Source organism: Furipterus horrens, unplaced genomic scaffold (assembly GCF_987537825.1).
Source record: "Furipterus horrens unplaced genomic scaffold, mFurHor1.1.pri manual_scaffold_10, whole genome shotgun sequence".
NCBI lineage: Eukaryota > Metazoa > Chordata > Mammalia > Chiroptera > Furipteridae > Furipterus > Furipterus horrens.
In genome coordinates, this window is record NW_028327180.1 from 82,282,392 (window position 1) to 82,531,796 (window position 249,405).

Sequence of the window (249,405 nt, forward strand, 5' to 3'; positions counted from 1 at the left end):
CAGGGCTAATTTTGGATCTATTTTGTTTGTTTTCTTCTGCCTAAGATTTCCTAGGAAGAAAGGGATTCCATGGCTCTAATAAGTCCTAAAGTGTTTGAATCAGAAGTCTTTCCCAAACATGTCTATGCATCTGGATCAACTGGGGGACTTGGTAAGAAATATGGATTCTGAGCCCTGTAGCATGTTTGCCTGCTCAGCACCCACTTCTGCTTCCCCTGAGGGTAGCCTCTGTGTTCCCTTCCAGAGCCCTCCCTGCCCCACACACAACCTGTGTGGTTTGGCTGGAGACCCCACTCATTTGGTCTCCAGGGGTGGGCATGTTCCTCAGGCTGGGCGAATCACAGTCAGAATGATCAGTCCAGGTCCAGGGTCAAAGCTTGGCTGGAGCAGCTGCCCCAGGATCTTGGCAGAGATGCTCTCTTTTTCAGAAGCTGTGGGCTGGTAGCTGTCAGCTTGAAACTGTTGGCTAAGAATGAAGGCGGCACAGAGGCAAAACATGACCAGGGAAGAGAGACAGACAGACAGACAGACATACCTCCTGACATGTTATGAACACCTGGATCCAGCCATGTCTGAGGTCTATCCCTCTGGGCTATTCAGACACATGAGCAAATAAATTGCTTTTTCATTCTTCAGCCAGTTTGAGTTGGATTTCTGCCACTTGCAACTGAGAGAGCCCTGACTAATTCACAGACCCCATCTCGGATCTATTAAATCATGCTCTGCATAAATGGAGTCCAGAAATCTGAACTTTTCAAAAGCTTTTGAGGGAATCCTGATAAAATGTCACCACTTTATAAATCATAGTGTGGACAGCACTGAGATTCTGGTCCAAGGTTGTACAGGTAAAGGTGATGCTCCCATAAATAGCCACTATAATTGCATGTCTCAATCCTCACAACTCAGTGAAGTGCAGGTTATTCTTGCATTTTATAGATGAAAACATTGAGGCCTAGAGAGGTGAATTAATGTGTTCAAGGGCATGGATCTAGGAGTGTGAGTCTCTGAAGCTGGTCCTCTTTCCACCACTCCACACTTCCCAGGAAGGCAATATAGGCTTGCCGAGAGCCTCCAGAGCTGGTGTGGAAAATTCCAGCCCTCTCTCTTTAGAAGCTCTCTCAATAGGCAAAGCCTGAGTTGCTTAGTGTGCTGTGGCTGCAGGAAGAGAGGACACCAATGGGCCAGCCTAAGCAATGAGGAAAATTTATTACACTAGATTCTAAGAGGTCGCAAAGTAGGATGGCTCCAGGGGTGCTTAATTCAGAGGCTCAATGTCATAATCAAGGGCTCAGGTCCTTTCCATTTTTATGTTCTGCCTTCTTTTCTCTTCTGGTTTCAACCCACCCTTGGGTTGACTCTCTTTGTGGTTACAAGAGAGCTGCCCCACTTTCAGATGTGACAATGTCCACCATAGGAGGTTGGTTTGTTTCTTCTTGTGTGTTTCTTTATCCGTGAAGAAAACGGTTCTGAAAAGCCCTCTGCATATCATTGGTCAGAGTCTCATCACATGTTCATACCTAGTCCAATCACTGGTAAAAACAGTGGGAGCATCGTGATGGGCTTGGGCCAGTCATGATTCACCCTGGGCCAAGTGCACGCCTGAACAGTACAGGGCTCTTCAAGAAAGAAGTGAAGGAACAAAAGGTGTTAGGTAGTGTCTGCGCACTATTCCTTTCCTGCTCTCTGGGTCTCCCTCCTGACTCTGGGCCCAGGCTCCAAGGGCATCTCTCTTTTCATTAGTCGTGATCCTTGCAGTGAGGCCGACTTTCAAAGTTTAAAATCCTCCCTACGGCTCCCATGCCCTTCCTTCTAGTCTTCTCCCACAGCCAGTAAGCTGTCCAGAAGAAATACGGGACTTGCCCCTCCAGCATCCAGAGGTGGTCTTTCTGGCTTTATTTCCTTCATTACCGGTCTACTGGGTTGTTGGCATGTTCTGTTGCCTGCCCGTCACCTGTTTCTCCTGCTCCAAATTACAGAATGCACCTTGTCCCTTAGAGACTCAAGCCCTGTGGTAGAAGCAACACTGACCCTCATGGTGTCCCCAACTCTTAGGAGGTTTCTTCCCCTGCAGCCTGCGGTATGTGACTTAGGTCTGTTCAGTCACTGTGTTTAATGCCTCTTGCCTCTGCTCTTGATTTGGAGTGGACAAATCTCTTTTCTGTCACTACTTTTGTCACCTTGGGAAGGTCACTGAATCTACATGTGTCTCAGTTTCTTCCATAAAATGGAAATAAGTTGTTCTCACAGGACTTCAGTTTGTTCTATGAGAGTCAATTCCTGGGCCTTGGGCTCAGACTCCTGGGGGAGAGAAATTCTATTTCTACTTAGGTTGTTGAGCTGCCAGATTTGAGTCTGGAGCTTTTAGCAACCATTTTGCAATTTCTGAGAAGAAAGCTGGTCTGAGAACGAAGCGAACACAGAACTGAGAGACGGAGCCAGAGAGACCCTGCGCTGCTGGATCCAGCTGGGCCTGATGCCAGACAACCCTGTGCATCTCAGTCACATGAGCTGGTAAACTTTCCATTCTTGGTCAGCCTGGTCTGAGCTGGCACTCTGCCCCTTGCAATGAAAAAACAACTAATATAGCATGTGCTGTTGAAAAAGCTGAACTGTGCTCTTCTTTGGGTGAGTCGCATATGTGTAAAGCAGAGCGATGGAAGATAAGGTTGGGAAATTAGGCTGCAGATACATGAGTCTTTGAGATGGACCAGGCAGTCTCAGAACCACTGGGGGGTGCAGCATCTCCCGAGGCCGGGTGATCCCAGAATTGCCAAACAGGCTACACTTTGCCCCCAGAGATCGGGTTAATGTTTTTGTAGCTGCTGATAAAGTAGAAATCTTATTTATTTTTTAAAAAAGATTTTTATTTATTGTGTTTAGAGAAAGGGGAAGGGACGGAGAAAGAGGGAGAGAAACATCAATGTGTGAGAGAAATATCAATCGGTTGCCTCTCACGGGCCCCCAGCTGGGGACCTGGATCACAACCCAGGCATGTGACCTTTTGATTTGCAGGCTGGCGCTCAACCCACTGAGCCACACCAGCCAGCGTTAAAGTAGAATTCTTGACCTGCCCAGGACTCAGTCTCCAGGCATGCTTCCACCAGGAGAGAGTTGGGTGAGTTCTGCATATTGAGAATGTTTGGAAGACAGGAGCTACTGGCGCTTACCAATTGCTCCTGATGGCCAGGTAAGATCAAGGTGGGGATAAACCCAGTGTAACTTATGGGAAGGTCTGGGGATACTATCCAACGTGTTCATATCCCTTTTACATTGCCCAAAATAGGACATGGGCTGGACAGAATAGAGTGAAGGATGTTACCTTTCTCTTCATACAAGACCTACTTCTATTAATGCAGCCTGAGACTGCACTCACTTTGGCGGCCGCACATTATGTTTCGTCTTTGAATGTCATACATGCTGCTATTATGTCATATCTCCCTGGTCAACTCAAGTTTTCCAATCCCTCTCTCCCACCTTGGGAAAACAGATTCTACCTTCAACTGCTTTTCAAGACTCCGTGAGTCAAAAATCTTGTCCTCTTGGGGAGGCGAAGTGGTTAAGGAGGAGACAAGAAACCAGCTCTCATTAAAAAAAAAAAAAACACTTCAATATAGCAAACAACCAAACAAAAAATAAAGCAAAGTACTATTATCTTTGTAAAGTACCTGGACCCACTTAGGTTTATGCTTCCAAATCATCATCTGAATACTCAGTGCATTTGTTCCTGACAGAGCCTCTGGGAATCCAATTCTGTCTTTCCCCAGGGACTCCCCCTGACCTGCGCATCCTTGCTGCATTCTACCGCCCTTCACTGCAGGTCTTCACTGAAGTGCCTGCTGTCTGGGACAGTAACAGGAAAGGAACAGGGACAAAGCCAGCATATTTCCTGATTTTGCTTTCAACCAAGTCTAAAACACATGACACCAGCTTAGTTCTTCATATATATGACCTCATTTTTATTTACATAATACTATGTAGAGACATTGGCCCTGGTGCTCTACAGATATTAACTCATTTAATCCTCAAAACAACCCATAATAACAATTATTATTCCCATTTTACAGAAGAAAAAATTGAGGCATATGTAGCTTAATTTTGTGACCTTCCCAAAGTCACAAAATTAGTGACAGAGCAGAGATTTGAACCCACGTAGTCTGCACTCTTAAACCTGTGCCAAAAACTGGCCAACTTTTTCCATCAAGAGCCAGTAGTATTTCAGACATTGAGTCTCTGTCCCAACTACTCAGTTCTGTTGCTGGAGTCCAAAAGCACTCGTAGACAATACATCAATAAATGGGTGTGACTGTGTGCCAATAAAGCTTCACTCAGAGACACTGAAATTTGAATTTCATGTCATCTTCAGTGTTATGAAATATTACTCTTCTTTTGATGTTTTTCCTTCTAACCATTTAGAAATACAAACTCCTTTCTTAACTTGCAGGTCATATGAAAACAGGTGGCAAGCTAGATTTGGCCGGTAGGCTGTAGCGTGCTAACTGCTGCTCTAAGCTATACTATTGTTCAACCTCATTCTACAATTCACTTCTTATCACCTCAGTGAAAGGACAAAAGAAATTGAGGTCAGAAGAGGTTAATGACTTGCCCAAGGTTGCACAGTGAATGGGGGGAGGCGTGTGTGTGTCAGGATTTGTCTGGACCCCAGAGGCTGCAGCGGCAGGACAGCAGGAGAGCTGGCAGAGGCTGGGATGGGCAGGAAGCAGGGCTGAGCTGAGGACAATCAGTGCTGCCTGCCTTGGCTTAAAGCTATCAGTCACCAAGCACTGGAGGATCGCCCCTACTTCCCTCACCCCCAGGAGCTGAGTGCAACAGTCGGGGGCCTCTCTGCCCCCATCTGCCACTGAGGTCCCTTTTTCACACACTTCAGAGACTTACAAGAGACTGAAGTGCCCTGCCTTCCAAGCCTGGAGCCAGAGGCCCAGAAAAAACCGGAGACCGTCTTGACTTGGTCTGATCTTGCCAACCACAGCCATTAAGGGAGGGAAGAATTGGTCTAAAAGGGCACTGAGCTGCCACTTCTGAGAACACCTCAGCTCTGGCCTGGCTAAGCCTGGGAAAACGTGGGGGAGGAGAGGAGAGGGAGAGAGACAGAGCAGGAGGCAAAAGAAGAGAGAGAGAGAGAGAGAGAGAGGGAATCAGAGAGAGATGGACACACACAGACACACAGAAAGATCCTGTAAGAGCTGTTTTTCTCAACCAGAACCTATTTCCTAGTTTCTCAACTTTGCAGACACAGAAAAGCCAATATTGCAGCAAAAAATCTCCCTGTGTTACATATTGTTAATAATTCTTTGTTTGTTTTGTCTTTTCTAGGTTTCCACAACCTTAACTTCATTCAAACCTGTGAGCAGGCCCTAAGGTGGACAGTGCAGAGGTTGTTTGCCTGAGGAGGGATTTGAGGCTCAGAGAGCTCCAACATCTTGCTCAAGATCACACAGCAAGGACCAAAGATCAAGACTGCTGACTCCCATACATACTGTCCCTTGAAATAGCAGCTCTCTGGTGCTCTCTCTCTAGGCTCACTAGTGGGTAGCTCTTGGTTTGGGACCATACAGCACCCATTCCGCTCCTAAAAGCACCCCATTTTCATGAAAGGGGATTGTCTTTCTCCAACTGTCTTGGGGCAGAGGTCATTCTTAACTTCTTCCCCCCACTGCTGGCCTCCTCCCATTCAAGTCAAAGGGGTCAACTTCCTCCTCTCCTCACCTGGCTGAATCAGTGGAGACATGTGACTTAAAATGCTCTTTCCAAGCATGTTGGTTCTGGCGAGGACAAGGGAATTGTTTCTGGTCATTCTCTGTGGTGATAAGCAATTGTGGGGTCGTTGATAGCATCCCTGCCTCTGTCCCCATTAAAGGCATGATGGCTTTGCCTACTTCCTGCTTCTTGGCCCTCAGAATTTGCTTAATTCCTGCTGACCCAAGCCTGCTCTTACTGTCTTTCATTAATTATGTAGGCTTCCACTGGCCTTAGGAAAAAATCCCCTTCACTTCGGTTTCTGGTGCTCACACTAGAACCCTGTCTGATACAACCCCCGAGAATGGGAGATCATCACATTGAATACTGCTTGCCAGTCCCTTCTTGCCTGCAAAGTCTTATGGGAACTCCTTTGTAGGTAACTCTCTGCTTTTCTCTTGCTGCTTTTAAGACTTTCTTTATCTTTAACCTTTGGCATTTTAATTATGATGTGTCTTGGTGTGTTCCTCTTTGGGTCTAGCTGGTTTGGTACTCTCTGTGCTTCCTGGACTTGTATGTCTATTTTCTTTGCCAAATTAGGGAAGTTTTCCTTCATTATTTTTTCACATAAGCTTTCAATTTCTTGCTCTTTCTCTTCTCCTTCTGGCATCTCTATGATTCAGATGTTGGCACTCTTGGAGATGTCCCAGAGTCTTATTCTCTCCTTGTTTTTTTGAATTCTTGTTTCTTCATTCTGTTATGGTTGAATGTTTATTTCTTCTTTATGACCTTTCACTGTCTGTTCCTTGTGGATTTTTCTTTATTTTATTTAGTGTAGACTTCATTTCTTCCCTTATGCTTTTGCCATACTCAGTGATTTCTCTGAGCATCCTGATCACCAGTGTTTTGAACTCTGCATTTGATAGACTGGCTATCTCCATTTCATTTAGTTATTTTTCTGGAGTTTTGATCTGTTCTTTCACTTGAGCCATATTTCTTTGTCTCCTCAATTTGGCAGCCTCTCTGTGTTTGTTTATGTGTTTTAGGTAGAGCTGCTTTGACTCTCTGTCTTAGCACACCTGTTAAGTGGTATGGTGTGGAGCTTTAGATATTCTCCAGGGTGAGGCAACCCACTCCACCACTTTATGGCTCTGTATGTGCAGGAGGGGTCAGAGTGGGGTCAATGCCACTGCCTGGCTGCTGGACCCCCTTCCTGTATGTGACTGGTGCCCCTCTAGCTGTTGCCTTGGTGGTGGTTTCCAGAGTGGGTGAGTTTGCATATATGTTCTAGGACCATGCAGGCCCTTTAAATGGACTCTCTTAAGAGACCAATAGCTTCTTCCACCACCCCAACCACCATTGATTTTTACAGCCAAAAGTTAGGAAGCTTTATTTTCCCAGTGCTGGAACCCTGGGCTGTGTGGCCTGGCTTGGGGCTGGGATTGCTTGATCCCAAGGTATCCCTCCCAATTTTTTAAAAATCATTTATTTATTTATTTATTTATTTGTTGTTTTGCTTATTTATTTATTTTTAGAGAGAGGGGAAAGAAGAAAGAGAGGGAGAGAAACATCACTGTGTGGTTGCCTCTCACTTGCGCCCCCAACTGGGGACCTGACGTGCAACCTAGTCATGTGCCCTGACTGGGAAGCGAACCAGCGACACTTGGCTCACAGGCTGGCGCTCAATCCACTGAGCCACAGCAGCCAGGGCTTCCCTCCCAATTTTTATCTACCACACGTGAATGTGGGACTAGCTGTTTTGCCAGCTGCTGCTGCCTCACCGACTGCCCCGGCTCCCCATCTCTGCATCTCCTACCCATCTGGATGAATATGACTTCTTTAAATCCTTCATTGTTGGACTTCCATACAGTTCAATTTTCTGGCTCTTCTAGGTGTTCTTTGTTTTGAGGTTAGTTGTGATTCTTCTTATGGTTGTGCAAGGAGGCAAAGCATATCTACCTATGCCTGCATCTTGACCGGAAATCTAAAGAGACCAATATTTATAGGTTTGTTAGTTCAATTGGAATTAGAGAAACTGAGGCACTGCTTCTGTCCCTGTGTGCATGTCCTTGAGAAGGATACTTGGCCAGCATTTTGGCACTGCACTGTCGGCTCTTATCACCCCACTGGTAGGTGTGTATTTATTGACAGAGCCCAGGGCTGATATCCCATTTGCTTTGTTGTGTACATGACTCAGGACAAGTCCTTGCCTGTCCTTACCCTCCAGGTCTCCCCGCATAAACAAGGAGGGGATGGGACTAAGTGACCTGGAACAGTTCTGCTGCTCAGTTTTGGGGCCTTTTTGAAGCTCATTGCTTGATGGAAGCAGCATCCAAGACAGAAGCTAGAACTCCATTCTCTGGGAGGAAGACACTTAAATGTCCCATGCAGTCAGCACTCTTTAAATCGCACAGGACAAAAACCCATCTCAAACTAGTGTAAGAAATGGGGGTGGGGGTAGGATTTATTGGCTCATATAACTGAAAAATTTAGGTCTAGTTCAGGTTCGGCTAGATCTAAAGATAAGTGGGTGTCATCAGCCCTGGCCAGTGTGGCTTAGTGGACTGGGCGTCGTTCTGTAAAGGGAAAGATTGCAGGTTCAATTCCTGGTCAGGGCATATGCCTGAGTTATACACTCAGTCCCTGGACAAGGCATGTACAAGAGGCAACTGATCGATGTTTCTTTCTCTCCCTCTCTTTCTTCCTCCCTTCCCCTCTCTCTAAAAATAAATAGAATCTTTTTTTTTTTTTTTTTTAGTGAAAGATGTCATCAGAACCTGGTCTCTCTTAGTCTCCTCTGCTCTCCTATGGCTGCCTCATCCTCAGGCAAGTCTTTTCATGCAAAGGTCAGCAGCAGCTCCAGGCTCACATCTTGCTAGCTTAGCACTTCCTCCCGAGGTTTCCAGCAAAAGTTCTGGGGCTAAGTCTCGCTGGATTCTGCTAAGTGATATGGCCATGGGTGAACCAATCACTCACTGGAGATGGGGTATAGATTCTGTTGATTGGCCAGACTTGGTCATAGTCCCATTCCTGAGGCTGGGAGGCAGGGTAATATCACCTACGCCTTATGACCTAAGAGGTGAGGTGGGCTAGTTCACCAAAAGCAGGTCAGGAGCTGTTACCAGAAGGGACAAGGATGCTGGGAAGGAAAAACCCACAGAGGTCCTCTTAGGTTCCTCTGTCAGCCATTATCAAAGTGCATTCCCCAGATCTCCATCATCAACATCACATGGTAATTTGTTAGAAATGCAAATTCATGGGCCCTGCCCCAGACCTACTGAAGGAAAGGGTGTGGCCCTACAAGCAATTCAGATACACTCACGGAGGTCTTTGAACTAGTGGCTCTTGCACCCAACTTCAGTAGAGTTACCAAGAAAGCTTTTAAGCTGCCTGGACCTCTCTCCAACCAATTTGGATGAGAGGGGGGATGGGGCGTTTGGGGAACATTCCCCTAAGTGGTTTTAATGGTGAGAGAGGTTGAGAGAAGCACTGAGCTCAGAGAAAATCTTGTTCTCAACTCCTCCTAATTTAACAGAGTGGAGATAAACAAAGATGTGGAGAGTCCTTCTGCTGTGAATGGCAGTTTATTAAAAGACTTGGGAGCCAGCAACTCAAGCCAAGCCAATGAAGTAACAGTGATCCACCCATCTGCATGGAGTCTGACCCGGGAATCCCCTATACTATTGTCAGAAATGCTCACAATAAAAACCGGGACACAGGACTTGAGCAGCAAAGCGAGGCATTTTTTCATGAGTCTGCAGAGTCGGGCGCACCCTCAGCCAGGAGAATGTGCGTGCCAAGTAGACAAAGAAAAACTGGTTTTATACTAACGCTATTAGCTCCCCTCCCTAACGCAGTTAGCTCCCCCTTCCCTCTCCTTCTCCCCTGTTTCTCCATTACTGGTTAATCCGGGTTCACAAGCTAACGTGATTAACTACTTAATTCAGGGTGTGAGTAACTAAGGGTAATCTAGTTATAGGTCTATCTCCAACTTATTTGCAAAGTTATCTAGCTACATCTTCCCATTTCTCTGTGTTTGGTGACAACAATCTTCTTCCTTTTGATCCCAGAGATATGTGTGAGGAGCTGCAGAATGTCATATCCTCACCCCTTTTCCATGATTCATCTGTTAATTATCTCCTACTGGTTTGAGAGTCGTTGGCTTGCTTCTTTATCCCTAACACTACAATAAATTAATTTTTATACCCTTACAACTGACTCATCAAGAAGAGAACTAGAGGGGGAAAATGGGCAGTTTATTGAGTGCTTACTGTATTCCAGGCAATGTATTTGGGTCATTTAAATATGACATTAAGCTGTGAGATAGGTCATATTAAATATGACTATAATCCTGTGAAGTAGGTAACATTAACTGTCAAAGAGGAAGACATTGATGGTCAAAGAGTAAAGTTAAGTAGACCTCAGTGGCTGAATTGGGATTCGAATCCAGAGCTGTCTGGTTGGAAAACCAGGGCCCTTAAATTGCATTCTATGCTGCCTTCTGGAAAAGGTCATGGTCTCCAGTGAGGAATAGAGGAATTCAGTGTGGGGTTTAGAGGCAAATCCTTTGCTTCTATGTGTTTTGAGGAAAGAGCACTCTCTTGGAATCAGAACCTGGGCAGGACTTACAGCTTCACATCTGATTAGCTGTGTGATCCAGAGCAAGTCACTTCCCTAGCTGGGGCTTTAGTATCCTGATCTGTACAATGGGATGGCTTTAGTTGACCCTTAAGGTTTTTTCCAGTTCTGTTTAAATGATGGTATGAGGAGGTTTCCAGCAAAAGAACGTGCTTCCCAGGATCCTAGGACCTGTTCTGAAACGCTCCCGTGTACCAACCTGACCTAGTCATTCTGCTGGTTTCTAACTAATTGCTTGCTCCTTGGACCAGTCAAGGATTGTGGATTTCTTCAAGGCTTAGGCAACAACACAAAGTTCTGCATGATCTCTAAGGTATATCACAAAGTGAGAAAATCAAGGTCTAGAGCAATGTATATAGCATGCTTCCCTCATGTAAAAATGAGGGGAAAGAATGTTTGTGCCCCCCTTGTTTTTTATGTAGCTAGATCAGGCAGGCCGAATCCAGCCTACTGTCTGTCTTGGTAGAGTCAATGAGCTATCAATGGTATTTAGATTTTTCAATAGATGGAAAACAATCAGAAGAAGAAGAATATTTCATTACATGTGAAAATGATATGAAACTCAAATTTCAATGCCCATAAATAAAGTTTTATTGGCACACGGCCCAGCCATGCTCATTCATTTGTACATTGTCTGTCTAATGGCTGCTATCGCAATACAATGACAGAAACGATTAATTGTGACAGAGACCATAAACCTGCAAAGCCTAAAATATTTATGATCTGGTTATTTACAGACAAGGTTTGCTGACTTCTGGCCTAGCTAATCTGGAAGGAAGCACTGGAAACAGGTGATCTTGGCCAGCTGCTCTAAGAAAGCATTGAGCAGCTGGCCCATAGGTTAGGCGGAAGATTTTTCACAGTATACCCTTTTTGGACCTATTTTTAAAATGTCAACAAAACAAAAGCTCTACATTTCTGCATGTCAACATATTAGGATGTTCATATGTAGAAAAGCATTTTACCTGCTATACACTAAATGAGTAACTGATTACTTTGAGAGAGAGGCTGGCCGGGGATTCGGGAGTCAAGCGCCTTAAGTAGTAAATACGTCATTGGAATATTTCATAAGGAGAGTCATGTCATGTGTCACTTGTGCAGTTAAGGACACAATATGCACACTTCTAGAGCTGTGTGTTCTCTGAGGTCGGGCTATGCCTGGGACTCACAGTAGCTGCAGGCACAGGGCCATAGCCCACTGTAGTTATTGAATGAATACAAGGGCCCAATAGATGTGTGTTGCGAGTGAGGGAAAAACTCAGAGGAGGAATGCATAGTTCAGAAGGCACTGGAGCGGGGAGAGGTGGCCTGAGAAATGGGGGGAGGCAAGAGTGGCTGAGCAGGGACATTATCCTGCATGTGTCGCCGGCCCAAGGCTGCCAGCTCCCCATGGCCTGTGGGTGCCTTGGTTGAAAAGCCCTAGCCTTTTGGAGAGCTGGAGGTATTTTAGCCTCTCCCCACTCCCTGTCTCCATCAGGTCCCTGATTTTTTGTCCTTTACAACCTTGCTTGAAGGACACTAGGTGAATCTAGCTGAGGATGTGTGCAAACCAGCTGTGCCTGCTGCTCCCTGGAACTGCCTTTTCAGCGAGCAGCATCTGTGGTGCCATCATCCTCTGGGGAGGGACTGCTCCTACCTGCCATCCGGTGCCTCGAGAGTCCCTGCCCAAAGATCACGCCTGTAGTGACTAAAGCAGAACTGTTACCTGCCCAGGTAACTGACTCCAGAAAGAACCCACAACGCGAGTGTCTCATGCACAGACAAACTGAGGACACCTCTTAGTACTTACTTTCATTCCTTCTTCCAGAAACAGGCCCCCTACCTTACAGAGAGAACTCTTTATGCTCCGTTCACGTGATGTGGGTGGGGCTGACCCCACTCTGGACACAGGATTGAACATGTGATACAGGCCTGGCCAGTCAGAACATTTGATTTCCCTGGTCACAGTGACTGGTTCAGAGATGGGCATGTGACCCAAGCCAAACCAATGACTGTCAGCCTCAGGATTTTTGCTGGGGCAATTGCAGAAGAGCTGCTGTCTCAATGCTGGAGTTGCTACCTGCAGAATTATACTTGGAGCTGCTGGTTGACTTCGGCCAGTACAAAGAGCAAGCCTGCCTGAGGACAAAGCTAAGACAGAAGGAAGAAGAGCAGAGGACTGGAGATCGGTATCTGATCAAACTGTTTGACATGGATTCAGCTACCCCTGGCCTTTTTAGTTAAATGAACAGAAATACTGCCCCCCCCCCTTTTTTTGCTTAGCTGATTTATAATGGCAAAAATTATGATTACTCTCCAGAGTTGACAAAGCCAAGCTTCCTATCAGATTTTCTCAACATGTTGTGGAGATTTTATATCCACCCCTTGTCACTGCAGTTGGGATTCTCAGCTACCCTTTCCCAGCTGCCCCGAGGCAGTCTGCTTGTCTGGCCTGCTGCCTCTCTCCCTCCTCTCCGGGTAACCTGTCTGACACCCCTAGGCCTCCTCACCTCCCCTCAGCACCAGCCCACTCCTGTGGGTGTGTTCAATCCTAGATTCTAGTCTGTGATTATTCAGATCTGCTGCCTTTAACCTCCGTGCCCATTTATGACTGAAATGGGGTTCAAGACATGGCCATTTTTGTTCTTTAACCTTTGTTGGGCACTTCCTCTATGCCAGACTTAGAGCGAAGGGCATGAATGCATAACCGCGTCTACTTCTCTCAATAACCCTATCAGGCATGTTTTATGATTATTGTTCCCTCTTTCAGGAACAGGAAGCAATGGCTTCGGGAGATGAAGTAACTGGACTGAGGTCAGGCAGTTGAGCCACAAACAGGTTGAGGCAGGAGGATGGAGGGAATCATCCCTGAGCTGTGCTCCTGACCACTGCACCTGTGCTTCTAAACTAAGTGAGCAGCAGCGTCAGCTGGCGCCCATTCCAGGCCCACCCTGCTCTGAGGGTGGAGCAGGCCTGGGCTGGGATCTGGGAAACGACCTCTTTAACAAATGGCCCAGAGGACACTGATGCTTGAGGGTCCCAGGACCTCGCCTTGAGAGTAGCCATTGTCCCCCCATCAAGGACTTTGGTTTTAGAAAGGCATTCCCAGACCTATTCTTGCAGGGATTGAATCTCTGCCCTGGCTCTAGAATGATTACAATGCGAGAAAAACTTCTTTGCTGACAGAAGGAAAAGAGTGATCAAGGGCATGTGGGATGAGCAACTCGTGCCTGGGAGAAAACAAAAAATTAAAGAATAACATCATGCCACTCTTGGAAGGGGTGGTGGTTGTGACATTATTGACTCTAAGAGGAAGAGGTGAAAGCCAAGGCCCGGAAGACATTTAAATTCTAGGCTTCCTTAATTTTTTCCTGAAAAGAAATGGCTCTCCTTGCTCCCAAGAATGAAGTTTAAAGTTCTTAACAAAGTTTAAAGCCCAGCATGAGCTGGTAGTGCTGTCTTCACACCTGGCTTTTAAGCATGCTGTTCCCTCTGCCTGGAAGGCAGACTACCTCTTCCCTTCTCCTCCGTCGCTTAATGAACTCCTGCTCATCCTTCAGGTCCCAGCATTGATGACACTTCCCCAGGAAAGCCTTCCCTGACCACTGAATCTGGCTCAGGTGCCCCTTGCTCTGTGCTCTGTTAGCTCCCTGTAATATGGCATGAGGTATACTATGTGTCTGATCCCCCACTAGGCTCTGAGGTTCCCGGAGGAAAGACCATGTCTACATTGTTCTGTAGTGTATTCTCAGCATTGGGCACACAAGTATCATCCATTGCTTGAACAAATACATGAATGAAGGTGTAATGAAATCAAACCAGAAAGCCTGAGGTCATTACTTGCAGTGATCGTTTTGACCATTAGATGGCACGCCACCATGACAGCCCAGTTGGGCTGGGAATTAAGCTTGGGAGCAGTGGGGGTAAAAATTGAAGAATGAGCAGGTTGATAGGGTGAGGCAAGACTTCCCACTGGGCCTACAATGTTTTCCAGACTAAGAGCTTAAGACCTTTGCAAACCCTAAACGTGGATGTATGGAAATCATTGCTCAGGTAATTGCCTTACTCCGGAGCTCCATTTCCATCAACGGTTACATCTTCCTGCTACACATCAAACACTGTTTCGACGACTGTAACATTTCTTCTCCTGTTTACCATAGAGGTGTTTTTCTGTTATTGTTACAGTTGTTGACTGCTAGAAATGATTTAATAAGTCGCTTTTTTTAAAAATTACTGTTTAGAGAAGAAGGTGAACTTTGTGATTTTGGGGATCTGAGCCCCCATTGGGTCCAATCTTCTATTATACAATTTATCCAGACTCTCATTTTCTGGCTTAAAGACCCACATAAATTTACACTTCTCTTACTCTTTCCTTCTATCACCAAGTCAAGTTGACTTATTTTTCAAGGAACTGTATTTTATAGAAAGCCAATTTTTTCATATATTACCTCTTGAGAATTCTAGGTAGATGACAAGCAGCCCCAATGAAGCAATGTTGAAATGTGGCCCCTGGACAACAGGTGGGGCTTGTTTACTGGCTGTTGATATTTCCAGTACACCAGCCCCCCAGTGCTGTGATTTAATTTGGGCCCTGCAAAATGACACATCAGTACCTGCCATGAGCATTCTGGTTCACTCACAAATAATTAAAACCAAAAAGTTTAACTGAATAATGTCAAGACTCCAGAATTACAAACTGATGGCTAGCCAGTCTGCCCCTGAGACCCCAGAAGTCCCATCCTGTTATTATAATGGTGGCATCATTTGGAGCATTTTTTCCCCTCTGGCAAGTAATGAAAATCTCAGTTTGGCAGAAATTCAGTAACTTGGCTCCTTTAAGAAGGCAGGAATTAGGTATTGTTATAATGAGGTTAATTCGTGACTACCCTGTTTACGTTCATGTGACTGTTAACCTCTCTGTGTCTTTGCTTCCTTATCTCTCCAGTGGAGGTGGCAAGGTGGCCAGAGCTGGCCCACCAGGAGCGGTTTCAGCCTTCTCTTGGCATGTGTATTTGACTTGGAGCCGGTTCCAGACCTGTACCGTGCAGTAAGCAGTTACAAAGGCCTCTGGCAATCTTGCTTAGCCTGGCTCCTCGGCTGATGCCAACCTCTGCCCATTACAGCCTTCATATCTCAACGGTTTGGGAATTATTTAGAAACAGCCTTACCTGGACTTCCTACAATCCAGCCAGTATGACAGCCATAAAGATTGCTTTGTGGTGCCTTGAGCTTGACTGAAGGGTGTGGGAAATAAGCTGAGTGAGTCAGGGGCTTTGCTCCAAGGTTGCCCAAAGTGGCACATTGGTAGTGGGGGCCAGGCAAGGGCCCAGGTAGTGCCTTCACCCTCCCTTGGGCTGTTTCCAAGTGCTGTGTGTGTGTGTGTGTGTGTGTGTGTGTGTGTGTGTTTGGAGGGGGTCGATTCAAATCATTCCGTCACAATTCTCTCTCAGTGAGAACATTGAGTGCTGCCACAAAACTGGATTCAGGGCTGAGCTCACTGCTACTGGCCGGGGGAATCGGGTGTGGGCGAGACGTAATGAACCCCAGTCCCTGGCCCCAGAGAGCCTGTAGTCTGGTTAGGAATGCAGGGTGTTAATAAACAAAAGAGATGATAAAGCAAAGCTCCTTGTAACTCCAATGTTAGCTGAGGTCATATGTCTTGAGATTAAATAAAATTGGCTGAGCTGTATTCATCCTCTTGGGGAAGACTCGATACCCTCTCAAGGTTTCTGTAAGTTTCAGGGGCTTCTCTCCTCCCTGTGTCCCCAGGCCCTGGGTTCCTGCACTCTCTGAGACTATTGGATTTCAGAGCAACTGAATCTACCTTTCCTTGTTTGTCACCAAAATCTTCCCTCCAGGGATCTGAGTGCAGCCCACTGCACCGATTGGCTTGGCGTGGCGGCAGGCGAGCAACAGTAACTTCAGTGCTGGCCAGCCCTGGGCCTGGAGGCCCGGAGAGCACCCTACCCTGAGAACTCCTTCCTGGCCACCCCCCTTCACAGACCCTAGGACCCCATTTGGATGGTTGATCCTTCTCACTTAGGGTCCATTTTTTCACCCCTGGAGGCTCCCCAGGAATGCAGAGCTCCTCACTGTACAACAGATTCTCCACCCCAACCTGTACCTGTCTCTGAGGATGTTCAAAGATCTGTTAACATGGTATGCAAAGGAAAGGCCATCTGCTTTGTGAATCTTGTATGTACCACGTGCAAACTACTGTTTATTTCCAAAAAAGCCCCAAGTAATTTCTTGAACGAGACCTTCTCCTTAGGATCCCACCTTTACTGCAGAGAAAAACCAAAAAAGTCTTTGTAATCTCAGCCTGTTGTCTCTTCCCCCACCAGCCTCTCCAAGGAAGTATGCCTTCCCTCTTAGAAAGCAGAAGTCATTACAGTGAGTTTGAGTTTTAAATGATAGTGTTCTCACTGTGCTCCATTTATAATATGTCACATTCATTTATCTGTTCAACAAATAAATTCTATGGAAGATGAATTCTCTCTGGGCTACAGTTATCAGAGGTGGCTTCATGGGGGAGGTGGGACTGACCTGGAGCATCAAGGCTGGGAAAGGGAGAATTTAGTTAGATGAAGACAAGGGCAAGGCAAGTAGGAGGTGGGCATGGGGATTGATAACCCTCCATTCACTCAAGAAGAGTTGCTATGGCTCCACACAGTTCTGGCCCTGTGCTAGGTGCTCTTTCTAGCGTGGCAAGCAGACACAGATGATTCCGACAGAGCCTGAGGAATGGGAGAAGCCCAGGGGCATCAAAGGGGAGGGGGGCTGCCTCAAGGGAGAGCGGGAGAGGCTGCCCGGAGAGAGTGACATTTAAGCTGAGACAGGAAGAATGTGTGGGTGATGCTGTGAGGCAGTGCTGCGAGCAGCGGGAACGTTGTTGATGTAATTCCCAAGTAAGGGGGAGCCTGGAAATGAAGAACTCTGACATGGTATGCGATCCTCAGCCCGTGACGGGAGGAGGGGAGGAACGAGGCTGGGAGAGGGGTGGGCAGGGTGAGGTAGGCAGGGCCTGCTAGGCCTGCGGGGAAAGGTGGGATCCTAAGAGCAGTGGGTTTAGCGGTGAAGCAGTGTGAGCAGATCTGGGCTTTAGGAGGGCACCTGGGCTGTGTGTGGAGGACAGCAGGAAGGGGGACACGCGGGGCAGAGAGGGTGTTTGGGAAGGGGTTGCAGCAAGGAAGCAGAGCTCTGACATCTGGCTAAAGCATAGGGCGGGCTAGAGGAGTGGCCTTGTGCTAGGACCTGAGTGGGCAGCAACCAGAGGGCTTGCAAAGGGCAGCCTTTGAGACGGGTCAGGGCGGCTGTTGGGGTGGTGCTTGGGGGAACCAAGTTGAGACGTGCCAAGGGTGACTCCTCTCCTCTGCATGAAAGGGTGCCACACTATGTATGGGTTTTCCCGAGGGCAAGACTACAGCTGTTGGTGGGTGGCATCCAAGATGGACGTGGCGTTAAGTTCACTCACATAGCAAGAAAGTTCACCCGCAGAGCGATCAAGTTCACTCTTCCTCAACTCTCCTTCAGTCCTTCAAAGAGAAAGCCTCAGTGGGGTGCTAGCATGTCTTCAGCACCCCTGACACTTGCTATTCAGCAGGCAACCTTGTATCCCTAGGACTCCATAACATTCAGTTGCATTTAGTTCTGTGGCTGCCTTCCATTTACGTAAGTGAAACCAAATTTCCAGTTATGGCAGTAGTATCAAGTTTCGTTTTTAAATGAAGGCATTTAAGTTAAGGGGGGAAAATGAACCACCTTTAAAAATAATTAAATAAATAATGGTACAGGTGGTGTAGCGATGTGGCAAAAGTCAGAGGGAGGACTTGAATGACAGAAGGTTGGGGCCACTGGGATGGCAGAGAGCATTGAGTTCGGAGTCATGAACCTGTGTGTCTGTACCACTCAGCACATGACCTGCTCTGCTCCTCCCATGTGACGCAAAGACCAGTTGACATTGTGGACAGGAAAAGGACTCCAGTACTCTGAAGTGTGGGCCGGTGAGGAATGGCCCCTGGGACAGTCCTTGCGTCAGGCTCGCGAAGGGAGGCAGTCTCTGCCCTGACCCTCCCACTGGCTTTGAAGGTAGGAGTTAGAGGTATGGGATGAGATTAGTGCCATCTTATTCTGGAGACCATTTTGGTTCCTTGAAGAAATTAAGCCTGAAACACAAATCTCCCCAAAGATAAAATATTTAAGATAAGTTGTCCAAACACTATCAAGTAGACTTTGCTCTCCCAAAGTGATGTGTACAAATCAAGCTATGGAGAGGTTTTAAATATACAGCTGTCACTAGCATCATACTCAGTCCAGTTCCTGGGGCACTGAAGGGCAAGGCGACCAGTGCACATGGGTCACCAAGAGGAACTGACCCCTCTGTGGCCAGGAATTGCCACTGTTGCAAGACTAAGAACTCCATGCCCCCTGGCATGGGGGCTTCCTATTGTAAACTTTCGGTCTTGCCGGTGGCTTTGCGCCTGCCCACTCCCTAGGCGCTGGTGACTGGGAGCTTGACTGGGCACTGGCATTGCCTTACCCCAAAACAGGGGATGCTGTTCAGAGCAAGTGGCCATAACTTAATCCGTCTCTGCTTCCTGTTTATTGTCAGTTGTCACCCCTAGAAGTACGCTGAGTAAGAACTTGTTCTGCCCAAGATCCCAGCGCCTTTCCCAGGGTCTAGCCCTCCATTCATAAGTGTTGAACAAACAAATGTGTGGAAGGCCAGGAATGTGACCTTTCCTGTCCACTTCCTCACAGGGTTCCAGACAGACTAGGGAGAGCCGGACTGAAAACTATGGAGTCGGGAGGAAATTGGAAATTGGCTCTTTCTTGACCCTAGGACCCCATCATCTATAAAGGAGATTAAAGAAAGAATCCTTTGAAAATGAAAGTTTAAAGAGTTGAAAATTGCTCTGAGTTAAAAAATCTGAAGCACTATTTGAGATGCATTGGTCTGCTTTCATCAGGCCCTCAAGTCACAAGAGTGTTCCCGCTGCGACAGGATTAGGGAAGCGGAAGAGGTTCCTACATGGTTGCACCAGGTGGCGAGGCCAGAGGAGGGGAGTTTGTCCCAGTTCACTGTGAGGAGGTAATTGGACTAAACGAGGAGGGATGAAGGGAGCCTAACATTCATACCGAACCATCTACCACTTTGCTCTCAACCTGGGTTCAAATCCTAGTTCTACCGCTTGGTAGTCATGGGACCTTCGGCAGGCCAGTTCATTCTCTGGAACTTCAGTTTTCTCATCTGTAAAATGGTGACAATAAAAGTACCTCTGTCCCAGGGATGTCAGGAGAATTAGATGAATGAAGGCATGAAAAGTCCTTAGAACAGTGGCTACCACATAGCAGATGCTCTGCAAACATCAGCTTTATTTTAGATTCCAAGAATCTAAAAGCACTGCAAATTGTTCTTAGAAGAAACGATGTGATTTGAAGTCACTAGAAAATAAAGTGCACACTTAAAATGATGAGATAAGTTCCAAGAGACAACTGTTGTCATCAGTGAGTTGGGGATTTTCCTCCTGCACCATCTTGGAAACTTTCTAAAAGATATGTGGTCTCCCTTTATAAACCCCAAGATTAACAACCTAGAGGCCTTATTGAGGTCTGATGTGGGTGACCTCTGCTTCTCTTCAACAGGCAATTGAAGAGAGTCCCTAAAATTTAACAGCAAAAGCTCCATTAAAAAATAAATTCAGTAAATTACAAGTAAACCACAGATTTAAAATTATTGCCTGACAACTAGGATTATACTTTAAAATGTAGCATACTGATTGTGAAACTCTGACTCCAAAAAACCTCCGCTGCCTTGCGGCATACCTCTTCAGGGGAAAGGCTAAGGGAGTAAACCCCGACAGAAAATCCGGAGCCGGAGTCCCTAAGGCGGTTTGACGTCGTAGTCAACACCGGCAACTCCTGCGGCGCACCTGAAGCCAAGCTGTATTGACTCCGTCTTTCCCTTGGACCCTTCAGCTGCGAAGAGAGGGGGGGTCTGCTGCATGGGCAACAGCAGACCCTCCATATCACCCTGCCCAGGCTCTGTAGCTTCAGCGTCATCGCAAGATGTCGATTCAACACGGGAGGAGACAGATACGATGTCACTCCCGAGTCGGACTGCACAGCCATTCTCGGCGGTGCAGATAGACTCTTAAGAAGCTACACCATCGTCTCTCGAGACGGACGGCTGCCGACGACTGATTGTGATCATTTGCAGCAACATCAACTTGTACATAATATATTTTTATGTTCCTAAATTAATAAAATGATTTCTGACCTGAATAGGGATTGTATATATTTTAATTTTCCCTTGCACTTCCATCCACTCCACCCCATCACTTAAAAAGGCAGCGGAGCCTTTTCCCCATGGTGTCTGTATTAGAGGAAATTTTAATTTCTCCTCTGGAACCCTTCCCACTTCCTCTGGGATTTGCTTCCCATGACTACGCACACATACGACCATTTCTCTCTGAAACTTGGCTTCCCGCTGGAGAAACCAGGAGAAATCCGGGTCCCAGGATGTGAGTAAGAGGAAAACAGGATTGCATACCATAGACCATACCTTCAAAAGGGTTTTGCTTGGTTTTGTTTTTAGCACTTGTGCCAGGTTATTCTGTGCCAGGCCCTGTGCCAGGCACTGAAGACACAATGACAAGCAAGACCCACCTATGTTTTACTGGAGCATGAATGTCTTTCTCTGTATAATGGAATAATACTCATGTAATAATAACTTAGCCCTTCTCAAGGGGTTGTGCAGGGGATCAGATGAGCTAATGGACGGGTAAGGGCTTTATAAGTTATTAAAGCGCTCTATAAATGTGAAGAATGGTCATGTATAGCGTGAAAGAAAATGTTAGAAAAGAAAGCTTGGTTTTCTACACCATTTTTTTCTTTTTCTTTTCTTTTTTTTTTTTAAGTATATTTTATTGATTATGCTATTACAGTTGTCCCAAGTTTCCCCCTCTGCCCCCTCACTTCCCAGTACCCCCCCTTTCCCTCCAACAATCCCCTGCCTTAGTTCATGTCCATGGGTTGTGCATGTAAGTTCTTTGGCTTCCCCATTTCATATACTAACTATTCTTGACATCCTCCTATTTTGTACCTACTGATTATGCTTCTTTTTTTTTAAATATGCTTTATTGATTATGCTGTTACAGTTGTCCCAATTTCTTTTCCCTTTGTCCCCCTACACCCACTGATGCCCCCTCCCTCCAGTTGCCCCCCCCTTAGTCCATGCCCATCAGTTGTGCATATAGTTCTTCTCAACATCTTCCTATCTACTCCATTCCCCCCTACTATGCTTCTTAATTCCTGTACCATCTCCCTTCTTTTCCCCTTTCCCCTCCCTGCTGACCTCCTCCCATAATGTTCCCCATACCTATAATTCTTTTCCCACTCTTGTTGCCTACTTAGTTTGTCTTTGTTTTAATTCCCTAGCTTCTGTCGTTGGTTGTTGTGATACAGTTTTCATTTTAATGTTCATAGTTTTGATCCTCTTTCTCCTAAACAAGTTCCTTTAACATTGCATATAACAGTGGTTTGGATATGATGAACTCCTTGAGTTTTACTTTGTCCTGGAAGTACTTTCTCTGCCCTTCTATTCTGAATGACAGCTTCACTGGATAGAGTAATCGTGGTTGTAGGTTTTTGCTTTTCATCCTTTGAATATTTCTTGCCAGTCCCTTCTTGCCTGCAGAGTTTCTTTTGAAAAATCAGCTGATAGTCTTATTGGAACCCCTCTGTATGTAATTCTCTTCTTCTCTCTTGCTGCTTTTAAGATTCTCTCTTTATCCCTAATTTTTGACATTTTGATTATAATGTGTCTTGGTGTGGTTCTCCCTGGGTCCAGTTTTGTTGGAACTCTCTGTGCTTCCTGGGCTTGTAAGTCTATTTCCTTCCCCAAGTTAGGGAAGTTCTGCTTCGTTGTTTGTTCACATAATTTTTCAATTTCTAGTTATTTTTCTTCACCTTCTGGCAACCTTATATTCAGATGTTGGCTCATTTATAGCTGTCCCATAGGTTTCTGAGCCTCCCCTCATTTTCCTCACTTTTCGTTTCCTCTTTCTGCACTGGTTGACTGTTTGTTCCTTCCCTGTGTTCCGATTTGTTGATTTGATCCCCGGTTTTTTTTCTCTCACCACTAGTTTCATATGTATTTTTGTTCATTTCAGCAGGACTAGCCTTCATTCCTTCCCATCTTGTTTAAGATCTGCTGTTAGGTCTGTAAGCATTCTTATAACCAAAGCTCTGAACTGTGCCTCAGAAAGATTTCCTATCGCTTCATTAGATTAGATATTTGCTGTCTGGCCAACTGCATCACTGGGATCTCTATCATGATCTGTGCCATCCTGACAGTTCTGTGTTTACCTTAGCTTCCTGGGCGGGGCTGTCACACCTCCTACTCTATAGGGGGCAGAGCCCTGTGTACTTGTCACAACCAGGCAACCTGTCTCACCACACTCTGGCGTTTTCTGTGGGGGTGAGGGTCGAAGATGGATTCCTGCTGTTCACTTTCTGCTGAGAAACAGGGAGCCTCCTCCTCTATCCCCACCACCTCCAGGCCTCACAGTAGAAGGCAACGGGGGTCTGCCTTGCCTGGCATTGGAATCGCAAGCTGACGGGTCTGGTCGGCACCCAGGGGTGCTTCCAAGGTGTTTCTCATCTCCCCTTAAATATGGGTGTCTGTACTTACTGTGGTCCCACCGCCTTCACTGCAGCTGCCGCCGCCAGCACAGCTTGACCTCTTGGCCTCAACTTCACCCCTCCTACCCATCTGGACCCCTCCTACCCATCTGGACGAACACTACTTCTTTATAACTTCATATGTTGGACTTCCATTTATTTTCTGGAACTTCTGGTTATTTCTGGTTTTGCGGTAGATGTAGTCCTTCTTAGTTGTGGAGGGAGATGGAGCATGTAAGTCTAGGCCTCCATCTTGGCCAGAATCTCATTTTTTCCTTAATGATAATAAAACAACAACAGCCGTTTATTAAGCACTATGTGCTAGCCATTTTACAGGCACTCTTGCTAGTCCTCACCACAACCCCACGAGAGAGCTTTACAATCTGTCGCAGGGGGCAGGGTGTCTTGCCCTGGGTCACACTGATAGTATGCGGCAGAGCCAGACTTGGAGCCCTCTCAACCAGATGCTTTCACATTTGCCAGGCTCTCACGGAGGCCATGGGGCAGGGTCTGGGTATCCTGGAGAGAGGCGTCAAGGGAAGGCTGAAGGTAGGACTGAAGAGGAAAAAAGGTAGATGCATTTTTCTCTGGATCACAGAAGTAAAATGAGGCCTGGGGTCCCAGGGAACTTCTCAGAAAAGACACAGGAACTAGCAACCGGGGACAATGACTTAAGGGTTTTTGTGAGTTTCTAAATGCCTATAACTTCCCCTTGTTGGTTCTTCCATTATTCCGGCCGTTTGCCTATATGTGAAGCAGCAAAATCCATCCTTCTGACACTACATGTTTAAGTGTCTTCTCTGGTGACAGGCAGGCCCAAGGGGATGGGCCTGGATGACTTTTCAGAGACAGGAGGAGGGAGATGCTCAGAAGTCCTGTTTCACACTCACTTTGATTATGTATGACAGCCCCAGAAGACCAAGAGCACAGGGGTTGCTAGAAAGAAGGATGGAAAGCCCATGGTTTCTAGGGCCTTCTGGGATAAAGAAAAAAGAACACAGGGACATGAGTCCAACCTGGTCCTGAGTTGGGGTGGATCAAGAAGGCAGAGGACTTGGCCCTGTCCCTGCAGAAGGCTGTCATACGGCTGAGCTAAGGGCTTGACTGAGCCGTGTCCTCCCTGACCCTCCAGGCCCGAAGTTTCTCTTCCTCCTCCCTCCCCCTGCTCCACAGTGGCCCACCCGCATTCTTGGGGAATCATAGGCTAAAAATAGACAGTTGCCACCAGACTCTGGGCCTGGGGAAATTAGTTCAACATAAGTCCTGTGGACAGTGAATTGGGGCTGAGTTAGGGGATCAGAGGGATGACAGTTAAAGGTCCTAGGACCCCCATCTGGTGATGCAAATAATCCCCCCCACCCCACCCTGGCCCTTTGAGAACCAGGTCTTCCAGCCTTCAGGTCCATGACCTTCTAAGGCTGGGCTATTTGGATCCCAAGCAATGTCACCGTGCCTGCCCAAGAGATAGAGCATGTGGCAAAAAATAGCCTCACCCCTTGCAATATTCCTACCCATAACTGGACACGGCGGGTCTTTATCGGTCCAAAGGCAACTCCCACTGGAGCAAAGGTGCTTTTCTGGGCACGCAGAACCCGTGACTCCTTAGCCGAGAGTGGACTTCGTGGGGCTCTCGTTACCGACAGCGTCGTCGGAATCCTTTGGAACCAAGTCCAGCCGTCGGGGCGGGGGATGCGGATGGGGATGGGCTAATGTCAATCATCAGCACCCATCTGTCAACTAAGGATCCTTCCTGGGTCTTATCTGTCCTCTACTCTCCAGCCTATGCCATTGACAATTGTGGGTCCATAATCAAAACACGCTTGATGAACCCAAAGAATGTTGTTCCAGTGGAGTCACTCCTTGGACTTTTGCCTACAGCAATCCAGAGGCTGGAAGACCCTCCCTGGCTCTGTGTTAACTCTGTATTTGACTCTATAGAGACTGCACCTCCAGGGTCAGGCACCCCCTTGCTGCTAATAATAACAACAGCCACGAACTGAGCACTGCTGAAGTACCGAACACAGTGACCACAACTTGACATGGCTTTATGTGATCATCTCATTAAATCTTCACATGTTATAATTTCATACACAGTTTACCAGTGGGTAAAATGAGGCACAGAGGGATTAAGTTGCTGCCCATTTGCACACACATAGTGAGTGACGGAGCCCAGGTCTGATGGGTGTCTATCCGTCTGACTCCAGATTCCATACCCAGAGCCCCTAGAGGGAGCAGTCTGTTACAGACGCAGGACTTGAAGAGAAAGGGCAAGGTAAGCCACAAAGCCAGTAGCAAGAGTCCCCAAAACACTTCCCTAGAGAGCTGTCACTGTGCCCTGTCCACTGCTGTGACCCCAGCTCCTGCTGGTCCCCAAAACACATGCAAGCTACCCTGACCCCTGGGTCTGTGAATGTGCGTTTCCTTCCACTTCTAATGTTCTTCCCTCTACTCTGTACTGGCCAACTCCTGCTCATCCTGCAGGGGCCCAGCTTACTGGCCCATCTCTCAGGGAAGCGCGGCCTGGCCAGGTTTATTCTCACCACACTACATGCTTCTGCTTTCCAGGCTTTAGTACACTTATTATTGAACTACGTGTTGGAACCGTTTTGTAGTGCGTTGCTGTCTCTCTCACTAGAATGGAAGTGCCGGAAGGGCAGGAGCTATGTGGATTTTATTCACCAAGGTTATTATTCCTGTGACTCAGCACCGTGCCAGCACGTATTAGGTGCTCAGTACATATTTTGGAATGAAGAAAGGAACGGATGAATGAAAGACTTGCTGAACATTGGCTGAATGACCCAAACAGTGATTGTGAACGGAGCTGGCTGAATGGGAAGTGGCCACCCGAGGCATAGAGGGGGACGGTGGGGGTGGAGACTGACTGCCTGAGATACAGAGCCTTGTTGGGGGAGGCAGTGGAGAGGGGCAGGAAGGGGCAGGAAGACCTTTAATGAACTAGATCACCAAGGATTCTGTCCAGCTGTGAAATGCTTTGACTTGATGTGAGGATGGGCTGGCATCCAGGATGTTAGCCTTTTAAGGCTGTCGCCCCTCCACCCCTGGGCCCAGGATGTTTCCCTGAGCAATCAATCAGTATAAATCCCACCACATGTGTTCTGAACCTTGTGAGAAAACAACTGTATAAAATTGCTTTGAAATGGTTCTGGTGGAAGCTTCTCCCAGTGGTGAATCTGGAGAATGGGGTTCCTGAGGGATTATGCTTTCTACCTCACCTGTTTCTGTAGTGATTGAATTCTTCCTCCTTCACTCCCTTCCTCCCTCTCTCCTTCCTTCCCTCATTCCCTCCATTTTTTCCCCAACAAAAATGTATTGCCTTTGTTTGCAGAGTAACAAAAGTCAAGTTATTAAGGATGTCTTCAAATATTTAGGGGGCAGAAATGTTTCCTTAAGAAGTCTCTGGCTGCAGAAAACGAGGCAATGTACATGAAAAGTCCATTTAACTGCATACTAATTTAAAAAACAAGCAAAATAAAAAATGATCCATGATTTGTTCATTCTAACTCATGTACATTTCTATGGATTTTAAGATATGTGTAGATTTGGGTAACCAACAACGCAAATCAGGATACAAGTTAGTTCCCAAACCACCTGTAGTTGCCCCTCTGTAGTCACAGCCTTCCCCTCATCTGACCCCTGACAATCGCTGATCTGCCCTTCATTGTTCTAGCTTTGTCTTTGCAAGAATGTCTAATAAATGCCACCATGCAGTATGCAACCTTTGAGACTGGCTTCTTTCCCATTGTGTATATCAGTAGTTTGTCCCTTTTCTTTTTTTTTTCCTGATAACTTCCTAGTAGTGTTGACTTACTACAGTTTATCTGTTCACCCCCCAGAGGACATTTGAGTCACTTCTAGTTTTTGGTCATTACAAATAGAGCTGCTATAAACATCTGTGTCCAGGTTTTTGTGTGCATGTGAGTTTTCACTTTTCCAAGGTAATCGCCTAGGAATGTGGTTGCTGAGTGTTAAATGTAGGGTTAGCTTTATAAGAAACTGCCAAATTGTTTCCCACAGTCAGTGGCTGTACCACTTGGCACTCCCACCAGCAAAGCATGAGGGTTGCACTTTCTCTGTCTCTTGCTAGCACTTGGTATTGTCAGAATTTTCCTTTTATTTTTTTAAGCCATTCTAGTCGGTGTGTAGTAATTCTCATCATGGCTTTATTTTGCATTTCCCTAATGGCTAGTGCTGTTGAATAGCTTTTTATGTTTTTGTTTGTTTGTTTGTTTGTTTGCTGTAATCTGTCTTCTTTGGTGAAGTGTTTGGTCCATTTCTTAACTGGATTGTTTGTTTTGAGTTTTGAGAGTTCTTTTTATATTCCAGGTATCATCAGCCTTTTGTCAGATGTGTCATTTGCATATATTTTCTCCCACATTATAACTTGCCTGTTCATTCTCTTAATATTTTCTGTCACAGAGTAAACATTTCTGATTTTATTTTTATTTTTATTTTTGGTTTTAGAGGGAGGGGGAGGGAGGGGGAAAGACAGGGAGAGAATCATCAATGTGAGGGAGAAACACTGATTGGCTGCCTTTTGAACGTGCCCTTACCAGGGACCAAACCTGCAACCCAGGTATCTGCCCTGAATGGGAATCGAACCAGGGACCTTTCAGTTTGCAGAATGATGCCCAACCAACTGAGCCCCACCGGCTGGGACAAATATTTCTAATTTTGACAAAGAAAATTTCTATCAGTTTTTTTTTTTTTTTCCTTAATAGATCATACTTTTGACTTTTGACTGAGAACTCTTTGCCTAACATCATTTTTTTTATCACTTTATCGGTGTGAGTCTGGGCAGCCCACATTGCTTAACTCCATTTAATCTTCACCATCATCCTATGAGAGTGGTCTTATTTTCATATAACTTCATATTACAGATGAGGAAATTGAAACACAAAGAGCTTTAATAATTTGCCCAAGGCTCACCCAGCTTTCAACAGCAGAGCTGGGATTTGACTGCAGGCCTCTGGGACCTCAGAGACCACCCTCTTCAGCACAAGGATCACGTTGAAACTCTGCCCTAGAATGTCACTGGAAAGTCATCAAAGCCAGGAAACTAGTAACATTTGCTCCTACTCATCATGGAGATTTTAGCTTAAATGTCACCTCCGGAGGGAGATCTTCTCTGGCCACTCCATCTAAAATAGGTCCCTCTCTTCCTCTCCCTTCCCTTTGCCACATTTGCCCCTGCCCCCTTCTCTTAACAGAGAGTGAGTTTCTCCACAGCACATTCCATCATCTGAAATTTGTTAATTTTCTTCTATTATTTGTTTTCTTCTACATAATTTGTTGCTTCCTCACTAGAAGTTGAGCTGGGTGAGAGCAAGGACCTTCTCTTTTCTCCTCTCTATCTCCAGCTGCTAGTTTAGTGCTCAGTGTAGAGGGATACTTGTTAGTGGGTGTTTATGGATGGATGGATGGATGGAAGGATGGATGGATGGATGGATGGATGAACGGATGGAGGGGGAACTGCCTCAGTGGGGGAAATTCAGCTTCTCAAGCAGGAGAGAATTGCAACTTTGGAACTAATCAGGTTCTAGCTGGAAGAAATCAAAGGTATCTCCCATATGAACATATTTGTTGCTTGTGTGTATAAATGTTATAGACAGCATTTGTGTTTAAAAAATAGAACATACACATGTATATGCTAGTATATGCTTTGAATGCCTCTGGAAGTACACACAAGAAACCGGTGTAGAACTGGGTGTCTAGGATTACAAGGGATGCAACAAGGCTCACTTTTCACTATATACTCTTTTATATATTTTAAATTTTTTACCATGTGCATGCGTTAGAGGTTAGCCAAAGGAAGTCATTCAGAAGACAATTAACTTCACTCCAACCAGCAGCTTATTTGTAGGAACTGGAGCAAGGTAAGTGTTAAAGCTGCAAAGGTTTTAGGAGATTTTAACCTGAACAAAGGTGAAAGCAGCAAGTGTTAAAGACAGGCAGATAACATTTACGAAATCGTTATTAATGAGCAGAGCTTTCTTAAATTGCTTTTAACAAAGTTCATGCTCATTGCAACAATTTAAACTTTACATGTTTCTAAAGCAAAACTAACACCCTCCAGTCCAACTGTAATTAGAAATTTTATTTCCCTACTTTTTTTTTTTTTTCCCTTAAACAAGGGTTCAGGATGATTTAAGTGCATTTATTTTGTTTTCTATGAAGATGAAACCAGACCATAGACATTGCCCTTTAACATCCTTTTTTCACTTCATCTGCTTTAGAGGTAATAGTGAGTTGGCACACATGGGTCGTCCTCATTTGTTTGAATAGCTATGTAATGTGTTATTGTATTGATGCAATCAGGGTGTTTCCAGGTTCTTGTTACTACAAAAATGCTGCAGTAACTATTCTTGTCTGTCTATCTATCTCTTAGTGTTTTTATTTCTGCAAGTCGTCACACTATTTTTTTTGTCATAGTATTCTGGAAAAAGATTTCTAAAACACTGTAATTTTTTTATAGCCCAACAATAGATATGGTGGTAGTGTTGACTTTCTTATGCCTTCATCAGCCATGAGTATTAGCAATATATTTCTTTTTTGCCTACATTGGGGGACACATGGGAGCTCATTAGTCAATTTTCATTTCCCTACTTATACATACGTTTGTTTCCCACTTTCATTTTCTCTTCTGTACACTGTTCACATTCCTGGTCCGGTTTTTCATTGGGCCATCTGTATTTTTCCAGTTTATTTGCAGCAGTGTGTTCATACCAGGGATAGTAATCCTTTCTTACATGAAGCTTAAATATTTTCTCCCACACTCTCATTTATTTCTTTGACCTCCTTCATGATGTCTTTTGTTATAGAGAAGTTTAAGGTTTTTATGTAATTAGATCTCTATTTTTCCTTCAGAGCTATTAATAACCACGGATGTTTGTATAACCCAGTGGTTTTCATATTGCTCTGCTAACCTTTGGGTTTTATGGGGATGAACAGAGGTCAAGTGGTTCAGGGTGAGTGAGTCTGTTGGCTGTTAGGAGCTCACCACAGCCCTGTCCTCTGTTTTTATTGATTGGTCACATGCTGCCACCAATACCGTAGTGGATGGGGGCCCAGGGTCTGCAGCCAGAATTATTGGACAAAAGCTTTAACCTCCCTGGGCCTTAGTTTCTTAATTTCTTCGTCTATGAGATGGGGACTTGGGACAGTGCCTGCCCCTGGGATGGTGGTGAGCCTTCAGCAGCTGACACACAGAAAGCCATGCTTAATTAGCACTTCCCGTGTACCCATCACGGTAGGCAATGCACATACATGTACTTTCACCGTGTCCCTCAAACCTAAGAGGTGAGCAGCCTCATCTCTGTTTTATAGAGAAGGAAACTGAGGCCCAGAGAACTTAAATAACTTGCCTAACGGCACATGAATAGTGAGTAGGGGCACCAAGATTTACACCCTTCTTCCTGTGTGACTTGAAGGCCTTGGTTCTTCTCTTATCCACTCTCTACACCACATGGATATTTACTGAACACCTACTACGTTCCTGCCCAGTGAACATGACAGTGCCAGTCTCTTATTGCTTACAGTCCACTGGGCAAGGCAGTCATCAACAACCAGACAATTTCAGATTGTAGTTTAGTGTAATTATGAGCTATGCAATGAGACACAATAATGATGATTGCTCTTTTAGATCAGAAGATTAGGAGAGGCTGTTCTGAGAATGCTCTCTTTTACCTGAGACATAAAGAGTGAATAAGAGTTGGCCAGTTGGAAACTGCAACCTATCAAGCAGACAGGCTTCAAGAATGGAACAGAAGAGGTCAGAATGGCAGGAAGGCAGCCCATGCAATGTCTGAAGTGGGCAAGAAGAAGTCATGGGATGCCAGAGCATGCAAGGCCTATGGAGGTTGAGATAAAAAGTTTGAATTTGATTCTAAAGACAGGGGGAAGCCATGGAGGGTTTAAGGGAATGCTATGATTTGATTGTACTTCCAAAATATTCTGTTCATATCCTACGATGAAATAATTCTACTCCTAGGTAGGTTACCCAACAAAAATGCATATTTATGTGCACCAAAGGTAAAAATATTGACAATTGCACTCTTTGTAATAACCCCAGATTATAAACCACTCAAATGACTCTCAGTACTCAACTAAACAAGTGATGATATGGCCGACAGTGGAATACTGCACAACAATGAAAATAAATAAACTAATTACATATAACAATGTGAATGGATCTCACAAACAGAATGATGGGTGAATTAAGGTAGATATAAAATACCACATATTGCATTAATCCACGTACATAAAGTTCAAAAAGAAGTGAAACTAATTTATGGTTAGTAGTTATCCTGGGAAAGAAATGGCAGTGGCTAGGAGGGAGCATACAGGAGTTCTGAGATGCTAGTGATGTTCTGTGTGGGTTTTTTAATTTTTTTTTTAGTTTCTATTTTAATTTTTTTTATTTTACTGTATTTTTTTCATTACCATTTATCCCCACTATACCCTCTTCCATCTCTACCCATCCCCTGTTCTGCTTCTTGATCTGGGTGTTAGTGACTCAGAGGTGTTCGCTGTAGTAAAATTCATTAAGCGTAACACTTAGGATTTGTGCGTGACTCAGTTGTATGTTGCATTCTGGCCAGTATGTGAGCACTGAACTAGAAAGGGGGCCAGCAAGTCTGGGCGGGACGAGGTAGGGCTATTGCAGAATCCAGGTGAGTGATGGTTGGCCCAGAGGGTGGTGGTGGCAATGGAGACATGGGAATGGATTGGAGAAAAGAGTTCACAGAACTGCCGATGGCAGGAAGAATAGGGACCTATGAGCAGGGGGATGCATGGTGGAATCCGGGCTGCCTCTCCAGCTTCTGGGACAAACACCTGGGTGGGAGGAGGTCTCAAAACCAAGATGGAGATGGTGGGGGAGTCATAGACCTAAGGAGGATGGCAGAATCTGAGGCCTTGGTTTTGGACATGTAAAATTTGAGATGTTTCCAAAGGCAACATCATGGGAGCAGATGGCTATACAAATGTACAGGAAGATTTCATTTGATAAAAAGACTCTGCTGCCTAAGAGGGAGAAAAATTAAAAGCCACCATTCTAGCCCCTTTTCCTTTTACAGAGAACTTTCAGTTCTTCTTCCATTTAATTTCATGACAAAGATTGTTGTATAGGAGGCAAGGTGGGGGTGAGTTGAGGGAATGCTGTTTCTTTACGTAGAAAGTAGAGATACATTTGTGTATATGCTAGTCTGTGAACGCACTCTATCTCTCTACTAAAAGGGCAGGCCCTGGGATAGGAGCTGGACTGACCCGTAGACCCTCAGGAAAGCATTCTTAGCACCTGCCATGAAGCCTGGCTGGGAGGAGACCTCACCAACTCTGCGGCCTCCCCTTTTGCTCTGTTTACTGGAGTCTCCATGTTTCAGCCATGTGGGACTTTCTCTCTGCCTCCTGAATGCTCCACATACTTTCCTGGACTTTCCATCCTCTGTGTCCTCTGCCTGGGTACTTGTTCACTCTTCACTGGGCTTACCACTACATTCTTCACATCTTCGCTTAATCCATTGTTTTCAGGAAGGCTTCCCCGCTCCCTGCACAGGACGCACTCCTGACCCGTTTACCCAAGGCAGCCAGCATTGCCTGATGTGACTCTCACTTCTCTTTATAGTAGGACACATTCAGCATCTGTCTTGGCCACCAGACTGAGCTACGAGGCGATGGGGACTCTGCCTGCCTCCTTGCTCCCTGTAACCTGACACTGAGCACAGTGCTCAGCCCTGGAACAGACCGTTGACTGATTTGTCCCATGACCTCCCAGACTGAGGACTGTGCCCTGCTTCCTGGCATCAGGTGCCGAACATGTCTTCACAGCCATGTTTTTTTCTTTGCCTTCTGGAATAAACCCTGGGGACCCAGATGATGACCTTGAAGTTGTAGACCCAGCATCCACTGTGCACTCAGGGATTTGTTCTGGGAATGCTCATGACCGTGACTAACCCCATACCTATTTTTTTAACACAATACTTGGACACAGTTTATAGACAGATTGAAGCCAAAACCTGCCCTCAGTCCTTACAAAGGACTAGTTAGGGTCAAGCTCACGGGGGACAACTCAGTCTGAAACAATGTAATCTCATGAAGACGTCCAAATGACGGTGTCATCAGTGTGGATGGTGGTCGTGGAAGAGGCAGTAGTTATAGAGCATCAAAAGCTGTGTCACAAGCCTTAGGAATATGAATACCTTTTGCTGCAGCAATTCTACCTCAAGGAATTAATTGTGATAAACAAATGCATGGGAGTAAAGATGCATTTATGAGGATGTCTGCTACGGCACTGCTCACCACCATGCAAAAACAGGAGATTGGTTATAGTAGAAATCCAGACAATACCCTACCACCATTGAAAGTGATGTGGTGTGTTCGGGAGGGGTAAAAAAAAAGTGATGTTGTGTATGTATATTACTGACATTGAATTATGTGCATGACATGTTGTGTGTATGTGTTAGGAGCTGTTCAGTGGCAAGTGAGAGAAATCCATCTCAAAAAGGAAAAAGCACAGAGAGGATTTGTTGATCTATGGGATGCAAAGGGGAGTTGGACAACCAAGTTTTGGGAAAGACCGCAGGGTGGCCAGACCTTAAGAACAGCTGGAATCTGAACTCAAATAGCTCCAAGACTGCCTCTTCATCTACCAGGCTTGCCTCTCCCTACATGCCAGATTCACTTTCTCACTGCAGACTGATAGTGGGGAAGAAGGTTTGGGACACAGAAAAAGAGTCTACCTGAATCCATCTCTCGCCCTAAATCCAAAAGTCCCAAGCCAGGAATATATCAGCCATTTTAGCCCAAGTACCCAAATCAGAACCAGTCAACTGTGAGCAGGACAACTACGCACTGTGATTGGCCCAACTGGGGTCAAGACCTGCCTCTGTACCAATCAACTAAGACCAGTGGAGCTTCTGAATTAAACAGAGAAGAACATAATTTCCCAAGAAAGAGGACCGGGCTGTTAATCTCTGTTATCCTTTAGCTATTGTTAAGGGGAATGGGTAACAAAACAGTAAGCACAGTGAGGTTCCATTTTTGTAAAAACATGGAGTAGAAGGGAGGACATAATAGGAGAAGGAAGTCTGAAAAGATATTCTAAAATGGTAAAATTGATTTTCTTGCAGCTGTGTTGTGTTTTCTATAATGAACACCAATTATTTGTGAGGTTAAAAAAATTTTTTAAGGGAGAAAACTATATTGACTCCATGAGTATTTGGAATGTCAACTCAAGAGGCTGTTGTTTGTGTCTTTGCCTTCAGCTAGCTCCTGTAAGATTTGAAATACAAATGATTCTGTGAAGTGCAGAGCTCTTTGTGTCTCCAATCATTGATCCATCCAACAAATAGACGCTTACAAGGGGCCCAATAAGTGGCAGGCAGCAATATGTGCTAGCGATACAGTGATAACTAAGGGCTAGACCCTGCCCTCGAGGAGCTCCCAGTCTGGCAGAAGAAACAGACGAGTTCGTAATCAGTTATGTTATAAGAACCTCAAAACAGAAGTATGAGCAGCCTGTTAGGAAAATATAGGTAAAAAAATAACAAATTCTGTTTAGGAGAATATTAAAGGTGGCCTTGAGCCAGTCATTGGAATTTGAACAGGGCTCTGAGGGTAAAGCATGAAATGAAGGGCTTACCAGTGTAGGAAACAGCGTATGCAAAGGTTCAGAGTCAGCAGGACTTGAGTTGGCAGGTAATTGGGTGTGGAGGGTCTGAGGGAGCAGGTGGTGAATTCCATTTCCTAAGCATTTAGTGACCAGCTGTTGTAAGTCAGGCATTTGGCTAAGGGCTTGCTGATAAGATTGCAAAGAACCTTGAATGCCATTCCACTTCTTTTTCAATAAAACAAAATTGAGATTAACATTCGAACTTATCCCTTCTCCCCTAGACAAAGGTTTTCCCTGTCCCTGGGCCTTCTCAAGTATCTCCAGCTCCCACACCTCCACATTAGGGGAAGAAGCAAGAGTGGGTGTGTGTGTGGAGGAAGCAGGAGCCCAACACCCTGATTGGTAATTCCATCCAAGTGCTAAAGATACCGGGGAAGCAGATATTTGGAGAACTCTTCCAGGGCTGGTTACAGAAGTTGAGCCATGTTCAGAAGGTCCTACCTGGGCTTTGCAGTGAAGACCCACGGCCACCATTGTGGCACTGCCCTCCGAGCTCTGGGTCTTGGGAGGGGCTCTGAGGAAGGGGGATTGTGGCCACTGAAGTGTCTTTCATGCACTAAGCCAAATGACCTTGTCCTGGATGGCTGAGGGTTATGCAAGGTTAGGTAGCCACTTAGTCAAAAATAGCTCTCATGCTGACTCCAGCCACAGAACAGCATCCAGGCGAAGGGGACACAGATGGGCCAGAGCTGGCACGCATGGGGAAATCCCCTTCCTGGTCTTCACCACTGGGAAAATCATTCAAGAATGTAGATGTGACTTCAGGGCTGCTGACAGGTGATGTCCCACGCTTGTCTGTTTGACAGCAGAAATGTGGCTATTTCGCTGATGCACAGAAACCAAGGGACCATGAAGACAGAAATCCAGTGCAAACATTAAAAATGAGTAAGAGGGTACAACAGGCAGAAAGAGCACTGAATTAAGAACCTTCAGATCTGCTACTCTCACTGACGCTCTAGAGCCAGGCATCTTCACTTAATCACTCAACAAACACTGAGCAGCGGCTATATGCCAGCAACTGTGCTGACACAAGAGACTCAAAAGGCTATGACAGTTGCTGTTCCCAGTCTCATGGAGTTTCAGTTTGTGCTGAGCTGTCTTGTACCCCATCCTAACGATAAATAATATTTTCTGAGATCTTCCCCATGCTGGGCAGTTTACAAGACATTGGTGAACAAACCAGACACAGGTCCTGGCCACACATAGCTTACAGTCCAGAGGAAGAAACACACACATTTTTTAAAACATTGTCTTTACAATAAAAATTTCAATAAAGATGTGCTAAGGGCCCTTCCAGATCTAAGAGTAGGCTCTCTCTGTTGAAGAGGGACTGTTACTATCTTGTTCAAGGTTTCTGCCCAGTGAAGGAACATGTTAAGACCCCTCCACTGTCCCTCTGGTAGTGACATTGGAGAAAAGTCATTGGACCCTGTGTGAGGAATAGACACCTCTTCTTGCTGTTCAGATGGGTGTTGGTCTGACATTTTTGGAAGACAATTTGTCAACATTCCACAAAGCTTGAAAAGGATGCCTCTTCTCTGACCTAATAGGTCCGTGTCTGGGTTTATCCAAAGGAAACAATTGGATAAGTGCACAAAGATGTACATTTTAATGAAGCTCATTGCATATGTTAGTTAAAAATTTGAAATAACCAAGATAAACAATATTAAGGGATTGTTGAAATAAATTGTAGTATATCTATAAAGTACTGTGAAATGATTAGGGAGCCCTTAATACCACTGGATTGGAAAGATGTCCATATGTTAAGTTAAAACATTTAGTTTAAAAAGTTGTGTGCAGAGAATTTAAAACTCCTGTGTACTGTTAGTGGAAGTATAAAATGGTACAGCCATTGTGGAAACAGTTATGGTGGTTCCTTAAACACTTAAAAATAGAATTACCATGTAATCTCATATACTCAAAAGAATTGAAAACAAGGTATTAAAGATATATTTGTACACTTGTGTTTATAGCAGCATTATTCACAATAGGTACAATGTGAATGTTCAATACAAATGTTCATTGATAGATGAATGGATTAAGAAAATGTGATATACAGTAGTCCCTCTCTATATCGCAGTTCACTTATTGTGGCCTCACTGTGTAGCGGGATTTTTAAAAATGTTATATTTAATTATTTATCATGGATATTTTTGCTAAAAGGTTAATAAGGGACTGGGAACGGTTTATAAGTGTGTGGGAAGGGTTTATAAAGCCTTAAAATATATATAAATACTAAAATAAATGTAAGGTTCCTACTTCGCGGATTTTCACCTATTGTGCTATTGCGTGGGGGGAGGGGGTCTAGAATGTAATACCCGTGATAAGTGAGGGAATACTGTATACAAACAAGGGAGTATTATTCAACCTTAGAAAGGAAGAAAATTCTGACATATGCTACAACATACATGAACCTTGAGGACATCATGCTAAGTGAAATAAGCCCAGTCATAAAAAGACAAATATTGTCTGATTCAGTTCACATGAGTCATAAAGAATAGTCAAAATCTTAAAGGCAGAAAGTAGAATCATAGTTGTCAAGGCTGTGGAGGTGGGGGAAGGATGAGGAGTTATTGCTTAATAGATATTGAGTTATAGTTTTATAAGAGAAAAAGAATTCTGGGGTTAGACAGTAGTGATGGCAGCATGACATTATGAATGCATTTAACACCACTAAACTGTATAGTTAAAACTGGCTAAGATGGTAAATTTTATGTTATGTGTATTGTGTCATAATTAAAACAGAGGGGAAATATGTGCAAAAGCACCAAAAAAGAATAAAATACTTAAAAATAAATTTAACTACAAAGATGCATGACTTTAGTACTGAAACTACAAATCATTGTTGAAAGAAATTAAAGGAGACCTAAATAGACATGTGTGTTCATAGCTGAAGATATAAAATTGTTGGGATGAAAATACTCCACAAAGAAATCTATGGATTCAATGCAGTTTCTAAAAAGAATCCCCAAATCCCCAAAATTTCATTTTCCAGAAGTGGAAAAGCTGATTCTGAAATTCATATGGAATTCCAAGGAAACCCAAGTAGCTAAAACAATCTTGAAAAAGAAAAAAAAGTGTAAAGATTCACATTTTCTGGTTTTAAAACTTACTACAAGGCTACAATAAACAAAATAGTGTGGTACTGGCATAAGGATACTCTTACATACAGGTCAATGGACTAGAACCGAGAAACCAGAAATAAACCTATACATCTTTGGTAAATTGTATTTTTGACAAGGGTGCTAAGACCGTTCAATGGGGGTGGGGGGGGGGAGTAGTCTCATCCACAAATGATGCTGGGACAGCTGGAATTCTTCATGCAAAAAGTGAAGATGAATCATTACCTCATACCATATACAAAAATTAACTCAAAATGTATAGAAGATCTAAATATTTGCAAATTATATATCTCATAAGGTTTTTTAAAAATCCAGAATACGTAAAGAAGTTGTACAACTAAACAAAATAACCCAATTTTACTAATGGGCAAAGGTTTTGAGTAGTTATGTCTTCACAGAATATATACAAATATTCAACAAACACAGGAAAAGATGCTTAATATCATTTGTCATTAGTCATTATTGCAATGTAAATCAAAACCACAATAAGATATCACTTCAAGCCCTGGCTGCTGTGGCTCAGTGGATTGAGCATTGGCCTGTGAGCCAAAGTGTCGCTGGTTCGATTCCCAGTCAGGGCACATGACTAGGTTGCACGTCAGGTCCCCAATTGGGGGCGCGAGTGAGAGGCAACCTCACAATGATGTTTCTCTCCTTCTCTTTCTCCTTTCCCCTCTCTCTAAAAATAAATAAATAAACACACAAATAAATAATTTTTAAAAATTACTTCATATGCACTTTAATAAAAAAAAAGTTTTTAAACCAAAAGAGGACAATAACAAGCATTTGCAAGGATGCAGAAAAATTACAACTTTTATACATCATTGGTTAAAATGTAAAATGGTGCAGTCACAGTAGAAAATGGTCTGGTGTTTCCTCAATAAGTTAATATAGATAGACTGTTTGACTCAGCAATTCCACTTCTAAATATATATCCAAGAGAATAAAAAATAAGTGTTCAATCAAAAACTTATATAGACATGTTTAGAGCAACACTATTCACAATAGCCAAAAGGTGGAAACAACCCAAATGCCCCTCAAGCGATGAATTGATGAATAAATTATGACAGATCTATACAATGGAATATTATTTAGCAATAAAAAAGAATAAAGTACTAATATGTGTTATAAATAGCTTGAAAATATGCTGAGAGAAGGCAGACATAAAAGGCCACATATTATATGATTTCCTTTATATAAAATACTCAAAATAGGCAAATCCATGGAGACAGAAAGCAAACCACTAGTTACCAGGTGTGGGGAGGAAAAGAGAAAATGACTCCTTAATGGGTATGGCTTCCTTTTGGGGTAATAAAATTTTTTGACACTAGATAGTGGTGATGGTTGTACAACACGATGAATATACTACATGCCACTGAATTGTACACTTTAAAATGGTTAAAATGGAGACAAAATTGTGTTTCGGAAAAATAACTGAAAACACAGATGCTAAAATGTTAACAAGGATTATTTCTGGGTAACAGCAGAAGTGACTTTTCACTCTGTTTTTTTTCTTCTTGTATATCTGATCATTTTACAATAAGTATGTCTTGCATTAACAGTCAAGACTGAATAAAATCCATAGTGAGCTGTTTTCATTTTGGAAAGCAAGCAGTAAAAAAGAAAGGAAGGAGGAAAGGAAGGAAGGAAAGAAGGAAGGAAGGAAAGGAGGGAGAGAGGGAGAAAGGAAAGAAAAGGGGGATCCCTTGAACAACCCCCTACTTGTCTGTTTCATTTACCTGGGGCTGCAGGCCTCGCTAGAGTGTCTGAGAGATGTGTTTCTGATTATATACCAATAAGGACCCTTTAGGTAAATAGGGGTGAAGTCATCAGACGATGGAACTCTTACATGTCTTTTGGAAATATCCCCAAGATACATTGTATAGAAAGCAAAGTTCAGAACGCAGTGCCACAGCTGGTGTCAACACACACACACACACACACACACACAATTACTAAAGAATGTAGGCACATATATTTGCAAATACAAAGATACTCTTTGCCAAAATGAATTTAAAAACCTCAAGAATGTGTTCCCTAGGGAGAGGAAGTGAGTGGCTGGGGAACAGAGGAAGGAAATGAGGCTGACTTTTCACTGTGTATCTCTGTACTTTTTGAATTTGGTAGCATGTGCTTTTAAAGACCTATGCTTTTCTTTCTTGAGTACCTGCTTTATGTCATAAAAAGAAAGTTTCAAAAGATAAGGCAAAACATTTTTAGGTAAAAATAAAACATTTTTTGTTTACTTCTACCCTATTCTGTATTTACCAAATTCACAACAGATATTACTTAACATAAATAAGGTGGGCATTCCTTTTAACATTCAAACAACACAAATATTTAAAGTAAACACAGAACATCTCTCTTAGCTTACTCTCAAAGGAAAAATATATTTAGTAATAAAATGTACTTTAAAATAAAGGTATCAGAGAAATGATCTTCTTTAAAAACTTCTCTTTTTCTTTTTTTCTACCTTTTCTCTAATAATATCTATTATTTCATGTTGGAAAAGGTCTGTAAGGAACCAAGTCGTTGAACATAAAGCCACCGGTTTCAGGCAGCCCGTGAAGCAGTGCTGGCCTGGCCTTGACCTCCAAGCAGCAGCCCTGGACCCCTCTCTTTGACCCTGCTCTCTGCAGCCTCCTTTACCCAGACTCTCCCTCTGCCCTCGGACAGGCAGTCCTGCCTGCCCAGCCACCCTCCCAGTCCCCAGCCCTTAGGACTCGCTGGAGGAGCCAGCACGCACAGGACACGGTGCTTTCGGACTCCTCTCTAGGAGGGGCATGGGGCTGTTTTCAGGTGTGTGCGTCCAACAAGCACAGTCTTTTACTCTCATAGTATGCTATAAACAAATAAAAATAAAGTTTTCAAGAGAATTCTCTATTCATGCTTTATGTTAGGTTGAGCAAACATTGGCTGTCCATTTTAATCCTGTGGAAGATGCAGTAAAAAAAATTACAGCATAGGTCATGTGTATCTGAGAGATAAATTCATTACTATGATGTGCTGAAATGTAAAAATAAAATGAAATAAAATAAAAACACTGCAAACCGCACGGTTAGTCATGACCTTGAAACTATGCAGCTGATAAATATAACAATATTTAAAGAAAGGGGCGCACAGATGTTGGGGGAGACAGATGGAGAAGTGGGCTAGCTCAGAGAAACATCTGCCCTAACTACACTCCAGCCCCTCATGTGGCCACCATGGTGAGGACCTTAGAGTTTGAGTACCAGCCCCACCCTGAAGATGGAAGAGGAAAACAAAGATGCCTCCAGGCTCCCTGTCCCCAGACATGTCATTGGAAAACCTCCCGGGGTTGCCCGCATGGTCTGAGACCAAGGATTGGTTGGGAAATTTCCCCTGGGGTTTGTCTTCTGAGACTTTCCCCATCTTGCCTTCTCTGTTCTGCAGTTTCCTGAACATATTTCTGAGGTGATGCGAGGTCAGACTGAGGTGAGCCCGTCGGAAATTTCCGAAGTCCTCTGCCAGCAGCCCCGGCAGGTCCTTACTGCCCCCTGCGTAGCTTCCCCATTCCCTAAAATCCCTCCATTTCAGAACCACGCTTTTGCACTATTAATTCTAAATTCCAATTTAAAAACAAACAAAAAGTTCAATTTTTTCCTGAATTATAAAAATGTATAATGTGTAAAGCAGAAAAAAGTAGAACACTCCCCAACTCCCAAAGTCACACACCCCGTATCTAAAGAGAACCATTGTAATATTATGAAGTATTTCTTTGAAGTCTTTAAAAATAAATCTGAGTCATTTTTATTACTGTTTTTGTTTTATAGTGTTGTGATAATTCCATATATAAAATTTGATCCCTTTTAACAGAAGCATTTGTTTATGTTGCTGTAAATCTTGGCTGTGCTGGGCTATGTGTTCTTGGGCATGATACTTAACCTCTCTGCATCTTCCGTTTGCTTACCTGCAAAATGGAGATAATACCAGTATTTACCTTACAGGACTTCTGCAAGGATTCAGTGAGATAATGCAGCTAAAATGCTCCGCCAACAGCCCAATGCCATAAATGTTAGCAATTTGTCTATTGCTAGCATAGACACGGTTGATTTCGTTTCTCAGCGAGTGTGAGTAATGCTACGCTGAACACCTCTGTGTCCAGAGCCTTGTTCGTATTGAAGGTTAATTCCTTTGGAGAGGAACCTGGAAATGGAATTGCTGGATCAAAGGGTCTAGATCTTTTTCAAGTTCTTGATACAGATTGCTGTGGACACTCCTGCCAGAGGGGAAGAATCCTGGATTGATTTACTAGCTGTTTGTTTATTTTCAGCTTTATTGAGATATAATTGACATATAACATTGTGTAAGTTTAAGATGTACGATGGAATGACTTAATACATGTATGTATTGTGAAATGTTTACCACTTTAAGGTTAGTTAACACCTCCTTTGCCTCGTGTAAGGACCATTTTGTTGTTATGGAAAATCCCAGTTTTAAGTGTAGATATGTTCTCCACAGGAAGGATATTGAGCCCTCCCCACCCTCATCCCCACCCCAAGTTTAGTGGGTGTCAGTTTAGAAGTCTGGGAGTCTGATAAGACATCTTGGCTTCATTTAGGGACCTGTTAGAATAATGCTGAGACCAAGTTTCACTCTCTGTAAAACTGGGACAAGAATCTTGCCCAAGGTGTGGTGAGGAGTAATGAATGGCTAATGGCTGGAGCTGACTTTTGTCCTCCTGATCATAAAAGACCTTTGAAATGCTTGGCCACTTTTGAGTTCCTCAAGAAAAGTGATAACACTAGACCAAAGTTCGTGCCAGTTGGCCAGCCTGCCTCTCTCCAGCATCCATGAGGCTGAAGGGAGAGAGGGGATGACCCCAGTCCCTGTGTGTTGAGTGGGTTCACTGGGGTTGGGGTCATGGAGATAGAGACATTTCCATGTTGATCCTTTCACACATCACACCACAGGAAATATCCCCACACTTCATCTAGCACCCCACTGCCCCGTTATCCAGCAGAAGGAGACTGGTTTCGACATGCAGTAGGCAAAGGACTTGGCATGGGGTGAGGCTCAGCCTTGATATGAGGAACGGATCAAACTGTATTTGTCTCTCTCTCCAGCACCCAACCCCCTGAGGAGTTTCATCATCTAGCAAAGGTATGAAGGAAACATAGGGACGTACATAACCAAATGATATCTGCTTAGATCTCTTTGTGCTCAAAGCTTCCCACGCTTCAGACTAAAGCCCCAGCTCCTTATCTGTGCCCTCACATGGCTCTGGTCAGTTTCCATGTCATCTTATAGGCTTTGTTGATCTCATCTCCCCAAATCTGATTTAGTTCTGTGACCCCACAGTTCAGTGCAAGACTTCATGTCACTTAAGGCAATTAGTAAGTATGGCTAAAGTGGTAGAAAAAGTAAATGAAAATATAGTTTTACTTTTTTCTTTCCAATCAGGTGCCTTTTATTTTATTTTCTTGACTAATTGCCCTGGCAAGACCTCAAGTACAATGTTGAATTGAAATGGTAAGAGAAGACAGACCTGTGCTGTTCATTCATTCATTCTTTCATTATTAAGTATGATTTAACTGTGGGTTTTTTGTAGATGCACATTATAAAGTTAAGAAATTTCCCTTCTATTCCTAATTTGCTGAATGGTTTATCAAAAGAGTTTTGAATTTTGTCAAATGCTTTTTCTACACCAATCAAGATGATTGTGTGGTTTTTGTTCATTAGTCTATCGATAAATGGTTTGTGCATTACTTGATTTTCAGGTGTTAATCCAACATTGCCTTCCTAGGTTAAATCCCACTTGGTCATGGTGTCTAATTCTTCTTTATGGATTGCTACATTCTGTTTGCTAGTATTTTGTTGAATTTTTTTACACCAGACAAGGTTCAAGCTACCTAAAATAGCTGAGCTCAAACCCCTGGCTGTTGTGGCTCAGTGGATTGAGCGTCGGCCTGTGAACCAAGTGTCGCTGGTTCAATTCCCAGTCAGGACACATGACTAGGTTGCACATCAGGTCCCCAATTGGGGACGTGAGTGAGAGGCAACCGCACAGTGATGTTTCTTTCCCTTTCTCCTTTCCCCTCTCTCTAAAAACAGAAAAATAAAATAAAATAAAGTGACCTTGTTAAAAAATAAATTTAAAAACAATAGCTGAGTTCAAAGCAAGTGTGGTGGAAAAAAAACCTTGTGGTGAAGAGTTGAAGTTAGAACCCTGATTTCTAACCCTCATTTCTCTTCTAGGAACCTAGCGTGACCAATGGTATTCCCGAACTTTTATAGCATGCATGTTGTGAGCCAGGCATAGGGCCTGATGCTGAGGACAAAAAAGACTTAGTCACCACTCTCAAGGATGCATAATAACAATACAGCCTGAAAGAACAATAGTACGGTGGCCCATAAGGCTGAGGAGGGGAAACATCTCCACTGGAGGTAGTTGGAGAGGGTTACCTGGAGTAGCAGATCCTGGTTGGGCCTCGAAGGATGGGTATTTGCTATGAGGACCCAGTGAGAAAGTAGCATGTGAGGTTGTTTATACAATGTAACAGTGTCACAGAGAATGATCTTTATTACTAAGCTATTACGATACTAAAAAAAACACTTAGATTAATGACTACTGGCCTGCCTCGGAAAGATTTTTGCCAGCCGCGCTAGCAAATCCCTATGTGATTTTAAAGATGAGTTTGCTAGGATTGGAATGAGACATGGCTCAGTGAGGTGGGGTGGAGGAGTGATTCAGAGCGCGGTCTTTGGTGTCAGACCCCACTGGGTCCAAGTCCTGACTGTCACTTGTTCTCCAGGTGCCCACCTGTGGAATGAGGAGGATCATAGAAGAAGGTTAAATGCATGGGTTGGGCCCGGTGGCTCATGGTGTGTGCTGTATAAATGACAGTTGCTGCTGTTCAAAGGGAAAGAACTCAAAGCTCATGTGGCTCCAGCTGTTGTGAACTCTTGTTTTCCTGTTGAAAAAGTGTTTTTCTTGTCTTCTTCTTCTCCTTCTTCTTTTATTTGTCACCCAGTAGCCAAATATGTAATACTGGGGAAATGTTTTTTCTTGGCCCTTAACTTCCTTTTCAGTACGATCTCTTTAGATTGTCATGATAGAAGCAAGATCTGTCAAGGGAAAGATCTTTGAAAATTGTGAAATGCAACCTAAGCCACAGAGATGTTCACCTCAGTGTTGTTTAGCACAGGGAGGTGGAGAACAGGAAATGACATAGATGTCCAAAAAGAGATGATGGTTGAAACATTACTAGACTTCTTTCAATAGAGTTGTAAACAATGAAGAATATGGATCCCATGAGAAGCAAATGATTTTTCTCTTGTTGAATGGTGAAACTCTCAGCACCCAAACCAGTACCTGTCATATAACAGATGTTTGGTTTTATTGAAAGAATGAATGACTAAATGCTGGAAATTAATTTCAATGGGACATCCTGGAGGAATGCCACTGACTATTGTCTTGCTGCATGGCATATACAAGTGGAGTAGAAGAGCTAGTGGTAGTGTTGAGAGGCTGTGGAAGGGGGAAGCAGGAAAGTCAGATTATGGAGAGAACAGCTATCAATTGGGACATCTGAGAGTGTTTAGTGGACAATGAGCAATATAAGTCTCCCCTCCATGGCTCACAAAGTCTTCAGTAGAATACACGGTGCCTGGCATTGCTTTGGGGATTGGATGCTTTTTGAAGGGTGAAATGAAATACAGAGACTGACCTCAATCACAGAATTCCCATGGGTATCCAGGCACATCTGAGTATCATAATGTAGAAGAAAAGTTAATGATGTGGAAAGATGTCCACAATACATTGTTAAGGGAAATAATTGGGTGCAGGAGGGAATGTGCAATTGCAACCCCATTTTGGTTAAAATAGAAAAACATCTGTTTGTGTTGAAATGATGAGATTAAGGATATTTTTTTCCATTATGATTATTTATGCTTTGTATTTTCTTTAATGAACATGTACTGCCTGTGAAATTGAAAGTAATGTGAAGTATTTGATGAGCTCGAGCTGTCTTTCCTGTGTTTGACTCGTTGGTAAAGGAATTGAGCTATAGCTGAAGTGACATTGTCAAGGTCAAGCCAAAGCTGAGTGGCCCATTGATTCATGGCCAGTTCAGTGACCTTTCCATTCGACTGTAAGGAAATCCCTCCCCAGGAGTTCTTTGAGTGCTTCAGACACACAGGATAAGATATATCTGAAAAATAGGCCCATTGCCTCTCCCATTCGCTCTCTTTTGCTAAATTCCAGGAAACAGCCCTTGTCCAGGAGAGTACCAGTGGTTATAAGTGCATTCCTTCTTCTCTCATTTCAAAGGACACTCACCGGGTCTGCTTTTGCACTTCAGGTTAGTAACATGACCCTCCAGCCCCTTTGGACAGAGAATCATGTCAGCAGGATGGGCTGTGAAGCCTCCTGCAGACTGAGCCAGTTATAATCTGTGACTCATATCTGCAGATAACATTTTTTTCTATTAAGGTGTCTGTTGAGTAAGTGGAACACACAGAGAGATAGGGACAGAGACAGAGGGGCAGTCAGGAAACATACCTAGAGCATAAACTTAGAGCCCTGAAACTGAACAGGCCCTTTGAGATCACCTGTGCCATCACTGAAGGATTAGGGAAACTGAGGCTCAGGTGGCGCAGACCAATAGTACAGCCAGGGCTGGAACCCAGATGATTTTTGCTTCATAAACATCTCTCCTTATCATCCTTTCCTGTCCTTCCTCCCACACCAGTCACAAGGATACCACAACACCTCCTAACTGGGCTTCTTTGGCCCAGGGCTAGGTCACAAAGGGCCCTATAAACCACATTGAGGAATTTGGACTTTAACCTGGGGCCATGAGACACCATGGAAGAATTTTTAGGCAGGAGAGCAATGGGTCAGATGTGGATTTCCGGTGGCCACCGAAAGCCTCTGCTATGTATGGAATGGACCCAAGGAAGTCAGAGCGAACTCAGGGAAATCACTGAGGAAGCTGCTATCATTCGTTGTCCGGGTGAGAAGCATTGGCAGCCTGGACCAACGCTGTGGCAATGGAGACGGAGAGAAGTGAATGGTCTCCCTGACTCCTGCAGGCCCTCCTCCAGCTCCTCCTTTGGCACTTAGAGTCAGTATCACCCAATTTAATACCTAGTCATGTGTTTAAATTCGTTAGGATTCTTTTAGGTATGATTGCACAGGAACCCAACTCACACTAGCTCAAGCTCAGCACTGTTCAGCAGTGCTAGGCACATGGTATGTGGTCAGTAAATGATGACTGAAGGAGGGAAGGAATGGCTGGCTCTAGACTCCTAGACCCTTGGTTTTGCTACAACACGTTATACAATACTGACCTTAAGCCTAAATTTTATAACCCTAAGTAATCTAAAGGCCAGCTATCCTGGGCTTACACCCAACTCCAGAAGCCCCTCTACAGCATGCTTGACAGATCCATATTCATTTGGCCTGTCGTTGGTATTCTCCAAGGACAGAAGACTCAAGATTTAAAACAAACAATAGATAAGTATTTTTAAATTATCTTTATTGAAGCCTAGTTTACATTTGATAAGATGCACCAATTTAAGTAGGAAATTCAGTGAGTTTGACAAATGCATATAAGCATGTCACCGCCACCACAATACAGTTTGGAACAATTCCAACATGTCAAAAAGTTTGCTTCTCCTTAGTAGTCAATCTGTTCTTCCCACCCCTGGCCTCTACTTCCTATTACTATTATTTTGTCTTTTCTAGAATTCCATCTGAATGGAGTTATACGTTATTCAGTCTTTTGAGTCTGGCATATGTCACTTAGCATAATGCATTTGAGATTCATCTGTGTTATTGCATGTGTCAGGAGCTTGTTCCTTTTTATTTGCTGATAGTAGTCCATTGAATGGCTACTACCACAATTTGTTTATTTGTTCAGTTTGTTTATTCAACCCACCATTTAGGTTGTTTCTAGTTTTTGTTCTATTGTCAACAAAGCTTCTATGATAATTCACATAAGCACTTGTGTACACATATTTAAAAATGTTTTATTTTACAAATACCTAGAATGGGATTTTGGGTCATATAGAAGGTGTAAGTTTAACTTTTCTAAAACATTGCCGAACTGTTTTTCAAAGTGTTATCATTTTATGTTTGTATCATTTTGCATTCCTGTCAATATTGCATGAGAGTTCCAGTTGCTCCACATTGTCACAAACACTTGGTATGGTCAGTTTTTAAAATTTGAGTCACCATAGGGAATGTGTAATGGTTTGCACTGTGATTGTCTAATGACTAATGACATAGAGCATTGTTCTATGTGCTTATTTGCTATTTGTATAAAACAGATGCAATTTTGAAGCAATATTTTTTGCCGTTAGAAATCTCCAAGCTCTTCTGGTTTATTTCAGTTTAACAAATACATATCAATCATTTACTTTATATTATTTACTGTGAGGTCTGATGTACCTAAGATTAAGACCCAGTCCTTGATTAGAGGCACCACCTATAGAAAAGTTTGTCAAAACCAAGACAGAGAGATTAAAAAAAGCAGACAAATAGATGGGGGAGAACAAGTGGCAGAAGAGTTCAGGTACTTTTCATTTGGGCAGAACTTGGTTTAAAACAGCTTGGGTAGAAAAGTAGACGCAGAATCAAAGAGTTCCATTTTCATTGACTTTCTCACTCCAGACTAGGGCTGATTCTTCCTCATCTCTCTGATTCCTGCCACCTAAGATTTGGGTGTGCTGTCCGTCGCCAGCTTGTGAAGCCGTCCCACTTTGGGCCCAGGCTGAGCAAACCCACTGAAGCTTATCGAGCCAAGTCCAGATCCTCAAAGGACCTTAACCATGTGGCTTTTTCTTCTTAGCGTAGACCCGTATGGTCTCACATTGCCAAAAAGGCACACACCAGTGACAAAAGACTCAGACTGTTATAATGGTAAATCATGTGAGATCTCAAATCCAATGACAGGTGACAAAACAGGCTTAGATAGAACCAGTTGCCTCTGGTCACAGCTTGTGGCAGAATTAAAATTTGAACTTGGTTTTTAAAAACTCCTACTTCTATGTTTGTCTTTGTTCCTTTCATCATCCTGACACTTTGCCAGAGACATGTTCTTTAATTGTGCCCAATATCACTATTCCTTTTGTATGTGCCAATTTTGTTACCATATCCCAATGAAGTAAAGCTGAAAAATAAATTTAATTTTGACCAAAAAAAAAACAAACAAAAAAGAAACAAAAGACCCAGCCCCTGGTCTTGATTTGCTCAGTCTCATGGGAAGTGAATACTTAGAATAGAATTTTTTCTCACTGAAGATGTTAATGTACTAATACAGGTAAGCCCAGGAGACAGGGGAGAGTATTCTCCCCAGCCAGGAGTGATATCCGGGAGGAGAGCGTAGGTGGGACATGGGAGTCAGGGAAACTTCCACCCTGGCTCTGAACTTTTTCATCACAGAGATGTAGACATGGTGTGATTTATTCATTCATTCATCACACACTTGTTGAACACCTACTTGAGTAGAGTAGACCATGAACCAGATGAATATGGTCCCTGTCTCAAGGATCTTACAGAATGAAGACAACAAGTTCACTGTTTTCCTCTTGGCACGTTATATCAAAAGTATATATCAACCAGTCAAAGAATTGCTAAGTAATTAGAAAACATCAAAACATACAGAATTATGTTGGTTTTATATGTCATGTAAATTTATAGATGTCTTATTAAGATGCATATATATTAATCCTCACCCAAAGATATGTTTTTTAAAATTTATTTTAGAGAGAGTGGAAGGGAGAGAGAGAAACATTGATGTGAGAGAGAAACACCCATCTATTGCCTCTCATATATGCCCTGATGGGGGATTGAACCCGCAACCTAGGTATGTGCCCTTAGAGGGAATCGAACCTGCAACCTTTCTATTGACCAGGATGATGCTCCAACCAGCTGATCCACCTGGCCAGGGCAAGATGTCTTTTATTTTTTATATATATATTCCTTTCTTTCACATGGGTTACCTCACCAGATCCTCACCTGTTCTCTCTTGTCCTATTCAGTTTAGTGCTTTTCCAAGGCAAAACCCTCCCAATATGGGCAATAAGTTATATGCTTATTCTACCTGCCACAGAAACTGGGGCAAGTAACTTTTCCTCCCTGACCCTCAGCTTCCTCATCTGTACAGCAGGCCTAGCTACTATTTTCACAGAGACGTGGATCACTATTAATTTAACAACATCCTGACACGTGGCAGGAACTGTACGAGGCTCTGGGGGATACCGTGGGTAACAAGACACAGTTCCTACTCAACTGCTTTCCTTGTTTTACAAGTAGACAGGCAAGATAATTTCAATCAGATAGTCAGTGAGAGTCTCTCTAAGAAAGTGAGTTGGGGCTAAGGCACAAAGAGTGGTAGCAGAGCACAAGGGGATCTAAGGGAACAGCATTCCAGGTTAAGGGAACAGCAAGGGCAAAGGCCCTTAGTCAGGAGATAACTTATTACTAGGAATAGAATAGAGTTCATGAGTAGAGTCATGTTCTATAAACAATGAAGAGTCCTCACAGTAATTATTTTATTAGAGTTTTAAAACACTGTCACATTCTTTATCTTAAATAGACCTCAAAGTAACTAAAAAAAGTTTAGAGAGGTGGAGCAGAGAAGTGTTATTGATTTTGTTCTATGGAACAAGAAAAATTTTATTGCCTCTGCATATTTTACCAAAATGGACCCACTCTGCTCTATGCTTAAATTTAATTTGATATATCTCCATTATCTTTCATTGCTTTTGATGATGGAAATATTTTGAGAACTTGGGGCATCTGTACACATCTACTTCCATTATGATATTTAATTCTGTGGTTAAGTCCTCATGTATGCTGCTTTTACATCTATATTCATAAGAGATATTGGTTTGTAGGTGTCTTTTCTTGTGATGTCTTTGTATGGCTTTGGTATCAGAGTAATACTGCCCTCATATAATGAATTGAGAAGTGTTCCTTTCTCTTCCAGTTTCTGGAAGAGCTTACGAAGAATTGATATTGAGCCCTGACTGGCGTGGCTCAGTTGGTTGGGCATCGTCTTTCAAAGCAAAAATTCTCCAGTTTGGTTCCCAGTCAGGGCACATGCCCCAGTTGTGATTTTGGTCCCTGGGCAACTGACCAATGTTTCTTCCTCACATTGAAGTTTCTCTCCCTCTCTTTCTCACTACTTACCCCTCTCTCTAAAAATAAATGAAAAAAAATCTTAAAAAAATAATAAAATGATTGGTATTAATTCTTTTTTAAAATGTTTGGTTGAATTCACCAATTAAGCCACCTGGGCCTGAGCTTTTCTTTGTGGATAGTTTTTTGTTTTTGTTTTTTTTTAAATCACTAATTCAGTGTTTTACTTGTTTCAGATCTATTTAAAAGTTCTATTTCTTACCGAATTAATAGTTTGTCTTTCTAGAAATTTGACCACTTCACCTGATTTATCTAAGCTATTGCCATATATTGTTTATAATATTCCCTTATAATCCTTTTGACTTCTGTAAGATGGTAGTAATCTGTCCTTTTAATTTATTATTTTAGTAATTTGGATTTTCTCTCTTTCTTTTCTTAGCTAAGGGCTTGTCCACTTTGTTGATCTTTTCAACAAAGAACCAACTCCTGGTATTTTCTCTCATGTTCTTTTTATTTAATTAATATTGGTTCTAATTTTTATTATTTCCTTTCTCCTGCATGCTCTGGGCTTAGTTTGTTCTTTTTCCAGATTAGCTCTTGATCTGAGATCTTTTTAAATATAGACATTTTAGCCCTATCAGTTTCCCTCTGCCATGTGTACTGTTGTTAAACGTCAGAAATCTGAGTTCCAGCACACCCTCCCCACCCACCCTGAAGAGCCTGGAGGAAAATAACCAGGTCCTGATACTGCTACTTAGGTGACCTTAGCTAAGGACCTATCCCTCTTGGGTCTTAATTGTTTCTTATCTATAAAATGAAGGGGCTGGACCACAGCATCTCCTGGGGCCTTCCGGTCTAACTGGCCTGGCAAGCAGGCTCACATCTGACACGTCTCTGAATTCCTGTAGAGTGGACATCTGTCACTTCTGCCTACTCAACACCTCTCCCTCTGGTAAAGGCACCTGATTTCCCCCATATTATAGCTACACCTTTTTTGTGCGTGTGTCCTAGACCCATGGACAGTTGGTAGGAGCCTATGGAACTCTCTTCAGATTGATGCTTCTTAAATGCATAATATCACCAACGTATGATTTAAAAGAAGTAAATTATTTTGAAATAGTTATCAAATGATTAGAAAAACAAATTTATGATATAGTAATGTATTTCTTTATTAACACATTAAATAACAAGATCTCATTGGTCTAATTTCAAAATAGTGATGAACATGCATATTATTTTGAGATATCTATGACAACTGTGATGTGGTATGAACTATCTGTGATTTTAAAAAATTTTTTATTGTATTTCTTTTTAAGATGCTTTATTGATTATGCTGTTACAGTTGTCCCAATTTCTTTTCCCTTTGTTCCCCTACACCCAGTGACACCCCTCCCTCCAGTTGTCACCACCCATTGGTTGTGCATATAGTTCTTCTCAACATCTTCCTGTCTACTCCACTCCCTCCTACTATGCTTCTTAATTCCTGTACCATCTTCTTCCCTTTTCCCCCTTCCTCCTCCCTGCTGACCTCCCCCCAGAATGTTTCCTATACCTATAATTCTTTTCCCACTCTTGTTGCCTACTTAGTCTGCCTTTGTTTCAGTTCCCTATTTTCTGTTGTTGGTTGTTGTGATGCAGTTTTCATTTTAATGTTCATAGTTTTGATCCTCTTTCTCCTAAACAAGTTTCTTTAACATTGCATATAACAGTGGTTTGGATATGATGAACTCCTTGAGTTTTACTTTGTCCTGGAAGCACTTTCTCTGCCCTTCTATTCTGAATGACAGCTTCACTGGATAGAGTAATCGTGGTTGTAGGTTTTTGCTTTTCATTCCTTTGAATATTTCTTGCCAGTCCCTTCTTGCCTGCAGAGTTTCTTTTGAGAAATCAGCTGATAGTCTTATTGGAACCCCTCTGTATGTAATTCTCTTCTTCTCTCTTGCTCCTTGTAAGATTCTCTCTTTATCCTTAATTTTTGACATTTTGATTATAATGTGTCTTGGTGTGGTTCTCCCTGGGTCCAGTTTTGTTGGAACTCTCTGTGCTTCCTGGGCTTGTAAGTCTATTTCCTTCCCCAAGTTAGGGAAGTTCTGCTTCATTGTTTGTTCACATAATTTTTCAATTTCTAGTTATTTTTCTTCACCTTCTGGCAACCTTATATTCAGATGTTGGCTCATTTGTAGCTGTCCCATAGGTTTCTGAGCCTCCCCTCATTTTCCTCACTTTTCGTTTCCTCTTTCTGCACTGGTTGACTGTTTGCTCCTTCCCTATGTTCCGATTTGTTGATTTGATCCCTGGTTTTCTTTCCCTCACCACTGTGTTTTTGTTCATTTCAGTAGGACTAGCCTTCATTCCTTCCCCGTCTTGTTTAAGATCTGCTGTTAAGTCTGTAAGCATTCTTATAACTAAAGCTCTGAACTGAGCCTCAGAAAGATTTCCTATCTGCTGCTTCGTTAGATTAGATATTTGCTGTCTGGTCAGCTGCGTCACCGGGATCTCTATCATGATCTGTGCCATCCTGACAGTTCTGTGTTTACCTTAGCTTCCTGGGTGGGGCTGTCACACCTCCTATGCTATAGGGGGCGGAGCCCCGTGCACTGTCACAACCGGGTGACCCTTCTCACCACACTGTGGCATCTTCTACGGGGGGTGGGGTCCAAGATGGATTCCTGCCATTCACTCTCTGCTGAGAGACCAGGAGCCTCCTTCTCTGTTACCACCCCCTCTGGCCCTCACAGTCTGAGGCAACAGGGGTCTGCCTTACCTGGCATTGGAATGGCAAGCTGATGGGTCTGGTCTGCAGCTGGGGGTGCTCCCCAGACACTTCTTACCTCCCCTTAAATACGGATGTCCGTGCTTACCACCATCCCGCCGCTGTCGCCACAGCTGCCGCCATCAGCACAACTTGACCTCTCAGCCCTGGCTTCGCCCCTCCTACTTGTCCAGACGAGCACCACTTCTTTATAACGTCATATGTTGGACTTCCATTTATTTTCTGGAACTTCTGGTTATTTCTGGTTTTGCAGTAGTTGTATTCTTTCTTAGTTGTGGAGGGAGACAGAGTGTGTCAATCTAGGCCTCCATCTTGGCCAAAAGTCTATCTGTGATTTCTATTGGCAATAATGTTATAAGTACTTTTAATAATTTTCTGTGACTTACAGCATTTGTAATAGAAGGAAATGCTAAATTTCAGTTAAAAGTTAGTGAAAAGAGAGATATAAGTTTTTCCCATTTAAATTAATGGTTCCTTGTTGAGAAATCTTGGTTTGTGGGGTTTGTATGAAACTGCTTGATTCCTCAATTCAGATGTAGGCGTGTAACCCAGTGCTGGCCTATCGAAACAGAGATTGGCTTAATGATGGGCATTTGAGCCAAACTGATACAATCAGAATGAATCCTGGGCTTTTGCTGGGCAACTGGGACAGTTCCTTTTGTGGGACTTGCTAAGAGGATGGGGTTCAGTCCTGGAGCATACCACCTTGCCGTCACACAGACTCGGAATGAAGCAAACAGAGAGGCGAGCAGAGCTGAGAGATCATCATTCCCATCTTCTTTGGCAATATTTCTCCTTTTAATGTGTTAATTATGGAAGCCAATGCATTATCTATTACAGCCAGTTTAAGTAGGGTTTTCTGTTCATTGCAATGAAAGCAGTTACAACTAATACAGTCCTGCAAAGCTTAGCAGAATGCCTAGCACAAAATAGTTTGCTGATGAAAGAATGATGAATGAATTTCAAACAATGTAGCAACATGAATAATATTATTTACTAAACTCTTATATGCAGAACTGGCTTGATTCTGGATTAAAAGATGAAGGGTGTACTCAAAATATTCAGAGGGCTTTTGTTGGTTGGATGAATAAAGGAATGTGTCCGCTGCCATTCTTTTCTGTCCCCAGTTTTGCATATTCTTCAGCGACATCACCGGGACCACGTAACCACCTGGAGAACACAAGTCGAGAACCAGGACGACAACAGATACAGATCAGGCCCCGTGGCGCACACACTGAGGGAGGCCACGTAGCAATTTAAAGGAATCAGTTAGATCTCTGTGTACTGATATGGAAAGACCTCCAAGATGCATTAAGAAAAAAATTACAAAACAGTAATTACAATAAGATTTCATTTTCATTAAAAACAAAATCTCCCAAGTGAAACTTTGAGTTTTTCTATAAACATCATTAGTATGTAAATCAAACAAAAGGTCCAGAAAGCCACTTGTGAAACATGAGCAGTGGGCACCTCTGAGGATGGAGTGGGATTGGGTGGGGGTGGTCACAGAGACTTATCCTTTTTCTATATTATTTACATTTTTTAATGCAAGGATAAAATAATTATGGGTTATGTGTATAATTTAAAATAAGTTATAATGAAAAAATAATATATCAACTTTGATAGAAGATGGACTATTCCCTTTTAAGTTGTCTTTTTTAACCTCTTGAGGTCACTGTCAGTATTCTCAGGAAAGCTGACGAGAGCAGGGCTGTGCCCATGATACTCTGCGTGCCCATGATGTTGTACCCATGATGCTCTCTGTGCCCATGATTTGTACCCATGATGCTCTGCTGCTGTGCCTATGTTACCATGCTGTGTCCATAACACCATGCTGTGCCCTCTGTACCTTGCCATGCCTGTGAGGCCATGCCCTTTCCCTAAGACTCTGCAGTTCTGGCTGCTTCAGGAGGCAAGGAAATTCCACCCCATATAAAGTGGACCTGGGGTGGCCTACTGACCCGGATTCTCCTGTCAGTATCCTGACTCCAGACGCCTCTGCTGCCAGACGCCACATGGCCCAGATGATTTCTCCCACAAATGAGAGAGGGAATCAGAGCATCTCACAGTCAAGGCACACGCCCCGGGGAAGACACCCATCTGAGGCATGTTTGCGATGGCTGATCCAGTCTAAGCTCATCGTTGTACAGACTGGGAATCTGAGTCTCAGTGGAAAAGAGATTTATCCAAACGTGAGTTCAGTGTCAGAGTGGGATGTGACCTCCAATTCAGACTCAATGTAGGGAAGTTTCTCAAAATGTCCACCTACCATCATAGCTATTCCTTTATGTTGAGATCTTGTCTCCAAAACATTCTTGTTACAGAGCATATCTGGTACTTAAATAACATATTTAGCACCTGGCAACACAGTTTATCAGAGGAACTGGTTTTTAGAATGGAAAGCAAAGAGCAAGTTACATTTTACTTTGTTTATTGTAAAAGCAAAATTGTAACAATACAAGTGAAAACATTGAAAGAAATTGTTTCTACCATCCTAATCATGTTTCATTTGTTCACATTATGTTACTGTAACATACATACTTTACATGCACATTTATGCATAGAGCTATTTACAAACATCTTATAATCTTGTTTCACTTAATGTTGTACATGTTTTCCTGGACATTTTCCATATAGCTTTCTACCTTCTGCAGAGTATTTCATCATACATAACTACATCTTCACTGTTCTTATATTATAAACCACTTCAAACACACAGAAAAGCATAAGGAATAATCCACCACACAGATTTAGCAAATATTACTATTTAAAAATAGTTTCGAGAGGGTTTTGGTATTTTTTTTTTTTTGGTTAAGATTTTATTTATTTATTTATTTATTTTTAGAGAGAGAGGAAAGGAAGGAGAAAGAGAGGGAAAGAAAGATCAATGTGTGGTTGCCTCTTGCACGTCCCCAACTGGGGACCTGAACTGCAACCCAGGCATGTGCCCTGTTTGCAGGCTGGTGCTCAGTCCATTGAGTCACACCAGCCAGGGCAGTTTTGAGAGGTTTTTTTTTTTGTTCTCAAAGGGGAATTTTATTTTATATTTAGTTATAACTAATATAGTTGGTCTTAATTCTTTCATGTAAGCTATTCTTTTTTTTAAAGTATACTTTATTAATTATGTTGTTACAGTATCACAATTTTTTCCCCTTTGCTCCCCTCTGCTCAGTAGCCCCCTTTTCTCTAGTAATCTCACCCCCCTTAGTTCATGTCCATGGGTTGTGCATGTAAGTTCTTTGGCTTCACCCTTTCCTATATTATTCATAACTTCCCTATGTCTATTTTGTACCAACCAGTTATGCTTCTTAATCCCTGCGCCATTTCCCCATTTCTTCCCCTTTCCCCTCCAGCTGATAACCCTCCAAATCAGTGGTTCTCAACCTTCCTAATGCTGTGACCCTTTAATACAGTTCTGCATGTTGTGGTGACCCCAGCCATAAAATTATTTTTGTTGTTACTTCATAACTATAATTTTGCTACTGTTATGAATCGTAATATAAATATTTGATATGCAGGATGTATTTTCATTGTTACAAATTGAACATAATTAAAGCATAGTGATTAATCACAAAAACAACATGTAATTATGTATGCGTTTTCCGATGGTCTTAGGTGACCCCAGTGAAAGGGTCATTCGACCCCCAAAGGGGTTGCAACCCACAGGTTGAGAACTGCTGCTCCAAATGATCCCCATACCTATGATTCTGTTCCTATTCTGTTTTGCTTAGTTGGATTTTGTTTTTATTTTTTAGATTCAGTTGTTGATAAGTTTGTGGACATTTTAGTGTTCGTAATTTTGATCTTCTTTTTCTTAAGTAAGTCCCTTTGACATTTCATATAATAATAGTTTGGTGATGATGAGTTCCTTAAGCTTTACCTGGTCTGGGAAGCACTTTATCTGCCCTTCCATTCTAAATGATAGCTTTGCTGGACAGAGTAATCTTGATTGTAAGTCCCTGCTTTTCATCACCTTGAATACTGCTTGCCAGTCCCTTCTTGCCTGCAAAGTTTCTTTTGAGAAATCAGCTAAGAGTCTTATAGGCACCACTTTGTAGGTAATTCTACTTTTCTCTTGCTGCTTTTAAGATTCTCTCTTTATCTTGAACCACTGGCATTTTAATTATGATGTATCTTGGTGTGGTCCTCTTTGGGTCTAGCTTGTTTGGGACTCTCTGTGCTTCCTGGACTTGTATGTCTATTTCCTTCCCCAAATATGGGGAATTTTCCTTCATTATTTTCTCACATAAGTTTTCAATTTCTTGCTCTTGCTCTTCTCCTTCTGGCACCCCTATGGTTAGAATATTTGCACGTTAAAGTTGTCCCAGAGGTTCGTAAGCCTCTCCGCATTATTTTCAATTCTTGTTTCCTCACTCTGTATTGGTTGACTGTATTTTTTCTTCCTTATGTTCCAAATCATTGGTTTGAACCCTGGTTTTTTCTCTTCACCACTGGTTTTGTGTGGTTTTTTTTTTCATTTCATTTAGGATAGCTTTCACTTCTTCCCTTATGCCTTTGCCATACTTAAGCATATCTGTCTAGTCTGTGAGCATCTTTATTACCAGTGTTTTGAACTCTGCATCTGTTAGGCTGGCTATCTCCTCGTTGCTTAGTTCTCCCACTGGAACCTTGATCCGTTCTGCCTTTTGGGTCATACTTTTCTGTCTCCTCAACTTGACAGTCTCCTGTGTTTGTTTGCCTCCGTGTCTTAGGTAGAGCTGTCACTCCTGTTATGTTGTAAGGGGCAGAGCCTTAGGTATTCATCAGTACAGGGCGACCCATTTCACCACGTTGTGGCGCTGTATGTGGGGGAGGGGTCTTGGAGGGAACAATGTCACTTGCTCAGCACTCGTCCCTTTTCCAGGCACTTCTCCCACTACCGTATGGGACTGGCGCCCCTCTAGATGTTACCCTGGCTGTTGTTCCCAGAGTGGGTGGGTCTGCGGACATTCTAGGACCATAGGGGTCCTTTAAACAAGTGAACTCTGCTGAGAGACCGGCAGTTTCTTCCTCTACCCCAACCCCCACTGGTTTGCACAGTCAGAAGCAGTGAGGCTTGATTTTCCCCAGCACTGGGACTGTGAGCTGTGTGGTCTGGTCTGGTGCTGGGAGCGCTCCCCAGGTGTCCCTCCCAACTTTTTAAAACATGTGACTGTGCTTTCCTCCAGCCTGTTGCTGCTGCCACCACCTCTACCGCCGCTGCCACCGCTGCCGCCACCACATTGCATCCTCTATGCCCCAGCTCCACCCCTCCTACCTGTCTGGGTGAGTATTTCTTCTTTATATCTTGTTTGTTGGACTTCCATGCAGCTCAGCTTTCTGGAACTTCTGGTTGTCTCTAGTTTTGTTTTTTGTTTTTTTTATGTCCTCAAGTTTTAATTTATTATTACTTAAAAGCATATACAATAAATGTTGTCACCCATAAATTGGGAATATATGGCAAGTTCACCCGTATATGTCAATACATGTAAATCTCTACAAAGTTCCACAATAGCAAAATAAGGAAGCAACATTTCTATTAATATATATGCTATATCAAGGTAAAATGCAACACATGCAGAATGGAGTTGCCTACAATTCTTCTGACTCCAAGCATGGAGTTACACTAAAAGACTAAGTGGACAAAGTGATGTAAGATTTTTTTCTTAAATTAAGGACACCTAAATTTGTATGAGTAAATTAATTGGGTGGAATTGAATTAATTAAAAATGATTTATTTATTGACATACTAGTTTATCACATCTTTGTTAAAATAACACGTACTTCACTACAAAAGGAATACCAATTCACAATAATTTGGAACCAAATGTTAAATCTTCGGAGTGTATTCAAAGACTTTCTTTCCTAAGAAGTGGAGTTTGGAGTCAGACTGCCTGAAGTCAAGAAACACCAAGGATTGGTGGAAACCACCAGAAGCTAAGAGAGAGGCATGTCACAGATTTTGCCTGAGAGCCTCCAGGGGAACCAAGCATGCTGGCCCCTTGATGTTGGATGGTTGTCTTCAGCTTTGAGGTAGTTGTATTCCTTCTTAGTTGTGGAGGGAGATGCAGCATGTCTGTCTAGGCCTCCATCTTGGCCAGAAGTGCTCAGTTTTGAGAGTTTTTTTTAACAAACATTACAGGTACTGTTGGAGCTCTGTTCTGTACAATGTACTCTAATTCCCCCAGGACAAATTACGTAACTGGCAAGGCCCAGTGGAAAATGAAAATGCAGGAAAGTATTCAAAAATCGTTATGAATTTCGAGACGGTGACAGCAGAGCGTTCACCCCATCACAGGCCCTTCTAAGTGCAGGGCCCAGGGTAACAGCACACTGTTGAAGCCAGCCCCAGCTCGTCTACTCCTCTGACTTTCCTAATACTGACCTGTGTCTCCGCGGTCCCATCTCTATGCTTTTACCTCATATGCATGTATTGACCAACATTATGCAGTGTTATTTTTCTTTTATTTTTAAAAGATTTTATTTACTTATTTTTAGAGAGAGGGGAAGGGAGGGAGAAAGAGAGGGAGAAAAAGATCGATCGGTTGCCTCTTGTATGAGCCCCAGTCAGGATCAAACATGTAACCTAGGCCAGTCAGGGCATTATGGAGTGTTATTTTGTATATTTAAAAATATTGCCTAAGTGGCATAATACTGTATGTGTCTTTAGGCTACTTGCTTATTTCACTTATTCTTTTGTGACTCATCTGTGCAGATTTGTGTAGATTTTATTGATTTTCACCATTGTCTAATATTTCCAGCATGTGATCTCAACACGGTTTATTTTTCCAGTACCACCTTCTTCTTCTCCTTCTCCTTCTTCTCCTTCTTCTTTTCCTTCTTCTTCTTCTCCTTCTTCTTCTTCTTCTTCTTCTTCTTCTTCTTCTTCTTCTTCTTCTTCTTCTTCTTCTTCTTCTTCTTCTTCTTCTTCTTCTTCTTCTTCTTCTTCTTTTTCTTCTTCTTCTTCTTCTTCTTCTCCTTCTCCTTTTCCTCCTCCTCCTCCTCTATCTTCGTCTTCTTTTCCTTCTTCTCCTCCTCCTCCTCTATCTTCTTCTTCTTCTCCTTCTCCTCCTCCTTCTCCTCTTCCTCCTCCTTCTTCTACTTCTCCTTCTCCTCTTCCTCCTCCTCCTCCTCCTCCTTCTCCTTCTTCTTCTTCACCACAATTAAAAACACAGCAGTGAACACAGTTCTTTGTGTATGCGTAAGCTTTGGTCTACTGTTTGTAACTAGGTGTAGAACCAAATTGGTTATTTCCAATTTTTTGGCTTGGCATCAGTGTGTTCTCCTTGTATACCTCCACTTGGATGTCCCACAGTCATCTGAAAACACCCTTCAGGGACTTCTGCCCAAGTTGCCTCTCCTCCTAAGACCCATCATCCACTGAAGACAGAAACGGGGTGTCCTGACTCTTCCCTTTAATCTGCACACCACATCTTACCTATGACCCAAGTCTATTGATTCCCACTCTAAAAGATGGCTCTAACGCATCCACTCCTCTATATCTCTCCTTTCATTGTCTTGGCTCAGGAGTCCCCCTCTCCCCTGGGCTGTTCTCTTAGCTCCTAACTGGTTTCTCATCCTCTATTGAAGAACTTACTCCACCCTAGCAAATTGCATGTTGACTCATCTCCCCTTTGTATATTGTGGCCATTAGAGCTGTGAGTTACACATGAGCAAAGATTATATCACTTTTGCACCTGTAACAGTGCCTGGCATGTAGCAGATTCTAAAACTACTTATTGAATCAAAGTATATACAAACGTAAATATATATCAAAGTATATGTCATGCTGTAGTTTCCCCATCTTTTGAATTAGACCCTTAGAATAAATTCCCTAAAGGAGCATTATTGATGACTTAGGATGATGAATGAAAAGTTCAAAGCCCTTTGTAAGTGAATTTGATCCACACAAAACTCGGTCAGGTAGTATAGATCGGATGATTCTCACTAAGGACTGATTTTCATAAGGTCCCAAAGCCAATAAGTGACAGAGTGTAAAGAACAACAGCTACTCTGGTATTCTTGCCATCTGCTTGCCTTATTTGATAGCGACACTAAATTTAGATGTTGCCCTTTAATGTCAGTTGACTGTCTTTTTAAGTGTTGCTGTTCTGGTATATATATATGTATATATATGTATGTGTGTACACACATGCACATGCAAACACACATACATAAATAAAATAATTTAATAGAATTTATACTTCTATTAAAAAAAACACAACTCACGTATCTGGGCCTTTCCCCCCCATGTATTGAACAGGCTTAAGGAGGGCCCTGTCTAGGATCTGTTTCTGCTGTGGGCAGGCAGGTGATGAAAAAAGTTTTTTTTTCTATCCCTTCCCACTTGTACCAGGACAGTGAAGTCAGTGGCTAACATGCTCTGCACTGCCCCTCCACAGGTCTAAAGTCCTATCATTCAATGGAAGATAGAGAGGGCTTTCAGAATTAACAATACAATACAGGTGCCTCTTTCATTCGTCTTGGCTGGAGTCCCTGCCTCCTGGACAGAAGCTGGGAAATTGGTGTGTGTCTGGCTCCCTGGCCTGGGTCATAGAATTACAGAGTTGTGGATGGCTGGCAGGACACCTCAGCAATTATCAAGACTCACGTCCTATCTCCCTCACTCATTCAACAAAAATTTACTAAGCAGTTGTGTTAAATAGAACGTGGGCAGGGACAGCAGCTGTTGTGCTCACTGATTGATCCATGGCAACCATCACAATGGCTGGCACATAGTAGGGGCTCATCAACCATATGCTGAATGATGGGTAGTTTCCTGTAGCAGAGTCATCTAGGGGAGTTTATTAAATGCAGATTCCTGGGCACACCCCAGACCTACTAAACCATAATCTCTAGTGACAGGGTCCTGGTGACTGTCATGCCTCCCAGAATTGGAGAACCGTGGCTATAGTGTCTGATTAAAGCATTCTTCTATTACCAGAAGGGAGAAAGTGCTGAGGTTTTTACTTTTGACCATTTGTCATTAGTGACTGTAATATACAAGTCAAATAGGTTCATTGTGCTGTAGCCCTTTCTGTGCAGCCTGGAGGAGTCTGGGCTTCACCTGGAGTGTGCACAGGGCAAACTTTCACTAATCTTGGGAGAGGCAAGGCCAATAGAAAGGCAGAGAAGATAGGAATTTAGTCACATGAAGTCCAGGTTTGGCATTATTATTGTCCTTCACTTGAAAGTCATAAAACTAGAAATGTGCCACCATTCCTGGGAGTGGTTAGCTACTGTGGAGCTTTTCTCAGTGTCCTTCAAAGGACTGTGCCTTGGACCAAGCACAGACCTGGGTTCAGACCTCAGTTTGGTCTTGGACTAAACACTTTAACCCCTTTTAAGCTTTAGTTTCCTCAGTCATAGAATGCCCATCACAATGTCAATTACTCAGGTTGTCTGAAACAACCTGAGATGATACAAACTGAGGTGATTGAAAAACTGCAAAGTTTTGGCTAATATCTATAAGCTGCAATCATATCTGGGCTGGAAGGTTCAATAGAGGGTCATTTAACCCAGCTCTTTCATTTCACAGATAGGGAAATAGCCTCGGAGCAAATTCTACAAGATCATCCAGCACCTTCGGTTTCTTGAGAGCTTCTAATTTCAATGAAGAATTTCAAATTCCTCTGTTGACAAGAGCAGGTGATGAGGCTTACACTGTGGGTAGCCTTGATGAAGGAATTCCTGGGATAAGATGTTTTTGGAAAGGAAGCTAGCTATCTCAGGTGAGGTGCCTTCTCACCTGAGTTTCTTGCTATCCAGAAGCCCATTCTGAGGACACAGTGATTAGCGAGAAAGTTCCTGAAACTGAGCAATTTGGGGCTTTTCTAACAACGCTGGAGTTTTAAAGACAAACACCTTTGGGTGAGCACTGTTGAGGCCTTCTATGAGAGGCCCTATTCTGGTCTAGCAGCTCTGCAAGGTCATGGCCAGAGATGGTTGGCCTTGGGAACTCTCCAAGTCTGGCCTCTGGGCTATAAGGGGAATAACCCCAGGCTGGATCTGGTAGAGGCATCTATGGAAACTGTCCTGCAGGGCCCTAACCCTGCCATCTCTGGATAGCAGCAGAAAAGCAGGGCTTTCGGAGAGTTCAAGTCCTAAGTGCTAATGATGATGTCATCGTTGGTGATGGTGGCATAGTGAAGATGAACATTTCCTCTCTGCCAGACTCAGGGTCAAGCAATTTATTTTATATGCACTGTTTCATGCAAACCTCCCAAGACCTGTGCATGGAGGAAACAGAGGCTCAGAGAGGCTAAGGAAGTGACCAAGGACACATGGCTAGTGAGCACTAGGATTCAAATCTAGATCTTGGAGTCCAAGGAAAGTAACATCAACCAGTGCCTTCAAGGGATATATATTTTTTTATTACCATTTTTACAGATGAGGAAACAGAGGGCCAGAGGGTTTTACATATTTCTTCCGAGATCAGGCACCATGCCAAGCACTTTACACATATCATCTGCTCAGTCATCATAACAGCCTTAAGAAGTAAGTAATTCTATGATCCCCATTTGTGTAGGTGAAGAAACTCAGGCCTGAGACTAAATGACTTGTGGGGGTTCAAAACTTGACAGTCTGACTAGAGGGCCCACGTGCTTAACTTTCTGAGTTGCCCAAGATGGAACAAGCTATGGCAGGGCTGGTCCAGCACCCAGGACTCCTGACTCCTAGGCTAGTGCTCCAAAGGCTAGATGTGGACTAATGGTTCCTTAAAAGTGCATTGGCCTAAAATCCAAAGAGTGAAATCAAACTGTGGTTCTGGGAAGTTCAGACTGGAAAAGGAAGCTTTTCTGGTGTTCAAGTCTGAGCAGGTGTATGGAATTCTCCCTATTTCCTCCTCTGGCTGGGAGGGAGCCCATGCGGGGACAGGGTGGGGCAGCCCTTGTGAGTGTAGGTGGGGGGAAAGCAGGACATGCCCAATAAAACAGGTCTAAATCTTCCCGCCTTCACGCCTTTATCCTAGCTGAGCCCTCATCTCCTGCCTGGCAAACAGTGGATCATGATGATGAGAGTTCAAGGCTGGAGTCAGGAAGCCTCAGTTCAGGTTCTGGCTCTGGCACTCAAGCCATGTGCACCTTCGACTCTGGGCAGTTTTCTATCTGTACAATGTTTGGTGGTGGTGGTAGTAGGGGGAGGGTAGAAATCAAAACCATCCTGGTTTTTAGTTAATATGGCAAGCGAAAAAGCAGATTGAAGCCCTGTTTTCATGGGTCTTGGAGTCTAGTAAGGGGAGATATGTAGATCAAATTTTCACTGAAACAAATGTAATATGGCTCCTGGGACCAGTGTTTTAAAGGAAGTCCTATAGAACTAAGAGAGCCTTTGATGGTGGGGGTGGGGAAAGAGGAAATGGGTTGACAGTGTGAGGAGCTATAGGAGAGAATGCCCTGAAGCTGGCAGGAGCCTGACCACTTCAAGGCATTTTGGGCCATGTAGAGAAGTTATTATTATTTTTATTATTTGAAGGAGTTTAGGGGAGCGAAGGGAGACTTGAAAGAGAGAGATCGCCAAACTTAACAGAATGTGAATCAATGCATTTTCAAGTTAAATATAAAAATGCCATCCGTTCCGAGGAGCCTTCCCTGATTTCTCCACCTTTGAACTATGGTATCCCTCCTTCTCTGGCTTTGCAGCCCCGGTAGAGAAACTAGCCTCGGAGGCTGTCAGACCTAGGCTTTGTCTTCCTTCTACTGAAGTGGCTTCAAACGCGGTCCCCTGCCTTCCTAGGCCTCAGTTTCCCCATCAGTGCTGAAGCAGGTTGTCTCGGAGGACCCGCCCAGCGCTAAGGCAACGTGATTCGCTCTGGCAAAGGCTGGGGGCTGCCCGCATTGCTGCGCAGGCATCGGGCTGCAGGTTGGGGCACTGTCACCCGGATTCAGGCGCTGTCCTCCGGGCCGGGGGCTGCTGGCGAGCATCGCAGCTTTAGACTTGGCGCAAGAAAGTGGGGGCGCGACCCCCTACTCGCTCAAGCACCGCGCGGCCCCGCCCCCGCAGCCAGCGGCCCTGCGGCAGCCGGGGCCTGAGCTCCGCCCTCCCCTTCCCTCGCTCCCTCCTCCCGCCTCCGTTGCTCGCTCGCTCGCTCGCTCCCTCCCCCAGGCCGGCTCGGCGCTGACTCCGCCGCACGCTGCAGCCGCGGCTGGAAGATGGCGGGGAACGACTGCGGCGCGCTGCTGGACGAAGAGCTCTCTTCCTTCTTCCTGAACTATCTCGCTGACACGCAGGTACGGCCAGCTGGTGCCCCGGGTGCGGGGCCACGGGTGTTGAGCTGCAGAGGTTGCCGCCACAGCCGGGAGGAGGCTAAGAGGCAGCGGTGGGTGCATTGAGGGGATCCGGGGTTCCAGGCTGCAGAGCCCCCGTCCATGAACCCTGCGATACGCTCCGTTAAGGGGGCAGGGAGCTGGAGGTCGCCCCTGCGCAAGCCGGAGTGTTGTAGGCTCTACCGCTGCTGGGGAGGGTCTAGTCTTGGTCTCTTGGAATCCGCACCCCCCCTCCCGCCGGCAGAGCTTGTTGGGGGTACCGCGTTTCCTTGGGGAGGTGGAGCCGCGCCAAGGTGTGGGGGACTCTCAGGCTACCTCTGGGTGCGGGAGGCGCGCCCTCAGGCTCCCGGCACTTGCTGCTGTACTTTCACGTGGACTTGTGGCCCCGGCACAGGCACCTACCCCCGTCCTCGGAGTCCCCTGCTCCTCCAGTCTCCAGTCCCCTGGTGACTCCCCAGCTGCCCAGTGGCTCCTTATCGGCGCCCACAGCGGGGACTTTCCTGCCAGTTCCCCACTAAGGGCTTAGGGGTCTGAGGGGCACGTGGACCTACGGGCGGGGATAGCACCTTCCTGGTTACGCTACCCGGTGGAGTGCCTGGGGGTAAAAGCACGGCAGGATGGGGGCGGAAGAACTGTCTGGGGGCACCTGGGTCCCCCTGCGGCGCGCGGCCCCGGTGCGCGCTCGGCGATGCTGGGGGAAGGGAAGGCGAGGCGGCGCCCCGGGATCTGGCAACGCCTGGGAGCCCCATTGGCGACACGCGCGTGACAGGAGAGAGTGCTCTGGTGTGCCGGGGTGGGGGGGGGGGGCGCCGAGGAAGCTGGTGACTTGGAGACTGAGGCGGGAGGCGGGGGGCTGCTGGGATAAGCAGCCACCGAAAATGCCGGAACAAGGCGGGTGCGCCCCCCACCCCTTCTCTGGGTTTCCCCAACCCCATGCCTGTTGAAAGCATAAAGTTTGGCTCCATAGTTAAGGCTTTTTCTTCGGAAGCCAGGCTGCAGGAAGCCGGGAGAATGGGGATGCGGAGGAGCCGAGAATGAGACCCTAGAAGCGGGCGCACGCCTGGACGAGGAGGAGAGGGGCCCCCGGGTGGGACCGGGCGCGGCTCGCAAGGGTTGGTTTGGTACCTGGAGTCCGAGTGCCAGAGCCAAACTGGCTAGTTTTGCATAACACTGGAAGGGAGGGGGAAGGCGGAGGGGGGCGGGGGTGGGAGGGATGAGAGGGAAACTTTGCTTCTTGTAATCTGCCTGTCTTTGGGCGGCAGCAGCTGTCATGGGACTGGGTGGGCGGGGAGAGGCTTGCAAGCTGACTCCTAACTGTGAGACACGACTTGGAGGGGACGCTGCAGCCGAGACGTTCAGCTCCAGGCGGACTCCGGTGTCAACTCCCAGCCGGCGACTAGGACAGTGCGGCGCGACGGGGTGTCACAGAGAGGAAGCCCGCCACACGCGGGGGAAGGCCAGCCCTGGTCCTCTGCAGACCTCCCTGCGTCAGGGAGCCGCGGGGCCTCGTGGTCGGTGGCGGGCGTGCGCGGGTGGGTTTCGGTCAGGGGCCGAAGGGGCTGGTGGACTGTGATCGCGCTTCTCAAGACCAGGGGAGTGTGTGCTGAGTGGGCTGCGCGCGCCGGTGTCTGTGGTTGTGTGCACACGCGGCGCGCGCCGGGCGCGTACCGGGCGCGTACCTTTACCTCTGACGAAACCGCAGTGGAGCTCCCACAGCGGTCACCGGGCGCCGTCACACGCCGGGAGCGCAGAGTCCAGGTCTGCGGGGACTGCAGATCCCAACGCCAGCACCACCAGGGTCCCCCCAAACCCCCGCGGACAACCAGGGGCTAGGGGAACTGGGTGCGGGCGGGACAGAGTTGCCCCTGGGAAAGTTCTGTATTCATCCGTCGTCCTTGTCTGGGAGTGCTTCCAAGACGCGGGTGAAGAAGGCCTGAAATAGCGGGAGACTTGTTCAGGGACACAGAGCAAGAACTGGTTGTTTGGGACCCGACTCCAGGTTTTAACCCCATCTTCAGTGCTCTTTGGCTAACCAATAATTAATTATTTGTCCCGTTAGCCGCCCAGCAGGCCTACCCAGTAGGGATATTTCATCCAAGGAAACGAGAAAATTGGGTAATCAGGTGTCAGCAGAAGCAGTGCAGTGAAAGTTAATCTGGGACGTTTGCTTTTTTTATGTACCCACGTGACAGGCAGAGGCTCTTCTGGTGATCTTTGCCGGCCCAACTTGGGAAATGTAATTGATAGGAAGAGCTTTGCAGCCGCCCCTAGAAGGCTCTTAGAGCCTTGCGGTAAGAGGACTTGGGCGGGCCATCGCGTGCCCCCTAATTTTACAGTTGGGGATAGAGGCTGTGAGGGGTGAGCGGCTTGTACAGGACCATGCAGCCAGCGGGTGACAGAGTCACCCAGGGCTCCTGACTCCAGGTCCTGTGTGTTACCTCGAAATAGCACTGGACTTGGAGTCAGAAGGCCTGAGTGGAGTCGCCTTCCCCACTCTCTGGCTGGGTGACCCTGGAGCAAGCCATTTTAGCCCTGGGAGCCTCCTTCCCTCCGTCTGTCAAACGGGACTGGTGCTGGGAGTGAGCACACTTTGCATGTGAGATGTCTGGTTCCTGCAATTCCCTTTCCTCCCCTAGACCCTCCCTCACCATCCCCTCCTCCCATTGGAAGGTGTGGGGAAAGTGAATAAAGAGGTAATTTATTGTCTTTATCCAAAAGACTTAAATTGTCTTTGGTGGCTGGCTAATCCAGGGTTAGATAGAGGGAAGACTTCTGTTTAAGAGACTTAGCTGGCTAATCCAGGGTTAGATAGAGGGAAGACTTCTGTTTAAGAGACTTAACTTTTACCCGTTCAGGCCAAAGTTCAGGAATCCAGCAGACTGAGGATTGTGAAAGTTTCTTGGAAAGGTTTGGGACATGTATTCCAAAGGGCTTTGGGTTGGCTTCACCTTTGCTCAGGCTGTGCCCCTTGCGTGCAGTGCCCTCCTCCACCCATCCTGGCCTCCTCAGCCTGGCTTGCCCTGCTTGCTTTCTCTCTTCTTCGGTTTTCTTTGTGTTATACAACCAGGCACTTTGAGTGTGCGTCCTGTGTCCCAGTAAGATTCTAGAGCTAGAGTTGTGCCTTTCATCTTGTTCCCTCATGGCACCTGTCACCATGCTGAGTTCCTTTGCTCAGCTCTTGGCTAGGCACATGAATTACAGGGGAAGCTCCCAAGCTGGCTGGGGAGACAGCTGGGCAGTAAGTATGGGGAGAGAGAAATGCAGAGGGCTGCAGCTGTGGGCAGCAACTGGCCTCCAAAGGCCACACCATGAGCCCACACCAAATATGGGTTGTTTGAAGTTGCTTGGGACATCAACCATAGATGTCCGAAATGTCAGAATTGGCAGGAACTTTATAGATCATCTGGTCCAACTCCTTATCATTTGAAAATATTTGCTTGTAGAATTGTTAGAAAATAGTGGCAAGCATAGAGAAAGAAATTGAAAATATGTAATCTCATCCGAAGATAAGCACTGTTAATTTTTATGTATGCTTCCAGACTTTTTTTCTTTCCTATCGATTCCTATTGATTATATCTTTGTAGAAAAATGGAGTCATTCTTTATATACCCATTGTAATTTGGGATCACACTGTTGTAACCTGCTTTTTTTCTCTCCGCCAAAGAATATACTGTGACTATTTTTCCTCATTAATAAATTTCCTGACGGTTATATAGTAGTATATAGTATCCCATTGAGGGTTGAACCAAAATGTATTTAATCAGTCCTTTGCTGTTGTCATTTAAGCCGTTTTTATTTTTATTTGCTCTTGTAACCATGCTGAAATGAATATCTTTGCATATGTTTTCTTTATTTATTTAAATTCCTAGAAATGAAATTACTCTGTCAAAGGAACTATTGCATGCGTTTGGTAAACACATTCTGGATTGCTTTCTAGAAAGATTGTGCTAATTTACACACTTACCAGAATTGTGTGGGAATGTCTGGTACCCCCTTCCCAGATAACTTGGTATTTTCATTTATTTAAAAATTTTTATCAGTCTGTTCATCAATAAATTCTGTGTCACCCTTATTGTTTTAATGTGCATTTTTGATTACTTAAGATGCTGAGCCTTTCCCCAATATGATGATATTATGTTTCTGTTCTGTTCTGTAAAACACTGTGTTTGTAAAAATTTGGCCCGTTTTTCAACTGGTGTCCTTTCCCCTCATTGTTCTAAAACTGGATTGGAGCTCCCAGAAGGGGCCCCACCACATGGAGAACTGGGAAGATGGGTTGAAGTCCTAGGGTTCGTTGCGAGGTCTGGAATATTGCTGCCTTCACAGCTCCGGAAGCAGTGCCAGTTTCTTTTCCAAGTCAAAGTAGGAGCAAGGTGAAGTGCGCCTTTGCTGGGTGCCTTTGTGCACCCTTCACCTGTGTGAGACCAGGGAGAGTAACTTCTTCACCTAAGCCCAAAAGGAGACTTTATTATCAGAGACCTGGGCACCTCTTTCACTTGGGCTCCCTCGCTGGTGCTAATGATCAGGATGCTTATGAAACCCAGGAAAGGCAATGGGGCCCAGGGGTTCGTATTTCCCCTTCACCTTAGGGCCATCTTCTCCCTTGCTGATGCAAGCCAGCCAGAAGCTCCCCCATTGCCAGGATATGAGTCACCCTTTCCTTCTCTCTCTGGAATAATAGGATACTGCTTTGACTCAGACGCAGCTTTGCAGATGGGGTCTTGGGCTTGCAAGTTAGGCCATTAACACAAGCATTGCAGGTAACAGCTATCACCTACCTCATCAGTAGCATCATGGTCACCGTTTACTGAGCATTCTGTAGATGCCAGGCACTCTGCTGAACCTTCTATGTACATTACATGTTTCAGTCTCAGTCTCATAAAGATTCTGCAAAGGGTAGGCACTGTTCCCATTCATAGGTGAGGCTTATACAGTTTCAGGGAACTCACTGACCAGCTGAAGGCCAATTACCTGCACTACCGTTCGAGTAAGTACAAGAGGCAGATCAGTGGGTGAGGTTCCCAGACTGTTTGACTCCAAGCTCTGTGAAGACAGGGACAGCTTTCTGTCTCTGTCTTTGTACTTTCAACACCTTGAGCAAATCCTTCTGTAGGCCTTAGTTTCTCAATTTGTGAAATGGGGGCCAATAAGGCCCTAACTCTTAGGGTTGGACATTAAATAATATAATGTATTTAAAATGAACATCTGGCCCTGACCAGGGTGGCTCTCAGTTGGTTGGGCTTCATCCCGCAAAGTGAAAAGTCACTGGTTTGATTTCTGGTTAAGGCACATGCCTGGGTTGAGGGTCTGGTCCCTGGTTGGGGCGTGTACGAGAGGCAACTGATCCATGTTTCTCTCTCACATAGATGTTTCTCTCCCTCTCTCTCACTCTCTGTCCCTCTCTCTAAAAATAAATATAATCTTCAAAAAAATAAAATGAGTGTCTTCCCGCTCCTCAGAAAACTTGACATTCTTCTCTCTCTGAGGCACTTTAGAAGGGCGGGAAGCATAATTCTTGTTATGTGGAGGTGAAGGGAACCCAAATAAAATCATTTGGAAGAGAATGAGCAGAGTCGTTTACTATCTCTCCTTCTCCGGAGTAGTCCAGCACCTCACGTCCCTTCTGTGGACACTTGGCTGATGTAAAATCCATGGGATTGCATTGGCCTTGCTGTTCCTCTCTGCCTCTTCTGGTCTAGGTCCTTGTACATTCATAACTAGGTTCCTGCAGTTGCTACCCAACACATCATGGCCACACTAGACTTTCCCCTCTTTCACTTGTCCTAGGCCCTGACAGCAGATAAATAAATCCTTGTAGAGTGCGTCTCTGATGTCACTCCTTTGCTCACACATCACCCATGGCTCCTCAGTGCTTTGAACATTAAATTAAATTAAATTAAATTGTTTAAATTAAACCTGACATTCAATGGCCTTCCAGTACTTGAAGTTGGAAAGTTAGGCCCCAACTTTATCCTCAGTTGTCTGCTTTCCCTTCGGGACCCCGGTCCACTCAGGATTATGAATTTTCTTCCTGGAAGCTCAGGCTTACGCTGTTCTGTGTCCTGTGTCTCCGTATCCACCACTTCCCTCATCCTGCAAGACCTAGCTCCCAAACCACTGCGCTGGTGATGCCTTCTCGCTCACCTGCAGGCACAGCTGCATGCCATGTGTGACAGCATGCATTCACTGCAAAGTCAGCCTGCCTGGGTTTGAGTCCTGGTTCTACACATTGTTGGCTGTGAGACCTTTGGTGGGTCACACAGTCTCTGACTGTCCCTTTCCTCATCTGTTAAGATCAAGATAAATACTAATTCCCTTATAAGGTTGCTGCAGGGAGTCAATGAAAATCAAATGGCACACTGGATTTAACGTACCTAATACGATGCCTGACATGGAATAAGCACCAAATAATAGACACATCTCCTCTAACACAGGCCATGTTAAGTGTTATTCAGGAAATCACTCCAGATTGTTAAGTTCCACAAGGGCAATGGTTTGTTTGTTTGTTTGTTTCGTTCAGCAAATTTTTTTTCCCTGTAGCGAGTAAGCCAAGTTCCTGAAACACAGCAGTCATTCAGAGTCCTCACTGAGGGAACAAAGATGCTAGACCGTGAGCCTCTTCAGGGTAGACACTGCTTCTCATTTTGTGTCTTCAGTCCATGTGTTCCTGAGAAGGGACAGACAAATCAATGCTTGTGGAATGGCCTGGATTAGCCTTCTTGTACCTCTACTCACACTGTTATAATGTCCTCAGAGCCTGCCAGCACTGAAGCCCCTGCTCACACCTGGCCTCTCTGGAAAGCCTGTAAATTTTCTAAACCAACTGTTCTGCTTCCACCACCAACATGGAAGGCACCGCTTACTATCCTGGGTACCTGTGTTCCTTTATCCCTACAACTAGGCTGCCAGCTCTGGGAGGGCAAGAAATAATGTTTTATCCTAGACTAGCATTGAGGTTACCCACTAAGTAGACGAGTTTTGGACCAGGAGAATGTTTTGTATGACTAGGAGTCAAGTTCTCTGAAAAGAACTTTGCATTTTAAACATTTTATTATGGACAAGGTCAAACCTGCACAGAAGGAGCCAGTGGCAGGAAGGATCTAGCACAGCCCTGTGGGCCCATCACCCAGCTCCAGGCGTTTTGGATCCATGGCCACCTTTGTCCCTCCACCCACGCGCCACATCACGTCATTGGTGACTTTTGCTATGTGTATCTGCAAAGATGCTTTTGAGTGCTGTCGTGTGGGTTCCTCCCAATAACTGTGAGGCTGGTTCTGTTATCCCCATTTTGTAAGTGATGAGATTGAGGCACGGAGGGTAAGTCACGCAGGGTCGAGCATCCAGCCTGGGATTGGAGCCTTGGCCGCTGAGTGGCTCCCTCTCCCTCGAGGCTTCCTTTAGAAAGCATTAGATCTACCCCGGCCTTTTCCCTAAAGAAGTACCACTGAGGTACAGAAGGAAAAGCCACCCAGCTGGAGGAGGCCCAGGCCCCTGACTCCCTGGCCAGTTCTTTCCCAGTATCAGGACTTGTATGTGTGTGTGTGTGTGTGGGGGGGGGGGGTCCTTGGTTCTGGGGGAGAGACACTGCTGCTCAGGGTACCTGGGCTTTGTGGTGGCTATGAGACCCTGGGGCGCAGTCCGCCCACCAGCCCTGGACAGTCTGCATTTTCTTTCTGCTCTCACTGTTCCTGAACCCCAAAGGCCTCACCTATTCCCCTTGCATTGGACCTTGGGTTTTCTCTTTAGGTGCTCAGGGCCACCCAATGAGGGAGGCAGGGCTGCAGGGTGCACAGAGCTGTTTGGCCAGGGCTGGCTCTCTGTGGCAGGGACTCAGCTGTCTGGGACCTGCTGTCTGGGAGCTCAGCCGGGCGAGCCCTGCTTGGCTGAGATGGATACTCCCCAGCAGCTTTGCAGCCGTGTTTTTTCCTTGTGCTTGTCTGGCAGAACCTAGTCATGTAGCAGAGGGAGAGCGAGGAGACGGTAGAAACCGGGCCCTGAGCAGTTGCAGCAGCCAGCCCACGAGTGGCTCCCTCATGTTACCATGGCAAACAGCCTTGACAACATGGCTCCTTGAGCCTTTATTTCTGGTCTCAGACTCCTTGCATGGAAGTGTGGTACCCAGGACAATTGTGATGAGAACAGATAGCAACAGCTAACCCCTTCAAGCAATTACTCTTCCAGGCCCTGTGCTAACTTAGTCACACACAGTAGTCCCTCTCTATATCGTGGTTCGCTTATTGCAGCCTCACTGTATCACGGGACTTTTAAAAATATTATATTTAATTATTGATTGTGGATTTTTCACTATATTGCGGGATTTTGCGGTACTGTATACGTATGTTGTTAAAGTTACATAGGTTTAAGAGTGTAGAATATGTTTAAGAACATAAGTAGTGTTTATAAAAATGTGGAAAAGGTTAATAAGGGAATGGGAAAGGTTAATAAGGGACTGGGAATAGTTTATAAGTGTGTGGGAAAGGTTTATAAAGCCTTAAAATATATATAAACACTAAAATAAGTGTAAGGTTCCGACTTTGCGGATTTTCACCTATCGCAGGGGAGGGGGCGGGTCTAGAACGTAATACCCGCGATAAGTGAGGAAATACTGTATACCATCACATTTAATCTCAGGAAGCCCATGAGTCGTCCCCACTGGGATTCCCATTTTACAGCTGAGTAGACTGAGGCCAACTCCAGAGCTTTTGGTGCTGCTGCTGCTCTGCAGTTCCTTCCTTAAACCATGCAACGAGGAGGACCCCTACCATGAGACTTCTGTCCCCACTCCCAACCTCCAACTGTGTCCTTCAAAGACAGCTCGAGTGCCACCTTCCTGAATTCCCCCTCTCAGAAGCGGCCCCCTTTTGCTCTGTGACCCCACAGTTAAGATTCTTTGTGTGCCCTGCCTTCACTCTGTACTCTGTCCCCCGATGAGTTTATATCTGCTCTCCAGCCCACCGTAACAAAACGGAGGGTAAACTAGCGAAAGGCGAAAGCCTTGAATATCCTGGTGAGGAGTCTGCACTTGAGAGGCAGTGAGGAGTCAGCAAAGGTTTCTGTTAATATTGTTATTAATAACAGTAATCATAGAACATAGCTGACTCTTTACGATCACTTGGTATGTGCCAGGAACTAAGCTAGGACCTTTGGGTACATTATCTTGTTTAATCTTTAATTACCTGTGAGGCTGGTACTATGACAAACAAGAAAACTGAGTTCAGGGATCTACCCCAAGTCACCCAGGCAGATAGTGAGTAAAAGGGCTCAGATTTGAACTTTCGTCTTCCTGACTTCGGAGCACATGGTCTAAACCACCGCACTGTGGGTAATCTGGCTGACCATGTAGAAAGGACTGGACTGGGGGTGATGGGTGGCAGGGAGGAGGCATCTGCACGTGACCTCAGTGGGGTGGGGGTGCTCAGTGGAAGTGAGTGGGGTGTGGGAGAGAAGGCATAGTTCAGGGGGCTCAGAGTGGCATCCCTCCAGCTGAGATAAGGCTGCAGAAGAGGGTTTGCTCCTTGCGGGAGGGGTGGTCTGTGTGGGGAGGGTAATATGCATTTATTTAGGATCCACTGTGCAAGGTTTGTCCCCATCCCTGGTCTTCCCCGGAGCCTCGTTAAATGGAAAACTCTGGTCCCAGCCTGTGTTGATGCATTTATTATTTAGTCTTCTCTACCCAGCCAGGACCAGAGTTCCCTAAGGAGGGGGACCTCATCAAGCTGGTTCACCCACAAACCCCCCAGTGCCTTCACAGTGCCTGGCACACTGTATAGCCCCCCCCACCCCCAATAAATATGTGTTGAATATTTGATAAATGTTGAATGAATGAACAAATGCTGGTTGATCTTTTAGAAAATTCACCAATCATTTGCCTGGCTCCAGAGCCCCGTCTCTGTGCTTGGAGCTGTGCTAGGATGTGTAGGTGAGGGGAGTTTAGGGGTATTGTACCAGTCCCCACAAAGAGCCTTGTTTCCAAGATAATCCTTGCACACAAAGGAACAAAAGGCAAACACTTTTTGGAGTCTCCAGGGCCCTCTATCAGAACACACTTCCAATGGGCAGGTCTTTGTGGAATGTTAAACCGCAGTTAGGAATCCAGTCCATTCCAGGGCATTGCTGTGGCCCCACTGGGGAGGAGCTCAGAGCTTCTGGAGTTTCAATATCTGCAGAAAGGTGACTGTTCAAATGTCCCTGCACTTTCCAGGGAGATTGAAACCATCACCTTACACGGGGCTCATGTCCATTGCTCAGTGGCTTATTCCAGAGGGACTGGACAGGCTGGCGTCCACTCTGGAGAAGGACAAGGGGGATCCAGGAAGGTAAAGGGCAGGGGGGTGAGGGAGTACTTGGGGGCCAGTGACCTCACTTTCCAGCCCAAGAGGATTAACTCCAAGCCATATAGATCTTTCCTTGTTCAGAATCCCTTCAAGACTCAGTCCCTTCCACATCTGATCACCCCTCCCCCTTTCTGCTTAGGACCCATTGGCTTTTAGTTTATGCATAATTCTTATTAGCCTGGTCCTCTTGTCCTGGCCTCTGTGACATTAGAATCAGCAAGTTAGTTCTGTTAGTGTGTGTGTGCAAGCGTGGGTCAAGCTGTGGTTCCACTGGAGTCAGAAACATGTGGACTGCAGCACTGAGGGCCATTTGGGGCAGGGAGGCGCCTTGTTCTTGAGTACATTGCTGTATAAAAGTACAAAGCTAATGGGCAATCGACAGCGAGTCATCCCCGAGGAAAGGTATACTCTCTTCAGTGTTCTCTGTTCAAGGAAGCAAGGAAGAGTGAAATAAATACATTTGGGTTTTAGCCTCTAAAATAGGAGGTCGCCCTGACTGGTATGGCTCAGTGGATTGAGTGCTGGCCTGTGAACCGAAAAGTCAGTGGTTCAATGGTTCAATTCCCAGTCAGGGCAAATGGCTGGGTTGGGGGCCCGGTCCCTGGTTGGGGGCATGCGAGAGACAGCCCACTGATGCTTCTCTCTCACATCGATGTTTCTCTTCCTTTCTTTCTCCCTCCCTTTCCCTCTCTCTGAAAAATAAATAAATAAAATCTTAAAATAAAATAAAATAGGAAGTCTATTAAAAGCAGGAAAAGTTTCAAAGTTAGCTATAAACTATTGCAAGCACATGTTATTTCTTGAGACTGGCAGATGATTAAGGAGTTAGTCTCGCTATAAAAATTTTTTTGAAAGTGAGTGCTACTCTCCTGATGGGAGATGTTGAGATGTTGGCTTTCTTATTTCCAAGACTGCACCGGGTGGTAGAAGAAGTATGTGGGAAATGCTGATTGGCTCAAGAAACCATGTTGCTTAGTGATTAACAAGCATGGGCTGTCTGGTTCATGACTTATTGGCTGTGCGACCCAAGGAGTGAGACAGTCACTCCATGCTCTGGTTAGCCAGTTCCCAAACGGGAATAATAAAGATGCTACTTTCCCGATGCTGGTACAACTAATCAGTGGTTGTCAACCATGAATGCATATCAGACTCACCTGTGTAGTTTAAAAAAATAAAAAGTTATACATCTCGGGCCATCCCAGGCTTACGGATTGAGAATCTTTGAGAGCAGGCCCTTATGCTTCTTTGTTTTTAGAAAGCTCCCTCTCATGGCACCCTGGCTTTGGTCCTAAACAATCAGATACCATTTGTAGAGTATCTTCATTAGCTTTGTTGGTCCCCTCCACCCTTTGTCCTTCCTGCCTTTGTCCAGATTATAGGTTAGCACATAGGACACAGATGACCAAGGAGCAGATAGAAGGCCCCCTTTTAATGCCTGTGTAAAAATCAAGGTGGCTTCCTTATCTGGCACATCCATTTGATCTTTACATCATCTTGCACTGTGGGCAGGACGAGGGGAGTCGTCCCATTTTACAGATGGGGCCATGGAGGCCTAGGGAGTGATTTGATAGGGTCCCGTAGTGAATCAGTTTTCGAATATTTGTCTTTATCGCTATATCTGATCTCTTTTATCCTCAGCCACATTTCTGCTTGTGGGACAACTCAGGAGGTGGGGGATCACAATGACCTCAGAGGTCGGTGTGTTTAAAGAGGGGGAAAGGAGGGAGCCTGAGGGGATGCAGGCCATCTGCGGATCCTCAGACCACTGGTTATTTTATTTATCAAGCCTCTTAAAGATCAGGGGGTGCTAGCCGTGGCCCCAGGCTGTACGGAGGTTTAGGGGAAGCAAGGGGACTAGAACCCTTGCTCCTGATGCCCAGTTCACTGTCTGCCCAGCTATGTTCTGCTTCTGCTGAGCCGGCAGGGCATGGCTCAGTTGGTAACAGAAGTAGCCTCCAAGAGCTAGTAGTACTTGCTGTTCCCTCTTCCGGGAATGCTCTTTCTAGGCATCGCGGGCTTTACCAATTCCTTACTTCCTCCAGAAGTGACGTCACCTCCTCAGAGAAACCTTCCTGACCCTCCTCCTCTGTCCACTTTCTATCCTAGTACCTGTTCTTTTCCTTTAAGGCACGTCCCACTCCCAGAGGATTGGCTCCTCATTGGTGGCCTGTTGCCCCTGTGGGAATGGAAGCTCCATAAGGACTGAACTCGCCTGTCTGTCTCTCACCGTTATCCCCAGGGCCTAGCCTAGGGCCTGGCTCGTGGCTGGCTTTCACTGGATGTTTCTTGAATGCATAAAATAATTTGTTCAGTTCAGGTTGAGCTCTTAAATCAGTACTGGCCACTGTGCTGAGCTCACTTAGCTCTTCCAACAATTCCAGAAGATAAATATGATTAATTAGCCCCATTCTTCAGAAGAGGGTCCTGAGCTCAGAGGGTTAGTTGGGGGCCCCACAGGTTGGAGTGACTAGGGCCTTGTCCCAAAGGAGTCGTGTGCCCCAGTGCCCTGTTGACCTCACACCACTTTCTCCTTAGGGTTGGGCAACAGCTCCTCCCTCTCCTTGGGTGCAGTCACCCTTACCTGCTCAGCAGCGCCCTTGGGCCTTCCAGCCTTCTCCAGCACTTGCTCTTTGTCCTAGTGGCTGTGGGAGTGGCTGCCTGGCTTGCACATTGTGGACCAGTGCCCAGCAGGAATGTGGCAGCCTCCCACCTCTGGGAGTACAGGGGGGAGCGGTCTGTACATGGGGGTGGTCTGGAGTCTGGGCACTGGAGTAGGTGAACCTAAAGAGGGAGTGGCCCCTCTCCCTAGAGCCAGAGAAGGCCCAGATCAGTGGATTAATTCATGGGAAGAGTGGGGTGGGCTCAAGGACGTGGTGAAAGGAATGTGATGGAGGAGGGCGATTTAGAATAATCCAGCCCAGAATGAGAAGAAGGACCTCCTTGGCTCAGATGACCTCAGCATAAATTTTCAATGATCCAGTTGTGGGATCACAAGAGTAAGAACAGTATCAGCCAGTTCCAGGTGATGGCCTCAGCCCTGGGGCTGGATTTTGAGGGTCAGTGGGAGGAAGACTAGAACAGTAATGAAGACCGGGGCTCTGAGTGAGGGGGTGTCATTCAGCAGCTGAATGAATTAGGGCTTACCTGGGCCTCAGTTTCCTCCCCTGTGAAATGGGATAATAATATGTATTTCACTGAGGGGGTTGAAATGACAAGACGATACACTGTCTGAAGAGCCTCGTGCAATAATCTGGGTGTTCATTAGCAATAATGATGACCATCAGTGACTGGATGGTTTGATGACAGACTGGTGGAGGAAACTGGTAGACCCCTTGAGTTACAGACTATGGGTTGTCCTTTGATGCCTCTTCCTTTTTCTATCCGTGCAGCAGTCACTACCTCTGGGCAGAAAGCTGGGATTGCCAGTTTTAACAAGGCCTATTCCCTCTCCTGGGAAGAACAGCTAGCTCTGCGGTGGCTGTGGAGGGTGGCCAGTGCCAGGGCAGGGAGCAGAAAGAGCCCTGATGGCTGAGCGGGAGCTGCTGACACCATGGGGCAGGGCATCCTAGGCAGAGCAGCCTGTCACAAGGCCCCGCACAGCCTGTGGCTGGTGAATGAGCAGTGAGTGACTGGGGAGACATGAGCTGGGGGCTCCCATGAGGGTGAAGAACAAACAGATGAACTAAGTGCCTGGAAGAATCACAAACAGTAGCACCAGGATTTCCAGCCCGAGAATCTAGCTGGAGGCTGCTCTGGGGGAGTGGGGAGGTCTGAGGGAGGGTGACTTTGACAGTGACTAGGTTTCCCCAGGCCCTAGGCAGGATGGAATGAGTGTTCCACCCTGTGGTCTGGGCAACTTGTCCCCAGGCCCTAGGCGTGGAGTGGAGGCGCAAGGCTGGGCACGGCTTGTCACATGCAGTCCGAACTGAGGTCTTTGCCAAATAAAGCTTCAGTCTTCGTTGTGAAAGGGCCAGGCTCATACAACCACCATGTATGGGAGGTTAGTAGCTTTACCGAGTGAGCCCTCGATAAATTTAATCATGGTAATTATTGCCATAATGATAATTACTGTTTTTACTGTTAGCCCTTTAGCCTGTGACTGAAATTCACATAGCATTTTCACATCCATAGTTAACATCCTCCTGAGGATTTTCATTTCCATTTTATAGATGAAGAAACTGCGTCCCACGGATGTTGAAGTGTCTCACTCAATAAGGTCACTGTTGCAGGAGCTCAACAGGAACCGGACACTTGTGGAGAAGGAATGGTTTTTGACCAAGGCCCTTCAGCCATTCATGTCTGTGCCGTGTCTAGACTTAGTTCCCAGGCTTATCTCCTTGGAGCAATGATCCCCAGTCTTTTTCCAGAGTTGCAACATCCTTCTTTCTGTTGTGTGATTTTGCAACAGTTGCAGCTCTCCCCGAAACGTGACTTCCTTTGATTCCTCTTGAAGTTAGAGTTGGGAGAGGAGAGCTTGTTGGGAGAATTTTGCGCCTGCAGTGGTGATGGTGAAAGTGTTGTACCCGGAAGTCTGGGTTTAGGTCTTGCCTGTCCCTCTTTGCTGTGTGACCTTGGACAAGTCTGGCCCCCTCTCTGGGCTTGAGTTTCCCTGATCTCTCCCATCTCTGCCATGCTGGGGCTCACTATTTCTCTATCATGGGGGCTGCCTTGCCTCTGTAAATTCTGCTTGGGGCAGAATCGCCAGGTCCTGGATATGGAGAGAATAAGTTAGTTACTGAAGACAGTAGGAGCTAGGGAACTGTCACATCTCAGATGGGCAACGTGATTTCCCTACATCCAACGTGCAAAGCCAGTTGCAGGTTCTGAACTCCCCAGGTTTCCTGGTTGCAGAAACTGACTTCTCTTTGAACTACAAGTGGGAAGAAATTTGTCATGGGATCATGTGCCTTAAATGAGTGGGTTTGGAAGGAGGAGAAGGCAGAGGAGGAACTGCAGGCAAGAGAATCCCCGATTTCCAACCTCTCCAGTGAATCATGGAACATTTGGATAAATCACTCATGGGGGTGGAAAGATTGGGTGAAAATCAGGAACTTCAGGTGAGATTTTTTTTTAAAGGAGCCAATTATTCAAAATCCTCTACTGATAGATTCTATCTAAAATTGATTTCTTCGATCTTTTTCCCATAGTACTGTTTTATCCATCTTGGACCATTTTTTTGTAATCTGGAAAGCTGCCTTTTAGCTCTCTGTTTCCGCTAAAACCTATTTTAATAGGGGAGGCAAGGTGTCTGTGGATTCTCTGATACTCTGGAGATATGCAGTCTTGGCTTTGGGTGCTCTTTGAGGCTCTGGATGGCTGTTCTTGGGCCTTGGCCCCCAGCAGAGCTGCTGCCTGCTCAACCACGAGGTCTGCAATTATTTAAAGAAAGCTCATATCAAGTGGAAAAACAGCAACCATACTTACCATACCATGTGGCCAGTAGGCAATTCAACACCCGAGCTACCTAACTCCCTCCGGTCCTCACCAGCTGCCGCGTTTTGCAGCCAGGTGGATTAGATGACGGGCTGGACCGACTGACAGGCAGGACCATGTGCACACGGTGGGTGCCTGGTGGGTGGCTGGCGGGTGCCCGTGCAGGCGGCCTGGCCCCGCTTCGGCGTAGAAGACGGGATCTGCCTCCATCCAGGGGAAGGTCCGTTCTGAGCCTTACAGGACAAGTTAATTGAAAAGAATTTTTTTGTCAGGGTATAAGAGAAGCTAGCAATTCTGGAATTTAAAACAAAAGTTCTTGGTTGCTCTAACTCAGACATTTCTTTAGTTGCTCCATAATTCACCATTAATCTCAAAGTGTTTTGGAGAAATACCTGTCTTAAATTCATTTAAAAATTTTTATATTTTGCTTGGTTGTTCAACAAATACATATTTTTGTTTTAAAATTAATATTAAAATATTTTAAATAAATTTATGTAATATTTCAAAAAAAAATTTCCAGTGAACTAACTTGTCAGAGAAAATGAGACCACACCCATCCCATAACCTTCTCGCCTCAAGAGGCAACCACTCTTAGCAGTTTGGCATGCTTAAATGTCTTTCAGTTGAATATCTGACCATCTGCTTTCTTTTTTTACATATATTGTATTTTCCTGTTACAAAAGTGGCAGGTATTAATTTATGGCAATTTGAGGGAATAAAATTTAGAAAAAAAGAAACTCAGCACCCAGAAACAACCAGTCAAAAGTAGTGCTTTTTTTTTTAACTTTTTGAATTAACATGTTGGTTCCACATCCAGCAAGCTTCCCTTCTTGGGCACACTTCCTGCTCCCAGTGGCCAGTTATGGGCTGATTTCTGCCTGTGACTGTGACAGGGAGAGAGCCTGGACTGTGGTCATGGTTTACATGTTGCCCCCATGTGACCTTTTCCAGCCTCTCTTCCTCCTTCCTAAAATGGGAACAATCCCTGCGTTGCAGGGAGAATGCACGGATCAGGGATTTCAAAGCTTTCTGCAAGTTGGAGAGTCATAAAGAGAGGGAAGGTGGTATTGTGACGTTATCAGCCCACGACCACCACCCACAGCAAATGCTGTTATTTTAAGTCAGATAGTATCTGATTTGGACACCATCTGATCACCTCCAAGTATTTCATGTGACTGATCACTGTTATACCCCAGAATTTATTCACCACCAAGGTTTGGCTTTTATTCCACACGCTGAGTACTGCATCTGTCTATATATACATCTGTTAACATGTACAGAGCAAGATAAACAGCCTTGCTGATAGAGGAGGCATTCAAACCCAGGCTTCCTGATTTAGAATGTATTACTCAGCCAGGCTGTTTGAAGTGTTAACTGATCCACCTTATGATTCAGGCTGCAATTGGAGCTAACCCATGGGGAAGAGATTTGGGGGGCAGAGTCACGCAGTGCATGCCCCAGGAAGATCTAGCTACCAACAAGTTAATTTTCATACTGGTTTCAACACACAGTGTTTTTCAATGGGCAAGAGACGATAGACTTGCTATTGTTTTTATTTTGAACATGTAATGCATGATCTTGCTTGAAGAAATTGTAAAAATTACAAATGGAGGTCCTCCCATTCTTGTGACCCATCCCCAGAGCTACCCATTTCTAACATGTTCTTCCCGAGATCAGCCATGCAGGCACAAATGTACATATAGTCTTCCTCCCTTGTTTTTTATACAAATGGCAGTAAACGAAAAACATTGCTGTGCAAATTGCTTTTTTTCTACTTAATAATATATCTTGAAAATCACTTCATACCAGTATACAAAGAAAGATTGACTTCATTTTTTGGCTTGACTGAAGTTTTTTAACCAGTCCTCTGTGGGGGCTTTAGGTTATTCCTGATTTAGTGCGGCTACTAGGCCGCAGTGAATATCTTTGAATGTCATTTTGTGTGCATGTGAGTGGATGTGTTGGGTAGATACCACGGAGGGGAATTGCCCGGTTAAATGGTGTGTGCATTTGAAATTTTGATGAATATTGCCACATTCTTCTTCATGAAATTGTATCAGTTTTACATTCCCACAGAAATGAATAAGAAATGCTGGTTTCCTCATGCTTTCACCAACACAGCATGGTATTAAAAACTTTTTTGATCTCGGTCAATCTGGTGTCTCTCTGGAGTTTTGTTTCCTTTCCAGTGAACCGCCTATTGTGTTGTTGATTTTTTTCTTATTTAGTCTATGGGTGGGCTTGTTTCCCCTAACATTCCCTCACAATATCCTGAGAGGGGCTTGGGCTCCACCCTTCCTCTGGCCTCGGCTTGAGAGAGAAAGGCCCCTGGGATTTGGGTAGGGATCTAGATCTGGTCCAGTCACCTGCCCACTGTTTGACTTTGACTAACTCACCTAAACTCTGTCTTGAGTCTCCACTGTCTCCCACTCAGAAAGGTGAGGATTGCAGTTCAACAGCAAGGTTTTTGCCGAGGTGCAATAATCAATGGAAAGTGTTTGATAAACTGTAGAAAGCTGTAAAAACATCACATCACACTAATACTTAGTTTCAGTTGAGTGATAAGATTTTAGGTTCCTAAAACTTTCGAACCCAGTCATCTAGTTCAACAGGTGGGCGGGGTGAGGCCAGGAGAGCAAGGCCCTGCCAGTCCTGTGCCCGAGGCTGGCCCGACCGGAAATGCGCTCCCTGGCTGTCTTGCTATAGTAGGAGCCATGGGTAACATGCAGATTTTTTGAGAGCATCCTGATTTTTATAGTAAATTATCCCAGCTTCCATGATATCTTTTCCGTTTTGTGGGAATGCTCTGTGGCTGAACCCCAGGAGGACCCTAGTTTCAGAGCTGAAAAATACCTGTTCTGCCAGCTGTCAGCTGCAGACTCTACACCAGGAGACTGCCTTTTGGGCCACAGTTGCCTTCCCTGTGGAACGCAGAGGGCTGTTGAGATGATGACTGTGACCACAAGTGGTTCCCCATTTGGCACATCATAGGCTTGGTTGATAGTGCCATTATCACTGTTTGGCTGTGCAGGAGTCATGCTGCCCATAGTCAGGGGGTGAGGAACCTGGGGTTCAAGGCCTTGCCCTGCCCTTCCCTGAGGGCCGGGCATCTTACTTCATCTCTCTGAGTAATGATAGGAGTCCTGGCTGTACAGGGGCTGATTGGAAGAACCCGTGGACTTTGTATATCAAGTACTTACCACCTAGGAGGCACTTCATAAAAGAAGAAGTTCTTAAAAAGATAATTACAGAAGTGCCTACTATGTTCTGGCCCTAGTCCAGATGCTGAGGATTTAGCAGAAAAGAAGCAGGGGCCCTGGCCTCGGGGAGCAAACATCCTAGTTTATTGTTGTTCTTGGTCATAATAATGGCAATGTCATCTCCTCGCCAATGTTAGGTTCTGACGGAGATGGGGCTTGGCCCCTGCCCGTAAACTTGAGGACGCACACTCTGGGGGAATTCAGGGATTTTTCCTGCCCCTATAGGCTCAGCACATCACTTCCTATAACCTCAGGGAACTTAACTCAGCCTGCCTTCCTTGACCTCCCATGGTGGTTGGGGGGCACCCCTGCTAACCTGTGAACGGAGGGGACCAGAGCTTCATGACTCTCTATGGTCCAAGGCCTTGTCTGGGCCTGGCCTGACCTCCCTTGGCTCATTCATTGTTCGGTCAAGGGGTGTTTCCCTCTCCTCCAACCCATGTTTAATATACATTTCCTGTGTGCTACCACCGAGCTTGGACCTGGGGACACAGCAGTGAGCTTGACCCAGTCCTGCTGGTGGTGAGCCAGGATAGTGAGGCAGAAAATGAACAAGGTGACCGCAGCCAGTGATAAGTCCTGAGAAGGGAATCTGTAAGACAAGGACATGCGATGAGGGTCCTGAGCCACATCAGCAGGGGTGGTCTGGAAACCCCTCTGAGGTGATATTCATGCCGAGGCCTGAGAAGTCAGAAAGGAAGCAACCTTTTGGGGGAAAGGGGTTCTAGGCAGTGGAGACACCGAGGGTGATAGCCATGAGGGGCTGCGCTTGTCATTCTCACGAAATACACCCACGGTTTGTGCAGACCAGATCCAAGGAGAGGCTGCGCAGGGACCTGGGGCGTTTGAGCATCTTTTCAGGTGATGTGCTAGTTACAAATCAGAGTAGGCTTCACCTGAGGGGGTCGTCAAGTCAGCCTGGGAGAGGTGAGTGAATAAAAGCATCTTAGATCATTGCTTGAGGTATAGTATTTCTTTGACGAGTAAAATCTTCAAGATCTCAGTAAGTTGCAGAATTGAGGCCTTCCTGAGTTCAGAGCTCTGGCAGGCTGTCTGAACGAATGAGGACTTCCTTCCTCACTGGCCCCCCCCCATCCAATGGTGTCAGCATCCACAGCCATCATGGACACAAAGTCAATTTCCACTCTTGGATCTGCGATTTAACGCCTGGATGCTCAGATGGCTGCAGAGAGTTGAGGTCAGTGGGGCTAATTGTGTGGCTTAATAAGAGAGGGGCTCTTAGAATTGGAATAGCTGGGCCTCTGGGGCAGGGTCTGGATCAGAGAAACCTGCAGGGCTAGACCTGAGGGGTGGGGGGTAGGCCCAGAGGAGGAAGGGAGGCCCTACCAGAGGGAGCCACTGGTCACAGGGCTGGAATGACAAGGATTAATGTGGAGGTGTTGGATTCTCATGAACACCACTGCCCAGGAGGGCAGCTTGGGGCATTTTCCAGCCTGGATTAATCTCTCCTAGCAACAGCCTGGGCTATGGGGCTCTTTTCTCCTTCCTTCCCCTTTATACCATGACTGTGCCCCTCACCCCATTCAACACATGGCGCTGTCTGTGGTCAGTACCAGCTGGTGTTGGGGACCGTGATGGCCATGTGAGGGAACGTGGTGATCAGGCTAAAGGTCATTCTGCCAACTCATATCCCATTGTGGGGTGGATTCAGGCTGGGTTGCCTGCTTTTGGGTCAAGTTCAGCCTCTCACCTTATTCACTTACATCCTTTTGACTGTTCATTTATTCAACAAATACTTATTAAGCTATAGTCCATGCCAGACGATGTGTTGGGTATTAGGGGCACAGTCACAACAGGACAGATCATTCCACTGTCTAAGAGCTTAGTATCTACTGGGATGAAGAATTGGGCCTGTGCATTGCATGTGTTATCATCATTGTTATACGTGTCGTTGAAGCTGCGCACTTCAGTTGCTGCTGTGAGACATACCTCAGAAGACAACACTGGGACTGGATGGGGGATCCAAATCCATATGGGATCTCCTAGATGGTCGCTGGTGGGGGAAGTGCCACCTTTTGGGAGCAGGGGTATCTTTTTCTTTATTTTTAGATTATATTTTTATTTTTTAAAGTATATTTTATTGATTATGCTGTAATAGTTGTCCCAAATTTTTTTTCCTTTGCCCCCTTCTGCCTAGTACCGCCCCCCCCCCCCCCACAACCCCCCGCCCCAGTAATCCCTCCACACTTACCTCATGTCCCTGGGCTGTGCACTTAAGTTCTTTGGCTTCATCCTTCCCTATACTATTCTTAACTTCCCCCTGTCTATTTTGTTCCTACCAGTTATGCTTCTTGATCCCTGCACCTTTCCCCCCTTTCTCACCCTTCCCCCTCCCAGCTGATAACCCTCCAAATGATAGGGGTCCTATCTGAGAGCTCATTGCCATGGGATTCAAAGATGACTGCAGGCGAGTGCTGCCCTTGGTGCTTGAGCCTTCCTCCAAGGCTCCATGCCACCTTGTGTCTGTATGGTGGGGCCAGAGCCTGCTTTTAAAAAATTTAAAAAAAAATTAATAATTCTAAAATTTTCACATTTTACTTCCAGTTTTGAAGCAGGTATAATTAACTAAAGAATTAGCCATTAATTTTATATATTCACAATCACTGATTCATATACGAGTAACTTCTGTTTTGTCTTTTAAATACTTAATTTTTTTATTATAAAAGAGTTAAATCTTGATTGGAGAATATTAAAGAAATAGACCCTCCAAAAGGAAATAAACAGCACCTATAATTTCACTATCTAGAAGCGACCACCATGAACATTTCCCTGGGTCTTTTCTTCCCATACACATTTTTCCTTTAAAAAAAAAATCAGGTTATATTGTCTTTGTGCTTTTCACTTAGGGTTCTATTGGATAATATATCTTCACTCAAATCTCATTAATCTTTGTTAGGGTTTGTAGAAGGCCTTTTCCATGGCCTAACATTTGTTAACTTGCTGCTTTGATGACAGCAGGTAATGTTCCTGTGGAGGCAGATTGAGATGCTGGTTTTTTTTTTTTTGTGGTTTGGTCTCTCCTGCAGAGTCAGTTAGGTCTTACTCCTACCTCAGCCAGTCATTGACTGCTCTTTGTTTCTTTATTTATTTGTAACAATGGGAGGCTACTACCTGCCTCTTGGAATGGTTGTGGGAGGGTTGACCGGCAGCACATGGGCCCCATGCCTGGAGAAGGCCACACCCGTAGCTGCCACCTTGGAGCAGTCGGGGGAGGTGCTGTCACCTGTCAGGTTTGGTGGCCAGGAGCTGGAGACTCTGCCTTAAGCAGCTGCTGACCAGAGTAGAACTTAAGCAACATATGTGCCCCTGATGGGTGGGCCAGTTCTGTGCAAAGACAGCATGCCCGCTGCTCCTCACCAACCAGAGGAAGCGCATTTGGTCAAGAAGGACCCATGTCCCTCACCATGCTCAGCTCCAGCCCTGATTCCAGCAGCATCAGTGTGGGGCAGCTGCAAGCCTACTCCTTGGGAGTTGGTAAAGGGCCTGGCTGCAAAGAGCACCCCGAGCTGGGGCCCCCCACACCTGCCCTGGATATGGAGGCTTGGAGCTTAAGCTGCCGGCCCATCAGGCAGTGAGTTAGTGGCAGAGCTGGGATTTGAATCCAGGGCTTTCCTACCACATCTTCCATGTTAGATTCTGTGGGGTTTCAGAATGAGTCACCCCAAGATGTGCCTCTGTAGTATGCGGATTGTTTTGAGGTAAAGGCAGTTTTCACCACAGGCTCAAGAGAAACTTCTGCCCCTCCCTGAACTACCTAGTAAGAACTTGGTTAGAGGCCTTGCCTGTAATAAGAGATTATCAGGGATAACCTCTTCTGACCTATTAAAGTGTCCTCACTGAGCCAGCACACACACACCATGCAAGAGAGGCTGCAAGGGCCACAGCCTTGGCTGGGATGTCCCCTGGTTCATTCCTTAGGCACATGCTGAGCCAGACCCTGTGCTCAGCCCCTGGACACAGACATGGGCCAGTGAACCACATTGACCGGCAGTCAGCAAAGTGTTGGAAAGTCCAGTGAGGAAAAGAACACTGTTGGTGATTCCTGGGAAGGATTCCTGGGGTGGGACATGATGTCGGGCTACACTGGCTGCAGTGCCCCTGAATGCTAGCCAAGGGCAGGGCTTTTGACTCAGACCTCTGTCTGAGGATTCTGCCATTTAACATGCTGTGACCTTGGGCAAGAGGTTCAGCTTTCCTGAGCCTCCTACCCTGTTTTAAAAGGTGTAAGAATGAAATGGGAATACAGGGACCTAATGTATCTACAGCCATGTGGTTATCGTCACAACTTCTTTTTGTCATTGTCCCTCGTGGCAGTGATAGCAGGTGTGCGGAAGTCTGGGACCTGCCTGGATTGGCATTGCTTGTACATTGTGGAGTGCAATATAAGTGGAGCCCAAATGCTGACAGACACTGTCCTACTAACAATCTCATGCACCTGCCACACAAATAAGAAAGGGACGGAGGCCTGCGGTGCCTGGCTGCCTCTTAAGAGGGGGAGGAGCGGAACTATTTTGGTAATTTGCCCGAAGTGGTAACGGATCCCAGTTGACCTGGTCCCACGGTGCACACCTAGTTGAGCGTTCGAGGAGAGCCTGTCCATCTTTGAACTAAATGTAAAAGAAAGGCTCATGTCCTGAACTGGGGGCCAGGCGGGGCTGGGGAAGGGGGTAGTGGGGAAGTTTCTGGAATCCGGGCCTGTTTCCTCCTGCTCTATGTAATTTCCCCAGCCTGGGGCACCCGGGTGAATGTGTCCAGTGCCTGGCGCTGGTCCATGTCCGGTCCCTTCTCACACCTCACAACGCTGTTTTGGTTCTGTGAGCCATGGAGGGGCGGCGTGGGGTCTAATCCTTCCTCTGTGGCTTATTAACTTGACAGGCTGCCGGTCCTCTCGTCTTCAGTCTCCTCCTCCATAACAAGGGAGGGGGGGCACACACGTTATCCCATGGAGGCGAGTAGCACCGGTGTCATCCTGGCACCTAGAGAGTGACACGGGAGAAGCATGCTTAGAGAACTTAGCGCAGTGCTCGTCACCATGGGCACCTGAGTTTTGCTCTCGCGACTAGAATTCTACCTCCTATGTTCCCGTTCCCTCCTTAGCTCAGTCTGCGTACTCCCCACCCAATTCTCTGGCCAGACCCTCATCCTCCCTGGGTCCCTGCTGGGACTGGGATGAGATGCTGAGTGTGAAACGCAAGGGCAGTGACAAGTACAGGGGCAGGGGCAGTGACTTAGGTCAGGGTTCCCTCTGGTAGCCTCCCTGCTGATTCACTCCCCAAGGCCTCTCTCTAGAAGTCCCTCTTGCCCTCCTTTTTCCCTGGGGGAGGGTTCCAAAACTCTTGAGAGTGGAAGAGATTTTAGAGGGCATCTCTTCCAGCATCCTCCCTGGCAGGGCTTGGATTTTCCAGCCGCTGCTTGCACATGTGGAAGGTCAGGATGCTCACCGTCTCTGGAGGCCTCCTATTTTGTTTGGGGGACATGTTGGTGACCTGTGGGTGTTGAGCTGAATTGGTAACTTCTCTCCTCTGGCTCTCCCTGTGGGATCTCCCTCGAGCCCCTCGGGTCCCTTCAGGGAGGTGACTTGCCTGTCCCTGCTCCCTTTCTCTCCCCTTCCTTGGCCCGGCAGTCTCCATTCTGGATTCCTGGGGGAACCTCAGTGGAGTTGAGAGTTTCACTGTGGCCCCAGGTCCTGGGGCAACTTTTGAATTTCCTTTTTTTTCTCCTATTAAAGATATAACTTGCTTTGGCTCTTAAGCTGAATGGAAGAAAGGCATCAAACACTTGGTGTGTTTCTCTTGTGGTCAGGGCATGTTGATTGTGAAGGGGTGAGTTCAGGGCAAAGAGAAGGCATTTAGTCTCTTCTCGATGCCCATTGCACTTGGCATTGCACTTGGTCCCAGATGCGGAATGTGCACCTGAGATGAGGACCGTACAGGCCACAGATGACAGGAAGCCTCAGGCACCATTGCTCCTGGGACTTTTACCCTTTTTTCGGTAGAGCTTCTATTCGGGACTCGGAAGACTGTATGGAATCTTCTTAGATAAGAATTTCAAAACACAAAATAGTTTGCCATTTCATAGACCGATAGCCAAGCCCAGGTCCAAAATAAGGCCTTTTCTTTGAGTCCTTGTGCCTTCATTGGACAGAGAAACTGAGGTTCAGAGACGAGACACACCCCTACACTTCACAGTCATTGGCAGGAGGGCAGAGGGGACTGGGGATCAGCAGAAGAGGTGGTGAGTGGCTCAGCCAGAGGCAGGGCTGACGGGGTGTGCATCGGAACAGGGTTAGTAGGGAGAGCAGGAACAGGGACCCAGAGGGACATCAGCCCAGGCATGCTGGCTTCCAGCCCTGCAGAGGAGGCTGGGTCAGTCTCAGAGGCTAGAGGGGGTGGTAGGAGTTGGTTATAGATATGTAGCCGGTGGATTCATGGTCAAATTCAGACAGGCTCCAGTACAAAGATGGCGTGACCCTTGGCCAGTGAAGATAACAGACCCGGGGAGACAGTTGCCACTGTTTTAGGATTTTTCTGGCGAGGAACTGAGGTCCAGCAAGGAGAAATGGCTGGAATAAAGTCTGCATGTGAGTGAGTGTATTCAGAGTGTCAAAGGTGGCAGGCAGGGGTGGTCTGCGTGGTGATTTGGGGTACCAAGTGAATCAGGTTATTTTAAGAGCTATTTAAGTGCACATCTGAGAAAAATATAGCTGGTACACATAACTTGTTGCTAAGGATAAGTCTAAGGAGAAAAAAAAAAGAGTGGATTTAAAGGCTGATATTAAGTAGAAAATAGTGGTGGGCTACAAAGATATGGTAAAACTCAGGCAGCTGGCGTGGGGACCATAGCACTTCACGCCGCTTTGGACTGATGACTGATACATTTGACCCAGGTGATTCATGAGTTCTGAGGATGGGAGAGGGTGCGACCCAAGCACCCATGCCCCTGATTCACTCCCTGGGTGGGCTTCCTTCCAAGAATAATGCAGAGAAGGAGGGGCCCTGGAAGGCTGGAGCTACCTCGGGCTTCTCTCCAGCACCTGAACTCAACAGGCAGTCTGATTCTGAAGCTTGTGTGTGATCTTAACCTTATTCTTTTATTTTAAATTAAAAAAAACTTCAAATATGCAATACAGTATCACTAACTATAGTTACCATACTGTACATTACATCGTATTTTATAACTGGAAGTACCTTTTGACCACCGTTACCACCCCTGCTGCCCCTGCCTCTGGCCACCACCAATCTGTTCTTTGTCTCTATGAGTTTGTGTTTTCTTCTTAGATTCCACATATAAATGAGATCATATGGTATTTGTCTCTTTCTGTTTAACTTATCTCACTTAGCACAATGCCCTCAGGACCCATCCATGTTGTCACAAATGGCAGGAATTCCTTATTTTTTGTGGTTGAATAATATTTCATTGTATATATGTACCATTTATTTTTTCTCCGTTCACCCATTGATGGACACTTAAGCCGTTTCCATGTCTTGGCTATCGTAAATAATGCTGTAATGAACATGGGGGTGCAGATATTTTAAACCAGTGTTTTTGTTTTCTTCCTATAAATACCCAGATGTATTCATCTTCTTACTGCCTCTCCACCAAGTCCAGACCAAGTATCTGTCCAGCTCCTGGATCCCAGAGGGTTTAACGTGCTCTTGGTTTCTGCCTGCAGCCAGCCTAGAGAAGCAACGTGTCACCCCCAGCCCGGGTTCCTACCCTGTAGTTCTGCCCGTATCCTTTACAGAGCATGCTAGCACCCATCATGGTTTCACTGGGTTCCACTGAAGGCAAATGTGAGGTGATGGAGTTGTCTGTCCCTCTGCTTCCTGTCCTCCTGCTTCCTGTCCCCTGACCCCCTCAAGTCAGGTGGCTGGCCTCTGTGTGGAAGGTGGATGTTTTCTGAGCAGCTCTGAGAGAGAAGCAGGTTTCTTGCTTGCACTTTGAGAACCTAAATGTGGACCCAGCCCACACTCAGGGGGCAGGTGGCAGGGGTGTGAAGAATAAGCAAAACCAGCGTGTTTCTTTCCAAGTCAGTCTGGCTGCTGGTGGCGGCCTCACGTGGCTGGCGTGGCTGGCGTGGCTGGCATCGAGATGAGGACAAGGTCCCTGCTTTGAGTGGGTGGAGAGCTGTCCTAGCAACTTCCTGGCCGCCGGCAAGGATGTCCTGCGCCAGGGAGGAGTTCTGCCCTGCGCTAGGAAACACAGTCCTCTTTCTGTAACATTGCAAGTCTCAGCCCATTTCCCACGCTGGCTTGGCTGGGATGTGTAGGGGGGAGGGTATCAGTTGGGGTGTCAAGTTCAGGGGGGTGGGCTCTGGGGCCTGAGGGGGTGTCTGTGCAGGGAGGTACGAGAGGCCACAGAGACATTCCTCTGTCTCCAGCCTTCTCCCCTGCTGCAGCAGATGTGGTTTCAGTGAGGCCGGCTGCAAAGACTCCTTGATAATAAAATTATTGTTTAGAAATGATGGTTTATTTAGGGTTCCCAGGGGAAGAGTCTTCTTCCTGCTTTTTTCTCTGAGTCCATGGAGACACCAGTAAGCTTTGAGGATGTGTGGAGAGGTGGCTTTAGGATGTCTCACAGCCATGGGCTCTCAGACTTCACCGAAGGGCAGAGTCGGGGTTTAGACCTGCAGGGGAATCTAGAGCCTTGTTCTCAATGTAGCAGAATTCTAGAAATGTAGAACCATCTCAAACCATGAGTTTTTATGGATATCCTTTGGTCTCATTTTCTTCCCAAAATGATGAAGCTTCTCTTATCATAAAATGCTGTCCCCATTCAAATGCTGTCACCTCTAAGGACAGAATATTTATACCCACTGTGGGTATCACCTTCCTTTGGGCATCTGACAGCTTAGGTGTTCCTTTCATTGAACTCTGCTCCTCTGGAGCTTATTAGCATTTGTTTACATTGTCGTACTATGTTAGGTTTCCCCTTTACAAATGATAATCAAGATGACTAAATGATAAACTGCAGAACAGGTGGGTTCTTGCTGGGGCAGGAAGCCCATCTCCCCTCTCCCTGGGTCTTTTGCCACAGTGGAGGGACACCTGGCCACTCCCTTCTTCTCTGTGGGCCTTGTTTTTTTTCACTTATACATTGAAAGAGGGTTGTATTAGCTTTCTAGCCCTGCTGCAACAAATTCCTGTACACTTGTGGTTTAAAACAACACATATTTATTATCTTCCAGTTCTGGAGGTTAGGAGTCCAAAGTCAGTCTCACTAGGATAAAATCAAGATATTGGCAGGGTTACATTCCTTCCTGGAGGGTCAAGGGGAAAGAATCCATTTCCTTGCCTTTTCTAGCTTCTAGAGGCTGCCCGCATTCCTTGGCTTGTGGACACATTGCTGTGAACTCTGCATCCATCCTCACGTCTCCTTCTTTGACTCTGAGCTCTTGCTTCCCTCTTATAAAGACCCTTGTGATGACATGGGACCCAGATACTACAGGATAATCTCCCACCTCAACACCCTTGACTTAATCACATCTGCAAAGTCCCTTTTGCCATGTAAGGTGACATATTCACAGGTCTGTGGGATTAGGATGTCGACATCTTTGGGGGACATTGCTTGCTGTAAGAGTGAACTCCATCATCTCCAGAACCTCCCCAGCCCTGTGACAGCTCAGCTGCTCCCCCTCAGCTGCACTCGCTCTATGAATTCAGCCCCAGTGGCTGATGGGGGCACGTACCATCTGGAGAATGTTCCAGGGGGAAAAAGACTGACAACATTGAGGTAGGGACGGGGTGAGGTGGGGTGCAGAAGGGAGGTCCCAATGGGGCCAAGAAGAGTGTGGGGTGGGAGACGAGACTGTTGTGAGCTCCTGATTTGTGGTGGCTGTGGTGTGTGGTCCGGATGGACCTCGTACAATGTGGGTTCATGAACCAGTGGAGTCAAGAAGCAGACTGAGTTATAGGATCGAGAGTTCTCCGAGGGGCCTGCTTGGATCTGCTCCGTGTTGGGGTCACCCCATGACTCTTGGATCAACAGGCACAAGGGTAGTGCTAGACATTGGGTCGGGGTTTGTCTTAGTACCTTTGGCGGCGCAAGCCTTCGCTGTGAGCTTGCTGGGCTGGCAGTTGTGACACATTGCCGTGAGGGTGCTTGGCAGGGACATTGTGATGTGCATATGGTGGACGTTTGTGTCATGCTGGCTGTTCTGGGGTGTGGGCTTTGTGTTAATGATGCATCCGTCGTCGTTTGGGATAATGGGCTTGGCTGTGGGGGTTGCATGGTGCTGTGGTGCGTTAATTGTGTATTCTGTACCTGCTAACTGGGTGACAGAGGTGTGGCATTGTGGCGGAGATGGGTGCAACCGGGCTTGTGAGCTTGCGAAGGTGTTGTGGTTTTGTATGTTGGCGTCTTGTGGTGACGGTCCCCCTATGAGCATGTCTGGTGTGTAAGGTAGTGGCCCCAACTGTGGTGGGGTTGCAGGATGCTGTCTGCTGCTAGGGTGCGGTGCTTGGTGTTTTTGGTTAACCGAGCCGGGTGGGCTGGTGCTTTCAGTGTGTACGTACCTTCTTGGGATGGCAGTTGCGGGGTAGGCATTGCTATGGTGATGGTTCGCTCCCTGCCTAGTGTTTGGTGGGGGCTGGTATATGACCCAATCTGGCAGTTGACATTTCTTGGCTGTGGTTGCCCATAGGGGATAAGATACCTGCGATCCTTGTCTGATTGGTGGGCAGGGGTGGGATGAGGCAGCCTCTACCCTCAGAAGTTTTGTCTCAGCTTGTTCCCTGCCCAGCTGCTCCCCTGCAGCCTGACCGTCTCCTGGTCCTCTCTCCACCTCTGCCTAGTGAGGCTCCACTCTGTTAAAAATGACTGTTGAACTCCTACTCACCCTTCAAAGCCTAACTCCTCTTCCAGGAAACTTTCCCTGACTGACTCCCTCTTCCCTACCTGCCCCAACCCTGAGTGACCTCTGCCCGTTGGGGTTCTGCCAGGCCTTGCTCTTGGGACTGCTCACTCCCAACTTTGCATTTGGCCTCCCCACTGGATTTACTCCTTTTTTGAATAAGCGTTGATTGCGTGCCCACCACTTGCCAGCACTGGGCAAGTGAACTAGGTAGCACCCCTGCCTTGATGGAAAGGGATGGGGTGGAGATAAGACGGACAGTAATCAATATCCAAAAAATGTGCACTTGTGCATTGCAAGACTGTGATGACGCTAACAGAGGCTGAGCAGCCCATGAGATGGACTGAGGGTGGGTGGGCACTGTGGCTGCAGTGAAGGAAAGCAGGTGAGAAGTGGGGACAGGCTTTCCGGGAAGGGAGCCGAGTATGAACTTCTGAAGGAGGGAACCTCATTGCCTGGCTTGATGGTGACTATCTTGGACTGGGTGACTTGGACAGGGCCCCAGGGCGCCAGCCCCTCCTGCCAGGCACCCTGCTGATGTTCCTCTAGGATGTTAGAACTCTGGCCCCAGGATCTCACCCAGCCCTGTGTGGGGCCCCATGGCAGCCTGCATACCCAGTCAGTCAGAAAGGAGGTGTCTACAGGTGTGCCTTGGGGCCCTAGCCGCAGCCTTATCTATCTGTTTTGGCTATTTTAGCCCCACTTAGGAGAGCAAATGAGGCCCTTGTCCTGGGTCCCCCTTTCAGACCTGACTTGGATGCCCTTTGGGTGGAGGCCAGGAGATAGGGGCATCTGAGCCCCCGGAGCCAAAGTCCAGGGGTTGGTACCTCTCAGCAGCCATAGGCAGAAAGCCTGGTGCAGCCCCCACTTCCTTTGAGAGTACCATAGCAGAGAAGTGTAAAGCATGGGCACGGGGCCGGGTTCAAGTCAGTGTGGCTGCTTCCTGTGTGCACTGGACCCTAATTTCCTCACCTGCAAAGCAGGGCAGAAAATACTACATGGCCCTTGAGGGTGGTAAAATTTAAATGAGACGATACAGGTAATGTGCTTAGCAGTGGGCCTGGCACAAAGTAAGGGCTCAATAAAGATTTGCTGCTGCTGTCTTCCTTCTGTGACCTGTCTCACTATAGTGGTCACATCTGAGCACTGAGTGGGGATTGGGATGGTCTCTAAGGCTCCCAGCTGTGACATTTATTCAGTCATTTGGCATGCAGGCTGTATCCCTTAGAAGCCAGGCCCTTTCTGGCGTGCCAGGTGTTGAAGCACGAGCATGGCTGGGTCCCTTCCCCACATGTCATCTGAATGCTGGGTGGGATCTGAGCCTCCCCTTCTCTCCCTCTTGCCTCTGCCCTGCATTGGTCATGGACACTCCCCTTTGTAGCTGGGCCCTGTTGGCCTGCCCAGGAAGTGGCTGAGATTCTCTAGGACCCTCTCAAAGGAGCCATGGAGATGAGGCGGCTGTCTGGGTGCTGTGAGGGCCTCTTGCCCAGGGACCGTGTTCTGTCCCTAGATCTGAGTCCTTTGGGGAACTGGTTCACAGAGTAAGATTCAAGGCTCTGGGCCCCCATATTTGTGTGGGTCTGGGATTGGGATTGGCCTGTGTGTGTTCACAAGCCCCCATGCGTGGGTGGCTCTGATATGGCTTGTCCACGGACTGGCATTTGGGGTTCAACAGAATCCTTGTAGAACAGAGAGGAAGCTGAGGCTCAGGATGGGGTGGGGACTTGGCCAGGCCCCAGAGTAGGTGAGTGACAGAGCTGAAACCTTAATCTAAGACTCTGGACTCCAAGGCAGTGTTCCTCACTTTCCAGCATGACCTTTTGGTGTAGTTACTCCGCCTTGGCATTGTCCAGGGTCTAGATGGGCTCCCCTGAGACCTGGGGCCATAACCCAGCTGAGTGACATATCCCCACAGTCAGAGAACAGGGAGAGCTGCAGTTAGTTCTGGTAGCTAGCTGTTGGGTAGGCATAGGCGGACGGAACTGGTCACACAAATCCACCTGAACCGGCCTCCCCTCTCCTTTGGTGGGGTGTGTTCACAGGCAGTTGCAGGGTGTGTAGGGGTGGGGTAGGGCAGCTCCCTGCCCTGGAGGCCTCTTAATAGCTTCGTGATAGCCTCACATGGCTGAACTCTCACCCTTTCTACAGAAGCCATAACTACAGGCCCAAGAGGCTGCTGAGAAGGCACTTCTGTGGGTCCCTGGAGAGCAGGGGACAGAGCGGTAATAGGAGGAGAGATGGAGTCCCAGGCGCTTGTCCTCATAATCATCACTGACTCACTGTGTAACCTCGAACAGTTTCCCTGGACCTTCAGGCCTTTCAGAGGGGCTCAGTCATTCTCGCTCTGCCCACTACCCAGGTTCCTTGGAGGATGCAGTAGAGTGAGGCACTCGGAGGCTTCCTGGAAGGGAGAAAGTCATGCCCGGGGGGGCACAGGAGCTGAAACTCCCCTTTCAGTACCCTTGGCACACAGAACTAATCAGTCACACACACACACACACACACACACACACACACACACACACACCCTGCCCCACACCCTCTTCTGGACAGGCCTCAGAATCCTTTGCAAACAGTGCTTCAGGCAGTCCTTCCAATCAATTGGAGCTGGCACTTGAGATAAGCATTTTATAAGAGATCTAGAAAAGGATACTGAGTCTGCAGCTGGGCATATCTGGTGCTGAAGTCTTCAGCTAGTGAGTGATACCTGCTCTTCCACCTCTGTGCTAGCATGCGTGGGAGCTAGAAGTGCTCAGGGCTCGGGGTCTCTGTGGCTTTTCTGATCTGCCCCTGTCTTTGGACCTCCTTCTCCAATTCACTCTTTTCCTTTACCTCTCGCCACAGACAGAGTTGGGAAATTAGGTGCCCCGGGTGGTTTAGAAGAAAAGTAAATCAAGTGAGATAGGAGGCCTCCTGGGCCTCCTCCTAACAGTCCTCCAACACAACCAAGCCTACCGAGGCCAACACTGCCCCCTAGTGGTTAGCACTGCGGGCACCAACTGCCCAGCCTCTTCCCACCACCTCCTCTCTTCCCTGACCAGCCATGACCCCGCCCCGTTTCCTCCATCATTGTAATTAGCTTCCTTATACAAGTATATTTCTTTTGGATCCCTTCTGCACTCTGTTCTAACTCTTACAAGGATTGTAGAAAAGACAACGGAGTAGAGCACTGGAGGGGAGTAGGAAGAGAGAGCCTCATTTCCATTGCTACCTTGCTGTATGGCCATAGGCAAATTCCTATCCCTCTATGAGCCTTAGTTTCCCCATCTGCATCATGAGAAGTTTACCTGTGTTCAGTGTTTCCCAAAAGAAGCGTCAAAAGCTTTTCAAGCTGGACAGCTTTTCGTTGTATGGGACTGCCCATGTATTCAGGACATATAGCATCTCAGGTCCCCAAATCAAATCATTGTGCTAACCTGGAACTCCCAGATGCCCCTCGGCAAGTAGTACCATCATGGCTGGCATCCATAGACCAGGGGATCTTGAGATCATGTGTGAGGTAGGGTGTGGTGCCAGCCACAGCTAGGCTGCAATGAATTCATCTAGGAGCCCTGGGAGTGACCCACGCAGAGGCTAGCACTGTAGGGGAACTGAGGGACCTGAGCAGTTAGACCTGAGATTATAGCCCCGCTCTGCCTCTTGCTGGCTCCGAGGCTGCAGGCAGGTTTGAACCAGGACTGTGTGTGGTTCCCAGCTGAGGATGGAAATAGCCCAGTAACATTTTCCCTTTGGCAGCAGACAGGGAGAGACTGTGGGCTGCTTGTATTCTGCACATGCGTGCACACGGGTGCACACACCCTCACATGCCTGCCTAGCTCCTGCCCTGAGCCCTAAGCCCACCCTCTGCCCAGCTCTTCTATGACAGGAAAACCATTTCCTGGTCTGTTGCACTTTTTGGTTCACAAGAGGGAGGTTATTATTTCCATTTTGCAGATGCAGGGCCTGAGGCTCAGAAAGGTGACGGGACTCATCTTAATTAAGCAGCAAGTCCGGGGCTGGCACTCAATCTGCATCCCTTTCGGTTGTGGCCATTTTCGCCAAGGCAGTTCTGTGGTGGTTTCAGCTACCTCTTATCAAGCACTTCGTATGTGCCAGAGCTTTAGTGTGATTTTCTCAGTTATCTGAAACACACACACACACACACACACACACGGTCTGCCTACTTTACAGATGTGGAAATTCCGGTTCTGAGAGGAATTCCCAAGCACATGCCAAGGTTGCCCAGGTTGGTGCAGCCAGGATCCGAGGCCGCTTTCACTGTCTCCAAACCCGTGTCCTCACCCCCGTTCTCTCCTTCCCTCCCAAAGCTCATCGCCCCTGGGCCCCTGCTAGCCCTGCTCAGTAGTGGGGCCTGGCTGGAGTGGTGCTGACAGCTGGGGTGGAGGGTTCACTGGCTCTGCGCCCAGGAATGTGTTGGGAAATTCTGCGACTGCCCCGCACTGGGAGGGAAGAGTTAAGTGTCTGCCTCGTCCTTCATGGATCACAGTCAGGGAGGCCTCTTCACTCCTTTTACAGCCTGGGTCTCCTCAGGAAACTGCCTATGGCCTGATCCCTCCCGCTCCGTCCTAACTTGTTGCCTTCTTTGGTCCTCTCTCCCCACGAGGGCTGCACCGCCCCATCCTCCTCCTAGAGCTCCAGCTTCCCAGGAGGGGAACACTTGGATGTAGGGGTTTAAAATGCTCTTCTTAGCACACACACACACACACACACACACACACACACACAGCGCCTCTCCAGCTGCTTACACCCATGGACCAGCATCAGCTGGGTCTCAGCAGATGCCTTGCGCTTAACGTATAACAGAGGCAGCTCCCGGAACCAGGCATGGTGAGGAGGCCCATGCTCCTGGCAAGAAAACCGGTCTATCGCTTACCCTCAGCCTACACCTTGGTAGGCAGGGGGAAGGGGTCCGTGAGGCTTCCTGACTGTGCCTAGACCTCCAGTAGCCAGAGCCCCCAGAGGCTGTGAGTGGGAAGGGCTGTCTGGCTTTCAAGGCTGTCTCCCGGAGACCGCCCACCGCCTAGCGCTTGCAGCCCCTCCCGTCCCACCAGGCAGCTCGTGTTTGCACATGCCCGGCCACGGAGCCCTCACTCCTCATAGGGCTGCCTGTGACCATCTTTGGGCAGCTCCGACTGTCCCAAGTGCTTCCTTAGGATACAGGAGCTGCACTCTCAACTCCCACTCTTGGCCCTGGCTCAGCCTCGTGGGACCTCACAGGAGTGAAGCACACCCCTCCTGCAAGTCACAGCTCTTGACACCCCTTTCCTTCCATGTCCCCCCACCCCGACTTCCCTGCCAGGCATCCTGGATCTGTAACTGCCTGGAGGTGGCTTGGGATCTCAGGCAAGACCTGGCACTTGTGCCACCAGTTTTCTTGTTGGAAGAAAGGGAAGTGTGACTGACTGCATGATTTCAGAACTGTCTCTCAATTTGCAGGAAAGAAGAGTATCCGGAAGGTTCTAGAAACATCTCACAAGGGAGAGATGACCTGTGCCCAGTGTCAGTGTTGGACACGGACTTTACTCACAAACCAGTCTTTTATGGAGTAGGTGCCTTAGAAAGCTGTACTCCCCATGAGACCTAGTCTTTGAATGTCACAGATCGAAGGACTCACGTCAGCCCATCTTCAGCAGGGTCTTCCCTGGATTTCCGTTAACGATTAAAGTCCAGATGAGGACCAGGCTCCAAATCTGAGTGCAACCCATGGACGAGGCCTGAATTTTGAATTCCAACTCTGCCACATGTTGGATGCCCGTCACTAAGCCTCACTGAACTTGAGACTCCCCATCATTCAGATGGCGGAGAGGGTGTGTAGAATTCTGTGCAATGAATGCCAGTGCCCGGTGCATCAATGGTGCTCCGTAACTGGAAAACAACAGGCACTCCTGCATCTGGGGGAGGCGCTGCGTCTTCTGCCCTCAGGCTTACGTTTTGGTACCCTCTTTCCCCAGAGTGTTGTTGGGCCACCTCAGGCACTATATGACATTCATGCCTTTGGGTTTTTATTGAGCATCTGCTGTACGCGGGACACTGAGGATGCAACGCCATGGAAAGACTGATAGGCCGCTGCATCCATGGAGCTCTCTAGAGACACAAAGACAAGGAGACTGAGGGGTGACAGGCTCTGGGACAGTGAAGGGTGCAGAAGGAGGAAAAAGGTGAAGGCTGGGGCCACCAGGGAAGGCTAGCTCCAGGATTGATTTTTGAGACTTTCTGGCAAGAAAGAGCATTGGAAAGAGCTGGAGGGGTCCTGAGAGAACACTGATTGTGGTAGGAGCGCAGGAGTGAAGAGGAGGGAGATACAGTGGGGTGGGAGTGAGGTGCCAGGGCAGGGCCCGTATTGAGCCCCTGTGGTGCTGTGTCCTGGTACCTTGGCCCCAGGGCAGCTAGCTCCGTGCTCTGTGATGTTTGATAAAGGAGTAAATGGATCTCCCCCCTCCAGGCCCTCCCTGAGGGAGCTCTCTGTTCAGCTGGCCTCCCTACCACCCTCTGGATGGCAGCATGAGAATGTCCTTTTCCCTAAAGCTGAAAAGAGATGGGTGAGAGGGCCTTCATCCTGGGTGGGGTTGGAGGAGGAACCTGCGATGCACTCCTAGGCCCGCAGGTAGAAAGTCTGTTCCTGCTGCAGAGTTTGGGGGTGCGCAGGAGTGGGGGAGCAGAGAGCCATGTGAGGTTGGAGCACCACCAGCCCACACACCCAGGAGGGCGAAGCCCCAAGCACGAGTTCTAACACAGGATGAGCCCTGTGTGGAGACCAGCCGGAGAGCCAAGTGTGGCCCAAGGCCTGGCCCCAGGCCTGCAGGGTTCAGGTTCTCATCCTGACCTGTCAGCAGTCCTCAGTGTGACCCAAGTTGGCTCACCTGACCTTGAACTGGGTGCAGGATTTCATAGTCAAACATTGCATAGTGTTTGGTGGGTAGAGACCAAGACTGGGAGGAGGATATTTAGGTTCTATCTGGTCTAGTTCTTCGCCATCACAGCATTGAACCTAAGACAGGCTCTCTAAGGCCCTTTTTGCTCTGACAGTGTTATTCTAGCTTATTCTAGTTTCATAGAATCCCTGGTGGAGGAGGGGTACTTGGGGAAGGAGATGTATAGTGTGAAATATGGTAAACTCTAAAAAATTATTGATAGTTCTGAACATTTGGCTGTACTAATAGAAGTCTGGGGTCTAGAGCGAGGGAGGAGATGGTCCTCTCACCAAAGGAGCAACAGATGTGCTCTCAGAGACAAGAATGGAAAGTAAGGTGACTCTAAACCAGGTGTTTGTCCAAACAGTAGGTGCTATGGAAGTGTGTAACTTGGAGGAAGCAAGATTCCGGGAGGGCATGGGAGCTGCCTGCAAATACTTGACATGGGAGAGGGGTGGCACTGGCCAGGGGAGGTCATGAGCAGAGGGTCCAGCTCAGGCTAAGAAGGAGCATCCCAAATAGCAGAACTGCCCCCAGGTGGAATGAACTGGCCTGCGTTGGATGATTGGGAGTTTCCTGTCATGGGAGGTATGAGAGGGCAGGTGGGATGGTCATCAGGCAGGTTGGCTGTCCTTTGTCCTTTGGGGCCCTGGACTGGATGATTCCTGCTGATTCTGATGGCTGCCATTCTGTCAGCTAGGTTCAGTCTGAACTTGGCAACTCCTGTAGCATGATGTGGGTCAGTCACAACCTCTGTGTGCCTCAGCTTCCTCATGCGGAAAGGAGAGAGACTACCTGCCTACGTCTCAGGTTTCTTGTCCGGATTAGTTGAGGTGATGGCTACAGAGTTCTATTCATGGTGCAATTCCAGATGTGAGCAAGGGATAATTCTCATTTTTCCCCTCCGTGCTTGCTGTCTGCTTGCCACCATGCTGACATTTGGGTGGTGGGCAGGGAGCGGAGAATCCCTGTTCCCACAGCTGAAGCCGACTGATCTATATGGATGAGCTTCTGCCATAAGGAATTAGTCTTGTGGGGAAGCAGAGTGAAGAGGAAATACTAAAGTGGGGAAAGCAAAACCTGGCATGAGGGGTTACATCTTCTCTGGCCAGGGCAGATATCACTAATCAATCACCACACTCTTTTTTGCTGATTTTGGATGTGGCCTTGCATTTCTTCCGCACATGATAACAGCTACTACTAACTGTTGGCATTTGGCCTAAGAGATAGACTCTATTCACCACTGCTAAATAAAGGGAAGTAATTACTAATACTCTTTTCGATGAGCACCTAGCAGGTAACTCAATAACTATATTATTAAGAGAAGTGTGTGTGTTGGTGGGGAGTAGGGCTCAGGACAGCTTCTTGGTGGAGGTGGCCGTGGGCTAAAAACCCAAGAAGTGGGAAGATTAAGAGAAGGAGAGAGAAGCAAGAAGGGCACTCCAGGCCATAGACATGGCAGAAGCAAAAACCCCAGTGGTGCTGGGCTGTGGGTAGGGCTTGTGATCCGCCTGAGGCTGGATGAGCACTGACCTGCAAGTCTGATTCCTGCTCTGCCAGTCAGTGACTGTGGGACCTTGGGTAAGGCTTATTCCCTTTGTGTAAGGTAAGGGGCAAGAGTTGGCTTAATATCCTCAGAGCAGAAAAGAAGCTCTAAAATTTTTTTCTGCTAAGACCAACATCTCCTCGCCCCCGCTTCTTCCCTAGGGGTGGCCATTGAGTTTCTAATGAATACCTTGTTGGTGACAGCATTTTAATTGTGATCCAAATGACTCAGAAATCTGGGGGCTGGAAGTAGTTGCTACACCAGGATGATAGTTATTGGGGAAAAAAGCAAGATGTGGGCTGAGCAGGGCCTGGGCTTTGACAGATCCCTGGATTTCTAGAGGTTGGACATTTTCCCTGAGGTTGGAAGAAGGTCTGAGTCCAGAGCAGCTGAGCTGGTTGTCTGAGTCTCTGCACCATTTGAAGGCACCCTTTCATTCTTGGCCAAGAGGATGGGGAGGCTGGGTACGGGCATGGGGGCTGACAGGTTCTCATCTATTTATAGCTGAGATTTGGAGTCACAGGGCCCTGGGTGCTGGGATGGCCAGATGCCAGGTCTTGCCAGCCAGTCACAGGGCAGTTGGCTGCAGGGTCCTGCACATTAGCAGGTGCCCTAATGTGAACCCACAAGTCTGGCCTGGGCTCTGGCCAGATGCTCAACATTCCCTCCTGACTCCCAGCGGGCCCCTGGGGTGCCGCCAAGTGCCTGCTGAGACAGAGGGAGGGGACAGAGGAGACGAAAAGAAGGAAGAGAAGAAAGGGCTTGTGTGAAGGCTGCTGGTTCTGAGCTTGCAGGGTAGACTGAAGGTCAGGATGCTGAGGGCAGAGGTTCGAGAACGGGCACCGAACTCCTGGGCCTGGGTATCAATGTCACACTGGAATCAGACCAAACGAAAGAGACCATTGGCCCACTGAAGCCTTCCTCACCCTGGGGACACATCTCTCCCCCTCCTGCCACACTCAACACCCCAGAAGTCAATGAGTTAATTTTCACTGAGACTTGCAGCCACCAACGGGATTAGGGAACCTGTCTCGACCAATCAGCACATCTGCCCCATTTTGCTCTACTGGAAACTCAGTTAAGGCTGTGCAGACTTTTTCATAAAAAAGAGTATCAGTCAGGGGAGGGGATCAGTGACTTTAATGATGACAGTGTGGGGACTGGAAGACAGCAAAGGTGGGCTGGAGTTGTGATCTTGGGGAACCCGTCTCTTGGGTTTTCGGTGTCTCGTCTGTGAAACGGGGAGGACTCTCCAGGATGCTTTGAGGACTGGATGAAGGGATTAGAGAGTGTCTGAATCCGCTCTACAGTGTTATATAAGCAGGAGCATGGCAACAGCCATACCCACACCCTTGCTGTGCACCTGCTCACACACAGGTGCCGCCCGGCCTCGGCCGGTGGGCGTGGCAGACTGCCTGACTTGCCTGCCTGAGGCTGACTACGCTACTCTCCTGCTCTCAGGTGCCCCAAACTCAGCAGGGCCAGGGTGGAGCTTCTTGTTACATTTCATCCACACCCCAGCCCTGTTCCTCCTGCCTCTTCCACCCAGGTTGCCACAGCCCTGAACCAGGGAGCCCTCCTTAATTTCTCCTCCTTCTCCACCTCCCGGAGCCCAGCCATCACCAAGTCTCTTCAGTCGTACCCCAGAATATCGATCATGATACATGCAATCTATCTGCTACTCTTCATTGTCCTTCCTTTCCACTCAGAGGCCACTCTTTCACACTGGCCTATGAAACAGCCTCCTAATTGGAGTTCTGCTGCAATTTCATTCCCATCTCCCCATGGCAGCCAGAGTGCAGATTTGTCGCATGATTGTCCTGCAGAAATGCCCTCAATGAGCTCTGTGATCTTAGGGCAAAGGCCCACTGTTCCACCATGGCCTAGAAGTCACTCAGGATCTGGCCCCACACACTTCCCCCTCATCCCTCCCAGATTCCCTGACCCACACTCCAGTCAATGGAGCTTCTCTCAGTTCCTTCTCATGTTCTGATCACCTGGGCACTGGTCTGGGCCTCCCCCACCTGACTAGGTGATGGGGACCCCATCTTCCTGTTGCTGCTATAGTCCCAATGCTAGGTAGTTGCCCAGCACCAAAATAGCTGTTTGGGAAAGAGGAAAGTGTTTATATATAGCAGAACCTTAGCTCTCAAACTTAATTCATTTGGGAAAACTGTTCGAGAAGTGATTTGTTTGAAAACCGAATCTCCTTTGTTTGTCACCCAAGAGACATGTGACTGATCATACGCAGGCATCAGCATGAAAGGGTTGTCGGGTCAAGCATTGAGACCTGAAGTTTTGTTAGACAACTGAGACATTTTTTTCCATGAACAACTTGGTCAAGAACCAAACTGTTTGAGAAGCGAGCTGTTTGAGAACTGGGGTTTGACTGTACATTTGGTGACAGAGGGTTCTCCATACTGATATTCAGGCCTCTTCCTTTGAGGCCTCAATCTGGTCTGTACAAGGGGTTGTACCATATGCCCTCGTCTGAGGGTACTTTTAGCTCTAATGGTAAGATAGAAAAAAGGACAAAGAGGCTAATGGCATGGACTTTGCAGCTAGACAGACCCGGGCTTCCATCTTGGCTTTCTTCACTTGTTGGTCAGGTGATCTTGGGCCTCTCTGAACCTCGGTTTCTTCCTCTGTGACGAAGGGGTAGAATAATAATTTATCTTGTTTCAAAGGATATAGCACAGGGCCTGGCGCTTAGTAAGCACCCATAGTTTACAGTCTGATCATGGAACGTGACAGTTCAAATGACTCATAAATCTTTATCATTAAGAAATTATTTTCTCCCTATATATTTTCGTGCCAAGTATTTATAAAGAGCCTCCTGTGCGTTTGGTCTGGCCTTGTACTTGGTGGTGCCACACCAGTGGTCCGGGTGTGTCTAGGGTTAGAATTGTGATGGTCGGGGGCTTGTGGCACTGAAAGGCTGGCACTGAAAGAGGCCAGAGAATAGAATAGAATCATTTGCTGACCCTCCCCCGACACCTGTGAAGCTAGCTGCCCAAAGGTCTGGGCCAGGCTTGACTCAGAGTGAATGCAAACTGAGGTCTCAGCATGACATCTATTCTTGGTGGGAAGACAATCCAGGTGCAGGAGCCAGGATCCAGAGGCAGGTGTATCTGTGCAGATGCTTTCCCAGGCACCCTGTCACAGGGGTGGCCTATGTCTAACCCCAGCTGAATGCATGCTGCCGACTCTGCAGAAACCAGAAATTGAGATGGTCAGAAGAAATGTCTTAGATGGTAGGAAAGCTGGAGGAGAGTTCAGAGGGTTTGAGTGAAGACCATCCAACAGCAGTAAATGCCAGTAAGATGACTAAAGCAGCGAATGAACAAATGAGTGAATAAAGGTCTTCTCCGGCCAGCAGAAACAGAATCCTCTCCCAGGTCTCAGAAGCAGAGCACAGACCCCCTACCCCTTGGCCTTATCAATTTTATTAGGTCCTGAGAATAGAAAAAAGACACCAGAAAGAAACCCATGGGGTTGTGCTCAATGAGTTCTAAACTTTTTAAGTTCTACCCCAAAATGCATGTTAAAGAGAACAGGCTCACTGCCCTAGTCACCAGCCGTGGCGTGGATGAGAGAAGTGGCAGGGCCATGTGCCTGCTGGACTTCTTTCCCACCCACGTCAGAATGTGAGTATTCAACTACTAGGATTGTTTTGGTTATAAGTGAAAGAGAGCTGTCTCAAAGGCACCACCCTCAAAACCCCAACCCCCCCAAAAGGGACTTTATGGGTCCAGAAGCTCTATCTCTCAAGTGTGCCTTCCTTTGTGGGGGCTCCATTTCCACCCAGGCTCTCCCTGGTCAATGGGGAAAAAATGACCACAATGGTCAGCTTAGCAACTGCATTAGGAGAGCATCTCTTTCCCCAAAGCACCAGATAACAGCCTGGGGCTGACTCTCCTTGTTGGGGTTGGGGCACATGTTCAGCTCTGAGCCAGTCGTGATGTCTGGGAAATGCGCGTTCAGCATCACTGACCCATGAGATCTAAAGTGGGAAGGTATTGTTCTCTAGAGAGATGGTGGAGGGATTTAAAACCGCTTGTGCCGCTTTGCTTAACAACCAAATCATTCTGTAGATTGGGGTTTTAAAATGTGATTAGTCACTAGTTACTACCACACCTTTCACTAGCGTCCATAGCCACACAGGGGAGACCTGCTGATGTCGAAGGCTAAGAACATCTGCTTCCCCCAATAGCTGACACAATGGCCAGCCACGTGTCAGGCTCTGGGGCCATCTGTGTTGAGCAGTTTCATGGATATAAGGAAGGGTGGATGCTGTGATCATCCTCTGTCCACAGTGGCACTATAATCTAGGAGAAGGATCTGCAGGGAGGTTGACACGTGTAGTGATGTGACTGAGCTATAGCACCTCTGTCTCCCGATCATAACTAGATTTGGAAATAATTTGAACTTGGAGAGAAGAATCTGTTTATACGATGGAAGGGTTGGGTTGGAACACCTACCATCTGTGATCGCTTGGTAATGGCTGTCAAGAGTCTTGTGTTGGAGAGTCCAAAGCGAGATTCTGGCTCTGGAGGAAAGAGGCCTATGATTGATTAGCAGTGTCTGCCATGGACAAAGGCATTGAAATTGATGGTATGTTTGTCACATAGTAGGCAGATTTTTTCCCCCTCCAGCTCTCTCCCTTTAGACGTGACTGAGCAGAACAAACGGGGGCAACTTTGGGGCTCAAAAGAGCAACAGATGCAGAATGGGGGCTTGCCTGGGGAGTAACCCGAGAATTCAGAGACTGTCATGGCTTGCTGTGTGTCCTTCTGGATATATTTTTCCTGTTGAAGTTCACTTTTCTCATCTGCAAGTTGGGACAAATAATCCAGCTGTCTGAGCCAAGTAGGGTTGTTATGAGGGCCAAATGAAGTGATAAACGTGAGATCACTTTGTCATACATATAATAACAGCCAACAATTTAATGTCACTTTTTATGCCAGATACTGTTTTAAATGATTTACTTGTATCCTCATTAAATTCCCAAAACAACCTTATAAAGTGGTTACTGTTGTCATCCTCATTTTATAGAGAATGATGTGAGGTGCAGACACTCCGTCACATGCCCAGCAGCACATAGCGATGGGAGCAGGGTTCAGACCCAGACAACCTGGTTCTGGGGGTCACTGCTATGACCTCCTTCATTATGGTGCTTCTCACTGTAAACTGTAGAGGGCTATGCACCTGTAAAGGGATTACCTTGTTTAAAATGCAGATTCCTGGGTCTCCTCCAGAGGTGGATTCAGGGCTTCTGGGGTAGAGCCCAGAAAACTGCTTTTCTACAGCCTTCCCCAGGAGGCTCTGCAGCAGGGAGTCCAGAACCCAAACTTTGAGAAATGCTGAGTCTCTTAACTTAAAAGGTACAAACTTCCAGTTATAAAATAAGTCCCAAGAGGTATTGTACAGCATGGTGACTGTAGTCAATAACACTGTATTGCATATTTGAAAGTTGCTAAGAAAGTAGATCTTAAAAGTTCTCATCATAAGAAAAGAATTTACAATGGATGTTAATAGTTATCATTTTGCAATATATACAAATATTGGGTCATTATGTTGTATACCTGAAACCAATATAATGTTATATGTCAATTACACCTCAATTAAAAAAAAAATAAAAAGACTTTCCTTTGATTCTATGAGGTTTCTCCTTGGCTCTCTTCTCTGAGCCACGTACCCCCAACTCTTGAGGCAGCTAAAAGATGCCCAGAACTCCTCCTTAAGAGTCTTGAAAGTGACCATCTGCTTCTTCATGAGCCTCCGCACCCCCTTCCTGGAGGGGCGCGAGGAGCTGGCTGCAGAGTGTGCCTGCTCCAGATCTGGGCTGGGAACCGCCGAAGTGCAATGTCTCCCTCAGTGCTGTGATTCTGCCCCGAGAGGCTCGTCTTTTAGAGCAAAAGTCAGTGCTGCAGTATGGGTGGTGATTAGAGAATGCTGGAGCTGGAAGGGAGTTTTGTTTTGTTTTTGTTCTTACTGCAGGAATGCTTTTCCTTCCTCTGTGAACAGAACCTCACCCCGAGACCCAATGACTTATGGGGACACAGAGAGCCGCTCTGACGGGGCTGGTGCTCAATAGCCCCCTTTCCCCCTGTTACAGATGAAGAGGAGGAGTGAGGGCCCATAAGACAGTGCCTTGTGGTTTTTCTGTTTAATATAAAAGGATACATCTATAAAAGTTTCACTCATTCAACAAACATGGGACCTGCTGGCCCCATAGTCCCCTGGCCTTAGGTTTCAAACCTCCTCACTGGGAAGGGATGCTAAAGCCAGGGAGGGGTGAAAACAGGGCAGAGGGTGTCCTCAGTCAATACCTGGAAGGGCAGGGCCTGGTCTGGTGTTGAGACCAGAGTCCCCTCTGCAGGGAAGGCAGGAATGGGGCTGCAGGGCTGCGTTGTGGAAGGCATGTAACAAAGGTGCTGAAGTGGGAACATTCAGGGTGTTTAGAGTAAAGGGAGGGAGAGGCAGGACCCAAGGCTGTTAAATGGGAATTCGCATGGAAAGTTCCAGAACCAGCAGGGCTCTTCCTGGTTTGGGGTAGGGGTAGTGGGGGAGGTGGGAGGCAGAAGTCTTCCTTCTTGGGCCATCGAAGATGTGGAGTCCCACCCCATCGATCCTATGTCAGCAGCTCCCCAGAGGCAGGAGGGGTCAAAGAAAGACCGAGACCACCCCCCAGATGAATTCATTCCACATTGGGTGATGGGGTTCGGGTTCCGGGTCGCGGATTTGTGGAGACACCAATGCTAGTAGGTTGTGGTCTTACCCTGGCTGGCTGCATTACTTTCCCTCTCACGACAACTTTCTTGAGCCTGACTTTTCCCATCTGCAAAGTGGGACAAAATTAATTTCTACCTTGAGGACTGTCATGAGGCTTAAAGAATATATTGATGAAGGATAAGAAACAGAAGGACACAGACTTGATACGCAGCCATATGGATTAATTAAAGCGGCGTGCATTCTCAGGTGCCTGAGTGCCCTTTGCAGTTTGCACTGCCGGCCTCTGTACAGCCTGGGGCAAAAGGAGGTTTACAGATGTTTGTATGGAAAATAACACAATAATTAATAAATAATACAAAAATAAACTCTGTGTTTTGTGTACGCACAACTGTAAGCCTACTTTCATGCCATCCTGTGTAAATCTCAGCGAAGGGGAAGACATCATTGCCTTCAGTGGAACATTCTTTGTGTGGAAAAAATATGACTTCTGACCATTGGTGTCTTGGGCCTTCCCTTGGGGGGGGCCCCATGAAAGAAGTTCATGTGTCTTCTCCTTGAGGACCTTCAGAGATGTACAGATAAAAGGACAATGACCACAGCGTTGGGACTGACATCCTCAGATTCTTCGTGCAGTCAGAGGCAAGGTGGAGCCCAGGCCGTGGGGCTTGGTGGTGGGTGTGCCCTCCCTCCCCTGGGGTTACTGGTCCTGTGGCCATCTCCCAGGACAGCCTGCTCATCCCTCATCGTCTTCCTGAGAACTGAGTGGAGGGCAGGGTGGAGGCAGCAGGGAAGGTCCTCTTGGGCAAGAAAGTGGTTTCTGCCTGCCAGGAGGAGCCCCTGACTCACAGGAGATGTTCTCCTGTCGAAAGGAAGAAGTGGTTATGGCAACAAGGCCCAGGGGAAGCCTGAAGGAAGTTGGTTCATCAGAGCATCCTCTGTCTTCTGAAAATCCCAGTGCCCTGTTAATAATAGCATTAAGTAGCCCCCTGTTTAAAAAATGCCCTCGCATGCCTCACTTGGCATCCACGCAGCAGACGTTTGTGGTGAGCACAACCCCACAGCCTGGCTTCCTCATGCCTCAGACACATCCCACCCAGCTGCCTCTGCCTCCTGGATTCTAGTGCAGAGCCTGTGGAAGCCAAAACCATTATCACGGAGACTAGGCACTGTGGGTTGTTCCCCAAAGGGCTCTCCTGCAGAGCCGCTGATTCCTGGTTTAGACAGAGCCCCAGCTTGGAGATCTGGTTGACCAGATGGGACATGGCCCCTAAGCAGAGAGAAATGGAACTTCTTGAAGACAGTAGGCTCACAGCAGGAAGACGTGCAAACCAAGAAGCCAGCTGCCAAAGAGATGACTGAAGGGCAGAGACCAGCAGCCCTGAAGACTCCAGGGTCCCCAGGGGAGGGGCAGTGCTGTGTCAGGGCAAAGGACCACGTTGAGGGGGTGGTCTTAAGATAATGGTTCTGGGGATCTGCAACTAAGGCCCCGAAGGCCAAATTCCATCAGTTTCCTGTTTTTGTGAATAAAGTTTTATTGGAGCTCAGCCATACCCGTCTGTTTCCATGTTGTCTGTGGCTGCTATTTACATGACTGCCACCGAGCTGAGCAGCTCACTTTGTGGCTTACAGCCGGAAAATATTTACCGTCCGGCTCTTTACAAAAAGAGGTCGCCAACTCCTGGTAGTCCGAATTCTCAAGGAAGGGTTAAAATTCAGCCTGAGTTAGAGCAAGAGCAGGAGGTGCAAAGTCACTTGGGGAAGGACTGGCAGCCAGACTGGCTGATGGTGTTGTCACTCATGTGTTGGTGCTGAATGAGTGGGAGAGGATTCGGAGTGCCTGGATTTCATAGAATTTGCAAATGTTAAGGCCAAGAAAGACATTAGACAGTGTCTAGTTTGACTCTTGATTATCCATATGGGGAAACGGAGGTCTGGGGAAGCAAGGAGACTTGGCTTGGGAGCATATGGTGGCAGCTGTCAGTCTCAAACCCAGGCCAGGGCACCCTGTTCTGATTTGCTGTCTCATGGCACACACCTGCATGTGTACACACAGACACACACACACACTTCTCTAAGCAGGAAAACAGCAAAGGGATGTGTTTGCTCCTAAAGCGCAGTTGCTTCTTTTGTCTTTTCCGTGTCCGTTGCCTTTGCATTAGAAGAAGGAGGGGCAAGGGTTCCTGCTTTGCCCTATATAAGGAGGCTGCTGTCCCAGCCAGGTCCATCCCATAGCAACAGGGCTAAAATGGAAACAGAGAGCTCTGTTCAAGGCAGGCTCCCGCACAACAGCTGCCTCCCACCCGCTGTGGACGAAGCATTGTCTGCTGAGCACCTGCCCTTCCTGCCGTAACCAGATTGGAATGCAGGCACCAGCACAGCACAGTCCTGGGGTGGGTCCCTTGTGAGGGGTCAGTGCCTCCCACCCCCTAGCGTGCCACCTGTACACCTTGCCTTGTGTCCAGGGCCGTGAGGCAGCTATGAGAAGCAGTCCGAGGGTCAGTCAAACTCTCCCATCCTGAGCCTCAGTTTCCTCCCACGGTAAATTGGAGAGTTAGAACCTACCCTCAGGGCCCCTTTCATTCTGTTCTGTAATTCTGGCACCTGTGCCTCCTTCGAAGAGACTCTGAAACAAAAAGTGTTTTGTTTTTATTCTAGCATGGGGTTAAATGTCATGGCTTAGGGAGTCAGGTTTCCTGGGTCCCATCCCAGCTCAACGACTTTATTTATCTGGGTGTCTCCAAGGGAAGTTAGCATACCTCTTTGAGCCTCAGGTTTCTGCATCTGTACAATGGAGATAAAGAGGGGACCTATCCCAGGAAGTACGTGCAGCTATTGTTTGGTTAAAGCATAAGGAGGAGGTGGGACTAAGTGGTTGTCAAGGTCTTTTCCTACATGCAGTTCTATGATTTTATCTTCAGCTGCTGTCTGCCCCAGTAGTGGCTAGGGAATTTCCCAAGCAGAGGACACCCCACAGTCTGGAAACCTGATCTGGAGATTAGAGACTGGGGGAAAGGGAGTCGGGAGAAAGGAGCTGGGGGAGTTTTCAGGGCGCTGCAGGCAGGGGTGAGTCCAGGTGTGGGTGCCACCTCCCTGCCGGCCCCTCCTCTAGGCAGAGCTGTCCAGGAGGGTAAGGGCTTCTGAACAGGATGAGGTCTCGGCATCAGGAGGCCCGGGATGCCATCATTTCAGCCCTGCCTCTCTTTATCTTTCTGTAGAATCAGCCTTCTTTTGTCTTCTGTTTGGGGATGATTTTTGGAGGGATTTTTTTTTTAAAGCAGTATAATGCAGTGATTAAGAACTTGCCTTAGGCATCAGACAGACCTCAGCCAGCTGAGGATTCTCATTGGGTTGTCTCAGTTTCTTCCTCTCTCTGTAAAATGGAAATAACAGCAGCTGTGAAGATTAAATGACAATGCATGGCAAAGGCCCTGCCCATTTTCCCATGCAAAATAAGCTCATTCAGTACCATCTGAAGAGTGCCTGATATGTGCTCACATATAGCAGGAAGCAAGACAGACAAGTTCCCAGCAATTAGGAGTGCCCATGCAAGTGGGGTGGACAGGTAACAAAGATGAAGAGAATGAGCAAGATTATGTCAGTGATGTGGGCTGTGAAGAAAATAAGACACAGCCATGTGATGGCAAGTGTGCCAGAGTAGGGGAGGGGCGGCCACTTTATAGTGAGTGGTTAGGGAGGGTCTCCGAAGAGGTGACATTTGGTCGAAGTGTTAGAAGAAGCCAGCCAGGCAAACATGGCTTGTGCAGAGGCCCTGGGGCAGTGACCAGTGTTTAAGATCTGATGTAAAGAATGCCAGAAAGTGGCTGGAAAAGATACTGGCAAGGTAGGCAAGGGCCTTCAAAGCCATGGATGTTTGGGTTTCATTCTAAATGTAATTGGGGAGTGTTTGAAGAGTTTTATACAGGGAGTAGGGTGACATGGTCTGATTTCCATTTTTTAAGGTGATTTGGGCTACTTTAGGAGAGACCAGCGCAGGGTGAGATGGGCAGGTATGGAAGTGGGGGACCTGCTAGGCAGCATTGTAAGAGTCTAGGCAAGAGACGATGACAGCAGAGATGGAGAGAAGCATACTTTGCAGTGGACAGGACTGGGGGACGGACTGGATGTGAAGGTGAGGGAAAGAGAAATCCTAGGGTTCAAGGCTGTGCTACTTACTGACAGGGAGAGGACTGAAGGGGAAACTGCCTTGGGTGAAAATAGAATTCCTTTTGGATATAAGTTTCAGGTGCCAATAGACCACCCAAGTGGAGGTGTCAAAGAGGCAGGATTTGAAAAGTTATTATTATTTTTTTTTTTTTAGGAGTAGCCGAGGACACAGCTAATGCATGGCAGGAAACAGCTTGTTTTGCGCTGAGACAGCTTGAGTGTGTATCTGACTGGGGCTTAACCCTCTTCCAGCTCTAAGCTTCTGGATTAGCTTTAAGGGCCTCCCTCACTCATCCAACAGCCTGGCCTGACCCATATCTCTCCCTGAGCCCCCAAAGGGCTCAAGGCTGCTCAGACCACTCCCCTACAGGGCTTTTAATGGCATGCAGGTGGAACCTTGGGCCCTATTGTGCCTGGAGGCAGAGGCTGGCATAGCTTGAACCATCTAGCCCCAAAGAACCTTTACAGAGCACGCCATGCAGGTGTAACATGCTTTACAGCTGAACTTCTTACCCTCATGTCCATCAGCCAGCCCCAGGGGTAAGATAGAATTCAGGGGGTCTGGGAACTTGGGTGGAAAACAAATAGTGCATCCTTAAAAGTATTAGTGGTAGCTGTGATTTATTGTGTGTGTGTGTGTGTGTGTGTGTGTGTGTGACTGATGGAACTCATAGATATTTTCATATCACATTACAGTTATTTCAGGTGTCTAGAAATATTTATGCTCATCACTACTTTGAAATTATGGGTGACTATTGCATTTGCTACTAGATGTTATTTATACAATAATAGGGAAGCATGCTATATTACTGTAACACAAATTTACTCTTTTTAATATTTCATGAATGTATTTTGATATTATTGGTTTCCTTTATAAATCCTGTTTTATTTTATGCATTTAAAAACATTCTGAGAAGAAGTTTATGTGCTTCCCAGATTGCCTGGGGGTCTAATGGTTTAAAAAAGGTTAAGGACTCTTCCTTCTTGAAAAGTATGATCTTATTCCCATTTTACAGATAAAGATGCTAAGGCTCAGAGAGGTTGAGTATCCTGGCCAGGGTCACACAGCTATTTGAGTGACTGAGCTCATATTAATGCAGATCTTTCTGATTCCAAATTGATGTAACAGTCCTGTCACTGCCTGCATAGTAGCCCCATCAGTGAAACCTACAACCAATTTAAGCAGAATCTACAGCACAAAAGCCATTCATATTTTATCTGAAAAATGAATACAGCTTTTGCAATTCTAGTCTCTAGCATACATTTGTTTTTTCTAATAGAAGACAGTTTTCCTTATTAGTGAAAATGTTTAATTTTCTATGATGCTGAATCTTGGGAGGGAAATGGGGGTCTGAGAAGAGGCACCATGTCTGTCCTGTACCTTTGAGTGTTTCTCAGCCCACCAGTGTGTTCCCAGTGGGTATGTGATCAGAGACAGTGAAGTGTGATTTAGCTCAGTTGATTCTCATGCTGCCCTCTTGGCAGGAAGCCCACTGAGCAAATGAGAAAACCGAGGCTTTGGGCCATCAGGTGGCTTGCCTATCGTCATGCAGCTTCAGCCAATGGAATTCTAGTTGAGGCTCTTCCCTGGCTGCAGCCTTGGTCTGGTTCCAATGTCACAAACCTAGCTGCGTGATCTCAAGTGCATTACTCACCCTCCCTGGCATTCAGTTTCCCCCATCTGTAAAATGGTCTGGCCGATGTGTCTACCTGCCTTTATTTGCTTGTTACACAGTATAAAAGAGGTGTCTATAAAATGCATGGCACAAAAGAGAGGCTCAGCAAAGGATAGTGATTATCATGGGCCAAACATTACCAAATTCTCAGAGGTCCTCAGGCAGGGGCTAGGTGCTGAGGAGGGCAGGGACCCCCTTGCTGCCTGGGAGATGAGATGGGTCCATCACCAAGTTCCCACGAAGGCCAAGAGCCAAGTCCAACCTGAAGTTCAGCCATATCCCAACGCTTCCTAGGTGAGCAGTCAGGGCTGAGGAGTGGGGGGACAGACTCCCACCTCTCATCCCTGTCTTTTTGGCCCTACCTCAGAGCCCCAGCACCAGAGAGGCAGCTTTATTTCACACGCCTCAATATTTAATAAGCAGGACCATGACAAGATTGGGTGACCTCAGGGCCCAAATGGACTGTCTGCTGGCATAAGTGGTGCTTGAGTCATTTCCCAGGGACTAGTGCTGGGCAGGCTTCCAGGAGCTGAATTTACCCTCTGATTCTCTGCTTTCCTCTTCTCCTCCCCACCCCCCAAGCTCCATTTTAGAGTTTCCAGCTTCCTTGACTTCAGAAGGCCATGGACCAAGATAGAAAGCAAAACAGTTATTCATTCGCCAGGACTGTCCGTGCCCCCACCTCATCAGAGACTCAGGCTTAGTGTGGGGAGACCCCAGAAGCCTGAGACACTGACCCAGGCCCTGCGGCTCCTGCCTGGCTGGGGGCTCCCATCTTAACATACACGTTGAGGACTATGTGCCCAGAGAGTTGCAGGCAGGATGTGGTAGGAATTGAGAGGAAGGACAAGCTGGAACAATTGGGTCACGCTCCATGGGGGAGGTGGCATATGAATTGGGCTCTGCAGGATGGGTTGAAGCATGTGCATGACTAAATAAAAATAAAACCTTCAGAGAGTGCCCTGAATGGTGTCGCTCAGTTGCTTGGAGCATTGTCCCATAACTGAAAGGTTGCAGGTTTGATTCCAGAACAGGGCACATACTTAGGTTGAGAGTTTGATCCTGAGTCTGGGGGTGTGTATAATCCCTGGTCCAGGCACATGTAGGAGGTAACCAATTGATGCTTCTCTCTCACATCGGTATTTTTTTCTCTCTCCCTTCCTCTCTTTCTAAAAGCAATGGGAAAAAATGTCCTTGGGTGGGGATTAAAAAATTTTTTTTCAAAGAGTAAGGAAACATGAAATAAAAAGTAAGTATTGTCTGACTTCTCACTGTCTCCTACCAATTCCAAGCTCTTAATATTTTCCTGTATGGTCTTCTAGCAATAATCTCTGAACATCTAAACTATCCATCTGTCCTTTCATCCATGTATCATTTTTTAAAGAAAGTACAACAGGATCGTATAACGTTAACTTCCCATAGAAATGCACACAGGACAGGTGGCTTTGACCAGTAGCATGATTCTTGCAGGTAGCTGGAAGGGCATGAACCAGATGAGAAAACCCATGGTATGTAAGAGGAACTTTGGCAAGGAATGAGGGAGGCAGTACTACTGGGTGGTTAGGAGCCAAGCCTGACCTTTGAATTCAAAAGGTTTGGGGTTGAATCCCCATCCTTGCTCTTTCCAGCTGTGTAACCCAAGGCAGGTTTCTTCACCTCTCTGAGTTTCAATTTCCACATCTTTCAAATAGAGCTAATAATTTCTTCCTTTCGGACTGTTGGCAATTTTTGGTGAAAGTACTTATTACTGACAGACGCAGTCAGTACATGAGACCAGCCCCCTGTTTTTGCTGCCGTCACTGTCCTACGTCAGATGGGGCCAGGGGCAGCTGAGCCCTGACAGGTAGAGCCAGGTGCATGTTGGGTGTTTCTGACGTGTTATTTGGAGGAAGGAGGGCCAACAGATCGATCTGAAGTTTAAAATAGTCTGGAAGTGCAAGAACAACAATAAATAAATGGGTCCCGGATGCTTTTAAATCTTGGCATTTCCTCATCTCAGCTTAGTCGATCCAGACAGCTTCATCAGCGTTCACTGCTGAGGCTGGCGGCACACGCCTCCCCTGGCCTTGGCCCAGCGCTGCTTTCAAGAAAATCAGATCTAGAAACATTTGGATCTTTGGCGCTGGGCCTGCTGGTCATGGATGTAAGTTGAGGATCAGGCAGCATTGGAGTTTGTCCCACGTGTGTGGAGAGTAAAGGCCTAGGGGATGAAGTGAAGGCAAAGGTGGGACCTCCTAGGACGGGTGGGGGTGAGGTGGTTGCCAGAGAATGGGATTATTCATTCACTCCCCATATTTATTAAGCACTTGCTATACTCCAGGTTCCAGGGCTATAGTGGTGAGTATTGATCAAACGCTCATGCAAATAACTATTTAGTTACGAATTGTGATATGCTCTAGAAGGCTCATAACCTCCAGAAGGCTGTGAGCTGGTGACATAGGACTCCTCATTTGCTCTGCGAGGCTCAAGGAAAGCCTCCCCCAGGATGTACAGTGAAGAATAGATGGGCAATAACTAGGCCACGTGGATCTATGTGTGTGGGGATGATGTTCTAGGCAGCGGGAACAGCACATGCAAAGGCCCTGTGGTGGGTGGGGGCAGATTCTGGCAAGTGCCAGGGGTGGAAAAAAGGTTAGTGGGACCAAAAGTTGGGATGGGGAGGTTGTGCATTAATACTGGGAAATGATAGGTAGATAGGACAGGTAGGCAGGAGTCAGATCACGTAGGACCTACAGGCTTGAGAGAGGATTTTGGTCTTTATCTGGGAGAAATCTGGGGCTGGCTCACCTGCATCTTGGGAAGACAGATGGCTGCGGCTGCTCTGTCCAGTAGCCTGGAGGGGCTGGAGCAGAAGCAGGAGGCTGTGGCTGCCATTAAGGTGCGAGTTGATTGTGATGTGCACTGAGTCAGTCAGAGCTTAATGACTTTACCCTGTGGTTAGGTGATGAGGAAGCTTTAGCAGCCCAGAGAAGCTGCAGCTGTTCCAGCAGTTGCTTTAAGACTCCCGTATAATATCTCACGAATGGCCATTGTCTTTTGAGCACTTGCTTGCACCAGACACTATGCAAAGCCCTTTCTCATTAAATCCTCATTAGAATCCTAAGGTGATGAGTGGGGCTCTTATTATCCCCATTTTACTGAGGCCCAGGGAGGTTAAATCACTCGGCCAAGATCACATGGCTCAGCCCTCCACTGTCAAGCTCCTCTGGGTTGACAGAACCCTGGTTTGGTGTCCCCCTGGTTTGGTGTCTGCCCTGGCCATAGAACTGATTCAGAGCTGGGCTGGGAAGGCATTGTCACGTATGACCTGAAGGGACACAGCCCTATAGCCCTAGCTCACTCCTCCATCCCTCCCAGCCCACTGGCTTCTTCTGGCAGTGCTTGGTAGCCCTAGTTTAGGACATGAGCTGAAATGGCCACATCTCTGGGTTTCACATATTGCCTGCCTCCTGGGGATTCAGATAGTCTCTGCTGCTTGTTTTTATTTTGCTTCTTTATTTCCTCCCCTCTCCTTCTTTCCCTCTGCTCCCACCCTGTCCCCATCTGCTGCTGCCCCATGGGGGTCTTTTCCTTGCCTCCCAGATGAACAGGCAGGGTTTGGAATAGAAGCAGAGGCCTTATTCCTTCTGGCCTTGAAGGAAGGAAAGAAACTGGCAATTCGGGAAGCTGTTACCTGCCAGGCACTGGGCTAAGCCGTGGGCATGCGTGATCTTACATAACCCTCATCAGTCCCGTGAGGTGTACACATCATCTCTACAGATGGGGACACTGGGGCTCGAAGGATTTAGGTGTCAAAACCAAGGTCACATGCTATGATCTGACTTGTGCTTTAAAATTTTTTGCTTTCCAAACTGTGCATACGATTCACCAGGACATCTTAAAATGCAGATTCTGATTCAGGAGTTCAGAGATTCAGCATGAGATTCTGCAGAATTTAACAAGCTCTGGGGAAGCTGATGCTGCTGGTCCGTGGACCACTTTGAGTAGCATCGCAAGGAGCTAGCAGATCCCCCAGACACCCTCCTTCCCCCAACACTGGTGCGCCCACGCGTCACCATGATGCTCCATCCCGCAGTGCTCGCCACCTCCACCATGCTTAGGACGTTGCAGGCTGACTGCATGTCTCCCACACTCCGGGCTGACTGACCGTGGTCTCCGGAGCTGACCAGTGTTGGAATACGGGGGAATGGAGGCTCAGAGAAATAGAGGGACTTGTGCAGAAAAATCAGGCTTCCCGCTGATGCTTCAGTTAGGAGTAAGAGGTCTCGTGGTTCTAGTCTTGCCCCTCTAACTTGCTGTGTGACTTTCGGCAGGTTCCCCTCTCTAAGTTTCAGCTCCCCCATCGGAAAAATGTCTTTACCTCTGCCTCATTGTGAGGATCAGCTGGGAGAATGTCTAATTAACAGCGTGAAGGATTTTTATGAGCCCCAAGACCCCCAGTCTCAGCAGGGTGGGAGAAACCTAGCAGAACAGTAGGTTCAGGTGGCGCTTACGTGTGGGGTTGGCGAGCACCTCACTCCCTGGAAGATCTCGCTGTTCTCTGTTTGAGAGCTCCCCACGTCCTGCCTGCTTCCCACCAGGCTTTGGTGATAACCAAGCACTGTCACATGGCTACCCTTTCACAGCTCAGTGCCCGTAATTCCACCACTAGTGCCTACTACAGAGGACCTGCCCTGGAGGGGGAGCCTGTGGCAATCCCACCCCATGGGACACATCCTTGTTATGTGAAAAAAGTGAGTGAAAATGTGTTATTGTTTGACACAAATTTATTTTACGTGCCCAGTGAGCATGCTTCTCTACACAAGGCAGGTTTACCTGTGGCTGTCAGGAGCCGGTGCCTGGGCCACATGGGACACAAGTGAGTAGGGGTCTGCTGAGCAGGTCTGCTTGGCCTCCTTTCGTTTCTGGCTCTCACTGACCACATGACCAGGGAGGGCCTGCTGGGGCCCAAGAGAATCTGTTTCCCACCAGCTTTATCTGGGAGCTCATGGGCCTGGGATTCTCATCATCAGACCTCTTGGAAAAGGAAAGGCAGGAATTTCCATAAGGGAATAAGTGGACGGGGAAGGAAACCAACATCATCCCCTGGAGGGGGGTGGGGGTTGCGTGAGAGGAAGACCTTGCCGGCAGCACAATAATGTGAAGCAGAGATGCCCAAACTGATCTTGGAAATGGGGGCTCTACTCATCCGACCCACCCCACAACGGTTTAATGAGCACCTACTCTGTACCAGCTAATATTCCGGGTACTGGGAGTCCACAGAGCACAAGCCCGGGCCCCTGCCCTCATGTAGGTCACATTCTGAAGGGGACACAGACAGTCCCTGGGTTCATGCTATGGATAACACACGGCCGTATAATCTGCGGTGACTGGGCTGGAGTAGGTGTTGGGGAAGGTTTTTCTCTCAGGGATCCCAGGTGGGGCCCAAGGCAAGAAGACTCCAATGTCTGCAGTGCGGGGAGGACAGGAGATGGTGGGAGAGGAGGCAGGCCCAGGCTGTGCTAGGCTTTGCAGGCTCAGCAAGGACTTGGGGGTTTTTGTCAAGGGCAGTGAGAAGCCAGGGAAGGCTTTTAAGCAGGAGAGGGAGCAACTAACTATAGTCTCAGCTCTGCCTCAAGCTCCCCGGTGATGGCAGGTGTTTCCCCTGTTCTGGCTCTCTCCTCCATGGTCCACACTAGCAACTTATTACCTGGGCTTCCTGAACCCGTAAAGATTTGCACAGTACTAGCAGAGTTTTGAGAACTTATTCCCTGTCCCTAATTTCAAAGTCTAGTAGATAAACCTGCACAGAGCAAGGACCAGAGCCCTCTAGCCCGACTGCGGTACTAACAGCTGAGGGCAACCTGAGTAGAGGGCTGGAGGGTGTTGCAGCAAAGAATTTGGGAGTTGAGTCTGGATGAACATTTTGCTTAGCGAAGTCATGTTACCTTGCTGAGCCTTAGCTTCTTCACCTGTAAAATGGGTGAATTTTAAATATTCACTTGCTGGGCTCCCATGTGCCACTCAGGCACTCTGAGTGGTAAGTACCACCTACCAAGGGAATGGCTTCCTGAGTCTGAGCATTCAAATTAGCCTTGCAGAGCCCTTGAATTGCCCGTGAAGTAGTGTGTATGAATAATAGGGTATGAGTGTGTGGGCATGGAAAAATATAGAATTCATGTGCAAAATATAATGTCACCATATTTTTAATATATAAGAAAGAAATAGAAATTTGGCTTTTTATGTATTTGTTTTTTGCCGAACTCATAATGTTTAATTCACTCAGGCTAAATAAGTATGATGGGTTGCCACTGTATGGTTTTTAGTTCATAAAAATGGAAAACCTAATTAATCAACTCCCTCATAATCCTTCCCACTTCAAAGCCCAGCACCCTGATGGGTTGCGGGGGCGGAGAGCCTGCAGGGGGTTCCCCTGGGAGCCCAGCGTGGGAACCACAGGGCCAGATGGGCTATGAGGCCCCTCCTGGCTCCCACGCTGTGCAGCCGCCTCAGCAGGGGCAGTTGTGGATTAAACATTGCTGAGTCATCTCTCCCTCAGCAGATTGGGTCGTGTGTTGGCTGACAAGCTGAGGCTGGTGTGTTGGTGGCAGAACCCTGGTCCCAGGCAGGGAATCTTGGGGAGCAGATGGGGTGGGGATCTGACTTCAGCCCCTGTCCAATGGGCTGGGGGAGTCCTCAGCTATGTACTGCCTTTCCACCCATGTGACAGTCCCCTCCCTTCTCAGAACCCCCAGGAGCCAGCCACCTTGGGGCTGCCCTTCCTGGGTGGGAGTGCCACCCCACAGGCTGCAGGTGACCCTGGGCAGCACTGGGCTGAAGATGTGGGCTGGCACCGTGCTGGCCTCTTGAGTGTGACATTTCCTCAAATGCCGTGGACGGGCTGCCTGCCCTTCACTCTCCTGCCAGGATCCCCTTTCTGCCTCTTTCTGGGTTATTTATAACGTGTTAACAGGTTAAAAAAGAAAGGAAGGAAGGAAGGAAGGAAGGAAGAAAGAAAGAAAGAAGGAAGGAAGGAAGGAAGGAAGGAGAGAGAGAGAGAGAGAGAGAGAGAGAGAGAGAGAGAGAGAGAGAGAGAGAGAGAGAGAGAGAGAAAAGAAAAGAAAAGAAAGAAAGAAAGAAAGAAAGGCTTCTCAACTGAGCCCAGCTCCCTCAGTCTCTACTGTTAGCCCAGGGCAAGAGACACACAGACATATAAATAGAAGCCAAGAACAGGGACATGTAGGACCCGGAGAACACCTCCAGGTGGAGTGCGCTGGGTACTTTCCTCCCTCCCTCCCTCCCTCCCTTCTTCCTTCCTTCCCTCCTTCCTTCCTTCCTTTGTCTCTAACAATGTTTTAGATTTATTTTTATTTTATTGTAAAATATACACAGCATAAAACGTAACCACTTGTACCATTTTTAAGTATACAATTCAGTAGCATTAAGTACTTTCAGAGCGTTGATTGAAGTCGCCTCTCTCCATTTCCAGAATTTTTTCATTATCCCAAAGCCAGGTACTTTTTCGTCCCTCTGACACTGGATGAAGGCTGGCATGTGCCAGTCCCCCACCCCCTGCCCCAGGGCATATTCGGATTTTGAGGAAACCCCACAAAAGGAAGGCTCCTGCCAGTTTATGATGGCCACAACTTGACTGGAATGTGGGTGGCCCCCGTTTCAGCTGTGTGGAGCAGTGGTCACATTGCCCAGGGCTAGCTGTGTCCTCTGCAGTCCTTCTGTATCGGGAAAGGCATCAGAACCAGAGGGAGTGGGGTGGTTGCAGGGGGAACCGTGAATTGCTCTTTGCTCTCTTCCTAAGCAAAATCTAATCATTTAGCAAACTTCACTCCTTTCACTGTAAATAGGGCAAGTGTTTTGCAAAACTGAATGCTGCTACTCACCACTCTGTTGGACCGCTGACTTTACCTTTGATAAAGATTTAATAGCACTTTCTTACATAAGGATGGCACTTTAGACTTTTCCCAAACACTTTCCCACCCAAAATACCTCATTGGACCGGGCTGGGACAGTTAATTCCACAGCAACCAGAGGCTTATGAGCCCCATTATAGAGATGTGGAAACTGAGGCATGAAGTGATCTAGGAGGTGATCTAATCTCCTTTTAGTCGTCTGCCCCATATTGTAACTCACTATCTCGTTCCATCCAGGCCTGGGATTAGGGTGAGGCAAAGGAGAACTCTTGGCTCAAGCACAAAATTTACAGAGATGCCAAAACACTCGGTAATCAAGATAAATCGTATTTTAATGCAACATTTAAAAATAACAATGGATGTCAGAATATCCATGCTGAACAAAATACCAAACTAAGAAAAAGGAAAAAAAAAAGGAACAATGAGAGTGCCATGCAGAGGCGTATAGGCAACTAAAGCCAGAGGAGAAATCAGTACTACTGACCCTGTCTTTTCTCAGAATTTTGATACTTGGCTCAGCATGGATTTTTTGCATTAATTTTTATTTATTTATTTATTTTTACAAGATTGCATTAAATATGACCTCTGTTGATTAGTGAGATTTTTGGTGCCCGAAGCAGGTGCCTGCCTCTCTCATTTCCCCGTAATCCTGGCTCTGATTCCACCTTCCAATCCCTGTGCCCTACTGTGGCCGAGGAGGCCCTTCCTGGGTCCCCAGGTCTCAGGTCCTCGTATGCTAAGGCATTTTCAACCAGCCCTGAGTGTCAAGGGAGCAGCTGAGGGTGGCATTTGATCCTGGCAGTCTATTTTTGTGCCTGCCCTTCAGTAACTGATAAAATGTTGCTCCCAGTAGAGCTGATGTGTTGAAATGGTGAGTGTTGATGTCAGGTGGTTTGTGCGATCGCATATCTTCATTCTTGACCTCGCAAAGGGGCCTGGAACCAGGAAAGCAGCTCTCAGTAGTTTTGCTCCTCCAGAGCTGGACAGAGCTCAGAGTGTCGTCTGGTAACAGGCTGCCAGGCAATTTGGCCTCGTCTTGGGGCTGTTACAGAAAAAATGTCCATGTTGCGTTTTCTGACCTTTGTGTGCTGCTCTGTACAAGGCATCGCCACATTTATCTCATTTGGCTTATTGAGGACCTACTGTGTGCTGGGCATCATGCCAGGCACTGGGGAAACAGCAGGGAACAAGACAGACCGCCCCTGCTCACATAGAGCTGTTAGTGAGGGAAGGCAATGATACACAAGTAGATAAATGAAAAATGGGGAGAAGGTCTGGAGAGGGATGGATGGTGGTGATGGTGGCACAACAGTGTGACTGTACCTAATGCCACTGCATCACACACTTAAAATGGTTAAATTGTTTTATGTATATTTTACTATCATTTTAAAAAATACTTGGAAACAGGGAGAGATATCAGAGAATTAGAAGCACTAAGTGAAGGAATTGCAGCAGGGTGGTGGGTCAGAGAGAGACGGGATGGCCACTTTAAGAAGGATACAATGGTCAGCAAGGCCCGTCTGGGAAAGACACTACATCTGGGCCTGGGATGGGATAAGAAGGAACCAGCCATGCAGAGATGCAAGGCAGGGGAGGTGGTGCAGGCCCAGGGAGCTGCCAGCACAGAGGCCCAGGAGTGGAAACTCAAGCTTTACAATAGTCCTTGAGGAACTGGTGTCTGGAGATACCCAGAGGCCTGGTGACTCCCTGTAACTAGCGAGTGAGGAGCCAGGGCAGCTCTGCCTCCACAAAGCGTAACAATGGACACCTACACGGGCTTGGCAGTTGGCAAAGCGCTTTTCCTGCCACTCTCCCCTGTATTCAAGAGGCCCTTGACTTCAAGTGCATAACATTGACTGCAATCACAGACAAACACAATTGTGCGGGTTGCGCTGCCCCTAAAACACCTTGGCTCGCTTGCTTTGTTGCAGAATATATTTCAAGCTTTTATTGTTTCAAAATAAAAAAGGAAACAACACCACCTTTATAGGCCTGGGGCAGCTTGTGACTACTAAAAGACAGCCCCCAACAGGTCCCACTAGAAACTGCGGGGAGGGGCAGGTATAGCTGATAGCACCTTCTGAGACCTCAGTGCCCAGGAGAGGAGTCTGGGCTCTGCACAGACACCTGCCAGGACACTCAGGAGCTGGGCCATCCCCAGTAATCTCACCTGGGCACAGCTACAGAGACTTGACAGATCCCCATTGGATAAAGGGCTGCTTGCAGGCTGCAGGGAGTGGGAGAGCAAGATAACACCCTCCCCAGGAGAATTTCTGTTCTTCCTTTCCCTTGCCTTTTTAAAGGGGGAAGGAGCTAACACAAAAAGTTTTGGTGTTCAGGCCACAGCTGTTGAGGAAGTGGCCTGTCATTTTGGGAAGAGCTTTGGATGGGGACCCTGGAGATCCCAGTTTGTGTCCTTGCCCTGCCAGGAAGGAGCTGGCTCTGTGGATCTTGGGTGACTCCATGTTTGCTCTTTCCATCGGCAAAATTAGGCATCCGTCTCTAGGATGCAGGCTCTTCCAGGGCCCTAGCCCCTGGTTCTGTGGTTTGGCAGTCCACTGTATGAATTTACTTTCTGTGCTGTGGAGATGGGAATCCATATACAATAGTCATCTTATCTGATGAGAGTGGGAACTGTAGCTGGGGGTGGAGGTATGGAGAGGGGAATTCCGAGGGAAATGTCAGTGAAAACACACAATCATGAAGCATAATAATACCTAACATTATCTTTTAATGAAGCCATATGGCGCATCCATTCATTCTGCTAGACGTTTGGTATAGGACTGCTTCTACTGCTGGCACTGAAAATCCAGGTCACCTCCCTGCACCTCCCACACACACTGTGCCAGGCTCTGAGTTCCAGAGAGGGCATTCAGTCAGGGGCATTGGGAATTTAGGCTCCTGTCAAGGAGTCTGGGTGTAAGAATCCTTCCAAATTCTTGCCAGTTTCTCCTCATCTTTTCTTGTCATCTCACTGACATCATTTTACAGAATTAAAAAAAAACAAAAACAAATCAACTTTCTAGAATACTTCCACAGCCTTTAACTTAGTTTCCCTTGAAATCGCCTCTTTTGCACTCATATTTTCTGTGTGTGAACCATTTAATTAAATTTTGTAATTATAGCAACCAACAGGTTTGGGAAGAAATGCAACTGATTCCCAGTGAACAAACATCCCAGCTGGTGGGAGCAGGCGTGTGGATGACCTAGAGCATCTTCTCTGCGGCTCTGGGGCACCTTGGGCGTTTTTACCAGAGACGGAGGGTGTTGGTTAATCTGGCTGGTCGGTTAGGTGAAAGTTGGTCAGGGGAGCTTCTGTTTTACCAAGGGCCTGAGAGGGCCTGGTTAGGATTAGCATTGGCTGCAAGTAACAGAACTCCCCTCCCCCCACAAGCCAAAAAGGTCGATAAACTCCGAGTGGCATCCTTTCTTATCATGCTTAGGTAGATGTCCCAGGGCCGGTTTGGCCTGTCACAGCATCAGGGACCCCGACTTCCTCCATCCTACCGTGCAGAGCTGCCTTCCCCAGGTCTCTAGTAACTAACCAACCGGTTGTCCTCCTTGGTTGGCTGGGTCTGGCCTGGCCCTGTGGCCCAGTTCTGAGCACTGGATGCTGTTTTTGCTCTCTGGGCTGGAGAACCCACTCTTACCAGGCCTGGTGACCTTCTGTGGGGTCGCCTTACCCTAATCCCCAAGCAGGCAGCAGCATGGCTGGGACTTGGGGCCTCGCTGTCAAGGGCTGAGCATCATGAGGTTGTGCCTGGCAGGTGTGGGGCCAGATGCTTCCACATGGACAAGGTCTTGGATGCCAGGTTGGAATGTTTAGCTGTGAGTGTTTCTGTGGGAGATGCTCTCAATGATCTAGTTTATCCCTAAGTTCAAGGTGGTTTTGTTCTTTGAAGCTGGGCTCAGAGCTCCTCCATTTTCTACTTAATTTTTTTGGAGCTAACCTTGTGTTTGAGGATCCCAAGTCTTATTTCAGAGGATGCTGTAAGTATTCCTGTGGGGATGAAGACCAATTACTTTCCCTTGTTCTTCTTGGGTCCTCTTCAGGAGTTTTGAACTAATTTAAAGGACAATGGAAAGATCAGATTTTTTTTTTTTTTACATATAAGAGAGATGAATTAGTCATAACTTTTCCATCGATAGGTGACAGACATTCCAACTGGCATGTAATCTAGAAAGAGAATTTACTCATAAAACTGCGGAGTACAGAGGCTAGCCTGGCTTCAGGTACAGCTGGATCCAAGTGTTTAAATTATTATTTTTTAAATCTGGGGAATGTACCTCTTTCTGCTTTGTGTTTCTGCATTCCCTGTGCTGGCTTCATTCTCAGACAGGCTGTTCCCAGGTAGTGACAAAGGTGACCACCAGCCTCTCCAGAATTAAATTCAACCAGAATTTAATTTGTCCAAATGCTCCACAAATTCCTGGTGTTCACTCCGATCACCTCTGAACCAGTCAAAACCAGTGGTTGTGGTCACTGGGCGAAACGCATTCATTAGCCAGATTGGGTTTACTTGGACCTTTGGTGGGGGGGGGGGGGGGGGCGGGGGGCACGGAGTGGCTTCCCAAAGTAAAATCTGTGGGTTGCCACCATTAGGAAGGGGGATGGGTGGGGGGCCAGCGAAGTCACAGAGGTGGGAGGAGAAGAAACATTTGTATAATGAAGTGGCTTTGCGGGGATTTCATGAATACTTACCTCCCTTCCTGGAAGGCAAGTAGAGGCACTGGGCCATAGGTCTAGACCAGGCCAGTTCTAATTGATTAATAGTGGCTGCTCAGGCTCCATGTTGGGCAGGCTTGAAGCTGAGCAGGAAGTAGAGCCATGATCAGTTAGGAGTATCCATGGCGAGGGGGGCTGGAGAGGGGACCCCAGAGCCAAGTACCTGCAGTGGAGGAGGCTCTAAGCTGGTGGTAGGACAGTGTTTAGGGTGTGCAAGAAGGCATTCAAGAAGTCTGTGAGGCCCAGGCGGGTCCCTGTCCCCCACTACCTTGGGTAGGCCATCAAAGAGCCAGCAGGGTCTGGCCATGAGGGCAAGGGTCATTCCTTCAACGGAAACCACGAGCGACGACGGCATTGTTATCTGGGGCTGGTCGAGGTTGAAGGAACATAGGTTGAGAGAGCCGGTAGGTTTAGGCCTGAGGGGAAAGGTCAGAAGACAAACTCAAGAAGCATCAACCTTTGTAGAGCCCCCGCTTTCCCATCAATCAAATGGCGATGCTGACCATTGACTACTTCCTGTGTCTTGGGAAGGTACCAATGAGACCATGGCTGTGAATGGCCCTTGAATGTCAACCCTAAGTGCTGTATCTGTGACCGTGATACATGGAGTGTCTGACACATGCGAGGCTCTCAACATATGTTACTTTCTCTTTGTCAAAACCCTGTGAGGCAGGATTCTTTTTTCCTTCCCATTTTGTCAGTAGAAACTGTGGTGGCAAAAGGTATGCACTGACCTCGAAGGACTGGTGTTAGCAGCAAAGCCAGGGCCTAGCTCTTTGCCTTCCTTGCCTGGGCCTCTTCCCACTTCCAGACAGTCCTTCTCTCTGCACCTTTGTCTCCCCCTCTGTAAATTATTTGTTCATTAAATACTGAGTTTTACCTAAATATTTCCCCCAAGCATATGTAGATCTCAGAAACTAGATATGTACCAAATTGTATGGAATGCTGGAGCAAGAGGGGTCCATATGGTCTGTCTGTTTGATGTTCTCTTTTCCAGCAGGGCTGGCACCCGAGTGAGGAGGTGACTCACTGAAGGATGCATAGTGAGTAGGGACAGACCCAGAAGCCACGCTCTGTCATTGCAGCCACCCCCACCCGTTCCTGCTTCCTTCCACTCAGTAACTCTGAAAATGTGCTCTGGGCCAGGCACTAAGTAAGGCGATTTGCTGATTGCAGTTAGGAAAGTGGAGCCACCAATTTTTCTTGAAGATGCATTCTTTCTTAAGCAGGGAATCGATTTCCACCAAGATACACAGGCTTCCAATGAAGCCACTTATGTGAGTCTGGATGAAGCACCATTAATTCATTGCCAGGGGCATTTATCTCCATGGCTTGGGGCAGCCATAGCCCTTTTCAGAGTGGGGTGGGGTGTTGCTGGAGAAATGGGTATGAAAGACCTGGCAGCCAGAGCGATCCCATAGAGGGGTGTGAGCAGACCTGGGGGTGGGGGGTGGGCACTGAGGGGCCATCCAGATGAAGCCAGTGCACAGTGCAGTGCATCTAATCCCAGACCTGTCTTGCTCAGCCATGAACTTGCTGTGTGACGTCAGTCTTTCTTAGCCCTCATGTGAAGCTCTGTCTCCCCATCTCTAAATGGGAATAAGTGGTCTTGAATGTTCCTTTTCATATTCAGAAGCAGGATGCGGGATGATAGCAGGATCGTAGGGAGTGAAGAGACTTGTATCTGAATCTCAACTTCACTTTTCTGGGATCCTGGGTGTTGTGGGTTGAATTGTGTCTTCCAAAAAACAAAAACAAAAACACATGTTGGAGTCCTAACCCCGGGACCTCAGAATGTGACCTTATTTAGAGATAGGTTCTCTGCAGAGTTAATCAAGTTGAAATGAGGTCATTTGGTTGGGGCCTAATCCAGTATGACCGGTGTCCTTGTTGAAAGGGGAAATTTGGACAGAGTCAGACGGACAGCGAAAAGACATGTGAAGAGACAGAGGGGGAAGACAGCCATCCACGAGCCACCAAAAGAGGCCTCAGAAGGAGCCAATCCTGGCACCACTTTGATAGCAGACGTCTAGCCTCCAGAACTGTGAGGCTATCCACTTCTGTGGTTGAAGCCACCCAGTCTGTGGTGCTTTGTTACAGGAGCCCTGGCAAACTAGCACAGGTGACTCGATCTCTGAGTTTCCTGATTGTCACATGGGGACAGTGACACCTGCTTTGCAGGACTGTGTTAAGAATCTGATGAGAAGATGCATACATGGCCCTCAGCGTGGTCCTTGGCATACAGTGAGTGCTCAATAATAGCAGTGGCTTGGTCCTGTGCTGTGACCTCCTAGTTCCACGGGTGGGGCCCACGGCAGGTGGCCAGTACAGAACAAGAAGGCCTCAAGTCAGACCTTTCAAAGAGAACTGGGTCATCCATGGCACCCCTTCAAAAGCCTCTCCAAATATGGAGAAGGCCAGAGAAATCAAATCACTATTTATTCAGTGCTTAAAGGTTTTTAGCTAGAGTGGCCTCCGCCCTGACTGACAAGGCCACGGAGCTGAGGTTTCTTTATTTTTATGTCCTGGATACACTTTGAGTGTGTCGAGCTGCTTTGGCTAATCAATAAGTGCAGTCATCATGGCCATTTTATGGGTGTTTATAAAGGAGGTGGCATGGTTTTGATGGGAAGGACACTCACGGGATGACCCTGAGAAAATCCATTATCCTCCTTGGACCTCAGTTTCCATATCTGCAGATGGAATGGAGGAGACCAATCAAGTCAGGAGTTCTCAAGCTGCGTCTCTGAAGGCCTAGATTGTTAAGTACCAATTCCTTGCACATGTATGCATTACGCGCCCACATTTTATGGTTAGCGTAAAAGCTCTGCATAACTTTTATCTGGTTCTTGAAGGCATCTCTGACTCCCAAATTGTCCACAGTAACTTGTCCGGACAGCCTCTCAGGGCTGCTGGTTCCTGACCTGTCTGGGTTTCTGGAATTCTGATTATAAAGTTCTAAGTCTAAAGAAGCAAGCCTGAGTTACTGGGATGAGGGGGACCAGGAACATATAAAAAGAGCTCGCCACAGAGCTTATTGCTGGGGGCTCTGCTGGCCAGGGAGACCCCAGCTGCCCAGTGCCCTTGTGTCTGCTTTGGGTCCTCCCTCCTGTGCCTTGCTCCTCTCCTGGATGCTCTACTGGCCTAATCTATCTGCCTGCTTCTAGGTTGGCCCTCACCCCCATCATAGTTGGAGCAAACCCCAAGTCCCTTATAATCCCTACGTGATCTACCTCCACCTGCCTCTCTGAAGGCATCTGCACCCATTCCCTCCTCCCCGCATGCTCACCGAGCTGCAGCCTCACTGACCTATGATCAGTGCCTCATGCTCTGGGTTTGGGCTGCGCTTGGACCTTTGCCTTTCCTGGGCCTTCTGCCTGGAACGTTCTTTTCACGTCTTCCACCACCTGGCTCCTCCTTCAAGTCTCAACTCAGATGTCAGCTCCTCCGGGAAGCCTTTCCTGACCCCCCTCCTCCCCTCCTTATCCTCCATCAGCACACCTGGTTTATTTCCTTTGTAGCACTAACACGATCTATAATGAAATATTTATGTGTTTTCTTCCCCCGCGAAGATGTCAGCTCGTGAAGGAATGAACTGAGTCTTTTATGTCACTGTGCCTGGTTCATAGCATTTAATAAATGCCAGAACGCACCCACTAGCATGGCTAAAATTAAAATGAGTGACAATGTCAAGTGCTGGTGAGGGTGTAGAGCAGCTGGAACTCTCACACAGTTGATAGGCATGTACAGTGGTCTAACCACTTTGGAGAACAATGTTGTAGTTTTTATAAAGTCATACATACACTTACCATAGGACCCAGCAATTCCACTCCTAGATATTTACCCAAGAGAAATAAAGACACATGTCCACACAAAGATTCACATAAATATTGCAGACTTGTTCATAATAGCCAAAACTAGGAACAAACCAATCGTTCATTTAGAGCTGCATCCCCACAGACCCCTGGGCAAGGAGGAGAAGAAAGTCCCCAAGAGGTGGCTGAGAATCCACGTGAGTGTCCCTGCGGCCACCGCAATTGAGTGGCGCTGACTTGTGGTCAGGGTGTGGGCAGGGCTCAGTATTCATGGTTGTTGAACACATGTGGGTTGGAGAAAGACTGGGCAGGTGGGGGGCACGGGTGGTCCAGAGTGTCCCTAGAGACAGACTGCCTGAGCACCGTGCTCCCTGGCCTGAGAACGGGGGACGGGCCACTTGAGAGAAGTGGGCGCTGGTGCTACCCCGTGCATGCAGGATTCTTGCAAAATGCCAATTAAGACATTTGACCTAAATTTGGATAAAAGCCTTTTCCTGTGTCAAGTTGAGCTAATAATATACATTTATTCATAATTTATGAGGCCTAGTAAGTGGGAACAATTAAGGAAAAGGCCTGGCCAACATCTATTTCTTCTGTGTCACATAAGCCTTTTTTCTGTTCTGTAAGGCAGGCCCGCCCCCTCTGCCTGCCATGAAATGCTGTCGTTTTTGTTATTTTAAAAAACTTCTGTTATTATTACTGAGCCACCGTTTCTTGAGTACTTGCCAAGAGAGGCTATAGCATTGCCTGGTTTCCTCTTAACCGCTTGAGGCAGGTGGGGGGTTTCCCATTTTGCAGTTGAGGCAGTTGAGCTGAGAGGTGAAGGGACTCAGCCTAGCTTTCACAGCCACTGAGCAGGGACTGTGATTCATTCAGGTCCACCAGACCCCAGGCCCAGTGGGATTCTGTTTCCGTGTCAGCCTCCCAACGCAGGCTGTTTCTGAATGGTCAGGGCAGCCCTTGGATTGGTGACTGATAAACTTGGGAGATCAGGATGAGAAAGTGATTGCCTTCTGGTTCGGGAGGTCTGGGGTGAGGTCTGAGAATTGGCATTGTTTCTCACACGGTCCCAGGTGCAGCTGACCCTGCCAGTCCTGGGCCCACACACACTTCAGAAGCGCTGGTCAGTCAGCAACGTTACCAGACTCCGAACCTAGCACTGTTGGGTGGGCTGATGGCCTTCTAGATCTTTTCCTGTGCGTTGCATATGTGTTATGGTGTGTAGAGAAACATGTAGCCTGGGATACTATTTTACCTGCTGATAATATACCGTTTAGTTTTTTTTATTTAACATGTCTTACAGGACATATACATTTGCCTCGGTCTCTTCAACAGCACTAATATTGCATGATACAGCTGATATTAGTTTTATTCACCTACTGTCTAATGATGAGTGGTCTGCCACATTTTAGACTTTACAGCTATTGCTGTAAAATCCCTGGGAACATGGGAGAATGTTCATGCCATAGTCATCACTTGGTAACATTAGCCATTATTATTATTATTGCTGTTTTTGTTGTTTCATTATCAATACAAGGGATTGTTGCCATCCAGAAATCCCCTTTCAGCTGATGGCAGGTATGGAAAAGAGTAGTTCTCTGTTTGCACGTTCTAATAGTTTTCAACAAAACCTTGCTGGTACGTGAGCAGGGCCTTGAGTACAGAGAAGGGGAGAGAGCAGCGGGCAGGATTGTACCGCCAGGCCTGGCGTAGCTCCTGGTAGATTCAACAGTTGCAAGAGAACAGGGCAGAACTTCCCATTTCTGGGTCACTTGGCAAAATTGGGGCTTGGCCAAGGGCGGCTAAAGGTCTCAGCCAGAAGCATCATGACCCACCTGGGTCTAGCTAAGCTCAGCTCTGACCTCCCTCCTTCCTTCATGTCTCCTCAGGGTGGGGGGTCCGGGGAGGAGCAACTCTGCGCTGACTTTCCAGAGCTCGACCTCTCCCAGCTGGATGCCAGCGACTTCGACTCTGCCACCTGCTTCGAGGAGCTGCAGTGGTGCCCCGAGGGCTCCGACCCCGAGCAGAGCCCATACAGCCCTGATGACTCAGAGCTCTTCCAGGTATGTCCTCTATCTCCTGTCCAGCTATGTCCCTCTCTGTCCCTGAAAGCCTGGCTCTGCCCTGCACCACCTTCTTCTGCACCTGATCTTAGGTGGCTCTCATTCCTTGCCAGGCCTCTGGAAAGTGAGGGCTCAGAAGAGCTGCTCAGTCTCAGGTCCCCCAGTCAGAACCCAGCCCCTCTGTGGGTCAGGTGGGTTCCAAGGGCTCCCTTCCCTATAGTATCTCCCTTAGTTCTCATCTCTCTCCTGTGAGGCAGGTGCTATTATTTCCCCATTGTGCAGATGAGGAAACTGAGGCTTGGAGAAGTGAAGCCATGTGCCAAGGCCATTTAAAACCTGTTTGAATCAGATTCAAATCCAGGTTGCCTCCCAAACCAGGGCTTTATATCCACGATGGCGCCATAATGGGAACGCCTCGCATTCACTGAGCAGCTGCTCTGTGGTGGGACTGTCCCTGTTTGTGGATATTAAATCAGTTAATTCTCTTAACAACTCTCAGACATAAGTACAGTTAGAGGGTCTTTAAAAGAGGCACTGCTAAGAACTGCTGTGTGTACAAATGCCTCTGATCCTTTGCGCTCCCACGCCCAGCCTCGGGGGCACATAATGGGCGACGTTTCCTTTAAGAAGCCCTCTAATGTGGAATAATATGAAGTCTGAGGCTTGCTTCAGAATAAAGCAAGCTCTGCGTGCATCTGTTTGTGTGGGTGTGTTGGTGGCCTGGAGAGTAACAGATGAAAGAAGAATGGCAATGCTCTTGAAGCTGGGTGATGGGTACATTCGAATTCATTATTCTTACCTTGAAGTATGCTCCCCCGTGAAGATAGGGGGAAGAAGACCTAGCTCCCTGCACCTGTCTGGCAAGATAGTAGCAACAACAAACAGCAATACACTGTGTCAGATGCCATGCTGGTGTCCCAGATAGTCCTGAGGGTTATGTTGTCGCTTCTAGAAATGTTGATGGGGCTCGCTGTGGGTCAGGCACTGCGTTCATCAGTGGATGGAACAGTCTAGAGGGGAGAGGGACCCTTGATCAGCTAACACATAGTCAGACAACGGTCATTGTGACAGGGGCACAGAAGGAAATAAACCCGGGATGAGAAGGGGTTCTAATGATTAGGTGGTCAGGAAAGGTCTCTTTGGCGAGGAGGTGCTTCAGCTGAAAGGTGGAAAGGAGGAGCCCTATGGAGACCAAAGGGAAGGGACAGAGCTTTCCAGGCAGAGGAAGCAGTAAGTGCAGAGCCTGGAAGCAGGAAAGCTTGCTATGTTGGGGAACAGAAGGGGTGGCGGGTAGAAGCTAAGGGGAAAATGCCAGGAGGTAAAGTCAGAGAGGCAGGCAGGGGTCAGAACATGCAGGGTCTTGTGGGCTATGGGAAGGAGTTTGATTTCCCCCCCCCAAGGCTATTCTAATCTATAAGTAAAGGACTATTAATAACCTACTTTAAAAGTGAGGAACTCGAAGCTCAGAGAGGTTAAGTAACTTGCCCAAAGTCCCACAGCTAGGAAGGGCCAGGGTGAAGACAAATCCAGGAACCCGTACCCCTCATAGCTACACAACCTCTCTGCCAACCCTGTGAGGATCAGCAGGGCTGGGATCTAGGTCTGGCTCCATCTGGTGACTGTCATTCTTTATGTGAACAACAGGAATGGGACCTACACTAGGCTGCTTCCTCCCTCAGAGGGGACCAACTTCCGGAAAATAGTTTTATGTCGTGTAGACTGATGAGTGAGAGGGACTTAGATGCTGCATGGAGACCATCCCCACCTAAACCATACAGATCCCTAACTATTCAGAGACTGGCCAATCCCACTAACAAGGTCCTGCCAGCATCCTACTATGTACATGATGACATGGTCTCAGATACAGGTCAGCCTGGTGTGGCCCCCCAGGCTCCCAGCCCAGCAAGGATTGCGCAGAACTCTCCTGTCCATGGTCTGTGCTCCTGACCTCCTCTTTCAAGACAAGGCCATTATCCTCACAGCACCTCTGTGCCTGGGATTATGTGGTCGGCACCTGATTCCTCCCCTGCCCCGTCGTCAGCGCCCTGAGCATGGGGCTGTGACGACACTGCATTGTTATCGTCCCAGGGCTCTGCACAGAGCCCACCACTTCTCAGGCCTTAATACCTATTTATCAGATGACTACATCCTTCAGTGCCCAGCTCTCATGTTGGCTCCTTCTAAGGCAGTCGGTCAGGTACTTCCTCTCCTGGATTCCATTGTGTGTGTGTGTTTGCATGTGCGTGTGCACGCATGCATGTGTGTGTGCATGTGGCTATATGTGTCCTTTAGACTTTGAGCTTCTTGAAGACAAACAGCATTTTATTCACTGGGCCCTCACCCATTATCAGGACTCAATCATATGTGTTGAGTGAAGGCACCAATTGTAATATTTTCTTTCCTGCCAAGTACCAGATATGACCCATTCCACAACCTTGAGCTGGGACTCAGGGGCCATAGGTTCTGTCCTCCTTCTGCCGCTACCTGGGACAGTTTCCTCATTTGACCAGTGGGACTCAGAGCTGTGCTGCCTTGTGTCAGAGCTGTGTACTAACAGTCAAATGACACTATTGCTATGGAAACAGACCGGGAGAGTGGAGAACAAGCTACTGTGACAGGTTTCACAGCTCCTCGGGGGCAGGGACAGTGCTGTCCATTTCTCTGTGTGCCCCGAGTCCTGGAGTCAGTGCCACGACAGGCACTTCGTAAGGGTTTTTGGAGGAAGCCGGCATTTGGTGGTTCTGTCACGATGTGCTGTGTAGCCTTGGGCAAGTAGCTTCCTTTGGTTGGGCCTCAGTTTCCCCACATGAGGAATGAGGAAGGAACATGGATTCAATCACTGGTTCTTAATCTGTTGAGGGGGAGTCACAAGGTCCTATTAGACTCAGGTGAAATCTATGGACCAGCTCCCAGTAAAAAAAGTGGGGGGACTGATTTCCTGTGTATCCTGGGTCCCAGTTAGGCCCCTGGATCCCAGTTAACCCCTCTGGACAGCAGAGGATTTCCGAATGTCCTTCCAGCCCTAATAGCCTAAATTCTGTTCTGCGACATTCCTTCAAGCCACTCTAGGCCCCAAATGAAGCATTTTCCCTGAGATTTCGTAAAGACTCCTTTTCCTCTAGCTTGAGAACAGCTCTGGAAGGTTGGGGGTGGGGCCGAGTCTATTAATATCGCTTCCTCAGCTGATTAACTCTCCATTAATTTACACTGCGTTTCCAAGCAGAGCTGGGAGAGTCAAGCTAATGGGCCCAGGAAGAGGAGAAGGGTGGCCAGGCTCCCTGAAATGCATTATCCTAGCATGCCAACAGGAAGATGCTGTGGGCAGGAATGGCCTTTCTTCCCCGGGCGGGGTCAGGGCCTCCAGCCCCAGCTGGAGCAGCTCGGGGAGGGCTGAGGATGATGGTGGAAGCCTTTTGTTAGTCATTTTGTTTCTACCAACCTGTTGGGTCTTCTTGAGGTCTCTGCCATTTTGTGCTCATTTTTGCACAGTGCCTGGCACATAGTCCTTGGCCTTTCCGCTGACTTGCTTTCTTGTTGTGTGACCTTGACAAGTCTCCTTCCTGGACCTTCACCCTCCCCCCACCCCCAAAGGAATGGCAAATAAGTGTCCTCATGAGCGCCTCCTGCATTGGATTGGCAATGGTCGCCTGGAGGGTTATGTTAAGAAAGATGCTGGCATGGAAGGAACAGCCACATCTGGTTAGCAGTAAGGGGAGCGGTAGCAGTCAGGACAGCGTCTGACATCCCCTTCACTGTGTGTTCCTTGAGGGATCCAGTTGAGAGTTGTAGTCATTCATAATATCTCTGGGCCATCACCTACCTCTGTGAAAGAGGGAATTCTCATTCCTTCCAGTGCTAGATTACATCATTTCTGAATAACGTCCCTCTAGAACCTGTTCTTTGAAACCCTGGTTTCTCCTCGAGGCCAGAATTCACTGTTTGGTTCATTCATTCTTCCATTCAAAAATCTGCCTGGGGGCCTCCCATGCTCCAGGCACTGAGCAAGGCCTGGAAGCTCTCACACCACTACTTCCAGACTTGCCTTCCTAGTAGACCTGGGGGTGGGGCTGGCCAGGGATCATGGGCTCCCATTTTACAGACAAAGCAGCAAGGCTTAGAAGGAAAAGACTTGTCCAAGATCGCCCTATGGTGGCAGAGCCCCACATGCTCAGCCCCAAGAGTGGTCATCGAGCACAGGTTCCAAGACCTTAACTACCCGTCTGGCTAGACAGATTGCTCTGGGAACACAGGGGACTCTGGTCTTTGGGTGGGGGTGGGGGGCAGTTAAGTGAGCTCCTCTGCACTCTTGAGCCTGAGTCCCTGGGCCCAGATCTACCCTTGCCCTTCCCCCAGCCCCACCCCGCCTCTATCCCCAGGGCCTTGGGTCAGGCCCAACCAAAACCTTCTTTTGACCTTTCTTTTATTCTTAGCTGTGTTCCAAAAATTACAAACTCGTTTGTTCTCTTTTCCCCATGTCCCCCCTTTGAATTACTCAGCTGCTGCTCCGGCTGCAAGGCCTGGAACAGATGCAGTGTGGCCAAAAGGCCGTCACGAGATGTGCATTTCAGATGAACTTCCTGAAGAAAGGATAAACAGCCTGACCTGGGATGGGAAGGCCTGCTGGGGCAGGCATCTTGTGACAGAATGTGCTTCCCGCCACAGCAGGCCCGGCAACCAGAGTTTAATAAATGAGGTACTCTCTGCCTCACCGAGAAATAGCGAGATCTTCCACACCCTGGGGCCTCTGGCTGGCTGTGGGCGCTGGTGGGCTGGTGCCAGGGTGGGCTGGAAGTGTGCTCACTCACCCTCCTTGTTGTAGCTCTTAGACATCAGAGGAGGAAGGGTCTTGGTTCATCTGTGCTCAGTGTAAGCCCTGCCTCTGTGCTGGATTTGCGATGTGACCCTGGACACCTCACCAACCTCTATGAGCCTCAGTTTCCTCAACTGTAAGATGGAGATTAGAATAGTACCCCCCCTTATAGGTTGTTGGGAGGCAATATTTACAAAGCCTTTTTGTTCCTCTTATCAGCCAAATTCTTTGTCCCAGGCTTTTGTGCTCACTTACCCCTCTGCCTGGAATCTTTCTTCCAGCCTTTGCCTGACTGGTGCCTTCTCATCTTTCAGCCTATGAGTTTCCATTTCAGCTGCTCACAGCAGCTTTCTTTTACCCCCAAAATAGTATGTAAACCTTCAATATGTTCTTATTCTCCACTAAAACTCCCTTTTATTTTCTTCTCAGCTTCCCTCACTCTTTCAAATGATCTTGTTTCCTTGTTTAACTCTTTTCTCCACTGGAGGGTAAGCTCCATGAAGGCAGGGACTATACCAATCTTGGCATGCTGTATCACCAGTGCCCAGACAATACCAGGCACAGGGTAGCCATTCAGTATATATATGTTATGGGGGGGGGGGGGAATTGTCCCTACCACTACTACCATCTCCATCATCATCACCATCACCATTATAGTCACCACCATCAATGCAGGAATTATTGTAGTACTACTACTACTACTAGTAGAAGTAATAGTAGTAGGAATAGTAATGAGTACTTACTATGTGCCAGGCACTATTTTCTAAGATTCTTATATATGTTAACTTATTTAGTCCTCAACAATAACCTTATAAAGTAGGTACTGTTGTTATCCCACTTGACAGATGAAAAAACTAAGTAACTTGTCTAAGGACCCATAGTTGAAAAGCATGGGTTCTGGGATTCCACCCCAGCTCCAGAGCCCAAACTCCTAACCATCACCCTCACTACCTCTTATGAGTGAATGAGGCAAGGGAGCCCTGGGAACCCTCAGGGAAATGGTAGCTGTGGTTATCATTGTCCTGGTTGAACCCTGAAGCCTCTAGCCTTTCCACTGCCTGCTGGGTCTGGGGCTGGAACCCATAATGGGATCCTGCTACCAGGGGCATAAACCAGCCTCTCATGCTGATGAGCAGCTGACTGGGACTCCCAGGGCAAGGCTGTTTCCAATATTACCTGCTGTCTGCTCATAAACTTCTCAGATCTGTGGAGTCGATAACACATTTCCTGGACATCTCCTATGGCAGCACTACTGGGAGAATCTTGTGGGGGAAGCATCCAAGAGCGGCTTGCAGGGGTGGTGATCGTGCAGCTTTCTACCGTGAAGATGGCTGAGCCCAAGGTTCTGACTGACCATGTTCCCTCTCTGCTCCCCCTCTGCTCCCTGCTTCAGATCATCGACAGTGAGAACGAAGCCCTCCTGGCTGCTCTCTCCAAGACCTTGGATGACATCCCCGAAGATGACATGGGTCTGGCCACCTTCCCAGCCTTGGATGGTGGAGACACACCATCCTGCACTTCAGTCTCACCTGTCCCCTCATCTGCGCCCCCCAGCCCCTCCCTGGAGAGCCCCCCAGCCCCTGAGATGGACGAGCTCTCACTGGTGAGAACCTATTGCCAGCTGAAGTGACGGTGGTGGCCTGGGACTTGCTGCCTGGTAGCAGGGCTGGTGGGTGTAGGGAAACCAGCTCCAGCCCCTGCAGAGGTCTCTGTGCATCCATGGCAACGGGCTTCACAGCAGACAGCCGGGATGGGGTGTGGGAGGCCTCCCTGGATCTCACCTTGACCACCTGTGTGGCTGGACTAGCCACAGGGTCTTCACGTGCATTCTGTAGGGTCTTCACATGTATTTGGTAGGCTGTTGGGGATTTCATGGATTCACTTCGGTCATGTTGCAAAACCTTGAAGTTAATATGTTCCTAAAGATGATACACACACACAGTAAAAACTCGAGCAGGAAATGTGGATGGTTAGAAGCAAAACTTTCTTACCCATTTCACCATTGGCTTTTCCTTTCCCAGAGATTACCATGGTTACTGATCTGTTATACGACTTTCCTCTTCCACCTGACTTCCCTCTTCCACCTTTTTTTTTTAATACTGTGAAAAGGGAGCCTGCATTATACACTGTTCTGTACCTTGCTTTTCTCAGTGAACTGTGTGTCTTAGAAATAATTTCAGATGAGCACAGGTAACTCTTTCATCTTTTTTCTTGGCTGCATAGTGTTCCTTTGTGATCAGTCCCCTTGTTGATGGATATTTATGTTGTTTCAACTCCTTTATTGATACAGTGCTGTCATCACTGTCTTGGTACAGTGGCCTTTGTCACATATAAGTGGATAAATTTCCTAGAAATGGAATTCTTAGGTATAGAGATCCATGACTTTTTAGTTGAGGCAGATACTTCCAGATTACCTTCCAAAGGGGCTGGCTGGTTTATACTTCCATCAGCAAAAGTTAAATGCTATCTGTGTGAGTATATGTGGAGTATGAGAATGAGTACATGGAATCACCACTCTCTGGGGAGAAGGTCTCGGCTTTTATCAGATTCTCAAAGGTGTCTAGACCTCAAGACTTGCTCAAAGCAGTTGCCCTTGACTCAGGCCAAGGGTACAAAAGCTGAGATGTCATGAGGTGTAAAGTTCAGCTACACTCTCCCATCTTGGGCTTCTCACCTTGGTGCTGTGGCTGCTGAGGGCTAGTGAGACTCAGAAAATCAGAACCTGTTGGAGCTGGAGAGGGGTTTTGGGTCATGGAGAGTTTTGAGCTGAAAAGGCCCTTGGTGACCAACAAGCCCAGTGATGGGGAAGTGGAGACCCAGCGTGAAGAGAGCCTCTCCTGTGGTCACATAGCAAGTTGATATGCCCATGGACCCTAGAATCCAGGTGTTCTCCTGGACCAGGACACCTTCCCGAGTACCTCATATTTACTGGACACATGAGTATGTTCAATCCCACATTGTGGCTTCTGCTGATAGTGGTCCTCCTTCCTTTCAGACTGGAATTCAGACCTGGGTTCAAATCCCTGCCCCACCAATGAATGCTTGTGTGTCCCTAACTTCTCTGACTCAGCTTTCTGGTCAAACAAAAATAGTGCCTATCTCAAAGGCTCTTAGGAGGAATGCAGTAGGTCATACATGTAAAGCACTTAGTACAGTGCCTGGCACATAGAATTTGCTCAGTAAATGCTCTCTAGGTAATAGTCCTGGCATGACCATTAGTAGCAGTAAGAAAAGGAATTCGCAGTGCCACTTCTATATGGGACTCTGGAGAGGGACCAAACCTCCGAGAGACAGAGAGCGACCCCTGCTGGTCACAGGTTGCCCCTCCCAGGTCTTAAATTGCCTTCACTCCGCACAGTTTTGAGCACCTGTTTCAGGCACTGTACTAGCACACAGGAAACATACTCACCTTCTAGACTCACAGTATACTGACAGAGTTAGAAAGGCACTGACATGTCCACATGCTCAGTTCTTAACCTAGAATCATGGATCCCAGAGAGTCCACCGTTGAACTGGCAGGGACCCCTGGGTGTCTTACATACCTGTGTGTTTTTCTGAGGTCAGCAGCTTCTAGCATATCCTTAGAGGGACTCCTGAGTCAGAAAAGATTCAGCTCTAGTCATCTAATCTACCTGCCCCTGTTATAGCAATGGAGAAACCAAGGCCCAGTGAAGAAAAGGACTTGTCCAAGGTCTCAGGGTAAGTTGGGGCTGAGCTGGGCCAGAACCAGGTCTCTCCAGTCCGCAGAATTTTTTCTGCCCATGTGAGAGAATCACAGATATGTGTGTGTAGGCTTGGGGTCTAGGAGGGGTGTTGGGGACCCTCCAACTCCTAGGAGAGCGTGGCACGGCCTTTTCTCTGCTTCCTGGGCCTTTGGCACTCCTGGCTGGGGTGACCTGTGAGGCATGACCCTCAGGAAAGCACTCAGTGCTTTAGCAAAAACCTCATACTTCCTTACTTGTTCTCATCTGCAGCTATGCTAGGACCCCTGGTAGGACTCCAGCAGCACTCAGCCCCCCGCTTTCTCGGCTGGGATACCTTGTGCATCTGCCCTCTGGGTTCAGAAGTATAAGTGTCTCAGCAATTTCACTGGAAAATTAGAAAAGCCAGACAAGCTAAAGTGTCACGTGCTTCTACTTGTGTAGAAACGGTTGAGTGGCCGGAGGTGTCATGTGCATACTGTGTTAAGTGCTGAGAGGTGAATGTCTAACAACCCCAAACACACATGAGCATTCCAGTAAAATGTAAATCCTTTCCAAATCTAGTTACCTAAGAAGCATGTCTGTGACTCTGAGAAATCCGAATAGATCTCGGGTAATGTCTGCCCATTCTGTTAAAATATGATGTATGTATGTTATGGGGACACTGCATCCACATGTAGTACACACACACACACACACACACACACACACAGTAGAAGGTTAGCGACTACAAGGATTCTTTGGGGGGGGATTCCAGCTGATTTCTTTTTGTTCTTTTTGTTCATATTGCTTTTTCAAAAACTAATTTCTTTAAAAAGTAATACAAATGGTGAAAAACTATACAGAGGTGGACAAAAGTACGTTTACACTTGTTCGTGTGGAAAAAGATATGCAGCTTATGATTAGTGCAATGACTTTATTAACTCAAGACTCATCATAACTGTAAACCTTCTTTTGCCCACCCTGTGTGATTGAATCCCACCTTATGATTGGGTCACATGAAAATAGTTCATAGTAGTTGCCTCTGGGAGGGAGAAAGGGGGCCTTGGGCAGGAGGGAGACTTGCTTATATGGTCCACTTATTAGTATTTGTGTTATACATGGCGGGGCAAAAGTAGGTTTACAACTGTGAGTATGCTGTAAACCTGTATATTGGGAACATATTCTAGGTCATTAAATGCCCATCCTGTGTCCTTTGCATGGTCCTCTGATGACCTGGGTCAGGACGTGGTCAGTCCCCAGGGGCTGGCTTGGGTTCAGGCCTCTCCCCTTCCCCACGTCCTCTGGCTGTGGCTCAGCCCCAGCTCCTCTCTTCTCTGCTTCTCCGCAGCTGCAGAAGCTCCTGCTCGCCACTCCCTACCCAGCATCAAGCTCTGAAACCCACAAGGAAGGGACCGCCTGGCACCGGACAGGTCTCAGGTCCAAAAGCCAGCGGCCTTGTGTCAAGGTATTTCTTTCTGCACATGCCTGAAGACAAACCTGGGCCCCAGGTGGTTTCTGGGGGCTGCAGTCGTCAGCTCTTGTTAGGGGTTTCAAGTTCAGTCAACTTCGAGCTTCCCTCCTTGCTCCTCACAGAGTCCTTGTAGCTGGTGTGCTGGGCACTTCTCGAGACCCAGGCTGTTTGGGGTTCTAGAAAGAGCCCCAGACATTCTCACACACATCCAGGTTCCAGGCACTGTGTTAGACATTGGGTTAGAGCGGGGACAAGGAAGATGTGGCCTGTCCTCAGGGGGCTTATTCTAATGGGGTGACAGCCCAAAATGTAAGATCTTGTGCTGTGGAGACCACAGTAAGGAGCTGGGATTTCTTTCTGAGGAGCCACTGGAGAGTTGAAAGCTTTCTTGGAACCCCCAGGAGCGAAGCCAGCTCTTTTCCTCCTTGGGCTCTGTCTTCCCAGACTTCCAAGGAGAGGTTTCAGGGGCGATTTCCCAGCACTCCTGCTACTCAAAGCCTGAACGCAGCCCTCCCCCTCTGCCCTGGGATGCTCCTGCAGGGACTGCCGCCATCCCCCACCTTCATGGCAGAGTCACATGGCATCTCTCTCACCTGTCCCCTGCTGAGGCTCCTGGGGGGACCTGTCCCTCTGCCCCCTCTCTGGCTGTCCTCTCCAAATAAAGGTCTGCCTCTTGTGTTCTGTATAAGCTCCTTGGTGAGCCAGCTCTTTGCTCTCTGGAAGGCTAGGGAGTACCCCAGTGATGTGAGACACATGATCACACCTGACAGCCATTCTGGCCCCAGCAAAGGGACAGGTGCACTGGAGGAAAGCCCCTGTGTAGACAGGCGGGAGCAGATGAGGCTACTGTGAGTCATGGTCTGGGGCCAGATTGCAGAGGGACCCAAATACCTGGCTAAGGGACCTTCCCTTTTTCAGATGGGCACTGGGAAGCTGTTGAATGCTACTTCTTCTTTTCCTCCTCCTCCTCCTTCCTCACAGCTTTATGGAGGTGCCACTTACTTATAAAAGGCACCTGTTTTAGCAGTACAATTCAAAGATTTTTAGTAAATACAGAGTCATGCAGCCATGACCACAGTCCAGTTTTAGAACCTTGCCGCCATCCCAGGAAGATCGCCAGTGGCCCCATTTACCGTTAACCCCTGTTCCCTCGCCTGCCCCAGGCAACCATGAGGGACTTCCCATCACTCTAACTGAAGGCTGTAGTGCAGGGTGTGGGACTGTCAGAGCAGGGCTTCACTGTGAATCTGGACGGCGTGAAATCCATGGTAGGAGGCTGCTCATTCATTTGTTCCTCATTGCCTGAGCACAACGAGGTGCCAGGCTCTGGGCTGGAAGCTGGCGGAGGGGGGTTGGGGGGGTGGATAAACCCTGGCAATTTTTGATGATCCTTCCTGCGCCCAGTGAGTGGCTACAGAGGTGGTGCGGAGGGGAGGGGCAGGATGGGCCTCCCCCTCACTCTGGTCTCTTCCTCTCTAGATGGACAGCACCCAAGAGAAGAAGGCCCCCAGCACGCAGTCTCAGAGCCGGAGCTGTACAGAACTGCATAAGCACCTCACCTCGGGGCCGTCCTGCCCCCAGGCTAAAACCCACTCCCCGGAAGGGACCCTGCAGCCACCAGACCCCCTGAGTCCTCGGCTCCCTGCCAAGGAGCATGAGGAGCCGGGAAAGGACTGTCTGAGCCCCCAGCCAGCCCCAGCCTCTCCCTGGGAGTCCCCAGCGCTGGGCAGCGCCGGCCCCAGCGCCCAGGTTTCCCCAGAGGACATGCAGGCGGTGGTGCAGCTTATTCGCTACATGCACACCTACTGCCTACCCCAGAGGAAGCGGCCCCTGCAGGCCCCAGAGCCGGTCCCTCAGCGCTGCAGCAACCCCTCCATGCAGGTCAGACCCTGGGCCCGGTCCCAGCACCCTTCCAAAGCGGCCTGGGCTGAGTTTTCCATTCTGAGGGAACTTCTGGCCCAAGATGTCCTCTGTGATGTCAGCAAGCCCTACCGCCTGGCCACGCCTGTCTACGCCTCCCTCAGGCCCAAGGACAGCCAGGCCTCCCCTGGCTGCCTGTGCCCCGCGGAGGAGGTGAGGATCGCAGCTTCGCCCAAGAGCACCGGGCCCAGTCCCAGCCTGCGCCCTCTGAGGCTGGAGGTGAAAGGTCGTGTCAGCCGGTTGGCCAGGCAGAAGCAGGAGGAGGAGGAGGAGGAGGAGGAGGAAGAAGAAGGAAAAGAAGAGGAAGAAAAAGACTGGGGCTGGAAAAGGCCAAGCAGAGGCTTGCCGTGGACCAAGCTGGGAAGGAGGCAGGAGAGCTCCGTGTGCCCCGTGCGGCGTTCCAGGAGACTGAACCCTGAGCTGGGCCCCTGGCTGTCCTTCACCGATGAGTCGCTGGTTGCCTCAGAGCCCCAAGGAGCTCTGTCCTCACTGCACCTGGCTCCTGAGGCCTACGACACAGAGGGGGAGCTGGGTAGCCCCCCAAGCGAGGACAGTGGCCAAGACCAGCAACAACTGCGGGGACCCCAGATCCCAGCCTTGGAGAGCCCCTGCGAGAGTGGGTGTGGGGACACAGAGGAGGACCCCAGCTGCCCGCGGCTCCCTACCAGAGGTAGTCGAAGTTCGTCTGCAGGAGAGGGGACGGGGTGGGATGCGGTGCGCCCTCCCTGTGCTGGGAGCCAGGAGCCTTGCGTTGGGCAAATCCCTTCTCTCTGGCTCTCCACTTTCCTTTCTGTGCAATGGGCTAGTTGGGCAGAACTTCAGGAATCACCTACACATCTCTGAGCTTTTCATCATGAATGGGCAGGCGCCACTTAACGAACAGGAGTGAGATGCCTGCTTTGATGGGGCTTGTGTTTCGGTGGGGACACAGGCGGTCAAAAAGTAAGCAAAACAGGAAGATAATTACATATTGTGATAAGTGCTCTAACGAAGACTTCGTGGGTGATGGTGTGACAGAAGGTGTGTCTGTAAATTCAGCTCCACAACGAAGGTGAATATTAAATGTTAACAATAGTCGTGAAAATAATAACAGTTATCTATTGTGTACCTACTGTTCCAGGCACTGGTCTAACACAGATTGTGGTAGGTTCTGTTATAATCTCCATTTTAAGACACAGAAACAGTCACAGAGATATCTAGTGATCCCTTCAGCCAGTTAGTCCTGCATCTGTATGTGATAGAGCTCACGGCCCCTGGCCTTGGGCAGTGGACTCTTCCCCACTGTGCTACACTGTGTGGCCAGGAGGGGTCGCCCTTGTATCCATCTGCTCTTTCTGCAAAATGGAGTAGATCTACCAGCAGTTAATGTCGCTGAGACCCTGGGAATGGAGGTGTCGTTGGGTTATTCCTGCCGTTCCCTGAAAATGGCAGAGGCTATTGGTTCACATGCCTAAAGGGAGCTGTGCTTGGTACCAATGGAAGTTTGGGGGTCTTCTCCTGGGGGAAACATTTGCTAATGGTGCCATGTTGAGGAATCTTGATTCTTTTCTTTTTTGTCTTCTTTTCAGACTCTCCCAGGTGCCTCATGCTGACCTTGTCACAAAGGTAGATTTTGAAAATTATTGGTTTATTATTCCATGAGACTATGTCCTGTTGGGGGGCTGGGTGGTTCATTACCTCTGAGCCTGGCCCTGTCCCCATACCTGTGCCCCCTTTGCCTGGTAGGGTCTTTGGGAGCTGGGCTCCCTTAGAAGGGGGTTGCTTTTAGAAGCTAGTCTCCACAGGCCCGGGGAAGGATGGGGAATCAAGGCCTCAGCTGTTTTATAAGCTGTCCTTTTCAGGACCAGGAAAGGAGCTCTTTTCTCAATGGAGAAAAGCTGGAAATGCTGTGTGGCTTTGGGCAAGTCTGTCTCCCTCCATGTTCCTCAGGTGCTTGATCTGTAAAATAAGGAGGCTGATCATCCTGTCCTCTCTCCATTCTCTAGCAGATCTCTCTTACAGCTTTGAATTCCTCTAAAAGCCAGGATGGGAGGGGTCCCTAGCAAATTCTCCCCAGGCCTCACTTCCGTGGGCAGCAGAACCAGGGTCTGTCATGGTTGCCTTCTTTGCATGCTCGGGGAGGTGGGGCCTGCTGCTGACTGGCCTCTTTCCTTTTTGTCCTCTGCACCCCCACCAGTGACCCTACTTTTGGCAAGAAGAGCTTTGAGCAGAACTTGACGGTGGAGCTCTGTGGCACGGCAGGTGAGCCAGGGGCTCAGCTGTGGGGTGCCCTTGGGGGAGATGGCACAACACCCAGCAGCAAGCCCCCCACGCTGAGCAGCCCCTCAGGCAGTGAGAGGTACCCCATTGAGCCCCTCCTGCCACTGTGGCACAGACTGTGCCGGATCTTGACATACATAAGGGTATTATAAGGAAAAGGAAGAGAGTCAGGGGCCAGCTCAGCCATTCAGCTGCCAACTGGCCTGTGAGCTGATGTCGGGTCAGAAAAGACAGAGCCACACACATCCTCCCCCAGAGGAGTCTGCAGTCTTAAGTGGGACACAGACTCACCCTGTGATGAGAACTGTTTCATTCCTGCTAGTTCCAAAGTCTGCATAAGAGCTCTGGGAGTACAGAGGTGGGGGGTGGGGCGGGGGCAGGAGTGGAGCCTGGATAGATTTTCAGGGCACCCAGAGCAGGGGGCTTTGGAGCTGGGCTTGCAGGATGAGTAGGAGTCGGAGAGACAAAGACGGGGATGAGTGTCCCTGGCAGCAGAATCAGCACATGCAAAGGCACAGAGGAGTGAAAATATAGAAGCACCTGAGGAGACTGGTCACCTGGCGTTGTGGCATGGCCACACTGGGGTGGTCAGGAAAGAGCAAGTGGAGTGCCAGGCTGATGAGTTTGGTCAAACCCAGGTGGGAGGCAGATAGGAGGAAGAGTTAGAAGTCTTGTTGAATGCCTGGATGTGGCGCAGGAAGAGTTATGCTGGATAACCTGGAGGCTTCAGCTGTGGTTCCCAGGCTACAGAAGGGATGGCAAATGGATTTCATCATGTGTCGGCTCCAAAAAAATGAATGGTGGACTCTGTGAGGAATCCTAGGCTCAGCCAGGAGTGCAGTGATTGATTAGTGATGTCTGCTGTCCATTGAGTTTGGAGAGTGGGGTCACACTTTGTCGCCCCCAACTAGGGTTTCAGTGTCTCTTGGAGAAGTCGTCTGTTCCTACCTCACATGTTTCTCCTCTTGCATGGGTAGGACTCACCCCCCCCACCACACCTCCCTACAAGCCCACAGAGGAGGACCCCTTCAAGCCCGACATCAAGCACAGCCCAGGCAAAGACATAGCCCCCAGCCTCCCCACCCCAAAGGGCCTCCAGCTCGGGGCTGCCACAGGGGCAGCCCACAAGCTACCGAAGAAGCACCCAGAGCGGAGTGAGCTCCTGTCCCACCTGCGGCACGCTGCAGCCCAGCCAGCCTCCCAGGTTGGCCAGAAGCGCCCCTTCTCCTGTTCTTTCGGAGACCATGACTACTGCCAGGTGCTCAAGCCGGAGGGTGCCCTGCAGAGGAAGGTGCTGAGGTCCTGGGAGCCATCTGGGGTCCACCTGGAGGACTGGTCCCAGCAAGGTGCACCGCAGGCCGAGGCACAGGCCTCTGGCAGGGAGGAAAACAGAAGCTGTGACGCAGATGCACCCCCCAAGGACAGCCTGCTGCTGAGAGACCATGAGATCCGTGCCAGCCTCACCAAGCACTTTGGGCTCCTGGAGACCGCCCTGGAGGACGAAGACCTGGCCTCCTGCAAGAGCCCCGAATATGACACTGTCTTTGAGGACAGCAGCAGCAGCAGTGGCGAGAGCAGCTTCCTCCTGGAGGAGGAGGAGGACGAGGACAATGATGAGGACTCAGGGGTCAGCCCCCCTCGCTCTGACCACTGCCCCTACCAGAGCCCACCAAGCAAGGCTAGTCGGCAGCTCTGCTCTCGCAGCCGCTCCAGCTCTGGCTCCTCATCCTGTCACTCCCAGTCACCAGCCATCCGCAGGACCTTCAGGTATGGATGGGTGGCCTCAGGAGGGACGACTGGGCACCTAAGGATTCCAGTTCCCAGGGTGCCAGCGGAGGGAGGAGCTTTGAAACTAGGTCTGCGTTTCCCTGTATGGTCCATGATCTGGTTAGAGGCCTGAAGATGGGCTCCTTCGGGGAGTTGTGGGCAAGTCCTGGAGGTGAATGAGTCAGGAATGACGCAAATCTCCTCCTGGCCTTCGGAAAGGAAGAACACCTTCTTTCTGTCATTTGGGGCTTTATGTCTGAACGAACTTACTTACTTACATACTTACTTTATCTATCTATCTATCTATCTATCTATTTATTTATTTTTAGAGAGAGGAGAAAGAGAGGGAAAGAAACATCAATATGTCATTGCCTCTCACACACCCCCAACCAGGGACGACCTGGCTCACAACCCAGGCATGTGCCTTGACTGGGCGACCCTTTGGTTCGCAGGCCGGCTCTCAGTCCATTGAGCCACACCAGCCAGGGCTGAACTTACTTCTTAGTCATCTGTTTTCTGCTTATATGTCTGCAAAACAGATAGGTTTTTGTGGAAACATTTGCATGCCCACACAGTGTAATACATATAAAAGGAAAATTGGCCTAATTCTGTTTTGTGTTCTGAAAAATACCTGGGTTTAAAGCAGTGATAAGGTTTATTCCTATTTCTTGATACTGCTGAGTTGCACTGCTGTGACTTTCCATAGTCAGCTGCTCCCCGCCCCGCGCCCCTCCCCAAAGCTCTTTTATCTTTGCACAGGGATGATGCAATGATGCGTCATGAGCCTGTTCGCTCATCCCATCTTGCTCAGTGAACCGGACTGCAGAGGGAGCCAGTCCAAAAGTCAGCGGGGAGCTGGGCAGAAACAATAGAGGTTTGGCATGTTTTGGTGGAGACAGCTTGCTTCTCTCCCTGATCCTCTTCCTGGGGGAGGCCTGAGGTGGGTTGGTGCAGGTCCCAAACACTCTGTCTGAGGTTCACCTGAGTGACCACTAGATGGTGCTCTTGCGTCTAGAGCAGTGCCGCTGAGTCACCTGGAGGGCTTGTTAGCAGCAGATGGCTGGGCCCCAGTCTGATACCCTAGGACTGGGGATGGGGGTAGATAATTTGCATTTCTAACAAGTTCCCAGGTGAGGATGCCCACAGTCACTGGAGTGTGACTCTGAGCACCAGAATTTGATACTAGAAAGATACCTTTTCTTAGAAGAATTCAGCTTTCTATTTACATACCTGCACCAGAAGCTCTTAACTGATTGAAAAGCTGATTAAAGCAAAGGTTCCTCTCCCATTAAAATGTGCATCGACATCTAACTGGGCATTCGGTTTTAAGGGAGTCTCCAGACACTAAAGTTTAGAAGCCCTGGACTATGTTACTCAAAATGAGTTCCCCAGTGATTTCTCTAAAAGCTGTTCTATATAATAAGCCAAGATGATCAGTCGGAACTGTCTTCTGTCAGACCAGTCTGAGCTCTCTCTCCAGCTGCTTTCTCCCTTCCCCAGGGGTTGCTGTCAGCTAAATGACTCAGTGTTCACATTAGGCGGTTTCTCTGCAACATTTACTCAGAAGCTACAGAGGTTCTGTTCCTGTTGAAACCCATCCCCCAGCTGCGGAGCTGGAGCTGCGTGCGCAGCCTCACCTCCCCTGTGCCAGGCTCAGGGGTGTCTAGGTAGGGCCTGCGGTCGTGGGTTTGCTGGCACAGAGTTGAGAGCCTCTTTAGAAACCCCCTTCACTTCTTTTCCTCTTCTTGCTTTTGGGCCAAGTTCAGGCCCAGCTTTTTCTGCTCACTGGAGACTATTCGTTGGTTAACTCAGTTCCAGCTTGGCTGCCTGGCAGAGCTCAGCACCTGGTGAGCCAAGCAGACTAGTTATCAACCTGCTCCAGACCCACCTTTCTTTTCCTGTGCTTCCGCTACCGAGCATCAGGTCAGCAGGAAGCATTTTGAGATACAGATGAAATGATGCGGAGAGGTCTAAGTACCTGGCCCAGGGCACCCCACAGGGATGTGGCAGAGCCAGGATTCAAGCACAGGCTGTCTGACTCAGAGCCCTGCTCTTACACTGTGTTGTGTTCCCACGGATGGTGACAGTATGTACAGAGCCGGGAGAGGGCAGTGTGCAGACAGGCTTGAAGGCACAAGCGTGTGGCACCCATGGGCCTCCTTGGGCTGTGCATCTGTGGCCCGATAGTGGTGCCGGCCATGGGGCTGTAATGGCAGGGGTTGCTTCTGGGCCAGGCACCAACCACGAGAGAGCGCAGCATTGGGTCTAGATTCAGCAGACCTCCTTCTGCCTCTGGCTTCTCCACTTTCTAATTAGGGCAAATCGCATACTGACCCTGAGCCTCAGGGTTTTCGTCTGGAAAATGGGGAAACCTAAGACCTCATCAGGGTTTTTTTTCATCAGATCAAATATGAACATGAAGTGTAAGGGCCTTTCTATCCTAAAGCCGTAAAAAGGCCAGGTCCAGAAGGTTATGATCAGCAGTGTGGTGGTTCCCAGCACTCTAGTCCCAGAAGGCGGGCATGTGTCACTGTTCAGCTACACACATGGTGCTGGCTGTCACTGCTGGGGGGTGGGGGTTTCTAACAGTTCTGCCCTCATGAATTCGTCTGGTCCTGAGAGAAGCAACCCTTGTCTCCTGGAGTGGCTCTGACCCTGCCCCGTGTGGTCCCTCCGGAGAGTGAGTGCCTCTGCTTTGCTTGTTCACTGACAGATGTGAGAGCAGAGGGCCGTGTTCAGACGGAACGCCAAGCGTCCGGCACGCCAGGAAGCAGCGGGAAAAAGCTATTGTAAGTGACCTGGAGCCCTGGAGCCTGGAGCAAATGGGAACCAGCAGGGGCATCAGGAAGGGCTGGAACATCGTAGACCCGAAGCCCTTTGAGGCTGACTGTGTGACCTGCAGAAGATAATTATATTTCTTGCATTTAAAAAAGCACAAGGGTCATCAAAGGGCATAGAAGCTGGCACCGTACAAATGATGCCAAGGGACTGGCTGGGATGCATGCCGTTGTTGGTGATTTAGGGCACAGTGTCAGGGGCTCCAAAAGAAGGCAGGCCAGGTTAGCGGAGCTGGGCCATCCAGGCCGCACACCAGCCCCACCTCCACCTTCTATGTGACCTTGGGCATGTGCTCCATCTTCCCCGATCCTCAGTTTACTCATCTGTACATAAGGGAGTTGGGCCTTATGCTTCCTAAGGGTCCCCCAGATTGATTACGTCTAAGGAGCCAAGAGAGCCCATCACTTGCTCCCCACTCACCTCCCTAATCCTCCACCAGAGTGAGTGCAGGCCCAGCCCTGCCTGGTGAGCCTACTGCAAAGCACCGCCTCTCCTCCATGGGGAAAATTAAACAGGAAGCAGCTGGGGGTGAGTTGGGGGTGCAGCCAGCCCCCCCATGTCACTGGAAAGGAGGGAAGGGATAGTGAGACAGAAGCACAAGGCAAACACACTCTCACTTCATGGCTTTCCCCATGATGGACGCTCTGGGAGGAGGCAGCAGCACACAGGGTTCACCTGCCTCAGAGGTACAGAGCTTGTCTGGGTGTGGAGCATCTTCTAGAATCCTTGTGTGACCATTCAGCAGTTGTGGCATGCCTGGCACTGTCCTGGGCCCTGGATGACAGCAATGAACAAAAGACAGATGAGATCCTCACTCCCATGGTTGGGCAGAAGGAAGGGGGAGAGAGAGAGAGAGAGGGAGCGAGAGAACAGATGCATAAACAAGAAACAGACACTGTAATTATAGATTGGGAGGAGCTCTGTGCAACTATTCACGTCATGATTAAACCATCTGACTGTTTTGACTGCTGGGGAGGACATATTTATATGATGGTCTGGTGGCAGGGGTGGGGCATCTTGAAGGAACTGAGGCCTGCGGGATGAAAGGTGCCCACCAAGCAAAATTTAGAACAATGGGGCAGAGGCAGGAAAGCTCCTGATGAATTCAAGGAGCTGCAAGGAGGCTGGGAGAGGGGGTAACTGAGATGCATCCTGGTGTGGGATGCGCAGTTCCCGTGACTGTTGACAGCACAGACCCAGGCATCCCCTCCGTCCTCCCTGCCATCTGTAGTGTGAGAACAGGATGGCTCCAGAACCACTGCCCTTAACCTGTTCCCAGAGAAAGGCTGTCCAGACCAGAACCTGTCAGTGTTGCCCGGGGGAGCCCAGGTTCTCAGGTTCCCAGTAACACAGCTGGAGTTTCCCCAGCAGGTCAAAGTGACTCTTTCAAGGACAATGGCTTTAATTAGACGCAATCATAATGGTAGAGGAGGGGAGGTGTCAGCTGGGCTTCCCCCCACTCCTTCCCTCTGCTGGGTTGTTCTAGGGGCTGTCAGGCATGGCAGAACCAAGGGTAAAGTTGGCTGCAGTAGCCCTTTGTCCTCTGTCCCATTGCTTTCCTCCCAGCCCACTCCGACCCCCTCTACAACCTGGCTCCCAAGGCTTGGCCACTACCACCTGGCCTTTCCACCCCAGCACCTCCCTCGCTACCTCCAAAAGTCTCAGACTTAAAGCAAATGTGGAAGCTACTGAGTTCTCAGTTATATTCACAGTGACGAGCCTCATTTCCTTCAAGGAAGTAATTGCTTCCTTTGAAAGGGATCAGTTCCCCATTTGGTACCCTGCAGTCCCCTTCTCCAGCAGGACAGGTCCTCTGGGATAGTGACCGTCATTGTCTTCTCTCTGACTCTAGCCCCAGCTGGTATCACTCGCTCAGCCAGGCAACATGGATGGGGATGAGGAATCCATGGGAGCCTGCCGCCAAGGGGGGCCGCAGGAGCCAGGCAGTGACTGGGTCCCTCTGTGTCCCCCTTCTCGCACAGGGCGAAGGCCGAATGGTATATGTTAGAAATCTCTCCAGCAACATGAGCTCCCATGAGCTGAAGAGGCGCTTTGAAGTGTTTGGCGAGATTGTGGAATGCCAGGTGCTGCCGAGAAGCAAGAGGTGAGTGGATTCCAGCTCTGGCAGAGGAGGGGGGCGGGGTAGGCAGGGGCAGAGGTCCCCATCCAGGGCTGGCCATACAGAAGATGCCCTAGAGGGTTTGTGGAACAGATTGGATGAAATCCACAGCCTGGACCCGGAGAAGGACCAGTAAGGATCATGCAACCCAGGAACAGCAGCAAACATACTGATGGTTTCCTAAGTATCAGTCAATTTCCATGCACTCTCTTAACCTCCCCCATACTGCTTGTGGCGCTCATAATTTCTCTGGCTGTTCTTTCCGGGGGGAGCTCAGGCCAATTACTGAGCAGCTAGTTCGTGGCAGAACTGGATCTGCAGCCCGCGTGTCTGCTTCTGTCTGCTTCCGGCTCTCCACCCTGGCGCTGGTTCAGGGCAGCAAACAGCCCCTAGTGGTTAAAGGCTTACGTGCATTGGGGCCTCCCTGTGCTGCGCACCCCATGCTGCTCACACCCCTCCAGTCCTCTGCAGTAGCCACTCACGGACCTTCCGTTCTCCTGGGAAGCCTAGTTTTTCCTCACTCACCTGGGGAAGCAGTGTTTCATCTGTCAGGGATCAGCAAGAATAGTTTGTATATAAATGCATAGCTTAGATGTCAAAAACTTTGTCAGTTTTGAAATAATTCTAAAGTATTTCCTATTATGTTATGAAGGTTTTTAAATCCTACTTTAATAATAATTTTTAAAGCACAATGAGATAACAGAGTCTGCATAAGAATCATTGCACACCTGGCATCCATGTATTAGAATGGCTGCAGAAAATAACAAGTGTTGGCAGGGATGTGGAGAAAAGGGAACTCTTGTGTACTCTGGGTGGGAATGTAAAATGGTGCAGCTACAATGGAAAACAGTATGGAGTTTCCTAGAAAGTTAGACAGAATTACCAGATGATTCAGCAATTCCACTTCTGGGTGTATACACAAAAGAATTGAAAGCAAGATCTCAAAGAGATATTTGCACACCCATGTTCATAGCACCACTATTCACTGTAGCCAAGAGGGGGCAACAACCCAGTGTCCATCCGCAGGTGAATGAGTAAAGAAAATATAATATATGCATATGATAGAATGTTATTCAATCTTAAAAAGAAAGGAAATCTTGTCACATGCTACACACACGGATGAATCTTGAGGTTGTTATGCAAAGTGAAATAAAGCCAGGAACAAAAAGAAAAATACTGTATGATTTCACTTATATGAGGTACCCAAAGTAGTCAAATTCATAGAAACAGAAAATAGAATGGTGGTTGCCAGGGGCTGGGGAGATGGGGTAAGAGATTTTCAATGAGTATAAGATTTCAGTTTTGCAAGATGAAGAAGTTATGGGGATCTGTTGCACAATGAATATACTTAACACTGCTGAACTATACACTTAAAAATAGTAAAAACTGAAAATTTTATGTTAGGTGTTTTTACCACAATTTTTAAAAAAGAGTCATTATACAAATGGAAGTGTTTTAAGTTCTATGCAGTCTCTAAGATGTCATATGGAGATAACATGCAAAAGAAAAGGCAAATTAATCTTTAAAGAGAATGGTCAACTTTTTAATATTTTAAAAGCACACACAAGTCTCAGCCATTTAAAGAGGCAGAAAGGGCTCGGCTCTGGCCTGGCTCTGGCCTGGCTCTGGCCTGGCTCAGAGGAGAGTCGGGAAATGTGTGTGACTCAGTTGAGTGTTTATTAGGCACCTATTGTTGGTCAGCCTGCGCTGAGCGGTGGGGGAATTGCACATAGTCTCTGCCCTTGAGTCTGCCTAGCAGACGGATATATCAGTTAGGATTCTTTCTCTGGTTCATGGGACCAGAGTCAGAGGTGGGGGTAGACCGCACTGTAGGCTCCCTGATCCTTGGCATCCTTCTCTGGTAGACTTCCCTCACGGTGGCAAAGTGGCTGCCTGCGCCTCTAAACTTATCTCCTCCCAGTGGGAGCAGGAGTCTCCCTCATGGTTCCAACAAAGACCTGGGATGGATTCTCTGGGGCTCCGCTTTGGGTGACAGGCTCATCCTTGAACTAATCTGGGTGGCCAGGGAGGGCCACCGTCGTGTGACCTACCCTAGTGCCCTGAGCCTGGCTGGGCATATGGTGCTGTTGTCTGAGAAAGGGGTGTGGACACTGAGCAGGCAGACGGGACAGATGTCTCCCACGAAGGGTGAGGCTGTAGAGAGCACCAGTGATGTTAGGGAGGGTGAGGCCAAGGTAGCGGCCAAGGAAGTGGTGGCCGGGGCTGGCTTTGCAGGATGGGGGTGTGGTAGGATGGGGCGCAGGCGAGGCAAGTCCCAGGAAATGGGAATCCTGAGGGAAACAGGAGTGTGGAGAGCATCAGCCTCATGGCCAGAGGTCTGAGCTTGGACACCCTGCTCTGCCAGCCACGTTTGGGCGAACTCTGGACTCCACCAAGCCTCTTTCCTCATCCTGAGATGGAGATGTCAGCAGTACCCGCTCACTGGTGGTCTGACTCGTGGTGGCCAGCGAGGGCAGACATTGCGTCAAGGACCTGCTCTTACTATTGTTACATTGCAGAGACCAGCTTAGCCATTGTCTTCATCTCTATTTTGGGGGGTCATGTGACATGGTTACTGAATCATTGGCTTTCTGCTCCTCATCTAGTCATAAGTGGTGTGACAGTGTCAGCCAAGCTGGCCCAGTGACATGGCCCTCTTGTCCTCTCCCTGCAGGGGTGGGAAGGACGGCTTCATCACCTACCGGTGTTCTGAGCACGCAGCCCTCTCTCTGAGGAAGGGCGCGGCCCTGCGGAAGCACAATGAGCCCTCGTTCCAGCTGAGCTACGGAGGACTCCGGCATTTCTGCTGGCCCAGGTACACTGACTACGGTAAGTACCCAAGGCCCCGCCACATTCCCAGAAGGCCCAAAGCAGGAGGGTCTGAGACCTCCTTTAATGAGACCCAGGCCAATGCTGCGTCTGGACACAGCTCCCACCCCCGAGCTCCAAGTGCTGACTGCTACACCTTTGCAGCCACTTTGTCGGGAGGCTGCCATCTTCCTTTTCTTCTGCTTGCTGGTCCATCCTGTCCTGTTCCAGGACTGGTACCAAAAAGAAACATTCACATCTCCCGTGGCCTCTTAGAAGGTCCAATCTTGTGCTCCCAGTCAGGTGGAAGAGCCATGACTAATGTTTCTTTGACCTCACAGAGCCAGTGGCTGCCCTGCCTCATTGAGGGGCATCCCCTGGTGGCCCTAAAAGGCAGCAGCATTGTCCATGAAGGGGCCACAGTGAAACAATATTGTCACCATCCCCTCACCATTTGGGGACAGGTTGGTGAAAGAAGACAAAGAAATACAATGGGGGAGAGAATTCTTTGCAGGGGAGAGTCCAATGCAGCCTGCGTGGTACAGGGCTGAGTGCAGGGCCCAGGCCAGGCAGCGCTCCACCTGGCTGTGTGCCCACTCACGGGACCCTGATCCATAGCTAGACAGCGAGGACATCCTGGTGTTTTAGGTTGCCTTATTAGGTGACATCTGCAATGGTCTGCCAGTGGGCAGGAACCTCTTAGAAGAAGTAGAATTACAGGATACAGGAGCTCTGGGGTGCTCTGGGTGAGGTCCCCCCAGTCTACCAATGGCCATCAAGGCCCTCGAGACATTGGTCACAGCAGAATGGCAGAGCCAGTCCTCACTGTCCAGTGCTCTCTGCGGCCCTGGGCCACATCCACTTTATGGCGGCAGATTTCCCAATGGTCTGGCCTTTCTAAGTTGCTCTCTGCCTTACCCACTCACTGACTGCTCCACCCCCTGCCCAGATTCCAATTCAGAAGAGGCCCTTCCTGCGTCGGTGAAAAACAAGTACGAAGCCATGGATTTTGACAGCTTGCTGAAGGAGGCCCAGCAGAGCCTACATTGATCACAGCCTTAACCTTCGAGGAATACCTCAATACCTCAGACAAGGCCCTTTCAATATGTTTACGTTTTCAAAGAAAATAAGTATATGAGAAGGAGAGAGAGCGAGCGCGTGAGAGAACACGAGAGAGAGAGAGAGCGAGAGAGAGACTTGAAACTGCTGTCCTTTTAAAAAAAAAATCAATGTTTACATTGAACAAAGCTGCTTCTGTCTGTGAGTTTCCATGGTGTTGACGTTCCACTGCCACATTAGTGTCCTCGCTTCTGACGGGTTGTCCCAGGTGCGTCTCCAAGTGCTGGGTCAGTCACCCACCTCCCCTTCTTCCCGACCGACTTCCCCTTGTAGACGTGCAGCCGTGTTTGCCATAACATTTCTTGTCTGTAGTGTGTGATGATGAAATTGTTACTTGTGAATAGAATCAGGATTATAAACTCATTTTTAATTGAAGAAAAAACAAAACAAAACAGTATATCCTTAAAATAATGTATTTATGGCTCAGATGTCCTGTGCCTGGGGTTATTGTATTGCTTCCTTGATTTTTTAACTATGCACTGTCGTGAGATGTTTGCCACTGAGCTGCTCTGCTCCCTTTGCCAGAATGCCCCAGAGGTGCTGAGTGGCTGGGAAGTGTGACCTGCAGCCACGAGGAGCAGGGGAGAGATGTTTCTGGGCCTCTTCTGCCAAGCCCTGCCCCGTCTCTCATCAAGCGAGTCTGGGTCCAATTACATTCAGAGCCCTCATCTGGTGCTCAGCTCACACTGAAGAGTTTCTGCCTGGCTGTGAGTCTGCAGGCCCTTGTGAGGAAGGCAGGCAGCTCCTCGAGAGGTGAAATGACTCGCCCGAGGTCCCACAGCCAGTCAGTGGGAGGGTAGAGCAGTGGCCCAGCCCCGATCTCCTGATTCCTGGTCTTGTGCTCCTGCAGTAGCTCGGGTAAAGATGCAGAATTTCAGGGCTGGTAGAGGTGAGTTCCGCTAACTTGGGCCACAAACGAGAAACCTTACAGGCTCATTGTGGGAGTTAAATCAACAGCTGATTTGCTAGCATTAGGTGAGTTCAAGCTGTGGCGTGCGTTTCCATCCAAGGGGCCCTGTGGTTTGTCTACACCTGTGGACATGTCATCAGAGCTTTAATGACACACCTGCAGTTGTCAGAGACAGGTGATCTGAGAGCAGTTATCATTTTGGGGCCCGTCACCTACCCATCTTACTCCCTTCAGCTTGTCTTTCCTTTTCCTCGGCTGCAAAGTTGTATGGGTGGCATGGGACAGGGAAACAGGAAAAGGCTGTGAGGACTGGGGATGGATAGAGCAATCCCCAAGCTCCTTTTCAACTTAGAAAACATTCTAATTGGGCTTTACTTTGAAATGTGTGTTCTTGAGTAATGAAAGCCGTGTCCAGCTTGGATGATCTGCAGGTGCCTTGGGGGCCGTGCGTGAGGGAGAGCTTGGCCAGGCAGGCTATGGGCCCGTGGTTTCTGCTTCAGCGAGACCAGCTCCAGCTAGATCACTTTCAGACATCAGTATTCCCTGGTAAATGTTTGTATTTTAAAAAGCAAAGGAGAAAGGTCCTGCTGCTTTAACAAAGTTTGAAATGGTTTCATTAAACTAAACAAGCTAAGTTAACCTATTGCTAATGCCAGGCCTAGCCCTTTGAGAATTGATAGTTGATTTTTTCCAAAAAGATTTTCAAATACTGTGCCAGCTGTTGAGCTTGTCCTGGGTGGTGAGCATACGTGAAGCCCACAGAGAAGGCTGGAGGAGACACGGGGGTTGGGGGGGGGGAATTAGACAAATTGATCTTCAAGGTCCCTGCCAACTCGAACAGTCTTAGCTTCTGCTAAAGCAGTTCTAGCTCAAGATGGCAAATACGAAGCATGCGCCACCACAGCCACACCCTTGGCCAGTGGCAGATGTAACGAATTGGCCACAGCACTCATGTTCTTTGAGCCTGGTTTGCTATTAGAATCCTCATCACAGTGCTCTGGGCAGACATTACTAATTGATCAGAGCTTAACCTATTTGACGTGTTGGTCTAATCTTCTAAAGGTTTCCATCACACATTAACATGGTGGCTGGGTTTCACGTTGACCCATTCCTGTCTGTCATGTCCTGTTGTGTAAGAGAAAACTGCCCTAAAGCTATTCCCTGGCACAGGGCTCCCGATATTACTGTGATACGCAGTCCCATTTGGTGGGGTGGGGAGAGGTGGAGAGTGGGATAGCAGACATGAACATGTTTGGGGGAGGCAAAGTGTATGCGGAGGGACCAAAAAAGGAACTTTCCACAGCACAGACCTGAACATTCTAAATTCCTTTTATAGCTATTCACTGCCTAGCACACAGTAGGCACTCAATAAATGGGTATGGAATGGAACTCAAATCCATCTGCTGCCTCCCCGGAGTCCTTGTTTGCATCAAAGAGTAACAGATTTCACCCCGTGGAAGCCAGGAGGAAAGAACTCTGGATTCAGAGTTGGACTAGATCATCTCTAAGCCCCTCCTACTGGCTTCTTCCTCGATTGCACTAGGCCAGAGGTTCCACCATGGGCAGGTGGTCCTGCAGGGTAAAAAAATGCAGATTTTTAGTGAAGGACAAGTCTCTCCCGTCTCCCGGGTCGGCAGAAGCTGTCCTTTCATTTCAGATCAATACAGGGCTCTTGAAGTTACTTAAACTTGGCCCTTGAGCAGAGCAGAGATCTGAGCATGGCAGTGGGACGTGATGTGCCTGCCTAGGGTCAGAGCTGGGACCGCTGATGGGAGAGGATGCCCGCCAAGGACATCCAGCAGTTTCTGTTCACCGTCCCGCACATAAAAGGCTACAGGTTCAAAAGCTGACCGACCCTGCCGACCACCTCTATCCAGAAGACTCATTCGGTGCTGTGTATTACTTACCAAGGAGACTCCAAGGTCTCTCCAGGAAAACTTAGTCAACCTTGGTCTCTTTCCCACCAACTTAAGGAGTAAGCCAGAGGGAGCAGCTGCCATTGGCAACCATCTCGTTGTAGCTCTGTCCTAGTATTCGCTCTCGATGATGTTTACACGTGATTGCCATAAAGCTTGCTGTAGACCGTGTCGGCAGCCGCCCGCGCCGGGCAGGCTGCACTGTCCGTCTCTGTGCTGTGCTGGTGTTTCCCAACAATATCCCACCCAGCCGCTAAGTGGAATTCTTCCATCTCCTTCCTCAGTCGGCCCAAGGCTGAATCAGAATCCTCACTCTTGGGGGCTCTGGAAGGAAAATGCATCAAAGAGGTCAAGACTATGAGTGGATGGCGTGTAGCTAAGGCCCCCACCCCCTGGCCCCTCCACACCTTGTCCCCCCAATCAGAAGACTGCTTGGAGTCAAAAAGCACCATTCGGGTGTCTGCATCTACTGTGAGATCTGGCAGCGCTGCCTGTGGGACGGGCTCAGGAGAGGCGGAGCTTCGGGGGACTCAGGGCGGGAGGAGGAAGTGGGGAGGCTCTGAGCTCAAAGACTCCCTACCTGAGTCCTCAGGTGGAGTGGGATGATTGCAATAAGAAGCTTTTATAGCCTAAAGCCTGTGTTTGTTGATATTCCGAGAGTGATTTTTTATAGGCGTATGCAGTCTGCATGCCCAGGCCGCTGTGCAGGTGGGGAGTGGGGCGGGGCGTGGGGGAGGAGCAGGGGAGACACTGACGACGAGATTCTTAGCTCTGGACGGGTAGGTCAGAACCCCATCCCAGGCCTCAGGTTCAGTTGAAATCACAACTGAGACTGCAGCTTGACAGACGGGTCATCCCAACTGTGAAGCAGAAGCCACCTAGAGTATTTGTTGATGTGACTTGACATTGAAACGGCAGTGATTTTCTTAGCATTTGAGATTTAGCCATCGCCCTCAGATACGATCAGGGAAGGAACTTGGATGTACAGTAGCAAATAAAGTGAACCTAATGGTTTCATTGGCCAAAGAAAAGGAACTCCCCTCACCCCTTCCTGTGGGACAGAAAGGAAACCGCTTACTACTTACGTGCAATATGTTTAAGCTGGTCCCCAAGTCCCTGAGGTATTTGCACACTCAGGTGGGCTCCAGGGCTGTTTGCCAATCCGGAGGTACAGGGTAATTGGAGGGCGAACTTGGGAGCTGAGAAGCCCATGTGCACAGAGGTGCCCTTGGTCCAAAACAGACGGCAGGGGTGAAGGGAGAGCCTTTGGGAGCCTGCTGCGTGAGACCCAGGAAGTAGGCAGAGGCTGACTTTGCATTGAACCAATAAAAGCACTTTGAGAAAACCACAACGCTTCAGCCTGCCTCCCTATGTCTACACTGGCAAATATGGGTCTCCACTGGCTGTGTGGGGTGCTGTCCTGGGACTGGGACAAGGCATCAGCGGGGTGCTGGTGTGAGGAGAGAGCAGAGGTACCTTCCGAGACAGCGGCGGCAGTAGGGCCTATCCTAGGCCTTTGCTGGCCCATTTGTCGCAGGCCCTAGAAACGGGGAATGGTGAGTTTAGATCTTGCTGCCTTTTTTTTTTTTTAAATAAAAAGTTAGAACAGTTCAGTTGATTGAAATGGATTTGCAGACCATCATTTAACTATAAGCCATCTCAGAGTGAGCTGTTTCTTCCCTGCTCTGTGATCCTGGGCCTCTGTTTCCTCATCCAGCAAAGAAGATTGGATAGGATGAGCATGCCCATCCCTTTCTTCTCTGATAGGCTCAGATTCCCTTCTCTGGCTGTGCCCAGCTCATGTTCAGGGTGAAGTTCTCTGCAAGGTAACCAACCAGAAGCAGGTTCACACCCGTGTGGTTCTGGCAGAGCTACCTTATACCAGGAGGTCAGCTCCCCAGGACAGATCTAAGCCATAGTCTCTAGTGGGGATTGTGAGAAGTTCAACCCCAGCCTGGCTGGGTGGCAATGGCACATCTCACATTGACCTCATCATCGTCCCCACCAAACAGCTATTAACCCGAATGTTCTGACCACTTGGCTGTTTCTCTTGCTCTCAGACAATACTAGCAATACACTGTTTTTTTCAAAACAGCTTAACTTAGGCACTTTTCACACATTTCTTTTAAATGATTGTAAAACATAAGGGGCAACAGGAGGCCTCGATCACACTGCATATGTTTAGGGCAGCTTTTGCTTTTTGTTTCTTTAACGGTATTGCCGCGGTGACTGAAGCTTCTTCCTGATTAGAGGAACAGATTATTAGATACTCTTTCATCAGAATCCCTTGCACATTCGGAAGCAGCTCAGAAACCCAACTGACTGAATTTGGGGCTTGGGAAAAATACAATTCTGTAGGTGGTCAGTCCCTGGGCTGTGCAACAGCACCTCCAAGAGGTGTTCATAGAGTTAGAACCCCCTCTGTGCTGTATTCTTTGTCAAAGGATCCTTCAAGGAAGCCTAATAAGCCTCCTTTTCCACTTTGCTGGCCTTGTCCTGGGTGACTTTTGAAGGGATTGGTTCGCTTCCACTTCAGCACTTTGCCTTATCAATGTCTAGTCGCCATCTAGTGGCCAAAGACTGTATCCACCAGCTACCCAGATGGAAGGCAAGTAAATCCTTTCCACCACCTTGCTGCCCAACACCCGCTTTAGGAATGAAATGTAATGTCATGAGTGAACTGTCTGCAATATTTAGAGCCCCGTGATCACCGCTCAGGAGAATTAAGAAGCAACCACGCAGATGCACGCAGACTGAGAAGCCCACTAGCTCTCCTGTGGGCAGAGGAGATGAGTGGACCCTGTGTCCAGGGGCCCGGGAGGGGTTTTCTGTAACTGCAATACTGGCAGCCAAGCTGCTGACCTTCTAAAGTAAACCTCTGCTAGGTGGGCCACACCGTACCCTCGGGACAAGCAAAGAGCTTGGGTGTCAGGATTCTGTGTGGGGGCTGGCCATGGCCTTTGATAGGGTCCACCGAATAGCCAAACAGGTTATATATTTTTATGTTGTTAGTTTGTTTTTGCTTCTATGTTTTGTACTTAAAAATCTTGTCAAGTGTTTTTGTGTTAGGAATAAAAAGTCATAACCTATTCCCAACTTTGTTTCTTGAGGGATGTTCTGATTCCAATGGAAACAGGTTGGAAATCTCAAGGCACATGGGGTCAAGGTGGTCAGTAAAACGGGGAAGTGGGCCACGTGATTTCCAGATGGGTTCTGGGGAAGACGACCATCCCAAAGTCCGGCTCAGTACAAGCTGCTCTGGAAATTCACACCCACCCCCTTCACCTCCTTGTGCCACGGTCTTAGCATTGGCTTTGAGCATCTGCTTCTTCCAGAGCAGCTGCTGATGGTGAAACCAACATAAGATCTCTCTCCCCAACCCCAGGTTTCTAAAGAGACAGTATTTGTGGCTAGCCTTAATCGATTGTGCAAGGTGGTCCCTTCCAGCATTTCCAAATCTTGGGCTCAAATTATTTTCTCTTGGTGTGACTATGCAACCTAGAGAATTCTGAGCAATAGGAAGCCAGGGCTTTTCCCCGGCTCTGTGACAGGGTCAAACCAGGGAATGGCTCACCTTGTGAGGTTTGGGCATCCCCAGGGGTACTCCATAGGGGGCATTATTTATTAGGAAGCTCCACAAGGTAACTACAGCCTGGGGTGCGTGAGTGCAAGGCTGTGTGTGAGTGTGTCTGTGTGTGCGCATGCGCCCGCATGCCTGTGCTTGTGTATGCGTGGAATTATATTGATGCATTTCTTGAGAAAGGTGCAAGAATTTCACCTACACAGAGGGACACATCGCTTTGTTATTTATAATAGAAAGCTAAATTTTAATTTTTTAAAGGACACTGCTAATGATTGGGAATCGAGTTTTTAGTTTTGCTATTTTTTTTAATTGGTAGAGGATTTTTATATATTTTTTCCATTTTGTTGGGTTGTGTCCTTATTTATATAAATACTTTATCTGTAAGAGGCAAGGAAGAAACCTTCTTTGCTTTTAATTATTGTGGTTGTCATTGTCCCTATTTTATTTCTGGTGTGATTTACCTGTCTTACCTTCTAAATGAGAAAATGTTTTCCTGTATTTGTACATTGTCAGATTCTATAGTTTCATAGATAATTTAACCAAATTACTCTATGTATTATTATCCTGTGAGTATAAAGTTCTATTTTAACCTCTGTAAATATTCAAAACTGGCTTCTTTTCTCAGACTCCCACTGTGGAGTTATTGTTTACATCACAAAAAACTGTAGAATCTCTATGCTCATGTACTGTAAATAGTGAAGTGATCTGCTTATCAATAAACTTAACAAATACACTATGGAGATTAAAAAGGAAACACCACCCACAGCCCTGCCCACATGTGTCTTTATTGGTCCTGCGTGCTTGTTGAGGGAATGGGGAGAGGATTCTGGTTTTGGTATCCCCTTCGCAGAAAAAACCCTGGTCAAGGTGTGTCCCCTACCCGTCCAGAATTTTCTGAGCTCACTTCTCCTCCCTTCAAGCACTTCTCATGGATCATAGTGAATCATTCAGACTTACCTCACACGACAGATGTTCTATTACTGCCGTTTGCCATGACTTTCATAAAGCTACTCCACTCTCTGAACAAGGATGCCCTTGTTTGGGTGCATCGACCTTTTCACACAAGCACCCTAAATGAATGTGCCGGTTGAGATATTTGTGGTTTTGAGCAAAAACACCGATGGACTCTAAAGCAATGATTGGTCAGAGGATGTGGAGAACAGATGTGAATTGGGCACCGTATTTAGGTGAACTAGAAACTTTTTCCTTGGCTTGCTTACTCCCAGCCAGAGCTGTGACAAAGTGGCATTTTCTAAGACTGAGCCATGGATGTGTGCCTTTCCTCAGTTTCCAAATGCTTTGGGGTTTGGTTTTTCTTTTGCCCTAAAGCTGCTTTAAGGTTAATTTTTTTTTTTTCACATTTGTATTTTGAAGTGCACGCTGAGTGCCAGATGTCCATGTACTGCCAGAGGGTTGAAACATTGTTGAAGAAAATCACATACAAACAAGAACAGGGACAGTCAGCCATTTCATTTCACGTTATGGGCAAACTGTTCTCAGATGGTTGTTTATGACCTACAGACATAGTTTGTCATTGTTCAGGTGATTTATTTTTCAATCTGGAAATGTTTGGATTGCTTTGCTTGGAAGGAAACACATGGTGATTTTTCCCTTTAGAGTAAATGGGGTGTTTGCACTTAGCAGCAGGTTCTCTGGCATGTTAGAGACCTTGGAGAGGTCTCCTGTGTGACTGGCAGCTCAAAATCTGCCACCCCTTTGCTAGATGCTAAACCCCAGGAGGACAGGATGCTCCTCCCTGCATTGTAGGGTGCCTAGCCCCGTTAATCAGGAATTCATGAATGCACAAGTGAGAGGCTCCTATCCATGGCCTGATGACTATATATAACTAGGGAGGCAACCAAGCCACAAAGTCACAGAAATAATCCCTTCAAAGGTGCAGTCAGTGGTACAAGAAATAGAATGGGAGATTCAGAGCCTTGAGACCTGTGTTTGAGACCCAGCTCTGCCAATTTTGAGTTGTGTAAACTTGCACAAGCCACATCGTTGGTCCCTGGCATCCCCAGGCATGAAACCAGATGAATAGTGTAGGTGAATGCCAAGGACCTTAAAAAGACTGATTCTCAGAAGCAGTTATGTTACAGGGGGAATGGTTACAAGGCAGGATTCTGGTGTCAGGTTGCTTGGCTTTCAGTCCTGACTTCACTACTTATCAGCTGGATGTCCTTGGGCAGGTTTCTTAACCTCTCTGGGTCTTTTCCTTGTGTGTTAAATGTGACTAGTAATTGTTTCTACCCTATAGGATTGTTTTGAGGATGAAATAGATCGTGTACAGTACTTAGGACATTAGAGGCACTTGATCAACATGAGGTGCCATCCTCATGTGCATGGTCTCATTTGGTCTAGCCATAGCCCTGTGGGAGGCGGGGCAAATATTATGACCCTTGTTTGACAGATGAGGAAGGCTGAAAAGAAGAGAGTGGAGGGAACCTACCCAAGGGACAGAGCCTGGGTCAGCACCATCACCTGTATATTCCTGAGTGACGCTTCTCTTCTTTACCACTTAATCACTACATGTGGCGTGCTTAGAGACGTGCCTTTGCTTAGGAGACCTCTGCTCTGAGAGTATCAATTTCGGGGGGACAGAAAATCTAGCTTGGAAGTTTAAAAATGAGCGTTCCCCTATTCACATAATGACCTGAAAGTATAGGCAAGGCTCCTGCGTCAGGAACACAGATTGCTCTGCTGAGGAAGTCACAAGGACAAGTGCCCTGTACACTCTGTTCTGGTGAACTTGGGTGTCTGCTTCTGGAGGGAAACCAGGGAGCTGCGCCATGAACTTTGCTCAGCTCACCCCCTTGCTGGCCTTCAGTTTCCTCATTTATGTAAAAACTGGGGGGTGGGGGAGGCAGTTAGAGTAGATCAGTAGTTTACAGTTTGGAGAAACCATGCATTCTCTCGCCTCAAAGCAACTAGAGCCAACACCCACCTATAGGAGAACCAGGGACAGGAAGCAAACGGATAAATCCAGGATAGGAAACAGCTGACACTTCCTGCAACAAGAAAAGAAGAAGGAGTGCTGCTATAGATTAAAACACACTTGGGACATAACAACTAAAAGTGGAAGACTTGTTTGGATCAATTGTAGACATTTATGTGATGATGAGGTGAAGGGCTACTGTCTGAGTTGGGCTCTCCAGAAGGCAGCCACTGTGGCGGACCTCGTCTGCAGGGTGATTGTTAAGGAGCACCCCCTAGAATGACGCCTGGGGCGGAAGAGGGAGGAGGAGTGGGCAGGAGAAGCTGAGCTGTAATGCAAGCCCAGCGACAGCCTTGGTAGATCTCACGTGGAGTCCTGGAGCTACTATGGCCCTGCAGAGCTGTCCCTTGTTGGGCCGAGATGGCCAGACTTTAACACCTGGGATGGATCAGTCATTAGATGCAGGCCACCCAGGGAAAGGGCGTGCCTTGGGCAAAGTGTCTCCATGCAGCTGAGGTGATCCCCAAAGGGGCCCGACTGAGGGCTGCCTGCCTGCCTGCCGGCAGCACTCCCAGCTGCTAGGACCCCGAGTCCTTGACTCTTCAGCTCATGACAGCATCGACCACAGCTGGATTGTAGGTGTTCGTTTGTTGCACGTGATAATGATGTGGTGGTGTTAGAAAATACTCGTATGTCTGGAATGCTATGTCTGGAATTTTCTTTTAAATACTAAAGCTGAGAAAAAGTTGGAGACGATAAAAGGACAGGTGAAGCAAATGTGGCCGTGTCTAGGTACTGGAACAGGGTGATAGGCGGGATTCAGTGTATAATTCTCTACTTCTGAGAGTGACTGAAAATGTTTATAATTAAACAGAAAATGAAAGTATGAGGACAAAAATGATTCTAAGTAAGCACTTGAGTCTGGCATTTATTCCATATTTAATTGACGTCTACGCAAGCTAGAATGTTGGTTGTAGCTCAATAACAAGTTCTCAAGGCTGAAGCATTGTTTGAAAGCCCCTAGATAAGAAGTAAGCTACAATCTCATTCAGCTTTCAAATCCAATGACTCTTTTACTTCTCAAGAAGGTGTCCTATTTGCCACTGGCTTGAGTGGTCTCTTCCTACGAAGGGCAGTGCCATTCTGGTCAGCAGATCCCCCGTGGGTTACTGGATGCAGCAGGACTTGGCTGCAGGGGTGCCCCCTGTAAGGCCAGGGCTCCCCCCGGGCTGATTTCCGGCTGCAATCAGAGAACACGCCAGGTGAGAGAAGGCTACAGGAGGGCTCCCCCACTTTGCCCTGGTGTCAACCAAGAGTTGCAAATTCGGGGCTTTCAGAGGCCAACAGGTAACTAACCACACACGTGGAGGGCAAGCCAAAGATAAGGGGAATCCAAGAAAGCAAGACTGTTTCTCTACACTAAGAAAAATGACCATCATAATGATAAATGTCAACCTGCATTTGGCACCGATGTCTGGGAGACAACAGGGAGTGGTGGGGACTGTGCCAAACAGGAGAGATTCCCTTGTCCCATCTAAAGGAGAGGCGGGAGTGGGGGTGCCACTCAGCTCCAGCTAACTATCATGCAGAAATCCAGAGGCTTGTGGCCAGAGCTCAATCTTTTAAAAAGACATTCTGGAAATCTGGATTTTTAAAATTGGAAATATCCCCATTTTAAAATGTAGACAGCAGATTCACATTTTAAACAAATACAGGCCAAACAAAAGACATCTTGCAGTCTGTAAGTGTGCACAGACCTGCTGCTAGCCCATATAACAATTTGTGCAAATTAGAAAGAGGCACTTCTTCCTCGGGACACTTTACTGACATTTTCTGGAAAATTGTAATTATGGCACACATCTGGGGTGGCTGTAATCCATCAGGCGCCTGGAGCTGTGCAAAGCACAGTTTACAAAACCATGAGCAGTGGCCCCACATTTGTAGCCACCGGTTCAGAACCACCCCGCACTGCCCAGAGCAGAGCAGAACTGGAGACCTGTCCGCACTAAGGGCCATGTGTAGTGGGACAGTGTGCAGAGGAGGACGGTCAGGGTGGGGTGGGGACCAGGAGCCATGTCCTGTGAGGGAACTAGAGCCACACAACCAGTAAAGGAAATGACTTGGGGGAGGGGGAGCATGCTGCTGACTGGGAAGAGAGAAAAAAAAACGAATCCCATTTGATTCCTGAAGGCCGGCCTGTGACCACTAGGTGGAAGTTTCAACAAGGACAAGAGTTTCAGTTCAAGGAAGAGCTTTCTAATAGTGGTGCTGAATGAGACCTTGATGGGAGGTAGTGAGCTCTCTGTCACTCGTAGTGTGCAAGCAAAGGCTCATAACAGTAGAGACAGGATTCAAACATCAGACAGAAGGCTGGAAATAGGACCTCTCAAATTCCTTCCAACCAACAATTTTAGCTTTTCCCCTTTGTCCCTGGGTAGGGCCCTATGTCCACAGCCTTCGAATGGGAATCTGTTCAACACTGTTGCCAGGCAGTCAGAGTCTTTGCTGGGAGCCTCAATCTGGGGAAGCCGCCTCTGTCACTCTCTCACTAACAGTGTGACAGAGCCACAGTACTTCTGCGAGCCTTAGAGCCCCCCTGCAGAATGGGGACAATCATAGGGGGTGGGAGGCCTGAGTGGGGCCCCATGTTTGAGGCTCTGTGGCCAGGCCAGGCATACGGTGTGTGCTCAGCACAGGAGTCAGGGGTCCCGTCCCCATGTCCCCCCGTCCCGTGAACCTTGCTTGGCTGCTTGCTGCTTCTGCTTCTCCTCTTCCAGAGCCTTCATCTTGACATCATACTCATCAGCCAGTGCTTTCCACTCCTTTCGGTTGTTGGTGATCCCGTCGAGCATGGGAGTGATCTCCTCGTGGAAACGGGAGAATTCCTGGAAGAGACAGAGCCGCTGGTGCAGGGCCTGCAGGCGGAGCTCAGTTGGATCTGCCTAACCCTGGAATGGGCGGCCTGGGCTGGTGGCCTGGGCGGGTGGCCTGGGCGAGCGGCCTGGGCAGGTGACAGGCTTCCCGTCACCCAGTGGTGTGCATGCTGACGCTCTGTGGCCTCCAGTGAACAAGATCCCATCGTTCTGCTGCTCAGCCCCCTCCTGTGGCTCCCTTAGGCCTTCACGATGGGGCGCAAACTTGTTCACGCAGCTTTCAAACCCATCCAGGCCCAGGGCCTACCCCCTTCGCCATCTTGAACCACCAGAGATTCCAAATCTCTGTCCATTGCTGGAGTGAATCCGGCCCGGTGTGGGCTTCACCTGAGCTCTGCCCTGGGCTGGCCCAGTCTCACTTCCCCTTATTCTCCTTGAGGCCCCCACTTAGAGGTCACCTCCTCAAGGAAGGCTCTTTCCACACAAAGACGCTCAGTTAAGTATTTGTCGAGGGGAATGGGGATGCTGCGAAGAGGAGTCTTACGTTCTCTTGGCTCTAAGAATAAAGATAATGCCTTTGAGCACAGCACACTAGTTTGTGAATCCCTTATCTCCTTCTGTCCTCAGAAACTCCTGTGAGGTGAGGAAACAAGGTTCACCGCTCCTGGGTGCTGAGGTGAGGACGCTGAGATGCCGATAGATGCCATTGATGCACCCAAAGGAAGAAGGGCAAGTCCTGGGCCAGCTGTGCTCAGAGCTGCCTGGGTTCAGATCAGGCTCTGCCACAAGCTGTGTGACCTTGGGCAGCTTACCCACAGAGCTTCTCTTCAACCACGAAGTCAGGACAGTGTGATACCTGCCTCACAGGGTAAAGCACGTAGCCCAGTCTCCCTGTTTAGTACCATCGCTGATGGCAACGGGTAGCATCAGCTGCTCTGCCCCGCTGCTCGGAGGGCCCCCGTGAGCCTGCGTTAGTTAGTGTGCCAGGGAGGCACGTGGTCACCTCTGGAGCATTTGAACTTCCTCCTCACAGAACAGATGCAGCTCATGCAACAGATAGGGGTCAGGGGCCTGGGCTCTAATCTCATCTTATGGCTGACCCCGGTGGCCCTGGTCCTGTCATTGCTCATCTGCGACCTCTGTGTCTTCATGTGTCCAGTGGCCAAAGTCAGAGGAACAAACAGGATGTGAATGGTGGCACAGATAATATGGAATTGGGGGCAGTGGGATTCTCAGCTAGGGAAGTTGGGAGGGAGTAAGTCTGCTATGCTTCCTCCTTCCCTGCCTAAAACCATGCTTCGTCATTTGTGCCACGAGGCCCCAGAGGGCTGTCTTGAGGGCCAGATGCTGCTACAGATGAGAAGAGCTTTGTCAAATACACCTGACTGGTCATTTACCAGGGTTTATTATTGCTGATGGCATTTGGGAATCCCAGCTTTACCAGAGACAAGAATAAAGAGCTGGGCCTGATAAAGCAAAGGACCCACCTTGTAGACAAAGGTGCAGACAAAGTCGATGAAGCCGACCTGCAGCTTGGGGAGTTCATCCGCCTTGTTCCTGTCCATCATGGGCTGTTATGGGGGAGGAAGAGTTAACCGCACTGGGTTCCTCCTGCCATGGTACAGGCAGGGTTTCCACTTTCCCGCGGCGCATTCTTGCCAAAAGGAACAAGATCGAACCTCAAACTCCTCAAGTTCCTAGGTCTAACTAGCAGTTTGCAGGAAGTACAGGGATAGAGGAACATATTAAATAACACCAGGAGGGTGCAATTAACCAAATCCACAATGTGGGAAACTGTCCAAGAGAAGACCCACCCTCTTCAACAAATAAATGGCATACAAAGGGGAAAAAAGAGGACAAGGAAACAACTATTGATGAAAGAGACTTAAGAAACACAACAGGAGAGTTTGTTCCTTGATTAGGTCCTGATTTGAACAACTCAAACTAAATTATTTTCATTACTCAATTAGGGAAAATAAACAGGCTGGGAAGTAGGTAATATTAAAGAAGTATTATTCATTTTGTGAGTGTGATAATGGTACTGTGGTTATATGTGTGCTTCTTTAAAGTTCTTATCTCTTAGAGATACATATTATAGAGTGTTCATGGAAGAAATGGCATCTGGGGTTTACTTTAAAATACTTCGGCCAAAAGGTGAAGAAATGCATGGGGAAGGGGGAATAGGTAAAACAAGAAAGGCAGGCTGTTGCTAATGGTTGGACCTGGTTGATGGGCCCATAGAGTTCATGAACCATCCTTTCTACATTTTAAGGTGTTAAAAGGAAGAAGAGAATCACATACTCCACAGGTTCTTGCTGTTCAGTCATTGTCAGCTCCTCACAGCCTGCCACTCTCCCTTGGGCCCTGCCTGAGCCTCACGGGGTATCCCAGCATTTTTAGCACTTCACAGGTTTAGCCTCCCCATATCTGTGATTCCGTCCCTAAAATGTCTCTCCCTTTTACCCCACCTTTACTGCCTAGCCTTGGCCTCGTGCAGGGCCCTCGGTGAACCCTCTAACAGGCCTTCAGTGAGGGGTTGGCTGACTGTCCAGTTAGGTTCTCAGCTTGACAAACAAGATTGTCTTTCCCCTGCATGCTCTGCGCTGTTGGAACTAAAAGGGAAATCCAAGTTTTGATGTCCACATGCCAATTTCTACTTAGCTGGGGTCCCAAACTCCAGGAGGGCACTCATTGCTGGGCTCACCCCGAGAGTTTCTGCTTAGGCGGGTCTGGGGTGAGGCTTGTGAATTTGCTCCTCTAATATGTTCCCCAGTCAGAGGGTTGATGGAAGTCCACACTTTGAGAAACCCTGCATAAGGGAAGGTCATCTCTGGTAAGGTCACACATCTCTATGTCAGGGGCTGGGTAGCAGACACATTTCTCTGACAGGGCAAGGTCACAAATGTCCCTCAGGATGAGATCACACACGATGTGTCAGGCTGATGTTCCTTGTCTACTCACAATGGGATTTTGTTGCAGCACTGTGCGCTCCAGGTCACCCTGTTCCCAGAATTCAGCAGCAACCAGCAGAGCTACCTGCAACGAGCAGACACCCCCCATTCCCACCAACTCAAGCCCCAGCTCCAATCCTCCTGCCCTGTCCCTCACTTTTACTCCACTGGGATTTCCAGCTAAGCAAAAACATAACCCCCCACCCCTGCTGCCTCGGCTCCACCTTCATGCCCTGCCACACCCACTCTGTTGTCATCATGGGTGGGATCCTAAAGTGATTTCCATGTCTTGCTGGAGGAGGATGAAGCAAAGGTGGGCTGCCTCCATAGTTAGGAGTCCGAGCCGCCTTAGCTGCTGTCCCCTGTACTGGAATTCCCCTCCTCTTGGGTCAGGAGCTGTCCATACCTTGCTCTGCACCTCCCAGGGCTTGGTGATGGCTGAGAGGTCACAGGCGGTCATCATCATGGCCCTGGGCAGGGGGACACCAACCGTCAGTCCAAGGCCATTGAAGGCTTCATGGAGTGGTTAACTCTATCTATTTCTTCTTTCTGTCCTCCCACTAGTAGGTGACCTCAACCCATTATGAAGGGAGGGGTCACTTCCCCAGGACATCTGGAGTTGGAGTTCTGAAGTCAGACTGTGGTTTAAATCTTGCCTCTGTCAACTACGAGGAGTTTGACATTGAACAATGAAACCAACCCCCTTAAGCCTCAGTTTCCTTGTTGGTAATTTCATCATGGAATGGGTGCAAGATTAAATGAGATAATGAGTATGAAAATCTTAGCATAGTGCCTGGACATAGTATGTGCACAATAAATATTGGTGATTATCATGAATATATATGGGATTTTAATTATACGAGTCTATTCTGGGCATTTCATAAACATCAATTTCATCAATTTTATTAAGTATATTTTATTGATTATGCTGTCATAGTTGTCCCAGTATTTCCCCCTCTACCCCTCTCTGCCCAGTACCCCATTCCCTCCAGCAATCCCCACCTTAGTTCATGTACATGGGTTGTGCATCTAAGTTCTTTGGCTTCACCTTTTCCTATACTGTTCTTAACATCCCCCTGTCTATTTTGTTCCTACCAATTATGCTTCTTGATCCCTGCACCATTTTCCCCTTCTTCTCCCTTCTGTCTCCCAGCTGATAACCCTCAAAATGATCCCCATATCTATAATTCTGTTGCTGTTCTGGTTGTTTGCTTAGTTTGTTTTTGTTTTTATTTTTTAGATTCAGTTGTTGATAGTTGTGAGTTTGTTGTCATTCAACTGTTCACAGTTTTTATCTTCTTCTTTTTCTTAAATAAGTCCCTTTGACATTTCATATAATAAGGACTTGGTGATAATGAACCCCTTTAGCTTTACCTTGTCTGGAAAGCACTTTATCTGCCCTTCCATTCTAAATGATAGCTTTGTGAGTAGAGTAATCTTGGTTGTAGGTCCTTGCTTTTCATCACTTTGAATACTTGTTGCCAGTCCCTTCTTGCCTGCCAAGTTTCTTTTGAGAAATCATCTGATAGTCTTATGGGGATGCTCTTATTTTTTCTTATTGCTTTTAAGATTCTCTGTTTATCTTTAACCTTTGGCATTTTAACTATGATGTGTCTTGGTGTGGTCCTCTTTGGGTTCAACAGAGAGAACTCTCTGTGCTTCCTGGACTTGTATGTCTATTTCCTTCGCCAAATTAAGGAAGTTTTCTTTCATTATTTTTTCAAATAAGTTTTCAATTTCTTGCCTTGCTCTTCTCTCTCTGACACCTCTATGATTTGGGTGTTGGTACGTTTAAAGTTGTCCCAGAGGTTCCTAAGCCTCCCCTTGTTTTATTCAATTCTTGTTTCTTCTTTCTGTTCCAGGTGAATGTTTATTTCTTCCTTTTGTTCCAAATCATTTATTTGAATCCCGGCTTCCTTCCTTTCACTGTTGGTTCCCTGTATATTTTTCTTTATTTCACTTTGTATAACCTTCACTTCTTCCTTTATTTTGTGGCCATACTCAATTATTTCTCTGAGCATCCTGATCACCAGTGTTTTGAACTCTGCATCTGATAGGTTGGCTATCTCCATTTCGTGTAGTTCTTTTTCTGGAATTTTGTTCTATTCTTTCATTTGAGCCCTATTTCTTTGTCTCCTCAATTTGGCAGCCTCCCCGTGGTTGGTTCTGTGTTTTGTGTAGAACTGCTTTGATTCCATGTCTTGGTAGTATGACCTAATGTAGTAGGTGACCTATAAGGTCCTGTGGCACAGCCTCCCCTATCACCAAGCTGGGTACTCGAGGTGCGCCTTTCATGTGGGCTGAGTACACCCTTTTCTTGTAGTTGAGACTTCATTCCTGTTGGCAGATCAATGAGAGACATTTACCCAGGCCAGTCAGCTGCAAGGACTGGCTATGACCACTGACCACCCACCTCCACCCTCTGTGGAGGATCAGCTGTGCAGAGGCAGGGTAGTGGTTCTCTGACATGGTTTGTAGCTGTTCACTCGGTGCGTTGGCCCTGGGATTTCCTGGGTGGTGCAGATCAAGGTCAGCCCCCACCTGTGTTTTGCCTGGGTCCACTGTGCCTGAGCTATAAAGCAATTTGAGATGGCTACTACTTGTGCTGGGCTTGGAGATTCCCAGGCAAAGCCAAGGTGTGAATTTAGGCTGGTTGCTACTAGTGCCAGGCCTTGAGCTCATTTGAGGCCAGCTGTTGCTTGTTTGATAGGATTTAGGAAGTTGTGATGCAGGAGCCAAGGTCAGCCATTCACATTGAGAAGCAGCTTGGGTGGGCCCATAGGTTAGGTGGGGCGGAGTCTCTGGGGATCTTCAAGGTAGGTCAAACAGTGTTAGCCAGGTTGATGGAGTCTCAGATATGGCATCAACTTGCCGGCTCTGTCAAGGGAAGGTTTAGATAAGAGACAATGACCACTGCTCACCTTGATGCCAGACACTTCGGTTTCTTCCCATATACCACTGATGCCTTTCAAGCTGCTACCCTGGAGCTGGATCTCAGAGGGAGTGAGTCTGAGTAGGTGAGTCCATGTGTGGGTTCTTTAAGAGGAACTGCCTCGGGCTCCAGCAGTTTCTTCCACCAACTCAGTCCCCGCTGGTTTTGCAGCCAGAATATGTAGGGACTTATCTTCCTGGCACTGGAACCCTGGGCAGCGGGGCCTGGTGTGGGGCTGGGACTCCTCGCTTCTGAGAGATCCCTCCCAAATTTTTATCCACCACACGTGGGTGTGGGACCAGCCCATTCCGTGTCTGCACCCCTCCTATGCATCTTGATGGATGTGGTTTCTTTAATTCCATTGTTGTCAGACTTCCATTCGACTCTATTTCTGATGGTTCTGGCTGATGGTTGTTCTGTATTTTAGTTGTAATTTCGATGTGGTTGTGCAAAGAGATGAGCCATATCTGCCTACACTGCCATCTTGACCAGATCCTCTCATGAACATCAATTTCATTTAAATCTCATTACATCTTCAGAGTTCCTTCTCTCCTGTCCAATATAGGACACTGTTTGTCAACCTTTTCCCCATCATCCTCCCCATTCTACTCTCAGAGACCCTTTTTAGACATTTTTTTTCTATAATCACTCCACCATGAAATTTTAATACCACAGACATTCTGTATATCTGTTTGGAGGTTCCAAGAACTGTTGTAATATCTAAGATTTTTTGCTCCACTCCCAAGAACCACCTCTGGCCCCACTGGGCAATGTATGGGAAGCAGTATGGCTCAGTCATTGTGAGGAAGCCTTGCATTAAGAAGTAGAGGGAGGATTTGTCAAAACTCACAAACGGTGCATTTCCTTGTAGGCAAAGTTTGCTTTGAAAGGAAAAAGGAGCTATAAACAAATATTGAGCTCTAGCTAATGATATACATGCTGAAGTATTTGGGGAGAAGTGCACTGATGTTTGCAACTTATTCTGAAACGCATTCAACAAGTAAGCTGAATTGACAGATAGAGGGATGAACTGATAGTAATGTGTTAATGGCAGAGTCTGGATGGTGGGCGTATAATTCTTTCAACTCTGTATGTCTGAAAATTTTTCCTAGTAAAATGTTGACACAAATTAAAAAGTGAATTGATGACATAAAACAAAAAAGGAACTAAAGGCAATCGGAAAAAGAAAGGATTTAAAGATAGACTCTTAAAGGAGTTTCACAGTAATAGGAAGGTACAATAAGTATGATTTCACAGGTAGGTGTCATGTAAGATGGAAAGGGAGGAGACATGGACACATAAATGAAGCAAGAGAGGGGAATTCAAGAAGGCGTTTCAGAGACAGGGGTGTAGTAGCATTAGTATCTGGGGTGGGAATTCAGGGCCACATGGTATGGATGTTAATTCCATGCTGAGAAGTGTAAACTATATCCAATAAGCATTGAGAGCTATTGAAAATTTAGGGCCCAGTCATGACCTCTTTGGAGCTGTGCTGCAGGGAGGCAGGTTGGCAGGACCTGTGGGACGGACAGGGTAGGGATGAAGGAGCAGAGATGCTGCCGTAATTCAGACAGGAGGGTCCGGCCTGCAGCAATGCTTGTGGGCTGGGGGAGTGTGAGGTCTACCCGCGTGGCAGTGTCATCCGCACTGGGCAAGGCCAATCGATGGGCAGGGGTTGAGGAGAGAGGAGATAGTTGGAGAAGGCTGGGGCCCTGAACCTAACTATCTGCTGGGATGATTTTACAATTAACCAGCTGTATCTGCAATAGGTTACCTAAGCTGGTCTGGGAGGCCTTAAGAATTGATCATGAAATATTAACAGGTTTAAATATCTTTAATTAAACCCTCAAGCCCTGGCTGGTGTGGCTCAGTGGATTGCCGGCCTGCGAACCAAACAGTCAGCAGTTCGATTCCCAGTCAGGGCACATGCCTGGGTTGCGGGCCAGGTCCCCAGTTGGGGGCACACAAGAGGCAACCACACATTGATGTTCCTCTCCCTCTCTTTCTCCCTCCCTCCCCGTCTCTCCAAAAATAAATAAATAAAATCTTTAAAGTGCATTTAAAAAAATTAAACCCTCAAGTAAATAAGCTTTTAAAACTGCACACATTTCTAAGAAACACCTTTTTACTTTGTAATAACTTCAGAAGACATGCCCTTTGCTTCATGTTAGGTGTTGTAGATACATTATGCTAATCACCAAGTAAGGCAGGCAAATGAACGCTCAGCTCTGCATGCAAGAGTCCCTGGCTCCTTCCTACCTGTCAGTGTCCACATCTGAAGTCCACGGGCACGGCTTTAGGAGAGTGCTGGATGTTTACTTTCCTTGGCTGGAGAGATCATGTGAAAATCACTCCCAGCTGTTGGGGAAACACACCTAAGTGTTTTATAGACAGAGATTTGCTGTGGGGAGGGAGAAGGTGAGGAGAGGACACCTGGGTACAGAAAAGCCAACCGAAAGCTTTGTGCCCTAAAGACAAGGCATTACATCCACTTCGGCACCACCCCCTTATGTGCTCTGGGGCCAAGATGCCATGCTAGGCACTGGGGACCCAGAGAGGCCCACAGGGAGCTCATGAACACTCAGGGAATAGAGAACAAAAACACAGTCATTACAATATGTTAAGTGGAATGGCAGAAAGGAGTACCAGGTGCAGAGAAAAAGGTAATCTATAGGTGAGAACAGCCAGCTCAGTTCAGGGGGCTTCCAAGAGGTCGCAGAGGGGCAGGGCCTTGAGGGGTGCATAGGAGCTCCCCAAGAGGAGGGAGAAGAAAGGTTATAGTGGCCAGAGGTGCAGTGGGAGTATGCAAGGTTACCATAGGGCAGAGGGCCACCCAGAAGGTGACCAGAGAGAGGGTTCCTCTATCCACCCTAGTACAAGTATGCATGCAGACACCGTGCAGGTGCTTGCGGAGGGGTTGGGGAGGCACACATTTATCACACAAGTGAATGTAAGTGTGTAAACAAAAAACTGCTCTGAAGGAAAGAAGTTCTATTCTAGGAGATAATATAACAAGAGAACCTGACCTACGTCTGAGAGGTCAGGGAGGGCTTCCCTGAGGAAGTGACTCTGAGCTGATATTTGTCGGAAGTATAGATGTGAAGTTGGTAAAGAAGGGCATGGGAAACAGATTCCAGGCAGAGAGAACTTAGAGTGCACAGGCTCTGCAGGAAGGGCTGGAAGGTGGGAGGAGCTCAGGGAGCGGAGCAAGTGGCAGAGGGGGAAGATGAAGGCCCAAGAATTGAGCAGGGGTAGACCCTCAGAGACTGGGCACTGGCAGAGGGATGCCTCCATGCTAAGAGCAGTAGGAAAAGCCACTGAAGAGTTAGAGCAGAAGGGTGAAGGAGTCAGATCTGCATTTTACAGAGACCACTGAGGCTTTGATGTGGAGGGGCAGGGATGGATGCCAGGGGAGAGCCCACGAGGAAGCCATTGCAGGACCTGGAGAGGAGGTGAAGGTGGTGATAAAAAAAAGAAGTGTCCAGATAAGCAAGGCATTTAAGAAGTAAACTAAATGGGATTTGGGGATAGATTAGACAAGCAAAGTGAGGAAGACAGAGGTGTCTGGATGGAGAGTCTGGATGGAGAGAGTAAGGGACAATATGGTGATCATGCAGAAGAGAGCAAGAGTAAGTCATGAAGATTTTATTTGCTGAGACATTTGTACCTTATCCTCCTGGCAGACAAGTCATCAAAGCAGGGGATGAAGTTGAATGGGTATAAAATCAGTATAAAATGCTATGCAGAGCTTTAGAATCAAAGCAGTTAGATCTTCAGTCTTCTCCTTACTTGATGTGTCCAGGACACGTGACTTAAAGTCTTTGGGTCTCCATTTGCTCATTTATAGAATGAAATAATCATATTTGGTTGGATCATATAGAGTTCCAATTTTGTGGGTCAAAAGTCAGCAATTTCATACTGTTCAATGTAATATATCCGTCCTAAGAGTATTGTGACCATCACATAAGATGATTTTGCTAGTGCACACATTGTCCTCATCTTCATTATCATTACCTGCATCAGACTAACCTTTGGTTCAGGGTCGCCCAGGTGAGCAGAGCTGGCTGGCTGCAACAAGCTGAGCTCCTGCTCACCTGGACCATCCCCCAAGCTAATGTCTCCTCCATGCAGCTGTGCAGCTCAGTGGCACTTCTCCCTGACCCCTGAAAACATCCCAGCCAAACTGAACAGGCATTCGAACACTCCCTGGAATGACACCTGGCCTGGAGGGTGTGGCCTGCGAGCGAAGGACTGAGGGAGCCTGAGAAAACTGTGGGTGTGCAGGAGAGGGGTGGAGTGACCTGAGTTCCAGTCCTTGGTGCTCCAATAATGCCCCTGTGACAGAGGTAAGTCACCTTGTCTCTCTGAGCCTCACATTCTTCCTTTGAAAAACACTAGACCAAGGGCTGGCAACTTGGTAACTACCATTATCTTCTTTGAGCAGATGAGGAAACTGAGGCACAGAGAGATGAAGCAACCTACTCAAGGTCACAGCACCGAATAGTGAGAGAGCTGAGACTTGAACCCAGCAGTCAGATGCCAAACCCCCAAGTATGTAACAGCTACACACTACCCGGGTGTAAAGCAGCTCTGGTTATACGTCTAATCACCGAATCGATGGACCCTAAGATTGATTTACAGCAGAGGCTTTAGGCCAGGGCCAATTTTTGTCCCCAGCGGATATTAGGCAATGTCTAGAGTTATTTTTGGTTGTCACAGCTGGGGAGGAGGGGTTGCTACTGGCATCTAGTGGGTAGAGATACCAGGGATGCTGCCAAACATCCCACAATGCACAGGACAACTCTCCACAACAAAGAGTCATTGACCCCAAACGTCAATAGTGTTGAGGTTGAGAAATCTTGCTTGACAGGTTCTTTGAACATTTTCTGTTGGGTGCCTACCTAAAGAATTTTGAAAACCGCTTACCTTCTTACAAATTTTTAAGTTGAAATCTTGACTATTTCATCAAAAGTTTTGATATTTGCAAAGGATCCAATTTATAGAACATTAAAAATATGTTCATTTTAAAATAAATTTGTTACATTATTTTTTAAATACAAAAGAATCTAAATAGCATAGCAATACCATTATACATTTAAAAATACATGAACAAGCTTTTTTAAAAGTGTTTGGAATTTACATTTTTCCTTTTCTCTAAACTTGTATTTCTGCTTGACTTTCTTTACAGATTTTATCCTAATGTTTTTATATATGTATGTGTGTACCTGTGTATATATGTATGCATACATGTCTATATATCAATAAAAGACTTTTGAACATACATATGTATATTATATATTAAAAGTCTTTAATTTGGTTACCCTTTCATATTTATCTGCTATCAAGTATGTCCATTAATTGAACTTATATAAATGTTTTTTCTTTGACTATAGACTTTCAAGTGTTGAAATTTTTCTTTTAGATTAAGTTGTTATTAGCACACAATTAACCAATACAATAAAATATACATATTACCTATTTTTATAAATACTTACTAACCACTCAAAATAATTTTTTGGAAATTAATCTCTTAATGAGACAGGATGGAGATATTTTTTAAAAATCAGTTAATGAATGAATATTCCTTACTCTTAGTCTGAGATAGAATTTAACAGCTATTTTTATGTAAAATTTTTATTTTTATAAGTGCAGGTAATTAGAAACCTTAGGAATGGAAGGAGTTTTATTATAACAATGTCACCCAATTCCTTGAATTTTTCCAAATTAATTCTTAAAAATCATGCTGTGATCTTTATTCTGAATGATCAATCAGCTGATGGTTCAATTAGATTCTCCTTCAATTTTGTTTAAAGCTAACATTACAGTCATTCACTTCCTCTATTTCTGGGAAGTATGCCATAAAGATTTGACCAAGACTTTTCATATGACTATAAATTACACCCTTGACCATTTCTCTGCATTTCTCTTGGTTGGCCCAAGATACTCAGAATGGGTTAGGTCTATTAAAACATTATTAATTAAAGTATATCTTCCAGTGTTAAATTTTTTATAAAGTGCTTTTATCTTATAACAAGTTTTAACTATGTTTCATCAAAACTTTGAAGCTGCAGCTCTGGCCAGGTGGCTCAGTTGGTTGGAGCACTGTCCCATTACTAGACCTCATGACAGCAAGACACTATGAATTTCATAGCAATCATGTGACTAATTTGTGAATAGCACAGCAAGACTGTAAGACATTACTATATACAAAAGAACACTAAAAAAATTAAGCTTACCTATTCTGAGTGACAGTTATCACTGAAATCATGATTGGCATAATGTTCTGTTTTATCAAAAATGTTAGTTACATCACTTTACCAACAAAATTCTGAATTTTATGACAGAAATACTTCAAATATTATGCTTTTTGTATATATATATATAAATAAAATAATACTATATTGTCTTGAATTTTAATGCCAAAATAAAGGTCAAATATATACCATAATTTCTGCAATTCTTGTTTGGCATAACTTCATTTTTTTACATATGTTGAAGGCCTCCAAAATGGAAAGTGTCCCATGGATCATCTGAGGACAGCTAAGCCTGTCACTTCAGCAGCTCATCTTATGACCCTGGGATAAGAGGATCAGGGTTTAAGCCCCGTTGCAACTCACATAACAATTTCCTTCCGTGTCTGTTCCAGCATCATGTACTGCGTCCACTCATGTTGTGATTCATATGTCTTAGATTGATCCACAATCTTTTGGAACATTGTCCTCTTCCTATAAAACACACCAACTTGTTAATGGAGCAATTCTTAGCATAAGGCAACACCAGGGCTTCTGATGTTGACTGTTTCAGACAGAAGCTTATTAAAACAACATGATTAACAAAACAAGGTTAAAGGAAACAGGGCCTGGGAGTAAATTCCTAGATTTTTACCCCAGACTCTTTCACAGACTTGTTATCTGATCTTAGCAAATCTTTTCCCCTGGATCTCAGTTTCCCATCTATACAATGAGAGTAATATTATCTAATTCACAGAATTGTAGTGAGAATTAATGGTCCATAGCACAAGAGTTGTGCCTGTCACACCGTACATGTTCATTGATTGGAACTATGGTGTTTGTTATTATTATAACCATTGCTATTGCTATTCTTATTCATAAAATGAGAAAAAATACTAACTTGAAGTACAGGGCGAGGTCTGTGGCAATGATGGCTATGTCCATCATATGGATAGCATGTTCATGCTGCCTGCGATTGAGGTTTTGAAAGATATTCAAGCCCTAAAGGGAAAATCAGTGGAGAAATATGAGAAGTAATGATCGTGGTAGTCACCCAACTGCCGATGGTCACCCCAGATGGTAGGAGAGGCAGCCCAGGCCAATGGGGAGAGAGCTGCCTGGCCACACTAAGGCTTCGTGTGAGATGGGGGCTCCTGTGCGGACCCTAAAGCCCGTGCAGAGGGCTCTTATCCTACCTCATCTCGCAGCAATGTTTTGCCAAACTCCAGGTGGTGTCTTTCCAAGATGGAGGACCCATGGAGCTTGGCCAGTGGGTTCTGGGATCTGAGTGGGAGAGAGAGAGACACACAGAAAGAACATCAACATGGAATGGCCAAAATGAAGGGTGAATACATCATCCAGTCCTGCCACCTCCTAATTCTGCAGGCAAGGAGCTGAAGTCCAGAATGAGAGGAGCTTGTCATACAGGGAGAGAGTGGGAACTGGGACTAGACACCATGTCTCCTGACTCTCAGGCTTTAGTTTTCTCCACAACTGATTCTGCCGGTCTCCTTGGGGTCATGGATTCCTTAGAGAATCTGTTGAATAGTGTGGACTCTCATCCTCGAGAGAAGGCACAAACACACACAATGTCAAATGCAATTTTAAAGATTCATGGATCTCCTATATCCATCCATGGACATTGGCTCTGAGCCATTCTTTAACAGTCACCAAAACCCCAGATCCTCCATACCTGAGTCTTAGGGGAACCATTAAATTCCCCAAAGCAGTGTGTTCATTCTTGTCTTTATTCAATAAATATTTGTTCAGCACTTACAATGTGCCAAGAACTGACCTCTGTGCTTAGCTTCTTACAAGATATGTTGCAAGCACAATCTCTAGCCTTGGAGCGGCATGCAAGCATTGAGAAGACGCAAAGAAGCATGTTCTAGTGCTTGTTAATGTCTTACAGGTTATGGGCCCTGGGCAGAGCCTCAGTTCCTCATCTGTAATGTGGGTATAACATTCGTCTTTGCTCTGCCCAACCCACAAGGAGGTCATGAGGGTCCACCAAGATCATGGGTCAAGGGCTATGTTTCAGAGTCTGTCTGGAACATAAGGTCTGTGAGGACAGGAACTGTGCCTGTTTTGTTCAGCATGGTACCTCCTTTGCCTAGCTTAGGGCCTACCACACTCATATTAGGAGCATTATCAATATGAGGTAGATGAATAATTATTATTTACTAACTTCTTGGCTTAAATTAGTTCAGCAGGTAGGAAGGGAAGGAAGAGCATGGGGGTATTGAATATATTAGTTTCCTGTTGCTGCTATAACAAATGACCACAAAGTCAATAGCTTAAAACAATAAAAACATTATATTAAAGCTCTGGAGTGCAGAGTCTAAAATGGGTCTGTAGGGCTGCCTTTCTTTTTGGAGACTCAAGGGGAGAATCTGTTTCTGGCTTTTTCTAGCTTCTAGAGGCTGCCTGGATTCCTTGGATTTTGTAGCCTATCTTCCACTTTCAAAGTCATCAGTGCAGTACCTTTTTTCCTCTTGACCTTGACCTCCTGCTTCCCTCTTATAAGACCCTTCTGCTTACATGGGATCACTCAAATAACCCAGGCTAATCCTTGTATTTCAAGATCATTCACTTCATTATATCTTTGAAGTCCCCTTTGAATGAAGGCAACATATTCCCAGTTGCCAAGGATTGGGATGTGGACATATCTGGGGGCCATTTACTCTGTCACAGGAATTTACCCAGGCAGGAGGAAGTGGGAAGCTGTGGACAGTGGGACTTACCCACTGGCCGATGAGTCTGCCTGGAAGCTGTTCAGACTTGGGTAATGAATTCTAGGGGTGGGAGGTAGGGAAGAGGACTGCTGGATAAGGGCCGACTTACTTCATCTGGTAGAGGTTGTTGGTGCCTCTGTGGTCAATATCATGACAGAAGGCAGCAGTGACCATGGCCAAGGCCTCCAGGTCTGTGAAGTATCGTTTCAGGTTTCCAGTCTGCAAGGGCAATCAGAGGGGCCACTCAAGGTAGGTGCAGGGCCTGGAACTTGGAAACATAAATCTGATCTTGGCTCTACTCCTGTTGCCACAGGGTGACCAGAGGTTTGCCTGGGATGCAGGACTTTCCGTGCTGGAACTGGAACAGTCCCAGGCAAAGGGGGATGGTTGGTCACCCTCCCTACTCCTGAGTGACTTTAGCTGGTCCCATCTCTCTCTAGGCCTCAGTCTCTTAATCTGCACACTAAAGGTAGAGGGCATTGGGCTAGATGATTGTTGAGAATCTTGCAGTCATCAGGTTATAGGATTTGGAGGGTTTTTGAACACGGCCACACTGGTAAAGCTAACCTTCCAAACCTGGTCTACCAGTTTAAGCACAGCCTGGAAGGATCTTTCCCTGCGCCTCCCTCAAATACTTAACTGCTTATTTATGCTGGGTGTTGGAGTAGAGGGTGGGGCACATCCTGGAGAGGTGATGCTGACTCTGTGACTTTAAGAAATAAGTCAAGTCCAAGTGGCGTCACTGTCACTTTCTTTGGTGACCTGGCCAGAATTCCTGCATCCAGGCTCTAGTGCCTACTCTAGCCTGACCATTCCAGCCAGGAGAAGGACTGAAAAGGAGGCTGGGCAGAGGCAGAGATTTGCCTCATAATCTGGATGGAAAAACACTTTTAAATCAAGTAAAAAGGACTCTGAACCCTTTAAGCCAAAAATGATGGACACAAATACATATAGCTATGTCCATCCAAGGACCCTATAGCATTGTCTGTAATAGCGAAAGGTCAAAAACAACTCCCATGTCCAACACTGGGGGCTGGGTAAAAAAAAATTTATGTGTATTTCAACAATGCAGGATACTGTGCAGCCATTAAATTATATCATGAATAAGCCTTGAAAATATTATGCTGAGTGAAATAAGCCAGACACAAAAGGACAAATACTATATGATGTACTTAAACAAGGTATCTTGAGGACTCAGATTCATTCAGACAGAAAGTAGGATGGTAGTCACCAGGGGCTGGGGAATGTGGGGAATGGGGAGTTGTTTTTTAATGGGAATAGAGTTTCAGTATGGGAAAATGAAGACGTTCTAGAGATGCATAGTAGTGATGGTCACACAACATGTGAACGTAATTAATGCCACTGAACAGTGCATCTAAAAATAGTTAAAATGGTAAATTTTATATCTATTTTACCACAATTTAAAAATATATAAAGAGCTCTGGCTGGTGTGGCTCAGTGGACTGAGCACCGGCCTGCGAAACAAAGGATCACTGGTTCGATTCCCAGTCAGGGCACATGCCTGAGTTGCAGGCCAGTCCCCAGTTAGGGGCGCGTGAGAGACAACCACACATTGACATTTCTCTCCCTCTTTCTCCCTTCCTCCCCCTCTCTAAACATAAATAAATAAATAAATAAAATCTTTAAAATATATATATATATGGTATATAAAGAATGTGATTGGTGTATTTATCTATTTTCAAGTGAAAAAATAATAGTACAGAGTAATATTATTCAATTGGTTATAAATAAAATAAGGTGTGTGTGTGTGTGTGTGTGTACAAATATGTTTTGAAGTTTCTAGAAGAAAGTTTGGAAGAAGCTGTGCCAGGGTTATCTCCAAATAACCAGACTGGGGTTGGGGGTAGGCCGCAGCTTCCTTCACTTTGTATTTTATGTGCTTCTCTATTCTTGGAATTCATTTATGCTAAGCGCGTACTCTTCTGCATAATTTTAAAAAGCAATAAATAGAGAAGAACAATGCTGCTGCTGCTGCTGTGTGGGGCTGGATGGGGTCCGTCATCTGGTGCAGTGGGAGCCCCCCGCCACCGCGGCCCTGCTGCGCGTACCACCAGCAAGGAGAACATGGTCTGCCCCACGTTGAAGCCGTGCCGCCAGTTGTGGTAGGTGATCCTGCGGTAGCCCTTGCTCAGCGAATACATGAACCGCACCAGCGCCTGCAAACACGTGCACATCAGTGAGGCAGCCCGCACGGGCCAGCCGCCCTGCCTGCTGGACCAGAGGGCAGGGACTCGCCGTAACTATAATAATGCTGTGCAAGCCCTTTGCAAACTGCTAACCACGCTGTGGAAGTGGACGTCATGAAATCAGGTGGATGGGAGCCACTCCACTTATTTCCACCAACTGAGTTTCATCAGTGATTCTCAGGCTTTGCCCCAGAGAACTACTGGCCTGGAGGAAGCTAACATGAATTTTGCGGGGAAGGAAAACAAGAGGGGTCTTTAGTTCAGTGGTTCTCAAACTTGAGTACACATCAGAATCACTCAGAAGACTTGTTAAAACACAACTTCGGATTCATTAGAGCTGGGGAAAGAGAGAGAGAGAGAGAGAGAGAGAGAGAGAGAGAGAGAGAGAGAGAGAGAGAGAGAGAGAGAGAAAGAGAGAGAGAGAGAGAGAATTTGCATTTGTTATATTCTCAGGTTGTGCCAATGTGGCTTGGGGTAATACTTCGAATCAAATCTGGGAAATCCTGCACAAATATGTCTTCCCCTCTCTGTCCATCTCCATCCCCCTAGTCTGACAGTTAGGAATTCTGCAGGAAAAAAAATCCTCTTTAAATTGACTTAATCCACATTTCCCACCCGTGTTTGACTATAAGACCTTCTTTTTTGCATTCCATGGATAACAGCCTCCCGAACTCAGTGCCTGAGAACCTACCTCAAAACGCCAGTGCACCCCAAATGCCACAGTTCTGAGAAACTGTGTGTTTCTTTTTTGATAAATGATTCACCCGAGCAACATGGCTAATGCTTTCAATCTTTTTAAAATATAGATGAAGTTAAAATTTACAGATTGAGTTTAGAAGGGGGAAAAGCAAAGAAGCAAGAAGGCCAGACCCTACCTCCTGCGGAATATGAAACTTGTCCACCACTTTGAGCTCATAATACATCTGTATCCCACATTTCACCAGCTCCAGTTCCGTCAGGGGCAAGTCGCTGAAGTGGAATTTATTAATTTCATATTTCTCTGCATCTGGAAGCTCTTCTTGCTGTGGGATGACCAGAGTCAAGTGATTAAGGCAAATGGACTGTTTCTGGGTCTCTCCATGTCTCCCCCTCAGCCCTGTCCTCGTCCTGGGACTGATGGGGGGATCAGAGCAGAGCGGCAAGGGTTACTCTTTGCATAGGCCCCTGCCACTGCCATGCACACACCACGCATGCTCTGGAGGGCACCTTGTGCTTATTCTCTGTCAGGGCCAGTGCTCACCAGGATCTCAGCCAACTCCTCTTCCTCACATTCCCACGGCTCCTTCCCATACACCTCTCTGGTTTTCTGCACAAAATAGCAGAGAGAAAAAAATCAGTTATTATATTACATTTAAGGTCTAAATATGCTTTCACTTTTACATTTTCATTTTTCTTCTTCCTCTAAAGTCTTTGCAATGGGACCACCAACTCAGAGGGGCTGCTGTTTAGCACTCACAGGCAAGCAAGTTCAAAGTCGTGGGCTTTGGAGCCAGCACCCAAATTTGAGCTTTGCCACTTACAAGCAGTGTTATTGAATGTCTCTGACCCTCCATGTCCTCATCTGTAACATGGGTTCAATAAAAGTATCTAATTGGTGAATTAAAATTAGATTATGCAAAGTTGTATTACAAAAACATATATACAGCCGAATTAAATCTGTGATGAACGTAAATCACTGCAGTGCTTGGCACATTGTAAGCACTAGGATTAAATAATATTATTGTTGGTATTATTATTGACTGGGAGTCAAGAGGCCTTGCTCATGGTCTTGGTTCTTCCTCTCACTTCTGTGTGACTTGAGGCAAGTTCCTTCCCTCTTTGGTCCTATTTCACCACATACCAAAGGAGAGAAGAACCTGGCACCAGTCACTTGTTTTTTATTTCTTGACCCAGAGGAGTCTGTTAACTTTTAACTGGTTCACTGTGGCTAGGTCTCCATAGGGTTCACATACCCATTACTTGGTTGAAATGATGGACTGAGACAAGTAAACCATTCATCCAAACTGTACTTTTTCTCCTTTCGAGGTATCCATTACGGGGATGAAATGCTCAAATCTGTTGTGGTATGTTCCCAGCTTAAGAAATCATGTCTGAAAAATTGGCCCATATTGTTTCAACTTGTGAGGTCTCTAAGCAAGGTCTTAAGAACTCAACTAGACATCATATCCAATTCCATTTCACTAATTCAACTTACTTCTAAATTCTTGGTCTCTTTGAGACCAAAACCCCAAGGATGATAAATCACTAATTATCTCAAATCTTGTTCAATTTCCCATACCAGGTAGGACTCTCCTCTATAGCATCCCTGACATATAATTATCCAGCCTCTACTTAGATACATCCTTTGTTGGGGTGTTCACTACCTTGTGAGGCAGCCCATTTATGTGCATGGTAGAGAATTTGCTCATTATTCTGATAAAGGTTAAGTAAGACCTATTTAATGAACTGGCTGATTTGAGGACAAGGTACTTCCCCATTCTGGGCCTCGATTTCTTCATTCCTACAATGGGGATAGAAAGTCTTACCTTGTCGACCTTACAAGACTGCCATAAGCATCAAACACTATAATTGTGAAATTGCCTTATAAACTGTAAAGTGGTGAAATTCTGGAAGGGCTCCCTACTAATATCTAACTCCCTGTTTGCTCACCAAACTCCTCTATAACCTGATCAGCTCTTCTAAGTCAGCTGACCCCATAGAGGGTGTCTCTGAGAAACTGACCATTGTCCACTGGTCAGTCAGAGAGAGCTTCCTCTCCGCAGAGGCTGTTTGGATGACTCCATCCTTGGTACCAGGTCAGCCCTGAGCACAATAAAAAATAGTTTCTAGAGTTTGGTAAACCAAGGTCTGGCCCCAAGACTGAAGTGACCCTTCCTAGGACAGCTGTCTCCAGGCCACACAGAGCAGCCATTATGTATGACTCTCTGGCACTTGTTGATCCATCCATTCATACATCCCACTTGAGGGCCCACAGCACCCCTGTGCGGGGCAGCTGGAGAGAGCAGTGAGCAAGCCCACACTCATCTCACAGGGTTTTAAATCCCGCCTTACTTTGGCCACATCTCCAGGTCAAAGTCTCTACTAGAGAAAGAACAAGAAAAGAAAAGAACTTGACTCACCAGAATTTTTTGGATTTCCTCATTGTCACACTTCACGTGATATTTTACCATGTCCTGGAAAATATCTTTCCTATTTTCAAGTTTGTTCATTGACTCATAGGTGTCAGGATTTAAGACAGACCAGCCCAGGAATTGAGTCAAAGACTGAAAAAAAAAAAAGGAAAGAAGAAAGAAAAAGAGAAAGCAAAGATCAGAGGCAGAACAAACAGTTAGGTTTGATCCCCCTTCTGTAACTTTGGGCAAGACTCTCTGAGCCTTCATTTTCTCAGGTATAAATGGGTTTGATAAGCCATGTACTGTCCTTCTCAAAGAGATGTTATAATGGTAAAAAAAATGCACAGAAATGCACTTTCCATAAAGCACTAACATCCATAAAGCATCATTCTTGTGCATAAAAATGTCACAAAGAGGAATGTGTTGTGTGTATGAGGGGACAGGGGGTAGATGGGAACTCCCTGAAGCTGCTCTAAAAGATAAAGGTTATTAATTTTTAAAAAAGGGAATGTGGATTTCTCTGACAACATGTGGCAGCGCAGAAATGAGGGTGAAGAAGGGAGGCCTGGAAGCTGAGTCAGGGTAGCACTGATGAGGTGAGCTCCCTGCCCTCCACACGACAGGGCAGCAGCACCCTAAGGTCCCCACCATGCAGTTTTGGAAGCCAAGCTTGTAGCAAGCTGACGCTGAATGTCCGAATCGCAGCCTCAGAAGACCTCCTTGAGAACCATACCTCCATGAGGGTCTCATCCATTTCATCAAAGGGTTTACCATCTTTGCGATTGTAAAATGTGGCCACCCCAACAATTTCTTCCTTCTTGTTCACAATGGGCATAGAAAGGACATTTTTAATCATCCATCCAGACTCATCCAGAGGCTCTTTCTACAAGAGAAGAACCACAGTGGGTTTCCTTGAGTTCCAGGCTACAGAGGCAACTGTGATGAACTTCATGCTGCATCGTGACCTTGACTGACTGAGGGGACGGCAAGAGCATAGACTTTGTTGGATTTTGCCTGGTTTCAGTCACCAAACAAATGCCGTGAACAGGTAGCCCATCTGGTTGCAACTTCTTAAGCCAAAAGTCAGGTTGTTTTCATTCTTAAGATGTCAGGGCCCTTACATGCCAGGCTGTGGGCTGTGGGCTGTGGGCTATGGACTGAAGATATAATGATGTGCACAGATGGTTCAGAGCCTAGTGTTTCCGATATAGGCACTGACCACAGGGGACTGGCTTAGAAGGAGCCATGTTGGGGATTCTTGTAACTCTGAATTAATCAAATAGATAGACACCTTTGGCATGTCATTTCATCTCCTGGGGCCTCTATATGCTCATCTATAGATGGGGACAGTAGCAAGAGAATGTGCCTCATCAAACTAATGAGAAAATAGGGGTGAAATTTCTTGGTCAATCATCGGTGCCCTTTGTGAGTCACTTCCCATCTGTCTGAGTCTCACTCTCATCATTTATAAAATGGGGATCATTGGACTATATAATTTATAGACTCTTTGCCCACTGATTCATCAAATATCTTACACTGTGCAAGGAACTGAGCGAGAAGCTAGGGAAACCAAGGCAGTTAAAGCACAGAGGTAGCTCATAATCTGGAAGATAAATGAGTAGTTATGCTGCATGTGGAAAGTTCTTTATGGTACTGAGGGAGCCAGAGGAAGGAAGAAAGTCAAAGAAGGTTTCCTGGAGTTGGAGAGTCTTCTGGTTCAAACATTTCAAGATTCTTAAGGTGGCAAGATGGTAGTTGTTATCATTTAACACTGGAACTCAGCACCTGGTAGGAGAGTGTTCCCAGAGGGAAACAGAACATCCCCAAAGAGCACAGGGCTGTAGTTAGGAAATGAGTTCAAGAGCTGCCTTCTCCCAACTGTTTACCTAGACTTCAGGAAATTCCATCCCTCTGAAGGCATAAGGAAACAGATTATATTGAAAGTGAAATCAGAGAACATTAAAGGTTTTGAAGCAGGGAAGTTACTTGATGTAACCTATGTTTAAAAAAAATTATTCATGCTACTTTATGGAGAATAAGTGGGAGGGGAAAAACTAGAATCTAAAAATAAGATCAGGTTTGGTTTACTAATGCGGGTAAACTGTAATTCATGGGGTGACTTAGGTAAAGAGCAATTCTGTTGTGGTTATTATGATCAGGGTAACAAGTTCCAGCAAGAGTTGAGGCTTGTCACACTGATATGATCAAAATCACAACACGAGACCTACAATTGTAACTTTGGAAGTATGTTCTGTCCAAGCTCTCTTTCGTAACATTCTTTAAGGAGTAAAAAATAATTCACCAATTTTCTTGGCTTTTCTTTTCTTTTCTTTTCTTTCCTTTGCAATTATTTCCTGATTGCTAACTATTTGTTCTTCTTATGCCCAGTCTGGGAAACTCAAATATTGACAGGACACCTAGAGCTAAAGAGGTCAAGAAAAACAAGACTCCACCTTTGACCAAAAGAAGATAATATTTTGCTGAGAGGAATTAGTCTAAAAGACAAGGAAGAGTCATAAAAGACGAAGGAAGATACATTAACAGAAAAATTTCTTGGTGTGGCCTTCAGGCCCTACATGATCTGGCCTCTGTCTACGTCCCCTGCTACTCTTCTCCCCATCAGCCTCTCAGATTCGCTGGCCTATCTAGTTTCTTCCAATAAGACTTCTCTTTCTTGAAATCTTTCCTTTCTTTACTGTCAGACATAATTTCTCAGGGACACATCCCTTGATTCTTCTCAGATGAAGTCAGCCCCATCCCTGTCCTGAGAGATTTCCTCCTCAATCCCTTGGCCCTTCTTCTGACCAGCTTCTTGCCCTATAAGATCAGAGCTCCCTGGAGACAAAGACGATGTCTGTCTGGTCCACCACTGTAACCAGGGTAGCATTGTGTCTATATATCTGGCACAGAGGATACCTTTCATAAACATTTGTGGAAAGGGCAAATAAAGTCAATTGAAATACTAAGCAAGATTTCTTAAAAATCCAAAGGAGGCAGAAATGATATTCAGCCAGGGAAAACAGAATAAAACAGTTGAGGTTGTCATTGAAGGGCAGAGGGGATTTGGGCAGAACATGATGGTTAGGGAGACACCAGCATAAGCAAAAGTCCTGAGGCCAGAAAGCAAAGGGTGTGAAAGTTAAAACCTAATGAGACCTTGGAATTCACCAAATTAACTGCTCGTCCACTTCCACGCACACATGATGTTTTTTTCTGGCTCATGTTTCACTTGGTTGAGACTGTTCCCCAATAAAATAGATATGTTCTAATCCTCTTTGGGGAGAAAAATATCAGGTGACTAATAAAGAAAATAAAAACGACTTACCTGGAATTCAAAAATGTCCTCCGCAGGCGCATTCATGATGTTACAAATCTGAGAGCCATGAAGAGGAATAATGGAGTTGTTCTTAGACTTGACAAAGTACCACATAAAGCAATGCATGCTATTTCAGAAACATTGCATTCTTGCCCAAAGCATTCACATTCTTTTCATCAGGTAGACATGCTCAAGGTGGTTTAGAATTATTAACTGAGGTTACTGGACAGAAAGCTACCGCATCATTATTTCTTAGCATCTGCTTTTCTCCTGAGTCATTTCCAAGCTTTGAAAAGGTAAACACTACAATTTGTTGTCGTTAAGAGCTATGTAGTATCCTGATTTATTGCCCCCCCTTTTGTTGCATATTTGGGCTGTGCCCTGTTTCTTATTTTTATTAATAGGAATAATGCTACTCCAAACATCTTTGAATCAATTACATTTGGGTTCTGTTTTGTTTGTTTGGTCAGGAAAGAGTGTTTCCTTGGGGTATGAACCCCCAAATAGAATAAGGAATAAAGAGTGTTGCAGGGCTGTTGTACAGAGCCAGATTCCTCTCCTGAAAGTCGGACCACCTTACTCAACCACACAGATGGGCCTTAGCTGATCCCTCTAGTCCCCAACTGTGGGGCTGCTGTGTACAGTTGTGCGTTGTGTGTACTGCGCAAAGGCATATGGCTGAGGGGACAACTGGGAATTGAAATTCTCTCTGGTCTTGACTTGCAGAGCCACGCCCCCAGCCTTTCTCTTTTCGGCTGTTGAGAAGGGACGTCTTTCTCTAGTTCTTAAAAAGGCACCATATGGGCTTACAGTGACCCTGCCTGTCCCAGTGGGCCTGACCCTTCTGGGGTCTCAGAGGGTGCACTGTCCCTTCTCCTCTGAGAACTGCACATCCATCCCTCTGGCCTCTCCTTGGACCAGTCCCATCAGTTGCCATCATTCTCTGCCGATCCCTGCCCTCTCCAGGGGCTCTGTCCCTCAGCCCGTGAGCACACTTGAGTCTTTCCCATCTTTGACAGTGAAATCATTCCTTGACCCAGTGTGGTCTCCGTTGCAACCATCCAGGCTTACTCCTCTTTCTCTCACATTCTCTACCTCCTCATTACCCATTCACACCTCAGCAGACCACACACTGGTTTCTCTCTTCACCTTGCCACCAGATATGCTCTCAATGGGCACACAGATGTCCTCCACATTGCCAGACCCAATGGGGTTCTTATCTCACAGATCACTTTTGTCACATTTGGTTGTCTCCGTTGTTGAACCTTTACTTCCTTGGTTTCCATTTTACTCCCTACACTCTCCTAAGTCTTCGAACACCTCTGAAACCTCCTTCTGTGTCTGTGTGTGCCTGGGTAATGATACTGGGGTAACTAGGTTCAAATGTGGGGGTGACGCGCAGCTAACAGACATGACCCTTCTCTCTGGAGAGGAGATGCTGTCACTCCGCCCTCCACCCTGAGTGGGTGGGACATGGTGGGAGACAGAGTATTTGGGCTCTGCTATCTATTGTATGGCCAGAAACGGGGCAGAGATGAGGGGTTGGGAGTGGCAGCTAAGTCTCTGGTATGAGGTTGGGATTTAGTCCGTGAAAGAGCAACCAGTCATGACTTTGTCCCTGACATATGCATAAGTATCTTTATTTGTCAGTGAGACTATATACCTTTCCATCTAAAGATTGTTTCTTTGTATTTCATATTTTCTCAAATGTCAATTTTCTGTTCCTCTCCTTGGACCAACTCTCAAGTGAACTGAGAAATGAGAGAATCGGGCTTTTAGACATCCACACTTCTCATTTTTTCCACTCTCTTGATCTGAAATCTTTTCATTCTTCCACCTGATTTAAAACTCTCCCTCTTCAAAGTTGTTTTACTTACCAGGCCATTTTGGGCAACGTAAGTGGGGAGACCGCTTGCTAAAGCCCAGTGGTCAGGAGGTGGATTCCTGTAAAGGCCAAAGGTAAATGGTAATTTTTTCTATAGGGACAGTTGTTCTTCCTGCACATCTGGCGGCTCCCAGCACCCGCTTACTTTCACTGTATCTGAATGAGTCCCACATCTCGACTAAGCATCTTAACGTACAAATTTAGACACTGAGGCGAGAGTGATAACTACATTTTATTGATTGCACACTGGGTTTGACTAGCCAAGAAAAGTGACAACATTCATTCAACAGATTGTTATTGGCTGCTGAGCAAAAGCAGATATCATCTTTCCCCGTTGTTAATACTTATACATGGAGAGAGAAAATATCAGAGAGAGAATGGGAAACTCACCCATGTTGAGCTCCTACCACATACCAAGCACAAAGCTAAGTGCTTTACATGTTATTTATCTCTCACAACAATATTACAATGTTTGGCATTACTGTCTTCTACTTGTTCATGGGGAGAAAAAATACACACGTGGAAAAATGCATTAAAATCAGTCGTTTGAAAGTGAACATCTATGAAACCACACCCACAACAAGAACAACCTTGTCCTCCCCTTGGAAGCCCCTGACCTGCCTTTCCAATAGCAGCCTTCTCCCTAACCCCAAAGATAACCACTGTTCTGACCTTACAAATGATTTCTTGCTTTTCTATAGTTTTACCACCTAAGTATGCTTTCCGGTACCCTCTGGTTTAATTTTCCTGTTTTTCAACTTTGTTCGGATGGAATCATACAGTATGTATTGTTTCATTTGGCATTTAACTGCTGGTGGACATGCATGCCCCTTCAGTTTGGGACTCATACAAACAGTGATGCTATGACCAATCTGATGTACATGTGCCCTTGATTCTACATGGTACATACCTATGAGTAGAAATGCTGGGTCAAAAGATGTGCATGTCTTCAAGTTTACTAAATAAGGCCAAGCTGTTTTCCAAAGTGGTTGTACCCATCTACACGCCCATCAGCAGTATATGAGAGTTTCCTTTGCTCCAGGTTTCTGTCAATACTTAGTATTTTCAGGCATTAAAAAAAAATTCTTCTTAGAAAATTAAGAAAGTTCTCTTTTATGAGGACAATTATGTCATGTTTCTCTTAATATGGCAAAATTATATTGATTGATGTTTTAAAATGTTAAACCAACTCTGCATTCCTGGAATAAACCCATTGAGTCGTGATGTATAATTCTTTTTAGTTATTATTTGCTAAAACTTTATTTAGGATATTTTAATCTATGCTTATTCACAGGTGAGCTTGGTCTGCATTTTCCTTTTTCATACAGCCTCTGTTGGGTTTGGGTATCAAGTTTGTAATAGTCACTTTTTTGATATTCTCTTGGATAATTTGTACAAAAATTATTTTATTTTTTATTTAAGTATTTAGTAAAACTCTCCCTGAAGTCATCTAGACCTGTAGCATCTTTGTGGGAAGATTTTTATTTATTTTAGTGCTATAAGACTATTAGGGTTTTCTATTTCTTCCTGATTTGTATTTAGTAGGTTTTATTTTTCTAGGTATTTGCCTATTTCATCTAGATTTAAAATATTTTTGGCATAATATCCCTTTACTATCTTTTTAATGCCTGTGTCAGGGTAGTTATTCCCCCTTTTCATTCCTGATAAAGCTCATTTGATTTCTTATTTGGTCTTGCCAGAAATTTGTCAATTTTATTAATCTGTTGAAGGAACCAGCTTTTAGCATTTGCTCATAGTTTACCTTTTTCTGCTTCATTAATTTCTGGGCTTATCTTTATTATTTTCTTTGGATTTATTTTTCTGCTTATTTGTTGTTAATTTCCTGAGATGATGTGATGAACAGCTTCTGTTTGTCCTTCTAGATCTACTTGCCAACCTGTTCCTCCTTGTCCCAGGAGGCCAATCAGTAGGGACAACATCAACAGAGCTCCTGGCTCTAGCTTCTGGCTGAGTTTGGCCCAATGGGGAGACCTGGCCCAAAACCAGAGGAAGGTAGAACACGGAGGTCAGGTTATTTATTTCCATGTCCCTGCAGCAAGGTTGCTTTGGGTCACTATGTTCCTTGACTGAAGGGCAATGCTTTCTCAAGGTGGCCTGCTCTGTATGACTTTTTCTCCTTCCAGGTTCTAGGAACATCCTTTTGGGCCCAGAACTGGTGACAGAATCACCACAACTAGCAACTAGCACATTCTGTTGGGGTACCTTTCAGTCCCCCCACACCTCTGAGATTTGTCCCTTTGTAAATAAGCTCTCCTTGAGTTATCCTAATTTGAATGTGACACCTATTATCTGTTGAGACCATGACTCATGGAGGTGGGTCCATTGTTCATTATTTCTCAGCTTTTAGTCCTTTCTAATGTGTATATATGGCTGAAAATTTCACCTTAAGCACAATTTCACTTCATCACATAGGTTTTGACAGGTACCACCTTCATTATTTTTAGTTCAGAATATATCCTGACTTCCATTGGTTTCTTAATTTACCCATGAGTTATTTGGGAGTGCATTCCTTTTTTTTTCAGAAGAGTATTTCCTAGTTTTCTATTGAATACGAGAACTTTTAAATTAGCTTTCTGTTATTGTTCAGTTGTGTTATTCAAATGTTCTATATTCCATATTTGTTTTTTAGTTTGTTCCTTCTATCAATGAGCAAACATGAATTTGTCTGTGTCTTCTTATATTTTATCATCTTTTTCTTTTGAGGCTGTCTTATTAAGTGTATACAAATTTAGAATTACAATAGTTCCCTATAATATCAAGGCAAATTCACCCCTTTATCTTTAAGGAGTGACTATCTTTATCTCTACTAACACTCTTTGACATAATGCCTACTTTTATCTGATATTAATATGGTTACATCAGATTTCTTTTGATTGGTATTTGCCTGGTATACCTTTTTTGTTCTTTTATTGTCCACCTCTCTATATTCTTATCTTTTAGATCCATCTCCTGTAAACAAGGGATGGAGTATTTCTCATTCCTAGGAAGTTATCAGTTCTTTGACAAACTGCTGTTATTATGCAACAGAGAAAGATAAAATGCTTCCAACTAATCTGTAACACAATGCTTTTTGAACTTACAATTACTACTTTATTAATATCGACGCAGCTCTTTTAGAATATAGATATAGATTTGTATCCTAGTTTATACATTTTTCTGTCTTTTTGTGCTGTGAAAAGCAACTTTTGGTTTCAATGTTGCATCACAGTATAATCTGTTTATATGGCAATTAAATTCAACATGGATATAACCAACACTACACGTAACTCAAATGAAGTGAGAGTAATATGAATGGTTATGACCAATTTCTCACATAGGCAAGCAATAGCAACTACATCTGACTACTGTCTGAATGACAGCAATCGTACAATGTCATTGATTTTATTTCATAAATGTCAAGAAGTAGAAAACTGTACATCTTAGAATCAATGAAATGGGAGACATTTCTTTCTTACCCAGCATGGCAATCTTTGTCCTTTAACTGGAACATTCGGTTGATTAGTATTTAAAGTAATTAGTGATATATTTGGATTGAAATATCACCTTAATCTTCACTTTGTATTTTTTGTATCTGCTTTATGTTCTTTCTAAACTTTTATTTTGCCTTCTTTTGGTTTGTAAAGCATTTATTTATCATTCGATGTCCCCCTCTATTAGTTTAGATGGCATAGACCCTGGTGGCCATTCAGGATGTCTACTAATATTCTGACTCTCACTTCCTTTTGGGAACATGATAGGTTGGTATTCCCTGTCTGCCTGAAGTTACGTATGGTCATGTGACTTACGGGATTACTTTGATGTCTTCCTTGCCGTGCAGGATGTAGTCAATAACCTTGTAAAAGTTGATTTCCTAGGCCAAAGAGATAGAGAAATATATTTCTTTAGAGTCTGAGACAGAACTTCCCCAGGAGTATGTCCAGGAAACAGTCCTTGTTTTTCACTCTGTGCCCCGTGGTTTTCCGGAAGCAGCAACCTGACTCTCTAATGGTGTATCCCGGCTGCCTCCGCAGCTCACTGTCCTCGGCTGACTCTTAGGATTTAGTCCCAGCTCACAGTGGCCAAGTGAGGGCTGGGATCTGGGGCTGGAAAGAAGAATGGAAAGCGCTCCAAGGGGATCTGGAAGTTGAGCCCAAGGAGAAAGAGAGAGAGGCTGCTGCTGCTGGAGTCTCAGAAGAAAAAGAGGTAGAAAGGAGGCTCCTGTCCCAGTTAGCGTCATTGTGAACCCAGCCATCCTCCATGCAGGGCTCAGCCGTCTGGTCACAGCCCCCTTTCTCATGTGTTCCTACCACCCAACTGCTCTTTTTGCCATGTCAGCTCTTCTAGACCTATCTTCCCAATCACGCCTCATGCCTCCTAACTCACTTTCCACCTCTTTCATCCTTCTCGCTTCCTTGCACCATTAAAACTCCCATATCTTAGAAAAGATCTGTTCAATGACATGATCCTAACCTGTAGTTGGATACTGGCACATGGCTCTTTTCCCTTAGCTCTCCAGGGAAAATTCCATTACCTTATTAGACCCTTGGAACTCTCAGGTGTGACAGGCAAGCATTCAAAAATGAGAAGAATGAGACCCGGAGAGAGGGAAGGACTCATTTACAGTGTACTAGGACCAGAACTTTAACTTTTATGCTCAGTGCTCATTCTGCTATGTCACTTAAGGTGACAACTTAAAATAGTGTTTTACTCCCTGTGTCACTCTCACCTAGAACAGGGTGATTCAAAGCACGGTCCCTGGACTGATAACTGTCTGCAAACTATTTGTTGCTGTTCCTTGATGACATGAAAACCAAAACTGAGAGTTGGCATTTAGAAACTTTTATAGCAGTTTGACTAAGTTAGGTCTCTTGAAACTAATAAAAAACGGGGCAATTAATTTTTGTATATTTTCTTAAATTTTTATTTTTCTAGTTAGATAGTTTTAACACATTTAGAAAAATATCAGTCCAAAATGGATTCGAAATTTTCAAAGTTCACTGTTTTTTTTACTACAGGTATTTTGAGAATACCACTGCTCTAGATATTTACATGTAGAAACCTGGGCCCCATTCAAGTCTCCTGACTCAGAACCTTCACAGAGAAACATTCTTGATCCAGTCAAGGGTGTCTGAAAGTCCATTTGGTTGACAGGTGATCATGACCTTCTTCAGGCCCATACGGGAGAGGCTCTGCTCTTCAATGGCCAACACTGGCAGCAGCTACAGTGACTGAACCCTTCCAGGAGGCATGTCCTGTCTAATCAGGAGGCAGAAGCCAGAGAGCTCTTCCAAGGATGTCAGCTGCCCCAAGGTAGACCTGAGCGCCCTCGAGTAGGAAGCATCCAAGGGGAGACCAGATGAGTCTCACAGCTTGATGAGACGGAGCTAAGAATAGCTCTAGAGCAAAGACTCATGCTCTACTCTTGGTTTTACTCTGTGTACTCTCTGGGCCTCAGTTTCCCCAGCTGCAAAAATCAGTAGTATGTGTGTGTTGTTGCTGTTACTCGCCAGGGCTCTTTTCCCAAACAAAGCATGGGACCTAGTCATCAAAAGCCGATGCAAGTGGAGCCGCCTCAATGGCAACACAGTTGGGGACAGAGATTCTCATCTTTACTCCCTCTCCTTCCCTTCCTTCCCTTTCCTGCCTTCCTCCCTTATTAATGCCTGGCCAAGGCAGCCACTGTGTAAGTCCAGAGTTCTAAGACAATCAGAGAAATGGAAAAAGTGGACCAGATATTCCCTAAAGCCCCTCCCAGATATAATTCTGAGATGTGGTTGGAGAGTTAGCAATACCCCTCCAAGATTAAAATGTACATATCCTTTGACCCAATAATCCCACATTTACAATAGTAATAAATCCTAGAGATACACTTCCAAATGTGGGTAAAAGCACTATTTGCTTCATCCAGGGGTCTCAGTCAGATTGTTTGTAAAAGCCTGGAGACAACGTAATAGCCATCATTTTGTGTGTGTGTGTGTGTGTGTGTGTATGTGTGTGATTCTATTACACTTATTAAATAATGGTTTTTAAAATAATCTAGGAAAGGGGAGAAGGGAGAGGATAACACAGTTGGAAATCCCTACCCCCTGACACATAACTAATTACATTTCAGCAACAGGACAATCCTGGCTGAGGAGAGGGCAGCAAGAATCTGGAAAAGGTGGAGGTAGAAGCCCGAGGAGAATAAACCACAAGACTCATTTCCCTCACCCCATTCCTCCAAAACAAATTGAGTGCCTGCATATAGTAGCTACTCTGCATGTCTCCAGAATGATGAGCTATATGTGTGCTGAAATAAAAAAGATACCAAAATATGGTTAAGTAGAAAAAGTAAGGCACAAAACAATCATCACACACGTAGAGGGTGGTAATGGTGGACACACACATATATACACACATCCAGGAATATCTGGATATCCATACACATTTCTAAAACGACAGACTGCAGACTGTGTCGGCCTCAGGAAGCTGGATTTCTTTCTGTTCCCTTTTGTACAGTGTGAGCTATTTCTGTGCTCATGCACAGTGAAATGTAAGCAAATGTGCTAAGAACATTTTTAAAAAGTGAAGTCGTACCATGTAAGCAGTTCGATAAAGCAAAGGTGGCTGCTGGGACTTTGATGAGCTAAGTTTCCACCTGAGAGAAGGAGGAGGAGGCTGATTTCTGTGACCTTCTGGACCTTCTGCAGGTCTTTGCTTTAAGGCCATCTGTCCTTGGGGCTGGACTGCTCCCTGCACTCCCAGGCAAGCTGCCGGCTTCCTGGGCCCCACACGCTGCCTATCCAGGGTGTTCAGAGTCTCCTTTAGAAAAGTTAGAAATGGATGTGTTGTTTTGAAACCAACAGGAGAATTAATTTGCTTTCATAGAAAGCAACAAAAAGATCAGTGTGTCCTAGGAAAATATGGCTTTTTCCATGCACTGTAGCTCAGCCAAGTTGCCTTCAGGGCCATATTCACGTAGGAATTCACCAGCCTTTGGAAAATCAAAACTGAGCCCTCAATGAGCACCTTTATTACCTTCCACCTAGGCTGTTAAGGCTGTGGCTATAACACAAGGGTCTTTCAAAGAGCCACAAATGCAGCCATAGTCAAATCATCGTGCATGGAAATGTACTAGTTTTAAAACAAGTGCTATTTTTGGGGGTTTTTTCCCCCCATAAAGCCCAATCAGCCTGTATAACTTTTGAAAAATTGAAACACAGACACGTACAATGTTTTAATTTTAAAAGGAGATGAAGCAAGGGGTAGCTGCATTTGGGGAGCTCTAGATCCAAGATCTGGGGAGGTTAATTAGTCAAAATCTGGGGAGGCTGATTAGTCAAAATCCTGACAGGAGCTGTATTTTGAATGTGAATATGACAGATAAAGCGAGGGAATGGTGTTAGAAGACAGAAGGGAATGTGAGAAAGCATAGCTGTAATGTCAGTTACCAGAAAGAAAAGCATCCTGGACTTTAATTTAACTCCCTCCAGACCTCCCTCTATTCAACTGCCAGTTGGGGAATGTGAGGATACTTCCTTCATAAATTTATTGATGAGAGTAAATGACACAATTCAAGTTAAGGGCCCGGCAGACAGTGAGATTCAGCCCAAGTAGCCATGGTTACTGGAGTGCCTACTGTGTGTCAAGGCATGATTTACTTTAGTTACCACAGCCCTGCTAGGTCAGCTTGATTACCCAGGCAGTCCAGACGAGGGAGGAGAGACTTAGAGAGGATCCTCAAGGCCACAAAACTAGCTGGCGGAGCAGGGATCTGAGCTCAGGCTTTCTTCCTCCAAGCCCACGCTCTTCCCAGAAAAGGATATGGATATTTGTGGGAAATACCTTGATTTTTAAGTGCTAAGCTATCAGTTCAATTTTTTAAAGTAAAAAGATAGATTTTTAAAATGTATGTAGCCAAACAAATTTATCTATTCACTGGAATTGACCTCTGGCTTCCAATTTATATACTCTCAATTGGATATTAAGGATATTTCTAGGTCTAATAGTCTATAATTTCGAACTCCTGCTAGGCAAATTCTTGAGCAAATTGCTTCATCTTTTTGGAGCTATTTCCTCTTTTGTGGAATGAGAATGTTGATTCCCTCTTGGGCAACCCCACTAAGTTACTGTGAAACTCTAACAAGATATTAAAAACATTCCCTGGCCAGTGTGGTTCAGTTGGTTGGAGCACTGTCCCATAACCAAAAGGTTGCAGGTTCAATTCCTGGTCGGGGCACACACCTTGGTTGTGGGTTTGATCCCTGTTCCGGGCAAGTAGGATCCTGGGTCTGGGCGCCTACAGGAAGCAACCAATTGATGTTTCTCTCTCTCCCTTCCTCTCTAAAACCAATGAAAAAAATGTCTTCGGGTGAAGATAAAAAAAGAAAAAAAGTGTTAAAAACACCTTGTAAATTATAGGACTTGGCAATAATGAGAGATTATAACTTCAAGGGAGACAACCCAACCAAGAGAAGATAAATACTCTAGTGATAAAAAGAGTCAGCAGTTTTTATAGTGCTTTACATTTGCATTTCATTAAACATTTTATCATATTGAGCAGGCCGGAGAGAGACCTACCCTTCCATCTGGAGTCCTGGGACCAGCATAGGGTGGAACCTCCCCCATCAGGACTGGCCACACATCAAAAAATTCCTAGGAATGAGGAAAACAATAATTACATGTCTTGAAAATACATGATGGAAAACACATGAAAACAGTAATTACAGATCTTGAAAATACATGTTGGAAAATACGATGTCCCTTGCAATATCATTTATAATAGTGAAAACTTAGAAACAACCTAAGTGTCCAATAAAAGGGACTTAATACAATAAATCAATTATAGTACATCTAGTAACAGTGATGCTACAGATGTGTATGTATTAATTAAAAAGGTGCCTATGATACTCTGATAAGTGAAAAACATGAGGTGACAAAAAATATAGACCATGTGACCCAATGTTCAACTATATTTAGGAAATGCTCTCAAAGAATTCACAACAAAGCATTATCAACTGGTTTTCTCTGGGGGATTGGAATGAGACTATAATTTATTTAGCAATTGTTCCATAGTAAAATGCATTGCTTTTGTAATCAGGAAAAAAAGTATTTTCCAGATAAGAATGAAAAAACAATGGTGGCAAATATGGATAGATATATTTGTACCTGAGATTCAACAAGAAAGATGATGTGTAGGACAGCTGGCACAGACATGGGCAAAGGGAAGAGAGAAAAGGGCCAACAAAGTCTTTGCACCATCACTCAGACTCGGGAAGAAACTACCTGAGACGCTGCAACACGCTCTTGCCTGCTGCCGCTCAACTGGTTTCCTACTGTATACAGAGCTGCACAGCTTGGGTGGGGTCGAGCCCGGACCTGGCAGAGGAGGCCTCTGTCCTCCAGTGCCCTCTCTGTTCATTTGCTTATTAATTTTCCGGGACAGTGATAGATTAGTGCTGGGTTATGGTGGATAGGATGCCACACCCTCCTGTTCTTGGCCTCTCTCTTATTTGAACAATTTTGTCATGGTGGTTTGCCTTGGCTAATACCATCCAGAGGACGAGCAGAAGAAGCCAGGTTTTTTTGGCCACTGACAACAGGATGAAATTCAGTTCTGGGTGAAACATGAACTGGAGCCCTCCCTGAGCCCCACAACATACGTGCTGCTAGATATACAGAGATGGGTAAGGCACAGTGTGTACCCTGGAGAACTGACAGTCTCATGGAAGTCACAATCAGCTTCTCCAGTGACTATAATGAGGTGGCTGGGTAAAAACCAAAGAAGTAATGGAAGAAGAACACGTATTAGAGGAGCCCAGAAGAACAAGTATTGTACTTTAGGCTGACACTATCTGTGTTAAACACTGTGTGGCTCTGGAAGATTGTCCCAAGGAGAAGAAGTTGTCAGCAGGGAGTTGGTGGAAAGTGGGGCGTATTTATGCCTGCCTTCCTCGCTTCTTCTTCTCCTTCTCCCTCTCTTTCTCCTCCTCCTTCTTTTTCTTCTTCTTTCTTTTATTTTTTGAACAGTTTGATTGAGATATAATTCACCTATCATACAATTCACCCAATTAAAGTGTAATTCGGTGGCTTTTATTGACTTCTTTCATAATGTCTATAGATTAGGTAAGAGCTTAACTTCCTGGAGGATAGGCTCTTAGCGTGATTGTAGGCAGCCCAACCCACCTCTAATTGGTAGGTTGTTCTGTCTTTTGGGGATGATTAAGTTAGACTATTCCTGCTGAAGTGTGACTTCCCCTTTTGAGAGGGAGTTCAAAAGAAACAGAGGGTAGAACACTGCAGCATACAGCAGACTGCACCTGGGCCAGATCCTTTAAGGTGCAAACTGGGCACCTTAACGTGGAGTTCTTTTAATTCAATTCTTTTGATTTAAAAAAAAGAAACATTCATTTGTATGAATCCATTCATATGCTACTTTCTGAAGGATTATGGAAGAGTTTATTGCTACACTAGATCTAGGGTTTTTTTCAACCCCAGATTCTGTGATGCACATATTCATTCAACCAAATATCTGGAGAGTTTCCATTGGTCTGTGCACCACGCTCAGCACAACGAGGCATAAAAATGAAATTGACAGGAATCCTGCGTCTGGGCTCTCTGAGATAGGCGATGACAAATCTAAATAACTCTGGAAATCTGTTCCAAGGCAGAAAATTGTTAGGCCCAGGAGGCAGAGACATTTAGAGAAAGAGCAAAGTGAGAGTTAGTTTGGGAAAACCTGGCTGAAAAACAATGCGAGTGGCCTTATCAGGCGCTTTCTCCTCAGCCAGTGAGAGTATCTGGGGCAAACATGGCCCCCAGGCACTCTGAGGGGCCAGGCCTAAGCATCTGCCTCCACTTCCATTGCCTGGGTCAGCCCTGGCCCCTCCAAACCAGAGGAAAGGCTTTGAGGGCATTTTCTGAGAGTTCCTGAAGTCAACAACTTTCTTCCTCCTGGACTTTCACGCTGTGTAGAAACTTCTTTATCATTCACCTACAGCAACTCATCAAGCCTTCTTCTCACACACACTTTTTATTTTCTAGCTGACATGGGAAGATATGGGTTGTCTTTACTCACCTGTGCCCTAGGTTGACTTTTCCCCATTAAATGTTATGCTCCTCCCTTTAGATAAAAACTAAGAAAAACTTTCCACATCCTCCCAGCCTCTTCCGTGTGTGACTGAATGGGTGACCCAAGCCTGGGCTCCTCTCTGTGTGTATTTAACCTGTTCTTGAAAAGGTCCCCTCCTCTCACCTTCTGCTTGGTCATGTCTAAGAGCCCCACAGAGTATCTGTCGCAGTTGAGGAAGGCTCGAACTGTGTACAGGGCTTTGTGGAACTGTCTCTCGATGTCCGTGAGCTCTTCAAAGACTTTGCTCCCAGACCACAGCAGGATCTGAGGAAACACCGAAACACAGAGTTTTCGAGGCACAAAGCAGCAGCTCACTGAGCTAGAGAATAATAGCAACTCTGTAAAGTTCTCTATAGAGTTTATCTCATGTAACCTTCACAAGAATGCTGAGAGAGAGACAACATTATCCCCATGTTATAGACAGAGAAACTGAGGTTCAGGGAGGTGAAATGACTGGCCAGCTTACAGCCCTTTCCATTTCTTTTACCTCACAGGTTGTTTAGAAGAAGAATAATAACAAGCATTGATGGGCATATGTGCTCCACACACATCATCTTGTTCACTATATAATAATCTTTTGAGGTTGGAACCATAATGATCCCAATGTTTCAAATGGGGAGACTGCAGCTTGTGGAGAATAAATGATGTACTCACGGTCTTAGAGATAATAAGTGGCTTAGCAGGGATTCAAGGCCAAGCTATCTGACTTGAGAACTGGTGCATACGATCACTCTGGAATATAGCTTTGTGAACATGCACTACCCCATAATACCAGGGGTGTTGGGCAGAGACTGTGTGATGGTTCCCAGGTGCTTGTATTACCACCTGCCTCTCTAGCCTGATCATGTTGCTGCTTCAGAAAAACAAAAAAACGTGTCAATCCCGTTCCCTTGAGCCAACCACCTTACCTGGCCACGCCGAGTCTCACAGTTGTGCAAGTAGCTCAGGTGAAACACCTTCATAATTAGATTTGCAAAATTGAGATACTTGAGGAGAATCTGAAAATCAAAGAGCACAAAGGGAAATAGATGAGAAGGAGAAGTCCCTCCTCTGGCCACTTCTAGCATCAACAAAAATCCTGAATATTTTAAAAGCTTCGTCAGAGGCAATTTGAACAGACGGACCACGGAATGCTGACTAATAACATGGTGCATTGTAAGAGTATAAAACTTACAGAATGTAGAATACCAATACTGATAAGGTATACTAATGAAGAACAGCTATTTATTGACATTGCAGTTCCTGTAATAAGTTATTTTTGTACGTTACCTTATCTCATCACCACAAGTACCCCAAGAGATAAAGACTGTAAAATGATTCTCATTTTAAAACTGTTTACTTTAAATCCCAGAAATTAGACACCCAGCTAGGGAAAGCCCCATGTCATTGTTTCTTACAAACTAAGTTAAATTAAATTAAAAAAACAACAACAGAGGTTCACGGAAATTAAGTAACTTGCCTAAGTCAAACAGCTAGATATTAGCAGAGCCAGAACAATCATCCCTGCGTTCCTGGCCCAAAGCCCAAAGTCTTAACTATTATCCTGTACTGCCTCCCCCAGAGGGCATCAGATTAACCACCTTGTCTTACAGATGGGGAAACGGAGGCCAGAGCAAATAGCAAGGTTCAGAAGACTTCATGAGCTGGGGGAAAGGGCTAGCCTGACCACCCCAGCAGTTCCTAAAGCATTCTTACCTCTTCATCCTTCTTGGTGAAGTGGGGCCCGTCCACTTTATTCACAGCCATGATTACGGCCACCACGTCCTTGCCATTCATTACGGGGGAAGCCAAGATGTTCTTGGTCTGGTACTCAGTGAGGGTGTCCACGAAGTCACAGAAATGTTCATCCTGAACAAAGGCAGAGAGACAAGCATGCACGGGCAGATGAAGAACAAAGACAATAAAATACTCCAGAGCCCCAGGTGTACATGGTAGGGGGCGGGGTGAGGAGGCTCACTCTTCTCTAGTGACAAGAGAATGAAGACATTTCTGTCTTCTCCCCTTCAGCAAGGTAAGGCAGTCAGAGAAGATTTCTGCCCTGGAAGCCTCTAGAGCTGCGTGGAAGAAGAAAATCTGAGATCTACCCTACTAAGTAAGGGCTGTGGAGGAGATGAGAGCAAAGCACACAGAGGCTCTGGGGCAGGGGCATGAAGGGGCTAACTTTGCCTGGGGAGGGAAGTTTAGAGAAGGCTCACTTGAGTGATGACAGTTAAGCCCAAAGTAGAAACCAGAATGAGAAAAGGACCTTCGTGAGTATAATAATCCCAATTGCAAGCAGGCATTGAGTCTGGCACTTTACCACGTCACCTCGCTTTTAGCCCCCCAAAAACCTGTGAGACGGGGACCATTAGTACCCTTCTTATGGAAGGGAGAACTGAAACTCAAGAAGGTTAACTTTACTTGTGTGTGTGTGTGTGTGCACACATGTGTATGTGACTCCAAAACCTGCCCTCGGCTCTGCTGCCTTTTGGGAAAACCTGGATAAGTTTACACCTGGGTCCAGGTCATTGGACCAAAGAATATGTTACTTTCAGTACTTTTTTAACAATCCAGTTTTAGCACTACACAGCCAGTCCAATGGATATTCCATTCTACCAATCTTAATGGGAAGCCCACAATACATTAGGCCTTATGCTAAACACTGGAGATACAGGGAAGACTAAATTTCAGGCCAGTTTATTGATAAATCGGTAATAGTAACACAGGACCTAGTGGTCAGCTCAAAGCTGTGAGCGTACAGAGGAGCACGCACTCCCACACCCCACCCCTAAACCAGCCTGGGAGACCAGTACAGGATGGTGCAGTCTGTGTGTTTAGAAAGAGGAGACAAATCCTGAGTTGTTATCTTAAACCCAAAAGAGTCCCCCTTTTTGTTTCCTGGTAGCACTGGAAGGTGTAACAACTGTCAGCATTGCTTGGGACACAAGCCAGGCCAGACATGCAAACTCATGCTGTTCTGAGAATGGAAATGTATTTCACAGAGTCAATTCAGAGATCTTTGCAAGAAAGGAGCGTGCAGAATCTTTTGCATGATTCAGAAATTCTGAGTGTGATGCTCTGCATCTTTGGATTTCTTCCAGATGGAGTGGGACTAAATAAACTGGCAGCAGCATTGTTGTCAATAAAACTGTCTCAGACTGGTGAAGGGTGAAGGAATTAAGAGGAGCCTGTCACACTGTGCTTGAATTACCATTCGCGGATTAAGCAAAATCTCTAAAGAGGCATTAGCCACAAAGCGTTTTCCATGTCCTTCTCGAAGGACACTGATGAATTCCCTGAACCCAGGTCTGGGTGGGGCAGACTCAGATTCACTTCATGGGGTCACTTCAGTCTCGCAATATTCGCTTCACCTCTACCAGGGAAAGCAATACGTGGGTCTCGCCTGCATCTGAGGCACATGTTACTAAATCCAGCAGAACCCGCTTTCCCTCTGAGTTCTCAGCCCTGGAACACCCCTCATGAAGAATACAGCTACCAGTTGACTGGCATTTGCCCATTCATTGTCATCCTTTTATCCTCAGCATATAAAGTATTCTAAGTCACGTCATAGAACCTCAGATTATCAAAGGCAAAGGCACCGTAGAAGCATTTAGCTTAGACTATTTATTTAAAAGCCCAGGAATCAGGTGCCCAGCTAAGGAAAGCCCCAGGTCATCCACTTTTTCTGTTAACATTAACAGAGCTCCTTCTGTAAGTGTGGTAGGTACTGTTCTAGACCCTGGGGCTACAGCAGCGGACAAGATGGTGAAACAGGAAAGGCAGACAAATGGAGCAGGCAGACAGAAAGTGAGTCAACAACTAAGCACTTTCCCTCCAGCCTGTGTAACTGCTTTGAAGGAGAAAATGTGGATGATGCTTTAGAAGCGTTGGGAGGGATGGCAGGCTGAAGCTGCTTTCGTCAGTGAAGGTGGTCAGGGGGCTTCTCTGAAGAGGTGGTCCTGAGAGCTGAAGAATCAGAGGAACCAGGCAAGTGAAGCACATTCCAGACAGGAAACACGGAGAAGGCAAAGGCCAGGGTGGGCAGTGATCTGAGAAACAGAAAGCCCAGTGTGGCTGGATGGAGCACGGGGAGGAGGAGGCAGAGTGGAGGGCAAGAAAGTTAGGGGCATGGGCAGGGCCTAGGCAGCAGGGCCTTGGAGGCCACTGTACAGGGATAGATTTTATTCCAACGCAGTACAACACTGCTTCTTGTTCCCAGGTTCCTCAGCTCCTGTTTCCAAACATTCACAGTGCCAAGTTCTATTGTGGCTCATGATGAGATCTACTATTTATTGAATAATAATGATGTATTAGGCCCAGAGTGAGACAACTTAAATATATTGTCTCATTAACTCTCACATCAACCTGTTACCTAGAACTGTCACTTTGCCTGTTCTATAGACAATTCCCTTGCTGGCAAGTGGCAGAACCACTTCATTCATTGACTCATATTTTCTGACCGCTGGCTCTGTGAGAGGCACTGGATACACTAAGACTGCTAGGAAAATTGAGGTTGTTCTCATTGGGCACCCATAGTATATTGGGGACATCATGTAAAAGATGAACCCACAATTCAAACCATAATGTAGAATACCCCCATGGGATCAGTGGTACCCTGAAGCCCCAGGGAGGGAGAGACTTGTTCTCTGTGTGATTTCAGGGTCCAGTCAGCACATTGTCAGTAGTGGAAAACTCTCTGGGCCTCAGTTTCCTATTTGGTAAAAATAGAGTGTTGGGCAAGGTTCTTGAGCTTTCTTTCTGGTCCAGAGGCTGGGTTCCCAGTCTCCTAGGAAGAGAAGGAGAGCAGGAAAGCAGGACAATGGGTATGAGAGTCTTTGAAATGACAGTCCTCTCGGGTTCAGTCTTCAGAAATGGGATTTGTTGGTGTCTAAGAAAAACTCACAGTTTTCCGTTACTCTCACATTACTACTACATACAATCCTTATGCCACTTCTGACACCAGAGATGTGGGTGTTTTCTCCGCCACCGACCAATTCCCTGACACCAGCTGAGTGTTCTACAATTCACTTCAGTTCTGATGCTATCTGCCTAAGGCTGGCGTCAAATCCCACAGGTCAAGGGCTCCATTCCATAAGACAGCGCCCCCTGCAGACCGCAGTAGCAAGTCCCAGGTTGTCGCCTGTGCTTCTGACTGACCAGCTGTACTAGAGTTCCCACAAACCCCTCCTTAAGTTTGGTAATTTGCTAGAACAGCTCACAGGACTCAAGGAAACACTCAGTTATATTTATACGTTTATTATGTAATAAAAGATCCTGATGAACAGCCACACAAACAAATGCACAGGGCAAGGTGGGGGAGGATCCTGAGCCCAGAAGCTTCTGTCCCCATGAAGCTGGGGTGGGCCACCCATCTGGCTTGTGGATGTGTGTGTTCACCAGCTCAGAAGCTTTCTAAACCTAGTACTTTTGGGATACTATGGAGGCTTTGGTGTGTAGGCATGATTGATTGTACTCCATTTCCAGCCCCTCTTCCCTTTCCAGAAAATGGGGTGTGGGAATGAAAGCATCTAATTCAAGCATCTGATCATGGCGTGGTCTTTCTGGTGACTGGCCCCCATCCTGGAGCCCACCTACCACCCAGGAAATTCCAAGGGATTTAGGAGCTCTGTGCCAGATACTCCTATCACTCAGGAGCCAGGACAAACACCAAATGTATCTTTCTGATTATGCAGCACAATATCACAGGTGACTAAGGAAGAGCCATCATCTTTTCATTCACTCAGTAAACTGTACTGAGTACCCACAATGTCCCAGGCCTTGGACTAGGCGCCAGAAACCAGTGGTAAACAAGACGAGAAGAGGCAGCCCCGTACTTTCCTAATCAGAGAAAAGGTAAAGATTAATATGCAAACAAATACGGAATGGCAAGAAGGATTGCCAGATTTAGCAGATAAACACAGGAGGCCTAGTTACATTTGTAATTCAGGTAAATAAATAATTTTTTTAGTATAAGTATATCCTAAATATTGCACAGGATATACTTACACTGAAATATTATTCTTTGTTTATGTAACAGACTTAACTGGGCATCTTATATTTTATCTGACCATCCTAATGGCAAGTCTTCCCGAGAAGATCCCAAGGATGAGCATGGGGAACTACATCATGACCCTGAGAAACAGCTCCATTCATTGCTTCACATTTCACAAATGCCACAGTTGTACCCATTTCCCAGGTTTATGAGGGCACTGAAGGCTCAGAGTGTCATTTGTGAGTGATTTAGGGACACCCAGACCCCAGTCTATACCATCTTCCTCCTCCTTCTTCATCTGATTCCCAGTCACAGTAAGAGCCCCACACAGAGTAAGATTTCCCAAGAAGGAACAACAAGAGAAGAAAACACGTGCAAATGCCAAGTACACAGGACGGCTGTCCTGGACTGACTCCACCCCCAGGCTTGTGCCACCAGCCAGGAAGACTGCCCAAGGTTGGAAGACTGCCACAGAAACACAGGCATCACTTCCAGAGTGACCCTTGGGGTTGAACAGGAAACAGAGGGCTGTCCCTTAGCACAGCACTCAGCAAACTCTTAAGACTGGGATCTTTAAAATCAGAGAACTTTCCTAAATCCTCAGTCCTGCAACACCAGGGTCCAGAGAAGCTCTCAGCACCTCTGTTCTATGTTTTACCTACAAATAGAATCTAAATTGAAAGTTCCAGAAGGGCAAGACTGGCTCCTTCCCCAAGTCCCCTGCAGATCTGGCACAGCATCCACCCCACCACCAATAAAACAGCCATAATAGAAACAAGAAGCAGGAGCAGCCATTATGAGCCATTAGAATGTGCCCAGGACCCTGTTAGCGGAGAAATAATTCTCTCATTTAATCCTATAAGAGCACCCCAAAACAGGTATTCTTAACCCCGTTTTATACATTAGGAAGTGAGACCAGACAAGCTAAATAACTTACCGAGGTTGTATTCTTAGAAAGTGACTGAGTCATGGTTCACACCCAGATCTGACCTCAAAGCTTAACAAATTTCTGCCGTATAAATAAGGAGAGGGTATAGAATAGCAGAGCAGAGAAGAGTGTGGGCACAGGCCAGAGTACTTGGGCTTAAATCCCCACTCTGCCACTTTCTATGAGCATGACTCTGAGCAAGTTACTTAAGTAGCCTTTATGAGTTTCAGTTTCATCATCTGTAAAACAGGTATAAACAGAGGATGTCATAAAACTGACAACCCCTGTTGCTACAATTAAAGTCTAGAAAGACTTGAAGGGAGAACAGACTCCAATCCAGTTCTAGATGAGCCCCCAGGAAAGCTCTCTGGGTGCAGAACTATTTCTCCTACCACTGGGTGTCCAAGGGGAGATGCAAGAGAGAGAAATCCCACGGCAAGTCCAGCCCAATGTGTTTCAGAGAAAACCATCTCCCACACAGGCCCAAGTTTGTGCTTGTTATCTTGCCAAGGAACCCAAGTCAAAAAAGTGACCCATTTGAATTCTGCACCTGTAGATGTGAAGTCTTGGCTCTGTCCTAACTTCTTAGTGACTTTGAGCAAGCCCCTCTCAAGCTCTCCCGGCTTCAGGCTTCTCATTCATTAAATAAAGTTAATTGGATGAAATGATCTCTGAAGCCCCCTCCCTCCCCTCCTTTCAGCCTTAAAACCCTTAATTTGAAATGAGATCAAGGGTAAGGTGAGCACAAAGACACAGATATCTGGTCTAGATCTTGGAAATGATCGAACACCTGTCCTGTTTTGGCCAGTACAGCAATAAATGAGACATGCATGAGCCTTGCCATCATGGGGCAAACATTCTTTTGGGTGAGACAAGTGTTAAAGGAATTAGAGTTGACCTTTGACTTGCATAACCTTTGAACTTATACATGGATTTTTTTGGAACCCATGCCGTCAAGGGTCAACTGTATAGCATAATTACTTGATCATTAATCTTTTGTGCCAAGTGTTTACTGAGCATCTGCTTTGTGACAGATATTTGCTGGATTCTGGGTCCTGGGATGAAGTAGAGAACAAGGCAGGCATGGTCCCTGGCCTCCAGGGCTTATTTGTTTTGATAACTAGTGTTGGGAAGGAGACTGCAACAGAGGGATCTGAGTTGCCCTCCCTGAGGAAGTGACCTTTAAACTGAGATCTGAAGGATCAGTAGGAGTTGGCCCTGGCAGAGGACCATCGGGAGAACTGCGTTAAGTGATTGGCCCCAGGAGATCAAAGAGGTCTTTGTCAGAGCTGCCAGTAGACTCCCATGGAACACTTGACTCTAAGAAGAAAAGGCCAGTGCTCGACCAAGTGATCAATATTGGCATTTCCAGGCCTTGGCTGGTGTGGCTCAGTGGATTGAACGCTGGCCTACTAACCAAAAGGCTGCTGGTTTGATTCCCAGTCAGGGTGTATGATGTTTCTCTCTCTCGTTCTCCATCCCTTTCCCTCTCTCTAAAAATAAATAAATAAAATCTTTAAAGAAAAGAAAGATTTCTTTACATATATATAGGCATTTCCAGTATGTAATGAGACAGATTGCCCTCCTGTCTCCTGATGTAACGCATCAAGAAAAACACCTCTTCACCTCTGTGATACCCCTGCCAAAGACACGTAACCTGAATCTAATTGCAAAGACATGCCAGGAAAGCCCCAATGGAGGGACATTTCTGTAAAATATTTGCCCAGTACCCTTCAAAACATCTGCATCATAGAAAACAAAGACAGACTGAGGAATCCTTGCAGATTCAAGGAAACTGTAGAGACAGGGCTATGTGGGTCCAACTGAGACAACTGGCAGAATTAAAAATTGACTGTTTATTAGATAACAGTATTGTATCAATGTTACATTTCCTGAATCTGATCACTGTACTATGGATATGTAAGACCTGTCCTTGTTCTGGAAATACACAGCAAATTACTTAGGGTTAAAAGACTATGTTGTCTGCAATTGACTCCCAGGTGGATCAGAAAACATGGAGACATAAAGCAAATGTGGCAATTCAGATGAAAGTGAATTTAGCAAATTTAATTCTTTGTACTATTTTTAAACTCAACTAAGTTTTTCTTTTGAAAATAAAAAGTCATAAACAAGTAAGTAATGAAATAAAGAGAATCACCAGCCCAGTCCTGTGGCCAGCAACCGCCCGCCCTGCTGGTACCACGGAACCCCAGGGAATAATGGCTCCCTGCCCTCCCTCCGATGGGGAAGGGGGTACCTCTTCTGTGTTGGGGACATTGACGAGCTTTTTAGAGTGCGCGGTGTGGCCCACCACGCCCATGTCCAGGGGAAACACAATCTCCGAGTCGGGCATCACCAGGCACTCCTCAAGGGCAGCATCTTTGTGGACGTTGAAGAGTCGAGTGGCCAGCTCCGCAATGCCATTTCGGGCCCTGTACATGAACAGGCTCATGCGGTCTGCCTGCAGGAGGAAGCACAGCTTCTTCATGACATTGAAGATGCATTTCTCAGCCTGCAAGTTCTCCTGTAAGTCCCGCAGGAGGTCGAAGATGATTTCACTCTCCTCCACACTGCTCAGTGAGTGGTAGTTGCTAAAGTCCACGGCTGCCTCCTTGGCCCCCAGCAGGTCTGAGATGACCTTAGCCCGGTAGCGGAGGCAGTAGTACTGTTTGGCGAAGCCGACATTCGAGTCCAGGAACTTCTCCACCTCCTCTGCAGTCACCTCGCCCATGGCTGGGAAGTCCAATGGTTACTTGTGTGGCAGGGCTGAGAATGGCCTTCTGAGGACAGTTTTGCTGTCTGTGGCAAACCTGAGTCAGGATGCGCTCTGCTCCTCCTAGACTTCTCTAGGTCTTTGTCAGTAAATCTCACAGATATGGCTGCCTAGGAGAGGGAGTGAGCTTGGGAGATTAAATCATTAATATTCCCCAAGAACAAGGGTTAGGAGGATCAGAGTGCTCCAGATGCTGCTGGGGCCCAGATGGGAGAAGGTGAGAGCTTCCTTTTCACCTTGACCCGTTAATAACTGAGAAGAGATTTCTGTGCAGAGCTGGAAGTGAGCTCGACTAAAAACAACACAAAACAAATAAACAAACATTGAAGCAGAGGCTGCAAAAGTGGCGGCATGGGGCTGGCCTGAGTTTGACATAGACTCGTTCATTAACTGCTTTAGCAGCTTTGCTGGCTTCTCTTGGAGAATCGGAAGATCTAATAACCGTGTTCACTTTCATCCATGGTCAGGAATGGTTAGAACTGAGACGGACTGCCCACCCAGCCCCTGGCCCCTCACCCCACCCTTTGTACCCCCTTCCCCAGGGCCTCCCCTATTTGGTGCTTCATGTTGCATGCTTACCACTCAGCTGGCTTCTCTTGTGTACATTATGGGGCCCAATCTCACAATCTCTGCCTCCAAGTCTTTCCCAGTTTTAGATTCCAAAATTTCTCTAATTTTAGATTTTTAAGGGTTCTCATAACTACAGCACCTTTCATAGTTTTTCTTTTATCACAAAACACGTATTCACTGTAGAAAATAAGCAAAGAAGGCCATTAATCGCCCATCAGCCTGCTACTCAGACGTAATCTCTAGTTAATATTTTAGTTTCTGTCCTTTCTGTAAAGGCTTAACTTTAAAATCTATCAACCTACCTGATTATACTCTTGGCACTTTAATGTGCTTTTTTTGGCATAGTCTCTACCTTCTTGGGCTGTCAGTCAGAAATGCACACAATAGTCTAGATACTCTCAGCTCCAGTGGATCTCGAAACACCAGATTCCTTACAGAAGTGCCTCTCCAACACACTAGGGGAGGAGGACACCTTTCTGGATGAACCATAGTTGAGCCCACTGAGGAATGCAGGATTATAGACTGGCTAGTATTTTGAACTTGGTAAATGAACTTGAATGGAAAGTGATTACTTCCTTTATTGTAGATTATAATAAATTCTTGGGGTACTGCGCCCATTCAGCACTGCCCCTGGGCAGGCCATGCAGCAACCCGAACTTTTCCAAACCCTCCCACTATAAGCGACATGAACCCTCTGTCTCGAATGCTGTGCCCCAGCTCTTCATACATCATCTCCTCCTCAGCCTTAAGGCCTCAAGGTCTTAGCTCATGCTCCTCAGCCCTAGTGTCTTATCCCAAGTAGCTCCCAACTGCCCCCTCCTCAGTTCCTGCCTCTCATGCCATCCTATTCATTCCGTCTGTTGCATTTATTTCCTTTAGACATTATCTCATTTGTTTTTTGTTTCCTTGTCTGTTGTATGTCTTCACCTCAATACTGTGAATTCCATGAGGGCAGGGCTGATATATGCAGGGCGGTGGAGGTGGGGAGTACCTCCTAACAGGTCAGTTAAAGAGGCCTGATTTTAAACATCAGTGGAAGAAGATCTAACTTCTTTTATTGGGAGTGGGGCTAACCATAGAGCTGGGAGAGATTGTTTTGTGTACTCAGCCTAGAAAAGCCCATGTGCTCATAGACAGAAGAAAACGGGATTTATAGGCCCAACTACGCCACTGACTCATGCTGTGGCCTTAAAAAGTCTTGTCCTCTCTCAAGGCTAAGGATTCCTCTATTAACAAAATAAGAGTTGAATAATGTGTCTCTAACGTTCCTACACTCATGACTCTGAATGGCTCTAGAGTAAATGAAGATTGACCAGGAATGGCTCATTTCTCTGTTTTTGGCCATGAGCCAGGCTAAAGGATTGTCCTGGAAGAATAGCCTGGACTATTTATTTAGAATAAGCATTACTCCAAGATCCAAATTTTATATGTGAGGAAACTAAAAAGCTTTGAAAAGTTAGGTCACTCGAATCACAGGTGATCTTTTTTTTCAGAATTATTTTTATTGAGATATAATTCACAAAACATAAACTCCTCATTTTAAAGTGTTCAGGTCAATAGTTTTTAGTATACCCGTTATGCTGTGGCACCACTAACCTATCTTCTCATCCCCAGGTAAACACTAATCTATTTTCTCTTTCTGTGGGTTTGCCTGTTCCAAACATTTCACACAAATTGAATCATACAATACGTGGCCTTTTGTGTCTGACTACTTTCACTTAACATTTACAAGGTTCACCCACATTGTTGCATGTATTAGTGTTTCATCCCTTTTAATGGCCATATAATATTCCATGGTATGGATGTAGCACCTTTAACTTATCCATTTATTAGTTAAGGGACATTTGGGTTATTTGCACTTTTTGGCTGTTGTAAGCATTTGTGTATAAGTCTGTGTGGACAGGTTTTCAGTTCTTTTGGGTATATACCCCGGAGTGGAATTGCTGGGTCCAGAGGTGATTGTAAGACTCTGAACTTCAGAGCACACTGAAGCCATATAGGTGGTGTGGCTTCAGTGAGAGGTCTGGAGAGACAGCCACCAAGGTCCCTAGGCTGAGCCCCTCTCCCACAACATCCACAGATGTCATCTTTCCTGGGTCCAGATGACATCAGCCTGGGGGAATGTACTAGCCCTACTTCTCGCCTCCCTGTGGCCCCACCCTGCTGAGGTCACATCCTGCAGACAAGTCCAGCCTGAGCCCACAATGCACTCAGGAGGGGTAGCAGAGACACACAGAGAGCCTTCTCTTTACACAGCCAAATCTTGGTCTGTTTTATCCTGATAAACTTTCCTGGCCCCCCCTCGATGCCTTCCTGAGACCACCCCACCCCACCAAAAAGGTTCACGGGCCCCCAGCGGAGGTTAGCCTTGGTGTACTCTGAGACTTTTGCTGAGTGGCCTCAGACTCAGCACTGGCACATACTTTGAATCTCTATCATCCTGGTAAACAGCACTCACTTCTACCTGGTGACTCACTGAGAACTTAACCTCACACAACTCTCAAACTGCCAGAGGCCCTTTCAGTGACTGAAACTGACAGGCTGCTGGCAGACAGAGGTGGAACTTGGGGGTGTCATTGGGCCTTTTCCTGACCTGCCCCGGGCTCAGTGCTGATGGAAGCCAGACTTGGCATGCAGCTTGGCCCCTCCCATGTGCACCCAGGCCCAGCAGAGGCAACCAAAAACTGTGGATCACTTTATAGCTCCAAACAGGTAGCTCAGGGCTGGTCACAGCCAGTGCCTGGCATGGCTACTGTGGATAGTAAACGAGATAACATATTGTATATTGCACTGTGTATAGTGCAAAGCTATGCACCCAGTGCCTATTAAGTCGAACAACATGAAATTGCCCCTATTAGATTATTTTTGCCCTACACAAATGGCAATTTCATACTGTCCAATTTAATAGGAGTTATCCAATCATTATTTGTTTTCATAACTATCAAAGACTAACTGGATTACCCTAAAGATAGAGAGCTCCCTGTCATTAAAGGTATGTAAGTGGAGGACAAGGCAAAGAGCATTCAGACATCAGTATTTAAATAAGAAGATAAATCTGGGATAACAAGTTAGTAAGGGAGCTGTTGCAATCTTCCCAGAGATACGGGGAACTAGCCTGGGACGGAGGTTGAGAGAATGGAGAAAAGGAAGTAAATGAAGAAGCAAGAAGAGTATGAAAGACACTTGGCTGACTTAAGTAGGGAGGCATGAGAATCGGTGGCGCAAGCCTGGGTAATCTGTGTGTCATTGGTGCCCAGTAGGAAACTTGGCACTGAGTGCCACCCTTCAGGACATTTTACTGGCATTAAATGTTGATTTAGCCTCCATTTCCCAATCAGAGGCCTTTCCCCTCCTGGTTCTCCAAACCCCATGTCCTCTGGCCCCATCAGCTAGCCCTTGAAATGGCTGGAACAGCCTGGTTGGTCTCTACCTTCATTTTATGCTGCCTTGGTGCATTCCAATATTTCATTTGTTTTTATCCTTCACCTAGAGTTGATAGCAGTTCCTAATTGTAGAGCCACCTGTTGACTTAGTGACTTTATTCAGTTACTTGAGTTTCCTGTTGGGTCTGTCCCTGGAGCTTGACTAGTTTGTGAAGTTTTCTTTGTTTTACCCTGAGGGTAACCTAAGTCAATGAATGAGCTATGTAAAAATTGGTCTTTTTGTGCATTTTAACCTTCTGTGCATTTTTCAAAAGCTCCAATTTTGAAAGGGGTCTGTAACTCAAAAGCAGTTAGGAACTTTGGGGGAATTCTGAAAAGTCAGATAAAATTAGGTTCTAAAACAAGCTTCATGGCTTTATGAGTAGAAAGTCAACAGGTATAAGGGTATACTCGGGCTTTAGAATTGGATGAGCTGAGTTCAGATCCTTGCCTGTAATTTACAAATTTTGACCTTGGGCAAATTACTTAATCTCTGGTCTCAGTTTTCTCATTTGTAAATTGCAGATAACAATGATACTTACTTTAGAGAGCCATTGCGAGGATTAGAGACAGTATATGGATTGAACTTGGTTGATAGACAGTTCTCAATAAATGTAGCCATTAATGATGATATTGTAAGCTGAGTATGAGGCAGTGACATTAGGTAAAAAGCAGAAGTAGTGCAAATATATCTGTTTTCCTATTTTTTTTTAACCAAAACTTTTATTTTTCTCTTTAGAAAGTAATTGATCTTTGTGTTGGAGAAAACTGAGAAAATTTGGGTAAAGAAAAGGAATGGTTACTACCCAGAGAAACATTTTGATTACAGCCTTCTTTCCCAATCATATAAATATAATTTTAAAAACAAAACTGTGATTGTGCAATATATATTTTGTTTATCAATCAATACATGTGCAATAAACATCTTTATGTACAATAAATATTTGTTTTACTATGTGATTAATGGTCTTATAGATTTCTGCTGTGTGGCTGTAGCATAATTTACTTAACATCTTTCAATTGTTAGTTATTTAGGCCATTTCTAATCTTTTAATATTCTTAATAAGCATTTGTGTTGTTAAATCTTTACACACTTGCTTGATTATATTCTTATAGTCTTAATTTAAAAGAAAAACTGTCCAGAAAGACAAAACAATTTACCTACTAATTCTTTAAGAAGTTGTCCTGGCTATTAAAAAATATAAGAGTTTAAGTTAAAAAGTAATGGGAGAGTCAATGTTTTAATGCAAAGATCATGTTCCATTTTGAATGACCCTCTTCCCCACACCTAGCACATCTCCCTGAAAGAACAAATCTGAGATGCTGGGGATTGTTGTCACCATGAAATGTCAAATAAAGCTCATTTGCTGTACCTAAATATTTGTGGCAAGAGTGAATTCTGCTCCACCCCAGATATAAGAGTCACATTTCTTTTCTTTCTCCAAATCAAATTTTGTATGTTCCAAGCCCCCATCCCACAGTGCTGGCAGGATATTCAATCCTAATAATCACAGTGACTGCTGCTTCACCCCAGGGCCAAGAGAACACTTCTTGGTCTAATTCAGTCCAGCAGAGGAAAAGCCCTCTTGCCTTCAGTCCACACTGCTACCATGAATGTGGCCCTTGGCCAAGCTGATGTGGACCCTAAAAGGCTAACAGTTCTGCTCTTTACCTGGGATCAGGGGACATTGCTATGGCTCCAGCCTCCCAGGACAGGGACAGGCCCAGATACTTGCCACTCATGGATCTTGCAAAGCATAGGCCCCCATCTCAGTCTTGGGGAGGCTCTCAAAAAAATCTCCTTTCCCCCTGACTACATGGCTCTCCATCCTTTTCCCTCCAAGACAATTTAGTCTAATTTCCCTTAAAGGTCCAAAGCAGGACGGGATCTCTTTTTGAGCCTGAGAATGGTTGCTTCTTGCCCTGCCACACAGTAGCCCTGAGAAGCAAGAGATCTAGAAGGACCAGGCCCTTTCTGGGGGATGGGGGAGAGGGGACAGAAAAAAATACCTATAATTGTTCAAAGCACTATTTGTAATATTAAAAAAAGGAAACAATACAAATTTACATAAATGTTTAAATAAATGACTGTGTGCCCAAACAATAGAATACCATGGCTATGATGCTATTTCCCACCCCACACGTTCTTACAATTGGCTTTGACACTTCACCCACTGAGGCTTGGGGTCATTGCCCTCCCCTTGAAATCAAGCAAGCTTTAATAACTTTCAACAAACGAAGTGCAATAGGAGTGAGGTTACGTTATTTCTGAGGCTGGATCATAAAAGGCTGTACAGCGTCCTCTTCGTTTGTAGAAATGCTGGCTCTTGAAACCTGTAGCTGTCATTTATGTGCAAACAGCCCTGAAACTTCCGTGGTGCGAGGAAGCCCAAACTGGCCCACACAGAGAAACACAGGAGAAGCCCTAAGACGACATGAGATGCCAGATGGCCTTCAGCTGCTTCGTCACCCACTCCCTGTCCCAACTCCAGCCACTATCTGACTACAGCTCCATGATACACCACCTGTCAAGCTTTTACCACATTCCTGACCCATAGAAACCACAAGAAATAACAAAATGATTATTGATGTTATAAGCCACAAAGTTTTGGAATGATTTGTTACTCAGCAATAGATAGCCAGGTATCTGTATGTACTGATATGGAACAATCTTTAAGGTATAATGTTAATTTTTTAAGTGTAGAATAATATATATTGTGTGTCAAATTGTTTTAAATATATATATGTGTGTGTGTGTGTATATATATATATATATATATATTTGTATATGCATAGATCACTGGCTTGCCAACCACAGGTGTTTATTAGAATCTCCTGGGAGGGGAGGCTTTAAGAAGAGTCAATGCCTGATCCTACTTTATCCAATTCAATCATAATATCTGGGGATGGGCCCTGAACATTGTTATCTTTGAAAAGTTCTCCAAGAGATTCTGATGAGCAGCCAGAATAGAAAATTGCTGGTATAGAATAACCTGGAAGGAAGCATAGGAAATGTGTGAGTTTGTTGCCAGAAAGGGACACTGGGGTAAGAATGGGAAGTGTGGGAGGGAGACTTACTTTTCATTGTAAACCCTGATTTTTAAAATTTGTTTATTCTACTTGCACATTACCTATTCCCAAGAACAATAAAATTTTTGTTAAAAGCAAAATACCTATAGCAGTGAGAATGAATAAGAATAGCAAATTAGGAATAACCCACTCAAAAATGGGAGTCAGTTTGGGGCCCACTATTCTGGGGCCTCAGAGGAAGTGACCTGTCCTTCCTGGGAATAGTGGGTGACCTGAAATGACTTATTTGCTGGCCCGTACACACCCGCTTACTATATCATTAGTTACTCTTTAGGAAGCCATTTGGGACAGAGTAATGGCTATTCACATGTGTGCCTCCGGCTGCCAGTCACCTCTGTTAATCTGAGATTAACAGGAGGACAAATGCCCAGGCTTAGATGGGAGGGGTGAAGAGATCTGGGTTCTGACTGGCTGGGCTGCTGACCTGCTGTTATCAGGGAAAAGCAGATTATTAGCCAGCTCTCCATTAGCAGGGATTTGGTTATCTGTTTCACCTCTTAGATTCCCATTGCAGAGAACTGAGGCATTGACCAAGGTAAGGTAGGAATGGCAGACCAGAGTTCAGGTCCATGAGACCCCAGGGATGTGTCCATGGGAATATGTGGGGACCATGGCATTAAATAGCAACCTGGGATTCTGAACTGGAAGGGAGAGAGGCTCCAAAGCCTGACCTAAATCTTCCTCTCTAGAACCATCCCCTTGCACTGGGTCACTGACACATGTTCTTGCCTTTTGGCATCTGACCACTGCCAGTTCAAAAGGCCACCTCAGAATCCATTACTTGTCAGTTGCATGATCTTGTTAAGTAATTTAATATTCTGAGCCTCAGTTTCCTCATCTGTAATATAAATTAAAACATATGGGATAAGAGAAAGAAAATGATAACTGTTATAAAACTGAGTCAGTCTTTATTGGTGTCTATCCCATGTAAACATGGTGGTGGATTCTTACATTTGACTAACACAGTGAGTGTAGTGGTTAAGAGAGGGCTTTGTGGTCAGATGTAACTGGGTTAAAACCAGGTTATTATCACTTATTAACTATGGGGCCAAGGGCAAGTCACCTAACATCTCTGAGTCTCATTTCCTCACCTATCAAGGAAGAATCATAATATGCCATCTCCTTTTGTAAAAAGTTGCTGTGAAAATTAAAAAATATAATAAATGTGAAGAGTCTGTGCATCGATAAATAAATAGAAATGGGCAGCTGTTGCCAATCTGCTTGTCTTATAGCCTATGAGTTGACAAAACACTTGACATCTATTGCCTTACTTGACCCTCTCCTGTACTCTGGGGACAGGCCATTAAGTACCCTTTAAAAGGTGAGAACTTTGATGCCCATTGAGGTGAAGTGATTGTCTCCAGCCATAAGAGGTAATAGAGTCAGGAGTAGAACCCAGGTGTTTTGGTTCCCTGAAATGGCTTGTGACTCTGCAAGCTCTGAATCTGGTGGGTGACAGAAACTTGAGGATCATCTCTAGATAGCAAAAGGAGTTCCTTAAATGACTGTGAAGAGGTTCACTGGAAATGGAAGGAAAGGAAGTCAACCATTTTGCTTCCTTCACAAGTCTTCCATTACTACCTCGTGGGCCTCTACAGGTTTTGAACAAGGAGAATAAGCAACTTAACATGTACTCAACACCAGAATGAAGTCTAGGACATGTTTTGGGCCCCAAATTTAGAATGCCATATCTATTTTTAAGTTTTAAAAGCAGGTGCACTGGGGAAATATATAGATTCTTCCAAGGAAAAAAATTACGCTCCAGTGCAGTCTTTTTTAAAAAATATAATTTATTTGTTTGTTTATTTATTTATTTATTTTTCGAGAGAGGGGAAAGGAGAAAGAGAGGGGGAGAAACATCACTGTGTAGTTGCCTCTCATTGGCGCCCCAACTGGGGACCTGACGTGCAACCTAGTCATGTGCCCTGACTGGGAATCGAACCAGCGAGACTTGGTTCGCAGGCCGATGCTCCAGTGCAGTCTTGACTAAACATCGAAAGAGATCTCTGTTCTTAACTATATTTTTAAAAGCATCGAAGTCATTCTCTAGTCTCCTGGCTAATTGTCAGATTTGCCTCGAATTATTGTTAGGTACAGTCATATCTGTCTATTCATGAAGAGTTGGGAAAAAACTACCAATAAACTTTGGTCTTTGAATTTCAGTTCTCATAAAGAAAATAATAAAATATCAGAGAACCGACAGTTCTGCCTGGTAATTCAATCAAGAAGGCATAAGAAGATGTGATTGGCAGGGAATGCATCGCTGAGAGGGCAGGCCTTGAGGCTGAGACCTGAGACACAAGATGAAACCAGGTAAGCGAAAGTCAGGTCCCTGGCGGAGGCCTGGGTGGTTGGGCCGCGGTGAGGGTGGGGACTCCAGGCGGGGAGGAAGGCGTCATTGTCTGGAGCGTTCAGCGCCTTGAAGGCATAGGGACGATTTTGGTTTATCTACAATGTAAATGTCAAGGAAAGCCACTGAAGGGTTTTAAAGGATTGGAACGACATTTTATATTTATTTTTACATTTTAATTTACATTTTAAAGAGCCTCTGGCTCCTGGGCCCTTCGATGGAGAAGAAATCACACCCGGATAAGAGCCTCTAACCGTCTAACTGGCTTTTTCCTTTCAGGGTCTCTATTTCCCCATCAGCAAAGGGGGGTGGGAAGGAACCGGGTCCCAAGGAGTCAGCGGTAAAGACGACGTCCGCAGCAAACGCAGAGCACTTCACAGCCCGAGGCAGGACGCTTCCGTGTCGTTCTGGACGCCTTTTCCTCGCTACACTCTCGGGGTTACGGTGGACCTCCCATGAACGCCCACTTAGATGATTCACCGCCTCGCGAAGCTGGGGCGGGACCTACCCGAGAATCCGGGACGCGTGGCTCTTTCTTCCCAGAACAGCCAATCGCGAGGAGGAAAGCGGCCAGGGACGGCACCCCGTCCAGTCCCGCCGTGTCATTGGCTGGGGGCCGCGTCTCTCTCCCGCTGTGCCACGTGACTGCCACGACTCGGGCGTTTGCTCAGAGTTGGCTTTCCGCACACTTCCTGCGGCACCTGGTCCCCGCGCCCCAACGTCCCAGCCGGCCGGACTCCGCCTCCTCGGGGGCCGGGAGATGGGCGGGGAAGGGGACGAGCTGGTAAAAGGGAGGCCGGCTCCGGACCGGGCTGCCTCTGCCCACGCGGTCGTGTGTCCTCACCTCCGCACGGCAGAGGACGCTGCGCGGGGTCTCAACGCGCGGGGTGGCCCAGGTGAGAATTAGGGAGGGGACGCGAGAGCGGGGGAGGGAGCGATGCCAGCTTCCACGCGGTCAGCTTTTAGGGTCGTCCTGGCCTGTGTCCCAGGCGTGCTGGGAGGAAGCCCGGACCAACGGTCGCCGTGGGCGTCGCGACTGGGCAGTGATCGGGTTTATTTCCTGGGTAGGCAGAGACGGAGGCAGGGCGAAGTGTCAAAGCCCCACTCCCCCACTCTGTCATCCCGGCCCCGCTCCTTTGCCCTCTAGCCCCACATCACACCGAGTGCCCCCGCACCTCGCAGATAAGTGTTGCCCTTTGGACCCAGATATCTGGGAGGAGGACCCAAGAGAATGAGCTTTCATCACTGCCTTCTCCGCTCTCCAGCACTGATGGGGAAACTGAAGCCTGGACCCCAGAGAGGACTTGATATCTTGGTTTTTAAAAGCCACACACCTGGTTAAGTACAAATCAGGGCCTTGGAAATTCATAGACTTAAGTTGAAATTCTTTCCCTGGATAGATGAAGACACTGGAAAGACACAGAGAGGACCAGGACCTTGCCTAGAATTACACAGCAAGTCATTTGCAGAGCTAGGACTTGTACTCCCAAGCTCATAGAATATCAGACTGACCCTTTCCTTGCACAGACTGAGGACTGCGGTGAGTCAGAAGCATTCAGGACTTAAACTCCCTTTCTGGTACCTAGTCGTGTGTGTGTCCGCGCGCACGCGTGTGTGGTTGTGTGCCCGAGCGCCCCTCGCCACCCTTGTCCCTAGGGCTCTTTATGTGAAGTCTGGGACTAATTGATATCCACTATTGGGCTAAGGAGAAGATCTGGTTTTCGAAAATTAAGTCAATGAGAAATGGAGAACCAAACCTGTTGGAAAGAAATGAGCCCCCTCCCCTTTTTTTCCCTTCAGGATTCTCAAGGGACAGAGACCATTAGCTATTTTTTATTGAGCAGATGCTGTATGTCAGACACTGTGCTAAGTACTTTACTTGTGTTAGCTTTACAACAACGCTGCAAGTTAAGTGATGCTACCTCCATTTTACAGGTGAGACATGGATGCTGAGAAAATTAAGTTTTTTACCCAGTGCCATACAGCTGTTGAACAGTATGGCTGGGATCTGTCTGACTCCGCATCATACCCAATATTTCTCCAAGTTTGGCCTTCAGCTCACTGGCTCAGAATGATCCAGGGTCAAAGTCTTAGATCATGTCCCTAGACTTGCCCGAGAACCTACATTTTAATAGATCTCTGGTTTAATATCATTGTATGTACTATATATAATGTGCTGCCTCCCTCAGGAGGATCTAGAAATGACACACTTGGGGCTCTGCTGAGAGGTAGATAAGATTTATTAGGGGTGATTTTTGAGCATTGACATAACTTTCAGTGTGCACAAACCCCCAGGCAGATGCTTGCCAAACTGTGTAATTTCTTGACACAAGCCTGGTTTTTTTTTGGGGGGGGGGGGGCGGGTGGGTGGAGGAAGAGGGCTGACTCCTTTTTCATTAACACATAGCTCTTATAAACTATTATTTATCCATTCACTCAACAATACTTGCTAAGAATTTATGTGAGGGTATTGATACAGTTGTGAATAAAACAGAGCAAGTTACTACTCTTGTGGGAAAGACAGGCAATTAACAAAAAAGTAAATTCATGGTAGGAGATGGTGAGAGGGTCAGGGAGAAAAGTAAAGCAAAGTAGAGGAGACAGGAGTGCAAGGCAGGGGTGAGCTCAAGGGAGGCGTGGTGGTGGCCGTAGTGCTGTATTATGTATCAGGTTTAGGAGGGAACTGATAAAGGCAGCATTTGAGAGGCAACAGAAGTAGAGGAGGCAAGAGCCTGCTTGGCCTGTTTGACTGTTGTCTGGGATACAAATGATTCTAACCAAAATGTAGCTACAGGTGTACATTTTACATCATCACTCCTAATAGAAAAAGAAAATGCAAGCACTACCAATGCGTGAGTATAGTATGAAAGCTGAAAGTAATTTCATTCTTAATTCTTTTACCAGACGTGCTTCAAGCCATTTGTTCCGTTCACTAATTAAAATTATTAACTCAGAAATGGTTTGAGCACTTGGCCACAGAGCATTGCTTTGAACTGTCTCCTGAGCCTTCTAAGCAAGGAGACAAGTTTGGGGGCCATGTGGTATTTTAGAAACAGAGTTAAGCTTGGAAATTGGAAGGTGGGTTTTGGGAACCTGGTTCTACCAGTTGAGCGAGTGACTAAACTGACTTTTCTCATATTAAAGACAGGAATTCATACGCTGTTCTCAGATTTATTGAGGAGGCAAATGGGAAGTGTATATGAAATCTTTTTGAAAGCAGCAAATTACTGTGGAAAGAACTATTTAATTCTTTGATCATGATTATACATGGTTATTTTCTTCTTGGGTATTTTATCATTTTGTCTGATAATGGGCTTTATATTAGAATCAGTATGTCATAGTGCTTGTAGTACCAATACAAGCCTTATGGTGGTTCTTTTTGCATCACAGACAAATGAACATTGCTAATAATTTGTGATAAAAGAAAATAGGGACGAGTTCTTAGTCTTCCTTATATTTACTTGAAACTTCACCTGTATATTCACTTCAGCGTATACTCTAGTGTTCTCACGTAGACTTAAGTGCTAAATAGTTACATGGAATCCGCTGGGGAAGGACGGCTGAGGAGTTTCAGCCCCCTGGTCCGCATTTGGACATCTTACAGCAATCTCAAATCTGTGGAGCCTAAAGCCCAACTTTTTGTCCTCTCCTACCTTTCCGTTTCGTCCTCCGCATTCCCATCCCCCGTCCTTCCCATCGTGTGGTCCACCTCAGAATCCACCTGAGATTTGCGCATTTCCTTTAAGCACCAGAAGATGTAATAAGAAAATACAGAATTGTTTATCAAATGATTGCTATAGGAAATGATTTTTCTCAAAAACCTTCAGAGCCTGTGCACCACCTGCAGATTAACGTCTGCTTTTCTCAGCCTGCCAGACAAGGCCCTTCGGAATCTCCCCCAGGTAGCTCCCTCTCCGCTAATCTCCCATGTGCGTTGGCACTTTGAACATGCCATTCTCATCTCTGACGCTTCTCCTCCAACCTCGGAACTGTTGCTGTTTGTGTTTTCTTCTCCCTAATTGATTTTGCAAGTCCTTATCTTTCCAACTCTGGCCCAGAGTTCAGAGCCCAGTTGAGATGTTCTTTCCCGGAAAGCGTTCTAAGCTATTAGAGCTCTTTGCAGATTGCTCCCCTGCTTAGATGCTATTGTCCTAGTAGTTGGCAGCCTCGGTTTTATTTAGCAGTGAGGTTGTAGCATACATGTGCAACTCGAGCAACGCATGAATGGGAGACCATTGTGTTTCAGAGGCAGACTTCATCATTCGCCTCTGAAAAGGTATTTCAGTTTTACAAATTGTAAAACTATTAGGTACAATTATATGCTGTAATTACTTATCAGAAGTAGGCATTGTTTCACTTATATCTGCACATTTTCAGATAGAAGTTGGCTGACCCCATCAGGCTTTTGGACTGTCAGTAATTCACATGGGAAATTGTACCAGTGCTGCTGTTCAGTCGCCTGGATAAGACCCACCCTTAGTCATGTGCCTAACTGAAGAAAATACAGAAATGTCTCTTCTGTAGTGTTGCCTAAACTGCCATTATACTTTAATATGTAAATGTATTTTTCAAATATTTTGTTGGTTTTTTCCTCCCATTACTGCAGGGTAATGTGGAAGATTCAAATGTTTTCTTCTTGAGTTAGTCCACTCTCAATTATTGATGTTAATAGAGGGGGAGATTATCCTAGATGATACAGTAGAATCCTGTTTTATTGAACTTCATAAAATATACAGTTTGTATTCCAACCTTCTTAAGATGGAAGTCTGGCTGTAGACTGTATTCTAAGGGTAAACATTGATTTCTTAATTTTCATTAGCAATTAGTGAATACTATAATTGAAAGCAGGAACAAGCTTGGGGAAGTGAGAGTATTTTTGTACAAAAAATTACTTGAAACATTTGTTATGTTCTAAAGTAGATATTTCCACTTGAAAATCTGTATTGCTTTGCATCCACCTTTTTCTGTATTTGAGTTATGTGTTTAGTGAAAATTTGAGTCCCTATTTTGGAAAGCATAGCGTGGACACTTTTAAAGATGAACTGGAATGGAGCTTGCTCTCAATGAGCTTAATTTGTATGGAGGGCATGCCTACCATTTAGTTTAAGATAATTTTTAATGTAGTTTTATATTGTTTTGAGTTTTTAAAATAGGTTTGAAAAGGTAATAAATTAGTTTTGAGGACAATTTTAGGGGGTGAGTAGGATAGGTAAGGAGACTATAGACCGTTTTTGGATTGAGACTGATGGCAGAGTCAGTTCCACTTCTAGGACTGTTTGTGAGAGAATATCTATGTTTTTGAGAGATAGAGACGGAAAAGGACCGTGACCATGAGTTACAGAGAAAGAGCTAGGTGTAAGTTTGTCGATATTGATGCTAGATTATTTGGGGTAGCATATAGGTGAACCTAGGTCATGTAGGGTAGCTAAGGTCTAAAGTGCCTGAAGTTAGAGAAAACTAGTGGTAGGAATAGTAAGTACCATGCTCAACAAAGAGCTGTTCTTAGAGTCCTACAAGCTGGAGTTTATTACCTGGTTGAGTCACTTATAAGCTAAATAAATTATTAAATTGGAAAGTCCTTTCACTTTATAATCTATGTATATGTTTATAATGGACTTCTTATACACAGCATATAGTTGGGTCTTAATTTTTTATCCAGTCTGAGAGTCCTCTGTCTTTTAATTGGAATGTTAAAACCATTCATATTTAATGTGATTATTTATATGTTTGGATTAAACCCTACCATCTTGCTAGCTGTTTTCAATTTGTTCCATCTGGTTTTGGTCTCTCTCTCTCTTTTTCTTTCCCTCTTTTTCTGCTTTTTCTAGGGTTAATTGAGAATTTTTAGATTCCATTTTATCTATGTAATTATAGATAAAAAACAGTTGACATTATATATGCCTTTAAAAAATTGAATGGTTACCCTTGGGTTTACAACATACAGCTTTAACTAATCAGAGCCTACTTTCAAATAATACTACATCATTGCACATTTAATCTAAGTCCTTACAATTCCCAATTTCCCCTCCCGTTTTTCATGCTATGATTTTCATACATTTTATTTTGTAAGGTATAAACAAAATTCATTCCTATTTTTGCTTTGAAAGTTATCTTTTATTTTATTTTTTAAAATATTTTATTTATTTATTTTTGGAGAGGGGCAGGGAGGGAGAAAGAGGAGAGAGACATAAATGTGTGGTTGCCTCTTACAGGCCCCCAACTGGGAACTTGACCCACAACCCAGGAATGTACCCTGAGTGGAAATTGAACCAGCGACCCTGAAAGTTACCTTTTAGAACAATTAAAAAATTGTTTTTGATAAAACATGGATTTTATTTTATCTTCCTGTGTTCCATTTGTGTTGTATACTGTGTAAAACTGATTTTCTTCTGTTTGGTATATGTTTATATAATAATGCTGGTCTGCTGGCATTAAGTCCTCTTAGTGTTTGTTTGGGTAAGTTTTTATTTCTCCATCTTTTAAAAGATATTTTTTTCTGGGTATGGGATTCTGGACTGATAGTTATAGTTCTCTGATAAAGCTATCTTCTAGGTTGTATGGTTTCCAATAAAAAGTCTGTTTATATTCTTATATTTGTTCCTGTGTATGTAAAGTGTTTTTTTTTTTTTTCCCTTTGGCTGTCTTTAGGATTTTATCTTTGTCTTTTGTTTTTAATAGCTTGAATACAAAATGTCTAAGTGTGGGGGTTTATTTATTTATTTATTTACTTGACCTTTCTCGTATTCTCTGGTATTCTTGGATGTATAGTTTGGTGTCTGTCATTAATTTTGGAAGATTCTTGGCCATTTTGTCTTCAAATATTTTTTCTGCTCATTCTCCTCCTTTTGAGATTCTAATATGCTTATATTACATTGTTAATATGTACCGCAGCTCTTACATGTTCTTTTACATTATTATTATTGATTTTTAAAAATGTTGTTTTTCTCTTACTGCTCCCATTTAGACAATTCCTATCGATCTAGCTTCAATTTTGTTGATTCTTTCTTTGGCTCTGTCATGTTTACTGAAGAATCTGTCGAAGGCATTACTCATCACTCTTACAGTGTTTTTCACTTTTAGCATTTCAATTTAATTCTTTCCTACAGTTTCCATCACTCTGTTGAACTTTCTAGTATTAATTTTTTATGTTTTTCTTCCCAGGTAGCAGCCATATAGGGCAAGATGTGGATTGCTTTAGCTTTTCTTATTCTTCTTTTACATATCTTAGGTTTGGAAAAGCCTTTTGGCCCAGAAATCACTAAGAGCTGTTTCAGAACAGAATGACAGGACATGAGAAGTGCACTCAGAAAAGGCTGGTCTGAAAGTGGGAAGTGATGAGAGAGGTACAGATTGGTTGCACTGAGGAATGAAGACCTACTGTGTGTATCCACCAATCTGATTGACTTGCTCAGGGTAAGTGTCCATCTAAGTCTATTCACTTTTTCCTCATCTGCTTAATAAGACCATCAAAGTAACTACTATTTTACTCTTGTTTAGTGGGATGACCCTTCATCCTAAACAAAATTAATGTGGGTTACTTTTCTACATCATGTGCAACATCTTAAATGGCTCATGGGTCCTGGATTTTGACATCTTGGTACTGTTAGGTTCATAGAGCTTCACAAGGGCCTATTTTTCTGTCAATTCCAACTATATTTTCTCTCTCTCTGACTATAGTCATAAATGTGGTTATTCATTTATTCTTTCATTCATTCAAACATTTTGCAAGCCTGCCACCTTAGAGTTAATATATGACATTCATGGGTGATTATACTGATGAACAAGATGTCCTTTCCTCCAGGAGCTGGAGAGACTCCCACTTCACAAATACAAGAGTGCGGTCAGTACTATAATGGAGGTGTAAACTGCTGTGGGACATGAAGGGTGCAGTGATTCATTTGCACTGGGAGAGCTTGGTCAGGGCTTTCTGTACAAGGCTGCATTTTAACTGGGTTTTAAAAATGATTAGGATCTTGACAGGCAGAGAGAGGTGGATGGCCGGGCTAAATTAAGCAAGCAGCTAGCACCAAGACATGGTTTGGCGAAGTATTTGGTAAACAGCCTGTTCCTTTGAGAGCCTGTTGCTTTTTCCTCCTCTTTTCCTCTTATTACAAGATTTTTGTTGTTGTTGTCTCTTCTTTCCTTTTGGTTAATTTAACCTGCTTCATTTCCCTGAAGTTATTAGTGGACAGTCTTAGGGTGCTAGTTCTGTAGTTTAGGACCCAGTGATGCAGGATCACTTGGTTACCCTCCAAGTGGAAGTACAGGGCAACAGCACACCTCTGTTCATAGTGTGCACTTAGAATAGTAAAGCGAATCTTTATTTGCATGAACATGGCAGATGTGACTTCTATACTAGAAGAAAGTAGAATAGACCAAAACTTACCAGAACACATATCAGACATTGGTCCCATCAGTGCACCCCATGCTCTTGACATTTGTTTTTTTCAGAAATCTCTTACCAACTTCTCTCCCCTCTTTCCTACCAAGCAAAGGAGTGTTGTTCAGAGGCTTAACCCTTTGTGTGCCATGTGCAATTCAAAATTTGGATCAATATGAGAAAAGGTTATATTAATATATAACCTGAAGTACAAAAAAAGAGAGCAAAACATAAAATATGAATTATTCCATTGTTATTTACATTTATAGCCATCGAAAAAAGAGTTGCTGGGAGCGACGCTGGCACTTTTGGAAAATTTGTCAGCATTGCTCACAGCGACATTGGCACTCAAAGGGTTAAATGCATTCTGCCCTGGTTTCTTTCTTTTTCCAAAAGCCTTTATTTTTCCTCTTTCACTTGATTTTCCTTCTTTATTTTTATTTTCAACAATTAGGGCGTTATTTAAACCTCACCCCCTGCCAAAAGACCATCTTCTTTGTTTCAGAGACTTGTAGGTAGAGCTGGAGGTTTGGGACCAGATCCAATTTTACAGTATATCTGGCAGTGAAAAACCTGAAAAGAAGGCAGTTGATAGCATACAGAAAGGAGGAAACAGGCCACCCTGATACCTTTTCTGAAGAAAAAACTAGAGGGGTATCCAGGCAGAGATGGAGAAGAATTCTTGAATGATTTTATACTCTCGGGATGTCCTGTACCCAGTGAATTACTTGCTTTGACTTGGCTCTTTATGGTCTGCCTTGTTCTTCCTTTTTTCTTTCCTTACCAAGACAAATGAGGCTCAACTAAGGAAAGTGAATATAAAATACCTACCCCCAAACTGAACTCTTCTTAACTCCCATGAATGAAAAGTAGGGCTGTCAACATGGTGTGTCCTGGGAATTATTTAATCAGTTAACTCTGTTATTTTCTCTGGGGTAGGAAGCTAAAGCATCTATCTCCAGAAATGTCTTCGGAAAGTGCAGAGCAACATGACCTTTCACCCAAGGACTCAGTTGAAGGAAATGGCCAGTACAGTCTGCCGTCTAAGATCCATGTGGAGCTTGAAAAGGAATCAAGTAATGACTTCCAGCAATTTAAGGCTACTAATCAATGCAGACATTATCCTAGGATCCACATGGAACCTCAAGAGAAATCAAATACTAACTTCAAACAATTCGTCACCAAAACACTACAGAAGAGTTGCCAGTGCAGCCAAACCAAAGCCAAAAATATGATTTTTGGTTTCCTTCCTGTCTTGCAATGGCTCCCAAAGTATGATCTGAAGAAAAACGTTTTAGGAGATATGATGTCCGGCTTGATTGTGGGCATCTTATTGGTGCCCCAATCCATAGCATACTCCCTTTTAGCTGGCCAGGAACCAATCTATGGTCTGTACACATCTTTTTTTGCCAGCCTAATTTATTTCCTATTGGGAACTTCTCGTCACATCTCTGTGGGCATTTTTGGAATACTGTGCCTTATGATTGGTGAAGTAGTTGACCGAGAACTACACAAAGCTGGCTATGACACTGCCCATAGTGCCCCGTCTTTAGGGATGGTTTTGAATGGGAGCACATCATTAGACCAGACATCAGACAGGATATGTGACAGAAGTTGCTATGCAATTACAGTGGGCAGCACTGTAACTTTTATCGCTGGAGTTTATCAGGTAAGAAACAATGGAATGAGTGGTTGTTTCTGGCAAAAGGAATCACTATGCATGAAATCTCAAATCTGTAGGGAATCTTAGGTATCACAATAATCAAAGCTATCACTTATTGAATGTTCAGGATATGTGAGGGGTAGATCCAAAATTCAAACCCTAGGTTGACTCTCTAGGTAAAATAAGGCTCCTTCTCTTTTCTCAACCCTAGGCTGCCTCTTAACCAGTTTTTAGTCAGCCAGATTTTAATTATTTGGTTGTGAAACTTTAGACCAGAAAGGGATGCCAGACCACCTAGTACAACTCCTTGATTTTATATGTCAAGAACATTGCTTTGCTTGATATTATGCGTGGTTGATTACTGGCAGAGTCAGCATTAACGGTCAGGCCGGAATGGTAACAGAGTGAGGGTGGGGAGAGGACACATGAAAGAATTTTTCAAGCTATACATGACCACCTCCTTTTTCCTTTAGAATTTCTAAGGATAGTAGTTCTCTTGGACTATTGCAGAGGGAAAAAGTTGAGGAACACTATTTTATATCATCAGCCAGGAGACAGGATTAGAAAGGAAATTCTTCTTGGGTCTCCTATAGAATCCACTAATCTGCCATTTCCATCATGACCCTGCCTTTTGGCATCCAGGGGTCAGTGCCAGCACTAAATCTCTATTACGGGCATTTGGAACCAATAAAGGAAGGGGAAGAGGAGCTCACTTTATTCGGTGCTTGGATGAGGAGGAGAGGGAAAGGGTGGGGGTGTACAGAGAGTTGTTTTTAAGAGTTTGAGAAGGTAGGAATCCTAAGTTCTTGTTTCATTTGGGCTGATGAGTACTAGTGTGCGTAGCCCTCCGAGTGTCAGTAAAATGAGCCCTGCCTCTAAAATGAGAGGATTGACATATGATTGATTTCTTTCTAGCTCTGACATTCTATGATGCTCTGATGGTATGTCTCTATGTAAAAACAGCCAGGGTAATATAGGATTTAAAGACTCTTTTCCATTTATATTTAATACTTGCATATCTTTCCTTCCAGGTAGCGATGGGCTTCTTTCAAGTGGGCTTTGTTTCTGTCTACCTCTCAGATGCCTTGTTGAGTGGATTTGTCACTGGTGCCTCCTTCACTATTCTTACATCTCAGGCCAAGTATCTTCTTGGGCTCAGCCTTCCTCGGAGTAATGGCGTGGGCTCACTCGTCACTACTTGGATACATATCTTCAGAAACATCCATAAGACCAACCTCTGTGATCTTATCACCAGCATTTTGTGCCTTTTGGTTCTTTTGCCCACCAAAGAACTCAATGAGCACTTCAAGTCCAAGCTTAAGGCACCGATTCCTACTGAACTGATAGTTGTTGTGGCAGCCACATTAGCCTCTCATTTTGGAAAACTGAATGAGAAATACAATACCAGTATCGCTGGACATATTCCCACTGGGTTTATGCCACCCAAAGCACCGGACTGGAACTTAATTCCTAGTGTGGCTACAGATGCAATAGCTATTTCTATCATTGGTTTTGCTATCACTGTATCACTTTCTGAGATGTTTGCCAAGAAGCACGGCTACACGGTCAAAGCTAACCAGGAAATGTACGCCATTGGCTTTTGCAATATCATCCCTTCCTTCTTCCACTGCTTTACTACTAGTGCAGCTCTTGCAAAGACGTTGGTTAAAGAATCAACAGGCTGCCAAACTCAGCTTTCTGGTGTGGTGACAGCTCTGGTTCTTTTGTTGGTCCTCCTGGTAATAGCTCCTTTATTCTATTCTCTTCAGAAAAGTGTCCTTGGTGTGATCACTATTGTAAATCTCCGGGGAGCTCTCCGTAAATTTAAGGACCTGCCCAAGATGTGGAGGGTTAGCAGAATGGATACAGGTATCTGGTTTATTACCATGCTGTCCTCCGCCCTGATAAGCACTGAAATTGGCCTGCTCATCGGGGTTTGTGTTTCTATGTTTTGTGTCATCCTTCGCACTCAGAAGCCAAAGAGTTCGTTGCTTGGCTTGGTGGAAGAGTCTGACCTTTTTGAATCCATGTCTGCTTACAAAAACCTTCAGGCTCAGCCAGGCATCAAGATTTTCCGCTTTGTAGCCCCTCTCTACTACATAAATAAAGAATGTTTTAAATCTGCTTTATACAAAAAAACTCTCAACCCAATCTTAGTAAAGGCAGCTCAGAAGAAGGCAGCCAAGAGAAAGATCAAAAAGGAAACAGTGACTCTCAGTGGCGTCCAGGATGAAGTTTCAGTGCAACTTTCCCATGATCCCTTGGAATTCCACACCATAGTGATTGACTGCAGTGCGATCCAATTTTTAGATACAGCAGGGATCAATACACTGAAAGAAGTTCGCAGAGATTATGAAGCCATTGGCATCCAAGTCCTGCTGGCTCAATGCAATCCCTCTGTGAGGGATTCCCTGGCCCGGGGAGAGTATTGCAAAAAGGAAGATGAAAACCTCTTTTATAGTGTACATGAAGCGATAGCTTTTGCAGAAGAATCTCAAAATCAGAAAGGGATATGTATTCCCAATGGTCTGAATCTAGTGAGCAATTGAATGAGTAGGTGGAAGGAAGAATAATGTCCAGCCAGTAGCAACTTGCATACTTGAAATTTTCACTTACTAGCTGGGCATTACTCTTCCTTCGAAGCTAATGGCCTTTGTAGGTTACGCAAGTGCCGCAGAGCTTATTGTTAGGCAGCATCGAGAAGAGGAAAGTATTGTGGTTTCAAGCTTTCTTGCAGAGAGGAGGTATTCTTGCAGTTAAATATCTGTTGAATTGGTCTGTGAAGTAGCCCTAAAACTTAATGACCATCCTCTTTTAGGAGATATGCTTTTGGACTATTCCTTCTCCAGGAGTGAAAGGGGTGAAGTTGGTATTTACAGGAGATGTGCTGGAGCCTACATTATACAGCTCTTTGGAGAAAGAGTGGAAAGGAGGCAGGGAAAGGATGTTGTGCCTGCTTTTGTGCCAGCAGATCAAGAGGCCTCTGGAGCACAAGGTAATAACTCCACAAGTGTTTTTTCATATTTGTGCTTCTCCGTACCCGGTTCTTTGCTCCCCAGATGCAGTAGGATATCTGGCTTTTAGTAGGAAAGCACCATTCCTCACATTAAGGCAGGGAACCATGGGCATAGGCCTATCAGGAGTCCGATGGCTGGGCATGTTTGTGAAATCCTACCAGGCAAATTCCCATTATACAGAACACTCTTTGTAATACACTTGATGTTTTTAGGCCTGTCTTTTTGTTTAGGGTGAGTAGGGAAGCAAAGAGCTCTTCATAATCAGCAAAAACAATAGGAATCCTCCCTGTCTTTCCTGTGATCTGTATCTGTCCCTGTCTTTCCTGTGATCTGTATCTGTCCCTGTTTCTGAGTATTTCTCTCCGATTAAGCTCTGCTGTAGCTTTCAGTAGTTTAGTGTATTTTTCATGGAATCTGTCCTGAACTGCTATGTCTGATTACCAGCAGCAAGCTTGCCAGATAAAAGGCAGCATGCTGGACCCTGCGATTCTATACAGTGTTTTAAATGAGCTTGAGGCAAACCATTAAGGGCAGATTGCAAATAGGAATGCTTGACAGCAGGTCCCTTAACATTTGTTTACTTAGCAGTGATTTTTTTCCCCTTCCCATGGCATTTTAGCTAAGGTCAGTTGGGGATTGACAGTCTTTCTCAAAGAGAAGCTACTGTTCACCTTTATTTCTGCAAGAAAAATGATTGTAACCAATAGAAAAGAATGCACAGAAGCTTGCAAAGGAACATCAATAATTAATTTGTAGATGTTTTAGTGAAAACAAAGCTACTGCTTACTACCACGGACTGTATTGATTTACAATGGATACTGATGACAGTGACAGCTTTGAACTCTTTGGGCCCCCTAAAACTATTATGCGAGAGATTTAGAAGCATCACATTCATGCAACCCAATTATTTATGACAGCCGATCACAGGTTGTGGCTCTAGGAAGAGTTGCTTTTGAAAAGCAAGAATGCCTGATATTGAAAACTTACGGTTCTATATCTGTACCTTGATAGGTGAGAAAAAAACATACAAATAAGTTTTCCAAAATTAGGACTAGGAGACTAGTTTATGTGAGATAGAAACATTTAGCCACACCATTGAAAATAGACAAAATAATATTTGCAAAAGTGCAAAATTATTCTTTAACCTGCTCCTACATTATAAACAATTTAAATATTTATGAGAAACCCTAAGTGTAGGGCATCCATAAACTGCAACTCTTGCTTTTCCATTGGTAGAGCTGTGCCCATCATGGAAAATACCTTTCCGTTATTAAAGCAGTTTCTCCATAGAAAAGCTGAATATCTGTCTTTAAAGTGATTGGCTACATGATTAAATGTAACAGCATCCTGAATTTTGACATTCTTTTAGAATGTAAGTCTAGAATTTCAGAAATGTTCACCACTGTTTGTTTGTTTTGGGTTTTTTCGTTTGTTTGGTTTTTTAGCTAATATTTGCCCATTCTATCCAGTCTTATGAATGGTAAGAGTAAAATCATAGTATCTTGGTCAGTCATTTGTTTTTAATCCTGGTCTTCCTCTTCCAAGCCACTTTTGAATCCAGACCCATTATCATGCCATGAGAGAGGAGAGTACATGCTTCAGGCAACTCTAACAAACTCTGGTGCAGCGACAACAAAGAGTCAATCCAAAGAATTTGAAGAACCTTTTAGAAGAATGGAGTAACAGAATTTGACCTTTACCTGATAATTTTCTCTATACGGGGATATAAACGGTTCTGGAGCTTTATGTAACAAGCAAATTCTTGAATTGTGCTCTGGTTTGTACCTCCCCCACCCAAACAAACAAGAGATTCTGCTTTAGGTAGCCAGTTGTAAAAACACTTAAGATTTCACTAGAATATGTATCTTACCCTTTCTGCTGGGTGGAAGTTTGCCTATATGTACACGCTTTTACAATTTTTTGCTGATATTTAGAGAAATAAACCAAAGCATAATTCGCCAGCAAAACTAATGTTTTCACTTGCTTTCTAGCTCAAAGCTAGAAATGGACTTTTAGTTCATTAGGGAATATAATACAAACTTTATTGATACAAAATATCTTGCTTACTCCAAACTTTAGTGTCGAAAGGAAACATTTTATCAATGCTTATTGAAAAATGTACAAGATTCTGTCTTAAAATGGTCATTTTATTGAAATGTATTGTGTACACACTTAATGGTTGAAACTTTGCAACCTTATTTATCTTTAGATTTGTTACCATTCAGAGGGCTGGACTGTGCCCATGCATAGAGAGACTAAGGATTAACATTTAAGAGAGGGGTGAAGGGAACAGACCATTGAAAAGACCATCTCTGACCAAGGGAGAAAACACAAGGACTCAGGTGAATAGGATCCAATCCCTGGTTAGCCCCACCCAACACTAGGGAGGTCAGGATTAGGAGCCACACCTTAGTTTGAGAGCAAGGTCAAAACAACTGGGTTCTGTTTCTAGGAAAGGGGCACGAATTCACCAAAAAGGAAAGAGCTGAGGATCACGTAGTAGCCAGGGTTGGGACAAAAGCCCAGGTTGACCTACTCTGAAGCACTAGTAGTGACTGCAGTACTGTCTGTGCCTCCTGTGGTTGGTAAAATTGACAGATGTCTAGTTGACACTTACTTTTACACATTTTTAATTAGGACCAAAGGATTTGGGTGGTCTAACTTGGCTTTTAAACAGTAATAGACATTGAAGCCAAATTTGTTGCTGAATTTACAGCACGGTAAATGGTGATCTTTAAGCATTTAGTGTATTCTCTTAGTAATTTGTGATTTAAGAACACATTGGGTGTTAGCTCTGATCTTAATATAAAATTGAGAAAAGGGCTATAGTGAATTTCTTGGGAACTTAAAATTGAGTGTAGGAGTAATAATGACAAATTCAAGGTCTGTGATCCTTATTAATGTTTTTAATGAATTGTTTTCCTCTATGTAGTGCCATAGATGAGCTATAGGTTCTTTTTGCATCAATGTAGATTCTGCCTCAAACACGTCCTGAGGACCTGTGCGGGAGTCTAGGGCCTGTGCCAGGCGCCGGGACTCTGATGCTAAAACCAGGAAGGCAGGCTATACGGTAACTTTACTGGGTGGCGCACAGTGGCACTTGGACATGTTTTATGAAGGAACTGAGCTGAGACTGGACTGAGGTCTGAACAAGAGGCAGGCAACTGAGGCAGATAAGGAGGCATAGATGCCCCTGGGTCTGTTCAGGCAATGATTCCACAGTGACATGGTAAAAACGAATCGAAAAGATTTGACCTTATTTAATTTTTCTCTTTTTAATGTTTCTCTCTTCTTTTTTCTTCTAATGGTTTCTTTTATTTGCTCTAGTGATGTTTTATTTGAAACTGGGCTTAAAAATAGCAAAAGGAGGAAATTGGATCTAGAAAGCTTTTAGGCTCTGAAGTAAACTGGCTTTTTTCTTTGTATAAAGAGTTTTGGTAATCATGAATGGAATCATTAATTTGAGTGCTAATAACATGAATGAAAATTATAATGAAACAGGCCAAAATAATACACCAGCTGATTCATCATAGCCTATTATTAAAGTGAAATACTATTGAAATACTCTAAGTTAAAGGTATGTTTTAGGTTTTTAAAAATATATATTAGTAACTAGGAATGGAGGATTTTAGATGTGGAAGTGGGGGAGATTTATTTATATAAGGCAATTTTTATCCTGACAAGGACTGTTTTTTTAAAGTGTTTTGCACTTTAAAGTAAACATGTTAAATACAGTTAGGAAAGTTAAATAAGCATTATACTAAATCATGGGGGGGGTTGAGATGCATTTTCTTTTTCTTTTAGCGATTTAAAGTAGGAAGGAGATATTTAATAATGAAAACTGGAATAATGAAGGACACCAAATGCCTTTACTGGAGGAGATACCATGTTCATAAGTCTGGAACCATGTATAAAACCTTTCTTGGACTTGAATTATGAGTCTGAAAAAGGCTAAATAATCAGAATCTTATTACAAAATGCCAATGACTAAATTTCTAACTGAAAGTTTTTTTAGTTGGCAAACAGACAAGCAGCCTAAGCCAGAAAGGATTTTTAACTGCAGGTTTAATAAACTTATTTTAAGGTGTTCTCTTCCCCCACCACATTCCCATCCCTCAAATAATAAGATATAATACTTGAGGTCAAACAGCGGTTGCCTTTTAATTCAAATCAGTTGGGGAATTACTGTTTGAATTCTGATGCTGCTATGATTTCTTAACAATTAATGTGAACAAATTTACATGAAATGTTACCTTTTTTTTTCCTCTGTGATTTTATATATAAATCAAGACAGTATCAGGATGACGCATGAATGGACTCAAATTTTCTGTATTATCTATTCACTAAAAAAGTATACTGCCTTTTTTCCCCCAGTTATTCATGGCCAATGACTTAGGAACATGTTTTATACCACATATATCTTTTAAAATTAAAACAAGTGCCTTGATGCTAACCCACATAAATCATGCTTAACTCTCTGTGGGATGAGAGTGAGTTATTGATGATTGCAACCTATTGCAAGAGAGGGAGAGTTGGTTAATAGCAGATCCTTTTCTTCTGGAAGGTATGTTCTTGATGTCTACTACTAAGATCCTGTATGTGTCGAGATCTAGATGTGTTATTTCATTTGTTTGCTAATAAATTGTCATGCTAATAAAATAATTCTGTGTCTAAATTATTTAACTGCAAGGTGGGGGGGGGCTTCTAATTAAGAAATACATTTAGGTCACCAGTAAGCTTTAAAATACCATCTTTTTACCTTTGGAGAGTGATTCAATCATTAGTTTTTCCCAGTTGTAACAAGAGGGTCTGTCCTTATAGAAAGCCATAAAGCATAAGAAACCCAATTCTTTCCCTTTTTACTCATGGTCCTGAGTAGGTTAATCCTTTGGGGACTCATTCTTTCCATCAGTGAAGAGGGAAGGATGAGATGGCTTTAGGAGCCTTCCAGTTTTCATGTTGCATGACTTCTATTACATACTGTGTGGGAATTACAAACCCAAATCTAACTCATGTTTTACTACTGCCCAGCCTCTGGATTATGGTAAGTGAATTTTGAGTCACATTCTTATCATCAGTCAATTGAAGCTAACACCTCATAGACTAAGAATTGGGAGTGGAATTTGTAACTAGAGCACAACACTGAGAAATAATTAACACCCACCACCTCCCCATACCTGCAGTGAAGCCTCTTCCCAAAGGTCCTCCCCTTTCTCCATCTCAACTCTGTGGAAGAAGTGGAAGTGTGGGTACAGGGGTAAGGACAGTTTTCAGTCTTACTTTTGCATTACTTTCCCCTCTCAATCTCTACCATGCCAGAGAAATTATAAGTGACTGTTCCTAAGGTTGCCCCAGTTGGCTGAATTGTCTCCCTTATGTGGCCTACCTCTGCCCTCTGGTGGCCAGAATATGCTACCACGTTTCCATTTCCAAGATATCTGGTCTCAGGTAGCAAGAACAGTTCTTTAATAGGCTTGCAACTTGGAATGACATTATTGGAGCCTATTTGTCCTTTTGTGTTATGATTTTATGGAAATATTAATAAGTATTTGATATATAATGGGCAATCAATAACTCAGCATTTTTTTTTTTTGCTGCAAAGAACTTTATTGTTAACATTTGGTCGAAAGCACGGGAGAAGGCTTCAGGATAGTTAAAGGGATGCCTACTGGTTTGAGGGAGAGGCTCAGGCAGAAGCCAGACATAGGAGGATGAAGAGGGGCCCCTCAAAGGCCTCTGGGCTCCAAAGGCTCCTAGTCATGCTCGAGGGTGAGCCTTTCTAAGAGATGCAGGCCCAGCCCAGCCTGGGGGTCAGCCTGCCTGCGGAAGTAGGTCAGGTGGTCGCACATCTTCTTGATGAGTTTCTCCTCCTCATCCAGGAAGTGGCTCTGCAGGAAATGACAGAGATGAGGGTCTGCATGGGTAGAACCCAGGGCATGCAGATCCAAAAGGGCCTGATGCAGGTTCTTCTCCAAGGCCACGGCGACTCTCATGGCATCCTCAGTTGTACCCCACTCATCTTGGGAAGGCTTCTGCACATCCTGGAAGAGGGCTCTGCCACCACGCTGGTTTTGCATCTTCAAGAGCCACTTGGCGCCCTCTTGCTTCTTCTCAGCCAACTCTCGGAAGAAGTGGCTCATGTCCTCTAGAACCACATTTTGGAAGTCTAAATAGAAGCCCAGAGATAGGTAGGTGTAGGAGGCCTTCAGATGCAGGTTGACCAGGCAGTTGACAGCAGCCTCCACCTCGCTGGAATAATTCTGACGAATCTGGGAGCTCATGGTTCCTCGGCAGTAAGAAGTTAAGCTCAAAAAATGATGTTGGCTGCTCTCGAAGGCCGAGGATGGCTGGTATGGTTCTGAAGGTGGTAACTGGAAAAGAAGTTGGAGGGTGGTTAGAGGCTGAAAGAAGGGATGTTCCCGGGTCTCTTCTGCCCAAACACTGTTTAAGCAAGAAACAGATCCAGGGGACTCCTTTTTAATTAAAGGATGCTCCTTAGGAATAGGGCAAAGAAAACTCTCTAGAGTTTTATCTATTATCAGTCTGGGTGGTTCTCTGTTAGTAGAAGAAAGGGCTGGTAAGACAGGTCCCTGTCTCTAGATGGTATTAGTGAAGTTCTAAATAGGGATAGGTAGTAATGATGACATTTACAGGACACTTAGCCTGTGTCAGGTATATCTTTTTATTCTCATGACAGCACAATTGAGGTAGGTGCCTACTCCAAGAACACTGGCCTATGGAGTAGATTGGTCAACGGGGGCAAAACTGAGCCCTCAAGAGGGGTTGGAGGGACCAGGGAGGCAGGGAGAAGCCAGAGAGGGCATGATGAAGAAAGCAGACTAAAAAATGCATAATAACAACCTCTTCTAGTTTAAAAAAACAAAGCATCAAACAAAACCCTAATGCCTAAAAGAAATCAAAGGTTTAGCCAATGTAAACCAGCCTGGAAAGCTCTCTCTTAGATATGATTTCCATCTACTGGGCCCTAATCATAAGATATGTTAAATGAGCCAAGAATGTGATCTTTTTATATATATATATATTTTTTTTTTTTTAAAGCAAGTTTAAGCACATACTTACTGAATACATACTAATGCAAGGCACTTAGACAAAGCTTTTCATACTAAAGTCTTATGTGTATAAATGGAGAATCCCTCATGATGTTCAGTGGAGGGAAACAGGTTTAACTATATGTTAGAATTCTTCATTATCAAAGAGCAGGCTATAACATGGATTGGAATAATAGTTCAGGCAATGATATTCATGAAAACTCTTTGCAAATCCTTTTAAATAGAAGACAGCTCTACCTTATCTCCAGTCATTTCCTAGTAGAATCAATGGTTCATGCAGCTTAAAAAAGGTGGCTTTGACACATTACATATTTGTCTTAATTTATATACAAGTGTTTACTGAAGTGCCTACAATGTGCCCAGCAGAGTGCTAGGCACCATTGGATCACAAAAGGCTCACTGATCCCTGGTCTTGTGGAGCTTATAGTCTAGTTAAAGAGCCACGGAATGTTGATAAAAACTTTTAAGTGCTTAACTTTAAGTTAAGAAAGGTAGAGACAAGAAGTGCTGAGGGGTTGAGGGAAAAAAAGGTGGAGAAGGTACTGGAGTCTTCAAGAAAGGCTGGAAGAAAGAGGACTCAAGTTAATGCTTGAAGAATGTGTGGGCCTAGCTTGGTAGAAGGCAGGACTAGCCTTTCAGGCAAAGGCAACTAGCAGACATGTGTATGGAGTGAAAGAAGACAGTGGCCCACTGGGGCAGCACACACACTGAACTGTATGGGGCAGCCCAGCCAGAAATGCAGATTGCAGTCAACTCTAGAGGGTGGTAAAATTTAGCTGAATAATCTAGTCTCTTATTTTCTTATTTTTTCATTGGCAATAAATTTATTAATAGAATTATAAGCCTTTAATACAGAAGATTGCTTTAAATGTTTTATTTATTTTATTGAATTTATTGGGGTTACATTGGTTCACAAAACCATACAGGTTTCAAGTGTACAACTCAACAGAACACCTGGGTACTACATCATGTGCCCATCACCCCAAGTGGTCCCCATCTCCCTACCCCCTTTGCCCACCTCCACTTATCCCTACTTCCCTTTCCCTCTGGCTATTATGACACTACTTTCTGTGTCTGTGTATGCATTTGAGAACTACCACAGACAACTGGGCACAGGAATGGGATGATGTCAATAGATCTAACATTATGTGCAAAATAGATGTCAGGAGAAAGGTAAGGGAAGAAATTAGAAATTGAGTCTGTCATCCTGACACAAGATGATGAAAGCAGTTAAGGTGCTAACAATGAGATAGAACCACAGAACTTAGCCAAAAGACATTGTTTTCGTCTCCTAAGTGTT

At 46.1% G+C, this 249,405-nt stretch overlaps 3 protein-coding genes, 1 long non-coding RNA gene and 1 pseudogene across 6 annotated transcripts; 3 read left to right on the forward strand and 2 right to left on the reverse strand.

Annotated features, from left to right (window-relative positions):
- Positions 1 to 3,054: 3,054 nt before the first annotated feature.
- LOC150000851 (uncharacterized) lies at positions 3,055 to 8,481 on the forward strand. The gene is made up of 3 exons (XR_016513283.1): positions 3,055 to 3,187; positions 5,332 to 5,543; positions 8,453 to 8,481. It is a non-coding gene; the product is annotated as an uncharacterized LOC150000851 (long non-coding RNA).
- Positions 8,482 to 65,761: 57,280 nt separating this feature from the next.
- PPARGC1B (PPARG coactivator 1 beta) lies at positions 65,762 to 160,300 on the forward strand. The gene is made up of 12 exons (XM_090288390.1): positions 65,762 to 65,899; positions 135,205 to 135,378; positions 141,582 to 141,791; positions 145,220 to 145,336; positions 146,822 to 147,932; positions 148,831 to 148,867; positions 149,439 to 149,503; positions 150,499 to 151,288; positions 154,002 to 154,077; positions 156,109 to 156,230; positions 158,920 to 159,074; positions 160,003 to 160,300. The coding sequence occupies exons 1-12, from the start codon at positions 65,822 to 65,824 to the stop codon at positions 160,101 to 160,103; spliced, it is 3,036 nt and encodes a 1,011-aa protein (XP_090144516.1). The 5' UTR covers positions 65,762 to 65,821; the 3' UTR covers positions 160,104 to 160,300.
- A 10,139-nt stretch (positions 160,301 to 170,439) lies between these two features.
- Positions 170,440 to 218,501, reverse strand: PDE6A (phosphodiesterase 6A). Of its 3 annotated transcripts, XM_090288395.1 has the most exons (22): positions 218,028 to 218,501; positions 210,567 to 210,719; positions 209,780 to 209,869; positions 208,995 to 209,135; positions 206,321 to 206,395; positions 201,568 to 201,632; positions 197,754 to 197,820; positions 195,886 to 195,933; positions 193,294 to 193,443; positions 192,567 to 192,710; positions 190,688 to 190,753; positions 190,323 to 190,469; positions 189,310 to 189,417; positions 187,350 to 187,459; positions 185,702 to 185,789; positions 185,407 to 185,507; positions 184,893 to 185,000; positions 175,750 to 175,813; positions 175,354 to 175,428; positions 173,880 to 173,963; positions 172,257 to 172,404; positions 170,440 to 170,759 (listed from the first exon to the last, which is right to left on the reverse strand). In XM_090288395.1, the coding sequence occupies exons 1-22, from the start codon at positions 218,499 to 218,501 to the stop codon at positions 170,686 to 170,688; spliced, it is 2,580 nt and encodes an 859-aa protein (XP_090144521.1). In that variant the 3' UTR covers positions 170,440 to 170,685. The 3 variants fall into 3 exon arrangements, with proteins under 3 accessions (XP_090144521.1, XP_090144520.1, XP_090144518.1); XM_090288394.1 differs by lacking the exons at positions 208,995 to 209,135; positions 209,780 to 209,869; positions 210,567 to 210,719; positions 218,028 to 218,501 and adding an exon at positions 207,026 to 207,064; XM_090288392.1 differs by lacking the exons at positions 208,995 to 209,135; positions 209,780 to 209,869; positions 210,567 to 210,719; positions 218,028 to 218,501 and adding an exon at positions 206,909 to 207,004.
- A 10,136-nt stretch (positions 218,502 to 228,637) lies between these two features.
- Positions 228,638 to 242,645, forward strand: SLC26A2 (solute carrier family 26 member 2). Its single transcript, XM_090288396.1, has 4 exons — positions 228,638 to 228,871; positions 235,204 to 235,388; positions 237,295 to 238,024; positions 239,050 to 242,645. The coding sequence occupies exons 3-4, from the start codon at positions 237,320 to 237,322 to the stop codon at positions 240,565 to 240,567; spliced, it is 2,223 nt and encodes a 740-aa protein (XP_090144522.1). The 5' UTR covers positions 228,638 to 228,871; positions 235,204 to 235,388; positions 237,295 to 237,319; the 3' UTR covers positions 240,568 to 242,645.
- A 4,007-nt stretch (positions 242,646 to 246,652) lies between these two features.
- LOC150000855 (ferritin light chain pseudogene) lies at positions 246,653 to 247,403 on the reverse strand (annotated as a pseudogene).
- Positions 247,404 to 249,405: the final 2,002 nt, after the last annotated feature.

What these genes read in the sequence shown, in the direction of transcription:
- PPARGC1B (XM_090288390.1), top strand. Translation starts at nt 65,822, where the DNA reads ATGGCGGGGAACGACTGCGGCGCGCTGCTGGACGAAGAGCTCTCTTCC. An exon ending in ATGCTGACCTTGTCACAAAG is followed by an intron (nt 148,868 to 149,438) that starts GTAGATTTTGAA and finishes CACCCCCACCAG; the next exon opens with TGACCCTACTTTTGGCAAGA. An exon ending in AGCAGCGGGAAAAAGCTATT is followed by an intron (nt 154,078 to 156,108) that starts GTAAGTGACCTG and finishes CTTCTCGCACAG; the next exon opens with GGCGAAGGCCGAATGGTATA.
- PDE6A (XM_090288395.1), bottom strand. Translation starts at nt 218,501, where the DNA reads ATGGGCGAGGTGACTGCAGAGGAGGTGGAGAAGTTCCTGGACTCGAAT. An exon ending in TCACCAAGAAGGATGAAGAG is followed by an intron (nt 209,870 to 210,566) that starts GTAAGAATGCTT and finishes TTTGATTTTCAG; the next exon opens with ATTCTCCTCAAGTATCTCAA. An exon ending in TAGACATGACCAAGCAGAAG is followed by an intron (nt 206,396 to 208,994) that starts GTGAGAGGAGGG and finishes CCTCATTCCTAG; the next exon opens with GAATTTTTTGATGTGTGGCC.
- SLC26A2 (XM_090288396.1), top strand. Translation starts at nt 237,320, where the DNA reads ATGTCTTCGGAAAGTGCAGAGCAACATGACCTTTCACCCAAGGACTCA. An exon ending in TTATCGCTGGAGTTTATCAG is followed by an intron (nt 238,025 to 239,049) that starts GTAAGAAACAAT and finishes CTTTCCTTCCAG; the next exon opens with GTAGCGATGGGCTTCTTTCA.